The sequence below is a fragment of the Lygodium microphyllum genome, chromosome 25, assembly GCF_053477565.2.
Source record: "Lygodium microphyllum isolate KBCC chromosome 25, Lygodium_microphyllum_v1.1.10, whole genome shotgun sequence".
NCBI classification, from domain to species: Eukaryota; Viridiplantae; Streptophyta; class Polypodiopsida; order Schizaeales; family Lygodiaceae; genus Lygodium; species Lygodium microphyllum.
The window spans coordinates 21,473,394-21,761,751 of NC_141159.1; the positions used below are offsets into that span (position 1 = coordinate 21,473,394).

At 39.7% G+C, this 288,358-nt stretch overlaps 4 protein-coding genes across 4 annotated transcripts; all 4 read right to left on the reverse strand.

Annotated features, from left to right (window-relative positions):
- Positions 1 to 19,716: 19,716 nt before the first annotated feature.
- LOC148013962 (agamous-like MADS-box protein AGL11) lies at positions 19,717 to 197,014 on the reverse strand. The gene is made up of 8 exons (XM_087666500.1): positions 196,390 to 197,014; positions 104,392 to 104,514; positions 92,411 to 92,489; positions 20,551 to 20,612; positions 20,353 to 20,452; positions 20,229 to 20,270; positions 19,994 to 20,035; positions 19,717 to 19,845 (listed from the first exon to the last, which is right to left on the reverse strand). The coding sequence occupies exons 1-8, from the start codon at positions 196,872 to 196,874 to the stop codon at positions 19,717 to 19,719; spliced, it is 1,062 nt and encodes a 353-aa protein (XP_087522626.1). The 5' UTR covers positions 196,875 to 197,014.
- On the reverse strand, positions 160,112 to 162,494 carry LOC148013963 (large ribosomal subunit protein eL39z/eL39x-like). The gene is given in 2 exon segments (XM_087666472.1): positions 160,112 to 160,238; positions 162,460 to 162,494. Coding segments are annotated over 2 exon segments (162 nt in total).
- LOC148013964 (uncharacterized) lies at positions 169,845 to 170,973 on the reverse strand. The gene is made up of 3 exons (XM_087666471.1): positions 170,507 to 170,973; positions 170,241 to 170,390; positions 169,845 to 170,145 (listed from the first exon to the last, which is right to left on the reverse strand). The coding sequence occupies exons 1-3, from the start codon at positions 170,657 to 170,659 to the stop codon at positions 170,053 to 170,055; spliced, it is 396 nt and encodes a 131-aa protein (XP_087522597.1). The 5' UTR covers positions 170,660 to 170,973; the 3' UTR covers positions 169,845 to 170,052.
- Positions 197,015 to 212,033: 15,019 nt separating the features above from the next.
- On the reverse strand, positions 212,034 to 213,759 carry LOC148013965 (uncharacterized). Its single transcript, XM_087666501.1, has 4 exons — positions 213,743 to 213,759; positions 212,966 to 213,659; positions 212,528 to 212,863; positions 212,034 to 212,420 (listed from the first exon to the last, which is right to left on the reverse strand). Exons 1-4 carry the CDS (start codon positions 213,757 to 213,759, stop codon positions 212,034 to 212,036), a joined length of 1,434 nt encoding a protein of 477 aa, XP_087522627.1.
- Between the last annotated feature and the right edge of the window lie 74,599 nt (positions 213,760 to 288,358).

A 288,358-nucleotide genomic window follows, 5' to 3' on the forward strand; every position in this document is an offset into this window, starting at 1 on the left:
TTCATTATTTTTTTGACATTTTTCGGAAGCAGAAATTGAAACAAGAGGTGGACCATCATTGTGAGATTCCAACTAGTACAAGCAAGAAAATTGAAGTCAATATCAAAAACTAAAGACTCTAAATATTAAAATATTTAAATGAGTGAATGATGTACATACATGTGTTGCACTATTCTCAGAAAAGATGCATTATTCTTTCACCATAAGTTGTGGATAATACACCTCCTCACTTGTATCCTAAAATTTTAGAGAAAATATAATGAAAGGTAAATATATCTAAGAAACCTAAAGTGAAATGATTATAATAATGATAAAGATAATAAAAATTATACAATAGAAAAAATAAAACTTGAGATGAAAATTGCAAATCTTACCGGTTTTTGTTGCATATCTACTTGCTCGAAGCTATGATTCTTCTATTAAAAAAACATAGTTGTGCCAATCTGTACCAATTTCTTGTGTATATAATCTATGGGGTGAGAAAATTTTGATAAATAAGTATGCTTACCAAAGATATATCCACCAAAGATGATCTTTTCCTCGAGTTTCTTTCTGAGATTTTGAGCAACAGAAAGATAGCACAGATATACATCCTCCTTTTTCCAAAGGTAAGTAGCACCAGGAAACTCAAGGGGTAAAATTTGATCATAGTTTTGATCTATGATCTCTAAAATTCTATGTTTGTCATCTTTATTATTATGAAACCGCAAATCATTGCCAATCTCATGGCTCTTGACCCAATTATACACTTTTCTGTGATTAGCACAATACCTAACATTTTGTGTATCTCGATAGTATTTTAGTAAAAATGGTTTTCCAAACTCATATTGGTCATCTCGACTAATCCTTTTAGGTGGTTTGAAAATCTGGTCATATGTAGGAGTCTTCATTAGAGATACATCCCCTATTTGTATACTCTTGATTTTCTTTTGAGGTGGCAACTGGACTCTTTTACTTTGTATTGAAACTAGTTTTGCTCATGCTCATTGTTTGTTCGAAACTATCATTCTTTGATTTTAGTTCCTCAATTGTTTTTTGCAAAGTGATGATAGTTTGTATCATTGAATCTAGAGTTTGTTGACTTGGGGAGGCCATAAGACAAGCTAAAATTAAATCAAGAAACTATGTTAATATTCAACCAATAAAGAATCAATCGATCATATAAAAAGGATACAATATACAACTATACAAACCATGAGACAAGCTAAAATCAAATTTACAACTTTATATGCTAGTATTCCTCAAACAAGTGATTATATCCATACATTAATCTTCTTCAAGCAAGAAATTTTCTCATTTTTTAATAATCACACATGCACACATACACACAAAGGTCCAACTACCTATACATGAGACACAACATGAGCTATATCCACGAGATACCATCCTAATATACAAACACCCATAGATAAAGCGTTATGATATACACAATGGGATGGCGATCAGATAATGATATCCATTATGACCAATGCTACTAGCACCCATTTCAATCTCCAAGAATGCAACACACACACACACACACAATTGGAACATTTATAGACTCTCCACTTGATAATGTTACTCTCCTTCTCTTTGTAACTTCAAAGTTTGACATTACCATGCAACACAAATTCCAATCCCTCCAAATATCTTCATCAATATCAATTCTCCATGTACTTCTATTATGATCACACTTCAACCATGACAATTTGCATATTTTTTTCTCATAATTTACCTCTCTTATCATTGCATGAATGTACTCCCCATCCATATCATCATGTTTTCTTGCCAACACAATATCATATTTTCCCAACCAAGGAGGTATACAACCAACTGCCCCTATTTGTAATAATCTTGTTCTTTGAATTAGATCTTTTACCTCATATGCAATAAGTCTATTATGTAAAGGTAAAGGAACAAACTTATGCAATAAAGAACTCAATGGTATTATGCAATCCCATGTAAATGGAAGTCGTTGAGTTTGTAGTACACTCATTCCCATGATTGAATCTATAAGTAAGCATTCTTCATTTTCTTTTACAGTTATGCATTGCTTGTAATATTCTCCACTAAAAAATGTGTAATACTCCACATCCCATTGAATGCTAAAAAATTTAGTGAGTCTTGCTTTCCAATGACCTATACTTTCTAACGTACTACAAAAAGTGTCAGTTTTTACCACGACGTCATCTGTGATCTTGTATATTTCTCCATTATAAAGAATTCTTCTATATGTGGTAACTAGATGTTCTACTAGTGTATTCTCTTGAAGACCAAGAAATTGTGCAATATATTTTTGTTCTTCGGATAAAAGGGGCCTACGTTCTCTTCTCTTTTTTGTGATTAAAATGCATTTTTCACTCATCATTATGTTACAGGGATATTGGGAATCATCTCTTTCAAAAAGTTTCCACATCTCCTTTGTCTTCTCAATTGAAGAAACCTCCACAATGCCATTCTCATGAAATGAATAACAACACGGTGTCTGGTAATCAGTGAAAGCATAACCATCAGGTAAAACAAGACAGGCATGTACTTGGATAAGCATTCTTTCATGTGGAAAAAGCCCATCTACTTCCATTTCTAATAACTTAAATATTGAAGTGAAGAATGTCCTCTTATAATAATTTACATAAGATATTTCGTTAAAGCGATTATTAGTCTTTACCGCTATATACAATGCTACCATTTGCTCAAAGTCACAACACCAATATACATCATGCCATCCATGTCTCAATATGTCATCTAGTATTTCTCCATTTCCCGCAGCGTGTTCTAAGGGAGAAGAAGTAGCACCAAAGGCTTCTTCCTTTCGAACTCTCCAAGCAGAAAACAAAGTACGTACAACACCTAAACATTCTTTTGACCAACCAATACATCGACTATAACTATAGAAGGCATGTGCAATATCTATGAGCAACAAACCTAGGTCAAAAATTGACTTTGGTATCTCATCAACTATACCTAAAATATATGGTAAGCACCATTGGATGAACTTTTGGTTTTCTTCGGCCTTAAAGCTTTCATAGTACTTACTTGGATTACGAGACCACCGTCCATGACAAATAGAGGGTGGAGAGAGCTTATAAGCCTTTTCACAACAAAAATCTATCATCTTTTTCTTTTCATTGGACATGGCTCTCATGAGTACTCGTATGTATTTTTGAAATATATTTAGAGATAACACATGCATCGCATCATATACCAAGTCTATTGATAAGTTAAAACCATACAAATCATATAGTTTCCATAGAATAGACTCTCCAGCTAATCCTGCAAGCTTTAGTTTTCCATCCTTTTCAGCTTGTGTGGATGCCCTCTTTGAACTTGATAAGGCATCAATCATTTCACCTATGGACCGTTGGGTTGGAGGATATCTTGCTTGATATTGACTACCATCGTAAAGGTAACGTCCTTGGAATGAGGGATTACTAGTATCAAGAGTAGCTTGGGCTTTGTCTCTACGACAAAAGAATCGCCCACCATCTTTGAAGGATCCTATTTTGCATTGTGCAGGATGATCCCATGTAACCATCATTAGCATTGATCTAACAACACAAAAGTTTGATTGCCCCATTGGATTTTCAAAAATCTTTTCTACAGGGTAGTTGTATGACACTTGCATACCATTTATGTAAAGGTCTTGTAGCTCACTAAGAAGTGGTCTTAAAAAAGTTTGAAATACATTGGGAGTATTACAAATAAATTTAGAGCAACTAAAAGGTATGAATAAAACATGAATAATCCCTAATATGGAACCCTTCCCACCATTAAGGACCTTAATTTCAACCACACCACAGTCTTTTTGAGTGGTACGAGAGGCTTGGAAGCCATCCCAATGTAAAAGAAGTGCCAAGTTTCGAGGATCACCTCTACACTTTTTCTTTTTACATTTGTTGAGATGTCGGCATTTTTTACAAACAAAATTATAATCTTGCATCTCTTGGTCAAAACCTTGTTCTAGAACTATTGAAAAATAAGACCTTGGAAAAGTTGTATATACTTTCCCACATGTAGGGTTGTTGCATACAACAACCATCTCATACTCAGCATCAGGATTCCAAAAATCTTGATACTCACGACACTTTGTTCCATCCCAAAACTCGTTTATGAATTCTGGTTGCATATGGATATCTTTCCCTAACCATCTTGTTTTATGACGCCACATGCTTAGGAAATCATGACAAAGTGTCCTGGATCGCACTAAAAGCTCTAATTGTTTCTTTAGAGGCAAATAATCAATAGCTAACATTTCTCTCCTTGGTTTATTGCATTTTTGACACTTTTCACAACATTCAATACAATCACGCTTTAGTATTCTTTTTCGCATACTTTGTTTGCAAGAACACAATACTACATCTTTGGTATAAGAATATTCTTTACTAGGTGTAAGAAGTTCAATTTTATGATCATTGTTTTTACTTCCCATGCAAAACCTATAGCGGTCAGGTTGGACCATGCCAAGACCATGATACATAGAGTCAAGTTGCTCCCAAGATGTCGGGACTCTTACTCCATCAAGATTTCCATCCCATGTATCAGGTAGTTGCAATAATAGCTTACTTAAACTTGGCTTGCACTCTTCAACTCTTTGAGCCCTAGCCCTTGGATTGCCCATGTCTCCAAATAATAATTGGAGCATCTTCTCTTGTGCACTAATTGATATTCGATTCTCATCCCAAAGAGCTTGAAGCTCAATTATTTTTTGTATAGTTTGTTGATATAATGATGGCCCAATAATAGATATGTGATTGTCTATAGAAGGATCTATTTGAGGAGACTCAGCATGGTTAATTGAGTTGTTGTCATGACTGAAGGGGGGACTTATAGAAGTATTGATAGTTTGATCATTGCCTTGTTCATGTTGCCTTTCATTAGAAGGAGTAAGACCAATTTGCATACTTAGTGCATCATATTTGGCCTTCAACTCCTTGTGCCTAAGAAAAGTTTGTGGACCAACACTCCTCCCACCATTACAATATGCAAGGCAATCACACCACCTACGTCGTCTATTTAAATCATCTATGTTAGTTTCACAATGCATTGGAGATGATTCTTCGTGCCTTCGGTCCTCAAGATGATCTCCTTGCACATTTGAGTCCCTTGGTTCACTAGGATGTGATCTTTCTAGAGAAGAATGCGTAATCCCAAGCATGTCATTCTTAGCGTGTCTAAAATAAGTACTACAATTCACTAATTGCCAACCTTGAGTACTATGTGCACACTTATAGTTACATGTACATTTTCTTAATATTCTTGTAGAAGAAGACATCCCTTACTTGAGTATCTTCAATCTTCAATCCAAGGTTGATGAAATTATGAGCTCCACAATTAAAACTCCAAGACTACAAAAAAACCGACCCATAACATAGTTTACGTTAATAACATATTTTAGTTGCGTAGTTAATATCATAGTCTATACTAGTTTAGCATGAGAGCTACATTTAAAACCATACTTTGTAGTGTCTATTAGTGTCTTGGAAATAAACACACAATTTCAGAATTAGGATGAGAAACCCTAAGTCGCGAAATAAAGGTGTTGGGAGAACTCTTAGAGTTTTCCTTGCACCCTTGAAATTCATAAGGATTGGCAGCATTTGTGGAATGTTAACAATGCTAGAGGTGCAAATGAGAGGCATACTAGAGAGAATCCCAATATTAACTACGAAGATCCAAAGGTCCAAGGACCCTTGCATCCTAGTGCAACCAATGCTATGTTCCAAACTGTGAGCTAAATGGACATTGGTTTAGAGTAGATGGGGGAAGTGGAGTGGTATTGTGTGGAGGCTATCTCAATTATTGGAAGCTTAGCTGATAGGAAACCTTGCAAGTCATGTTAGCCCTATAGATCTTCTCACAAAGGCTTTACCTTTTGAGTGCTTTGCACTCCCAAGAACTTTTCATAGTCTTTATCTTATGATATGTTGGCCCATGGGTACGATTTTAGTGGAAGGACTGAGATCACTACTACATGCATAGTACTCTACTGCATGCTATGGCTCCCAACCTTAGTGCTTTACTGCATGGCTCCGATAGAGTACTCTACTGCATGCTATGGCTCCCAACCTTAGTGCTTTACGCTCATAATTACTACAGTGCCAAGCTGCCACATCACACTGATTAACACGATCTATTAAGTACAATAGTAGCATATCGCAATCTAGAATAGGCATGTTATGCCCCCAGAGTAATGAGCTATGGCTCCCAGCCTTAATGTTGTATGACTGTGTGTGCTAAATTTTGCGCCAACCAATCCCTCCTCCTCTCTGCAAGACATGTAGCGATCGATCTCCATCTACCAGCAGCAAGCTGACTTGAAAAGCAGGCACGCTCCAACCTCCTCCTCTCTGCGAGACATGCAACGATCAATGTATGGCTTCGTTGGCTCCAACCATGGTAATTCTCACATGATGAATTACAACAACATCGGTAAACAATCATTTCTCTCTCTCAATTTCAAGGATTACATCATGTCCTATCACAATAGACATGAGATCATGTAGCTCAATGGAATAAGAATGGATAAAACTGGAGCAACATATCCTGGAGTTCCTTTTACCTTTGCAGAGCTTACATGCTTGGCAATCCCAAAATCTGCTAGTTTGGCCACCATCTCATGATCTAAAAGTATGTTGCTCTGCTTCACATCACGTTGGACAATTTGTTTCCTGAGGCCATGATGCAAGTAGGCAAGCCCATTAGCCACACCCAATGCTATTTGCAACCTCAAGGGTAGAGTGGGCTCCTGACAATGGAGCATACTTCATGATCAGGAGATCGAACCTTGATGCCTGTATAATGTGCCTGTTATAGGCAGATACTGCTGGAGAAAGCAATGGTGAGACCTCCTTCACCTTCCATTTTAAGCAATGGTAAAAGACATATTAAATAGGAGATCTATCAGGACTGCTTAATGTACCTGTTATAGGCAGATACTGCTGGAGAAAGCAATGGTAAGACCTCCTTCACCTTCCATTTTGAGCAATGGTAAAAGGCATATCTCAGGAGAAAAAGGCAAACGGCAAGCCCAAATATAGAGCCCAAAACAATAAGTACTTTATACCCCACCTTGAGCTTTGATTTATTTTGTGATTGAGACTGAGAGTTGGACCTGAGAGTGAGTTCATGGAGAGATCCAAACTCTCCAAGCCTTGCAAGCTTGAGACAGCTTCTGGTATGCTTCATGTTAATGAATTTTGAGAAAGGTTGAGGCTTATTAAATTCACACAATTCCCAATACTTGCTGGCATTGTCCCAGATATATTATTTGCAGATAGGTCTATGCTTTGCACATGAATTAATTGTCCTATCCATGGTGGTATGATGCCATTAAGCAGGTTGCAGGGCATGGAGAAACTAAAAGTCATTGTTGGCAAGCTTGCGACCGTGTCAGGATTAGTCCCATTAATGCAATTATTACCAAGATTGAGATTCTGCATTGCAGTCAGATTTGAAAAGGCCAATGGAATGCCTCATGCTAGCATGTTGTTCTGTATAGAGAGCTCAGTTAGATGCTGAAGGCTACCTAGGCACATATGCACTCTAAGGGTGGAGAAAAGTGATGGCCAACATCAAGAACAGATGTAGGCTCTACAGAGTCGTCAGGCAAATGATGAGCAGCAAAAGAAGTGGTTACCACTTGCATGCCGACAATCCATCTTAGGATGCTATGCCCAGACAGAACTTGGCCATGGATCAAATGTACAAGGGTTGGAAACTACAGCAACATTTGATCCTTCAATGGATGAGTTTGTCATACATAGTCCTACTCTTAACATCTACAAAAGCATTTATGTTTTATTTTATCAGCAGAGGCACTGGCCGTCTACATATGCAACTTAGAATATCGTCTTCTTTATTTAATTGTTTTGGGCAGTGGTGGCCAGGAGGCTTGAGAAAGGTATCAACACATGCAATCATTTATGCACATCTGCTGACAGATGGCCATAACTATGGCATACACAATGCAGGTAAGGTAATTACTATGTTGTGTCATGCGTGACTTACTCATATCTTGCAGGTTGGCAACAGTAACAAAAGAGAGGAAGTATGTACCATCTGGTGTACCACGGCAACTAGGTTATGGGGCAATGGTATTTGTGAGTTTGTTCATCCTCTTACAGGCATCGGATTATCTTTCAAGGGCTGTCACTATAGCAGTCAGATATAGTGCAGTGAGACGGCATTTTGGATCTCAAAAAGGGCAGCCTGAAGTACAGGTAATATTAAATGCAGACTCATGGTTTGAGTGGTCCTTTCTTAATCTCCAAGTTGTTGAGTCCATGCGAAACACCTGATCCATACATAATTAATTGGGAGAGATTTTTGTTGCTTTCAACAAGTGATTAACTACATGACACAACATAGTAGGCTATTCCCACTTCTTGCAACTGTCTATGCATACTGCTTTTTGGGGGACTAGTTATCATGGCTCTACTCAAATGTAATGGCTCGACTAGATAGCAATGATTTTTCAACATTATTTGAAGTGCACGCTTGTACAGTTGGACTGAAATCAATTACCACATTTGCAGAGCTGCTGTAAGTTGCCAGCTATTTGCCAGCTTCTGAATGCTTATATTATGAATGGAAAAGAGTTCTTTTTCCCATGTTAGGAAATGCCAAAACCTTCTACTAGCTAAGTTGACTCTAGGATGACAATGAATTGGGATGAAGGATGACAATGAATTGGATATCTAACCAATGAACAGGTTATTCTAACAAGAGAACAGCTCCGGGAGTTGTATTGTCATGTAAGCAGCATATTGAGCAGTGTGCTTCAGTGTCATAATACGTCTTTGACACTATCATCAATTGTGTGCCTCAGTATGGTTATGTGCCTCAGTACAATTTTCTAGAATGTAATGTTTGTCAATCAATCGCATCTCCAACATTTTCAATGACCCGTGGTGAATCACACAACCCTTGGCTAGCAATAGAAATGGACAAACCAACTCTCACAGTTTTCAGACTACTGCAGGTGCCATTAGTCTTTTGTAGAGATACTCACCGTCTTCAGATTACTATAGGTGGCATTAGTCTTCTACAGAGATACTCTGTTGAGGCTCTGGTTGCTGTGGTGGCAATGTAGCATCCACATCACTGCAATGGATGAATCACACAACCCTTGGCTAGCAATAGAAATGGACAAACCAGCTCTCACAATTTTCAGATTACTGTAGGTGCCATTAGTCTTCTGCAGAGATACTCACCATCTTCAGATTACTACAGGTGGCATTAGTCTTCTACAGAGATACTCTGCAGAGATACTCATCGTCTTCAGATTACTACAGGTGGCAATGTAGCATCCACATCACTGCAATGGATGAATCACACAACCCTTGGCTAGCAATAGAAATGGACAAACCAGCTCTCACAGTTTTCAGATTACTGCAGGTGCCATTAGTCTTGTGCAGAGATACTCACTATCTTCAGATTACTATAGGTGGCATTAGTCTTCTACAGAGATACTCTGTTGAGGCTTTGATTGCTGTGGTGGCAATGTAGCATCCACATCACTACAATGGATGAATCACACAACCCTTGGCTAGCAATAGAAATGGACAAACTAGCTCTCACAGTTTTTAGATTACTGCAGGTGCCATTAGTCTTCTGTGGAGATACTCACCGTCTTCAGATTACTACAGGTGGCATTAGTCTTCTACAGAGGTGCCATTAGTCTTCTGCAGAGATACTCACCGTCTTTAGATTACTACATGTGGCATTAGTCTTCTACAAAGACACTTTGTTGAGGCTCTGGTTGCTATGCTGGCAATGTAGCATCCACATCATTGCAATGGATGAATCACACAACCCTTAGCTAGCAATAGAAATGGACAAACTAGCTCTCACAGTTTTCAGATTACTGCAGGTGCCATTAGTCTTCTGCAGAGATACTCATCGTCTTTAGATTACTACAGGTGGCATTAGTCTTCTACAGAGATACTCTGTTGAGGCTCTGGTTGCTGTGTTGGCAATGTAGTATCCACATCACTGCAATGGATGTGTTGATTAGAGTCCGAAGCATTAGAATGCTCATGTCAGGATCTACTCCCCTTGGCAAAGATCTTGAAGATGCATTCAAGGCGAGAGTCTCCCATGCAATCATTGGGCAGGTCTGTACTTAACATTAACAATTTTGATCTCTTTCCCTGCTGTCTGTGAAGAAACATATTCTTCATACATGCCTTGCCCAGCTTGTAGGGTGTGAATGGGGCTAAGGTAATCATATTGATGCGCAAAAGAGGGGTATCTATATAAGACTCTACCAGCTACCTTGCTTGTCAGTGCTGATATTTCTCTTGAATGTTCAAGAGCCTAGATTCATGTGAGAATTCATGTGAAGATATTGTTGGTAGACATAGTTGGAGCTTTCCTTGCACAGCTTATCTATATATATCATTCATACATTGATAAGCTGTTCCAAGCAAGTCTGCTCAAAGTTTACAACCCTCAAGTCAGCTTATCTATATATATCATTTATACATTGATAAGCTTATCTATATATATATCATTCATACATTGATAAGCTGCTCCAAGCAAGTCTGCTCAGAGATACAACTTGAGACATCAAGTCTGCTAAGAGTTTACAACCCTCAAGTTAAAGGAGTGATGACACAGCAATAGAGGGGTGATTACATTGTGCAAGGCTATGGGATGACTGAGGCAATGCCTGTGCTAGCCAATCCCAAGACTAGGACTATCTCTCTCCCTCAGAAAAAACCTGGAGAAATCTGCATCAAATGTTGTAGTGTAAATGGTGGACTCAGGTACATTGTCCAGGTAACTTTCTTTTAATCCTAGATGACTTATATGGGCAAGTTGAGACTCATGATTAGATGCTTGTGCTGTGAAGGATAACAATAAATACTTATTTTGATACATTTTCTATAATGTACATTACTTATGTGTTAGTAGATGCACCATAGCCTTCAATTTCTGAGATTGTAAGTTTCTCAATACCCGGCTATGCTTATGAGGACATGACATTCTTACAACCATACTATATTTTAAAAACAGTTAAATAGGAATCTTGAAGTTTCTTGTAAAATAGTACTTGAGCTATTAGTGACGGATTGAATTTATAATGTCTTGACTCTCGTGCCTAATCACACTGTGCGAAATTATAGCTGCAGTACCAATGAGATTACAGCACAACAGAAACATTAGTATAACTTCTTAGGATCAACTAGTTATTATGACTATCATGATAGAGAAGATTATCATGAGCTGCACCACTATTACAGTGAGAGATATACGTCTTTCATACCTTGGATCAGACTTAAGCTTGGAGGCTGCAGATTACCAAGTCTTGGAGGCTGCAGATTACCAAGTCTTGGAGGCTGCAGATTACCAAGTGATGATCGATGATGGAGATGTGGAGATGATGGATAGTACAAAAGTAGAGTATTGCTTCTTTTGCTTGCCCTGCGCCTTGCGCTAGCTGAAAGTGCAAAGTACAAATTCGTTTTGTGAAAAGAACAAAAAGAAGATGAATTTGTACGTTGGAGAAACAGGCAGAAACCCCAAAATGTAAAGGAGGGAAACTAATTCGTTTTTTTGCTAACGGGAGGGAAACTAATTCGTTTTTTTGCTAACAGGAGGATGAGATATTTCTTATTTCTTTTTCTAAATCTTCATTTTATGGTAGGATTAGATTTCTCTCTTTTTCGCAAAATCTTCATTCTATGATTTTATAAATTTTTATTGTTATGGCATACTATATTTTAAATATATTTAAAGAAGAATCTTGAAATTTTTTGCAAAATAGTACCCGAGCTATCAAGGAGTGGTGATGGTGACCGATTAAAGTTTTAATGTCGACTCCCGTGCCTAATCACACTGTGCCTAATCACGTGACCGATTAAAAGTAAGGAGGGAGACTATAATGTTTTTTTGCATAGGCTCGCAAGTGGTTGGCATCTTGGAGCATAAGCTCGCAAGTGGTTGGCATGCTAGCAGACTGGCTCTTATGCTTCAGGCTCCACAGTCAACAAAAATTTATAAGCTCCATCATGTAAATGAAGCTTGGAATATTTAAAATATGAGAAACATTTATTGATTTAGCAAAGTTTTCTCTTATATTCAAAGGGAGTTTCTATAATTTAGATTTATGGTAGGATTAGATTTTTATCTTCATTTTATGGTAGGATTAGATTTTTCTTTTTTTCACAAAGTCTTTATTCTATGATTTTATAATTGCTTATTGTTGAGAGCTATCCACATGTGTATGTATATTTAAAGGCACATGCTCTTACTCAAAGTGTACCTGAGAGAGAGAGAGAGAGAGAGAGAGAGAGAGAGAGAGAGAGAGAGAGAGAGAGAGAGAGAGAGAGATGCATGATTGCCTTTTACAAGCAATCATGTATCTCTCTTTACAAATATTTATTTTGAGTTGTGCAGGTAAACTCCTCGGTAGACACACAGTGTGTTTGGGGTTCAACTCCCTTTGAGTTTATCCTCCTAATCACCTTTTGTAGGTTTCATATGTGTAACCACAAAGATATGGTTACAAAGATATGTGCAGCCACAAAGGTATGACTTTTGTAAACAATGAGGTCACTACATCTAAGAAGAGGTTTTCTCTAAAAATTTTCCAAAGCATTTCAAAGCTTCATCACGATTTCTATCTGTCAACCTAAACAGTAGCAAATCAAGCCAGTCCAAGAGACTATGTTCAATACTAGAAGAAACTTCTTATAATTTTAGCCTTTCTGTCTTTCATCCAAATGCAAGGATTATCTCGAATCATAGCAATGGTGTGCATGTGTAAAGGCTTGGTTGTGCAGGTATTTGATGAGATCATCCTGGATGACTTTTTGCACCATGTACACTGAGAGTACTCTTTTCTAGGATTTCTCTTTTAATCAACATCCTTTATTTTTCACATCTTCTTTCTTCTTTCTTCTATGCTCATCTTGCCCACCTTTCTTGTGCTAAGACTATGTTTAGTGTTGTACCTCTACTTTTACATGCTTGAACTTTGTATCTTCAATTATCATTAGAAGTGTAGGTCCAAAGTCCAAGGTAAGGAGTTTGGGCCTCCTCGGTAGACACACACATTGTGTTTGGGGTTCAACTCCCTTTGAGTTTATCCTCCTAATCACCTTTTGTAGGTTTGATATGTGCAACCACAAAAAAATGATTACAAAGATATGTGTAGCCACAAAGGTATGACTTTTGTAGACAATGATGTCACTACATCTGGGAAGAGGTTTTCTCTAAAATTTTCCCAAAGCATTTCAAAGCTTCATCATGATTTCTATCTATCAACCTAAACACTAGCAAATCAAGCCAGTCGAAGAGATTTATTCAGTACTAGAAGTGACTCCTCATAATTTCAGACTTTTTATCCTTTTTTAGCAATGGCCAAACAGATCCATCAACATCCAAATGTTGCTTAAGAGGGGACTTGCCATCATAATGTGGAAAAATGAAAGGAGTTGAATTTTTACATAATCTCTACATTTTAAAATCTTGCTTTCAAAATGGTTTTATAAGTTTGCAAATATGATTTCAAGGCCACCAATGCTTTCAAGGCTACCGATCTATGAGAGTTTGGTGTGGGCACGCTTCATGTTGGCATATCAATGGTACTTCTTGTTAAGGACTATGCATTGGAAAAAGCTCATCTATTCCTTCTCTTACATTTATTGAGGTGTTTTTAGTGCATTCTGAGGGGAGATGCAAGTGTACATAAGTGGGACGTGTGATACATCATTCTTATTGTGGTAAGTACACTATTAGTAACTTTAAACGGTTTCTCTTTGCAAAATTGATCATACGTACAAATAATATCTCCTAGAAATTATGCTTATCGTTGTAGACTTTTGAGTAGGAAGAAAGTTGCTAAAGGAAGAAGGCATGATCCTGGCAAGCAAGGATTACCTCGAATCGTAGCAATGGTGTGCATGTATAAAGGAGCCTTGAGATAGCAATTGTATGACTTTATGAGATAGGACCCAACAATTGTTGCAGCTAGCTTATATCAAGCCATGGGGAGAATCACCAAAAACTATTGCAACTACCTTATTTCAAGTCATGGAGATACTGTGAGAGCCACTTAAGCTTGATGACTAGGAAATGGGACTAGGACTATCTTATTCAATGGCATGTTTCTCATATGACATGTACATAAACAATGTCTCAATAGCAATCATTGATATTGATCCTTAGTTGGATCTCCTTCTCATCTTTTTGCACCATGAAAATCTAAAAAATGTATTTAACCATAGTGCAAGGCAACAACTTCATTGAGCATGCTTTCTCCCTTTGTACGCCTCTCTTCAAGCTTCTCCTTTCTCACAGAAAGCTTGGTACTGAGGTACTTAATGAGCTCATCCTGGATGACGTTTTGTATAATGTATACTGAGAGTGTGTTCTTTTCTTTGATTTCTCTTTTAATCAACATTCTTTATTTTTCACATCTTTTTTCTTCTTCCTTATATGCTCATCTTGCCCTCCTTTCTTGTGTTAAGACTATGTTTAGTGTTATACCTTTACATTGATATGCTTGCACTTGGTATCTTCAATGATCATTAGAAGTGTAGGTCCAAAGTCCAAGGTAAGGAGTTTGGGTCTCATGTTATAATATTACCTTGTTGCTAACTCACTTGATTGTTGCCAATTTAGTTTGGAAGGTTGTAGTAAGTAGGTGTTCCTTCATGTGAATTGGCATATAGGTTAGTGAACTGATTGGAGGGGGACCAGATGTAATTGACAAGCACCTACTCTTGGTTAAAGTGGAAGAGTGCAATTACCTCCTATAATTTTGAGGGGAGTGATATTCATATGGGTTCTTGATGGTATGGCCAATTGGATAGTGATTCTGATTGTCATGCGACCCCTTTGTGCAAGTGGAAGGGCAATTAGGTTTCAGATGGCCTAGGTGTCATCTTGGAGCATAGGCTCACAAGTGATTGGCATGCTAGCACACTGGCTCTTATGCTTTAGGCTTCACAATCAACAAATATTTATAAGCTCCATGCAAACGGAGCTTGCAATGTCTAAAATATGACAAAAATTTATTGATTCAACAAAGTTTTCTCTTATATCCAAAGGGAATTTCTATAATGTTTTTGAGTAATGTAGATTTTTAGTTATATCTAAAAGTCATTGTAGTGATAGCAATGTAATCAAGTTAATCTTTTTAATAATCAAGTCACATCTTCAATTATTAACAAAAAATAACCATTTCGTATTAGGATAGAATAGAGATAAGTGCATGAGGATTATCTAGGTTTAAGTACCAACACAAAATCAATAAAGCAACTAAAAGTGCCAACTCAACATTTATGGAAGAACATTAGATGAATTGATGGGATTCTATGGCAAGTATATTTCCATGTATGTATGGGTAGTGAAAACAATACGCACGATTTGATTGGCCAACTTATAGTGAGGTGTTGTCTCATCTTATGATAGTTTTCTAAAAGAGAAGGTTCATCTATGTTGCTAGAACAGTGAGTAATCCAAAATGTTTTCAACCTCTTGTGATAGATCTTGCAAGGATGCAATCCAAACCTCCTATCTTGTAAAGCTAATATTATTGGTCAATCTAATAGCCATTGTGATAGTTTTGGGCCACTTCTCTAAATGATATAGTAGTTGAAGAAATATGTAAGACATGAACATTTTCTAAATACCCGAAACAAACAAAAAAAGGGGCAATGCTCTAGCACATGCACATGCACACTCGTTACTTTAGAAGTTTTTGGTTAACACAACAGAACACCACACACACACACAAACATTTTTTAAGGATATACCATTACATAAATTAGTAAGTTTTCCTTTTTTGTTTGCCTTCACACTGCCACACACAAACACAAATCTTACGTAATGGTATATCCTTAAAAAATCTCTATGTGTGTGACAAAGTGAGTTCATTTAGTAAATCTATTACATTTCATAGCATTGAATAGGCTCATTTATTTTTAATGTTTTGCATATTTCTAATGTTTCCATAATAAAATCTCCATATTACCTACTACATCACACTATAGTTCTATAGATCCTCATCTTTGAATAGGCTCGTTTGTGTCTCAATAGTTTTGCATATTTCTAATGTTTACATAATAAAATCTCCATATTACCTACTACATCACACTATAGTTCTATAGACCCTCATCTTTGCACTGCAAAACTATATTTGCTGCAAACAATGGCTACAATGAAAGCTTATTCCATCATTACCTATACATGAATTAGTGTGTTTTGGATGAAAAACATGCAAGAGGAGATTGAGGCATAAGCTACACTAATAACTCTCCTATACTTGGCAACATAGGTTGAGGCACAACACACTAGCTTAACATGCTTGCAACAAGTGTTAATTTCTTAGCTTGGTTATATAAACATTATTGTTTTCTATGACTAAAAAAGTATTTGTTTACTTTGCTATAGAGACACTTATTTTTTTTTCTGGCTTTGTATATATTTATCTTGTAAAATTAAAATATTAGTTTATATCCAAAACTTTCTACATGGTAACTAGAAAAAATTCGTACATTTACTAGGTAAGAATCATTTTACTAGTTATAGCTTCATTTCTATATAGTAAAATTAAAAACCTAGTTTGAATATTGAAATTCCTACTTGCTAACTAGAAAAATTTATTCATTTACTATATGCGGGTCCTTTTACTATCTAGTCTTGTATCTAAAGTTCCTTGTGTCACAGGAATCTTCCTTGGCTCACCCTGACATGGATTCACAGGAACCCAACCTTGTCAATATCGAGATTGTTCTTCATGATCCTGAATCTCGACATTGGCAAGATGCAATGCATCAAAATGATACGTGGACTCTTGTTTCAATATTCCCGCTCGATCAGAAACCCATTTCATGTAAATGGAGTGTACAGTGCAAGCATAGTTCCAATGAGTCTTATCGCTAGAGTCTAGGCTTCAACAACAACATTCTTGGTTTGGATCATATCGCCACCTTTTCTCCCATCTTGCATATGGCCTCCATACGCATCCTTTTTGCCTTAGTTGCTCACAACAGATGTACGGATGCAACGTTTGGATGTTCTAATAGCTTTTGTGCAGGGCAATTTTTCGAAAGAGATGTATATATGGAGCAGCCCCCTTAATACTCTTTGGTGACACGTTCGAGTCATGTCTGCAAGTTCCATCGCTCTTTGTACAGCTTCAAGCAATCACCTCGCTTGCTGTTCCAATGTCTCAACACCTTCATGTTGCAATACGGGTACACTTGTCTCCTTTGGAAACCTAAAATGTTTAGTTGTCACACGTGTAACTCTATTTTAATTATCGCACTCTATATCAATGATATTTCCATCATTGTTTCTAGTATGTCTTTCATAAAGCATGCTAAAAATGATATTGTATTTGCGTTTTCCATGCCAGACTTCAATCCTTTAAGATATGTTTTAGATCAACATGTTGTTGCCATGCTAGAACTTTGATTATGCATCAGTCCAAATATGTTGACTCACTTTTAAAAGATTTTGATGTATATGAAATGAAGCCCACCAATGCTCCCACTTGTAAACTCTCATCATTCAATTATCCTTCTTGTTCATAAGATAAGTGATTCATAACCCAATTTCCTTATCCTCCTCTTTAGAGGAACTTTTCACTATGTTATTTTTCAAACTAGGATAGCCTTATGTCAAACGATTAATTTTCTTTCACAATTTATGCATAATATTGGCATGGCATCCCTCTAACGTAGTGTGCATTATCTTCAACCTACACATAATTACACTTTAATGTATTCTCACTCTCAATTGGGCAATCCTCTTATTGGCATTAGAGCGGAGGGGGCACAACGCATCAAGGGGAGGAGCCATGGAGAAAACACACACGCACACACACACTCAGAACATGACTGAAATGAGAGAGGAGAGAGATGAGAAAACATATTGATATAATTATACTATGGGTGATACACTCTTGCTATTTTCAAAGAGAGTGCATGATTTGAAGTGGTATAGTTGTCGATCTGATTCTAGAGTCATTCAAATGCCTTCACACCAACACTCACCCTAAACAAAATGCCTTCACACCAACACTCCCCTCAACTAAATGCAGAGAGAAGCCACAATGGACATTACCACATTGCAATAACTTAGTGTCTATGTGGAATGAAATGTGCTCTCTTTTTTCTTTTGTCCATCAACAGATGGAAGTACTGAAAGAAGAAACTATAGTTTATAGCTTCATAAGGGGTAGTTATGCCTTTGTAATTGCTATTCTAGATCAAATTGAAATTGGTTGATGAAGAAGATAAAAAGAGAATTTTTTTTCTTCACTTTAGCTTCCGCTTGTGACTCATAACCTACACTTTTGACATTCCAAGAGACTCCAATCATAAAGCTCTTCACTTGAACCTGTCCTAGTTCGGCTGCATCCAATGCTCCCCCCTCAACTTGAAGGGAAGAAGTTTTATAACATTGATATAGAAGAGAATTTCTATAGAGTTTGACAATAACTTTAAATAGGAATCACACTAAGAAAGTCCGTGACTGTTGAAATATGATCATATTGATGTTGCTTTCTTTTTTCCAAACGTAGAAAAGCCTTAAGATCTATACCATTAGAATCCAAAAGGAGACCTAATTGTGATATGATGACCTCGTAATAGGATCAATGTGTTGTTATGCCAAACTTGTTGTAAATCATATTGAACCCTCCAAAAAGGGGACTAAACCCTTCGAAATTATTGCCTTGCCGGGTTGTACCCTCTAAAATTTGCCATATAAGAGGAGCGACCTCTTGTATTGCTGTAGCAATGGTTGCTTTCGTAGGCTCTTTCTGTTGAAAGACACACGTGGTTATGGTCGCGTTATGAATTACAAGGCAACAGAAACTATAAAGGCTATTGTCTTGGTTTAGAAGGAAGGAACTACAAATTGGTACATACTATACGGTAGGCGTGATATTGGTTGTATGATTGACAGTTACCTCTTTTTGTTGATAAGCACAAGCAGCCACATATTTATATAATTGAAATGAACTAGAATACGGACAAATTGATGAAATAACAACCACTGGCTGCGTCAGAATCAAGCGCTCCCCCATTCAAAAGAGTTTGAACGTACTCAGCATCACGACGATTATTTGTGGTAGCAAGAGCATCCTCATGAGCATCGGACGCAAAGAGTTTACCATAAGCATTGCCGCGGCCATGGTCAATGTCATCATGATCACACAAGGGGGGCCAACACAAGGATCTACAGCATGCGGATCACGGGCAAATATGGCATCAACAACATCTCCGTCAACATGATTTGTAACTTCATGAAATCTCATAGCTGGGGAAGCATCATAAGAGATGGTAGCAGTACAAACAATAATAGAAATCTCAGCATCGAGTCTAACCAAACGATTGGAAAGAACATCGTCACCATAATCAGGGGCAGCGCGACTATCATTCACGATAGAATCTTGAAAAAGCGCTGGTTAAAAACCCTGCTCCAATACCATGCTTTTGAAGTGTCCTACAAACGCCTTGGCCTAGTTCGAATTGTCAATGGTGCTCCTGCTCAGAAGCCGCGATGAATTTTATTCGTCTCTGATATTTTATAGTAATATTGAATTTACAAATTTTAAAATAGACAAATATTGATGCGACATTTGGCAGCCCGAACGGCGCCGCCTGTAAACAGATTTTGATAATACGGCTATATTGCATTCGCGCCTCCGCGTGTTCCAGTCGCCTGTGAGAGAACCTGTGCCGATCTCCTCCCCCCCCCCCCGCCCCCTCGAAATCAATTAAGGAGACGACGGGTTAAGCAGGTGTCTCTTATTAATGCTGTTCCTCCTTTCGGATTCGAATCTTCACAGCAGATCATGCTTAACGTCAAAGATGACCTTGGCTCGTTCTGTATCGACAACAGCTGCACTCACCAACAACAATATTATACACCTACCGAGACAAACGTTATTATGACAATCCTCAGACAGACGTATATTATGACAATCCTTCTAACTGCTGCCCAAAGTATGGCCATCCAGAGTATTCCAGGTGATCAATTAATTCATTACTTTAGCTTTGAGCATGTCGTTCTCTTGTACCAGCGATTGGTCCTGATCAACAAATGATACAAGTCACGTTATGTACACCGGAATGTAATCCATATATAATTTACGTCTATGTGCAGGCGCACAACTCTTCCATCTATCTACATGTCTATGCATGGCGTAATGACATTGTACGAGCAGCACACTTTTATATAGATATGCAAAATTGGACCCGTGAAAACAAGTATTTTCTGCATACCTGCTCTTTAAGCTCCTGTATTTGTTCCATCAAGAATTTGGTCTGGCTCAACATATAATTGAGAGACAATTGTCTTAGTGTGAGGTGGTTGATGCAAAGAGCATTGAACCATGGTGGTGTTTACCTGTCTTGATCTCACATGATCTATGGACTCTCTAAGCTGGCTTTCTAGTGCCTGTATCTGTTTTAACTGCAAGCTTTCAAGATCTTCCCCCATCAAGTGCCTGGAACACCCAAACACCAACAAGACACTACTCTTGTTAGTATTATTGGATGTATATTCCCTACGAAGGACTATAACACAATTAAATTTTTGCCATACCTGAGACCATGCTGCATGGTTTTGAATTCATGATTATATCTTGCAACTTCTTCTTTCCAAAACTGCAGGAATGAGAGGTATCTTCTAAAAGTAATATAACAGCTTTCTTTAAGTAGTAAATTAAAATATAATGGACTTGTCAAACGTGTTGGTTTTGAATTTAGCTTAACTTTGTTGTCTTTTTGTAACAAACATGTAGACACAAGCGCCATACTTATATGTTGAGATGTAGAGAGAGAAGATATGATGTTGAGATGTAGAGAGAGAACATATGTAGAGACACGATAGGAAGAGAAGAGACACACCATATACACTCCCAAAGACTACATTATATTGATCAACATCTACATATATATAGGTGAGACCTAGTCTAAATAGGGTGAGCTATATATAGCTCCAACACCCTCACTCAAACAAAGATCTCTAGCTGCAGATGAAAAAACCCTTGGGAAACACAATAGAAAAACTTGAGCTCCTGTATACAAATGTACAAACATGATCAAGAAGGATTATTGTGCATGTAAAGTGAATCTGTGCATGTGAAGTGAAATTGAAAATGTATGTACAAAGATGACCAAGAGATCTGAGGTGTATGTGCGTATATGAAGTGTGGTGTCTACAAGGAGTATGTACAATGGCACTACAACGTCATAGTAGATTAATTTCCAAAGATTGAAGTTAAGACAACTCCAAGTTCCAAGCACAACAACAGAGTGAAGTGTGCTTCATTGAGTCCTTTAGTGAATATATCTGCAATCATCTCATCACTTGGACAATGTTCAATCATGATTGTGTCATTCTTTACTTCATATCGACCATAATAATAATGCACTACAATATGTTTAGACTTGTTATTGTTGAACATAGTCTTTATACTACAACAAAAAGGCCTCTTAGACGCACTTTTAGATATGATTTTCAAATTGAGAGAAAATCTTACAGGCGCGTCTCACCACAACACAAACGAGGCATAGATACGCATGTTAGACGTGCAAAGTTGGGTGTGTCTGTCATTGCGTCTATATGCGCGTGTAAAAGAGCGTGTAAATAGACGTGAATTTTGTGTCTATATATCTGCGTAAATAGACGCGTCTTCAGACGCGTAATTATTTAACCACCTAAAATTAAACTTAATATAATAAAAAAACCAGAGTTAATAATTATTTTTGCATTACTCTCTAATGAATGGCAATTCCTCCAGTTGACAAGCCTGATATAAGTAATTAGCGACAAGCGACAGAAATCTTATTATACAATTAGTAGCAAGCATTGCATGTATCTCGTAATTTCTCTACTTGAAGATGATAAAAAATACTTCCTTTTTATTATGAAAAATTCAATTTAGCTTTAAACTTGACTATTGATTCTTGAGTACGCATGATATTTTCCATAGAATTAAGAATACACATTGAATCATTAAGCAAATTAAGTATGTTATAGTGAATGATCCATCTCATCTTCAATGAGATCAATCCTTGCTAAACTATCTACTTCTAGGTCTATGTTACCAAGAGTAACGAAACAAATAAGTCTATCCCACTGTTAGATGTGTTGCTATATTGCTCAATAACTTCATCAATGTCATCAATCACATTATTGTCCTCTTCTGTGTTTCCTTGAACATCCTCGCGAGGTTTATCTTGTACTATGTCACGTATATCATCCATTATGGTGTCATCATGTACATCATTAATTGTTGGATTGTCATCTACTATCTCTATGTCGGTAATATTACCATATATTGGTTTTGAACGATTAGATATAGGGATGACATACCACCATCGGTTATTGTTTACCATTGGATGATACACAACCTGTATTTGAAAAAGAAAAGAAAAAAACTTAAATATTTATTATATTGTGTATATGTATCACATGTATACATATAAAAAATTTAGCTTTTGCATATATACCTGCTCGTATTGTTGAGGTAGTACTAATGTATCATTCTTGTTTTGGTGAAATTTTGTAAAGTCAATGATTACAAAACCACTTAGATGACGTCTGATTGTGCAATGCTCACCATTTGTTACTACTTCTTTAAACCACTTCACATCCAATACATATATAAAGAATCGTCTAAAGTCAAGCTTCAGAATATCTTGGATCAAGCCACACTAACCTTCCATGGTACCATTGGTATCCTCGAAGTGAGCAAGGACACCACAATCTTGGGTATTTCTCTTTTCATCTTTACGTTGAGTTCGAATATGTTTACCCTCACACCAAATAGCATTGAATAATGTGCACTAGTAGTAAAAGATAAAAGATCAAACATGTCAATTTTTTATATAAAATATAACTTATAGAAATAAATTAATTGATAGTATGTCTCACCTTTGATAAGCAACCTCGTGCGTATTCCCACTCTTCTTGAGATATATTGATTTCCTCCTCTTTTTCCATTCTCTCAATTTCCTCATGTAACCAATCTATATCAATATGACATGGGAGCTCATTTAGATGATCTGAAAATGAGACATTACGTCCATATCTGGTCCGAAATACTTGTGTTTTGCTTTTTCTTCTTGCCCTTGCTTCATTATATAGTGTCACTCATTTGCTCATTACATCATTATTGAGCACACAAAAACTATTTAACTTACGAAGTTCTTCTTTCGTTAGCACTTTACTCATTCCTTTTCTTTGAGGTATTATAGAGATCATCCTCAAGTCTTCATCATCTTTCCATAGTCGTGGTTGAGAGGGGTCCACTTCAGCAAGATATTCAGAGATATAAACAAGGGATGATTGCACTAACCAACCCTCAGCCATGCTTCCCTCAGGCCGTGCTTTTTGCCTCATAAAATATTTCAAGGTTTTCATGAAGTGCTCAAGAAAAAATATCCACCTTGCATGAACTGCCCCACAAAGTGTTATCTCATCAATCAAATGTACGAGTAAATGTAATTGAGTAGTTAAAATGGATCGAGAAAAAATTTCCTCCACCAAACAAACCACCTCAACAGATAATACTCGAGTATCTTGCAATGTGTTTGGATCAATTTTCTTCGAGCTCACGTATCTCTCAGGATGTATTTGACAATTTTTTATTTTTGTGTAGAAATTCAAAGATATATAATGAAAAAATACAATATATACACACCTCACAAGCTCTCCCATCTTGTAAATGATATCACGTCCATCTTTGGATACACAATGGGATATGCTAGTAGGAAGTACGAACTGAATGCAAACAATATTCATAGATCAAATGATTAGTTGAGGAAAAAGTCATCATACCCTAAAGTTTACACATAGTTACTCCACTAATTACTATATTCATGGTTAGAGATACCCTTACTTGAATCATTTTGTGCCAATCGTGGGACTTCAAACCAGATAGTTGCTCCACACCTCTTTTGTTTTTCTTTATGAAGGCTCCCTTAAGACATCTCATACATCCTGTGGGTATTCGAAAGCTACATATTTGTTCCTTTACTATTTTTTCCTCGTTCTTTTTTCTTTGACAATGATGCCAGTAGGCATATTACATGGTGGATTCCGTGCCACGGTGGATTCCGTGAGGTTTTACGGTGGATTCCGTAAGATTTTATAAACGGGCCTCATACACAAAGTGGATTCTTTGTGCGAGAAGTCGATGGGGATGCCTATCCTTTTCGGGCGTTTTGTTAATTTTATGTGTACATGGGTGATTTCATAGCGGGTGATTCCGCAAAATACATATTTAAATTAATAAATGTTTATGAGTTTAGAGAGCGCACTTGTGATAAATTAAGGTTAGAATTGATTTCTAACCAATTTATTTATGTAGCTGAAGACGCTAGGTATTCACTTTTGTCGGTTTAATTGTATTATTTTACTAATGATTGTGAATAATTCAGTTGATGTGTAGAGATAGCAGCGGTGGCAGTGGAAAGCATTGGAGGATAGCGTGTATTCAAGTTATCGTTAATATTTTGATGGGCACATACCTTAGGTATGGCGCCTACATTTTGTTGCGTTTATTTTATCAAAGCGCTTGATATTTATTTATTATTTTTGTGTACGCATGGGCGCACGATTTATATATTTGTATTGGACATTGTATTTGGGTACGCCTGAATTCTTGGGCGCCCATTAGCTTTAATTCTATTTGACACAAAAGCAAACTCAAAAGCTAAAGCATGCTATTTTGTAATTTGGGCTATTATTTGAGCTTGAAGATGATTAATATATGAAATACATGCTTTGTGGAGCGCTCACACAAGACATGGGGGGAGATTGCACCCAATTGGTCTCTTATTCATGTGGTGCAAGCTTTCTACATTGATTTGTGTGCAAAAAGTAAAGTTCTTTTGTTCTTGGGGATCTTCTGACGTCACTACGCGCGCTTACAGCATCCGATCTGTGTACCAGTGGTATCAGAGCGAAGCTAAGATCGAGAGCTTCCAATCGCTTACCATCTTGCGCGAAGGCGGAGCTCTTGGAATGAACGAGCTCTACAGTCAATTTCATCGCGAACGATCGATACTAGTGTGTTCATAGCAGTCAAGAATCCCCTTCTGCACTCTCTGATCGTGAAGGACCGGCCTGTGAAGATAGAGGACCACGTGGACATCTCCTTTATCAAGTCGTGAGTTAACAGTAAACTCCATAGCTCAAAGTCTTAAAGCTTTAGCTTAAAGCTTATTAAGCTTAGTAATAAGCTTATAAAAAAAAGCTTAATCCATGAAAACTGACGAACGATGGCAACGACATCATCTGGGCGGCGTCAAAACGGCCGAGGATATATTCATGTCCTAAAAATCCACGTTGGATCAAGAAGCCTAAAGCTCATAAATCCTCTAGGTTCTCCAAGTCACTACAACAAAAAGGCTCCATAGACGCGCTTGTAGATGCAATGTTTGAATTGTGTTTAAAAATATCAGGCACGTTTATTACCGCATCTACTAGCGCGTCTAAAATTTCGCTCTATAAGCGCGCATATAGACGCACATATACACCCGAATATAGATACTCATATAGATGCACTTATAGATGCGCATATACATGCGCACATAGATGTAATTTCACCTGTAAATTAGATGCAAATATAGACGCGCAAAACAGTGTGTGAAAAAAAAACCACATGCTCTATCTTTTTTTTCTCCCCCCATCAAATTTTATGTGTTTGGGAAAAACATAAGAACATTACTCAAGAATATTAGCTATACTTCTCATGCAATAACAAAACATACCTTATCTATGATGAGCCCCTTCTCGTAAAAGTCCATTGCAAAGAATGTGTAGTACCAGTATGAGAGATAAGTAATTTTACAAGATAGCTAATATAGCAAAAAAAAAGTGATTTTATAAGCTAGGATCCGTTACACTTAAGGTGCCATTGCATTGTAGTGAGTATTTCTATCTACATGTCTATTTGTTTGTCTCTCTATATGTTTCTATCTCTCTCTCTCTCTCTCTCTTTCTCTCTCTCACATTCTTTTTGCATATTTTGCACAATAAAGTTGTGCGTCTATCAGCGTGTGTACACTGCACGCTAGACGCGCTCCTACACGCGCTAGGTCCACAAAACTCAAAAAAAACCTCAGAGGAGGTGTGGTTGTTTAACGCGAGTGCGTCTACTATAGGTACGTCTACTCTATGGATCAGACGTGCTCTTACACGTGCCAACTCCACAAAACTCAAAAAAACCTAAGAGGTTTTATGAATCTTCAACACTTGCGAGTCTACGAGTGCGTCTACTCTGTATATCAAACGCGCTTGTAGACGCGAATTAGAAGTGAAGCACAAAATAAAACTAGGAAAAGCAAGCAACAACTAACATACCCAAAGCTAAGAAGGAACCAAAATACAACTCAGAGTAAACAGAGAGAGAGAGAGAGAGAGAGAGAGAGAGAGAGAGAAAAGAGGACTCACCTTGAATATTTATTGTGATGGGCAATAGCACAACTACAAACTCCTTCTCCTCCATCTCCTTGCTCTTTGGCTGTTCTCCTCGTCGCAACAAACATACCAAAAGCTAAGAAGGTAGAAAAATACAACTCAAAGCAAAGATAGAGAGACAAAGAGAGAGAGAGGAAGGGAGGGAGAGGGAGAGAGAGAGTTAGTGAGAGTGAGAGAGACAAGAAGGACTCACCTTGAATCGCTATTGTGATGGGCGGCAACAGGGCTACAAACTCCTTCTCCTCCCTCTCCTTTCTCTTTGCCTCTTGCTTCCTCCTCTCTTTACCCTTTCTTCTTTGCCTCTTTCTTTCTCCTCTCTGTGTCGTGCGTCTGTAAAAAAAAACCCAAAAGAAATGCAAGACAGGACTACTTTGAAAACAATGACACACCACCAATATTTTTTAAAATTTTAGTGTGCGTCTGTACACGCATCTGAAAGCGCGTGTATATAGAGCACGAATTGCGTCTATATACACGCACTTATAGGCACGCTTATATATGCACACTTAAACATGCCTGACTATGCGCGTGTACCAAGCGCGTCTATAACTACTGCTTGTTGTAGTGAGCCTACTAAATTCTGTAACTCACAGAAGTCATTAAAGACTCACTCCAACCACTCTCAAAGGGACAGTTCATATCTTGAAGCCTATGAACTAGTCTATTGCTCTCTGGTAGACTCTGTTCACACCTGCAGACTTGTTGAACCAGTTTCAACAAATACAGAAGATCATATGCAGTTCATACACAGTTTCTACGAAGACAACGAATACCGCAATCGCAAAAAGACAGACTATAAAAGCCAAATAAAATTTACATGTCTTGTATACCCGCCTTTGAGCTACGCTCATCCTGCTAATCAATTTTTCGAGGGTGTGAGGTCTTTTAGATTTTACAAGATGACTGAACAACACATGGACGATTTTATGGCTGAAGGTGATTCACCCAAACCAATGATGGAGCAAAATTTGGATTTGATTATGATGGAGCTCAATGAATAACAAGGAGCCTGAAAAGCTTTGTAAGTTCAATTGGCCAATTTGCAACGATCTACCACCGACCAAGATGGACCGCAACCCGAAGATCTTATACGACGTACCATTGATGCGACGCTTAAAGCCCAATCCATCTGCAAAGAAACAAAGATAAGTAAAAGAAACTTCAAATTTCGTACTTTCAATGAATCACGAGATGGAAAGACTGTACTTGCTTTTATCAGTCAATTTGACAATTACTTCCATGAAGAAACATATGCTGAGAATGAGAAAATTAAATGTGACACTAACCATTTAGTTGATCGAGCATCCTTATGGTGGACTGTGGTCCGCAAGAGTATTGATTGTCCCACTACTTGGAAGAGTTTCCAAAAAAAGTTTTTGCAAAATTTCCTTCCTCCTCAATTCCATGAAAAAGCCATCAAGCAATGGGATCTTCTACAGCAAAGAGATCGCAAACCTATTTCCCAATATACTAAACGTTTTTGGAATGCCCTATTGCAACTCCGAATGTTCGAAGATGTACTTGAAGCGACTCACAAACATAAGTTTATGTCTGGTCTACTTGGACATTACTACGCTGAAGTCAATATGTTTAAGCCAACAACCCTTGAAGATGCAATTTCCTTGGCTCATGACAGTGAAGATAAGATTCGCGAAAAAGACAAGTGACCACAGCAATTTCAAACAAATGGTAACTATGGTCCTAAATAATTCAATTCAAATTTTTGAAGATTCAATCAAAGTCGTTTTTTACCATCTTCATTCCATAAGTCTTGGACACAACCACCTGCTTTGCCATCAAATATAAATCCAAATCCTAAGCCATCCTCACAGCCAAATCCCAACATTCCTAAACTTCCTACCATTACCAATAATGTATCTAAAGCTAAACCCATAGTTTGATACAAATGCCATTAACCTCGACATCTAGCAGTCAATTGTCAAACCAAAAAGCCACCTGTCCGTATCAATTATCTTGGAGCAATGAAAGAAGAAGAATGTGAGAAAATGCTTGACTTTATGGAAGATGATGACGACATCGGTACTACTTCAGATACTTTGCCAAGCATACCAACTCCCCATTCTTTGTTAACAATGAAATGTTTTGTGCATGGCAAATAAAAGACTATTTTACATGATGATGATAGCAGACATGACTTTATTTCTGCAAAGTTAGTGAAAGAATTGAATTTACAAACTGTTTCTACACATTATCGCATTAAAGTTGCATTCCTACGCATAAGATATAATGGAACACAAGAGGTACATAATTTAGAAATTAAAATTGGTGAATTACTAAATGAAAAAATTTCCTAGTTGTACCTTTGCAATCTAGTGACATTATCTTAGGAATGCCTTGGCGTCATCAATATAATCCTGACATAGATTATTCTACGCATTCAATTGAAATTTATTTTCAAGAAAAATAAATCACATTGCATGGTATGCACGCTTCTAATAATTTTCCACTGCTTACTCATTCTCATGCTAAATGTACATTACGTAAAAGTAGCAAATCTTATTTAATATGGATGAATGAACTTCAAGTTAAAGAAAAACAAATGCATCCTAGGCATACACAATTCCTTGCCCAATTTCAAGATTGTTTTGCTCTTGATTTACCACCGGGACTACCACCTTAATGTCCTGAAGATCACAAAATAGATTTAATTTCTGGAACACAACCACCATGTAAAACACCATATAGACATAACTAAATTGAACAGAAAGAAATTCAAAATCAAACAGAAGAATTGTTTAACAGAGGACTAATTAGACCTAGTAGTTCTCCATTTAGTGCACATGTTTTATTAGTAAAGAAAAAAAATAATACTTATCGCATGTGCATTGATTATCGTGTCCTAAATAAAATTACTGTTAAGAATAGATATCCAATTCCTAGGATAGATGATCTTATGGATAAGTTACAAGGTTTTGCATATTCAGTAAGATAGATCTTAAATCTGGTTATCATCAACTAAGATTGGATAAATCTGATATATTCAAAACTGCATTTAGAACACAATTTAGACAGTATGAATTTTTAGTTATGCCTTTCGGTCAGCATTGTGTCATAGTATTCTTTGATGATATATTGTTATTCAGTAAAAATGAGAATGAGCATTATGAACATTTGTCTTTAGTTTTCAAGTTGTTAAAAGACAACAATGATATGCTAATCCAAAAAAGAGTGAATTCTTTCAAACAGAAATTGAATATCTAGGACATATTGTTTCATTAGAAGGTATTAAAGTCGACTCTAAAAAGATAGAAGCAATTTTAAATTGGCCCATATCCAAAAATGTGCATGAGTTATATTCTTTTCTAGGTCTTGCTAGTTTTTACAAAAAGTTTGTGAGAAATTTTTCATTACTTGCATTACCTTTGAAAAAACTTTTAAAGAATGATATTGTGTATAACTGGTCTGACAATCAACAAAAGTCATTTGATTTATTGAAACATGCATTAACCCATGCTCTTGTATTACAACTACCTGATTTCAATAGACCATTCTTTTTAGTAGTTACTAATGCTAGTGGATTTGGAATAGGAGCCATCCTTATGCAAGATAATCATCCATAGCCTACTCTAGTTATAAACTCAAACCATCTGAATTTAAATATTCTATATATGATAAAGAATTGCTAGCTGTAGTACAAGCTTTACGTCAATGAAAACATTATTTAATGGGATCTGAATTTATGATCAAAACTGACCAACAAAGCATTAGACATCTCCTTAGTCAACCCCAAATATCTGACCGACACATCAAATGGGTAGCTTTCATTCAAAGTTTTCATCCCCTTATACAATATCAACCAATAAAAGAGAATGTTGTAGCTAACGCTTTGAGTAGAAGACCGACAATTCATAATATTTCTGTGATATCATTTGATTCCCTTATCTCTATGAAAGATACTTATCATCAAGATCTTAATTTTCAAACTGATTGGAATAAATTAGTTACAAATAATTGGATTCTTATTGATTCACTGTCTTACAATAATGGATTCATGTTTTATGAAAAAAGATTGTGTGTAATAGTTCCATTTCGATTATTTGTTTTGAATGAAATTATTGTCCTCCATATCAAGGTTATAGAGGTATTATATCTACTTTGCATACATTAACTGAAGATTTTTATTGGCTACATATGGACACTGATGTATCTAACTTTGTATCTGAATGTTTAGTTTGTCAACGAGTTAAAAGACACCATGGTAAACAATATGGTTTATAAATGTCATTATCTATTCCATCACGACCATGGGAACAGGTTTCAATGGATTTTATTACTGGTTTACCTAACACTAAAGCTAACCATGATATGATTTGGACTGTTGTAGACAGGTTTAGCAAATAAGCATATCTTATTCCATGCAAGAAAACTTTAACTGCATCTCAAGCTGCTCAATTATTTTTGAAAACTGTTTTCACTAATCATGGTTTACCAAAAGTTATTCTTTTTTATCGTGATTCTAGATTCTGTAATAATTTTTAGATTACTTTGTTTGCTAACTTAGGAACAAATATCGATTTTTCATCTGCATTTCATCCTGAAATAAACAATCCAACAAAAGCTACCAACATTACTATTTTAGATCTTTTGCGTACTTACACTATTTCAAAACCACACACATGAGATACACATCTACATTTACTTCAGTTTGCATATAACAATACACCACATACAACTACAAAGAAAGCACCATTTGAAGTTATTTATGGATATAGATTGCCTACACCTGTTGCATCATTATCAAACAAAATTCAGACTGCTGATGATATTGCTAACATGCATACCACTATTTTTTATGAAGTTAAAGATACGATTGCCAAAGTCCAGCAATCATATACAAAACAAGAAAATAAGAAAAGACAACCTATGAGTTTTAAAGTTGATGATTATGTTTGGTTACGAATAGAAAAATGTAGATTACAAAGTATAGATAAACACCCAATTGTGAAATTAGCACCTAGATTCTATAGACCATTCAAGATCATACACAAAATAAATGACACTACATTTAAACTAAAATAACCACAACATTGAAAAATCCACAACACCTTTCATATCAGTTTATTACGACCATTTAGAGGTCAATTACCTGTACACCCTGTCTATGAAAACCCACCTTTGTCAAATGATAAGACTAAAATCCTTGAGCCTGAAACTATTATAGATCCTGAATTTATGACCACTAGAACTGGCCATAGATATTCTAGATATTTAGTCAAGTTTAAAAACCATCATGTTGAAGAGGCCCAATGGATGCACACTAGAGACTTAAATGCTTCCCCCACTCTATTAGCTCCACATTGAGCTAATAGCAATTGTGGACAATTGCTATCCCACCCCGAGGGTATGATGCCAGGAGGCATATTACACGATGGATTCTGTGCCACGGTGGATTCCGTAAGATTTTACAGTGGATTCTGTAAGATTTTATTAATGCGGCTTGTACACAAAGTGGATTCTTTGTGCGAGAAGTTGACGAGGACGTCTATGCTTTTCGAGCCTTTTGTTAATTTTATGTGTACATAGGTGATTCCATAACGGGTGATTCCGCAAAATACATATTTAAATTAATAAACGTTTATGAGTTCAAAGTGCGTACACGTGATAAATTAAGGTTAGGATTGATTTCTAACCAATTTATTTATATAGCTAAAGACTGCTAGATATTTACTTTTATCGATTTAATTGTATTATTTTACTAACGATTATGAATGCTTCAATTGATGTATAGAGATAGCAGCGGTAGCAGTGGAAAGCATTGGAGGATAGTATGTATTCAAGTTATCATTAATATTTTGATAAGCATATACCTTAGGCATGGCATCTATATTTTATCGTGCTTATTTATCAAAGCGCTTGATATTTATTTATTATTTTTGTATACGTATGGACGCACGATTTAGATATTTGTATTAGACATTGTATTTGGGTACGCCTAGCTTCTTGGACGCCCATTAGCTTTAATTCTCTTTTGCACAAAAGCAAACTTAAAAGCTAAAACATACTATTTTGTAATTTTGGCTATTATTTGAGCTTAAAGATGATTAATATATGAAATACATGCTTTGTGGAGCGCTCACACAAGGCATGGGGGATGATTGCACCCAATTGGTCTCTTGTTCATGTCGTGCAAGCTTTCTACATTGATTTCTGTGCAAAAAGTAGAGTTATTTTGTCCTTGGGAACCTTCTGATGCTCACTACGCGCACTGATGGCATCCGATCTGTGCACCAGACAACATCCAAGGTGCATGGTATAGCTCAATCTTTCCTCTTGGCCAATGCGTGGCCAGGCTCGTCTCATACGACCAATGTTACATAAATCCTCCCTTACATTGACTGAATCACGAGCCCCTATCAAGTGATCCCATAATGTAGATACAACATTTTTGAATATGTGCATAGGATCCAACTGGTGATTGATCTTGAGTTCAATTCAATACCAAAGACAAAAAAATATAGAGAACCTAATAAACAAACAATATATTATGTAAACAATTCATCATGCTAAATACTTTAAAGTCAATTGAGAGAAATGCACTTCTTACCGACTCATGCCGAGTGGAGGGTGGCTGTCGGCATTAATCCATCTCTCCTTTCAATGTCGAATGGTTAGAGATTGTGGAGTCATTCCATTAGTAGGGACAGCATATTTGGAATGGTCAATAGCAAGAAATCGATGATGATTGTCATAGATAACCTTCTTTAAACGTACTGACCTAGAGGAAACTAGAGAGGGACCGCAAATAGGACATGCATGATATCGTGATGTGATTAAACCTGAAAAAATAAGTGAATTAATAAAATGCAATTCATGCAAGTCTTGAATTTCAAATATAGAGTTATATACATATACCTGAACACTCTCCATATCCTGAAAAGTCATGCATGATCCATAATAACATGGCCTTCAACGTGAAATCTCTAGTATCTTGCACCTCAATACCTTCCCATAACATTTCTAACTCTTCAATCAAAGTCTCTAAGAAATGTCCATGTTTTTTACCTTGTGCTTTCCAGGAATCAGAAGGGACAACATTACATGTCCCTTTTTAATTGCCATGGATGGAGGAATATTATAGTTCACTAATACCACTGGCCATACACTGTATGATGTGCTTTTGATGCCAAATGGATTGATTCCATCCATATCTAAACCAAATCTCAAATTTCGTGGCTCTTCTTTGAAAACGGGCCACAAATTATCTATATCTTGCCATGCCAGTGTGTCTGTATGGATTCTCCATTTTCCATCACTTGAACGATGACTAGCATGCCATGACATGAGCTTTCCAATAGACTTACACTTGAATATAAATTGAATACGTGAAACAATAAAAAAATATCGCAACACCTTACGAGACATATCCATTGACTTCATTTCCACTTCGTATCTTGATTCTCCACAAACAAGACACTCTCATGCGAACTCATGAATCCCATGAAATAAGACACAATCATTGACACATGCATGGATCTTGACATAATTGAGACCTCCCAGAGATGTCAAGTAATGTCTTGCTCTCTCTTAGTTGGCAAATTGTTTTCTTTTGGAAGCATTTGTGATAATAACCTACATATAGTTTTAAAAGTGAGTTAAAAAATCACCAACATATATTTGTGTCTGATTTCAAAATAGAACAATTAATATTGTGATTCATAAGCCAAACTGAATTGATAGCTACTTCAATAACGCATTCAAACTGACATTACTCCATCCATAAATTGTTTACAAGCTAAGTATCTCGAGGGACGCATAACGGAGTACGTACTCAATCTCCACTCTTCTTGAAAACTCTACCTCCTCACGTCGACGTTTTACAGCCTCTCGACGCCCGAGAGGGAGCATCTGAGGATGTGGCACCGCATCCTACTCAACCAAAAAAGAGAGTTTCATGTGCATTGATATATATTGAGTAACATAGACTAGCAATCTTAGTGTTAAAAAAAAACAATGAATACCGGTGATTTTTCTCGGTCCCATTCTCCATACATGCTGAGGTGTGACATTGCAACTCGACGTGCTCAAAAAATACACCCTCGACAACGATCACACATATATTTAATTTTTCGTCGTAGCCATGCATCTTGATTATGAAGACGTAATGTTTCATCCTCACTCGAGGATATGCTCATTGACTCATCAGTATGCACCGCACTAGATGATGAAGACGACGTGATTAAACCTAATTTATGACATCAAAATATTTGTCATTCATATGTTTACATAAAAACTTCAAGCTGGTATATTATTTATTCTGAGATCTCAATTTTAAATACACAAAACTTATCATAAATATATAAAAACTTATGATGAGAACTTACTATCAAAACTTATCTTAAGAACAAAAAATCATGATAAAAGCTAAATGTACGTCTATATCTGCGTTTATCTACGCGTCTAAATCTGCGTCTATTTGTGTGTCTAACTTCGCGTCTATACGCGCGTTTACGTAAATGTAGACGCGCATATGCATGCGAAAATAGACGCAAATGTCAAAATTCAAAAGACACTTGAATCGTTTCTTTTCAAACTGTCTTTCCTTTCCTGCGTTTTTTGCGCGTTTTGAAGCTCGAGTTTAGCTCATGCAATCTCTTCATGCCTTACCTCCTCATGACTCGCCTCTTCTTTCACTTCAAAGAGACAAGAGGGAAAAAAGGAAAGCCAAGGAGAGGAAGAAAGAGAGAACAAAAGAGAGGAGAACAAGAAGCAAAGGGAGAAGACAACAAGCAACAAGCAAGGATCAAGAGAGTAACTCACCAAGGAGAGAAAGAAGAAGGAAAAAGCGCCACCACCGACCACACCAAACACCCAAGGTGAGTTCTCTCTCTCTCTCTCTCTCTCTCTCTCTCTCTCTCTCTCTCTATGTATTAGGATCTATGATTGCATTTTTTATAGCACAAATAAATCATGAATGGCGGTCGTCGGACTGAAATCAGCCAACTAAGCGCGTTTGCCAGCGCATCTACATTTCAGTACAGACACAGGGATGTATGCGAAGCTATGTTTGCTGTCATTGCGTCTGCGGCCGCGTCTCATAGCGCGTGTATTCTACATCAGATGCGAGAATATATGCGCTCTGCACAGAAGAAGCTTTGACTTCAGAGTCGCATCTCTAGGTGCGTGTATCCTGCATGTGAGACGCGGGAATACGCACACCTTGCCCAAAATCTCACACACGAGGATACACGCGTACAAAGAAGCATTGACTCTAGAATTGCATCTGATAGCGCGTCTATGCTGCATCTCAGATGCAGATATACATGCTTTCTAACCAGAGGGTTGACTTCAGGGATGCGTCTGAGAGCGCATCTATCCTACATTTTAGACGCGATTATACAAGCGCCAACCAGCTCTGATAAAAAACAACTTTTTACTTCTAGAATTGTACGAATTTGTCTTTTTCTTATGTTTTTTTTGTAGATATCGCATCCTGGTTCATCTAGCAATGACCCGGATTTGGATCGCATGAAAGATAAATTGGGCTTGTTCAGTAGAGGGATCAATGCATTTTTTGGAGGTTTTCCTAGTAAGGAAGACTTTATGGGAGAGATGACTAGACACCTTGGCCGCTCTCCCATAGTAGATGAGGTGTTTAGCATCATGTCTAGAACGCCTCTAACATCTTTGCCTCGCACTGCTTCCCAAACACCAAATGTCCAAACTCCAATTGCAGGTACTCCATGTGCAGCACCTGTACATGCATCGGCTAAAGCACAAGCGTCAGCTGACGCACGTGCATTTGCAGAAGCAAGTGCATCCAGCGAGGCAGAGGGTAGTCGACAGAGAGGGAGGAGGAAGAGTCAAGGGGGAAGACGAGGCTTGTGTGGGGGTTGCCTAGGAGGTGGCGAGCGATCACCCTCACCAGAAGATCACGTAGAGGAGCCTGTACGCCAATACTATACAGTTATAGATACTCCTGGAATCTTCCATGATGATGAAGGAAGGGATATAATGGCGTACATGAGGAGCGTCGTACATGCGATGTATAAAGATTGTTTCGTTCTCTTCAACAAGTAGAAAAGCGGCTTGTGGGAGGAGGTGTTGAGGACAGTCCATAGGAGGTACCCAAATCCTGAGGGTCAGCGATTCTTGGATGATTAGGGACACACAAAAGTGAGGGATTTGCTTCACAACAAAAGATCCCACCTCATAACACATGCCAGGGAGTCACTGCAGAGACAGGAGGAGGGACGTGGAGCCTATAGCCAACCACCTATGTGCCACCGCATAGAGTGGAAGAAAGCCAAGAAGAAAGTAGCAGAGAAAGTGAAGAGTCGCCAGCACGGAGAGGCGTGACACATCCAAATGGAAACCATAAGATCGTCGCATTACAGATCGGGCGATAGAGAATCATGGGAGGCAGAGTTTGTAAGTATATTTCTATTTCTAGTTTTTTAAAATTTATATTTCTTTCAATTCTTTATATAATTTGTTCTAATACATTGTGTCTCATAATTATTTGTATATATATCATAATTGTTTTGCAAACTACTATCGTTGGTAGGATACCTACTCCTAGAGAGCTAGGTTACTGTCGAGGCCATAACCGTGCAGCCACATGGCTCCACTTCTATGAGAAGGGTCTCATCACTGAGAAGCAATACAACTGGGCTATGAGGATTCGACAGCTAGAGGACGTATGTTTTTCTTACTTTCCTATTAAAAGTATAGCTAATTATGACTTTTTCTTTGCAATTGTACGTAAGCAACCTTGATCTTTTGTATGTCTCGAGGGATGCATAAAGAACGGAGTACGTACAACCTTCATACAACGCAGTAGATGACGCTACGTATAGTGGATCATTTGGCTTCGTAGAGTGACATTATCCCTGAACGGCTGCAAAAATAGATGGTGTACCATGTTGTCCAAAATCTCATCCTCTACAACTTGATGAGGCATTTCATGAGGGCTACTATCATGGTCGCTAGTCTCCACTCTTCTTGAAGACTTTGCCTCCTCACGTCGATGTTTTGCAGCCTCTCAACGCTCGGGAGGGAACATCTGAGGATGTGGCACCGCATCCTGCTCAACCACAAAAGGGAGTTTCATGTACGTTGATATATATTGAGTAACATAGACTAGCAATCTTAGTGTTTAAAAAAAAACAATGAATACCGGTGATTTTTCTCGGTCCCATTCTCCATACATGCTGAGGTGTGACATTACAACTCGACGTGCTCAAAAAATACACCCTCGACAACGATCACATGCATTTAATTTTTCGTGGTAACCATGCATCTCGATTATGAAGACGTAATGTTTCATCCTCACTTGAGGATGTGCTCGTTGACTCATAATACAATATTAGTGAGTTTGGGAATCTCCCAATTCCCATTTTTTGAATACTAAAAAGATGGCATCCAGAAAACATGCCCATAAGTTTCTCAAAACCATATGATATGACATATCATTGGAAAGCGCTTGAAAAATGGAATCTATTGAGCTATAGACCGCTCGATTTGGAGTTATAGTGTCCAAGTTATGGCAAAACCAAAGATTTGACCATGTGTCCCAAACTTATGGAAAATTCCCATATTCCCCAATATGGTGTTTGATCAGTATGCACCGCACTAGGTGATGATGACATGATTAAACCTAATTCATGACAACATCAAAATATTTGTTATTCATATGTTTACATAAAAACTTCAAGCTGACGTATGAATTATTCTAAGATCTCAATTTTAAATACACAAAACTTATCTTAAAAACAAAAATTCATGATAAAAGCTAAATGCGAGTCTATATCTGCGTTTACCTACGCGTCTAAATCTGCATCTATTTGCACGTCTAACTTCACATCTATACATGCATTTACGTAAACGTAGATGTGCATATACACACGAAAATAGACATAAATGTCAAAATTCAAAAGATGCTTGAATCATTTCTTTTCAAACTACGCCTTTCCTTTCCTGTGTTTTTTGCGTGTTCTGAAGCTCGAGTTTAGCCGACATGCAGTCTCTTCATACCTCACCTCCTCATGACTCACCTCTTCTTTCACATCAAAGAGATAAGAGGGGAAAAAGAAAATCCAAGGAGAGGAAGAAAGAGAGAACAAGAGAGAGGAGAACAAGAGGAAGAAGAAGCAAAGGAAGGAAACAACAAGCAGCAAGCAAGCATCAAGGAAGAGTAACTCACCAAGGAGAGAAAGAAGGATAAGGAAGAAGCGCCACCACCCGCCACACTAAACACCCAAGGCGAGTCCTCTCTCTCTCTCTCTCTCTGTGTATTAGGATCTATGATTGCATTTCGTATAGCACAAATAAAACATGAATGGCAATCATCGGACTGAAATCAGCCAACTGAGCGCGTTTGCTAGCGCGTCTACATTTCAGTACAGACGCAAGGATAAACGCGAAGCTATGTTTGCTGTCATTGCGTCTGCGGCCGCATCTCATAGCGCGTGTATTCTGCATCTGAGACGCGAGAATACACGCGCTCTACACAGAAGAAGCTTTGACTTCAGAATCGCGTCTCCAGGCGCCTATATCCTGCATGTGAGACGCAATAATACACATGCCCTGCCCAGAATCTTTGACTTTAGAGTCGCATCTCCAGGTGCGTGTATTCTGCATTTCACACGCGAGAATATACGCACGCAAAAAGCATTGACTCTAGAATTGCATCTGATAGCGCATCTATGATGTATCTCAAATGCGGATATACACGCGCTCTGACCAGACAGAGGGTTGACTTCAGGGATGCATCTGAGAGCGTGTTTATCCTGCATTTTAGACGCAATTATACACGTGCCAGCCAGCTTTGATAAAAAATAAATTTTTATTTCTAAAATTGTACGAATTTGTCTTTTTCTTGTGTTTTTTTTGCAGATGTTGCATCCTGGTTCATTTAGCAATGACCCGAATTTGGATCGCATGAATGATACATTGGGCTTGTTCGACAGACGGATCAATGCATTTTTTGGAGGTTTTTCTAGTAAGAAAGACTTCATGGGAGAGATGACCATATACCTTGGCCGCTCTCTCACAGGTAGACGAGGTGGTCAGCCTCATGTCTGGAAGGCCTCTAACGTCTTTGCCTAGCACTGCTTCCCAAATACCAAATGTCCAAAATCCAATTGCAGGTACTCCACGTGCAGCACCTGTACATGCATCGGCTGAAGCACAAGCGTCAATCGACGCATGTGCATTTGCAGAAGCACGTGCATACAGCGAGGCAGAGGGTAGTCGACAAAGACGGAGGAGGGAGAGTCGAGGGGAAGGAAGAGGCTTGTGTGGGGGCTTCCTAGGAGGTGGAGAGCGATCACCCTTACCAGAAGATCACGTAGAGAAGCCTATACACCGGTACTATAGAGTCACAGATACAGGTGGCATCTTCCATGATGATCAAGGAAGGGATATAATGGCGTACATGAGGAGCGTCGTACATGCGACGTATAAAGATTGTTTCGTTTACTTCAAGAATCAGAAAAGCAGCTTGTGGGAGGAGGTGTTGAGAGCAGTCTATAGGAGATACCCAAATCCTGAGGGTCAACGATTCTTGGATGATTAGGGATGCACAAAAGTAAGGGATTTGCTTCATAACAAAAGATCCCACCTCATGACACGCACCAGGAAGTCACTGCGGAGACAAGAGGAGGGGCGTGGAGCCTATAGCCAACAACCTATGGGCCGCCGCATAGAGTGGAAGAAAGCCAAGAAGAAAGCACCAGAGAAAGTGAAGTCGCCCGCACGCAAAGGCACGACGCATCCAAATGAAACCCATGGGATCATCGTATTATGGATCGGGCGGCAAAGAATCGTGAGAGGTAGAGTTTATAAGTATATTTTCATTTCTAGTTTTTTAAAATTTATATTTCTTTCAATTCTTTATATAATTTGTTCTAATACATTGTGTCTCATAATTATTTGTATATATCATAATTGTTTTGCAGACTACTATCGTTGGTGGGATATCTACTCTTAGAGAGGTAGGTTACCATCGAGTCCATAACCGCACAGCCACATGGCTTCACTTCTATGAGGAGGGTCTCATCACTAAGGAGCAATACAAGTGGGCTATGAGGATTCGACAGCCAGAGGAGGTATGTTTTTCTTACTTTCCTATTAAAAATATAGCTAATTATAACTTTTTCTCCACCATGTGTACGTAAGCAACCTTGATCTTTTGTGTGTATAGGTGAACCCTGATGTGGAGCATAGCGAGGAGGGAAATAGCAATGCTAGTAGCCATGGTGGTGCTAGCGAAGATGTTTCTTCTTCAGATTTATAGAGGAGCACCATACCTCCTCTATGGCCTTGTTTTCTTGTATATCTATTATCCGTCTTTGAGCCTACTGCTTGCGGCCACACTTTAGGTCGCAAGCACTTAAACTCCCCATGTAAATGTGTTTTATTTTGTTTTTAATTCTCGTGCTTTCAGATCCATTGTGTTTTTTCTAAATGTATAATTTGATGTATGGGAGGGAAAAAAAAAACCAGTGAGCATGTGGTTGCTAAAAAAACCAAAGCACATGTGGTTGCATGCGCGTCTATCTGTGCATCTAAATTGCAAAAAACGCGCGTTTATAAGAGCGTCTAAAATGCAGAGTATATGCGCTATATAATTCAAATTTTAAAAAAAATATATCTTTTTTTTTAAAACGAGATTTTTTGTTTTGAGTTCACGTCTATAGACACATGTAAAAGCACGTCTATGAGCGTGTATATATTCGTCTAATTTGCCATGTAGACGCGCTGGTAGACAGAAAAAAAAATTAAATAAATAACAAATTTTTTTTATGCGCTTGTATTCATGCATGTATATGCGCATCTATTTCTGCGTGTAAATTTCTTCATACATGCGACTATAGATGCGAGTTTATAGACGCGCAAATAGATGCGCGGGTAGACACCCCTGTAAGATTTTCTCTCAATTCAAAAATTGCTTCTAAAAGAGTGTCTAAGAGACCTTTTTGTTATAGTGTCTACCCGCCCGTCTATTTGCGCGTCTACAAACTCGCGTTTATAGTCGCATGTATAAAGAAATTTACACACAGAAAGATGCACAATAGACGCGCATATATAGCGTGAATACAAGTGTATAAAAAAACCAAAATTGTTATTTTTGTAATTTCTTTTGTGCGTCTACCAGTGCGTCTACATGGCAAATTAGACAGGCATATAGGCACACCCATAGACGCGCTTTTACAAGCGCCCATAGACGCGAATGCAAAAAAAAAAATCTCCTTTATTTAAAAAAGATATTTAATTTTTTTCTAAATTTGAATTATGTAGAAAGTGTATGAGTACGTGTACTCTACAATTTAGACGCGCTTATAAACACGCGTTTTCGACAATTTAGATGCGCAAAACAAAACTGGAAAAACAAAACCAGAGAGCTCTCTGGTTTTTTTCCCCCTCCCATACAACAAATTGTGCATTTGGAAAAAATACAATGAATCTGAAAGCAGAGAATTGAAAACAAAAATCCATGTATTCATTATAGATAAAATGCATTTACATGGGGAGTTTAAGTGCTTGGTGCGTCTCGCATCTGCGTGCTGGCGACTCTTCACTTTCTCTATTGCTTTCTTCTTGGCTTTCTTCCATTCTATGCAGTGGCACATAGGTGGTTGGCTATAGGCTCCATGCCCCTCCTCCTGTCTCCGCAGTGACTCCCTGGCACGTGTCACGAGGTGTGATCATTTGTTGTGAAACAAATCCCTCACTTCTGTGCATCCCCAATCATCCGAGAATTGCTGACCCTCAGGATTTGGGTATCTCCTATGGAGTGCCCTCAACACCTCCTCCCACAAGTCACTTTTCTGATTCTTGAAGTAAACGAAACAATCTTTATACGTCGTATGCACAACGCTCCTCATGTACGTCATTACATTCCTTCCTTCATCATCATGGAAGATGCCACCGGTATGTGTAACTCTATAGTACTGCCGTACAGTCTCCTCTATGTGATCTTCTGGTGAGGGTGATCGCTCGCTACCTCCTAGGCAATCCCCACACAAGCCTCGTCCTCCCCCTCGACTCTCCCTCGTCCCTCTGTCGACTACCCTCTGTCTCGCTGGATGCACGTACTTCTGTAAATGCACATGCGTTGAGCTGATGCTTGTGCTTCAGTCGATGCATGTACATGTGTTGTACGTGGAGTACCTATAATTGGAGTTTGGACATTTGGTGTTTGGGTAGCACTGCCAGGCAAAGACATCAGAGGCGTTTCAGACATGACACTAAACACCTCGTCTGCTATGGGAGAGCGACCAAGGTGTCTGGTCATCTCTCCCATGAAGTCTTCCTTACTAGAAAAACCTTCAAAAAAAGTATTGACCCCTCTGTCGAACAAGCCCAATGTATCATTCATGCGATCCAAATCCGGGTCATTGCTAGATGAACCAGGATGCGCCATCTGCAAAATACACACACGAAAAAGACAAATTAGTAGAATTTTAAAAATAAAAATTTATTTTTTATCAGAGCTGACCGGCGCGTATATAATTGCGTCTAAAATGCAGGATAGACGTGCTCTCAGACGCATCCCTGAAGTCAACCCTCTGGTCAGAGCGTGTGTATATCCGCATCTGAGATGCAGCATAAACGCGCTATCAGATGCGATTTTAGAGTCAATGTTCTAGGTGCGTGTGTATCCTCGCGTCTGGAATGCAAAATACACGCGCTTGGAGATGCGACTCTGAAGTCAAAGCTTTTGGGCAAGGCACGTGTATTTCCACGTCTCACATGCAGGATACACGCACCTAGAGATGCGACTCTTAAGTCAAAGCTTCTTCTGTGCAGAGCGCGTATATTCTCGTCTCAGACGTAGAATACACGCGCTATGAGACGCGGCCTCAGACGCAATGACAACAAACATAGCTTCGCGTCTATCCTTGCGTCTGTACTGAAATGTAGACGCACTGGCAAACGCGCTCAGTCCGCTGATTTCAGTCCAACGACTGCCATTCATGATTTATTTATGCTATAAAAATGCAATCATAGATCCTAATACATAGAGAGAGAAAGAGAGAGAGAGGGAGGGAGAGAGGACTCACCTTGGGTGTTTGGTGTGGCGGGTGGTGCGCTTCTTCCTTCTCCTTCTTCCTCTCCTTGGTGAGTTACTCTCCCTTAATGCTTGCTTGCTGCTTCTTGACTCCTCCCTTTGCTTCTTCTTCCTCTTGTTCTCCTCTCTCTTTCTTCCTCTCCTTGGCTTTCCTTTTTCCCCTCTTGTCCCTTTGAAGTGAAAGAAGAGGTGAGTTATGAGGAGGTGAGGCATGAAGAGACTGCATGTCGGCTAAACGCGAGTTTCAAAACGTGCAAAAAATGCAAGAAAGTAAAGGTGCAGTTTGAAAAGAAATGATTCAAGTATCTTTAGAATTTTGACGTTTGCGTCTATTTCTCATAGCATCTGAGGGTGCGTCTTAGTGCGCGTGTGCTCTGCAGTCTACACGCGATGATACACGCACTGCACTGAAGGTTGACCTGCAATCTATACGCGATTATACGCGCCCATTGACCTGGAATGTGCATCTAACAGCGCGTCTGTGCTGCATCTTAGATGCGCAGATAGACGAGCTGGATAGAAGGTTCACTCTAGAGCGCGTTTGAGGGCGCGTCTAACCTGCAATTTAGACGCGGGGATACACGCGCCAGGTCTCCCAGTTCTAATAGTAAACAATATATTTTTGCAATGATGAATGTGACCAATCCCATGTTTGTGTTTATCAGTTTTCTTGTTTAAGAGAAGCATTAGCACTTAAGTGTTATGCTTAATGTCTAAAGAAAGCTCTTTGAAAATGTAGATAATATATGATTTTTTATATGCAAATAAATGTCTTTTTTCTATGTTTTTTTTTACAGATGTCGTATCCTGGTTCATCTAGCAATGACCCGGATGTGGATCGCATGAATGATACATTGGCCTCCTTTCACAAGGGGATCCATGCATTTTTTAGAGGTTTTTCTAGTAGGGAAGACTTCATGGGAGAGATGACCAGACACCTTGGCCGCTCTCCCACAGCGGACGAGATGTTCAGTGTCATGTCTGGGACGCCTCTGATGTCTTTACCTAGCACTACTTCCCAGACTCCACATACAGGTACTCCACATACAGGTACTCCATATGCAAGTACTCCACGTGCTCCACCTGCATCGGCTGAAGCACGTGCATCTGCAGAAGCTCGTGCGTCCAACGAGACAGAGGATAGTCAACAGAGAGGAAGGAGGGAGAGTCAAGGGGGAGGACGAGGCTTGTGTGGGGGTTGCCTAGGAGGTGGCGAGCGATCACCCTCACCAGTAGATCACATAGAGGAGATTATACGCCAGTACTATAGAGTTACAGATGCTGGTGGCATCTTTCATGATGATGAGGGAAGGGATGTAATGGCGTATATGAGGAGCGTCGTACATGCGACGTATAAAGATTGTTTCATTACCTTCAAAAATCAAAAAAGCAGCTTGTGACAGGAGGTGTTGAGGGCAGTCCATAGGAGGTACCCAAATCCTGAGAGTCAGCGATTCTTGGATGATTGGGGACGTACAAAAGTGAGGCATATACTTCACAACAAAAGATCCCACCTCATCACACGGGCCAGAGACTCACTGCAGAGGCTGGAGGAGGGGGATGGAGCCTATAGCCAACCACCTATGTGCCACGGCATAGAGTGGAAGAAAGCCAAGAAGAAAGCAGCAGAGAAAGTGAAGAGTCGCCAGCACACAGAGGCGTGAAGGATCCGAATGGAAACAATGGAATCGTCCATTACAGATCGGGCAACAGGGAGTCGTGGGAGGCGGAGTTTGTATGTATATTTTGATTTCTAGTTTTTTAAAATTTATATTTCTTTTAATTATTTATATATTTTATTATAATATATCATGACTCAATTGTTTGTATATCTCTAAATGTTTTGCAGACTACCATCGTTGATAGGACACCTACTCCTAGAGAGGTAAGTTACCATCGAGGCCATAACCGCGCAGCGACATGGCCATTCACTTTTATGAGGAGGGTCTCATCACTGAGGACCAATACAACTGGGCCATGAGAATTCGACAGCCAAAGGAGGTATGTTTTTCTTACTTTCCTATTAAAAGTATAGCTAATTATAACTTTTTCTCCACCTTGTCTATGTAAGCAACCCTGATCTTTTGTGTGTGTAGGCGAACCCGGATGTGGAGCATAGCGTGGAGGGGGATAGCGATGCTAGTAGCCATGGTGATACAAGCGAAGATGTTTCCTCTTCAGATTCGTAGAGGAGCACCATACCTCCTCATGAGACATTCTTTTCTTGTATATGTATGATATCTCTTTGAGCCTACTGCTTCCGGCCACGCTTTAGGTTGCAAGCACTTAAACTTCCCTTGTAAATGCTTTTGATATATAATGAATACATGGACTTTTATTTTCAATTCTTGTGCCTGTAAGATACATTGTATTTTTCCCAAATACACAATCTGATATATGGGAGGGGAAAAAAAAAACCAGAGAGCATGTGGATGCTCTGGTTTTTTTTTTCCATTTCTGTTTTGCGCGTCTATCCGCACGTCTAAATTACAGATAATTCACGTTTATACGCACGTCTATAATGCAGACTACACGCGCTTCATAATTCAAATTTAAAATATATATATATATATATATATATTATTTTTTAAATGACATTTTTTATTCTCTGATCGCGTCTATCAGTGCTTGTAAAAGCGCATCTACCAGCGTGTCTATATGCACGTGTATATGTGCATCTATTGCGCGTCTATTTGTGCATGTAAATTCGTTGATACATGCGATTATAGACGCGAAATGGTAAACGCACAAATAAACGGGCAGATAGACGTGTCCATAAGAATTTCTCTATATTCAAAAATCGTGTCTAAATGTGCGTCTACGAGGCCTTTTTGTTGTAGTGGTCGAGTTGCAATGTCACACTTCAGCATGTATGGAGAACGGGACCGAGAAAGATCACCGGTATTCATTGTTTTTTTTAAACACTAAGATTGCTAGTCTATGTTACTCAATATATATCAACGTACATGAAACTTCCTTTTGTGGTTGAGCAGGATGCGGTGCCACATCCTCAGATGCTCCCTCCCGAGCATCGAGAGGCTGCAAAACGTCGAGACAAGGAGGCAAATGCTTCAAAAAGAGTGGAGACTGATGACCATGATAGTAGCCCTTATGAAATGTCCCATCAAGTTGTAGAGGATGACATTTTGGACATGGTATACCATCTATTTTCGCAACCAATTCAGGGAGAAGGTCACTCTACGAAGCCAGATGATCCACTATACGTAGCGTCATCTACTCCTTTGTATGCAGGTCGTATGTACTCCGTTCTTCGTGCGTCCCTCGAGATACTTAACTTGCAAACAATTTATGGATGGAGTAATTCAGTTTGAATGCATTATTGAAGTACGTATCAATTCAGTTTGGCTTATGAATCATAATATTAATTGTTCTATTTTGACATCTGACACAAATATATGTTGATTTTTTAACTCACTTTTAAAAATATATGTAGGTTATTATCACAAATGCTTCCAAAAGGAAACAATTTGCCAACTAAGAGAGAGCAAGCAAGACATTACTTAACATCTCTGGGAGGCCTCGATTATGTCAAGATCCATGCATGTGTCAATGATTGTGTCTTACTTCGTGGGATTCAAGAGTTTGCACGAGAGTGTCTTGTTTGTGGCGAATCAAGATACGAAGTGGAGATGAAGTCAATGGATGTGCCTCGTAAGGTTTTGTGACATTTTTCAATTGTTCTACGTATTCAACTTATGTTCCAGTGTAAGTCTATTGGAAAGCTCATGTCATGGCATGCTAGTCATCGTTCAAGTAATGGAAAATGGAAGATCCCTGCAGACACACCGGCATGGAAACATATAGATAATTTGTGACCCGTTTTCAAAGAAGAGCAAAGAAATTTGAGATTTGGTTTAGGTACGGATGGAATCAATCCATTTGGCATCAAAAGCACATCATATAGTGTATGGCCAGTGGCATTGGTGAACTATAATATTCCTCCATCCATGGCAATTAAAAAGGGACATGTAATGTTGTCCCTTCTGATTCTTGGAAAGCACAAGGTAAAAAATATGGACATTTACTTAGAGCCTTTGATTGAAGAGTTAGAAATGTTATGGAAAGGTATTGAGGTGCAAGATACAAGCGCATATGCATCCTCTAGAGATTTCACGTTGAAGGCCAGAGTGTTCAGGTACATGTATATAACTCTATATTTGAAATTCAAGACTTGAATCAATTACATTTTATTAATTCACTTGTTTGTTCAAGTTTAACCACATCACGATATCATGCATGTCCTATTTACGGTCCCTCTTTAGTTTCCTCTAGGTCGACACATTTAAAGAAGATTATCTATGACAATCATCATCAATTTCTTCCTATTGACCATCCCAAATATGTTCTCCCTACTAATGGAATGACTCCACAATCTCTAACCATTCGAGATTGGAAGGAGAGATGGATTAATGCCGACAGCCACCCTCCACTCGGCATAAGTCGATAAGAAGTACATTTCTCTCGATTGACTTTAAAGTATTTTGCATGATGAATTGTTTACATAATATATTGTTTGTTTGTTAGGTTCTCTATATTTTTTCGTCTTTCGTATTGGACTCAACTCAAGATCAATCACTTGTTGGACCCCATGCACATATTCAAAAATTTTGTATCTACATTATGAGATCACTTGATAGGGGCTCGTGATTCAGTCAATGTAAGGGAGGATTTACGTAACATTGGTCGTATCAGACGAGCCTGGTCACGCATTGGACCCAAAGGAAAGATTGAACTATCCCATGCACCTTGGAGGTTGTCAAAGAACGAGGAAAAAATAGTGAAATAACAAATATGTAGCTTTCGAACACCCATAGGATGTATGAGATGTCTCAAGGGATCCTTCATAAAGAAAATAAAAAGAGGTATGGAGCAACTATCTGGTTTGAAGTCCCACGATTTGTACAAAATGATTCAAGTAAGGATATCTCTAACCATGAACATAGTAATTAGTGAAGTAACTTTGTGTAAGGTTTGGGATGTGATGACTTTTTCTTCAACTAATCATTTGATCTATGAATATTGTTTACATTCATTTCATACTTTGTACTAGCATATCCCATTGTGTATCCAAAGATGTACATGATATCATTTATAAGATGGGAGAGCTTGTGAGGTGTGTATACATTGTATTTTTTCATTATATATCTTTGAATTTCTACACAAAAATAAACAATTGTCAAATGCATACTGACAGATACGTGAGCTCAAAGAAAATTGATCCAAACACATTGCAAGATACTCGAGTATTAACTATTGAGGTAATTTGCATGGTGGAGAAAATTTTTCCTCGATCCATTTTAACTACTCAATTACATTTACTCGTACATTTGATTGATGAGATCGCACTTTGTGGGGAAGTTCATGCAAGGTGGATTTTTTTCCTTGAGCGCTTCATGAAAACCTTGAAAGATTTTGTGAGGCAAAAAACACGGCCTGAGGGAAGCATGGGTGAGAGTTGGTTAGTGCAATCATCCCTTGTTTATATCTCTGAATACCTTGCTGAAGTGGACCCCTCTCAACCACGACTATGGAAAGATGATGAAGACTTGAGGATGATCTCTATAATACCTCAAGGAAAAGAAATGAGTAAAGTGCTAACAAAAGAAGAACTTCGTAAGTTAAATAGTTTTTGTGTACTCAATAGTGATGTAATGAGCAAATGGGTGACACTATATAATGAAGCAAGGACAAGAAGAAAAAGCAAAAGACAAGCATTTCACACCAGATATGGACATACTGTCTCATTTTCAGATCATCTAAATGCGCTCCCACATCATATTGATATAGATTGATTACTTAAGGAAATTGAGAGAATGGAAAAAGAGGAGGAAATTAATATATCTCAAGAAGAGTGGGAATACGCATGAGGTTGCTTATCAAAGGTGAGACATACTATCAATTAGTTTGTTTCTATAAGTTATATTTTATATAAAAATTTGATATGTTTGATCTTAATCTTTTACTACTAGTACATATTATTCAATGCTATTTGGTGTGAGGGTAAACATCTTCGAACTCAATGTATAGATGAAAAGAGAAATACCCAAGATTGTGGTGTCCTTGCTCACTTCGAGGATGCCAATGGTACCATGGAAGATTATTGTGGCTTGATCCAAGATATTCTAAAGCTTAACTTCAGACGATTCTTTATATATGTACTAGATGTGAAGTGGTTTAAAGAAGTGGTAATAAATTGTGAGCATTGTACAATCAAACGTCATCCAAGTGGTTTTGTAAACATAGACTCTACAAAATTTCACCAAAACAAGAATGACACATTAGTACTACCTCAACAATGCGAGCAAGTATATATGCAAAAGCTAATTTTTTTATATGTATACATATGATACATATACACATTATAATAAGTATTTAAGTTTATTTCTTTTGTTTTTCAAATACAGGTTGTGTATCATCCAATGGTAAACCATAACCGATGGTGGTATGTCATCCCTATATCTAATCGTTCAAAACCAATATATGATAATATTACCGACATAGAGATAGTAGATGAAAATCCAACAATTAATGATGATGTACATGATGACACCATAATGGATGATATGCGTGATATAGTACAAGATGAACCTCGCGAGGATATTCAAGAAAACGCAGAAGATGACAATAATGTGATTGATGATATTGATGAAGTTATTGAGCAATATAGCAACACATCTGATAGTGGGATAGACTTATTTGTTTCGTTACCTCTTGGTAACATAGACCTAAAAGTAGATAGTTTAGCAAGGGCTAATCTCATTGAAGATGAGATGGATCATTCACTGTAACATACTTAATTTGCTTAATGATTCAATGTGTTCTTAATTCTATGGAAAATATCATGCATACACGTGCATACTCAAGAATCAATAGTCAAGTTTAAAGCAAAATTGAATTTTCTATAATAAAAATAAAGTATTTTTTATCATCTTCAAGTCCAATTTCAAGTGGTTAAATAATCATTAACTCTGGTTTTTTTATTATATTAAGTCCAATTTCAAGTGATTAAATAATTACGCGTCTGGAGACGCGTCTATATTCGCGTCTATTTGCGCGGATACATAGACGCAAAATTCGCATCTATTTACATGCTCTTTTACATGCACATATAGACGCAATGATAGACGTGCCCGACTTTGCACGTCTAACATACGCGTCTATGCCTCGTTTCTGTTGTGGTGTTAATAAGACTAATAGCACTTTCGTTATCACATCGAAGTGGTGTGCTCAAGAGAGGAGGATTGCCAATATCTCATAGAACTTGTCGAAGACATACTAACTCTCAAGCCACTAAAGATGCAGCTACATATTCAACCTCTTTAGTGGAAACAACAACACAACATTGTTTCTTGCTAGTCCAAGAAACAAGACAACCATTGATAAAGAAACCATTTCCACTTGTAAAATGCATAAATAAGTGAGAGCTTGTCCAATCTGCATTTATATAACCCAAAAGTTGAAATGAATGTAGAGAATCACAATTTTTTTGGCATCAATAAACCAATCCAAAATCTTTAGTACCTTTCAAATACTTCAAATCTCATTTTGTTGTAGTCCAATGTTTTAAAGCATGTAGAACTAAGATATTGTCCAAGAAAATTTGCAACAAAAAGAATGTCACTATGAGAATATAAGGCAACAAATTGAAAACATCCAAGAACATTAGCATAAGGCTGATGTAATACTAATTGTCTATTATTCTGGAGAAAGTGAGAGTTTTGGGTAGAGCTCACAAGACAAAGCAGTACCAGCATGATGTGTAAAACCCAAACCAAACTTCTAAATAACATCTTCAATGAACTTTGTTTGAAGCAATAATTAAACACCCTTTTCTCAATAGCATTGAATTTGAATATTAAGACATGAGTGTATGTCTCCAAGATTTACCATGTCAAATGAAGAAGATAAAATCTTATTTACTTGTTGAAGGAAGATTGAGATTGTTAGAAACAAGTATAGTATCATCCACATATAAAGCAAGAATAACAAAACTATCATTGAAACGCTTGACATATAAGTTAGGATTTGAAGAACAAGAGATAAAACATTGTTTTTTAAAGAATAGATTAATATTTTGATACCAAGCTCATGAAGATTGTTTGAGACCATAGAGTCCACAATGAAGTCTACAAGAAAAATTATCCTTATGTTTGACTACAAATCCCTTTGGTTGCTCCATGTATATCTCTTCCATTAAATCACCATTAAGAGATGCACTTCTCACATCTATTTGGTGAACCTCCAAATCAAACCCAACAACAAAAACTAGCAAGGCCCAAATACTGGTAATACGAATAATAGGTGAGAAAGTTTCTTGATAATCAACTCATGCAATATGTGAGAAACCTTTGGCAACTAGCCTTGCTTTGAACTTGTCAAATGTTCCATCTGTTTGTGTTTTTCTTATAAACCCACTTGCATTTAATAGTAGTACGTCCACATGGTAACTCACTTAGAACCCATGTACCTTTAGAGAGAAGAGATTCATACTCAACTTCCATGGCCTCTTGCCATTGTTTCTTTTGTGGAGACTACATGGTATCACTATAAGAGATAAGGTCTTTATAAATATTGAGAGAATTCTCAAGAATATCAATACCATAAACATGACAAGTACCACACTCATTATCAATTGGAAGATCAACATAAAGATCAATACCAAGGTCATCATTAGCAATAATAGATACAGGTTGTGAATCCTGATTTCAAGACTAAATATTATCCCAAAAAGAGTTTCATCATCAAATAGAAAATGAAAAGAAGTAAGTAATGCATTTGTATCATCAATGTCCTCTAATGACCATGTCCACCCAGTATCCTCCTAAGACCATGTGTTGCCTATAAGGTACTCATTGAAAATAGCATCATGACTTATGATTACCATCTTGGAAGATGAATCATAAAACTTGTATCCCTTAGAAAAAGTTGAATATCCAATAAAAATAACTTTGAAACCGGGAGGATCAAGTTTTCTGTGAGCCTCTTTGGATACATGAATGAAAGGTGAGAAAGATCGAAGCTTACACGGAAAAGTTATGGTGGGAGAGCAAGAGCAAGAGAAAAAGAGAAACTCACAAGGATCGAAGCTTACACAGGAGAGCTAGGCGGGAGAGCAAGAGCAAGAGAGAGAGAGACTCACAGTGTGGGAACTCCAACAATTACAATCTATGATCAGCCTAATTCCTTTATTCATTTGTCACTAAAAGAATAAAGAATAAAGTGACAGTGATGAGTGCTCACTGCCTGCAGTGTGTGCAAGCGTAGATACTATGAGTGTGGTAATACATAGATGGCTAGGTGAAGATGAATTCACCCCCAACAATTTTCCACTTGAAGGCAATAAGAAGTGAAAAAAAAAGAAAAAACAATACAATATGTACAACAAGATGAGGAAATACATCACCTCATTCCACGCCCATCAATCTCATGAGAAAGCCAAAGCGCTCAGTAGAGAGGCTTTTGGTGAGTAGAGACAATACAACATGTACAACAAGATGAGGAAAGACATCATCTCATTCCACACCCATCAATCTCCTGAGAAAGCCAAAGCGCTCGGTAGAGAGGCTTTTGGTAAGTAGATCTGTAGGATTTTAGTCACTCGAGATCTTGATAAGGTCAACAGACCTGTCCTCAACAACTCCAGATATGAAGTGATACTCACCTCAATGTTTTTCGTCTTCGCATGGAAGACCAAATTTTTGGCTAATTGAATAGCACTCATAGAATCCAAATGCAGTGTAGGGATAGCAACAATACCAAGGCCATGAACCAAATGGCCTAATCATATGGCCTCCTTGCAAGCTGCAGTGGCTGTAACATACTCGGTCTTAGTGATGAAAAGAGCTATATACTTTTGCATACTCGATATTCAAGAGACAACACCTCTAGCATAGGTAAACACATAGCTAGAAGTGAACTTCCTACTATTTGCATGTCATGCATAATCAGAGTCAGTGTACCTCACGACTCCTCTATCCTCGCTAGCATATGCACATATCTATAGTGCCCTTCATGTATCTCATGATACCCTTGACGGCATCCCAATGCTTCTTGCCATGTATAGCCATATAGCATGCCATAACACCAACCTACAAAGGCAATATCTAGGCAAGTGGCTATCATGGCATGCATAAGACTACCCATTGCAGATCCATAGGAAATCTTGGCCATCTTGGCCCTCTGCTCATCTGTCTTTGGACAATCATCCTATGATACCTTCAGCTAAGAAGATAATGGACAACCAATAGGCTTCACATCCTGCATGCGAAAACACTCAAGGACTTTATGAATGTACTCTCTATATGACAAGTAGAGAAGTCCCCAATGCCTATCGCGTCTAATGTGAGAGACATGTCCCAAATCCTTCATCTCAAAGCTCTTCTTGAGCTAATCCTTAAGAGCATCTAGCTCATCATCAACTTTCCTTGCTAATAGCATATCATCCACATAGAGTACCAAAATAAGAAAAGATCCATCACGGGCTTTCTTTTTGTATAAGCATGGATCCATAGCATTACAACTCTGGCCCTGTGATTGTATAAAAACATCAAACTTATAGTACCCTTCCCTAGGTGCCTGCTTCAAGCCATAAAGACTTTTCTTCAGCCTACACACTAGATAAATCTCATCATGCAAATCCCCATGTAAAAATGCCATCTTAACATCTATCTAATACAAGTCCAAGTCAAGCTACGTGACTAAGACCAAAACCAAGTGGAGGGTTGTCACCTTAACCACAAGAGAAAAACCTTCATCAAAGTCAACTCCATGCTTCTGTTTAAAACCCTTAGCAATAAGTCTTGCCTTATAAGCCCACTTGGGGTATCTAGGGATACTCTTCAACTTGTACATCCATTTGCATCACAAAGCCTTCTTGCGACTAGGCAAGGAAATCAAATCCCAAGTCTCATTCTTATATAAGTAGTCTATCTCAGATTGTGTAGCCCTCTCCCAAGAGTGACTATCACCCCTGCACATAGCCTCATCATAACTGAAAGACTCTCCTACATATATAACCAATATATTATGCATCGAGGGCTAAAATCTGTTAAGGGGACATCTATCTCTACTAGAATGCCACACTCCAAGCTCTGTTGTCTGGTCAAAATTCCACCCAACACCCTAGCCATGAGTACTTGTTGTTGCTGCAGGCTGTCCACCTAGCTATATAGGAGCTCGTGGCTCCTCCTGAAATATCACCCTATGTATCTCCACTATCATCTCAGGCTACCTATACATCTTGTCTTCATGGAAGACTACATCATAGGTGCAAATGACTTTCCATGCCTATGTATCCCAAGGGCGGTAACCTATATCTCCTGCATCTCCATAGCCAAGGAATATGTATTTAACACTCCTAGGATCTAGCTTGTTATGCTTATCCTTAGGCACTTTTCCTTGGGCACAAGGCAAAATGCCTCATCCAAAGACACGTAAATGCGCATAAGAGAGAGGATTTCCTGTCCATACCTCCTCTAAAACCTGAAAATCAATGGCACTACAGCATGATCTATTAATGATATGCACGGCAGTCATAACTGCATGAGCCCAAAAGTGTTGGGGTATGCCTATGTGGCTAAGCATAATGTGAACCCTCTCCTAGATGGCCCTATTCATTCGCTCAGCCCTACCATTTTGCGCAGGAATATAAGGGGTGGTCAACTAACGCTTAACACCCCTCTCATCACATAAGTGCTCAAAAGCACGTGAGACATACTTACCTCCATTATCTGTCCTTAGGCATTTCAGCCTATGCTTAGACTAGTTTTTTGCCAAAGCAAGCCATCTCTGAAAAACTACCAATACATCAAACTTCTGCTTTATGGGATAAGCCTATACTTTACGTGAAAAATCATATATGAAGGTAACAAAATACTTCGCACCACCCATAGACCAACATGGCATGGGTCCATAAACATCAGAATGAACCAAAGCCAAGGGCTCATTCAGACCTGACATACCATACTTCTTACACTAGACCTAATGTGCATGTCCATAAAGACAAGGATCACAAACATCAAAATGAGAATTGGGATATGTGTCCCAAACGTGCATGCCAAAGAGATACATGAGGTAGAGACCCCACAAACAAAGCATGATCAACTGTAGATCCAGGAACAACAAGTTAGATTGACATTTCTCCCACGAGACTTAGAACACATTTGTCCATGCCACTTAGATCGAGATTTTTGTGAATCTCGTCCACGGCCATTACCAGGATCATTCTTTGCATTTCCATCATGTCGGCCTCTAACTGTCAAAGCATGAGACACACGAGAGGCATCCAAATTTTTACGATCTAGCTCTTCGTGTAAAAGAGAGCTCTCAACATCATATAGCTTAAGAGTAGTGGTAGAAGCATATAAGGCAGTGCGGAATACATCCCAAGTCTCATTAAGAGTTCCAAGCAATAAAAATGAAGTGATATCCTCTTAAAAATCAATGCTCTACGAAACCAAGTTCTTAAGAATAGCATGAAACTAACTTAGATGAGCTAACATGGTCACATTCTCTTTCATGCGGAGATCCATAAGCTGTTTCAACCAATACATATGACTTGCATGACTTTGCTTGTCATAGAGGTTCTTGATCTTATCCCAAAGCTACCAAGCACTCTATGCTTTCTCAACCACCTTGTTATGCACATGTTCAGTGAGAGACAAGATGAGGGTGGACTTGCATAACTCATCAAGCTCCATCTATTCGTCATTAATCATAGTTTCAGGCTGCTCTCCACTCAACCTAAGTGGCTTTATCTATGATTTCAACACTAATACATGTCAAACTTGGCTGCTCCAATATGCATAACTCGTACCATCAAGCTTAATGATATTGAAAATAGCACTATTAGTGGAAGAAGATGCCATAATGCAACTTGAAACAATGTAGATAGTTCGAAATTGCTTGATGTAAACTGCAGAAAATGACAAAAAAACCACCAAAACAAAGAAAAAATGGCAAGAAATGAGTATTTAATGATGTTTCCTACCAAGTACCATAAAAAATGTATCAAACCAAGATGATTCAGCATGAAAAATATATGACAATTCAGAGATATATGCTTTCTCTAATTTATGACAACAGTGTACAATGAGAGGTGACAGTAAGTAAAACCCAATATTCAAAGTCAGTCATCACTGATTCTCAATGCAAAACTAGCATCAAGTGAGCATAAACAAGTATGTAACAGTCAAATTGACATGCGCCAACACCCAAGCATGTCATACAAAGTCCATCAGTAAAGTTAGTACACCCCCCAATCAACATGGCAAAATGTACATACCACTACCAAGACACAACACAAGTTAGTGTCTGCTCATTGAATACAAAGAAGAAGAACCAACCTAAGTACATCTACATGGACCAAGATATATCAACCATATATCATCCACGAGGAGATTACACTCTCAAAGATCCAAAAGCTCAATATGCATAACTTGCACTGCTCAATGTGTGATAAGTGTACAAAGATGCTCCCACTGGCATAAAAGCCATAATTGACAAGAAAATAAGCTCAAACAACGCATATAAGAGCATTAGTGACCAAGTATCCGAGATCGTACATTAGTAAGACATCCAGAGCATATGAGCGGTCAAGTATCCAATGATAGCATCCAATGTCATGAAGACAATCCCAATCAATCTCTAACGAGCCAAAATAAGCTCTAGAATATCCAAAGTCAAGCCCAAATGAAGCTCCAGTGTAACATTCAAGTCCAAGTAATGTAACTAGCATGTGTAGATAACATAAGCATCAAGCATGTACCAACGGGTCATACATAGACCATAGGTATAACCTCTATCACAAAGCATGCCAGTGTAGACCAATTTCAAGTAAATGCCAACCAAAATGGAGCTCTAAAAAGGCTAAAATACATTCTCAAACCATCCAATGCATTTTCCAACCTTCATTTTTATCCCAATATTCTTATGAAACACCCGAGAAGCATATGTATCCAATAGGCAAAGCATAAAGTGAATAAATAAGCTTCAGCCCTGGACTATACAATAGTGATTTATTGTGTAAAACTGAGTATTTCAAGCCTCTAAATCAGCTCCAAATGATGGCCAATCAATAGGCATACATTCCACTAACATAGGGGGACCATTGGAGACCAATCGGACATCAAATGTCAGTGCTATCCAAACATAAACATAAAGTGCTGATGTAACACTGTGGTTAAAAAATCTTGGACTGAGGTAAAGCAGTCGACAAATCAATACCAATGATAAACCACCAATGCCGAGCATGAAGGGCGTGTTTCTAAGTGCCAAATGAAGTGTTTTCAAGCTGCCAATGAGTGCCAGGGAAGGGATGAAGTAAAAAATGAACTTTTGCAAGTCTTTAAGCTGGCACAAATAGAGCTTATGTTGATGGGTATGCTCTTGGTCCAAGTGCATTAATGGGGTGGAATGGGGGCTTAAGTAAGGCCTAAAGAAGGCCTACACAAAGCCTTGTCAATCCTAATTAGGCAGGAGCCAAGATATGAATTGGGGGAGCTCCAATGGTTGGAACTATGGCTACCCCTTCATATTGTACCCTGCAAACTAAAATAAACACTCAAAAGAATGTTTCAATACCTCTAGAGGAATGCCCTGAGGATGCCCAAATGGGCCGGTAGGTGCTTGAGAAGTTGGGGAGTGATCGAAGCTCGAAGGAGTCAGATATGGCTGCCGGGAGAATGCACCAATGGTGTAGGGATTCAATGAATGTTGAAGGATTCACGGACCAAGCTTGAATGCTCAAGAAACTATGATTTGATACCAATTTAAAGGTGAGAAATATCAAAGCTTGCACAAGAGAGCTATGGTAGAAGAGCAAGAGCAAGAGAGAGAGACTCGCAATGTGGGAATTTCAACAGTCACAATGTGTGACCGGTCTTCCCTTCATTCATGTGTTACTAAAAGAATAAAGAATAAAATGAAAGTGATAGGCGTCTGTCGCCTAGAATGTGTAAGCTCGGGTACCGTCAGTGTAGTAATACACGAGCGGCTAGGCGGAGGCACCTTTACCCCTAACAATGAAATATGAAATAGAAAGAGTTTCACCTATCCAAGTAGTAATCGATATTTAACCAAAAGGAGCAGCTGTAAGAAGATGATTTTGCACAAATACTATTCTTAAGACTACTTCAGCCCATAAACATCAAGATAAGCCAGAATGAATAAACATACATCACATGGCATTGAGAATTGATTTTTTTTAATGTTCATCAATATCGTTCTGTTGAGAAGAGTAGAAAATTGTATATTCATGTGATAAATACCTTGATTATTACAATAATCATCAATATCATTTGAAATGTATTCTCCATCATTCTTATTGTAAAGTTTCTTAATGTGACGACTAGTATGAAGTTCTGCATATTTTTATATTTTTTAAAAGATAATAAAGCTTTTGATTTGTGTCACAATAGAAAAATAGTGGTATATCTTGAGAAGTCATCAATAAAAGTCATAAAATACTGATATTGAGATTTTGATGGAGGAAAATGTCCACAAATATTAGTGTGAATAAGATTAAAAATCTCTATAATGAGTTGTGGTGGAAATGGAAAAGGGTGTGCGGAAATGCTTTCTAGATGCATAATATTCACAAATACCCATATAAGGACAAGCTTTGAATTCCATACCTTAAACAAGGTCATGGTGAGAAAGATTGACAAGCTTAGAAAAATCAAAGTAAACAAAGCGATGATTCCATATTTTGATGTTAAGATTGCCAAGAGCTATAACAACATTTCCAACATCTTCATTTAATTACCATTTCAAGGAGCAAAAGCTATGGTTTGACCATGTTTCTCAATATAACACTTGGTATGGTCAAAAATGACAAAGAGACTAAGATCCAGAAGTCTTGCAACTGAAAGAAGATTTCTTTTTAGCTTGGCAGGTTATGTCATCAGTAAGATAAACCAATTTCTTGACATGAAGAGAATGATAATTATGCAACCATTGGAACTAATATGTCATGTTTCCCGTAGCACCAAAATCAATAATAAAAAGAGATCCATCACGAGCATGAAGTATGCTTTCCAAAGAGAGATAATAACTCACACAATTTTCTTCTTCAGTAGTGTTGTCATGTGTAGCAGCATATGCTCTATTACGATCCGAATCAAAACGCCTCTTGAAACATAGATAGGTCAGATGATGACTCTTTTTGCAACAGTCACAATGAAAATAATCTGTAGATAAATGTGGTGGTTTATTTGTAATAGCATGTTCTTTATCATATTGTTTTGCCAAGCAATCATCTATAGCGTGACCATTTCTATTGCAATAAGAATAATGTCTGTTAGGAAACTTGAGATGAGAGAAGTTACCACCATGACAAATTCTACGTGTAGATCATGGAAAGGGATGCCTTCAAGCAAGTAAAGCTTGGTTGATTTGTCGTGAAGGTGTGTCCTCTTGTGAGATCATAATCGTTTCATAATTTGTGTATCGTCATTCATATCATTATGAATATTCAATCAAAGATATACAAGCTTGATAAAAAATGATTCCATCTTTGTTAGATAATATGGTAATAATATTATCATAAGCACTATCCTTTATAGTATTAAGTTGTGTTACCAATTGATTTCGTAGAATAGCATCACCAATAGTAGCTTATGATAATGTTCTTGAATGATTCGATATATGTGTTATCATAGAGGTTCCGATGTTGTATTGTAACTGAATGAGATGACTACGAAGATAAAGCATTTCTAGAATAGATTTTTTCTCAAAATTTGCTATCAAATACTCCCATATTCCTTGTAAGGTTGAAAGATTATATACATCAAGCATAAGAGATTCTTGAAGAGCAGAAAGAATATACTAACAAGATGCTTTGACACATCTGATCCACTCATTATAAAGAGTTTGACATTTTTCAAAGATAGGTCATTTAGTTACAAAGGTATTATCGTGAGCCTCATCAATTGGTTGAGGTGGACATTCAAAATTACCAAGAACAATATCATGCAAGTTATTTCCTTCAAGAATTAATAGCATCTTTACTTTCCACCCAAGGAATCATTATCCTTGAAAGTGAGAAATGGAATGTTTCTTAGAAGGAAATCCGTTGGCGATTATTGAATTTGACATAGTTGACTAAGAGAATACATACAATATGCGATCACAGAATCTACACACCATGTATGAAACATCGAGACGAAAGTGCAACAAAACAAATCGTACACAAAAGCTATGTTGTAAAGAAAGACGTTTCGTTTAAAAAGCATACTCCAAAAGAAAGAGACCCAATATAGGCAAAATGTGGGCAAGAATAAAGCAACCCAAAATAGTCAAAACATATGAGAGAAGAAATCGGTCCAACATAGATGATAAATATGAACACTCAAAATGTTATCGCTTTACTTTTTTGCCAAGAATAGATGATGGTCTGGCTAATTTGAAAAAAACACAGAAACACAAGAGTGAGTAATCGTGACGAAACTTGTGTCATAGAAGACTGTATGAAAAGCTATTGCTGTGTTTATTTTCCTATTTCAAGTCCAATTTACTTGAACTAATATAGCTGTTGACACAGAACTCCAAATTGAGCATGGATTTGATAGCAAGAAAGCTTGTGAGTCCAAGCATATGATGTTTCCTTAAGAGTTTCCCAAATAGAAACTTTTAGGGTATCCAAGAAAGGCATATCTACAATTCAATATATCTGCAATCTAGATAATGATCGATGATGATCAAGTGAACTTCTTCTATGCTTAAAATTCATAACATAAGATGCTCATAACATATACAACACATCAATTTTAAACATGAAAAGAACATAAATCAATAATTGAAGAGATACTTCATAGATATACTTCCTAATTATCTTCTTCAAGGAATTGATTGTAGTTGATCGTGATAGCTCTGATACCATGTTGAGATGTAGAAAGAGAAGATATGATGTTGAGATGGAGAAAGAAAGAGAGAGAGAGAAGATATGATGTTGAAATATAGAGAGATAAGATATGTAGAGACACAATAAGGGAGAGAAGAGACATACCATATACACTCCCAAAGACTATATCATATTGATCACAATCTACATATATATAGGTGAGACCTAGTCTAGATAGAGTGAGCTATATATAGCTCCAACATTATAGACACCAACAACTATCCTATTAAGACACTCAACTCCAAGTTTTTGATTTTGGATAGCTTCCGTGACATGCCTTATGTCACCAAATTCAATCACAAGATTGGTTTTACTACGGGATCTCATGGAACATTGTGAGACATTATATAGTAGAGAAAGCCCTACTCATCATGCAAAATGTTGTATATAGTTAAAGACTTAGAATAACATCTTGCTTTGTTAAGGAGATTAATCTTAAAGTCATTGAACACTGAGCCTTTGGAAAACACATTCAAGAATTTTATAGTAATACTTTCAAACTTTAGTACAATAGAAATGTAAAAACTTATTCTAATTCTTAGGGGTCTCTCATAAATATACATGTTTATTCAATATAACGGATTTTTAAATATCATTTCTACATATGATTTACATAAAAAGGGTACTCTATAAAAGAATTATTTATGAATTAATAGAAATATAATATGTTCTATTCGAGAAAAAATGATAGAGAAAGATATTTATAAATAGACCTTGAATGCAAGTGATGGGCATACATATAGAAAATTCCTTAAGTCCGATACATAAAAGTCCACATAACTACCTATATTACTCACATTTGTGAATTAGAAGAAGGGATACCTTATCCATATAAGCTTGTTCACTATTGATACTCTACATGGATAGTCAAATTGGACATTGTCTAGCTTTTGAAAACACCTAAATCAGTGTAAGAGTGGAATAGTGTCATCTTGATTAGCTAGATTTGGTGACAACAAGACTAGCTTTATGCCCTTTCCTAGGAGAGATCTAGATTGTCTTAGCAACTACCTTTCTTGTGCTTTGGTAAGAAAGGTGTAGATGGTATTGGTAGGTAGGTTTTCTATGCTTTTCTTGAAAAGAGCTCCAAGATCTTCTCTGACTGCTAGTAGGGTTTTTCTTGGATCCATGGATATGTATAGTAGAAGATGAAGGGTTTTGTCTTGCTACAAGGATTATGACTAGGTATAGAAGTTGAAGCATTATTATTTCAACAATGTAAGTGCGTGTATCATTAAAAAGTTTTTGGGATAACATAAAGTTATGACTATCGTGAGTTCGATGGCTCAATGTAGGCTCCTTTTCATTAGAAAGACATTAGGTTTATGAGCTAGGGCAAGGACATTATGGTGTACCCTATATAAGAGAGTATGAGAACATGGGAGGTAGCCTACTAGATGAGCCCATTTTGGAAAACCCAACTACTTTTATGGGAAGTAGGAGGCGATGTGGAAAACATCAACCCATCATGATGAAGGCAATGATGTGAAGATAGTAAATAATGATGATGTGTAAGGAGAGAAATCAAACATGTAAGTGAATAAATATGTTGTGTAGATGATGGATTTGGGAAAAGAATAAAATTTGAGAAAAGCATTAGTTTTTATGCTCACTATAAACTTGGTAAGGAATAAAGTGAAAAAGATGACAAAAACTTTGAAAGAAGCTAAAGTAGAGTGGTGATTTTAGGTGTCACCTGGGAGTTCATAACCAGGTATCAACAACCACATAGATGGGTGTCAATCGTTAAGAAGGGAAGATATACAAAGGTGGGTGCTATTTGTAAAAGTATTGAGGGTTGTGGTGGTATGGGAAAGAGAGAGAGAGAGAGAGAGAGAGAGAGAGAGAGAGAGAGAGAGAGAGATTGAAGTTGATGGTGGTAGGGTAGTGTTGACAGCAACCCTCCCACGGCAGGAAATGAACATGAAACCAAGGTAGAAGCATGCAAAATCTATGCACATGGCTGAGCCATTAATCTCAAAACTAAAAAGAAACCATAAATCTTCCACTTAATAATGAATTGATTCGTTATCTTCATCATCTTCATCCATATTTTCAACCATTATACAAGAACAAAAGGGAAAAGAAGAATTTCTGCACAAAAGACAGAGGAGAGAGGAAAGAGAACAACTTTTTGCACCACCAAAAAGGAGAATGTGCCATCGGACAAGAGAGGGAAGGAAAAGAGGCACATAACCACTCGTGCACTCCACCCCACCTCTTCCCCAAAAAGCACACCCCTTCGTATTTTTATTATTTCTTTGAAACTTTGATACATTTGATATCATAAGACCTTTGGCCTTTAATTTTGAGTATTCCTACCCTTCACAAATGCATGCACGTAACACTTTTGTGTATATCATTTATTTATGATGGTGTATGTGGATGTGGCTCCCTCATATAGATGTGTATTTTAGTGATTTTGTAACAATGTACTTGTTATCTTTTTTACAAAAGATAAAATTGTTATATGTGCATGGACATTTTTGTGCCTTGTTTTTATGCTTCTTTTGGTGTCATCATATTCCTCCCACACTGAAATGTGAAGCGTCCTCGCGAACCTTGTCAAAGAAGAACCACTGTCTATCACAAAACAACTTCCAAAATTGTTAGTAAAACAACTTTGATCATAAGGATGAGGCCTAGCCATGGTAGGGTATGGGACTCCAAATCCACGACCACCAGAGTAAGGGAACTCCTGCCTCAAATACTCCCACACTGAAAAACTTTACTAGTCTTCAAAGGATAGGGTTCAATCTTTCACATGGATCATGAGCACAACTTCTCCATTCCAATAGAGGAAATAATGATGACTCCCTTCATCATGTAGCTCCAGACACACTCGAGGTTTGGTTAGCATTGTTAGTTTTTAGGATTCAACTTTAATAGAAATTTATATTTATAAAGGGGTGTTCATTTTGAATGTTAATTATAAACATCAAGCTTAGAAAGGCTTTAAGGTATGTGTTTAAGTTTGATATTATATTAGTTAATTTGTTTGGTTTGTTTATGATTCTAAGTTTCATATTGAAATTGGTTTGTATGTCCTCTCAAGGAAAAAGACTATTGGAGCTACATAAGAAAATGGTCACAAGGACTCCCCCTTAGTAAGGGATAATGGAGGAAGGAGAGCGACGTAAGAATATAGAAGGTGAAGGGAATAAAATACCATTGTACTATGAGGAATAGGAGGGTTATGGTGGAGAGGCATAGGGTAGAGCGGAAAGGTGGATTGATTAGGTGCCATCCAATCTAGAAGGGTATGTCTATGAAAATTTTATCTAAATGCTTTTTATTTGTTTTTTATAATTTCTTTCTTGAATAAATTATCCCTTTATTCACATTTAGGGTGTTTTGGAAGAGAATACGAAGGGATGGGGATGAAGAAGATGAGGGTGGAATGGAGAAGAAGAGAGTCGTTTTTTATGAAGGACGAAGATGGGAGGGCTAGCGATGAGGAAGAAGAGGCCGCCTTGGAGATGAGGAATGAAAGAAGCAATCAAGTGGGAGATGCCTTTGTGACCAAGGAAGGGTCCAGAGTGTTCTCTCATGGTTCCTTGTTGTATGAGAGCATTCAGTGACCCCTTCAACTTCTTCTTCTTTTGGCTTCCGCTTCTCTACGATTTGTAGCAAAGGAACTTCTTTGGACATTTTTAATGACAGCACTAGCAATCTAGCACATGTGCTTGTCTCGTTTATATTTTCTTTTTCTCCAAAAATGGAATGTAGGTTGACCTTCGGATTCGGAGCCACTATGAGCAGCAATGGAGCCCTTCGATCTCTGTTAGTTTGCACATTATTGCCGCCTTTGTATTTTTTTCTTCTCGTTTTTTTTTCATCATGTATGATGCCTCATGCTAGCCTCTCTCTATATGTGTGTGTGTGTGTGTGTGTATCTCTGTGATCTCTCTGTGCTCAGGAACATTGTAAAGCTTCAATTTGCCAGTGGTCTCGTCCTTAACAACACGGTACCATGGCGGTATGGGAGGGAAGAAGGTGAATCTGGCAATGACAGAGGAGGTGACTGCCCCCATGGCAGAGAGAGGGGGAAGAGGAGGAGGAGAACCCGCAATGGGTCCTATGAAGGCACACTGGGTGTTAGAGAAGCCACATCTTTCTCTCTCTCTCTTTGTTTTCCTTTCTTTTGTGTTTAGAGGTGTTTGTGACGAAAGCAACAGCAGCAGCAAATGGATCCCTCCTTCTCTGCCTCCCTCCTCCTGCTCCTCCTCCCCCCCTCTCTCTTCTGTGTCTCTGTTCTAATGTCGCAGCATCTTCCACATAGCTTTTCCATCCGATTTTTCCTTGTTGGCCAATTTGGCATCTTTGCTCAAATTAAACATTTGTTCCCACCCACCTTCGATTTGGCCCCTTTTCTTCATCCTCTACATGCCTTCCCCTGTTTTCCCCCCTCTCTCCTGCCGCCCCCTTTCTTTCATCCCAATCGATGAATCTTAGCACGGCTTGAAAGCATGGACCTGCTTTATCTTCTTATTTGTCGTTTTTCTTGTGAATAGTCATGAATGGAGGAGACCTAGCTCCCTTGATTCTGATGTCAAGCTTGTCAGACCAACATACCTCTTCTGGACTCCAGCAACCAACAGCTCCAAATCGAGGTGGAAGGACGGCTTGTATGATCACAGTGCCCTTTTCAAGATCACATTCACTCTCCTTCCCTCACTACTTCTCTCTCTAACTCTCTCTCTTGGATAGACGTTGATTGAGCTAGAAATGCTATGATCACCGTGTGGTGGTTTCCTCTCGCATCTCATTGGTGTCCGTTGTCTACGTCAAGTCTGGAACCAAGTTGCCCGTCGCGTGGTACTATGGATGAGTACATTATACATCCCTGTCTCTCTCTCTGGAATTGTTGTCTGTTTGTGCTAATGGTTACTATCCATATTCCATCCCAGCCTCTTTGATCTCTTGCAAAATCTACCTATACTTAAGAAGAAATGTTGTGATTGTAATAGAGAGAGGGGCAAACAAAGGACATGCATGCGCAGGGCCAGAATGGGGGCATTCATTTTCTTCTCCCTTCTTCTTGGGATGGCAATCTAGCAAAACTTTCATGAACCTTCTTTTGAGCGCCTTTGATAGGAGTACTCAGTGGCAGGAAGCCATGGCGAACTAACTTATGATATCAACCTTTATTCTTCGTCTTCTTCTTTCCTTAGTAGGGTACAACTCTCTCTCCTCTTAACCAGCAAATTCCCGATGTCAAGAAGCCATCGCTCTGTCTCTCTATCTATATATCTATATATAACCTTCTAATGTTTGTAGCAACCCCTCTCCAACTAGCTTTTCGGTTCTCACATTTTTGTCTCAACACTGACAATCATCTGCTTTGCAGCTTGACAAGATTGCTTCCTGAGTGTGGTTTTGTTTGAGCCATTCTGGTTGTTGATGTTGTTGTCAGGTGCCTCTTCGTGTGGGGAGCCTATTTTCTTCCTCCCAATGTTGTTAACAAACGATAAAGGCCTTCTTTAGAATCCTTCCTCTATTCAAAAATCCCTTCTGTTTCCTCCATCCTCTATCAGAATCCAAATCCAATCATTTTCCTGTTATAACTTATGAATCCTTGGTGTATATCTCCTTATTCAATTCAGCATCGGCTTCTTTTGCATCTCCTGCATTTGCTTCTTTTTATTCTTCTATTTCTGAAAATTCCTCCCTCATCAAGAGCTATGCCACCACAACTGCTTCCACATTGATGCACACTTTTCTCAACATTTGAAGTTTCTTAACAAGATTTGAGATTAGTTGTTCCCTGGCTGCGCACCAAAATGACAGCAACCCTCCCACGGCAGGAAATGAACATGAAACCAAGGTAGAAGCATGCAAAATCTATGCACATGGCTGAGCCATTAATCTCAAAACTAAAAAGAAACCATAAATCTTCCACTTAATAATGAATTGATTCGTTATCTTCATCATCTTCATCCATATTTTCAACCATTATACAAGAATAAAAGGGAAAAGAAGAATTTCTGCACAAAAGACAGAGGAGAGAGGAGAGAGAACAACCTTTTGCACCACCAAAAAGGAGAATGTGCCATCGGACAAGAGAGGGAAGGAAAAGAGGCACATAACCACTCGTGCACTCCACCCCACCTCTTCCCCAAAAAGCACACCCCTTCGTATTTTTATTATTTCTTTAAAACTTTGATACATTTGATATCATAAGACCTTTGGCCTTTAATTTTGAGTATTCCTACCCTTCACAAATGCATGCACGTAACACTTTTGTGTATATCATTTATTTATGATGGTGTATGTGGATGTGGCTCCCTCATATAGGTGTGTATTTTAGTGATTTTGTAACAATGTACTTGTTATCTTTTTTACAAAAGATAAAATTGTTATATGTGCATGGACATTTTTGTGCCTTGTTTTTATGCTTCTTTTGGTGTCATCAAGTGTTGATGTTTGATGAAAGGAGTCCATGGAGCTATTGAAATTGAGAAGGTTTCACATGCTCACATGGAAGGCCCAATGTCTTCAAACATGCTTGTGAAAGTGTGGAGGTGACTCATGGAGTTGATTCTTGGGGGTTAGTAGTATCTTAAAGTTGAGATCTCTGCGAAGGTGGTCTTACAATTTCTACTTACCTATTTTATTAGAGTTGTAGAAGATCGCCATAAATTTTATGGTGTTAGTGTGGGTTCTAAGTGATAAGAATATCATTGATGATTATTATGTGTGCCTCATTTCATTTTCATCTTATTTTGAAGTGTTTGGTGGTTTCTAGCAGGTGTGGAGTTCTTGCTAGGTACTTGGGTCTTGAATGATAATATATTTTTTCCCCTCAATATTAGAATGTGAAAAGGGGTTGGGGGATATGGATGAGAGATTGGTGTTTTTTTTCATTGCTTTCATTGTACAGTCACATGGGAGACAAATAAGGATATGAGGAAGCTACCATTCCCAACATTCCTAAACCTAAAAAATGCCATGACTATTGCAGCATGGATTTTTGTACCTCCTATGGTGGAGAAGAGTGTAAGCAACTACTCCATTTTCTAAGATTCCTTTCTACACCTAACACAAGTTCTATGTTGGCTCTTAGGTTTGTATGGAGATAGTTAGCTACAAAGTTGGTTCATGGAGGTATTGGTGAATAGCTCCCAATGTTGTGTAATGAAAGTTGTAACTTTTAAATTTTCAAAGATCTACAATAGTCTCAAAAGTAGGCTTCTATTACATGTAATCTCCTTAATAAGAGTAAAAATAATTTTTCTTGAACGTGAAAACTTTGATTATCAACTAATTTAGTTAATAATGAATGTACTAATATTAGTGGCATGGCATCCTTGCTCAATCTTTGCCAATAGAAGTTCCATTGGCATATTTTTTTCTTCATTCCAAAAAGCCTCTTTCAAGCCTTAAAATACTTTAACAAAGAGGTACTTTCCTAGGGTTAGTAGGCACACTCAAAGTTTACACTCATGGGATAACCTTTAACCCCAACTTATGAATCACAAGACACATGGTACCCTATGATAACTATGATAACCCTTTGTTGAAATCATGTTGCAATGACTTGGGAGGCAAGCAATGTAGCCTATGAAAACTAGCTTTAAACTATTGGCGCTAGTATATAGATGTGAAAAACGTGTCTATATACTCGCGTTTTTAAACACACTTATAGATGCCAAAATAAACGCACAGATTTTTCACTTCTGATAAAGGCCCTAAATATAATTAAACATCTTAACAGCTAGTATTTTTTAGAATACATTACCAACTTTACTTCTTTGTGGTCTAATATAGCTTACCCAATTGTACTTCTTTGTGCATCTTGGTGCATTGCTCTTTGGATGTGCGCATTTAATTCTAATACTATAACACAAAAAACATTATATTTATCACAAAAGTAAACAACTCTTAATTGATATTTTAGTTGTTTCTGAGTATTACAAATATACATCCAATCATTCAAAGCTAATTATATGCTACAATGAATGATCAATCTCATCTTCAATGAGATCCGCCCTTGTGGGACTATCTACCTCTAGGTCTATGTTACCAATAGGCGATGAAACAAATAAGTCTATCCCATTGTCAGATGTATTGCTATGCTCAATTTCTTCATCATCATCTGCAACCATATTGTTATCCTCTTTTGCACTTCCTTGAACATCCTCGTGGGGATCATCTTGTACTGCATCATGTATATCATCGATCATGGCATCATCATGCACATCATCATTGATTGTTGGATTATCATCAACTATCTCTATGTTGGTAGCATTGCCATATATTGTTTTTAAATGATTAGATATGGGGATGACATGCCACCATCGGTTATTGTTTACCATTGGGTGATACGCAACCTACATTTAAAAAACAAAAAGTAAGCAACTTAGATATTTATTGTATTTTGAGAATGTATCAAGAAGTAATATATATGAAAATAAATAGCTTCTAATATATATGCTCGCATTGTTGACGTAGTACGAATGTGTCATTCTTGCCTTGGTGAAATTTTGTAGAGTCAATCACTACAAAACCACTTGGATGACGTTTAATTGTGCAATGCTCACCCGTTGTTACTACTTCTTTAAACCACTTCACATCTAGTACATATATAAAAAATTGCCTAAAGTCAAGCTTCAAAATATCCTGGATCAAGCCACAATAACCTTCCATAGTGCCATTGGTATCCTGGAATTTTGCAAGGATACCACAATCCTGGGTATTTCTCTTATCATCTATACGTTGAGTTCGAAAATGTTTGCCTTCACACCAAATAGCATTGAGCAATGTACACTATTAGTACATTGTTAAGATCATATTAATGATTTAGATAAAGATGAAACATGTGAAATCATTATATCATATATAACTAAAGATAATTTAATTATAAGTATGTCTCATCTTTGATAAGCAACCTCGTGCGTATTCGCACTCCTCTTGCGATATATGCATCGCCTCTTTTTCTATCTCCATTTCTTCATGTAGCCAATCTATATCAATATGACGTGGAAGTGCACTTAAATGTTCTGAATATGGGACATTACGTCCATGTCTAGCATGTAATGCTTGCCTTTCGATTACTCTTCTTGCCCTTGCTTCTTTATATAGTGTCACCCATTTGCTCATTACTTCGTTGTTAAGCACACAAAATACATTTAACTTACGAAGTTCCCCTTTCATTAGCACTTTGCTCCTTCCTTTTCCTTGAGGTATTATAGAGATCATCCTCAAATCTTCATCATCTTTCCATAGTCGTGGTAAAGAGAGGTCCACTTTAATAAGATATTCAAAGATTTGTACAATGGATGATTGCACTAACCAACCCTCAGCCATGCTTCCCTCAGATTGTGTAACTTGCCTTACAAAATCTTTTAGGGTTTTCATAAACCGCTCTAGAAAAAACATCGACCTTACATAAACTACCCCACAAATTGCGATCTCATCAATCAGATGTACGAGTAGGTGTAGTTGAGTAGTCAAAATGGAGTGAGAAAAGTTTCCTCCACCAAACAAACCACCTCAATCGACAATACTCTAGCCTCTTACAACATATTCGGATCGATTTCCTTCAAACTCATAAATCAACCAACGTGCAATTAAGAACAATGATTAGTTTTGTCCATAAATTAAAGCAACCCTCAGCCATGCTTCCCTCAGGCTGTGCATTTTGCCTTACAAAATCTTTTAGGGTTTTCATAAAGCGCTCTAGAAAAAACATCCACCTTGCATGAACTACCCCACAAATTGCGATCTCATCAATCAAATATACGAGTAAGTGTACTTGAGTAGTCAAAATGGAGCGCGAAAAAGTTTCCTCCACCAAACAAACCACCTCAATCGACAATACTCTAGCCTCTTACAACATATTCGAATCGATTTCCTTCAAACTCATAAATCTACCAACATGCAATTAAAAACGATGATTAGTTTTGTCCATAAATTCAAGCAGATTTACTACGTGATGTATGTAATATGTAAACTAAAAAATAAGTATAATGTATACATACCTCGCTAGCTCACCCATCTTGTAAATGATATCATACACATCGTTCGAAACACAATGGGATATGCTAGTAGGAAGGATGAATTGTATGTAAATATTCATACATTGTTAATTAGTCTACATAGTTACTCCACTAATTAATATATTTATGACTATAAAAATCCTTGCATGTATCATTTAGTGCCAATCGTGAGACTTCAAACAGGATAGTTGCTCCACACATCTTTTCTTTTTCTTTATGAAAGCTCCCTTGAGGCATCTCATATATCTTGTGGGAGTTCGAAACCTACATAACTATTGTTTCACCATCTTTTCTTCGGTCTTCGACAATATCCAAGGTGCACGCGATAACTAATCGATCTTTCCTCTGGGTCCAATGCGTGGCCAAGCTCGTCTCATACGTCCAATGCTACGTCAATCCTCCCTTACATTGATAGAATCACGAGCCCTAATTAAGTGATCCCATAATGTAGAGGCAACATTCTTGAATATATGTATGGGGTCCAACAAGTGATTGATCTTGAATTCAGTCCAATATGGGAGATGAAAAAATAGAGAATCTAATGCACAAAAAATATATTATTTCTGATTCTCATAATGGAGTGTACTTTAAAGACAAACAAAATAAGTAAATTAGTTACCGACTCATGCTAGTGGAGAATCATCATTAGCGTATATCCAAGTGTCCTTACAATCTTGAATGGTCAGAGATTGTGGAGTTCTTCCATTAGTGGGGGATGCATATTTGGGGTGGTCAATAGAAAGAAAACGATGATGATTTTCATAGATAACCTTCTTCAAGCGTATCGGTCTAGAAGAAACCAGAGAGGGACCGCAAATTGGACATGCATGATATCTTGATGTAGTTAAACCTGTAGAAACAAGTGGGTTAATGATGACATATATTTGATTAAGGGTAAGAATTAATAAAATAAACTACGCAACTACCTGAACATTCTCCATCGCCTGAAAAGTCATGCATGGTCCACAATATGCCCTTTAAAGTAAAATTTGTAGAGGACAATGATACACTCACATCTTGCACCTCAATACATTTCCATAGCATTTCTACCTCCTTAATCAAAGGCTCTAAGTAAATGTCCATGTTTTTTACTTTGTGATTTCAAGAAATCAAAAGGAACAACATTACATGTCCTTTTTTTATTGCCATGGACAGAGGGATATTATAGTTCACCATACCACTGGCCATACACTATATAAGGTGCTTTTGATGCCAAATGGATTTATTCCATCTAATCCTAGACCAAACTCAAATTTTTGGGCTCTTTTTTGAAAGTAGGCCACAAATTATCTATCTGCACTTTTTATCACTTGAATGGTGTCTAGCATGCCATGACATGAGTCTCGTAATAGATTCACACTTAAACATAAGTTGAATACATGGAATAATAGAAAAATATCACAAAATCTTATGAGGCACATCCATTGAATTCATCTCCTGGTTGTATCTTGGTTCACTACAAATAGGACAGTGTCGTACAGATGCATGATCCCCACAAAACAAGATGCTATCATTGAAACATGCATGGATTTTAATGTAATCGAGACCTCCAAGAAATGTCAATAAACGCCTTGCTAGCTCCCTTCTAGTTGGTAATTTATTTCCATTTGAAAGCATTTGTGACAATAACTTGCATATATTGTGCAAACAAAGTTAACAAACTGCGAATATTGTCTAGAAGCATTTATGAATTGATATCAAATGATACATATTTCAATAATGCATTCAAGCTAGCATTACTCCATCCATAAATGGTTTGTAAGTTCATTATCTCGAGAGATGCACGTAAAACGGAGTATATGCAACCTTCGTACAATGGATTTTTCGACGGTATGTGTAGCAGGTCATCTGTCTCTCTAGTGGAGCCCTCCCCCCGAACCTTATGGAAAAATAAATCGTGCACCATGTTGTCCAAAATCTCTTCCTCCAAAACTTGATGCGACATTTGAAGAGGGTTGCTATCGTCGTCATCAACCTCTACTCTTCTTGAGGACTCTGCCTCCTCGCATCGACGCTTCACAACCTCTCGATGCCTTGGAGGGACCATTTGAGGTTGTGGTACTACATCCTGCTCAATAAAAAAAAGCATGATTTATTTTATGGTGAAGACGCAACATAGACCAATAATATTTGTGCAAATAAATTAGTAAAAATTACTGGGTCTTTTTCTTCGTCTCACTCTCCGAACATGCTGAGGTGTAACATTGTGATTCGACGTGCTCGAAAAAAACATCCTCGACAACGATCACTAGAGAATGTATTGTTTGTTGACTCAACATGTCACATACTAGTAGAAGATGATGACATAATTATACATGAATCATAAGGACATATATGATTTCATTTGACATATATGTCATATTCCCTAAATATTTTGATACTTACAACATAGAGACAAGCATTTTAATATTCAAAGACTAAGAAAGTCATGTTGATCCAAAAAAAAACCATAAGCTAACATTTTAATAAGTTTAATTGTAATCGTGTCTATCAACGTGTGTAATATATTTTATCTGCACATATAGACGTGCAATTACACACACTTACAGATGCGCCACACGAATATAAATAATTTTTTTAAAAATTTGTGGCTTTCCTTTCAAACTAGTGCTTTCCTGCGTTTTTTACGTGTTTTCTGTAGTTCGAGCTCGACGTCACTAATCATGTCTATCTATCACTTCATGAAGACAAGGAGAGAAGAAAATAAGAGTAAAAAGACGAGGAAGAAAGACCTAGAGAGTAAAGAACAAGAGCCAAACAATAAGAAAGAGAAAAAGAATCAAGCAACCTACCAAGGGAAGGGAGGAGAAGGACAAGGAGCTTGCAACCTAGCCGCCACCTCGAAACAAGCAAAGAAGGTGAGTTCTTCTTTCTCTCAATCTTCTTTGCTTTCTCTTTATTTGTTTGTCTCTCTCTCTCTCTCTTTACATGCTTTAGACAATCTATGGAAGCTTCGCGCACTGTTTTTATAACAATTTTTGAAAATATGGTCCGACTTTGCACGTCTATAGGTGCGTCTGGCTAACAGTCTAGACGCGTTTTTAGACGTGTATACAGATGTGTTGTCGGCATAACTAATTAGAGTCAAGGTCCGAGTTTTTTTGTTTGTTTAGTATTATGCTTTCGCGTCTGTTGGCGCGTCCAAAATGCAAAGTAGACACGGATATAAACGCGCTAATAAATGCAAAACAGAACTGCATCTTTCAAAGCTTCTTGATTTTTTAGTAATGGATTTTTGCTTGTGTAGATGTGGAATCCTAGATCTTCCAGCACTGATCCCGATTTGGAATGCATGAACAACACGTTAGCGAAGTTTTCTAGAGGGGTTAGTAGTTTTTTTGAAGGTTTTTCAAACAAGGAGCAATTCATGGGAAAGATGACTAGTTATCTTGGTTGCCCTCCCGTTTTGCAGAGGAGGTTTTTAGTGTCATGTTTGGGACACCTATCACATCTTTGCTAGCACTACTGCACAAACACCAAACCTTGGCACACCAAACATTGGTACACCTTTAACAGGTACTCCATGCACTATATACACATGGATCATCTGATGCACAGGGATCAGCTAAAGTACATGGATCGGCCGAAGCACGTGCATCTACAAAAGCACGTGCATCGAATGAGGTAGAGGGTAGTGCCCGTCAAGGGAGGAGGGAGAGTCATATAGGAGGACAAAGGCTTTATGGGGGTTGCTTAGAAGGTGTCTCTCAATCACTCTCACCAAAAAATGAGAGAGGTGAGCCTCCACAAATGTACTACTCTATCACAGATGGTGGTGGTATCTTGCATAACCCTTAGGTGAGGGAAGTGATAGCCTACTTGAGGAGTGTCGTGCATGCCACTTGAAAAGATTGTATGATTCCCTTCAAGCATCAAAAAAGTGGCTTTGGCAAGAGATGCTAAGGGCAGTACATAGATGGTACCCTAATCCCGAGAATTCACAATTCTCAGACGATTGGGGACGGTCAAAGATAAGAGACGTTCTTCATAACAAGAGGTCTCACCTTATGACGCGTTCCAAGGAGTCAATGTGGAGACAAGACTAGAGGCGCCCTGGATATGACCAACCACCCAATTGCCACCGCGTCGCATTATGGATCGGGTGGTAGGGAGTGATGGGAGGCTGAGTTTGTAAGTATTATTTAATTTCTTTTTTAATTAAATTTTGTAACTTGTTTCAATTCATTATGGTAGGATGCCTTCTCCTAGAGAGATAGGCTACCATCGAGGTCATAATCGGACGTCCACTTGGCAATATTTCTACGAGGAGGGACTGATCACCGAGGAGCAATACAATCGTGCCATGAGGATTCCACAACTAGAAGATGTATGTTTTATTTTTTATATGAAAAGTATAGGTAACTCTAATTTATTGTTTGTAATGGTATTTATATACATTAATCTTTTGTGTAGGCGAACCATGATGTAGTCAAGGATAGCAAAGGGGATACTGACAGTAGCGGTGGAGGCACTGGCACCGACACCGGCAGTGGTGGTGGTAGCGACGATAATGCCTCTTCTGAGGAGATGTAGAGGAGCCCCGTGCATACATGCCTCCCCTTGGTCTTGTAGTGTATTACTTTCAGCTAGTGCTTGCGACCATGACCATGCTTGAGGTCACAAGCACTAGAACTCATTATGTAAAAACGTTTCATCTTTATATATAAAATTTCATGTTCTACATTGTTTTGTTTTCAGTACAAAAATCTTCGAAATATGTACAAATATTTCAGCACAGTACGCTCATCATGTGTTATTATCAATATATGAACTTTAGCTCTCCACATTCTTTTGCTTTCAGTATAATAATATCTTTCTCCATTTTTCCTAAGCTAGATGCTCTCTGGTTTTTTTTTCCCATCAAATTGTATGCTTAAGAAAAACAGAGAGATTATTATACTGAAAGCAGAAGAATGTGGAGAGCTAAAGTCCATATATTGATAATAACACATGATGAGCGTACTGTACTGAAACATTTGTACATATTTCGAAGATTTTTGTATTGAAAACAAAACAATGTAGAGCACAAAATTTCATATATAAAGATGAAACATTTTTACATGAGCTCTAGCGCTTGTGACCTTAAGCATGGTCATGGTCGCAAGCACTAGCTAAAAGTAATACACATCAAAAATGAAAACTACAAGACCAAGGGGAGGCATGCATGCACGGGGCTCCTCTACATCTCCTTAGAAGAGGCATCATCGTCACTACCACCACCACTGCCGGTGCAGGTGGCGGTGTTACTGCCGCCACCACTACTGTTAGTCTCCCCTTTGCTATCCTCGATTGCATCAGGATTCGTCTACACAAAGGATTAAGGTATAAAAATACCATTACAAACAATAAATTAGAGTAACCTATACTTTTCATGTAAAAAATAAAACATACCTATTTTGGCTATGGAATCCTCATTGCACGATTGTATTGCTCCTCCATGATCAATCCTTCCTACTCGTAGATATGTTGCCAAGTGGACGCCTGGTTATGACATGGATGATAGCCTAACTCTCTAGGAGTAGGCATCCTACCAACGATATGATACTACAAAACAATTTTAACATACAATGTATTAGAACACACTACATAATGAATTGAAACAAATTACAAAATTTAGTTTAAAAAAGAAATCAAATAATACTTACAAACTCAGCTTCCCATGACTCCCTACCACCGGATCCATAATGCGATGATCCCATGGTTCCCATCTCGATAGGTCGTGCCTCTGCATGTTGTTGACTTATCATTTTCTCTACTGCTCTCTTCTTGGCCTCTTTCCACTCCCTGTAGTTGCAATTGGTGGTTGGCCATATCTAGGGCACCTCTACTCTTGTCTCCGCAGTTACTCCTTGGCACGCGTCATAAGGTAAGACCTCTTGATATGAAGCGCGTCTCTCATCTTTGACAATCCTCAATCATCTGAGAATTGTGAATTCTCGGGATTAGGGTACCTTCTATGTATGGCCCTTAACATCTCTTGCCACAAACCACATTTTTTGTGCTTGAAGAGAATCATACAATCTTTGTATATGGCATGCACGACACTCCTCAAGTAGGCTATCACTTCCCTCCCCTGAGGGTTATGCAAGATACTACCACCATCTCTGACAGAATAGTACATTTGTGGAGGCTCACCTCTCATTTCCCGGTGAGGATGATCGACACTACAACAAAAACGAGGCATAGACACGCATGTTAGACGCGCAAAGTCGGGCACATCTATCACAGCGTCTATAAGTGCATGTAAATGTGCATGTAAATAGACGCGAATTCTGCGTCTATATATCTACGCAAATAGACGTGCATATACATGCAAAAATAAATGCACACGTCAAAATTCAAATCATAAGTAAATCATTTCTTTTCAAACTACGCATTTCCTTTCCTGCGTTTTTTGCGGTTCTGAAGCTTGAGTTTAGTCGACATGCAGTCTCTTCATACCTCACCTAGTCTCTTCATGCCTCACCTCCTCATGAATCACCTTTTCTTTCATTTCAAACACACAAGAAGGGAAAAAGGAAAGCCAATGAGAGAAAGAAAGAGAGAACAAGAGAGAGAAGAACAAGAAGAAGCAACAAACATCAAGGAAGGGTAACTTACCAAGAAGAGGAAGAATGAGAAGGAATAAGCGCCACCACCTGCCACACCAAACTCTCTCTCTCTTTCTCTCTCTTTGTTTCTCGCTTCCTATTTCTACTCTGTCTCTGTATTTAGGATTTCTGATTCCATTATGTATTGCATTTTGTAAATCAATGGCGATCGTCAGCCTAAAATCAGTCAACCGAGCGCGTTTGATAGCGCGTCTACATCTCAGTGTAGACACAAATATAGACGCGAAAAATGTTTCTCTGGGGGCACGTCTTTGAGCGCCTGTGTTTTTTAGTGTACACGCAATGATACACGCGCTGACAGACATCCACAGAGACGTAGGTATAGACGCGCACAGAGACGCAGATATAGACGTTGTATGTAATATGTTTTATCTACACATGATAATATGATTTTTCTTGTGTAGATGTGGAATCCTGGATCCTCCAGCACCCCATTCAACAAGGAGCAATTCATAGGGGAGATGACAAATTATCTTGGTCACCCTCCCACTGCAGACGAGGTCTTCAGTGTGATGTCTAGGTCACCTATCACATCTTTGCCTTCACAGGATCAACTGAGGTACATGGATCAACCGAAGCACGTACATCTGCAAAATCACGTGTATCGAGTGAGGTAGAGAGTAGTGTACGTCGAGGGAGGAGGGAGAGTGGTGCGGGAGAACGAGGAGGTCGAGGGCTTTGTGGGGGTTGCCTAGGTGGTGGCTCTCGATCACCCTCACCAGAAAATGAGAAAGGTGAGCCTCCATAAATGTACTACTCTATCACTGATGTTGGTGGTATCTTGCATGACTTTTAGGGGAGGGAAGTGATAGGCTACTTGAGAAGTGTCGTGCATGCCACATACAAAGATTGCATGATTTCCTTCAAGCACCAAAAAAATGGTTTGTAGCAAGAGGTGCTACGGGCAGTACATAAAAGATACCCTAATCTCGAGAAGTCACGATTCTCAGATGATTAGGAACGGTCAAAGATGAGAGACGCGCTTCATAACAAGAGGTCTCACCTTATGACGCGCGCCAAGGAGTCATTGCGGAGACAAGAGCAGGGGCGCCCTGGATATGGCCAACCACCCAATTGCCACCGCAAGGAGTGGAAAGAGGCCAAGAAGAGAGCAACGGAGAAAATGACAAGTCACCAGCATGCAAAAGCGCGACGTATCCAGATGGCAACCATGGGATCGTTGCATTATGGATCGGGTGACAAGGAATCATGGGAGGCTGAGTTTGTAAGTATTATTTGATTTATTTTTTAAAATTAAATTTTGTAATTTGTTTCACTTCATTATGTAGTGTGTTTTAATAGGTTGTATGTTCAAATTTTTTTGTAGTATCATATCGTTGGTAGGATGCCTACTCCTAGAGAGGTAGACTACCATCGAGGTCATAACCGAGCGTACACTTAGCAGTATTTCTAGGAGGAGGGACTCATTACCGAGGAGCAATATAATCGCACCATGAGGATTCCATCACCAGAAGATGTATGTTTTATTTTTTACATGAAAATTATAGATAACTCTAATTTATTGTTTGTAATGGTACTTATATACCTTAATCCTTTGTGTAAGAGAACCCTGATGCAGTTGAGGATAGCGAAGGGGGGGACTAGCAGTAGCGGTGGCGGCAACGGCAGCGGCACAGGCAGCGGTGGTGGTAGCGATGATGATGCATCTTCTGAGGAGATATAGAGGAGCCCCATGCATGCATGCCTCCCCTTGGCTTGTAATTTTCATTTTTGATATGTATTACTTTCAGCTAATGCTTACGACCATGACGTCACAAGCACTAGAACTCATAATGTAAAAACCTTTCATCTATATATATGAAATTTTGTGTGCTATATATATTGTTTTGTTTTCAGTATCCAATCTTTGAAATAATCTTTCTCTGTTATCCCTAAGCATACAATTTGATGTTGATGGGGGAAAAAAAACCAAAGAGCACGTTGCAAAGCCACATACTCTCTGGTTTTTTTTTCATACCTCTGTTTTGCGCATCTATCAACGCGTCTAAATTGCAGGATAAATGCGCGTCTATTTTCATCAAAACCTTTCAGAGTAAACGCGGTTTTAGATGCGTAGATACATGCTTGTATAGACGCATAATATGAATATGTCCACTTTTTTAAAAATATGATTATATATTTATGTAGCGCGTTTATACGCGTGTCTATAGGTGAGTCTAAGTGTGCGTATAACTCTATTCATAAGCGCGCTTTTAGACACGATTTTGTAGACGCGTTAATAAACACGACCGATATTTTTTTTCACAATTCAAATATTGCGTCTACAAGCGTGTCTATGAACCCTTTTTGTTGTAGTGTGAGAGCCACCTCCTAGGTAACCCCCACAAAGCCCTCGACCTCCTCGTCCTCTTGCATCACTTTCCCTCCTCCCTCGATGGGCACTATCCTCTACCTCACTCAATGCACGTGCTTCTATAGATGCACGTGCTTTGGCCGATCCATGTACTTCAGCTGATCCCTATGCATCAGCTGATCTATGTGTATGCATAGTGCGTGAAGTACCTGTTAGACGTGTACCAAGGTTTGGTGTTTGTGCGGCAATGCTAGGCAAAGATATGATAGGTATCCTAAACATGACAGTAAACACCTCCTTTGTAGTGGGAGGACGACCAAGATAATTGATCATCTCTCCCATGGATTGCTCCTTGTTCGAAAAACCTCCAAAACAACTATTAACACCTCTAAAAAACTCCTCTAATGTGTTGTTCATGCATTCCAAATCAGGATCAATATTGGAAGATCCGGGATTCCACATGTAAACAAGAAAAAATCCATTACTACAAAATCAGGAAGCTTTGAAAGATGCAGTTTTGTTCTGCGTTTGTTAGCGCGCCTATACCCGCATCTACTCTGCATTGTGGACGTGCCAACAGACGCAAAAGCATAATACTAAACAAACAAAAAAACTCGAATCTTAACTCTAATTAGTTATACCGACAACACGTCTATATACGCGTCTAAAGACACGTCTGGACTATCAACCAGATGCGCCTACAAACGCGCAAAGTCGGACCATATTTTCAAAAACTGTTATTAAAAACGGCGCAAGCCTCCATAGATTGTCTGAAGCATGTAAAGAGAGAGAGAGAGAGAGAGAGAGAGAGAGAGAGAGAGAGAGAGAGAGAGAGGAACAGACAAAGAGAAAGAGAAGAAAATTGAGAGAGAATAAGAACTTACATTCTTTGCTTGTTCTGACGGGTGGCGGCTAGGTTGCAAGCTCCTTGCCCTCCGCCTCCCTTCCCTTGGTAGGTTGCTTGATTCTTCTTCTCTTCCTTGCTGTTTGGCTCTTGTTCTTTACTTTGTGGCTCTTTATGCCTCCTCTTTTTACTCTTATTTCCTTCCCTCCTTATCTTCATGAAGTGATAGATAGACATGATTAGTGATGTCGAGCTCGAACTGTAGAAAACACGCAAAAAACGCAGGAAGTCACTAGTTTGAAAAAAAAGCCACAACTTTTTAAAAATTTTATTTATATTCGCATGGCGCATCTGTGAGTGCGTATAATTTTGCATCTATATGTGCAGATAAATGATATTACAAGCACTGATAGACGTGATTACAATTAAACTTATTAAAATGCTAACTTATGATTATTTTTTGATCAACATGACTTTCCTAGTCTTTCAATATCAAAATGTTTGTCTCCATGTTGTAAGTATCAAAATATTTAGGGAATATGACATATATGCCAAATGAAATCATATATGTCCTTATGATTCAGGTTTAATTATGCCATCTTCTAATAGTATGAGACATGCTGAGTCAACATAAAGTACATTCTCTAGTAAGGACGAGACATTGCATCTTCACAATCGAGATGCTTGGCTACAAAGGAAAATCAAATGTTTATGTGATCATTGTAGAGGATTTCTTTTTTAGCATGTCAAATCACAATGTTACACCTCAGCATGTTCGGAGAGTGGGACCAAGAAAAAGACCCAATAATTTTTACTACTTTATTTGCAGAAATATTATTGGTCTATGTTTACGTCTTCACCATTAAACAAAACTTGCTTTTTTATTGAGTAGGATGCAGTACCACATCCTCAAATGGTCCCCCCAGGGCGTCAAGAGGCTACAAAGCGTCGACGCGAGACAGAGTTCTCAAGAAGAGTAGAGACTGATGACGACGATAGCATCCCTCTTCAAATGCCCCATCAAGTTTTGGAGGAAGAGATTTTGAACAACATGGTGCACGATTTATTTTCCCATGAGGTTCGGGGGGAGGACGCCACTAGAGAGACAAATGACCCGCTACACATAGCGTCCAAAACTCCATTGTACGAAGATTACATATACTCCGTTCTATGTGCATCTCTCGAGATACTAAACTTACAAACCATTTATGGATGAAGTAATGCTAGCTTGAATACATTATTGAAGTATGTATCATTTGATATTAATTCATAAATGCTTCTAGACAATATTCGCGATTTGTTAACTCTGTTTGCACAATATATGCAGGTTATTGTCACAATTTCTTTCAAATGGAAATAAATTACCAACTAGAAGGGAGCAAGCAAGGCGTTCCTTAACATCTCTTGGAGATCTCGATTATGTTAAAATCAATACATGTGTCAATGATTGCATCTTGTTTCGTGGAAATCATGCATCTGCACAACAATGTCCTATTTATGGTAAACTAAGATACAACCAGAAGATTAAATCAATGGATGTTTCTTGTAAGGTTTTGCAATATTTTTCTATTATTCCATGTATTCAACTTATGTTTAAGTGTGAATCTATTTCGAGACTCATGTCATGGCATGCTAGTTACCATTCAAGTGATGAAAAGTGAAGAATTCCTTCAGACACACCAACTTGGAAATACGTAGATAATTTGTAGCCTACTTTCACAGAAGAGCCCAGAAATTTGAGATTTGGTCTAAGATTAGATGGAATTAATCAATTTGGCATCTAAAGCACCTCATATAGTGTATGGCCAGTGGTATTGGTGAACTATAATATCCCTCCGTCCATGGCAATAAAAAAAGGACATGTAATGTTGTTCATTTTGGTTCTTGCAAAACAAAAGTGAAAAACATGGACGTTTACTTAGAGCCTTTGATCGAGGAGCTAGAAACGCTATGGAGAGGCATTGGGGTGCAAGATGTGAGTGCATCATTGTTCTCTACAGATTTCACTTTAAAAGGCATGTGGACCATGCATGATTTTCAAGACTATGGAGAATATTCAGATAGTTGCGTACTCTATTTTATTCATTCTTACCCTTAATCAAATATATGTCATCATTAACCCACTTGTTTCTACAGGTTTAACTACATCAGGATATCATGCATGTCCAATTTGCGATCCCTCTCTAGTTTTTTCTAGACTGACACGCTTGAAGAAGATTATCTATGACAATCCTCATCATTTTCTCCCTATTGACCACCCCAAATATGCACCCCCCACTAATGGAAGAACTCCACAATCTCTGACCATTCAAGATTGGAAGGACTCTTGGACACACGCCAATGATCATCCTCCACTCGACATGAGTCGGTAACTAGTTTACTTCTTTTGTTTGTCTTTAAAGTACACTCCATTATGAGAATCAGAAATAATATATTGTTTGTGCCTTAGATTCTCTATATTTTTTCGTCTCTCATATTGGATTGAACTCAAGATCAATCACCTATTGGACCCCATGCATATATTCAAGAATGTTGCCTCTACATTATGGGATCACTTAATCGCGGCTCGTGATTCTGTCAATGTAAGGGAGGATTTACGTAGTATTGGACGTATGAGACGAGCTTGGCCACGCATCAGACCTAAAGAAAAGATCGATCAATAACCGTGTGCACCTTGGATGTTATCGAAAACCGAAGAAAAGATGGTGAAGCAGCAGATATGTAGCTTTCGAACTCCCACAAGATATATAAGATACCTCAAGGAAGCATTCATAGAGAAAGAAAAGCGGTGTGGAGCAACTATCCGGTTTGAAGTCTCACGATTGACACAAAATGATTCAGGTAAGGATTTTCATAGCCATAAATATATTAATTAGTGGAGTAACTATATAGACTAATTAATAGTGTATGAATATCTACATACAATTCATCCTTCCAACTAGCATATCCCATTGTTTTTCGAAAGATGTGCGTGATATCATTTACAATATAGGTGAGCTGGTGAGGTATGTATACATTATACTTATTTTTTAGTTTACATATTACGTACATCACGTAGTAAACCCACTTCAATTTATGGATAAAACTAATCATCGTTCTCAATTGCATGTTGGTAGATTTATGAGTTTGAAGAAAATCAATCCAAATACGTTGCAAGAGACTCGAGTATTATCCATTGAGGTGGTTTGTTTAGTGAATGAAACTTTTCCTCGCTCCATTTTGACTACTCAAGTATACTTACTCGTACATTTGATTGATGAGATTGCAATTTGTGGGGTAGTTCATGCAAGGTGGATGTTTCTTCTAGAGCGCTTTATGAAAATCCTAAAATATTTTGTAATGCAAAATGCATAGCCCAAGGGAAGCATGGCTGAGGGTTGATTAGTGCAATCATCCCTTGTACAAATCTGTGAATATCTTACGAAAGTGGACCCCTCTCTACCACGACTATGGAAAGATGATGAAGATTTGAGGATAACCTCTATAATACCTCAAGGAAAAGGAATGAGCAAAGTGCTAATGAAAGAGGAACTTCGTAAGTTAAATGTATTTTGTGTGCTTAACAACGAAGTAAAGAGCAAATGGATGACACTATATAAAGAAGCAATGGCAAAAAGAGTAAGTGAAAGACAAGTATTTCGTGCTAGACATGGACGTAATATCCCATATCCAAAATATTTAAGTGCGCTTCCACGTCATATTGATATAATTTGGCTACATGAAGAAATGGAGAAGATGAAAAAAGAGAATGCGATGGATATATCGTAAAAGGAGTACGAATACGCACAAGGTTGCTTATCAAAGGTGAGACATACTTATAATTAAATTATCTTTAGTTATATATGATATACTAATTTCACATGTTTCATCTTTAACTAAATCATTAATATGATCTCAACAATGTAGTACTAATGCACATTGTTCAATGCTATTTGGTGTGAAGGTAAACCTTTTCGAACTCAATGTATAGATGATAAGAGAAATACCCAAGAGTACGGTATCCTTGCAATTTTCCAGGACACCAATAGCACCATGAAAGGTTATTGTGGCTTCATCCAAGATATTTTGAAGCTTGACTTTAGGCAATTTTTTATATATATACTAAATGTGAAGTGGTTTAAAGTAGTAACAACGGATGAGCATTGCACAATCAGATGTCATCCAAGTGGTTTTATAGTGATTGACTTTATAAAATTTCACCAAGGCAAGAATGACACATTCGTACTACCTCAACAATGCAAGCAGATATATTAGAAGCTATTTATTTTCATATATATTACTTCTTGATACATTCTCAAAATACAATAAATATCTAAGTTGCTTACTTTTTGATTTTTAAATGCAGGTTGTGTATCACCCAATGGTAAATAATAACCGATGGTGACACGTCATCCCCATATCTAATCATTTAAAACTAATAGATGGCAATGCTACCAACATAGAGATAGTTGATGATAATCCAACAATCAATGATGATGTACATGATGATGCTATGATTGATGATATACATGATGTAGTGCAAGATGATCCCCGCGAGGATGTTCAAGGACACGCAGAAGAGGATGACAATATGATTGCAGATGATGATGATGAAATTGAGTATAGCAATACATCTGATAGTGGAATAGACTTATTTGTTTCATTGCCTATTGGTAACATAGACTTAGAGGTAGATAGTCTGGCAAGGGCCGATCTCATTGAAGATGAGATTGATCATTCATTGTAGCATATAATTAGCTTTGAATGATTGGATGTATATTTGTAATACTCAGAAACAACTAAAATATCAATTAAGAGCCTTTTACTACATATAATGCTTGTTGTATTATAGTATTAGAATTGAATGCGCACATCCAAAGAAGAATACACCAAGATGCACAAAGAAGTACAATTGGGTAAGCTGTATTAAACCACAAAGAAGTAAAGTTAGTAATGTATTCTAAAAAATACTAGCTCTTAAGATGTTTGATCATATTTAGAGACTTTATAAAAAATAAAAAATCTGTGCATTTATTTTGCATCTATACACGCGTAGATAAACGCGCCTGCTATTTCGCGTATATAGTACGCGTCTATAGGGCCTTTCTCTTGTAGTGAAAGGAACGAGGATCATGGAGTGCCTTTTGTACCATCCTACAAACCACATTAGACCCACACCTAAAACACTAAACTTAGTACTCATCAAACAAAGACTCTACCCTACTACGCATACCTTTGCTTAAACCCTATCACAATATACTACACCTTGTTGCACTACACCTAGTGTATTGTACAAAGAATAATATACCACCTCGCACATAACTATGCACATAAGTCTAATGGTGCCTTACACCTACATGTCTCACTATAGAGCGTGTGCACTAGACCATTAATAATCTAGTGTGTAAATGGATTGCATACATGAGTGTATTATGACACTACCAAACATGACTTAGAGCATGCTCCCACACATTATGATATCCCTCACACATTGCCTGTTGTAATTAAGTTAAAATATAGAGACCCATCCACCTACCCACACACACTCTCATCTACATAATAGACATGTAATCTATGGAAAAGATTAAAATCACCGCAACGAATGCACACACACATTGAGGCAAGGATATTAGACAAACCACAACCAAACAATTTTTTAAAAAAGCTACACAAAAAGCAAACAACTAAAGGAGAAATAATAATATAATCAAGAGAACTCAACTAGAAAATCACTCAAACTATTGAAACTCAAAGTAAGAAACAACTAAATTGCTATATGCAAATTAAAGTACTGAGCATTAGACACAGATGGATTGGGAAAAAAAATCTTGTTTGCACATAATGCACAAATGATATTTGAAACATAGATTAAACTCTAAATCAAGGAACCTTGATTTTTGGGATATTCAAAACACCATTAAGATTAGCTTTCAAAAATGAATAGGACGAAAAAGTAAAAGAATCACAAAAGGTTGACCCAATTTTAGAAAATCTAGGACTTTAACTCACAATGTAAGTACATGTTCATGTGAATTGCATGTGAGCTTTCAACTCTCACAATGTGCGAACACCCTCGTCCTAGCTAATCCCTCAGTATAGATAGTACCCCCATCAATGACCTAGTCAATCAAGTCATCTAATTAGTCAACCAAGAGACAACGGTGTCATGACATTCGGTATCCACCTCTGGAAAACCTAGAAGGATGGGAGTAGGTCTGTTGAGTAGCAAAAATAAAACCATCATCATTTTGCACGTGATACTTTTATACTTCATGTGTGTTAAAGGCTTCTTTCCCTAATGCTTATTTGTAGGACGATGAAACATGTGAATGCAGAAACAAAAGTTTGTCTTGTGTGAACTAAAGAGGGGATGTACTTGGTGATCTTTTTAGGGTGACACAATGAGCTTTGATCATAATGATCTTGGTTCGAATAATAAGGTTGCCTTAAGCAAAAACTATTGCTAAGTATGAGATTATGCACAAATCTGATACTCATAGCTAGTTATGGCACAATGATAGAGTGGTGCAACCATTATGAAACATAGGAGATGGCAGAGACTCAAAGGCTACACATACAAGTACGTAGAACAAAGGAAGTTGGAGACACTAATAACTCAAGAGGCTCTATCAGAATTGCTAATGCAAGTGTGTAAGATTAACCTTAGAGGACGAGAAAAGCACGGTGAAAAGATATGCAATCGGCTTATGTGTCACTATTTGGAGAGAGAGGTTAATAATATATGAAGTTTCGAGAGGAATGAGATCGGGAGGAAAGGGACAGTGCTGTAGTTTTGAATCTCTACCATCATTGAGAGGAACAGACTACAGTTTCAAGAGGGATCTATGGTTTCCAAGACATCTTGTGTTGTTTAGAAGGGCTACACTGTTTATGCCAGTCATGCATCGTGTGGACAAAGCTGACGTGAGTCTACCACGGATAAGCATAGCTGCTTGTTTGCATAACATATCAGGAATATCACGTGCGTAAAGGAAGAGGGAGCTGATGGAGGTTGCATAGGAGGGTGTCGAGTTCTCATGACATGGCCGTCTAGCACTGATTGATACAGATCGTGAAGAAAACACAAGTGCAGGGTTGACTGCAACATTAGCAGCATAGATTATAGGAGATCAGCGATGCTACGAGATCTATCTAGGCCTTCTCGAGAAGGATGACACAGGTTTATGAGGCCGTCACTACTCAAGGTGTCCTCATGAAGCCTTGTACTAGGCAGCTCTCAAGGTGACAGCCAACGCTGAGTTCAGACGTGGCATGGAGGAGGCGTGTAATTCATATTGTTGTGCACGTATCGAGATGACTTCAAGGCTGAATGCTTTCCATCCGAGCATCCTACGTGAGCAATCAACCGTAGAAGGGCAGCATGTGATATGAAGAAAGTGCAGCGATGATTGAGGAGCTAAGCCATCACACGCTAATGAATATCATCGTGAAGGTGAAGTGGCTCAGCAATAGCCGCTAAAAGGAAGCCAAGAGATAAAAGAGGAGGGCGCCATTATCGCAAGCAGCAGGACTGAACATGACGACCTGATATTCAACAAGAGTACATGGTTGAGTTTGCCGAGATCAGCTGAAGATGGACAACATTAGTTAAGAAATTGCATGATCATCGAAGCATTCCCGACTTGCATACACTTCCAGATGGACAACTTGTGCTTTGAGGAGAACTTGAGTTCATGCTAGCTTGTCTTCTTCTGCCAGTTTGCTGGTACATCATCTTATCTTGAGCTAATTGATTAGCAATGTGGTGTAGTTAAAAAAACTGATGTTAGTTTTGGTTTCCTACGAATTTGTTAACGATTCTTGTTCATATTGAAGACGATCACATGTGCCAATGTGATTCAATGTTCAAGGAGAAGGAAGCTTTGCAACTACCCAGTGTTTACTCAATGTCAGAACATATATAATTGAGATTTGAGTTTTGATGGGAGTTTTGAGTGTTGGAGTAGAGTTGACTTGAGGGATATCAGCTAGGAGCTTATCATGTGTTTTGAGTTTTGAGTCTATAGGTTTTCACAAAGATTGAAACTTGGAGTTACCTTAGCTTCTCTCCCTTCTAGTCTCGAACCTTTTGCATAAGACATTGTGTCTTTCCAGTCTTTGTGTGCAACTCCTTCCGACAACGGGGATTGTACCAAGTATAATGGAAAGAGTTAAAACTTCAAATGGAACCTAGGATGACTTCCAGTCCACCATCAGTGGCTTCTAGTAAGCTAGCTTCAATATCTCCACCACGACCCTCTTAAGAAGAATAGAGAATATCGTAGGGAACAAGGATGTGGAAAAATTTCTATGAATTACCAAGCAATTGGACAAGTATCACACTAGGAATGACCCTTACTGCTTTGTGAATACTTCAAGAAAGTTGATGGGTAAAAAACTTTGTGGGTGATGCCAAGGATGCACAAGTGTTTGGACTATGCCTTGGGGAGAAGAGGGGAACTTGGTTCACTAGACTTGAAGCCACTAAGAGAGCCTCATTCATATTGCTCAAGGATCTTTTTATAAAATGCTTTGCAGCTGTCGGCTATCGTGAAAACCTCATCATTCAATTCTTGAACATCAAGCAATGACTTGAAGAAATCATGTGAGACTATGTCTCAAAAGTAAGGACCCCCTTTAATTGTATCCTATTAGGACAAACCCACCACCAAGGATATAACCAAGGCTTTTATCAAGGGTATCCAACATGAAAGAATTTATGAAACCATGGTAGGCAACTCGGATCTTAACCGCTCAAGCATCAACAAGGTACTTGAAAAAGCAATCTGCATTGATGATCTTCATCAAGAGAGAAACCAAGTTAAGAAAGCCATACGCACTACAAAAGATTCTTAGCTAAGCCATAGGAAGGCTAAGATGATTGATACCGAGAATCTAATTGCAAATGTTAAGAAGTATCAACAAGAGCTCTTGAAAATAGTACCTCTCTTGATGGCTCTTGACTAAGAGTCGCAAGTTTTCACTAAGGGCTATCCTATCCCTACCAATAAACTTGAAATGTGTAAGTTACTAAGCTATAGAGGTTGTTTTTTTCACTAAAAAATCGAACCCAACCGCTTAATCCTTTAGGAGTTACTTAACAACACCACTTGGTAATGGATTAACCTCCATCAAGTCCTATTTGATTATCTTGGTCTCCCTTGTCCAAGAGCAACAGATGGACATCAAGGACTAAAGTGAGCTAAAAAAGGAGAATCATACATACAAGAAATATGAAAATGAAACTGATATTGACTTAGTCAACTATAATTCCGATGATCAAATGATAAAGAAAATCTTGAATGTAAGCCCTCATAGATGGAAGATTTGCTTATTGATATGAGCATAGTCAAAATGAAATAAGAGCTAGAATGGTTGGAGCATTTAAAGGTATTAGACATGAACAAATGGGATATCAACTTGAATTGATTGCCATCCTCTCGGGTGCTCATGGCCAATAATGAAAAAGATGACATTTGATGCTCTAGTGATGGAAAGTACTGGCTCAAAAAAGAAATGGTTGTGATCATTCAAACCCTCTATCCCTTTGAAATCAAATGGCAATCCTCCTAAATGAGAATGCTATCCCATATATCCTTACTACACACATCATGCTTGAAAAAAGCTAGAAAAAATCCAAATGGAAAAATTCATGTATGAGAATCATGAGCATAGAGATTGGTTATCACCCATCCTCTTGATACTCAAGAGAGACAAAAACACTTGAGTATGTGTTGACTCTAAGAAACTAAATGCTGCAACGAAATGAGACCATTATCCACAACTATATATGGATCATATGATTGAATGCATGGTAGGGAAGAAACCTTATAGATTCTTCGATGATTTTTAGCCTATAATCAAGAGAGAGTTCACAATGATGATTAGCCTCAAATTCCCTTTGCCACCAAATGAGAAGTATTTGCCTACATTATCATGCCATTTGGCTTAACTAATGCATCACACTCTCTAGTGACTCATGTGCACTATCTTTGAGAATATGTTGAGATGGTAGCTCATGGTATTACAAAAGCTAAAGTTGTACATGCTCTTTTGTCATGGTCGCAAGCAAAAAATACCAACTAAAAATTGGTAGAGATCAATGCTCAACTTTTGGCTCAAATTTCATAATGGATGGCATTCCAAATGAAAGACATTGATAATAGGGCACAATCTCAAGATATGTGAACTATAATGAACATGGCCATCATGAGCAACAACTACTGTATTTTTTCGTTAGGATTGTGAGCATGAGCACAATGGGTAGTATGGGAATGGAATGATCATTGTGAGTAGTAGAATGAGCAACGATACAAGAATCATGAGTAGTAAAACCATTGGTATGGATATAAGCATTTATCCGCATAGGTCTAAGAAACATCTAGTTTACGATAGACCCAAGAACTTTACTACTAATCAGAAAATGTTTATTTGATAGTTCCACTTTTACTTGGACTTCATTGTCTTGAACTTGCCAAGTGGTGTAGCCTCATGGCAATACTAGTCAATGCATGAATGAATCCTTTTCTCTCAAGGTAAGGAATTTTGAGACTAGGAATGAGCAAAGGAATTTTCCTTATAGCATGATAATAAATCCAAACTAGGATTTTGTTTTAAAAAACTCATTCAAAGAAAAGAAGCTTACAAATTATAAAAAAGTTAGTGATATGGTATAGAAAATCTATCATCCTAAAACAAAAAAATTAAAAGTAAAGTTACAAAAGGAACTTTGAAGAATTAAACTTTAGATATATCTTGCTTTCAAGAAACATGGTTGCAATTGAATGAGCTATAATGAAGAAGATGGGTATTGGATCAATAATTGGAAGTTTACTTGTTTTTATTTCTATCATCTTGCATGATAATGGAATAAAAATAACATAAACTCAAGAAGTTTAAAAAATATTATAATGAAGCCATTTTCTTGATATTAAACTATATCAATAATCTATTCACCACACTCATCAAAGACCTACCCTTTGTTGCTATTACATCCCTATCATTTCAAGGAGGAAGAGTTAGCGATGCATCCAAATCATTATGCTAGCCCATACGTATTCTTGTGACATTTTCATTCTTACTCTTAATCAATTCTAATACACTTAAATTAGTTATCAATATCTTCTCTCTAGTGCACAAGCATGCACAAAGAGGCATACACATATATGTATATTTGATACCAAAACATGGCAAGTTTTTGGATATAGCTTTGTGCAAGCAAGATTATGCATGTTGCTTTCAAGGACCCCTTATTTATAATTTTTTACCTCAATTGAGCTTGATAAATCAACTTGATCAAACTTGTCAGCACCACTTCTTTTGTATCTCATTAATATTTTCTCCATCCTAGGAATAGTATTCATTTTTGTCAGTTCCCTCAATATAGATCTCTCTCTCTCTCTCTCTCTCTCATGAAGAAATGCATGGGTAACACATATAAAAGATAAACTAATACTTTAAAATCATAAAACTTTTTTGAACTCAATGCGAAACAAAATTAAAATCACAACTAAGGTCCCCCTAGGATTCCTTTATAAAGATAAGAATCCCATATAAAAATATCATGAAGGGAGGTGAGAGGATAAAGAAAATGGAGAGAGAAGACTCCAAGAAAGAGAAGAGTGTAGAGATGAGAGAAAGTATAGATGAGAAGAGAGAAGAAGAATTGGACATGTGATGGCTCAAAACAAAGCTCTCTCTAAGTACCTCAACCCATGTGTTTCACACATCCCTCGCATTGATTCAACATTAAATCTGACCCTAAAGCATAGAGTTCTTCTATAGTGAAACAGAGCCCAGTGGTTGACATGATCTTGTCCCAAAATACTTGAAGTCAAGACCATCATTCCCAAAGTAATGCTGGTCCAAGCAGAGAGTTAAGGCCAACCCTTAGCCTCGCAAGTCAAAAGGGAAAGTTTCATCACCACCAATGCATAAGTATCATCACCCATGAAATAATATGCATGTACTTGTGGATCCAAAAAATAATAAGAAATCAAATAAAATAAAAGACCATGATTATGGTCTTTTTCATACTGGTCATGATTTGCATAATTATCCACATATTGGTCTTCAAGTAACTTATCAACATAATCTTCAAAAAGCTTCATAGGTGGCTTCTTTAAACTCTTTATCTTCCTCTTAACCTACATAAAACTTTTCCTCAACATGACTATCTTCATCCTATTCATTTGAATATTCAATTACCAAGAATGTTCTTGCATTCTTTGCTTTGCAATGTCTTTGTGATTGGAGTACATCAATTTATCACATCTATAACATAACCCCTGAGCATGCAATTTTCTAATCTGGTCACTAGTTAAATATCTACCTCTACTAACTTTAGACACAATTTTCCCCACATCATCACTATCTATATCAACAATAGAATAGTCATACTATTGTCCATGGTGCTCATAACTAAGCATGTGGATAAGAAATAAACAATTGCTACTCATAGTCATAGTGCTGCCCATATAGATAATATTTCCCATAAGTGATTCTCTATACTCAATATTGTATAAATTTTGAAATGATTACACTAACTCTTGTTGACCTTCTACATCAGCCATAGCAATTGATACAACCGTTGTCGATACATTTGGGGTCAAAAGTCTACCGCGGGGGTAAGAGACAGCAAGGTGAAGAGAGTAAGATGGAAGAGAGCTTGGAATTAGAAGGTGGATGGAATTAGATAAGAATTTTAGGGTTTTGTGAATGGATTGAAGATTTCCAAGTTCAAGCACATGTAAACCTTCAATCACTTGGAATGCATTACCATAGGCTTCCTTGTATCTTAACACCCATTCATGTAAACAACTATTGATCCACTTTGCATAAGCCACATACAATATAGATCAAAGATTAGACAAGATTATGTTTAAAGACAATGTTTTCAGGGAAACACGATTTGAAATGATTTCAAGTGGTATGATTTGAGATTTCAGCCCAAAGGAATCAAATATTATAGACAAGATTTGGAAGATTTAAAAAATCTTCTTACATCAAGAGAATAGCTAGATGAAAGATACATGTAATGGTCCATCACAAGAGCTCCTGGAAGATACAAATATTATCAAGAGGGCTTCTATGATGCAAGAGAAATAAGAACAACTGATTGCTATTAGTTTGGAACTATTATGACTAAAAATTACAGCTCTAAATCAGCCCAGAAATATCTTCAAGAAACATCTTTGTTAATAGCTCAAGCTCGCGTAACATAAGACTGATTAGAGCACTTAGTTGCAAGTACAATGCTCCATGTCAAAGCCAATAGAATAAAAAATAATTTTGCTGCCCTCAAGACGACTGTCAGGACTACCTATATTAGTCCAAATAGTTCACATAAATCATCCAAGACAGCACTTTGGTCTTCCAATTTCTTCAGCCCTATCATAAACTTTATGTACCAAGCAAAATAGAGCATGTAAAATGCTTGTAGAAGAAGAGAGATGTCTCGCAATCTTTCTTGCCCTTTCATGCCTCTATAAGTGGCTGCATATTTTAGCCTAAGCATGAAGAAGGACAAGCAAGATAACTTTTTAATATTCTCTTCAGTATGCAAGTGCAATGTCAGCTTGCACTAGACATTCAATCCATCCAATGTAAGAAAATACCCAAATATAATGAGAAATGGTTCAAGAAAAACAGATGGGAAAAGTTTCCCAAATAATCCCTAGAATAGGCTGCCTATATCAGCCTCAGAAGAAGCACATAAATCATTTGAGAAGCCACACAAAGGCTCTATCCATCAAGAAGACATAATCATAGAGTATAGGAGTATGATCAAGTCCAAAATCCACGATAGGATGCTTACAATTGATAGAGAAAATGAGTGTGTAATCTATTGGCAAGCAAACTCTAGTTTTGGATAACCAAAACCAATCTTCATGTATTCCATAAACAAGGCAAGAAGTATCTTTGATCAAACTCTTTACAAGAATCTTGTGTCTAGCATGTAGGTAAATTCTAAAGCCAAGATACCCCTTTGATATGACAGAAGTAGATGCAAATACATTAGGATGAGCTTCATCCCATTAAATGAAAATTCTGGACAGCCAATAACAATCCAAAATCCTCTCATATTTCCATCATGAAAATACATTGAATGCCTCTGGAGGCAAGGGATACACAGTCCAACATGTTGAAGATTCAAGCCAAGATTGGTCTTTGAAGTGACAAGAATGGAGTGGAGGTTCAAATGAAGAGCTTCAGCCCAGTAAATTTCAGGTTTGGGCAGCCAATAGCAGCCCACATTCCATACAAAAAACAACCAAGAAGGCACTCCTATTGGCTCTCTTGATTGCATAGATTATTCACAGCATGTAACTAGAAATAGAAGACAAGATTCACCTCTTCCTCCTCCAAGAATGGTCACAGATCTCGAAGAATGGGCTGCTGCCTTAAATATATAGTTTTCCCCCTGTTTTTTAGGGCCACATGATGCTTATTTATAGCCAATGCATGGGCACAAGACAAACTTACTTGCCAAGTGGTGGAGAGTGCTCATTGTCTTCCTCTTCCTTTGTGGTTTGCATGCCTTTGTCTCCTTTGTGTGGCAGTATATGAGTTTCCTTCTCCTTCATCCAAGATGCGCCCTGCTCCAACTATGAAAACCCATAAAATGTGGTGCAAAAAGTGGAGAGTTCGTGATTTGCAAATAGATCACAACTAGGTCAGATAAGCAAAGGCTATGGTAAACACAATGTCCTACACTTAGCAAACCTAGACAACTTCATCTTCTTTGTGACTTTTCTTATCAATACACTTGTAACTCTTGAATATAATAAGTACACAACCACATCATAGGCTCCAGGAAAATATAACCCAAGAGAACCTGCCAACTCATCTACTCATGACCATACTTCTCATGTTTTATGTTCCATGACTTAAAAACTTGTAGGACTCTCATGTAAGCAATGCAAGGAAAGATAAGAGTAAGTAATAAAAACCCAATCATCTTGTCAAGGGTCCATGATGATTATATTGTGTTTTAAGGCAAAGAGCCTCATCTTTATTACACCATGTCACATGCTGGTGGACTTAGGTGTTTAAGATTTATTGAACTAGGCAAGTCTTCATGTAGCATGTCTAGAATACAAGTGACTAAGTGATACATGTAAAGGATAAAGACTTTGTTTTTAAACCATGTGCAAGGAGTCCCATGACATTCACCCCCACCTAACGTGCAAATCCTCTTGTATGTGCCATTGCATGAAATTGTAGCTTTAGGAGATTCTTCTTTTATCATGTCTTCATCTTCATCTTCTAAGCCTTCTTCTTCTTCCACGTCTTCAAGTCCATGACCTACTTCCAACTCTCATAGTTCATAGGTAGATGCTTCTCTTCATTTAAAGAGCTTGATCTGTTTTGCAGCTATTGGTACCTTCATGCTTGTTCCATCCAATTCAGCTAATGTGTAGGTAATATTGTCATGTACTACCTTCACCACATATGGGCCAAAACCATCGCTTTACCATCTTTCTATAAGCACTATACTGATTGTCTAGGTTGTTTTCGTAGGCTAGCACCCAATCATTTTCTTGGATAGCTCTTGGACAAAGTCAATGATGTTTATCAAGCCTTTTCTTGTTTTTTAACCTTGCTATATTTAACCTTTCAATGGCCGTCTCGACATTTTTAGGCCTTCTTTCAAGTTGTCTTATTTGCAAAAAACCAACAACTCTTCTCTACTTATGCCCTTATCCCAAGGAAATATACTCCATGTGGCAATAGACTTTTCAATCAGCATGATTGGTTGTTGCCCATACATTAGTTAAACTAGCATATATCGTATAACTGCACTATGAGTGGTCCTGTCAGCCCATAATGCAAATGGAAGTATTCTAGGCCATTCTTTAATCTTCCCTTTGCAAGACTTTGCCAAAGCTTTGAGAATAGGATAATGCCCTCTCTCGCTTTTGCCATTTGCTTCAGGATTGTAGGCTGAAGTTAAAGCTAGCCTGATACCCAATTGTGAAAAGAAGTCACAAGCCTCATCCACATCCAATTCTCCTCTATCTGCAACCACTTTACCAACCCAACCATAATTGCAAAAAACTTCCAATAAGAACCTGCAAAAACTGCTTGTGTAGTCTTTGTACTAAGAGCTTGTCCTTCCACTTGATTTGTCAAGTCTTCTCGTGCAAGCACAAGATATCTCATATTCCATAAACATGTAGGCATGGTGACCAAATCAACTACCCATTTGTAATGCATAGACAATGAATAGGCCGATTGCAACCCAACTCTATACTTTACCATGGAATACATTTAATAGACACTACAGGATTCCACATAATGTTGCACATCTTTATACATGATTTGCCACCAATACTTGTCTTTGATCTTGACAAATGTGTCCCAAACTCCTCTTATGTCCAGCCTACAAGCTTTCATGAAACTCCTACATCACCTATTGTTGAGAAACCCTATCTCCTAATACATATATTGGAGATCCTTTCTTTTTCTTTGCATGCTTTCATAAATATCCGTCTTTCAAGAAAAACCCATAAGCTTTTCTTTTAATCCTTTTGAATTTAGCTTCAAACCACTCAACCTTCTTTGTCATGAGGTTGAGATATTGGCCTATTTTCAACCAATCATCCTCATATAAATCTTCCAAAAATTGTGTTCTCACTAAAGCATAACAATGATGATTATTTTTCTATACTGCCCATCTCTTCTCCATGGTTGTAAGCTCTTTTCTTACTACTGAAATCCCTTTTACAATAGTTGTACCTGCAATAACTACAAGTGTATACTCATTCCCTAACTACCATTAAGTCATTTTCAGCACCTATCACATCATCCTCTTCATCTTTTATAAGCTCCTCTTCATTTTTAAACCTTTCTCTTGAAAGCATGTCAGCCACAGGGTTTTCTCTACTTGCAATATGCTGAAAATCAGGGTTAAGTGACTTTATATATACAATCCACCGTAACATGGCAATATCAGGAGTTGAGCAATTCACTATCATGCCCAATAGAGGTAGACTATCAATTTCTACCACTACATGAACTCCCATAGAATACTCCCTATCACACTCAAGGATTGTCAATACGCCCCTAAGATCTCTTTTGACTTGAGAATACCACCGCTGGTGTTCATTAAGGACCTTTTCTCCAAACCGAATGGCATACCTATTCCCATCAGCATCATCCTAATCCACTACCCAACCAATGCCAATTAGACTTCTATCCACAGTGAGAATAATAGGCTGCTCATTCTCATAATTTGCTCTCTTTAGTGTTGAAGCAAAAAATCAATAAGCTCTTTAGCTTCTAAACTACCTTCGTATGTTGTTTACCCCACCAAAACTTTTACCCTTTTCTTAAAAGCTAATACAAACTTTCAACCACATGAGCAAAATACAAAATCCATATCAAGTAAAAGAGACATGCATCCAAAAATCTTCTCACCTTGGATATATTCAAACATGTCTCCCGCATCTTGCTTATAGCATCAATCTTTACTGGTGAGGGCTTTATTCCATATGGTCCACACATGTGCCCAACAACTAATACTTCCTCCACTCCAAACCCCAAGTTTTCTCGTGACAAAGGATAATGCACTTCTTCAAGACTGCTCAAAATCCTGTCACAATCAACAATATGGTTAGCCATGAATCTTCTGCAACCCTCCTCATTCATCTCTTTATTCTTCTTATAGATATCACATCCTTTGATCGGCACATCATCAAGAAAGGGTAAGGTCAACTGAGGAATATGCTCCCTCAAAACTTTATGCATAGCATTCATCATATGTGCCACTGAATTGGTTGCCCCTATGGAAGCGTACACATCCGGACCAATCCAAGTGGTGTCTTCATGGTAGTGATATCTCGGCTTTCTAATGCAAGCTGGAACTGATCATATCCTAAATATAAGTATCCCATAGAGTAAATTGCCTTGCATGCAAGTGCTTCTGCAAATTCATCCACTATTGGGCCTAATCCAACATTCCTTATGGTGACCTTATTAACTGGTTGTAAATCATGTATGAACCTCAAAGAACGATTCTTCTTTGGAATAGTGAACGAACGATTTGAATATGGAGCTAAAGAGGGCTCAAAAATCTGCCTCCTAATCTTCTCGTTCAAAAGATCCAACAACTTATGCAAATATGCCCGAGGTACTGGAATAGACTTTAAATTCCATGGCACATGAGGTACTGTAAAGTTCACCATAGGTGCAACTATGGTCAAATCAACACATCCAATTTCATCTTACTCAAATGCAAAGGCTTTTCCATGTCTTGCCAACATCTGCAAGAAACAAGCTCTTTCTCCATGCAAAAGAAAGCTTGTATCACCAATTTGCAGCTTTTGTAAAGTTTCAGCTGTAAATTAATGTCCTACTTCATGTAGATTGCATAAACTAGACTGTTGAGTCACTTTTTTAGCCAACCCATCACTTTCAAGTGGTAAGGGCAAAGCTATGTGCTTAACCTTCTTTGCAACTGTTTTGTACTTTATATCCAACCTTGATTCAATCCTCATTTGCAGCCCATAACATTCATGCTCGAAAAACTCTTGAATGACTTCATATATCTCTAAAGTGTCAATATAAATAACCTCTTTTTCTACCCTATTCTCAGCATTAATTGCTGCAAACTTTTCAACCATTGTATCAACATCAACCAGCCCTAAAAGTAGCCCTAAAATACCTTCATTTGGATCCATCAAACCATATGTCTTCAGCTCTTTTCCAATCCAACCTATATATTTCTTTTCAACCCTTCACATGGCTGACATATTCTTAAAACTACCAAGACTACATGCTATCCATTCCTATAATCCAGACACAAACATAGTTTCCCCTTTTCTTGGAGGTATAATTATCTTTCTATAGGCAGTGCCATAGCCCCCACTTACATCACTGATGTCTAAAAATCCTTAAATTCTCATGTATTAGGTGGCATAGGATTATCCCGCAACCTATTCCGATTACAGAGATAATTCACACAAAAATGAGAAACTGTATTGCCTTGTTCGAACCCAAAGAACCATCGTCCAAGGCTTTTTTTTCAATCATGATTCTAAAATATAGAGCTATCCAAAAATCACCGGATAACTACATGAATCCTGCACAAAAATTTTATATTTATCCCTAACATGTCCAATAGTCACGTGTACATTCAAACAAGTGGCATAAAGATCCCATGATGAATTATTTGTTGCTTGCATACACCATCTTGGATGTACAACAATTGGCCAACCTCCATTATTATACAAACTACATGCCATAACATTGATTTCGGAACCATGATCCAAGAGAGCTAGGGAAGGCGTCTCTCTTTCTCCTAGTTTAACAATTGTCTCTGTTGTAGCATAAGCCCAATGCATTCGTGAATAATGACTCCTTGAAATAAAATGAGCATCTTCTTCTTCATGTGCTTGTTGATGGACATCCCCATTATACATAGACTTTTCTCTATGCTTAGTGCTACCCATAAAACAAACTTTAGCCACAAGCTTGATGTCTACATTCCCATTATTTTCAATATCAACCTGCTTCAAATCAGCATTACATGTATCATCATATTTCCTTTGAAGTTATTTCTCTATGTCTTTATCAACCTGCATCACTGCTTGCAAACTTCACCATCAAAACTGTCTTTTTTGTTTCAACATACCAATGATTCCATCATGCAATTCACGCTTTGCGATTCCAAGAACTTTGCCAAGTATGAATTCCATTCTACTCCCAAGTATGTGATCTTCCAAGCCTTTTTTAAGATTTGTAGCAGTCTCAAGATCCGATTGTAACCTGTAACGAGACTGCTTGCCCCGTTTCTTCCCTTTTTGTTTCTTCTCTTAAGATGCATCCTCCATAACATGCTCAGATATTTCTTTTTCAACCTCTTTCTGCTCCTCCATTTTACTTTGTGTGATGCATTTAGATGGATCTGAAGAGGAAGGACCAGTAGTGTCCTCATCTCTTCTTCTCTTTTCTTTCACAAGAGCTTCTTGATTATAAACCTTAGCCAAATAAGCATGCGCTGAAAATGAATCCACTAGTGCATTCCATCTTGTTCTCCCTCGTATACTCTGATTTGCATTAGCAAATTCATCCTTTGTTATTTTTCCCTTTCCCATGCAATTTAATGCTTGCATCCAAATGTGAGATTTTGTTTCAGGCATACCTCCTTTACGAGCTTCATCAATCCTTTCAATTCTCAACCCGTATGTGGCTACACCTATGGCAACAAATGCTATCCTTATAGCCATCTCTTCCAACATCTTCTGCATGCGACCATTTTCAAAATTTGGCTCTATTAAAAGAACAATTTTTGTTGCATGTATTTTTCTATCTTTCCAAAAGACTAACCTTTTTGCCTTCATTTCACTGTATGTTGTACAATCCCACTTTTCATTCTATAAACTGTCACAGCAAATGCATCTCCTCTTATATCCTTCTCTAAATAGCCTTTGGGTTGTTTCCCAACCCTTTTGTTCTACCTTGACATCCAATTTTTTAATCTTTATATTAATTTCTGTCAAACTCAACCTCAAATCACACATGCCATTGATTAGTTTATCCACAGTATCACCTTTAAGAGTTGAACCAACAGGTATAGTTGGTTATTCCACCATAGCTACAAGCGCCTTGGCTGTAATTTTAGCCCCCTTCTGAGCACTGGCAGGTGTGGTTCTTGTACCCCATCTTAATTTCATCTACTCTCTCTTTGCCAACATATCCATTGCCTCAGTTACATTAGCCCAATCTGATTTGAGACCCATTTTAGAAGAGGCATCCTCCAAACGATCAGTTAGGTTCTCTTGCAAGAGACAGAATCTGCAACCTTCAAAAACAAATCAAATTTCTAACTCTCCAATGATTGTTACTCATCGGCATCTAATTGCATATACGAAATTTCAAATTCAAGGAGCAAAGTTGTAGCAGCAAATCCTTTATTCGGATTTTTAGTCCAATCTATAAATGTATTTTTAGTTACCAATCTTGTATCTTAGAAGAAAAACTATTCTCTCAAAGCTTTCTTAAAAGTTTCCCAATCAGCATCTCTTCTATGTAACTCATCAATCTGATCATGCAAAGCATACATAGCCAAACATGAAAACTATCAAATTCATCCATATTGCGGTACCCCATGAAACAACATCTTTTCTTCATACAACCAAATAAAGGCGGAAACATTTGACCCTTTAACTGCTTCAATTCTTATCCTCTTGCCTGCAATGTATTCACAGCTAAGGAGTCAATTTTTTTTGCTTCATGCCGAGTTTGCTTCTGTTGTTATTGCTACTGCAACAAATAAATCATCTGTCATAGAGCATCACCACCACTTAAACCTGTAGAATCCCCCATCTTTACACACCTCTCTTGCCTACTTTCACGTTGGGTTCACCAATATCGACATGTTTAGGGTCGAAAGTCTACCGTAGGGGTAAGAGATGGCAGGGTGAAGAGAGTAAGATGAAAGGGAGCTTGAAATCAAGAGGTGGATGGAATTAGAGAAAAGTTTTAGGGTTTTGGGAATGGATTGAAGAATTCCAACTTCAAGCACTAATCAAGAACATGTAAACCTTCAATCACTTGGAATGCATTACCATAGGCTTCCTTGTATCTTAACACCCATTCATGTAAACAACTAATGATTCACTTTGCATAAGCCAAATACAAATTAGATCAAAGATTAGACAAGACTATGTTCAAAGACAATGTTTTTAGGGTAATCGAATTTGAAATGACTTCAAATGGTACGATTTGAGATTCCAACCTAAGAGAATCAAATATTACAGCCAAGATTTGGAAGATAAAAAAATTCTTCTTACATGAAGAGAAATTAGCTAGATGAAGAGTACACGTAGTGCTTTATCACAAGAGCTCCTGGAAGATATAAATCTTATCAAGAGGGCTTGTATGATGCACGAAAAATAGGGACAACTGGCTGTTATTAGTTTGGAGCTATTATGGCTGAAAATTACAGCCCTCAATCAGTCCAATAATATCTGCAAGAAACACCTTTCTTAATATTTCAAGCTCTCGTAACATAAGACTGCTTAGAGCACTTGGTATCAAGTACAATGTTCACAAGATGACTATGAGGACTGTCTATATCAGTTCAAATACTTCACATAAATCATCCAAGACAGCACCTTGGTCTTCCAATCAATTCAGCCCTGTCATAAACTTTATGTATCAAGAAAAATAGAGCATGTAAAATGTTGGTAGAAGAAGAGAGATGGCTTGTGATTTTTCTTTCCCTTTCCTCCCTCTATAAGTGGCTTCCTATTTCAGCCTAAGCATGAAGAAGGAAAAGCAAGATAGCTTCTTAATCTTCTCTTCAGTATGCTAGTGCAGTGTCAGCTTGCACTAGACATTCAATCCATCCAATGTCAAAAAAGACCCAAATATGATGACAAATGCTTCAAGAACAAGATATGGGAACAGTTGCCCCAATAATCCCTACAATAGGCTACCTATCTCAGCCTCAAAAGAAGCACATAAATCATTTGAGAATCTGCACAAAGGCTCTATCCATCAAGAAGACATAATTATAGAGTATAGGAGCATTATCAAGTCCAAAATCCACCATACGATGCTTACAATTGATAGACAAAATGAGTATGTGATTTATTGGCAAGCAAACTCTAGTTTTGAACAGCCAAAACCAATCTTCATGTATTCCACAAACAAGGCAAGAAATATCTTTGATCAAACTCTTTACAAGAATCTTGAGTCTAGCATGTAAATAAATTCTCAGGCCAAGATACCCCTTTGATATGACACAAGTAGATGAAAATACATTAGAATGAGCTTCAGCCCATTAAATGACAGTTTGAACAGCCAATAACAGTCCAAAATCATCTCATATTTCCATCATGAAAGTACATTGAATGCCTCTCAAGGCAAAGGATATAAAGTCCAACATGTAGTTGAAGATTCAAGCCAAGATTGGTCTTTGAAGTGACAAGAATGGAGTGGAGGTTCAAATGAAGAGCTCCAGCCCACTAAATTGCAGGTTTGGGCAGCCAATAGCAGCCCACATTCCACACCAAATACAACCAAGAAGGTACTCCTATTGGCTCTCTTGATTGGATAGATTATTCAGAGCATGTACATGGAAACACAAGACAAGATTCACCTCTTCCTCCTACAAGAATGATCAGAGATCTTGAAGAATGGGCTGCTGCCCAAAATATATAGTTTCCCCCCCCCCTGCTTTTTCATAGCCGCATGATGCTTCATTTATAGCCAATGCATGAGCAAAAGACACACTTACTTGCCAAGTGGCAGAGAGTGCTCATTGTCTTCCTCTTCCTTTGTGGTTTGCATGCCTTTGTCTCCCTTGTGTGGTAGTGTATGAGTTTCCTTCTCCTTCATCCAAGATGCGCCCTGATCCAGCCTGTGAAAACCCATAAAATTCAATGCAAAAAGTGTAGAGCTCATAACTTTCAAGTAGATCACAACTAGGTCACATAAGCAAAGGCTATGGTAAACACAATGTCCTACACTTAGCCAACTTAGACAACTTCATCTTCTTTGTGACTTTTCTTGTCAATACACTTGTAACTCTTGAATATCATAAGTACACAACCACACCATAGGCTCCAAGAAAATATAACCCAAGGGAACCTGCCAAGTCATTTGCTCATGACCATACTTATCATGTCTTATGTTCCATGACATAGGAAACTTGTAGCAGCTTCATGTAAGCAATGCAAGGAAAGATAAGAGTAAGTAACAAAAACCCAATCATCTCGTCAAGGATCCATGACGATTATATTGTGTTCTAAGGCAGAGAGACCCATATTTATTATACCATGTCACATGCTGGTGGTTTAGGTGTTTAAGATTTACTGAAGGAGGCAAGTCTTCATGTAGTATGTCTAGAATACAAGTGACTAAGTGATACATGTAAAGGATAAAGGCTTTGTTTTTTAACCATGGGCGCCATCATGGTTTCATTAAAATCCATAAGTGCATATGGTAAGATACAAATTAGATCAACCATTTGAGCATCTTTGAACTGAGTTTCTTCTATAATATCATTGATTGGATGAGACATAGTATCAAAAATATTTGCCAAAGTAGTCATTGCATTTTCTTGCAATGTTTGAACAAGATTGGCCTTAATATTTTCCCTTGAAGGTGCTTCTATAGCACTTATTAAGAGTGGTATTGCATCAACATCATACAAGGAATGTTTAACTTTCTTACAAGTCAATGAGAGTGCTCTCAATGCACTAGCTACCTTGCCATTATCAAAGCATATGAGTTTGAGTAATGGATCAACTTTGCTTTCTGGTTGTTGATCAAACATATGAAAGTGTAGTGTCAAATTTTGTGGTGGATGCTACGTTCATGTAGAAGATTTCTGAGACTACAGTTGCTGTTGTTGTACACCAAGCATTGCAATTTGTCATATAGTACATTATACCCCATACAACCCAGATATATAACCACAACCATGACACTGAATGCATAATACCTAGATGAATTTGAACCACAGTATGCATTCCACTGATAAGAATAGCAATAATTCCCCATAGTTGGATAGGACTACTTTGGAGCTATTGTAGAATAGTACTCAAATGCAAAGATGCCATGGTAAGCAGCACTAAGAAGGAGATTTCTATTTGTCATACTAAACTTGAAGTAGGAATTGTAGAGGGAGCCATACTCATAGCAATAAACCAACTAGAGATGTATCCAAGCTTCCCTAACTTACAACTACTATACTAGCATGTGGGGTACTCCCTGTGGCCATAGCAGCCTATGCCAATTCATCCACATCCTTCTCAGCATGCTAGAGTTGTTAGAGGATTTCTCTATTTGGTGGAGATTCACCATTTGGTCACAAATCAGATGTCATGAGTTTGTCTATCAGCATAGCAAGTGCTTCTAGTTTTGTGTATGTTCATGGCATTAACACATCCTTTCTCAATCTTGCTAGTTCAATGGAACGCAAGACAGTTTTCCTTTCCTCTATATCTATTGAAAACCATTAAAACTCCTCTCTTCATTTTGAATTATATATCCTTGTGCAAGTAAGAGCGGGTCCATCAAGAAGTTGGCAGTACTCTATGAAAGAGAGAATAAAAATGCAGAGGTGAGAGAAAGTTTAGATGGCGAGAAAGAAATATTGAAAGTGGAGAGAAAAAGATAAGAAAGAAAGAGAGAGATGGTTGGCAACCAAGAAAGGATAGAAAGAAGCTTGAGAGGTGAAGGATAGAGTTGTATTATTTTCAAGAGAAATATGATAATATACATATGTCCTTTACACCTTTTGTATGCCCTTAACTCACCTCTTTACAAAATATGATATTGAGAATATTATTTTGCATAAATAGATAACCTTAGCAACAAAATAGAATATCAAATGAATAAAATATCATTATATATAGTAAGGCATAGTATTGTTGTTAAGCTAGTGGACTCTTCCCTTTTTCTAATAATGATTAGAACTCTATGAATAGTTACTATCCTTCTTATGTAAAAACCATTGGAAACTATGTGAGTGGAGAAATATAAAACTAGCAACATTAGGCCCATAAGGGTTTTTTTAAACACTTGCATATCTTCTCAAAAAAATAATTGATGAAGGACCCTCATAATCCACGATATTGCAAGAATATTTCGTGCAACCTTTTAGATTGAACACTAAAACACAACTTATTGATGCTTGCAACTCCAATGGTGATGGGGAAAAAGAGCTAAAAAGTTTTTCTATTTATTCTCAAGTGGCTCTAGGAACTATCATGATCTCTCTATATAACTTGTTGATCTAGGCATATACTTTGAATATGTATACATAAATCAAAACATCCTCCCTCAACACTTATAGGAATCACACTAATATCAAGACTACAAGGGTGTCCGTAGGCTAACGTACTATGCTTTTTCTACTTGTTCATAGATTTCGAAAGCATGGGCTACCTAGCATAAAGTCAACATGTTTTCCAGATGACTAGATATACTTTTTAATTTAAAAATATATCCTTTGATGTTACACTTGCAAAATGGGAATCTAAATGTGTTCAATTAATGAGCATCCGACAGTATGCAAAGCAGGACATTGAGAGCATTTAGACATCTTGGGTTGTTGGATATCGAGACTATGTGGGTACTTGAACTTGAACATGAACTTGTTCAATTAATGAACGTTCAATAGCATGCAAAGTAGGACATTGAGAGCATGTTTGCATCTTGAGTAGTTGGATATTAGGACTATGTGGGTACCTACACTTGAACATGAACCTGTGCCTAGAGTTTGTGGTTGCCATCATATAAGAGGGAAACTTTCTTTCACTGTAGCATCATGGGCCAAACCTAGAAATGAGTACCACCACGATGATGTTAGAAAAATTGGTTACTTTGGAAGTCACCTCATGAAGCGAAAGATTAATAATGGAAATATATGTGAAGCCACGGAAGATAAAGTCATGCAAGAGCGTATGCCCCACCCCCCATGTAAGAGCTCTTCTAACTAGTAGTATTGCAATAGAATTAGTATATGTAGATCATTTTCCATATCAAACTAAGGTAGCAAAAATCAATTTTTTGATAGACGATACTAACAATAGAGTACAAGCTTTAGAAGACTATCAGCAAAAATTGGATGCTACAAGTTTGGTGAAATTGAGCAAACAAAGGTTTTTACTGCAACCTCGGGTAAGTTACTCACGAATATATGTGTGCATCATGTGGGTTCAAAATAAAGTATTTTTAAAATACAATTTTTATACATTTTTTACATACAAAAGAGTGAAATATAAAGGGGTTATTTATAGATTGAATAGAAAAGAGTTATGTTTTATTCATGAAAATTTCATAGATAAGGATACTTACAAATAGGCCTTGAACACATGTGATGTAGATGATATGCATATAGTAACTTCCCTGAGACTACAACATACTCTATTGTGAGGATCTAGATGGAGTCTATTAAAGCAAGTTTGGAGACGGAGTCACTCAAGGAGTCTGCAACATGATAGAAGTTGACATAGCAGTTAGCATCCTTGTGATCAATACTAGATATGCTTGGAGAAAGGTCCACAAACAAAGGTGTAGGCATACTCAATTGATGTGAATTGTCTTCATTTCTTTAAATTACTTCTTTTGTGGTTTTCATATTCATGTAGTTTGGTTGATTGATTGTGTAAATGTCTTTTATGCATCGTAGATTGACATTGAATTATTACAGCATGCACTTCAAGAGTTGCAAGTGAAAGATATAGTCTTGATAGAGATACTACATCAAATTGAGAAGGAAAAGTATGTTGTTTCTTCTCTTTAGAACCTTCTTTAGTGCCAACTAATGCTGCTACCATAACACCCCGAAAGGAAGATGTATTGCATGTGGGGTTTCCTTTTGTGTTTCCCAATCCCAAATGTTAGGAGTTATGCCATGCAAGCATACTCATGATGCCATGTGCTTTGCATTGCCTTGTGCTAGAGAGAGAGATTATTTGTCTCCCTATGGTTAAGTGGAGATAACACTAAGTACACAACATAGTTTGGTTTAGAGTGCAAATAACTTAGACACCAACACTATTGCTTACAATAATTAATCATAATATATATAGAATAGTTTTGAGCTTTTTTTGTTTGGCATTCATAAGGCTAATTTGCATAATGTTATCAATAATAGATACGCAAACAATTAGCATGTCTACTACCTAGGTTATATGTTAGCTTATTAACAATTATCCTACATGCTAGTTAGCATATATGTTAGCTAGCTAACACTAAGAATATATGTTCCTTAGCATATATATTCACTTCTAAATAGCTAACATACTTGCTAGCTAGCATATATGATAGCTAGTTAACAGATACCATATATGTCAGCATTTTAAACTTAGCATGTAGATTCTAGATAACATATAGATTAACTAGTTCATACATAGCCTTTATATAATAAGTAGTTCACAGGGCATATATGCTAATTATGATGCTTATCCTCCATATTAGTTGAATAATAATCAACATACATGCTACATGGCAAGTATGCTAGTTAGTTAATAGTAACTATAATACATATGGTAACTTCTTAACAAATGGCATATTTGATGCTTATTTAGCATATGTATTAGATTGTTATCATACATGCAATCTATCATGTATATCAATTAGTAGCAGCTAGCACCTGTCCTAATGATGACACTTCGCATATGCATTAGCTAGTTAACGATTAGCATATGCTAGATATCAATCTTTCTTTTCCACTTCCATTGTTGGAAATGTTTTCTAGTCATCGTGATGCTATGAATCAAGCTCTCTCTCTCTCTCTCTCTCTCTCTCTCTCTCTCATCCAAAAGGTTTTTTCCTCTAATTGCATAGTGATTGGAAGCTATCACTTATTCTAATTCACTATTGCAACACTTTTTAAAAAGGAGAATAGGAACCACCTATCAATGAATAAAAATAGTAGATTAAGGTCAAATATCAAGAGCTTGATCTATCAAGGCACGTCGTTCAGAGCCAAGGTGGCTCCACCAACAGGCCCACAAGTGGACGCTGATGGCTTCACATGGGTTCAAAGACGAGGGAGACGGCACGGGGGCGCAGCTTGCGTCTCAGACCTAGCCTTGGCAACAGGAAGCAGGTGGACGTGCAATGCCCCCTCGACAAAGCACTCCTCAGCCCCCTCTTGCCCCCCCCACCTAGCAGGACTGCATGCCCCAGACTACCTCTCGTGAGTCCCCACATCCCCCACACCCACCTCCCTCCACATCCCAGGACCCCCCCCCCCCCCGATGACCTTGGCCCACAACCCCCCACTCCTAGGACCACTAGGCCCCTCCCACACCCACCATGTAGGGAGCAGGTGGACGTGCAACACCCCCTCAGCAAAGCACTCCTCAGCCCCTCTTGCCCCCCCACCTGGCAAGACCGCAGCCCCCCACATCCACCACCTGCGCCACAGACTATCTCTCCCAAGTCCCCACAACCCCCACACCCACCTCCCCCCATATCCCAGCCCCCCCCCACTGATCCTGGCCCACAGCCCCCCACTCCCAAGAGCACTAGTCCACCCCCCACACCCGCCATGTACTTCCGTCCACCCCACCATCCCTCGATCATCCTCCCCCCGACCACCTCCCATATTGAGCACCTCCCTTGATCTGCACCTGTTTCAGGCGACTCCCTCCCCCAGTCTCACCCCTCGCCTCCCACGGGAGGTGATGAGCCACACACGCCTACATCCTCTTTGCACCAACAATCCTCCTCCTCCCATACAGCCATCAGCTCATCCACCCCTTCCACCCATCACATCTCTTCGAGACAGGCACACCTATTTCCATAGGAGTTCTTCCGCAGTGGCCCATGGTCCTACTTGAGAGTTTCGGAGCGCGGAGAGTTCCCACTACCCTCTAGAGGTGGGGATCTTCGTGGTTCGTAAGTCAAGGAGGGGCAAGGTCCATCTAGTAGCACCACCGGATGGACCAAACCACACCTTCTTTCTTCAATCCTCACTCTGAGGAGTGGAAGACAGATAGAGGAAGAGTTGAAAAGTCAGGTGGCCGACCACACCTCCCAGTGGATGGGTGAAGGACTAGCACTATTTGCACAGCAGTGGCCTGGTTGTATGATGGACATTAACTGGTGGGCTGTGCTAAGGCCCCTCACCTGAGCATTATCTTTTGAGCCCCTTCACAGTGAAGAGCTCGGAGGGATGTGATTGAGTGGCCCCTGATGCAGGCGGCTTGTTTCTACCACTGCACATAGGCTCAACTCTCAGCATGGTTGATAGATGCATTGACAGTACCACCTAGAACTTCTATCACCCCGTTGGTCCGGCCAAGGGCCACCATGGGGGAATGGAGCTCGTCATCCAGACCGGCAGCAAAGCGTACCTATATGCCTCATATCTCCTCTTCATCATCAGTAGCCTCCACACCGAACAGATGTCTGTTCAGGCAGTCACAGGTTTCCCCATGAGCTTACATTTGGCATCCTAGAATGTGAATAGCCACCACTACAGTGGGGCACATGGTTCCAGGAAATTGATTGTTCAGCAAAAGTTGCAACCTCCCCTTGCCAGAGGGATCGACATCTTAGTTCTACAGGAGCACAAGCTCACCCCCACCCAGGCCGAGTGGGTAGGGAAGGTACTCCTAGGCAGCTCGCACACTTACTAGGAGCACACCATCGGTGCCCACGGTAGGAGTGAAGGCATATGCACCTCTATTGGTCCCAATCTTACCGCTTATGTTCGAGACCACAAGACAATAGTGGCAGGGAGGGTGCTATGGATCAGATTGGATATTGGGGACTCGTGCCTTGGAGTCCTTAATATCTATGTCCCTAGGGAGGTTAGGGCACACAGCAGGTTCTGGGTGGAGATTGCGGAAGGACTCCCAGAGGTGGACTCCTAGATTGTTGGAGGAGACTTCAACAACCTAGAGGCTTTGGAGGACCAACAGCGCAGAGGGAGAACCTAGGAGGGCATGGCGAGGGAGGAGCAGGAGGCATGGGAGGTGTTTCTATTGGAAGTAGGAGCACGTGATGCCTGGAGAGACCCTGCCTTCCACAGAAAGGAGAGGTCGTTGGACTTCTCTTGGGGGTACAGGCGGCTAGGTGGAGTCCTACTGGAGCGGTTGGATAGTTTTTATGTGGGAGAGTGGGTGGCTCTTGGGGAGGCTAGATTGGGCTATTGGCGGGCACCACATTGTTCGATCATTGCCCAGTTCTCCTAACACTAGACCCCCCAGCATCTTCCCTAGACTCACGATCTTGTCGGATCCCTGAATCAATCTATAGGAGGGAGGAGGTGACAAGAAAGATAGAGCAGATTTGGACCAGAGAGTGGAGCAGGAAGGGCCAGATCCCAGAGGAGGTTGCAAAGGCCCTAACTAAGTCGAGCAAGATTTGCCAAGAGGCAGCTATATAGGCCAGGCAGCAAAGCTGGGAGGAGGAGAGAGCACTCCGGGAGAACCTTGCAACCACGCAAATATTATTACAGGTGACACTAGGGGATCCCACTCTCCACACAAAGGAGGTGCATGCGCAAGCAGCCGTTGCTAGCCTAGAGGATAGGTGCTCTCAGTTCTCATTTCACACCTCAACAACTTTCTGGGCGTGGAAGGGGGACACGATGTGCAGGGAGTTTTTTCACGTGCACCAGCCTCACGCCTCTAGAGATCAGATACGCAACCTCCGAGATCAATATGGAAGGACCCGTTCTAGCCCAGACGAGGTGATGGAGATTGCTACTAATTACTATAGTCTCCTCTTCCAGCAAGAGACAACCTCAACTAGATAAAAACGATGTAGAGAGTAGGTCTGGGATAATATCCCGTCCCTCGTCATAGAGGAGATGGGATGCTCCCTCCTAGCCCCGTTCACAGAGAAGGAACTAAAGGAGGCTTCCCATACATAGGACGGGCAGAAATGCTCAAGAGAGGATGGCCTCTCTAAGGCTTTCTTCGCTACCTTCTAGGAAGTGGTGAAGGACCCCCTACTGTTGGCCTTTCAAGAGATCTTCACCTCAAGATAGATGCCAAGGAGTCTATCGACAAGCCTTATCAGTCTTCTCCCCAAAGGGGGAGACCGGTTGGAGCTTTCCCAATGGAGAACGATCACCTTACTATCAGTGGTCTATAAGGCACTGGCAAAGATGATAGGTAGGTGACTATGCCCCTTGCTTCCGGACATTATCCTCGACATGCAGACACGTTTTCTCTAGGATAGCAGCATCCTAGACAATGTATTCACCTTCTTTGAGGTGACAGAGTGGGCCCAGCATAGTGGGCAGATGGGCCGTACTGCTCTTGGATTTTGAGAAAGACTATGACAAGGTGGATTGGGATTTCCTAGAGGGCACCATGGTAAGGTTGGGTTTCCTCTAGGCTTGGATTTTCACGGTCTCCGCACTTTACAGAGCAGCCACCAATAGGGTTCTCATAGGAGGGAGACGAGGGGAGGAGTTTCGACTAGAGAGATCGGTCCGACAGGGCTGGCCTCGAGCCCCATACCTGTTCTTTCTCTTTGCAGAGGCGATCTCTCACTTCCTAGGTCACGTGTGAGCGGTTTACGTAGCCTCCGACTTCCAATAAGAGAGGAGACCGAGCTGTTAGACTCAGACTATGCATATGACACAGCGCTCTACATAGAGGACGACAAATTGATGCTGGAGAGAGTGAGGTATGCATATGACACAACAGTGCAGTGGGAGGAAAAATCAATTGGTGAAAGTCGGTTGGTTTCCTCACAGACTGGGACTCTAGCACGGAGTGGAGCGTCCACTTGGGATTTAGATAGGTGAGCAGAGGACAGACTGTCCGGTACCTAGGTTTCTAGGTGGGAATCAACACTCCCACCCAGCAACTTCTTCTAGTCCTTGATTCTATTTGGAGGAAGCTGACCTACCAGAGCACAGCTCACCTCTCACTAGTTGGCCAAGCCCTGGTTGTTAACCAAGTCCTCTTAGCGACGCCCTGTTACATCGCCTCGTGTTGGTGCTTCTCCTCCTCCTATGTACTACAGCTTCACTACCTAGTACGGAATTTCCTTTGGTAAAGGTTAAATGGCTCCAAGGATTCCATGGCCAAGGTGGCGTGGGCGACCATTATATGACATTGGTCAGAGTGAGGGCTTGGGATCATAGACCCAAAGTATCAGAGTATGGCCCTCGTGGGCAAGCTAGTTGTCCGCGGCCTCACACTGGGAGAACAGACCTGGAAGGTCCTATTGCATGAGGGTCTTCAACACTGTAGATCGAGGCTTGGTGGTGAGTGGAGGCCATCCCTGAGATGGATCTTCACGATAGCCCAGATCACCCTTCCTACGCAGCTTGCTCCGCATGTGGTAGGGCCTCCGTAAGGCCCTTATCCAGAGCCCCCCAGGCTGCCAGGAGGAGATAGACCGCCGGTCGGTGATTTGGAAGCCCCAGGTTAGGGCCCGGAAAGGGTAAAAATGGCGAGCACCCCCACATCCAATGGGCTGGTTGGGAGGCTGGCCCGGCTTGTACAATCAAGACATGGCGGGAGATCTATAGGATGGCAGACGAGGAGTGCTGAAGCAAGTATCAAGCTGCCAGCAAGGAGTGGAGCTGAGGAGAAGGGATATAGACACAGCGATACCTCAGGAGTGGCTTGCTCCACCTGGGACCTTTTTCACAATGCAAGAGGGGGGGCATCTGGCTCTTGACAGAGGGCAGCACGACGAGGAGATAGCTATCCTTTCATGGAAGAGGATCCGAATGGTTGGCCTTCAAGGGAAGATATGGTGATTGGACCCTTTGGTCTTTCGGCAGGAGCTCAGGGAGTGGCGCCTTTGGATCTCCGAAGGAAGGCCACTTAATGAGCTAGAGTGGGATCCGAGAGAGTGGCTTTGGTCGGCCATTGTGGTTGCCAAGAAGCCACCGAGGTTCTTGGAATACACCGCCAGGATTGGCAAACACATACTAATGCATGAGGACATGGATTGGGCGCCGTCACGTAGCCGGCACTAGGTGGAGCACAACATCACGGAGCCATTCCAATAGGCCTTCTCGCGCCGCATATGGGACAGCTGGAGACCGAGGAGGGTGTCATATTTTTGTGGTTGGTGGCACATGGAGGCTTGGCGGTGGAAAGTTGGCTTGCCCAGATGCAGAAGGAGGGAGTTTCTAAGTGCTGCACGTAGTAATCAATGGAAACCCCAAAGCATTGCCTTTGGTCGTGTGAGGCGGCACAACTCGTGTGGAGAGGAGTATGCCACATCCTGCGCCGAATAGCACCTAGCCTTGGTTGTATCTCTTGGGATGCTTTCTCTTTGGCAGCCGGTCAGCCAGGGCTGTCACCTTCTATATGAGACCGAGATGCAGGACACGATATTCATGATCGAGGAAGGGTCATGCGCAGTGGTGGGTTTAGAGGCTCTACCCATCCGCCAAGTACTGGATCCCACAACAAACCACTCTGAGGTATGGGAAATCATAGGGAGTCTCACTGATTGGCATATCTAGAAGGCACGATGTCAGGTGGCTTTCGGCAAAGAGAGACCTTCAGTACACACGACCCTAGTGGAGCTCTGGACCTCCATCATCCACTCCCTTCGAGGCCGATGGGATCACGTGCAAGGCGAGTCCAAGGCTTGCCAGGAGCTCCGTGGTCATTTCATGCGCACTTGGGACGGCCAAGACCTGTTCTTCGTGATGTAGGTAGGCAGCCCCAAATGGCGATACAACCCCCCCCCCCCCCCCCATGGCTTCTTGCCCCTATCCCCCCAGACTCCCTTGAGAGGCTTGTATATATGATGTATTTTTGACTCTCACCAGCTCCAGCTTGGTCTGTTGAGCATGAGCACTTCTTTGTATTCAAGTTTTTTCTGGAGTAATATAATTAGCCACATTTTATTTGAAAAAAAAGTCATTGATGAGATATGTGTAACCTGCCTTATAGTCATCATTTAATTGCATTGACTATGTAAGATATTGTTTCATAGCAACAAACAAGATTTAGAAATAGTAATACTAGATTTTACTACAATTCTCAATCAATTCAATTTTCTCTCAATTTTCTTTATAAAAGAGGTCATAATCATGTTATCTTCAATTCATTGTACAATTTTATGTATTATTCTATCCCCTTTGGTGCACTGTGGCACAAGTTGAGATGTATTTTGGTGAAAGGTTTATCTCAATGCATATACATCATGCGCATTATATCATGGGTATATATATGGCATTCAAGAGGAACCAGTTGAAATGTCAAGATTGTACTTTCTCTTAGGGTAACAACAATGTAACTTTGATAAAATAAAATAGCTATCATTATTGCACTAATTTAAGATATAGTGGACCCACATAAATCCTCTGTAGTGGAAATGCATGCTAGTACCACAACCAATTAATCCATGCCTCCATAAACTATTGAAATTCAAAAGCTAGATAACAATCAACCAGATTCTTCTACTTATAAGAACCTAGCCCTACATAATTTTATACACATTGAAAATGTAGCATAATCACTTATATGATGCTACATTTGAGAGCTTTTTTGGCCAATATACTATCAAGTGATGTCCACAAACAAGTTTTAAGGGAAGAAAGAATATATAAGCTTAAATCCTTCAATAGTTTGAGTACATACAACACTATCACAACAATTGATAAAATGTTGTAGCTCATTATTTATGTAAAATAGCTAAGATTATGTCTCTCTAATTTTTAGTGTTGAAGAGTGATTTAATAAGATCTCTATGAGTTAAATCCAAGTATGACCAATCTTATACAAGCACGTGGAATGTGGTTAAAAGAAGGTATCTCTCATCGTCCTATGCACAAGATGTGAGTTTCACATAGGGCTCCTCTCTTACAAGTAATAAACTCCAAGTTTTGGAAAATTTTTACCATCAATAATGGGTACTTTCTTCATGAGGTTTGGATATGTGTACATAGGACTCAAACACACAGTGCCAAAATTCTTTATTATTATCATGATAGTTTTAGTGCAGTTCATATAGGCATAAGAAAGGCCTATGTTTACATATGTGTGACACCTTTAGTGGTATGGAATACATAAGTATATAAAGAAATATGTTACTTAATTCCAAAAGTGCCAAGTAAAAAAAGTCAAGAGCTTGAACATAGATGGGCTTCTCCTAGATTTTTGGCATCCTTTAGAGCTTTGTAATGGCAAGTGGTAAACTATCTCTATGGATTTTATCATTAAATATCATTCCACCAACTATGATCATGATGTCATTTGGGTAGTAGTCGATAGATGCACCAAGGTGTGTATGATTATTCTAGCATAAATAATGGTTAAGCCTTCTAAAAATTTGTGGAGAACTTTTATCTACTATAAGGGCCATCAACCAATATCATAAGTGACCAAAATCAAAAGTTTAATAGCTAGTTTTAGATGGCCATATATAAAAGGTTACGTACAATGCTCAAGTTTAGTACCACCAATCACCCTAAATGGATGGGAAAACTAAGTGGAAAAACTAAGTTATAGGAGATATTTTATGAGCATGGGTAATCAAAAAATAATCTATTTGGAAAGTTTATCTACCATCTTAGAGTTTGTTTACATAATCAAGGGACTACAAGGTTTAGTATATTCATGCTTAGATATTGATTTCAACCTTGATCACCATTATAGTGGGACTCAATGAGAAAGTGCAAGATGTCAAAGAATTTATTCAAGATCATTTTGATATACTAAAAGCTAAATGTTAGGCAAGCCGAAGACTCCTATAAGTATGCAAATGAACATAGATATATAGTCACTTTTGAACATTGTGAGACACAATATATTTACAAGCTTAACAATCTTTAAAAATTTTGAAGTTTAAAGAAATACTTATGGTAATGCCAAGGTATATTATGGCCCATTCACAATCCTTATACCTATTACGAAGGTTGTCAGCAAAATAGATCTACTATACTCAACATTCAATTTGTCATATTAATCAACTCCAAAAGAAAATTGGTCATATTTATAGTTTTCTAGACCAAGGAATGTTTTTAGATCTTTTTGAACCACTATTTCAACCTCATGAGTTGGAATGGATCTTTGGATTTTCTTAAGTATCATACACATCATGGTAGTAAACATGTCATCATGGCATGGTTCTACTTGAGAAAACATAAGTGTATGTAAGAATATTTTTTCCATTTCTATTTTTGAGGATGAAAGCTCCTTCAAAAGGGGAAAAGAGACTAAGATATTTGTAGGTTGAAGGCATCCAGAGATACATTATGATAGGGTCTAGAATGGCAAGATATTAGCATAAATGTATATGTGCCAAAGGGTTAAGGGATGGGAGATCAACATGAATGCATTCACTAGAGGTCAATGTAAATATAAAGCCTATGGATTTTTCTAAATATATACCAACATGGAGCTTAAAAAAACTAGTAACTGGAGGACTAGGAGTTTAACTAAGGTATTTTTTTGAACCTCTATTCTTGTGGCTCGAGTCTATGGCTTCTAGGCATGCATGTCATCCAAGAGAAAAGCAATCATTAGAAAGAGAACTAGTGCGAAATTGAGGAATCTATGAGAGAAGAAGACACTTTCATTAACATTAGAGCAAAAAAGCATAACTTTGGATAAGAAACTATAATTGATCTATCTTTTTTTTAAAATAATTGTCGTGGCCAATATTAGAAAAGCATATGCAAGAAGAGATTCACATTATGGAGTGGAAAGGGCGTCACATTAAGATTGTGCCAGAAGAGTGTTATGAGCACAATAAGTGCTCTTCAAGAGTGAGGAGATTGCTCTCACAACTTACAAGGGAAGAACTTGAGAGAGACATTGAACTAGAACCTGATTGTAAGATAACATGTTTACAAGAGAGTGCTCATAAGAGCATGGTTTGGTCACACTCACACAAGACAAGACTAGAACAAGACAAGAACTAGAAGAGGACTTACCTTCCAAGATCCTCACAAGTTGTATTGCTAGAATTGAGGATGTTAAGGGGAAGCTTTAGATGATGCTATCATTTATGACATAAGCATTATTGGCATCACTGATAATATAAGAAATGTTGATGTAAGCATTGATGCAAGCCTGTTCTAGAACTTTTTAAAATTTATCTAAAGCTGTCTTAGAATCTTTTGGTACTTTATCAAATGTTCTAGAATGTTTTGGAGTCTTCTAGACATTCATAGGACGGGTCGTACCAACTTGCATATGAACCGAAGGTTATCCTTGCTTGAGCATTTGTTACATTGCTTGAGTATCCATTATATTACCTCCCCTTCTAGCATCAAGTTCCATGAAGGGAAATGGCATGCTTTTAAACATGCCTTGGCTTGATTTCATGTCAAAGATTAAATTTGCAAACCTTAACAGACATTCTTTGAAGATGTGAAGTTGGTTCCCACATTTTTTCACTGGCATCATAGCCCTTACAATGAACAAGATATTGTAATCTGTCTCTTGAAATTTTCAAATCAAAGATTTTGTATACTCCACATTCCTTGTGATCTTCAATTATGAGTGGAGGTGATAGCTTTGATACTCTTCCATGGATACTCAATGTATGACATGTCTCCAAGGCTCAAAACATGGAATACAGGATGGATTTTCATAGATGGAAAAAGTTGGAGATGATAGGTGATTGGATTTACTTGGTCAAGAATCCTAGAGGGCCTAAGTCATTGACAATCTAGTTTCTCAAAGGAGTCAGAATAAAGTAGATCACATGGAAGAAGCCCAACTTGATCTCCAATTTTGTATAATGGGTGCTGTATGCAAAGCTTATTTGTATTTCTCTTAGATTTTTCTTGAGCTTGTTTGATTTGTGCTTGCAACTCTTTATGGATACCAAAGAGATGTAGAGCTAAGTTCGTAGTAGTTAGATCTTTCTTGTGTGATTTTACATGATTTTCTATCCTTGGATATTGGCCATAATTAGCAAAGAATAGTAGGAATCGAATGGAGTCATGGGAGAAATGATTATATGCAAACTCAACAAGGGGTAATAGATCAATCCAATTATCTTGATAATAGTTGAATGTGCATCTAAGGTATTTCTCCAAGGCTTGATTCAATCTTTTTGTTTGCCCATCACTCTATGGGTGATTAATTGAAGAAAGATTCACTTGTACTCCCAAAAGTTTAAAGAGGCTTCTCCAAAATCCAGTTATAAACTGGGGGCTGCAATCACAGTTAATATCATTAGCTTACCCATGGTGCCAATATACATGTTCCAATAAGAGCCTTATTGTCCCTTTTCCATTGATACTCTTGGTTGTTGGGATAATGTATACCATTTTTGTGAATCAATCAACCATCACCAAGATGAAATCATATCCTCCGAAAGAAGATAGTTTGAGAGTGAAGTCCATGTATAAATATGAGTGTGCCTTACTTGGAATAAGTAATGGTTGAAGAAGGCCATGTAGTAAATAACAAGGGACTTAAGCTCGATTGCGCATGTGACAAGAATGCACAAAGTCCTTAACAAGTGGAGAGTCACATGATGAAGTCTGTATAATGCTTTAGATATTAAGGCATAAGGGCTACCCAAAATTTTGATTATACTAAGTGTGAGAGATAGAAGGAGAGAGAGGAAGAGAGCAAGAAGATACAGCGAGAGAGAGGGAGAGGTAGATAGAGAGGGAAAGTGAGAGAGATAACGAGAGAGAGAGAGAGAGAGAGGACCAAGATAGAGAGGGAGAGTAACAAAGGAAACAATCAAAAGGAAAAGAGAGCCATTTCCAGGTTTTGAAGAATCAAGCTACTCATGGATCTCCTCTCCCTTTATAAGTCACTTTTCTTAGTCCATCCATATATTCCCAAATTAGTCGTAGTGACCTCCCAACTATTTATACTAACCCCCCTCCCCATATCCTATCAAAATTTTTCCAATTACTATCTTTATCCTTATCACATCTCCTACTCTTTATCCTAAATCTACCCAATAAAACATCAAAAGATACAAGTCCACAACATCTCCTCTTTTATCTTACTAGTAAATCTCACCCACAAGCATTCTTCATGCCCAATACAACTCTATACTTAGCTTAAATCTTATCTTTCTGCCTTATTAAAGCCTAAACTTCAGATCACACAAGACTTACAAGAGTGATTAAGACCTAAAGGAGAAGCAAGAGAAGGGACGTGCCAAGTCAACTCGTGTACGCAAGATTCCTCCAAAACAAATGAATGTTGGAGCTAGGCAAGAGCCGCACATGCAAATAATATTCTTATTATACCAAATCAACTCCATGTGTCCTCGTTGCATTTTAAAAAGTAATTTTCACATGAAATTAATAAAATTATTGGTTAAGTAATGATAATAGCTTAGTTCACACTACTTGAGTCTAAGGATCATTATAGATACCTTGAGAGTGAAGTAAATGGCCAAAGCATAGACCCTTAAGAGGAAAAATTCTAATAGAAGTAACCCTCTTTGCCGATAGTACCTAGTCCATGCTTAGAAATTTCTAAGTAAATATATTTTTATATTGTAATCATGAAAATAATGTTGGAGGTAAAGGTGCCTCGGCCAAGCTGCTCGTGTATTACTACACTAACAGCACCGACACTTGCAAACTCTAGGCGGAGGTGCCCATCACTATTACTTTATTCTTTACTCTTGTAGTGACAAATGAATAAAGGGAAGGTTAGTCACACATTGTGTCTATTAGAATTCCCAAATTTGTGAGTCTCTCTCTCTCTTTCTCTTGCTCTCCCGTCATAGCTCTCCCATGCAAGCTTTGATCTTCTCACCTTTGAACTGGTATCAAAACATGATTGCTTGAGCATTCGAGCTTGGTTCTTCACTCCTTCAACATTCATTCAAATCCCTACACCATTGGTTCTCACTCTTTTTTTTGCAAATAAAATGTGGCTGATTATATTACTCGAAAAGATTGATCACAACGGGATGCTCATGCTTGATAGACTAGCTGGAGCTGGTACAAGGTCATAAATAAATCATGTGTGCAAGCCTCTCAAGCAGTTTGGGGGGGATGGGCACAAGAAGCCATTGGGGGGGAGGGGGGAGTATCGCCATTTGGGACTCCTTGCCTACATCATGAAGAACAAGTCCTTGTTGCCCCAAGTTTCCATGAAATGAAAACAGAGCTCCTGAAGAGCTCGAGACTCGCCCTCTACCTAGTCCCATCGCCCGTGGAGGGAGTGGATGATGGAGATTGAGAGCTCTGCCAAAGTTGCATGTATTGAAAGTCTCTCCCTACCAAAAACTTCATGACATCACGCCTTCTAGATGTGCCATCCAATAAAACTCCCTACAATCTCCCATACCTCAGAGCGGTCTGTTGTGGGCTCCAATTTCAGGTACATGGGTAGAGCCTTCAAACCGACCACTGTACAAGACCCATCCTCACTAATGAAGATTGTGTCCTGCATCTCCGAGTCTCATACAAAAGGTGAAAGCCCTGGTTGACTACCTGCCAGCATAAAGCTCCCCATTAGATACAACCTATCCTAGGTGCTATACGGCGAAGAATGTTGCATACTTCTCTCCACACGAGTTGTTCTGCCTCACACAACCAATGGCAGTGCTTCGAAGTTTCCAAAATGCGTTGTGTGCAGCATTTACAACCTCCATCCTTCTATATCTGGGCTAGCAAACTCCCTACCGCCGGGCCTCCATGTGCCAACGACCATAAGAAGTATGAAACCCTCCTCGGCCTCTAGTTGTCCCATAGGCGATGCCAAAAGGTCTACCGGAAAGCATCTATCATACTGTGCTCCACCTAGTACCTGCTACATGAAGCCGCCTAGTCCATGTTCTCCTACATCAGTACATATCTACCAATCCTCGCTGTGTACTCGAGCAACCTCAATGACTTCTTGGTGACCATAGTAGCCGGCCATAGCCAATCTCCAAGGTCCACTCCAACTCATCAAGTGGCGTGCCCTCCTAAATCCAAAGGCACCACTCTCGGAGCTCCTCCCATAACACACAAGGATCCAGACATCATGTCTTACCTTGAAGGCCAACCACCCAAATCCTCCTCCACAACAGGATACATAACCCCTCATTCTACTACCCTTTGTCAAGGACTAGACGCCCTACCTCTTGCACGGTGAGGAAAGTCCCTACTTGCCTCACTGGTCTCTATTGGCTCTCGTATCAAGGGGTCAAGCCACTCTTGAGGTATTGCTACATCAATCTCCCTTCTCCTCAACTCACCTTGTGTCTGACAACCTGCTGCACGTTGCAACACCTCCTAGTCCAAGATCCTATACACCTCCCTCCATGTCCTGATGGTATGAGTTGAGCCGGCCTCCCAACCAACCCATTGGATGTGGAGGCATTCATCAATCTGTATCCCATCCCAATCTTTGACCTGGGGGTTTTAGATCACCGATTGGCAATCTATCTCTTCCTCGCATACTGAGGGGCTCTGAATGTTACTTCATGATGGCCCACAACAACTCAACTCCTGTTTGACAACTGCGGACTACTAGCTTGGACAAAAGGGCCAAACTCTGATATGTTGGGTCTATGACCCCAAGCCCTCCCTTTGACCAATGCGAAATGATGGTCACCCACGCCAACTTGGCCCAAAAGTCCATGGAACCGTCTGACCCATCCCGGAGAACATTCCGCACTAGGCGGCAAATCTGAACTACACAACAAGATGAACAGAAGCACCAATACGAGGCGATGTACCAAGCCATCACTAGGAGGATATGGTTAACCACCAAAGCTCAGCCAGCTATGGAAAGGCAAGCTATTCTCTAGTAGGTCAACCTTCTCTGAATAGAGTTGAGGACTACAAGAAGCTACTAGGCAGGAGTGATGTCGAGTCCCACCTAAAATCCTAGGTAATGGATGGTCTGCCCTCTGCACACCCATCTAAATCCCAATTGGACGTCCCACTCCGTGCTAGAGTCTGGGTCCTATCAAGAAACAATCTTACTTTTTGCCAGTTTATTTTCGCTCTCGCTGTAGTGCAAAACACCTCGAGAGCTAGTCTCACTCTCTCCAACATCAGCTCATCATCATCCTCTATGTAGAGTGTTGTATCATCTACATACTTTGATTCTAATAGCTTCGTCTCCTCTCTCACCGGAAGTCACAGGCTATGTAACCCACTCGCACGTGACCTAACAAAGTGGAACATTGCCTCTGTAAAGAGTAGTAACAAATACGTGGCCAGAGAGGACAAACCTGCTAGACCGATCTCTCTAGAAGACCATATTTAGGAATATGGGAATTTCCCATAAGTTTGGAACACATGGTCAAATCTTCGGATTTGTCATTACTTGAACACTATAACTCCAAATCAAGTTTTCTATAGCTTAATAAACTCCGTTTTGCAAGCGCTTTCCAATGATAGGTCTCACCATATGGTTCTAAGAAACTTATGGGCATGTTATCCATATTCTACCTTTTCAGTATTCAAAAAATGGGAATTGGGAGATTACCAAACTCACTAATATTGTGTTCTAGCCAAAACTCCTCCCCTGCCACCTATGAGAACCTTGATGATAGCCGATCTGTAAAGTGCAGAGACCCCATGGATTCATGCCTGGGAAAGCCCAACCTTACCATGGTGCCCTCTAAGCAGTCCCAGTCAACCATGTCATGGGCTTTCTCGAAATCTAGGGGTAGTACTGCCAATCCCTGACCTAGCAGACACTGCCAATCCCTAACCACTTTGCTAGGTCCACTCTATCGCCTCAAAGAAGGTGAAGATATTGTCCAAGATGCTCCTATCCTAGACAAAGCCTATATGTGTGTCATGAATGATGCCTGGAAGCATAGGGCAGAGTTGCCTACCAATCATCTTTGCTAGTGCCTTGCAGGCTACTGACAACAGGGTGATCGATCTCCACTGGGATAGCTCCAACAGGTCTCCCCCTTTGGGAAGAAGACTGATAAGACCTGTCGATAGACTCTCTGGCATCCTTCGTGAGCTGAAAATCTTTTGGAAGGCCAACAGTAAGTCCTTCACCACTTCCCAATACGTAATGAAGAAGGCCTTAGAAAGGCCATCCTCTCCCAAGCATTTCTACATATCCTATGTATGGAAGGCCTCCTCAAGTTCCTTCTTTGTGAAGGGGTCTAGGAGGCAGCATCCCATCTGTGTGATGAGGAACAAGATGTGATCCTAGACCTGCTGTCTAGATCATCGTCCTCTGGTTGGGGCTGTCTCCTGTTGGAAAAGGCATTTGTAGTAGTCAATGGCAATCTCCATCACCTTATCTAGGCTAGAGTGAATCCTCCCATAGTGATCCCAAAGGGTACATATCTGCTCTCCTAAGGTGCAGGGCTGATGCACCTGAAAAAACTCTATGCACATCGTGTCCCTCTTCCTCGCCCAAAAGGTTGCTAAGGTGCAAAATGAAAACTCTGAGCGCTTATTCTCTAGGCCAATGAGGTCTCCTCGTGCGTGCACCTCCTATGTAAGGAGGGTAGGATCCGTTGGTGCCTCCTATAGTCGTCTCTGCGTGGCTACTAGGTCCCATTTGAGTACTCTCTCCTCCTCCTAGCTCTGTTGCCTAGCATGTAGGGCTTTCTCCTAACAGATACCACTCGACTCCACTAGGATCTCTACAACCTCCTCTATGATACGGCCTCTCCTCTCCCACTCTCTAGTCCAAATCTACTCAATCTTTCTCTTTACCTCCTCCCTTCTATAGATCTAATCTAGGATCTGACAAGATCCTGTGTCTAAGGTAGAGGTTGGGGCATCAAGTGTCAGGACAACTAGGCAGTGACCAAACAAAGTGGTGCTAGCCAACTACCCTACCTGGCCTCCATGAGAGCATCCCCACTCTACCACATAAAACCTCTCCAACCGCACCAACAAAACACCACCTAGCCGCATGTATCCCCAGGAGAAGTCAAGTGATCTCTCCCTCTTATGGAAAGTTGGGTCTCTCTCAACATCGTGTGCTCCTATTGCTATTAGAAAAACTTCCCATGCCTCCCACTCCCTAGCCATGCCCTGGTAAGTTCTCTCTCTGTCCTCCTGGTCCTCTAAGACCACCAGGTTGTTAAAGTCTCCTTCAACAATCCAGGATTCCACCTTTGGGAGTCTTGTTGCGATCTCCGCCCAAAATGTGTTGTGTGTCCTAACCTCAGTAAGGGCATAGTCATTGAGGACTCCAAGGCAGGAGTCCCCAATATCCAATCCGATCCATAGAACCCTCCCTACCACAATCGTCACGTGGTCCCATACACAGGTAGTGTGGCTTGGGCCAATAGAGGTGCGTACACCTCCATGTTAGAATATCAGGCTCCCATTACTCTCCTGTTAGTATGTATGACCGACATTAACTGTGTCCAGCTGTATCAGCAAGTGTGGGACATTAAATAAGTCAGTGGTCTTAGACCCAGTGTGAATGGTCCTACGAACCTTAGTACTATTGTATACACTTATGTTATGTTAGTAGTCTATGAAATAATGAAATATGATGAATGACCAGAAGGTCAAGTTGCTGCTCCATTACATTGTCTCTCTCCCTCTCTCTTCCAACATGGCATCAGAGCCATCATGGATGGGCTCTTGAAGGCATGAAGCTATGAGAAAGACCTGCAACCCGAAGACTCAGGGCAGTGGTTGAAGAGAAGCAGGCTGACAGTGTGCAGGTCATTGTATCTGTGAAGGTATGCATTTTCTCATTTTGGATTGTTATTATACAAGAGGGTTGTCCTGGCCTGTTTGAAGCATTGTAGAGGCTTCATTGAGCACTCAAGAGCAAGCATCAACTATCCTTGTGGAGTACTATTGCTGAAACCCCCAGGGCTGCTGGCGTGTTTGCGTGTGATCTTGAATGGTCATTTTCTACTGCTAATGAAGATATCAATCACTACCTAGTTGATCTCTAGCTTTGGAAGGTTCTTTGACGCCGTGATAAGCCATTGCTTGGTCTGGAGCTGATGTATGAGCTGGAACAGTGAGCTTCAGATTTGAAATGCAGTCCAGGTCTGGTACAAACAGGGTATACACAGCATGTATGTATCTCCGACATGAGATTTGAGCATAGATATGCTTATGCAGACATATGTATTGGTTGGTATGCTTATGAGCTGAAGTCTAGGTGGCAAAAATATTCAAATCTGGAATTTTTTAATGGCTGGAAACTGTCATTGAACAGGGCAGCATACACTGGAGTCCTCTTGAAGATTTGAAGCCATTTGATGAGCATTGTGGGCTCTACTGAAGTGAGGGTTCATTCAGGAAGCATATGTACTGAGTTTGATGCATTTGGGTTGCATTTTACTGATAAAATATTCAGATCTGAAATTTTATGACAGGCTGAAAATTATCATAAAACTGTCATCATCATATACTCATTGCCTTGAAGAAGTACATGCCTTTTGTTACCTACAGGGAGATGTATGGTACGGGGTATGATTGTTGAATGCTATGATGATTGATATGAGCATTGAAGGCTCTTAAAAACTGAAATCTGAATCAAAGAACAAATGCTTTGACAGTGTATTGGCTGGTCATAAACAGTCCATGTACTTTTTGACATTACTTCTTGAAGACAGAGAGTCTACGAATTCTCGTATGGTTATGTATTGATCCCTACACACAGTGGCATATGTATAAAGTGGCTTGAGGATCTCTTGGGCTGAAATACATCTTGGTTTGACAGTTTATTGGCTGTATACAATCTGTGAGCACATTTATGTCACTTGTACTTGCTGGATATGCACTATTTTGTGCCCGTATGACTATGTCTAGTTGCCTACATATACTAGCAAATGTCTGGGAAAGTTTAGAGCATGTATGACATGTTTTAAATGGTTTTTGACAGTAAATTCACTGTTGGTTACTGAAAAATTACCGTTTCAGACTGCGTATTCTCTTTACTGCAATAAGCTTGCATGACACAGAGTTACAATACCTGCAAAGTCTATGTACTGACTGATGTACCTACAGGTTATACCACATGTTTGTGGATGTTTTTGAGGTTGTAAAGGGCTGAAATACCCTTGTTTTTTGCAGAGAATAGTTGCAGAAAACTGTCATAAACAGTCAAGGACTGAGGTTGGTCAGAGTGACTTGTTGGCTTGCAGGAAGTCAAGCAGTGACTAAATAGCGTCTGGTACAACATGGCAAATGCAGAAAGGACTGACAACATAACCCAGATAGTGGGGGAAAAGTTTGACAGTAACAATTATGCTATATGGAAGGCCTGAGTATAAGTCTTTTGGCGCTTCTGTGTCTGTGCGGGCTGAAATGCCTGATTTCAATGAGCTGGTTGCATTGCTTATCCATGAAGAGGTTAAGCTTGGTTTGGCTGCAGGATCTAGCAGTTCTAAAAACAAGGATGCAATTTTCTATTCCAATCAACGTGGCCATGGAAACCGTGGTAGAGACTATGGATTTGGCAGAGGAGGCCAGCAAAATGCATCCTATGGCAATAACAATCAGCAGATATCGAATGCAAGAGGTGGTGGAAACTTTAGAGGCAGGGGGAGATCTAGCCCTAGAGGTAGAGGCTCCTGGCAACAACAGCGTCCATCTAAAAATCTGAACAAGGATAAGGATTGTCATTACTGCAGAAAGTATGGGCATATTGCCAAGGACTGATGGTAGAAGTAGGGCAATCAGAAAGGCAAACAACATGGGCATTTTGCTACATCTAGTCAGGCAGATGATACTTCAGGAGATAGATTGTTTACCATGTAGTATGTAAAAGACAGAGTTGCTGAAAAATCCACTGATGATGCAGTTTTGGTATATTGATTCAGGAGCATCGAACCATATGACTCCTCATGGTGATTGGTTCACTGATATGGTGGCCGAAAAAAATGGCTATGTCTATACAGGCGATGACACGCAGCATAGCATTGAGCATAAAGGCAAAGCGCCTCTTATGGTTCATGATGGCAAAAAGAAAAATTTGCATGATGTATTGCATGTTCCTTCGATTACGAAGAACCTAGTGTCTGTTGGTCAAAGGACGGAGCAGAACTTGTAGGTTAGATTCAACAAGCATGGTCTCTTTATTGAAGAGTTTGGTAATGGATGCAAGTTAATAGCTCATGGTCACAGGAATAGCAAAATGTTTACTCCTGATACTACCTTTCCAGAGCTGAATTCGGCCATGTTTGCCCATGGTTCTGGCACTATCAAAGACTTGGAAATTTGGCACAAGAGAGTGGGGCATGTAAATCTGCAAAGGCTGCAAATTATGCAGAAAAAACAGCTTATTATAGGTTTACCCAAGTTCCAATATTCAGATATTGGTCATGTATATGATGCTTGCCAGTTTGGTAAGCAGTCAAGGTTGCCATTTGTCAGGCATGTAAAGCAAAGTACACGTCCATTGCAGTTAGTGCACTCTGATGTTTGGGGGCCAGCCCATAATGCTTCCATGGGAGGCTCAAAGTATTATATTACATTCATTGATGATTACAGTCGCTATACTTGGGTTTACATTCTGAAGACAAAGAATGAGGTGTTTGCTATTTTTTAGCAGTTTAAAAAGCAGGTTGAAAAAGAATTTGACTGTTATATCTCTTACTTGAGGTCAGATAGCGGTGGGGAGTATGTGTCAAATGAGTTTCACAACTTTCTGGCTGAAAATGGCATACATAGGCAGCTTACCTGTAGCTACACTCCTTAGCAAAATGGGGTAGCTGAAAGGAAGAATAGGGTCTTGATGAAAGCTGCTCGTGCCATGATGAATGAGAAGAAGATGCCGCTCTATTATTGGGCTGAGGCTATTATGACAGCCATGTATATCTTGAACCGAACTCTCACTGCAGGTATTCATGAGATGACACCATTTGAGAAGCTGTATGGCTATAAGCCGGATGTAAGTCACATGAAAGTTTTTGGCTGTCTTGCTTATGTGCATATTCCAGATGAAAACAGGAAGAAGCTGGATCCAAAAGTGCATAAGTGTGTCTTCATTGGATATTCACAAGAGAAGAAGGCATACAAATGCTATGATCCCTCTACCAGGGAGACCTTGGTAAGCAGGGATGCTATTTTTAATGAGATGGGTTCTTGGTATGTATCACTGGCAACAGTGCCATCGGATATGCCTTCCACTCATGTATCTACAATTGATATGCAGTAGAGCACTGCTATGACAGGACCTAGTAGTCAGACAGTGTCTCCATGGACAGGGAGATTGAGGAGCTCACCGTCCACTGACACCAGTATTTCAGTGAGGGGGAGATATGATGTTGCAGACAAAGAAAAAGAGAAAGTTACTGAGGAAGTATCTGGGATGATGACACGTGGTAGGATGACTTCTAGATATGAGTCTATTGACACTTTAGACAGTGAACTTGGTATTCCAATTGTCTATACGCCTGGCGCAAGGCAGAGCAGGTACATCCCGCCTCATGAGAGAGGGGAATCGCGCAGTGCACCATAGCTTAGACGCTCACAGAGGGTTAGATACCCAGTTGACAGGTTGACATATAGTGGCTACATTGCAAAGCATTATGCTTACATGAAAAAAGTGATGGAGATAAAAGAACCAAGTACATATGCTGAAGCAGTGGAAAATGAGAACTGGTGTGCAGCTACGGATGAAGAAATGAACGCCTTGGCTGAAAATAAGACATGGGATCTTGTGCCATTGCCTAAAGGAAAAAATACTATTGGCTGCAAATGGGTCTACAAAATCAAATGCAAGTCAGATGGCACTACCATTTTATCAGAGAGATGGTTCTTGCAGGGAGAGTAAATCTTATGCATGTGAAGACTGATGAACAGGTTGCAGATATCTTTACCAAGTCTTTGGGTAAAGATAAGTTCAATAGTTTCACACAGCTACTTGGAGTTCATCAGATGATTTCAGCTTGAGGGGGAGTGTTAGAATATCAAGCTCCCATTACTCTCATGTTAGTATGTATGACCGACATTAGCTGTGTCAGCTGTATCAACAAGTGTGGGACATTAAATAAGTCGGTGGTCTTAGACCCACTGTGAATGGTCCTACGGATCTTAGTACTATTGTATACACTTATGTTATGTTAGTAGTCTATGAAATAATGGAATATGATGAACGACCAAAAGGTCAGGTTGCTGCTCCATTACATTGCCTCTCTCCCTCTCTCTTCCAATACTCCACTCGTGCTGTGGGCACTAATGGCGTGCTTCGAGTAGGTGTATCAACTACTTGGGAGTACCTTCCCTACCCACTGGGCCTAGGAACTTGTTCTCTTGCAAAAGTAAGATGTTGATCCGTCTGGCAAGGGGAGGCTATAGCTATTGCCGAAAAAATCAACTTCTTGGAACCACATGCCCCACTGTAGTGGAGACTGTTCACATTCTGGGATGCAAGATGTAAGCTCATGGGAAGATCTATGTCAGAATAAACATGAATTTGCTTGATATGGAAGTTGTTGATGAGGAAGAAGAGCTATGAGGCATGTCCATACGCTTTACTATAGGCCTAGATGCTGAACTCCATTCCCCCATGGGGGTGATAGATGCACTTGGTGGCACCACCAAGGTATCTTTCAGCCAAGCTAAGAGGTGTGACTCTGTACAATGGTAGAAACGGGATGCGTGTGCTAGGGGCCACTCAATCACTTTCATCCAAGCTCTCACTTTGGAGGGGCTCAAAAGATATAGCTTAAATGTGGGACCATGGTCCTAGCCCACCAATCAATGTCCCTCATGCAACTAAGCCACTGATGGGAGAAGAGTGCTAGTCCTCCTTCTCCCATCCACTAGGAGATGTGGTATGCCACATGGCTCTTCATCTTCTCCTCTATCTGTGGCATGGTCCAATCTACTGTGTGAGAGGTATGAAGGAAAAAGACATAGTTTTGTCCACTTGATGGTGCTACTAGATGGACCTTCCCACTCCTTCACTTGTGTACCATAAAAATTCCCACCTCCGGAGGTAGTGGAAACTTTCCGCGCTCCACAACTCGCAGGTAAGACCAGGAACCATCGTGAAAAAACTCTTGTGGTAGAAATTGCATTTGTCTTGGGAAAGTAAGATGGATGGCATGGACATATGAGCTCGTGGTTGTGTGGTGGGGAGGGGGTAAGCTGCTGGTAAGTAGAGGATGTTGGCGTATATGGGGCCCCTCACCCCCCACAGGAGGGAGGGGTCACCTGAATTGGATGGGTATCAGGGGGGCTAATAAGTAGGGGGGATGGTGAGGTGAGATGGGAGTGAGGGATGTGGGCCCTCAGGTGAGATGGCCTGTGATGCCTCTACGTGAGGGGTGGATATGGATGCCTTTGGTCGTGTTGGGTGGGGCAAAGGGGGGGGGCACATGATGCTCTGCCGAGTGGGCGACGCTCGCCCTCTTGCTCCCTGTTGTCGTGGCTCTGTCTGGGGGCTGTCTAAGGGCTGAATACGGTCCCCTGCCTTCTCCCTCTCTGTCTTCTTTAGAATCATGTAGAGCCATCCGCGGGGGCTGGTGAAGCACGAGGAGAATAAGCTGACGAGCACGGGTGTAGCACGTTACAAAGGTGGTGGCACACAGCGTGACAAAGGGAAGGAGGAAGGCACAACGGCAAAACAGACGGGAGGTGGGAGGCCCAGTGGCAGCCATGAAGGGGGGGCACGACAGACTTCAGGAGGAGAGGGAAGAAAAATGGCAACCAAGTGGGAGGAGTGAGGCATAGTGGTGGAGAGGAAGGGGGGGTGTGATGGCAGCTAGGATATGGGGGCATTTGCCATCTATATCCCATCTCGATCTTTAACCTTGGGATTCCAGATCACTAATTGGAAGTCTATCTCCTCCTAGCATATTGGGGGCTCTAAATTAGGGCCTTAGGTAGGCCCTGCCACACACGAAGTAAGCTGGATAGGAAAGAGGATCTCGAGGGCATGATGTGGTCCGTCATGAAGATCCATCTCAAGGACGGACTCCAATCATCGCCAAGCCTTGGTCTACACTCTTAAAGACCCTCCTCCAATAGGACCTTCCATGTCCGCCCTCCTAATGTGAGGCCACGGATTACTAGCTTTCCCAAAACTGCCAGACTATGATGATACTCAGGTTCTATGATCCCAAGCCCTCCCTCTAACCCATGTCATATGATGGTTGCCCATGCCACCTTGGCTCGTGAGTCACTGGAACCGTCTGACCTGGCCCACAGAAAATTCTATACTACGCAGCAAACCTGAACTACAAATGATGAAGAGAAGCACCAACACGAGGCAATGTACCAAGCCATCGCTAGAAGGACCTAGTAAACCACCAAGGCTCGGCCCGCTAGGGAAAGGAAAGGTGTACTCTAGTAGGTCAACTTCCTCCGAATAGAGATGAGAACTTAAAGAAACTGCTAAGTAGGAGTGATATCGAGTCCCACCTAAAATCCTAGATAATGGACTTTCTTCTAGTTGATTTTCACTCCCGCTGCAATGCAAAGCAGCTCAAGAGCTAGTCTCACTCTCTCCAACATCAGCTCATGGTACTCTATGTAGACTGTTGTATCATCTGCATACTCCGAGTCTAACACCTCAGTCTCCTCTCTCACCGCAAGTTGGAGGCCATGTAACCTGCTCACACCTGACCTGAGAAACTGCAACATCGCCTCTACAAAGAGTAGGAACAAATACGGGGCTAGAGGGTAGCCCTGCTAGACCAATCTCTCTAGCCAAAACTCCTCCCCTTGCCTGCCACCTATGAGAACCCTACTCATAGCCAATCTGTAAAGTGAAGAGACCCCGCGAAACCATGCTTGGGTGAAGCCCCCAACCTTACCATGGTGCCCTCTAAGAAGTCCTAGTCAACATTGTCATAGGCTTTCTCAAAATCTAGGAGTAGTACCACTAATCCCTGACCACTCTGCTAGGCCCACTCCATCACCTCTCAAAGAAGGTGAAGACATTGTCTAGGATACTCCTATCCTGGACAAAGCCTATCTATGTGTCATGGATGATGACTAGAGGCACAAGGGGCGGAGTTGCCTACCAATCATCTTTGCTAGTGCCTTATAGACTACTGAAAATAGGGTGATCGGTCTCCACTTGGATAGCTCCAACCAGTCTCCCCCTTTGAGGAGGAGATTGATCACACCTAAAGATAGACTCCCTAGCATCCTTCCCGAGCTAGAAATCTCACGAAAGGCCAACAGTAAGGGGTCCTTCACCACCTCCCAATAGGTAATGAAGAAGGCCTTAGAAACTCCCTCCTCTCTTGGGCATTATTGCCCGTCCTATGCATGGACGGCCTCTAGTTCCTTCTCTCTGAAGGGGTCTAGGAGGGAGCATCCCATCTCATCTGTGACCAGGGATGGGATGTGATCCCAAACCTATTGTCTACATCGTTGTTCTCTAGTTGGGGCTATCTCCTATTGGAAAAGGTGTCTCTAGTAGCCACTCACAATATCTATCACCTCATTTAGGCTAGAGTGAATCCTCCTATACTGATCCTGAAGGCTATATATCTGCTCTCCTGAGTTGCAGGGTTGATGCACCTAAAAAACCTCTCTACACATTGTGTCCCCCTTCCGCAACCAAAAGGCTATTGAGGTGTGGAATGAAAACTCTGAGCGCATGTCCTCTAGGCCAACAAGAGCTATTCGTGCATGCACCTCCTAGGTGCGAGGAGGCTGGGATCCCCTAGTGCCTCCTGTAGTAGTCTCTGCCTGGCTGCTACATCCCATCGGCATGATCTCTCCTCCTCCCAACTCTGCTACCTGGCCTTTAGAGCTACCTCCTAATAGATACTTCTCGACACTGCTAGGACCCCTGCAACCTCCTCTATGATCCGATTTCTTCTGTTCCACTGCCTAGTCCAAATCTGCTCAATCTGTCTCTTCACCTCCTCCCTCCTGTAGATCGAATCAGGGATCTAACAAGATCTTGTGTGTCTAGGGCAAAGGCTAAGACATCAAGTGTCAGGAGAACTTGGCAGTGATTAGAGAAACTAGTGCTAGCCAACAACCCTACCTAGCCTCCGCAAGAGCATCCGCACTCTTCCACATAAAACCAATCTAGCCACTCCAATAGCAAAACTCTGCCTAGCCACATGTATCCCCTGGAGTAGTCCAGCGACCTCTCCCTCCTATGGAAAGCTCGGTCTCTCCAAACATCGCATTCTCCTACTCCTAGTAGCAAGACCTCCCATGTCTCCTACTCCTGCCTAGCCATGCCCTAGTAATTTGTGCCTGTGCCTGGTTGGTCCTCTAAGGCCTCCAGGTTGTTGAAGTCTCCTCCAACAATCCAAGAGTCCACCTCTAGGAATCGTGCTGCAAACTCTGCCCAAAACATGTTGTGTGCCCTAACCTCAGTAAGGGCAAAGAGATTGAGGACTTCAAGGCAAGAGTCTGCAATATCCAATCTGATCATAGAACCCTCCCTGCCACAATCATTGCTTGGTCCCATACACAGGCGATGAGGCCAATAGAGATACATACGCCTCCATTCCTACCATGTGCACTGATGGCCTGCTCTAAGTAGATGTGTGAACTACCTTGGAGTACTTTCTCTACCCACTAGGCCTATGCGGGAGTGAGCTTGTGCTCCTCCAAAAGTAAGATGTCGATCTGTCTAACAAGGGCACGATGCAACTCCTACCAAACAATCAACTTCTTGGAACCACATGCCCCGCTGTAGTGGAGGTTGTTCACATTCTAGGATGCAAGACATAAGCTCATGGGGAAATTTGTGACTGACTAAAGAGGTATCTGTTTGCAGTTTAGGTCCGTGAAGAAACCAAATGAATTTTTTCCAGTTGATTTTCACTCCCGCTGCAGTGCAAAACACCTTGAGAGTTAGTCTCACTCTCTCCAGCATCAGCTCATGGTTCTCTATGTAGAGTGTTGTATCATTTGCATACTCTGAGTCTAAAAACTGAGTCTCCTCTTCACCGCAAGTCCGAGGCCACATAACAAGCTAAAGCTAACCTGAAAAAGTGCAACATCACCTCTACAAACAGTAGGAACAAATACGAGGCCTGAGGGTAGCCTTGCCAGACCAATGTCTCTAGCCAAAACTCCTCCCCTCGCCTGCCACCTATGAGAACCCTACCATTAGCCAATATGTAAAGTGCAAAGACCCTGCGGAACCACACCTGGGCAGGTTGCAACACCTACCAAAAAATCAACATCTTGGAACCACATGCCCCACTATAGTGGAGGTTGTTCACATTCCAAGATGCAAAATGTAAGCTCATAGGGAAATCTATAACTAAATAACCATGCATCTGTTTGATGTTTAGGTCTGTCAAGAAACCAACTCACTTTTTTCCAATTGATTTTCACTCCCGTTGTAGTGCAAAACACCTTGAGAGTTAGTCTCACTCTCTCCAGCATCAGCTTATGGTCCTCTATGTAGAGTGTTGTATCATCTGCATACACTAAGTCTAATAGCTCAGTATCCTCTCTCATTGGAAGTCAAAGGCCACATAACCAGCTTGCACGTGACCTGACAAAGTGCAACATCGCCTCTGCAAAGAGTAAGAACAAATACGGGGTCAAAGGGCAGCCTTGCCAGACTGATCTCTCTAGTCGAAACTCCTCCCCTCGCATGCCACCTATAAGAACCCTATTGATAGCCGATCTGTAAAGTGCCGAGACTGCGCGGAACCATGCCTTGGAGAATCCCAACCTTACCATGGTGCCCTCTAAGAAGTCCTAGTCAACCCTATCATAGGCTTTCTCGAAATCCAGAAGTAATATCGCCAGTCCTTGACCACTATACTAGGCCCACTCTATTGCCTCAAAGAAGGTGAAGACATTGTCTAGTATGCTCCTATCCTTGACAAAGTATGTCTATATGTCATAATGATGTCTGGAAGCACAGGGTTGAGTCACCTACCAGTCATCTTTGTTAGTGCCTTGTAGGCTACTAACAATAGGGTGATCGGTCTCCACTAGGATAGCTCCAACCAATCTCCCCCTTTTTGAAGAAGACTGATAAGACCTAGCGATAGACTCCCTAGCATCCTTCGTGAGCTGAAAATCTCCTGGAAGGCAAATAGTAACGGGTCCTTCACCACCACCCAGTAGCTAATGAAGAAGGCCTTAGAAAGGCCATCCTCTAGTTGCTATCTACATCGTTGTTCTCTAGTTGAAGATGTCTCCTGTTGGAAAAGGCTTTTGTTGTAGTCAGTGGAAATCTCTGTCATCTCATCTAGGCTAGAGTGAATCCTTCCATACTGATCCCAAAGGCTGCGTATCTACTCTCCTGAGGTGCATGCCTAATGCACCTAAAAAAACTCTCTGCACATCATGTCCCCCTTCATCACCCAAAAGGGTGCTGAGGTGCGGAATGAAAACTTTGAGCACATATCCTCTAGGCCAACGAGGGCAGCTCATGCGTGCACCTCCTGTGCGAGGGTGGGATCCCCTAGTGCCTCTTATAATAGTCCCTCTGTGGCTGCTAAGTCCCGCCGTAGTACTCTCTCCTCCTCTCAGCTCTATTGCTTGGCCTGTAGGGCTGCCTTCTAACAGATACTACTCAACTCCACTAGGACCTTTGCAACCTCCTCTACAATCTGGTCTCTCATTTCCTACTCCCTAGTCCAAATATGCTCAATCTGTCTCTTCCTCTTCCTCCCTCTTATAGATCAAATCTGGGATCTGACAGGATTGTGTGTCTAAGGCAGAGGATAGGGCATCGAGTGTCAAGAGAGCTCGGTAGTGATCAGACAAAGTGGTTCTAGCCAACTAGCCTACTTGACCTCTGCAAGAGCATCCCCACTCTACCACATAAAATTTGTCCAGCCCCTCCTACAAAACAACGCCTAGCTGCTTGTATTCCCAAGAGAAGTCCATCGACCTCTCCCTCCTATGTAAAGGTGGGTCTCTCCAGAAATTGCATGCTCCTACTGCTAGTAGAAGGACCTCGCATGTCTCCTACTTCTCTCTAGCCATGCCTTGGCAATTTTTGCCTCTGCCTTGTTGGTCCTCTAAGGCCTCCAGGTTGTTGAAGTCTTCTCCAACAATCCAGGAGTCCATCTTCGGGAGTCATGTTACAATCTCTGCCCAAAATCTCTTGTGTGGCCTAACCTCGGTAGGGGCATAGACATTGAGGAATCCAAGGCACAAGTCACCAATATCCAATCCAATCCATAGAAACCTCCCTGCCACAATCGTCAAGTGGTCCCATACAGAGAAAGTGAGGCTCAAGCCAATAGAGGTGCATAGACCTCCACTCCTGCTGTGTGCACCGATGGCGTGCTCCGAGTAGATGTGTGAACTACCTTAGAGTACCTTCCCTACCAGCTGAACTTGGGCAGGCGTGAGCTTGTGCTCCTCCAAAAGTAAGATGTAAATCTGTTTAGAAAGGGCAAGCTGCAGATCCTGTCAAACAATCAACTTCTTGGAACCACATGCCCCGCTGTAGTGGAGGGTTTTCACATTCCAGTATGCAAGATGTAAGCTCATGGGAAAATCTGTGATTGACTAAACATGCATCTGTTTGATGTGAAGGCTGTTGACGAGGAAGAAGAGTTTATAAAAAGAAAACCATTTTAGTTAGTTTGGAGATTTTATAAAAAGAAAAAAATAAAGAGAGGATTTGTAAAATCGCATGCGCCGCGATCGCAGTACACAGGTATTGAGATAATCAAGGTTGAAAATGGTTTATGGCTGATGCAGAAACATTATGCCATGGAAATGCTGAAGAAGTATGGCATGGCTGAATGCAAACCATTGGATACACCCCTTGATCAAACTTTCAAGTTGGACATTAGCATTGGAGCTGAAATTCAGGATGTGACTATGTACAAGCAGATGGTTGGATGTCTGATCTACTTAACCATCACTATGCCGGATTTGAGTTATGCAGTTGAGCTCATAATTCAGTTTATGTAGAAGCCCATGAAGACACATTTGGATGCTCTTAGGCAGATTATGAGATATGTTAAGTCCACTGTAGATTATGGGCTATTTTATATGAGAGATAAGCCCTTGAAACTATTTGGATACATAGATGCGGATTGGGCAGGATGCTCATATGATTGCAGATCTATGAGTGGTTATGCTTTTGGTTTTGAAAGTGGCATGATCAGCTGGAGCAGCAAGAAGCAACCAACGGTTGCATTGTCTAGCACTGAGGCAGAGTACAGGGGTGCTGCATTGGCAGCATGTGAGATTTCATGGCTGCTCAAGCTTATGGCTCATTTGGATATTTAGGTGGATGCGCCAATGACCTTATTATGTGACAATCTCAGTAGTATACTCCTGGAAACGAATCCAGTATAGCATGCCAGGACAAAACACATAGAGGTACACTACCATTTTATCAGAGAGATGGTTCTTGCAGGAAGAGTAGATCTTATGCATGTGAAGACTGATGAACAGGTTGCAGATATCTTTACCAAGTCTTTGGGTAAAGATAAGTTCAATAGTTTCAGACAGCTACTTGGAGTTCATCAGATGATTTCAGCTTGAGGGGGAGTGTTAGAATATCAAGCTCCCATTACTCTCCTGTTAGTATGTATGACCGACATTAGCTGTGTCCAGCTGTATCAGCAAGTTTCGGACATTAAATAAGTCGGTGGTCTTAGACCCACTCTGAATGGTCCTACGGACCTTAGTACTATTGTATACACTTATGTTATGTTAGTAGTCTATGAAATAATGGAATATGATGAACGACCAAAAGGTCAGGTTGCTGCTCCATTACATTGCCTCTCTCCCTCTCTCTTCCAATACTCCACTCGTGCTGTGGGCACTAATGGCGTGCTTCGAGTAGGTGTATCAACTACTTGGGAGTACCTTCCCTACCCACTGGGCCTAGGAACTTCTTCTCTTGCAATAGTAAGATGTCGATCCGTCTGGCAAGGGGAGGCTATAGCTATTGGCGAACAATCCACTTCTTGGAACCACATGCCCCACTGTAGTGGAGACTGTTCACATTCTAGGATGCAAGATGTAAGCTCATGGGAAGATCTATGTCAGAATAAACATGAATTTTCTTGATATGGAAGTTGTTGATGAGGAAGAAGAGCTATGAGGCTTGTCCATACGCTTTACTATAGGCCTAGATGCTGAACTCCATTCCCCCATGGGGGTGATAGATACACTTGGTGGCACCACCAAGGTATCTTTCAGCCAAGCTAAGAGGTGTGACTCTGTACAATGGTAGAAACGGGATGCGTGTGCTAGGGGCCACTCAATCACTTTCATCCAAGCTCTCACTTTGGAGGGGCTCAAAAGATATAGCTTAAATGTGGGACCTCGGTCCTAGCCCACCAATCAATGTCCCTCATGCAACTAAGCCACCGATGGGAGAAGAGTGCTAGTCCTCCTTCTCCCATCCACTAGGAGATGTGGTGTGCCACATGGCTCTTCATCTTCTCCTCTATCTGTGGCATGGTCCAATCTACTGTGTGAGAGGTATGAAGGAAAAAGACATAGTTTTGTCCACTCGATGGTGCTACTAGATGGACCTTCCCACTCCTTCACTTGTGTACCATAAAAATTCCCACCTCCGGAGGTAGTGGAAAATTTCTGCGCTCCACAACTCGCAGGTAAGACCAGGAACCATCGTGAAAAAACTCTTGTGGTAGAAATTGCATCTGTCTTGGGAAAGTAAGATGGATGGCATGGACATATGAGCTCGTGGTTGTGTGGTGGGGAGGGGGTAAGCTGCTGGTAAGTAGAGGATGTTGGTGTATATGGGGCCCCTCACCCCCCACAGGAGGGAGGGGCCAACTAAATTGGATGGGTATCAGGGGGGCTAATAAGTAGGGGGGATGGTGAGGTGAGATGGGAGTGAGGGATGTGGGCCCTCAGGTGAGATGGCCTGTGATGCCTCTGCGTGAGGGGTGGATATGGATGCCTTTGGTCGTGTTGGGTGGAGCAAAGGGGGGGGGGCACGTGATGCTCTGCCGAGTGGGCGACGCTCGCCCTCCTGCTCCCTGTTGTCGTGGCTCTGTCTGGGGGCTGAATACGGTCCCCTGCCCTCTCCCTCTCTGTCTTCTCTAGAATCATGTAGAGCCATCCGCGGGGGGTGGTGAAGCACGAGGAGAATAAGCTGACGAGCACGGGTGTAGCACGTTACAAAGGTGGTGGCACACAGCGTGACAAAGGGAAGGAGGAAGGCACAACGGCAAACAGACGGGAGGTGGGAGGCCCAGTGGCAGCCATGAAGGGGGGGCGCGACAGATTTCAAGAGGAGAGGGAAGAAAAATGGCAACCAAGTGGGAGGAGTGAGGCATAGTGGTGGAGAGGAAGGGGGGGCGTGATGGCAGCTAGGAGGGAAGGTGTGATTGAGGCAAGAGGGATAGGGGAGGCACGATAACGGGCAATAATGAGTTGGCAGGGAGTATTCTTTAAAGGAACTCTGAATTGGGTTATCACTTTTGGTAGCCATATCTGACTCCTTTGAGCTCCAATCACTCCCTAGCTTCCCGAGCACCTATCCGACCCATTGAGGCACCCTCCAAGCATTCCTTCAAAGGTATTGGAGCTCCCTTTTGTTAATTCACTTGAATCCACATGTTTTGCAAAGCAGGGCAGCCATGTCCTCTTGCTTTTTGTGACGCCTACACTCTAATGGTGACTTTGCCCTTCAAGAGGGAGCTCCTAGGGTCCTTGACTACCCCCCAGCCTTGCCTTGACCTTGCCCACAACCCTTCCATAGGCCCCAAATTAGTTTGTGCCATCATGTGACCTATAGAAGTATCTTCCTCAGCTTAACATTGATCATTCTCCAACTACTCCTGCCATTGGGCACTTGGATACGTCTCATTTGATGGCTAGAAGCATACTTGGAGCCTAACATTAAAGCATTGATCATTGGTGTTGATTTGGGTTTGATTTAGTACTATTTTGGGACTATCATAAAAATCCACATGCTATTATAAATAGTTTAACACTGAAATTTGATGCTACAACTTGATTGGCATTAATATTTGATGCCCAATTGGTCTCGAATGTTACAGGAATATGTCTATTGATTGATCATCATTTGGAGCTGATTTAGTGGCATGGAATACTCATTTTTACATAATAAATCACAGGTGTACACTTCAATGGTCTCGCGTCAGGGGATCAAGCCATTCTTGAGGTATTGCTGCATCAATCTCCCTTCTCCTCAACTCAACTCCTCTCTTACAACCTGATGCCCGCTGCAACACATCCTAGTCCACGATCCTATACACCTCCTGCCATGTCTTGATGGTACAAGCCGGGCCGGCCTCCCAACCAGCCCAATGGATATGGGGGCATTTGCCATCTATATCCCATCTCGATCTTTAACCTTGGGATTCCAGATCACTAATTGGAAGTCTATCTCCTCCTAGCATATTGGGGGCTCTAAATTAGGGCCTTAGGTAGGCCCTGCCACACACGAAGTAAGCTGGATAGGAAAGAGGATCTCGAGGGCATGATGTGGTCGGTCATGAAGATCCATCTCATGGACGGAATCCAATCATCATCAAGCCTTGGTCTACACTCTTAAAGACCCTCCTCCAATAGGACCTTCCATGTCTGCCCTCCTAATGTGAGGCCACGGATTACTAGCTTTCCCAAAACTGCCAGACTATGATGATACTCAGGTTCTATGATCCCAAGCCCTCCCTCTAACCCATGCCAGATGATGGTTGCCCATGCCACCTTGGCTCGTGAGTCACTGGAACCGTCTGACCTGGCCCACAGAAAATTCTCCACTAGGCAGCAAAGCTGAACTACACATGATGAAGAGAAGCACCAACACGAGACAATGTACCAAGCCATCGCTAGGAGGACCTAGTAAACCACCAAGGCTCGGCCCGCTAGGGAAAGGAAAGGTGTACTCTAGTAGATCAACTTCCTCCGAATAGAGTTGAGAACTTAAAGAAACTGCTAAGTAGGAGTGATATCGAGTCCCACCTAAAATCCTAGATAATGGACTTTCTTCTAGTTGATTTTTACTCCCGCTGCAATGCAAAGCAGCTCAAGAGCTAGTCTCACTCTCTCCAACATCAGCTCATGGTACTCTATGTAGATTTTTGTATCATCTGCATACTCCGAGTCTAACACCTCGGTCTCCTCTCTCACCGCAAGTTGGAGGCCATGTAACCTGCTCACACCTGACCTGAGAAAGTGCAACATCGCCTATACAAAGAGTAGGAACAAATACGGGGCTAGAGGGTAGCCCTGCCAGACCGATCTCTCTAGCCAAAACTCCTCCCCTTGCCTGCCACCTATGAGAACCCTACTCATAGCCAATCTGTAAAGTGAAGAGACCCCGCGAAACCATGCCTGGGTGAAGCCCCCAACCTTACCATGGTGCCCTCTAAGAAGTCCTAGTCAACATTGTCATAGGCTTTCTCAAAATCTAGGAGTAGTACCGCTAATCCCTGACAACTCTGCTAGGCCCACTCTATCACCTCTCAAAGAAGGTGAAGACATTGTCTAGGATACTCCTATCCTGGATAAAGCCTATCTGTGTGTCATGGATGATGACTAGAGGCACAAGGGGCGGAGTTGCCTACCAATCATCTTTGCTAGTGCCTTGTAGACTACTGAAAATAGGGTGATCGGTCTCCACTTGGATAGCTCCAACCAGTCTCCCCCTTTGAGGAGGAGATTGATCACACCTAGAGATAGACTCCCTAGCATCCTTCCTGAGCTAAAAATCTCATGAAAGGCCAACAGTAAGGGGTCCTTCACCACCTCCCAATAGTTAATGAAGAAGGCCTTAGAAAGGCCATCCTCTCTTGGGCATTTTTGCCCATCCTATGCATGGAATGCCTCAAGTTCCTTCTCTCTGAAGGGGTCTAGGAGGGAGCATCCCATCTCATTTGTGACCAGGGATGGGATGTGATCCCAAACCTATTGTCTACATCGTTGTTCTCTGGTTGGGGCTATCTCCTATTGGAAAAGGTATCTCTATAGCCGCTCACAATATCCATCACCTCATTTAGGCTAGAGTGAATCCTCCTATACTGATCCCGAAGGCTATATATCTACTCTCCTGAGTTGCAGGGTTGATGCACCTAAAAAAACTCTCTGCATATTGTACCCCCCTTCCTCAACCAAGAGGCTATTGAGGTGTGGAATGAAAACTCTGAGCGCATGTCCTCTAGGCCAACAAGAGCTATTCGTGCGTGCACCTCCTATGTGCGAGGAGGCTGGGATCCCCTAGTGCCTCCTGTAGTAGTCTCTGCATGGCTGCTACATCCCATCGGCATGATCTCTCCTACTCCCAACTCTGCTACCTGGCCTTTAGAGCTACCTCCTAATAGATACTTCTTAACTTTGCTAGGACCATTGCAACCTCCTCTATGATCCGATTTCTTCTGTTCCAGTGCCTAGTCCAAATCTGCTCAATCTGTCTCTTCACCTCCTCCCTCCTGTAGATCGAATCAAGGATCTAACAAGATCGTGTGTGTCTAGGGCAAAGGCTAAGACATCAAGTGTCAGGAGAACTTGGCAATGATTAGAGAAACTAGTGCTAGCCAACAACCTTACCTAGCCTCCGCAAGAGCATCCCCACTCTTCCACATAAAACCAGTCTAGCCACTCCAGTAGCAAAACTCTGCCTAGCCACCTGTATCCCCTGGAGTAGTCCAGCGACCTCTCCCTCCTATGGAAAGCTCAGTCTCTCCAAACATCGCATTCTCCTACTCCTAGTAGCAAGACCTCCCATGTCTCCTACTCCTGCCTAGCCATGCCCTAGTTATTTGTGCATGTGCCTAGTTGGTCCTCTAAGGCCTCCAGGTTGTTGAAGTCTCCTCCAACAATCCAACAGTCCACCTCTAGGAATCCTGCTGCGAACTCTACCCAAAACATGTTGTGTGCCCTAACCTCAATAAGGGCAAAGAGATTGAGGACTTCAAGGCAAGAGTCTGCAATATCCAATCTGATCATAGAACCCTCCCTGCCACAATCATTGCTTGTTCCCATACACAGGCGATGAGACCAATAGAGATACATACACCTCCATTCCTACCATGTGCACTGATGGCCTGCTCTAAGTAGATGTGTGAACTACCTTGGAGTACTTTCTCTACCCACTGGGCCTATGCGGGAGTGAGCTTGTGCTCCTCCAAAAGTAAGATGTCGATCTGTCCGAAAAGGGCACGATGCAACTCTTACCAAACAATCAATTTCTTGGAACCACATGCCCCGCTATAGTGGAGGTTGTTCACATTTTAGGATGCAAGACATAAGCTCATGGGGAAATTTGTGACTGACTAAACAGGTATCTATTTGAAGTTTAGTTCCGTGAAGAAACCAAATGAATTTTTTCCAGTTGACTTTCACTCCCGCTACAGTGCAAAACACCTTGAGAATTAGTCTCACTCTCTCCAGCATCAGCTCATGATCCTCTATGTAGAGTGTTGTATCATTTGCATACTCTGAGTCTAAAAACTGAGTCTCCTGTTCACCGCAAGTCCGAGGCCACATAACGAGCTCAAGCTAACCTGAAAAAGTGCAACATCACCTCTTCAAACAGTAGGAACAAATACGAGGCCAGAGGGTAGCCCTGCCAGACCAATCTCTCTAGCCAAAACTCCTCCCCTCGCCTGCCACCTATGAGAACCCTACCATTAGCCAATATGTAAAGTGCAGAGACCCTGCGGAACCACACCTGGGCAGGTTGCAACACCTACCAAAAAATCAACATCTTGGAACCACATGCCCCACTATAGTGGAGGTTGTTCACATTCCAAGATGCAAAATGTAAGCTCATAGGGAAATCTATAACTAAATAACCATGCATCTGTTTGATGTTTAGGTCTGTCAAGAAACCAACTCACTTTTTTCCAATTGATTTTCACTCCCGTTGTAGTGCAAAACACCTTGAGAGTTAGTCTCACTCTCTCCAGCATCAGCTCATGATCCTCTATGTAGAGTGTTGTATCATCTACATACTCTGAGTCTAATAGCTCAGTATCCTCTCTCATTGGAAGTCAGAGGCCACGTACCCAGCTTGTACGTGACCTAACAAAGTGCAACATCACCTCTGCAAAGAGTAAGAACAAATATGGGGTCAAAGGGCAGCCTTGCCAGACCGATCTCTCTAGTTGAAACTCCTCCCCTCGCATGCCACCTATGAGAACCCTATTGATAGCCGATCTGTAAAGTGCGGAGACTGCGCGGAACCATGCCTTGGAGAATCCCAACCTTACCATGGTGCCCTCTAAGAAGTCCTAGTCAACCCTATCATAGGCTTTCTCAAAATCCAGAAGTAATATCGCCAGTCCTTGACCACTCTACTAGGCCCACTCTATTGCCTCAAAGAAGGTGAAGACATTGTCTAGTTTGCTCCTATCCTTGACAAAGTATTTCTATGTGTCATGAATGATGTCTGGAAGCATAGGGTGGAGTCGCCTACCAGTCATCTTTGTTAGTGCCTTGTAGGCTACTAACAATAGGGTGATCGGTCTCCACTAGGATAGCTCCAACCAATCTCCCCCTTTTTGAAGAAGACTGATAAGACCTGGCGATAGACTCCCTAGCATCCTTCGTGAGCTGAAAATCTCCTGGAAGGCAAATAGTAACGGGTCCTTCACCACCTCCCAGTAGCTAATGAAGAAGGCCTTAGAAAGGCCATCCTCTAGTTGTTACCTACATCGTTGTTCTCTAGTTGAAGATGTCTCCAGTTGGAAAAGGCTTTTGTAGTAGTCAGTGGAAATCTCTGTCATCTCATCTAGGCTAGAGTGAATCCTTCCATACTGATCCCAAAGGCTGCGTATCTACTCTCCTGAGGTGCATGCCTAATGCACCTAAAAAAACTCTCTGCACATCATGTCCCCCTTCATCACCCAAAAGGGTGCTGAGGTGCGGAATGAAAACTTTGAGCGCATATCCTCTAGGCCAACAAGGGCAGCTCATGCGTGCACCTCCTGTGCGAGGGTGGGATCCCCTAGTGCCTCTTATAATAGTCCCTCTATGGTTGCTAAGTCCCGCCGTAGTGCTCTCTCCTCCTCTCATCTCTAATGCTTAGCCTGTAGGGCTGCCTTCTAACAGATACTACTCAACTCCACTAGGACCTCTGCAACCTCCTCTACAATCTGGTCTCTCATTTCCCACTCCCTAGTCCAAATCTGCTCAATCTGTCTCTTCCCCTTCCTCCCTCTTGTAGATCAAATCTGGGATCTGACAGGATTGTGTGTGTAAGGCAAAGAATAGGGCATCGAGTGTCAAGAGAGCTCGGTAGTGATCAGACAAAGTGGTGCTAGCCAACTACCCTACTTGACCTTTGCAAGAGCATCCCCACTCTACCACATAAAATTTGTCCAGCCCCTCCTATAAAACAACGCCTAGCTGCTTGTATCCCCAAGAGAAGTCCATCGACCTCTCCCTCCTATGTAAAGGTGGGTCTCTCCAGAAATTGCATGCTCCTACTGCTAGTAGGAGGACCTCGCATGTCTCCTACTTCTCTCTAGCCATGCCTTGGCAATTTCTGCCTCTGTCCTATTGGTCCTCTAAGGCCTCCAGGTTGTTGAAGTCTTCTCCAACAATCCAGGAGTCCATCTTCAGGAGTCATGTTGCAATCTCTGCCCAAAATCTCTTGTGTGGCCTAACCTCCGTAGGGGCATAGACATTAAGGAATCCAAGGCACAAGTCCCCAATATCCAATCCAATCCATAGAAACCTCCCTGCCACAATCGTCAAGTGGTCCCATACAGAGGAAGTGAGGCTCAAGCCAATAGAGGTGCATAGGCCTCCACTCCTGCTGTGTGCACCGATGGCGTGCTCCGAGTAGATGTGTGAACTACCTTAGAGTACCTTCCCTACCAGCTGAACTTGGGCAGGCGTGAGCTTGTGCTCCTCCAAAAGTAAGATGTAAATCTGTTTAGAAAGGGCAAGTTGCAGCTCCTGTCAAACAATCAACTTCTTGGAACCACATGCCCTGCTGTGGTGGAGGGTGTTCACATTCCAGTATGCAAGATGTAAGCTCATGGGAAAATCTGTGATTGACTAAACATGCATCTGTTTGATGTGAAGGCTGTTGACGAGGAAGAAGAGTTATGAGGCATGCAGATACGCTTTACTGAAGGGCGGTTGGACGCTGAACTCCATTCCCCCATGGGGGTGATAGATGCACTTGGTGGCACCAACAAGGCATCTATCAGCCAAGTTGAGAGGCGTGACTCTATACAATGGTAGAAACAGGCCGCTTCTGCTAGGGGCCACTCGATCACATTCATCCAAGCTCTCACTTCAAAGGGGCTCAAAAGATAATGCTCAGATGTGGGACCTCGGTTCCAACTCACCTATTAATGTCCATCATGCAACTAGGCCACTGATGGGAGAAGAGTGCTAGTCCTCCTTCTCCCATCCACTAGGTGATGTGGTCTGCCACATAGTTCTTCACCTCCTCCTCTGTGTCATTGTTCAATCTCTTGTGTGAGAGATCTAAAGGAAAAAAGCATAGTTTAGTCCATCCGATGGTGCTAGTAAATAGACCTTGCTGCTCCTTGACTTGCGTACCACAAAACTTCCCACCTCTTGAGGTAATGGAAACTTTTCGTGCTCTGGAACTTGCATGTAAGACTAGGGACCACTATGAAAAAACTCTTGTGGTAGCAACTGTGTCTGTCACGGGAAAGTATGATGGGTGGCATGGATGAATGAGCTGGTGGCTATGTGGCAAGGGGAGGTTGAGTTGCTTATTAGTGGAGGATGTCAGCATATGGGGCCCCTCACCTCTTGTAGGGGGTGGGGGGGAATGGGTGGGGGGAGTCACCTGAATTGGATGGGGATCAGGGGGGCTAATCGACAGGTGGATGGTGAGGAGGGGGATGATCTAGGGATGGTGGGGTGGTTAGAAGTACAAGGCGGGTCTGGGGAGGGGTCGTTGGCTCTGAAGGGAGGGGAGGGTGTGAGGAATATGGGCCCTCGGGTAAGGTAACCTATGATGCCCCTATGGGGGGTGGATATGGAGGCCTGTGGTCGTGCGGGGGGCCACGTGGTACTCTGTCGAGTGGGCGATGCTCACCCTCTTGCTCCTTGTTGTGGCTGTGTCTAAGGGATTCACTGCGGCTCCCCTGTCGTGTCCCTCTTTGTCTTCTTTGGACTCGTGTAAAGCTATCCACGTCCACCTATGGGCCTATCAATGAAGTTTCCTTGGCTCCAAAGCATGTGCAATCTGCTACCTGATGCCCAAATTCATGGCAACACAGGCATTCCCTAGTTGCCAAGTCACAATAACCTACTGCTTGAAGGAGTATTCTCTTGCCTCGATCTCCAGAAACTATGGTATATTCTTTGTCTCTTTCAGTACCACCCATACCTTTGGGACTCTTGTGGCCATTACTACGTCTGCAAAGAAAGTGGGAAGGACAGTGCTGAAGAGTCATCCAAAGTCCTCCATTAACTGGTGATACTCTATCGCCAATCCAGAAAAAAGCTCACCGGATGTCTAAACAATCTGTTGAGCGTGAATTCCTCCACTATGATGCCACTATACCAAGGAACCATGTAGATGACCCCTTTCATGGAAGCATAGGGTAAGCTAGCCAGTAGCTCACAGGCTGCATATGTCGAGGTGAGTCATACCATGAAAATCCCTTGACCCATGAGAACCGCCTCCACAATTCGTGCTCTGCCAATGCGCAACGTGGAGTGAAGCCAATCTCGAAGATGGGCACAAGATGGGAGGTGTCCTATAACCTGACCAAAGGTCATTGTTTCTTTTAGCTCTAGCTTTATGGCATGGACGGCTAAGAGCTATTCCTTAGAGTGGATAATGCACAAGGTCTCTTTTGTTAATTCACTTCAGTCCACAAGTTTTGGGAAGCATGGCAGCCATGTCCTCTTGCTTCTTGTGTGTCTACACTCTACCGATGACCTTTTCCTTCAAGAGGGAGCTCATGGGGGTCCTTGACTTCACTTCAGTCTACAAGTTTTGCGAAGCATGGCAGCCATGTCCTCTTGCTTCTTGTGTGTCTACACTCTACCGATGACCTTTTCCTTCAAGAGGGAGCTCATGGGGGTCCTTGACTACCCCCCTAACCTTACCTTGACCTTGCCCAACCCTTCTATAGGCCCTAGATTAGTTTATGCCCTCACTTGACCTGCAAGACTATCTTTCTCAGCTTGACATTGATCATCTATAGCTACTCCAACCATTGGACACTTGGATAGGTCTCATTTTATACCTAGAAGCATACTTGGAGCTTCACATTGAAGCATTGAGCATTGGTAATGATTTGGGTTTTATTTAGCACTATTTTGGGATTGTCATAAAAGTCCACAGGCTGTTATAAATAGTGTAACACTGACATTTGATGCTATAGCTTGGTTGGTATTTGACATTTGATGCCCGATTGGTCCTGAATGTTAGAAAAATGTATGCCTATTGATTGGTCATCATTTGGAGCCGATTTAATGGCCTAGAATACTCAATTTTACATTGTAAATCACTAGTATACAGCTCAATGTTAAAGCTTATTTAGTCACTTTATCCTTTGCCGGCCGCTGATCATGGGTGCTTACCGAGTATTTCATATGACTATTGGAATGCAAGTGAAGGTTGAAAAATGCTTTGGATGGTTTTAGAATGTATTTATAGCCTTGTTTGAGCTCCATACTAGTTGGCATTTACTTGACATTGGTCTACACTGGCATGCTTTGTGATAGAGGTAGACTAGGTCTACACCCCCTAACACATTTCAGCCCTTGATGCATTATGTCTTGGTTACAAATGTAAGAGAGCCTTTCACTTATGATAAGGCTATACGCAAGGGTGAGAGTCACTTCTGGGAGAGGGATATACAATTTGAGATAGACTCTTTGCATAAGAATGAGACTTGGGATTTGGTTTCCTTGCCTAGTGACAAGAAGGCTCTGCCATGCAAATGGGTGTACAAGTTGAAGAGTACCCCTAAACACCCCAAGCAAGCTTATAAGGCAAGACTTGTTGCTAAGGGTTTTAAACAGGAGCATAGAGTTGACTTTGATGAAGTCTTTTCTCCTTGGTTAAGATGACCACCATTTGCTTGGTTTTAGTCTTAGTTGTGTAACTTGACTTGGACTTGCATCATATGGATATCAAGATGACATTTTTACATGGGGATTTGCATGATGAGATTTACATGGAGCAATCTAAGGGCTTTGTAGAGCTTGGCAAGGAGCATCTAGTATGCAGGCTGAAGAAATGTCTTTATGGATTAAAGCAAGCACCTAGGAAATGGTACCATAATTTTAATGCTTTTATGCAGTCACACAACTACAACCATAGTGCTATGGATCCGTACTTCTACACGAAGAAAGCCTATGATGGATCTTTGCTTATTCGAGTACTCTATATGAATGATATGCTATTAGCAAGAAAAGCTCATAATGAGATAGATGCTCTTAAAGCTCAACTCAAGAAGAGCTTTGAGATGAAAGATCTTGGACATGCCTCTCACATGCTTGGTATGCGCATTAGACGTGATAGGCAACAGGGACTCCTCTACTTCTCACAGAGGGAGCACATTCATAAAGTCCTTGAGCACTTCTGTATGCACGACGTGAAGCCTATTGGCTGTCCATTTCTTTCTTATGTAAAGGTATCATAAGCTGATTATCCGCACATAGATGAGCAGAGAGCTAAGATAGCCAAGATTCCCTATGCATCTGCACTGGGCAATCTAATGTTTGCCATGATAGCCACTCGTCTAGATATTGTCCATCTAGAAAGAAACATTTGGATGCCATGAAGAATATCATGAGGTACTTGAAGAGCACTACATATATGTGAATATGCTATGGGAGCCTAGATATAGGAGTCATGGGGTATACTGATTCTGATTATACAGAACATGTAGATAGTAGGAACTCCACTTTTGGCTATGTATTCACCTATATGGAAGGTGTTGTCCCTTGGATGTCAAGGATGTAGAAGTGTATGGCTCCTTCCACCATTGATGTCGAGTATGTCGCAACCACTCAGGATTACAAGGAGGCCATATGGTCAAGCCGTTTGGTTCATGACCTTGATATTGATACTATCCCTACAATGCATTCAAATTCTATGAGTGCTATTTAGTTAGCCAAGAATCTCATATTCCATGCAAGGACGAAACACATTGAGGTGAGGTATCACTTCATATATGGGGTCCTTGAGGACAAGTCTGTCGACCTTGTCAAGATCTCAACTTACCAGAATCCTACAGATCTGCTCACCAAAAGCCTCTCTACGCAACGCTTTGCCTTCCTCTTAGGAGATTGATGGACGTGGGATGAGATGAGGTCTTTCCTCATCCTCTTATACATGTGTACATGTACTGTTTTTTCTTTTTTTTTTCTTTCACTCCTCACTAGGTCAGATTTGCCTTTAAGTGGGAGGTTGTTGGAGGTAAAGGTGCCTCCATCTACTAGCTACCCGTGTATTACTACACTGATAGTACCCGCACTTGCAAACTGTAGGTGACGGGCGGCCATCACCATCACTTTATTCTTTATTCTTTTAATGAAAAATTAATAAAGGGAAGGCTAGTCACACATTGTGACTGTTGGAGTTCCCACATTGTGAGTCTCTCTCTCTCTTGCTCTTGCTCTCTCACCATAGCTCTCCCGTACAAGTTTCGATCCTTCTCACCTTTCAAATAATTAATCAAATAAATTATAAGAAAAAATTGTCAAAAACAAAGGTTAACTTCCATTCTTGAAAATAAATCTTTAGACAATCAAAGCTTAAAGAAATTTAAGATGACTAGGAACATTGGTTAGATACTATTCTAATTATCATGAAAGATACTTGATTGATTCGTGTTCCACATACACTAAGCCTTTCATCAAAGCTTATCAAGGCCTCTAATTCAATCACTACATCACTTCAATCCTATCTAATTTTTCAAGGAAGCTTGATTCACAAAGCATAGATTCATTATTTCAATCTATGGTCCGATTCAAAAATTCAATCTATGGTCCATCCAATTTTACAAGGTAGCCATGATGATAATATTCGTGATGCTAAATACAATGGCCACTAGAACTCATGCTAATGGAGAAAACAAGTATGTACACCACACATGTTAATACTTCAAGTAGGGGATCTAAAGCATGAGGTAGAGAGAACAATAATGGTGCATCTAGTAAGGATGTCAATAATGATGATTATGAAGGTAATGGTGCTATAGACAATAGTTGCACAAGTCAACGTGTTGTTACAAAAAGAAAAACATCACTCTTTGCTAGAAGCTTATCTCGCAAAGTATCTTGATTGGAATTTCATTTTTTAATAGAAAGTAAATCTCAATTTAAGACCATGAAATTGAAACCAATGATCATTTATTTAAACTTATATCTTTGAATGAATGAAGTCCTTTGATTCTTGAAATAGACATGTCATCTCATCCTTGTTACTTAGATTAGGAATGAAATAGACCAATGAAAGGAATCTCATTGGTAAAGTCTAAGACCCAACATTAAAAAAATAACTTAAACAAAGTGGAACCTATACTTCTTAGGAAAACACTTATGAACAAGTATACTAATCATACCACTTATCACATTGAAAGGAATGTTTGAACAAAAAAAATTATTCAAAATAGATTAACTCTAAGATATTTGTACTAGATCTCTCCCAAGGTTAGTTATGCTAGCTCTTCACCAAGGAGCTAGATTACCACTCTCATTGCTAATATCAATACCAGATAGGAGCTTTCTCCATAGGGCGTTCTTAGCTAGGAGACATCGAGGAGCCAAGGGGACTCTGACTATAATTCATTGGTCATACTAAGACTATCTTAACCCTTACGAACCCATGATAGAAATCCAAGAAAGCCTCGATTGTAGGTAAAGAAAGTCTATGTAGTTGTTTGGCCATCATGTAGAATCCTAAAATGGACTAAGAAAATTATTCAAATAAAATAAATCAATTCAAATAAATATTTTATTCCTTAAAATTAATATTTTTCATTGTATTCATATTCAAACTTAAACTTATATGAAAAATATTTTTTAATGGAATAATTCATTTAGCTCATTTTTATATGCCAAACCAAAATATATTAGGTTAATTAGAAAATTAAAGCTACTCTAGAAAATAAGGCAGTTAGATTCCTAATAGATATTTCCTACAACAAGGTTATCTCAATTAGAAAAGAGGGTTGCATTGAGGGAAATTTCAAAACCCTCAATAAAGACAAGTTAGAAAGAAGCAAATACAAACTTTCCTAGTGTATCATTTTAGATCCCGACCAGTGCCATTTTAGGATACTAGAGTCCAAAACTATACCTTATGAGCAAAGGAATTCATGTGTATTGATACTCCTCATTTCTCACTCTATTTGAACCAAATGTGACAATGGTTTCCTTTAATTTGAAAAATGATACACTACAAGGATATAGAAGAATAACGACCGCCATTCTTGATGCAAATCAGCAATGTCGCTATTTGTATCGCAAATAGTGACGATACTCAAACAAAAAAAAGCAAACCAAAACCCGAGCGCGGCATTTTACGCAAAAGAGCAAAAAAGCAAGCAAAAGAGAGAGCAAACTTCATCATGTGTTTGAGAGGGAGAGGGAGAGAAAGAGAGAAAGAGAGAAAAGAAGAGCTTCTCACCGCTGCCGGCGCTATCATTTGCGAAAAAGAGGAGGAAGTGCACGAAGGGCAAAAAGGAGCCGCCGTCGCGAAGAGAAGCCGCCGAATCCATCCTTGGACCTTTGCGATGAGTGCATTGCTCCCTTTTGGTTTTTTTTTTCTTTTTTTCTTTTGCTTGTTTTTGTTAAAAATAATGTGTACTAAGAGAAAAAGAGAAAAAATGAGAGAAAGAGAGGAAGAGGGAAAAAGAAAAAAGGAACGAGAGAGAGAGAGAGAGAGAGAGAGAGAGAGAGAGAGAGAGAGAGAGAAGGAATAAACATGAAATATAATAAAAGAAAGAGAGAGAAAGAGAGGAGAATGAATGGATAAAATTCAAAGAGAGGGTAATATCATGTTCTTTAATTTCTTTTTTTCTTGTTTGTAGTAGTAGTAGTACTAGTAGTAGTAGTAGTTCTTTAATTTCTTCTTTTCTTGTTTGTAGTGGTACTAGTAGTGGTGATGGTAGTAGTAGTAGTTCATTAATTTCTTATTTTCATGTTTGTAGCACTAGTACTAGTAGTAGTGGTAGTAGTAGTAGTAGTAGCAGTAATAGTAGTAGTTCTTTAATTTCTTCTTTTCTTGTTTTTTGTAGTTATTGTAGTAGTAGTAGTAGTAGTGGTAGTAGTTCTTTAATTTCTTCTTTTCTTGTTTTTTTTTGTTGTTGTTATAGTAGTAGTAGTGATAGTGGTAGTTCTTTAATTTCTTATTTTCTTATTTTTCGTTGTTGTAGTAATAGTAAAAGAGAGAGAGAGAGAGAGAGAGAGAGAGAGAGAAAGAGAGATGTTTTGTTAAAGGTGCACCTTAGGTGTGTCTGATGCTTTGAGAATGCGAGTAGTACTAGTGGTGGTGGTGGTGGAGAGAGAGAGAGAGAGACAAAGGTTTTGTTAAGGATGCACCTTTGGTGTGTTCAAGAAGGCAAGTACTAGTAGTAGTAGTGGTCCGGTGCAATACCACAGGACAAAAAACACTTCGACATAGGGTAGCTACTCCCTCATCTCCATGCATAGATTATTAGACTTTACATACTGTAGGTAGGTGGAGACTTTACATACGTTAATTTTTTTGAGTTACAAGAGAAGAAATCTCTTCTCAAACAATTTAAGAAAGAAAAAAATAATGATAACAAAAACAAATTGTTTATCGCAATATAGACCCAATAGAAAATGATAAAGGCCATGATGTTCAAGATCGTGAGGCGTATCTTAATAAGCGTGTTCCATGTCCTTACTCTCAATGTAAGTTGGCAATTAGACGAAAACATTGATTGTCTATGAAACACGTACGACACTTTGACGAGTTTCAATCAGAGATCATTGATCAAGAAATCTTAGATTTTGAGCAAATGGTAAGAAAAGTGTATATCAATCATACATTGTATTCACAAACTAGTTGAATATAATATATAAAAACATTGGATGTGGCCATAAAATTTACTACAGGAAGGTGACATCTCATCCCAAGGAGTGCACCATTTGCGGACAGTTAGAAAAGTTCATGGGCATGCGATGGATGGAGTACGTGAGCTAATCCACCACTTGGAAGGTACTACCCAATCTATAATGTCAATACAAGAGGAGACATAAAGCCTTCCAAAATTTTCTACAATCTTAAAGCTTGAGATGGAGGCAATGATCGATGCATTGATGCCCATGGATGTCAAGAGATCTGTTTTGCTTAGAGAGGAAGCATCCATACAATTATATGATGGGTGCCGAGTATCTTGCCTGAAGATACTGCTTGCACTCCTAACTTTGCAAGCAAAATACAAGTGGAGCGATATAAGTGTGACCGAGTTTTTTAGGTACCTTTTATGTACGCTTTGTTAATTTCTTTTTGGCACCATCATAAAAAAACAATTGTAATTTTTCAAGGTGTTTTATGATTTTTTTCAAGTTACTAAAGTATCATATGTTACCACTTGCAAATACCATACCTAAGTCTCGTGATGATGCACGACATGTTTTACGAAAGCTTGGCATGGACTACAACAGCATCCATGCATCTGTCAATGATTGCATACTGTTTCAAGGAGAATACGAGACTATGGAGACATGTCCAGAGGGTGGTGCTCATAGGTATCGATAGGACTTACAAGGGAAAACCATCCCTCAAAAAGTTCTTGGACACTTTTTGCTTATCCCCAGTATATATCACATGTTTCATACGTCCGGCAAGGCGAGCTTAACAACGTGGCATGCGAAGAATAGATCCACAAATGGAGTCCAATGAATATCAACGAATTCACACATATGGAGCCACATTGACTCTACCTTTTCAAGCTTTTCCCGAAAGCCAAGGAATCTTCAACTCCATCTCGCTATAAATGGCGTGAACCCATTTGGTCTACACTCAACTTCTTACATTATGTGGCCTGTAGTCCTTGTTAACTACAACATCCCTCCATGGTTTTCTACGAAGAAAAGACACCTCATCCTTAACTTTCTTGTTCCTGACTACTACAAAGTCGAGGATATGAACGTGTATCTTTGTCCATTAGTCGATGAGCTTAAGATTTTGTGGGAGGAGGGGGTCGCGGTGGAAGATATAAGCAAGCGCGATAGTCGACGGTCCACCAATATTTAAGCCATTCTCATGTGGACCATACATGACTTTCCAAGATTCAGGGAGTGCTTAGGTAAGTAGGCTTCCGTTCTCGTTGGTAATATCTATTATAGCTCGTTCAGGTTTGTGTTCACTGGATAGAGGTATTGGAACATGTCTGGTTGCCTAGGTTATTATGCATGTCCATTGTATGGACCATAGTTAGACTCTCGAAGGTCACGGACCATGAAGAAGATAGTATATCAAGGACATGTTGCTTTCTTGCCAGAGGGTCATGAATTAAGGGAAGGTTTTTTTAGATGACCTTTAGCACAAATGACCGCCCAAAGCTGATACGAGCAAAAAATGGTCCACACGGAATCACATCCAAACAGAATGAGATGGTTCTCAATTTTCTACGAGTTACCATATTGGACCCACTTACAAATCAATCACTTGTTGGATCCCATGCATATTTTCAAGAATGTGGACAACTTACTATGGGACCACGTCATATGAAAGAGAGATACTACAAGGACATAAATGGATTTGAAAAAGATAAACAAGATGGAGGCGCTTTGGCTACAATCGTGATGACTGCTTCTAGCTACCTCGCGCTCCTTGGATTTTGTCTACTAAAGAAGAGCACCTTGTGAAGTAAATTAAGTCTATCCGCACTCCGACGCATATAATGTGTTCTCTCAAGTCCGCATTTTCTAAATACGACCAATTATCAGGGCTAAAATCCCATGATTGGCATAAAATATATCGGGTTTGTACTACGAATGGATTGTAAGTAACCTGCGTATTTTACTATTTGGAGTATAGTCGTTGTTTGTAATATTTTTTTATTTGTGACAATTTGTACTTGAGTGTAGTCGTTTGTAATGTTTCTTTATTTGTGACAATTTGTACAAACGACTACACTCCAAATAGCAAAACACGCAAGCTACTTACAATCCATTCGTAGTACAAACCCGATATATTTTATGCCAATCATGGCCATACACTGTATGATGTGCTTTTGATGCCAAATGGATTGATTCCATCCATACCTAAACCAAATCTCAAATTTATTGGCTCTTCTTTAAAAACGGGCCACAAATTATCTATATGTTGCCATACCGGTATGTCTGCACAGGGATCCTACATTTTCCATCACTTGAACGATGACTAGCATGCCATGACATGAGCTTTCCAATAGACTTACATTTGAACATAAGTTTTATACGTGGAACAATCGAAAAATGTCACAAAACCTTACGAGGCACATCCGTGGACTTCATCTCCACTTCGTATCTTGATTCGCCACAAACAGGACACTCTCGTGCGAACTCATGAATCCCACAAAATAATACACAATCATTGACACATGCATGAATCTTGACATAATCGAGGCCTCCAGAGATGTCAAGTAATGTCTTGCTTGCTCTCTCTTAGTTCGAAATTTGTTTCCTTTTGGAAGCATTTGTGATAATAACCTACATATATTTTTAAAAGTAAGTTAAAAAACCACCATTATATATTTCAGTCTTATTTCAAAATAGAACAATTAATATTATGATTCATAAGCCAAACTGAATTGATACCTACTTCAATAACACATCCAAACTGACATTACTCCATCCTCGCGTCGACGTTTTGCAGCCTCTCGACGCCGAGGAGGGAGCATCTGAGGATGTGGCACCGCATCCTGCTCAACCACAAAAGGGAGTTTCATATACGTTGATATATAATTCCCGTAACATAGACATGCAATCTTAGTGGTAAAAAAAAACAATGAATACCAGTGATTTTTCTCGGTCCTGTTCTCCATACAAGCTGAGGTGTGACATTGCAATTCGACCTGCTCGAAAAATACACCCTCGACAACGATCACACATGCATTTAATTTTTCGATGTCAAAGGATTTGCCAAAGCAAAGAAAAGTCGTGTCTACAGAAGACCTTGACTAATTTCAGGATAAAAGATCAAACAGGTGAATAATCAAGATGAGAAAATGATCCCAAGACACTGTTTCAAGAAGACGAAACTTGAGCAGCCTCTGAATTGTCAGACCCAGAGATAGTCATCAATTGTGGCTAATAAATCAGATTTCTGGCACTCTTTATCAGGAACAAACATAATTTCTGCTGAGGAATATGGATGATCAAAGGAAAGCTTAGAATCTGCCTTGAAATCTCATGTTTTCTCATCAATCATGATACACAGGCATAAAAGCAGAAATAGCAATCGGTGAGCTGGAAATTTGGACAGCACGACTTCTTTCTTCAAGTTAGTTTGATGGTATGGTTCAAGGACTAATGGTACTTAAATCAAGACAAAACTGATGGCTCTTCATGAGGCATTGACATGCCATCATCTGAATTAGAAGAAAGCTTTGCAACATTTGGATGAGGGCTTTCCGATTCAAAAGCTTTTCAGGCCATATCTATTAACACCGTATGAGAGAACATAATTCCCAAGCTCAAGTTCCAGTTGTAATTACTGTTGTTATCCTCCCAAGGATGACTGTCTGATTTTTTTTTTCCCAGGACGACTGTTTTTCTTCTCTTCTCTGGACAGGTTGTTCTTCTTCTTCACACATATCTCCTCATGAGCTACAATAGAGTTGATTCATGTTTCATCCCTCCATACCCAAATCTTTCTGCTTTGGTAACGTACCAAAAGGTAGTCTTCTTTGATTACACGGGTTTGCACTGCACATAAATGTAAAGATCGAGTTAAGCTGGAGAAGAAGCAGATTTTTATTCATCTCCTCCAAAGCTTCACAAATGCCCTGCCTCCTCTTGTCGAAGGATTTTCAGTCACCCCCTCTGTTTCCTTGTCTCTTTCCAAAGGTCAGGAATCAAGAAACCGTAGGTCTTTAGCAAGCAGTCAAATGTTGCTTGAACCACGAGGTGCAGGCACAAGGCGGACAGTGATGGACCCACATTTCCCAGTGACCTTGCAGGGCACAGTATACCCTCGGCGCATAGGGATGACGGAGAGCTTCGCTAGGATGATGGCGCCACGGATGGCAGTCACAACCTCCTTGCTGCACTTTACACCCAGACGAGGGCATCAGAAGTGCGGACAATCTGTTTGATGGACTTGATCGAGGCAAGATCCAGGCCATCGCCAGGCGAGATGGTGATCGAATCGATAAGGGAGACGAGGTGGGATGATGTACTACTACCATTCTGGTTACTGATGCTGCTGTCAGGCGCCTCTTCGTGTGGGGAGCCTGTTTTCTTCCTCCCCATGTTTTAACGAACGATAAAGGCACTCTTCAGAATCCTTCCTCTGCTAAAAATCCCTTCTGTATCCTGCATCCTCCGTCAGAATCCAATTCTTTTCCTGTTACGGATCCCTGGGGTATATATACCTCATTTTTCTTGCACCCTGCATCACGATCTTCCTGAGTCCTCCTTTTCTCCCCAGATTCGCATAATCATTCCCTGTTCTCCAATCAGCCACGGAGTACCCAAAATTGGTAAAAGTCCAACCAGTACACTGGTTTTTCTACATCTTGAGAAAGCAGTGGGCAGCACCGATTGCGTTAAATCCTTAGGATTGTCTGGTGAAATGTCTTCCTAGTATCCAACAAAGATTTCTATAGGGTTATGCCGAAGACGCATCCATTCTTTCAGACAGTGTCATTACAGGGTCCGTGCCATGAGTCTACAACCCAAGCTTGGTCCGGCGCCAGTGCCTTCTCTTGGCATTGTACTTAATGGTATTGTCCGTCCTCATACGAATCCAGTGAGAAATCCCCCTTCATCATCTTCTCTGTTTCTCCTCCAATCCTCTCTCTTGCGCAAGGCTTCAGCACTCAGTCTGCATTCCGAGCTTTCTCCAGCTTTTTGTCGTTTTCTCCCCTTCTTCCCAGATTAGCGTAATTCCTCTTCTTTTTCTGTCACATATGCCTCTTTTTTCCCTCCCTCTTTAGCTCTTTTAAAAAAAATCCCTCCTTTCCTTTCCATTGAAAAATCTCTTCTCCCTTCCTTCCGTCCAGCGCAGAATAAGCTACTTTTACCTATTCCAAGACAGCCCAATATAGGCATAGCTCAATGGAGCAAATTTAATAAGACTCCTGAATTCCTCATACCGCCTGCCATGGAATAAGATCCTTATCATCCACAACAACACAATCGGTTTCTGTTACAATGCAACACCAAAAGGTCACCATGAAAATACTGAACAGAATAACCACAATCTGAAATTGACTCAATGTGTTCCTTAAATCCCGTCCCACAGGCTTAGAGTACATATGTCCAACCACCACCCGCACATCAAAGGAAACACTCCAAGCTCAATTAGCAACAGGAAAGCAACTTTGAACAATGTCATCAAGTAATTCAGCCCTGCCACAACATGTCTTGCCACAGATGGAGCAGCCTCAGTCATTGAGCTCAAACCGTGAATCCGTCCTACAGTCAATGGCTCCCCTCTGCTGAGTCTACGAGCAATAGTGCTGATGGATTTTGGCAAGCAATAGTTCCAGACCTTTTTGCAGCAACATGTATCAACATAGGCTGAAAACATCTCATCATGTTCACCACTATGCCTCTAACTCCTCCTCACTATACTCATGCGCAGAAAATAAATGTAAACACAACAACTAAGTATATAGAAAGTATCAAATCACACACAATTTTTGGGTGGTTTTCACACCTCGAATGCGCATCCTCATCCAACTCTCCAATCAAAACTCCCTGTGTATCAGTGGTAGCCAATGCATGTCTTTTCCTCTTCAGGACCTCCTGAAAGTGATCTTGAAACTCTCTTTTTGAGATGCCCAAAATCTCAGAAATAGTGAAAGTCACCTCACTGCCAAGTATCTTATCATTAAAGATTTTCTTCATGTCTGTAGATGTCTCAATATCGGACATCAATCTGAATCCTGGCTGCTTTCTCTCTCTAGGCTCTTGCCTCTTTTCTCTCTTTTGAGCATCCTCCATCTGTCGATCTGGCCCTGGTCTTGAAGACGGTCCTGCAGTAGGTGGAGTAACAAACTCACCCCCTCTAGTCTTCTTAGCTGCACTTGGATTTTCTTCATTCCTCTTACGTTTCTCCTCAACAAATACATCTGCACCATGAGACTTAGCCAAATAAGCATAAATAGAATACCTGTCAATAGGCGAGTCCCAACCTGTCTCTGATCTGATGCTAGAGCCTGCACTAGTCAAAACAATTTGCTGAATTTTCCCCTTGTTTGCAGTCTCCATAGCATAAGTCCATAGTGGGGACTGAGTCTCTGATCCCTTCTCAATCTGTACTCCATATGCAGAAGCATCACCTCTAGCTGTCACATAAGAAGTACGCACAGCCATGCCCTCCACTAACTTCTTCATTCCACCTTTACCAAAGTTAGTAGCAAGTGGAGCTCCTGTCTCAGTCAACCAAATCTTACCATCTTGTCCCCAATATACCAAATTCTGCCTCCTTGCATCCTGGAAAGAGTCACAATCCCTGCAATCCTGATGCTCTGTACTATCACACCAAATATATCTCCGATCTCTCCTAGGAGCACTAGGAGCAGTCCTAGGTGCAGTAGGAGCACTAGAAGAAGTAGCAGGCACAGTTGAAGCAAACTGCTCCTTCAACTTTCCCACTAACTCCGCTTTGACTGACTCCAGTGTCAAATCTGTAATGCCTTTGATTATGTCATCAAGAGAAGTAGGTACCGATGGAGCGGATGGTTTTGGAGCAGAAGGTGTAGGCATCGGTCGTAGAACAGGAGGAATAGGTGGAGTAGAAACAGTAGGCACTGGCATAGGCCAAGAAACTGGCTGAGGAGGAGAAGAAATAACAAGGATAGAAGTAGGCATAGGAGCAGATGATGGTGTAGGTGTCATGGAACCATTCTGTAGGCGAGTCTTCCATATCCTCCTCTTGGTCAAAGTCGAGACTGCATCCTGAGCATCCTGCCAATCAATTTTAAGATCCATAGGCTTCGTGCGATCTTCAAGAAGCTCACCCAATTCTTCTTGAAGAGCAGGATCTGCAGCTTGCAAGAAAAGCTCAACTTTTTCAACATCCAATGCTCTTTGTTCAATGGCATCAAGCTGACTATACCTCTCTTCGAATTCTCTAATAAACTCCGAAGCAGCAAGACCTTTGTTTGGCATATAGACCCACTCTCGGAATGACCGCCGAGTAGCCATACCAAAGTCCTCAAGCAAGTATTCTTCTTTTAGAGCCTTCTTAAAATCTTGCCAATGTGTATTTTGAATAAAAAGATCAGTCACTTTTGTCCTCAAAGCAGGTGTGACAAGACGAAGGAAGTACTTACTCATAAGTCCAACAGGAACTCCAAAAAACCCCATCTTGATCTCATATGTCTTCAAGTATGCTGAAACATTACGCCCGTCAAATAGCTTCTTCTCACTCTCAACTGCTTCAATAGCCTTAGTCGCGCTGTTTGCATTCTCCTGCTCTGAATAGAGTTGCCTTTGCTGAGACAACTGCTGTTGATGCAATTGTTGTTGCTGCTGCATATACAATTGTGTTTGCTGATTTTGGAGCTGCATATACATGGACATATTCTGCAAAATCTGTTTTAGATCCTCCGTCGAAGTACTTGACGCAGCAGTCATTGATGAAGCTGAAGTAGACGCAGCTGGAGTTGTAGAGGAAGCTGAAATAGATGCTGAAGTATCTCCCATCCTGAAATTTCTGCGACACATTCACGTCGGGTTCACCAAAGATGTCGAAGGATTTGCCAAAGCAAAGCAAAGTCGTGTCTACAGAAGACCTTGACTAATTTCAGGATAAAAGATCAAACAGGTGAATAATCAAGATGAGAAAATGATCCCAAGACACTGTTTCAAGAAGAAGAAACTTGAGCAGCCTCTGAATTGTCAGACCCAGAGATAGTCATCAATTGTGGCTAATAAATCAGATTTCTGGCACTCTTTATCAGGAACAAACATAATTTCTGCTGAGGAATATGGATGATCAAAGGAAAGCTTAGAATCTGCCTTGAAATCTCATGTTTTCTCATCAATCATGATACACAGGCATAAAAGCAGAAATAGCAATCGGTGAGCTGGAAATTTGGACAGCACGACTTCTTTCTTCAAGTTAGTTTGATGGTATGGTTCAAGGACTAATGGTACTTAAATCAAGACAAAACTGATGGCTCTTCATGAGGCATTGACATGCCATCATCTGAATTAGAAGAAAGCTTTGCAACATTTGGATGAGGGCTTTCCGATTCAAAAGCTTTTCAGGCCATATCTATTAACACCGTATGAGAGAACATAATTCCCAAGCTCAAGTTCCAGTTGTAATTACTGTTGTTATCCTCCCAAGGATGACTGTCTGATTTTTTTTTTCCCAGGACGACTGTTTTTCTTCTCTTCTCTGGACAGGTTGTTCTTCTTCTTCACACATATCTCCTCATGAGCTACAATAGAGTTGATTCATGTTTCATCCCTCCATACCCAAATCTTTCTGCTTTGGTAACGTGCCAAAAGGTAGTCTTCTTTGATTACACGGGTTTGCACCGCACATAAATGTAAAGATCGAGTTAAGCTGGAGAAGAAGCAGATTTTTATTCATCTCCTCCAAAGCTTCACAAATGCCCTGCCTCCTCTTGTCGAAGGATTTTCAGTCACCCCCTCTGTTTCCTTGTCTCTTTCCAAAGGTCAGGAATCAAGAAACCGTAGGTCTTTAGCAAGCAGTCAAATGTTGCCTGAACCACGAGGTGCAGGCACAAGGCGGACAGTGATGGACCCACATTTCCCAGTGACCTTGCAGGGCACAGTATACCCTCGGCGCATAGGGATGACGGAGAGCTTCGCTAGGATGATGGCGCCACGGATGGCAGTCACAACCTCCTTGCTGCACTTTACACCCAGACGAGGGCATCAGAAGTGCGGACAATCTGTTTGATGGACTTGATCGAGGCAAGATCCAGGCCATCGCCAAGGCGAGATGGTGATCGAATCGATAAGGGAGACGAGGTGGGATGATGTACTACTACCATTCTGGTTGCTGATGCTGCTGTCAGGCGCCTCTTCGTGTGGGGAGCCTGTTTTCTTCCTCCCCATGTTTTAACGAACGATAAAGGCACTCTTCAGAATCCTTCCTCTGCTAAAAATCCCTTCTGTATCCTGCATCCTCCGTCAGAATCCAATTCTTTTCCTGTTACGGATCCCTGGGGTATATATACATCGTTTTTCCTGCACCCTGCGTCACGATCCTCCTGAGTCCTCCTTTTCTCCCCAGATTCGCATAATCATTCCCTATTCTCCAATCAGCCGCAGAGTACCCAAAATTGGTAAAAGTCCAACCAGTACACTGGTTTTTCTACATCTTGAGAAAGCAGTGGGCAGCACCGATTGCGTTAAATCCTCAGGATTGTCTAGTGAAATGTCTTCCTAGTATCCAACAAAGATTTCTATAGGGTTATGCCGAAGACGCATCCATTCTTTCAGACAGTGTCATTACAGGGTCCGTGCCATGAGTCTACAACCCAAGCTTGGTCCGGCGCCAGTGCCTTCTCTTGGCATTGTACTTAATGGTATTGTCCGTCCTCATACGAATCCAGTGAGGAATCCCCCTCCGTCATCTTCTCTGTTTCTCCTCCAATCCTCTCTCTTGCGCAAGGCTTCAGCACTCAGTCTGCATTCCGAGCTTTCTTCAGCTTTTCGTCGTTTTCTCCCCTTCTTCCCAGATTAGCGTAATTCCTCTTCTTTTTCTGTCACATACGCCTCTTTTTTCCCTCCCTCTTTAGCTCTTTTAAAAAAAATCCCTCCTTTCCTTTCCATTGAAAAAGTTCTTCTCCCTTCCTTCCGTCCAGCGCAGAATAAGCTACTTTTGCCTATTCCAAGACAGCCCAATATAGGCATAGCTCAATGGAGCAAATTTAATAAGACTCCTGAATTCCTCATACCGCCTGCCATGGAATAAGATCCTTATCATCCACAACAACACAATCGGTTTCTGTTACAATGCAACACCAAAAGGTCACCATGAAAATACTGAACAGAATAACCACAATCTGAAATTGACTCAATGTGTTCCTTAAATCCCGTCCCACAGGCTTAGAGTACATATGTCCAACCACCACCCGCACATCAAAGGAAACACTCCAAGCTCAATTAGCAACAGGAAAGCAACTTTGAACAATGTCATCAAGTAATTCAGCCCTGCCACAACATGTCTTGCCACAGATGGAGCAGCCTCAGTCATTGAGCTCAAACCGTGAATCCGTCCTACAGTCAATGGCTCCCCTCTGCTGAGTCTACGAGCAATAGTGCTGATGGATTTTGGCAAGCAATAGTTCCAGACCTTTTTGCAGCAACATGTATCAACATAGGCTGAAAACATCTCATCATGTTCACCACTATGCCTCTAACTCCTCCTCACTATACTCGTGCGCAGAAAATAAATGTAAACACAACTAAGTATATACAAAGTATCAAATCACACACACAATTTTTGGGTGGTTTTCACACCTCGAATGCGCAGCAATACGACATCGTCATAGCCATGCATCTCGATTATGAAGACGCAATGTTTCATCCTCACTTGAGGATGTGCTCATTGACTCATCAGCTTACACCGCACTAGGTGATGATGACGTTGACATGATTAAACCTAATTGATGACAACATCAAGATATTTGTCATTCATATGTTTACATAAGATCTCAATTTTAAATACAAAAAAATCATCATAAATATATTAAAACTTATGATAAGAATTCACTATCAAAAGTTATCTTAATAACAAAAAATTATGATAAAGCCCAAATGCGCGTCTATATCCTTGTTTAACTACGTGTCTATATTGGCTATTTTCGCGTCTATATTCGCGTCTATACTCGCGTCTATCTGAACAATAGACGCACATATACACGCGAAAATAGATGCACACGTCAAAATTCAAACCATACTTAAATCATTTCTTTTCAAACTGCGCGTGTCCTTTCCTGCGTTTTTTGCGGTTCTGAAGCTTGAGTTTAGCCGACATGCAGTCTCTTCATGCCTCGCCTAGTCTCTTCATGCCTTACCTTCTCATGACTCACCTCTTCTTTCATTTCAAACACACAAGGGAAAAAGAAAAGCAAAGGAGAGAAAGAAAGAGAGAACAAGAAAGAGGAGAACAAGAAGAAGCAGCAAGCAAGCATCAAGGGATGATAACTTACCAAGGAAAGGAAAAAGGAGAAGGAAGAAGCGCCACCACCCGCCACACCAAACACCCAAGGTGAGTCTCTCTCTCTCTCTCTCTCTCTCTCTCTCTCTCTCTCTCTTTGTTTCTCTCTTCCTCTCTCTGCTCTGTCTGTGTATTTAGGATTTGTGATTCCATTATGTATTGCATTTTGTAAATCATCAATGGCGGTCGTCGGCCTAAAATCAGCCGACCGAGCGCATCTGATAGTGCGTCTACATCTCAGTGTAGACGCACACATGGACGCGAAAAATGTTTCCTCTCAGAGCATCTGAGAGTGCGTCTTAGTGCGCGTGTACTGGCACGTGTGATCTGTAGTGTACATGCAATGATACACACGCTGCACAGAAGGTTGACCTACAGTCTACACACGGTTATACACATGCATTGACCTGGAATACACGTCTGACAGCGCGTCGGTGCTGCATCTTAGATGCACAGATAGATGCGCTGGACAGAAGGTTCACTTTGCGGCGCGTCTGAGGACACGTCTAACCTACAATTTAGACGCGGGGATACACACGCCAGGTCTCCTAGTTTTGATAGTAAACAATATATTTTTGCAATGATGAATGTGACCAATCCCATGTTTGTATTTATCAGTTTTTTGTTTAAGAGAAGCATTAGCACTTAAGTGTTATGCTCAATGTCTAAAGAAAGCTCTTTGAAAATATAGGTAATATATGATTTTTTGTATGCAAATAAATTTGTCGTTTTCCTGTGTTTTTTTTTATAGATGTCGTATCCTGGTTCATCTAGCAATGACCCGGATATGGATCGCATGAATGATACATTGTCCTCCTTTGGGAGGGGATCAATGCATTTTTTGGAGGTTTTCCTAGTAGAGAAGACTTCATAGGAGAGATGACCAGACACCTTGGCCGCTCTCCCACAGCGGACGAGGTGTTCAGTGTCATGTCTAGGACGCCTCTGGCGTCTTTGCCTGGCACTACTTCCCAGACTCCACATGCAGGTACTCCACATGCAGATACTCCACGTGCTCCACATGCATCGGCTAAAGCACAAGCATCTGCAGAAGCACATGCATCTGCAGAAGCTCGTGCGTCCAGCAAGGTAGAGGGTAGTCGACAGAGAGGGAGGAGGGAGAGTCCAGGGGAAAGATGAGGCTTGTGTGGGGGTTGTCTAGGAGGTGGCGAGCGATCACCCTCACCAGTAGATCACGTAGAGGAGGTTGTACGCCATTACTATAGAGTTACAGATGCTAGTGGCATCTTTCATGATGATGAGGGAAGGGATGTAATGGCGTACATGAGGAGCGTCGTACATGCGACATATAAAGATTATTTCATTGGCTTCAAAAACCAAAAAAGCGGCTTGTGGCAAGACGTGTTGAGAGCAATCCATAAGAGGTACCCAAATCCTGAGGGTCAGTGATTCTCGGATGATTGGGGATGTACAAAAGTGAGGGATATGCTTCACAACAAAAGATCCCACCTCATGACACGGGCCAACGACTCACTGCGGAGGCTGGAGAAGGGGCGTGGAGCCTATAGCCAACCACTTATGTGCCACCGCATAGAGTGGAAGAAAGCCAAGAAGAAAGCAGCTGAGAAAGTGAAGAGTCGCCGAGTCGCCAGCACGCAGAGGCGCGATGGATCCAAATGGAAACCATGGGATCGTCGCATTACGGATTGGGTGGCAGAGAGTCATGGGAGGCAAAGTTTGTAAGTATATTTTGATTTCTAGTTTTTTTAAAATTTATATTTCTTTCAATTCTTTATATATTTTAGTCTAATATATTGTGACTCGTAATTGTTTATATATCTCTAAATGTTTTGCAGACTACCATCGTTGGTAGGACACCTACTCCTAGAGAGGTAGGTTACCATCGAGGCCATAACCACGCAGCAACATGGCTTCACTTTTATGAGGAGGGTCTCATCACTGAGGACCAATACAACCGGGCCATGAGGATTCGACAGCTAGAGGAGGTATGTTTTTCTTATTTTCTTATATAGCTAATTATAACTTTTTCTCCACATTGTCTATGTAAGCAACCCTGATCTTTTGTGTGTGTAGGCGAACCCGGATGTGGAGCATAGAGAGGAGAGGGATACCAACGCTAGTAGCCATAGTGGTACTAGCGAAGATGTTTCCTCTTCAGATTCGTAGAGGAGCACCATACCTCCTCATGAGGCCTTATTTTCTTGTATATGTATGATATCTCTTTGAGCCTACTGCTTGCGGCCACGCTTTAGGTCGCAAGTACTTAAACTTCCCTTGTAAATGCTTTTGATATATAATTAATACATGGACTTTTATTTTCAATTCTCGTGCCCGTAAGATACATTGTCTTTTTTCCAAATACACAATCTAATGTATGGGAGGAGGGAAAAAAAACCAGAGAGCATCCCACATGCTTTGCAACCACATGCTCTCTGGTTTTTTTTTTTTCCAGTTCTGTTTTGCGCGTCTATAATGCAGACTACACGCGCTTCATAATTCAAATTTATAAAAAAAAATATCTTGTTTTAAAAAATGACATTTTTTGTTTTCCGTTCGCGTCTATCAGTGCTTGTAAAAGCGCGTCTACCAGCATATCTATATGCACCTGTATATGTGTGTTTATTACGCGTCTATTTGTGCGTGTAAATTTGTTGATACATGCGATTATAGACGCAAAATGGTAGACGCGCAAATAGACGAGTGGATAGACGCACCCATAAGAATTTCTCTATATTCAAAAATCACGTCTAAATGTGTCTATGAGGCATTTTTGTTGTAGTGTAAGGCATCTTGCGATCGTGATTGCACTACCAAGATATATCACAAGAGGCCTTACACTACAACAAAAAGGCCTCATAGATGCACATTTAGACGCGATTTTTGAATATAGATAAATTCTTACGCGCGCGTCTATCTGCCCGTCTATTTGCGCGTATATAATTGCATGTATCAACGAATTTACACGCACAAATAGACACGCAATAGACGCACATATACACGCGTATATAAACACGCTAGTAGACGCGCTTTTACAAACACTGATAGATGTGGACGAAAAATAAAAAATATCATTTTTTAAAAAAGATATTGAATTTCTTTTTTAAATTTGAATTATGAAGCGCGTGTAGTTTGCATTATAGACGCGCGTATAAACGTGAATTATCTGCAATTTAGACGCGTTGATAGACGCGCAAAACAGAACTGGAAAAAAAAAAACAAAAAGCAAAGAAACCACATGCTCTCTGGCTTTTTTTTCCCCCTCCCATACATCAAATTGTGTATTTGAAAAAAAGACAATGTATCCTACGAGCACAAAAATTGAAAATAAAAGTCCATGTATTCATTATATATCAAAAGCATTTACCAGGGAAGTTTAAGTACTTGCGACCTTAAGCGTAGTCACAAGCAGTAGGCTCAAAGAGATATCATACATATACAAGAAAAGAAGGTCTCATGAGAGATATGGTGCTCCTCTATGAATCTGAAGAGGAAACATCTTCGCTAGTACCACCATGGCTAATAGCGTTGCTATCCTCCTCCTCGCTATGCTCCACATCCGAGTTCGCCTACACACACAAAAGATCAGGGTTGCTTACATAGACAAGGTGGAGAAAAAGTTATAATTAGCTATACTTTTAATAGGAAAGTAAAAAAAACATACCTCCTTTGGTTGTCGAATCCTCATGGCCCGGTTGTATTGGTCCTCAGTGATGAGACCCTCCTCATAAAAGTGAAGCCATGTCGCTGCGCGGTTATGGCCTCGATGGTAACCTACCTCTCTAAGAGTAGGTGTCCTATCAATGATGGTAGTCTAGAAAAAATTTAGAGATATACAAACAATTATGAGTCACAATATATTAGACTAAAATATATAATGAATTGAAAGAAATATAAATTTTAAAAAACTAGAAATCAAAATATACTTACAAACTCTGCCTCCCACGACTCTCTGCCGCCCAATCCGTAATGCGACGATTCCATGGTTTCCATTTGGATCCGTCGCGCCTTTGCGTGCTGGCGACTCTTCACTTTCTCAACTACTTTCTTCTTGGCTTTCTTCCACTCTATGCGGTGGCACATAGGTGGTTGGCTTTAGGCTCCACGCCCCTCCTCCAGCCTCCGCAGTATCCCTGGTCCATGTCATGAGGTGGGATCTTTTATTGTGAAGCATATCCCTCACTTTTGTACGTCCCCAATCATCCAGAATCGCTGACCCTCAGGATTTGGGTACCTCTTATGGACTGCCCTCAACACCTCCTGCCACAAGTCACTTTTCTGATTTTGGAAGGCAATGAAACAATCTTTATACATCGCATGCACGACGCTCCTCATGTACGCCATTACATCCCTTCCCTCATCATCATGAAAGATGCCACCAGCATCTGTAACTCTATAGTACTAGCGTACAACCTCCTCTACGTGATCTACTGGTGAGGGTGATCGCTCGCCACCTCCTAGGCAACCCCCACACAAGCCTCGTCCTCCCTCTCGACCCTCCCTCTATCGACTACCCTCTGCCTCGCTGGATGCAGGAGCTTCTGCAGATGCACGTGCTTCTGCAGATGCACGTGCTTCAGCCGATCCACGTGGAGCACGTGGAGTACCTACATATGAAGTACCTGCATGTAGAGTACCTACATGTGGAGTCTGGGAAGTAGTGCCAGGCAAAGATGCCAGAGGCGTCCCAGACATGACACTGAACACCTCGTCCGCTGTGAGAGAGCGGCCAAGGTGTCTGGTCATCTCTTCCATGAAGTCTTCCCTACTAGTAAAACCTTCAAAAAATACATTGACCCCCTGCCAAAGGAGGCCAATATATCATTCATGCGATCCACATCCGGATCATTGCTAGATAAACCTGGATACGACATCCGTAAAAAAAACACAGAAAAAAGATAAATTTATTTACATACAAAAAATCATATATTACCTACATTTTCAAAGAGTTTTCTTTAGACATTGAGCATAACACTTAAGTGCTAATGCTTCTCTTAAACAAGAAAACTGATAAACACAAACATAGAATTGGTCATTCTTCATTGCAAAAATATATTGTTTACTATCAGAACTGGGAGACCTAGCGTGTGTATCCCTACATCTAAATTGCAGGTTAGACGCGCCCCAGAGTGAACCTTCTGTCCAACGCATCTATCTGCGCATCTAAGATGCAGCACCGACGCGCTGTCAAACGCACATTCCAAGTCAATGCATGTGTATAATCGCGTGTAGACTGCAAGTCAACCTTCTATGCAGCGCGTGTATCATCGCGTGTACACTGCAGAGCACACGCGCCAGCACATGCGCACTAAGACGTGCTCTCAAACGCTCTGAGGAAACATTTTTCGTGTCTATGTCTACGTCTACACTGAGATGTAGACGTGCTATCAAACGCACTCAGTCGGCCGATTTTAGGCCGACGACCGCCATTGATGATTTACAAAATGCAATACATAATGGAATCACAAATTCTAAATACACAAACAGAGCAGAGAGAGGAAGAGAGAAACAAAGAGAGAGAGAAAGAGACTCACCTTCGGTGTTTGGTAAGGCGGGTGGTGGCGCTTCTTCCTCTCCTTGCTAAGTTACCCTCCCTTGATGCTTTGCTTGCTTGCTTGTTGCTTCTTCTTGTTCTCCTCTTTCTTGTTCTCTCTTTCTTCCTCTCCTTGGCTTTCCTTTTTTCCTTCTTGTGTGTTTAAAATGAAAGAAGACGTGAATCATGAGAAGGTGAGGTATGAAGAGACTAGGTGCGGCATGAAAAGACTGCATGTCGGCTAAACTCAAGCTTCAGAACCGCAAAAAACGCAGGAAAGGACAGGCATAGTTTGAAAAGAAATGATTTAAGTATGGTTTGAATTTTGGCATGTACGTCTATTTTCGCATGTATATGTGCGTCTATTGTTCAGATAGACGTGAGTATAGACCTGAATATAAACGCAAAAATAGCCAATATAGACGCGTAGTTAAACGTGAATATAGACACGCATTTGGGCTTTATCATAATTTTTTGTTTTTAAGATAAGTTTTGAAAGTGAATTATTATCATAAGTTTTAATGTATTTATGATGATTTTTGTGTATTTTAAATTGAGATCTTATGTAAACATATGAATGACCAATATTTTGATGTTGTCATGAATTAGGTTTAATCATGTCGACGTCATCATCACCTAGTGCGGTACAAGCTGATGAGTCAATGAGCACATCCTCAAGTGAGGATGAAACATTGCGTCTTCATAATTGAGATGCATGGCTACGACAAAAAATTAAATGCATATGTGATCGTTGTCGAGGGTGTATTTTTCGAGCACGTGGAATTGCAATGTCACACCTTAGCTTGTATGGAGAACGAGACCGAGAAAAATCACCAGTATTCATTGTTCTTTTTTACCACTAAGATTGCATGTCTATGTTACGAGAATTATATATCAGCGTACATGAAACTCCCTTTTGTGGTTGAGCAGAATGCTGTGCCACATCCTCAAATGCTCCCTCTCAGGCGTCGAGAGGCTGCAAAACGTCGACGCGAGGATGGAATAATGTCAGTTTGGATGCATTATTGAAGTAGATATCAATTCAATTTGGCTTATGAATCGTAATATTAATTGTTCTATTTTGAAATCAGACAGAAATATACATCGGTGGTTTTTTAACACACTTTTAAAAATATATGTAGGTTATCACAAATGCTTCCAAAAGGAAACAAATTTCCAACTAAGAGAGAGCAAGCAAGACATTACTTGACATCTCTGGGAGGCCTCAATTATGTCAAGATCCATGCATGTGTCAATGATTGTGTCTTATTTCGTGGGATTCATGAGTTTGCACGAGTGTCCTATTTGTGGCAAATCAAAATACGAAGTGGAGATAAAGTCCATGGATGTACCTCGTAAGGTTTTGCGATATTTTCTGATTGTTTCACGTATAAAACTTATGTTTAAGTGTAAGTCTATTAGAAAGCTCATGTCATGGCATGCTAGTCATTGTTCAAGTGACGAAAAATAGATGATACCTACAGACACACCGACATCGCAACATATAGATAATTTGTGGCACGTTTTCAAAGAAGAGCCAAGAAATTTGAGATTTGGTTTAGGTATGGATGAAATCAATCCATTTGACATCAAGAGCACATCATACAGTGTATGGCCAGTGATATTGGTGAACTATAATATTCCTCCATCCATGGCAATTAAAAAGGGACATGTAATGTTGTCCCTTCTGATTCCTGAAAAGCACAAGGTAAAAAACATGGACATTTACTTAGAGCCTTTGATTGAAGAGTTAGAAATATTATGGGAAGGTATTGAGGTGCAAGATACAAGTGCATCTGTATCCTCTAGAGATTTCACATTGAAGGCCATGTTGTTGTGCACCATGCACGACTTTCCAGGATACGGAGAGTGTTCAGGTACATGTATATAACTCTATATTTAAAATTCAAGACTTGAATCAATTGGATTTTATTAATTCACTTGTTTTTTCAGATTTAACCACGTCAGGATATCATGCATTTCCTATTTGCGGTCCCTCTCTAGTTTCCTGTAGGCCGGCACGTTTAAAGAAGGTTATCTACGACAATCATCATCGATTTCTTCCTATTGACCATCCCAAATATGTTCTCCCTACTAATGGAATGACTCCACAATCTCTAACCATTCGAGATTGAAAGGAGAGATGGATTAATGCCGACAGCCACCCTCCACTCGACATGAGTCGATAAGAAGTGCATTTCTCTCGATTGACTTTAAAGTATTTAGCATGATGAATTGTTTACATAATATATTATTTATTTGTTAGGTTCTTTTTTCGTCTTCCGTACTGGACTGAACTCAAGATCAATCACCTGTTGGACCCCATGCACATATTAAAAAATGTTGTATCTACATTATGGGATCACTTGATAGAGGCTCGTGATTCAGTTAATGTAAGGAAGGATTTACGTAACATTGGTCGCATGAGACAAGCCTAGCCACGCATTGGACCCAAAGGAAAGATTGAGCTACCCCATGCACCTTGGATGTTGTCAAAGAACGAGAAAAATAGTGAAGGAACAAATATATAGCTTTCTAACACCCACAGGATGTATGAGATGTCTCAAGGGAGCCTTCATAAAGAAAAAGAAAAGAAATGTGGAGCAACTATCTGGTTTGAAGTTCCACGATTAACACAAAATGATTCAAGTAAGGGTATCTCTAACCATGAATATAGTAATTAGTGGAGTAACTATGTGTAAACTTTGGGGTATGATGACTTTTTCCTCAACTAATCATTTGATCTATGAATATTGTTTACATTCAGTTCGTACTTCCTACTAGCATATCCCATTGTGTATCCAAAGATGTACGTGATATCATTTACAAGATGGGAGAGCTTGTGAGGTGTGTATACATTGTATTTTTTCATTATATATCTTTGAATTTCTACACAAAAATAAACAATTGTCAAATACATCTTGACAGATACGTGAGCTCGAAGGAAATTAAACCAAACACATTGCAAGATGCTCAAGTATTATCTGTTGAGGTGGTCTGTTTGGTGGAGGAAATTTTTCCTCGATCCATTTTGACTACTCAATTACATTTACTCGTACATTTGATTGATGAGATCGCACTTTGTGAGGCAGTTCATGCAAGGTGGATGTTTTTTCTTGAGCGCTTTATGAAAACCTTGAAAGATTTTGTAAGGCAAAAAGCACGGCTTGAGGGAAGCATGGCTGAGTGTTGGTTAGTGCAATCATCCCTTGTTTATATCTATGAATATCTTGCTAAAAGTGGATCCCTCTCAACCATGACTATGGAAAGATAATGAAGACTTGAGGATGACCTCTATAGTACCTCAAGTAAAAGGAATGAGTAAAGTGCTAACAAAAGAAGAACTTCGTAAGTTAAATAGTTTTTGTGTGCTCAATAGTGATGTAATGAGCAAATGGATGACACTATATAATAAAGGGCAAAAAGAAAAAGCGAAAGACAAGAATTTTGCACTAGATATGGATGTAATGTCTCATTTCCAGATCATCTAAATGCGCTCCCACGTCATATTGATATAGATTGGTTACATGAGGAAATTGAGAGAATGGAAAAAGAGGAGGAAATTAATATATCTCAAGAAGAGTGGGAATACGCACGAGGTTGCTTATCAAAGGTGAGACATACTATCAATTAATTTGTTTCTATAAGTTTTATTTTATATAAATAATTGACATGTTTGATCTTTTATCTTTTACTACTAGTGCACATTATTCAATGCACTTTGGTGTGAGGGTAAACATCTTCGAACTCAACATATAGATGAAAAGAGAAATACCCAAGATTGTGGTGTCCTTGCTCACTTCGAGAATGTCAATGGTACCATTGAAGGTTATTGTGGCTTGATCCAAGATATTCTGAAGCTAGACTTCAGACGATTCTTTATATATGTATTGGATGTGAAGTGGTTTAAAAAAGTTGTAACAAATGGTGATCATTGCACAATCAGATGTCATCTGAGTGGTTTTGTAATCATTGACTCTACAAAATTTCACCAAAACAAGAATGACACATTAGTACTACCTCAATAATGCGAGTAGATATATATAAAAAGGCTAATTTTTTTATATGTATACATGTGATACATATACACAATATAATAAGTACTTAAGTTTTTTGCTTTTGTTTTTCAAATACAGGTTGTGTATCATCCAATGGTAAACAATAAACGATGGTGGTATGTCATCCCTATATCTAATCGTTCAAAACCAATATATCGTAATATTACTGACATGGAGATAGCAGATGACAATCCAACAATTACTGATGATGTGCATGATGACACCATAATGGATAATATGCGTGATATAGTACAATATGAACCTCGCGAGGATGTTCAAGGAAACGCAGAAGAAAACAATAATGTGATTGTCGATGATATTGATGAAGTTATTGAGCAATATAGCAACACATATGATAGTGGGATAGACTTATTTGTTTCGTTACCTCTTGGTAACATAGACCTAGAAGTAGATAGTTTAGCAAGGGCTGATCTCATTGAAGATGAGATGGATCATTCACTGTAACATACTTAATTTGCTTATTGATTCAATGTGTATTCCTAATTCTATGGTTTTTATCATGCGCACACGTGCATACTCAAGAATCAATAGTCAATTTTAAAGCTAAATTGAATTTTCCATAATAAAAAGGAAGTATCTTTTATCATCTTCAAGTACGTAGAGAAATTATGAGATACATATTGCAATGCTTGCTACTAATTGTAAGGTTTCTGTCGCTTGCCGCTAATTACTTATATCAGGCTTGTCAACTGGAGGAACTGTCATTCATTAGAGAGCAATGAAAAAGTAATTATTAACTCTATTTTTTTAATTCAATGATTCAATATTGTGTATTCTTAATTCTATGGTTTTATCATGCGCACATGTGCATGCTCAAGAATCAATTTCAGGTGATTAAATAATTATTAACTTTGGTTTTTTAATTATGTGAATTGCTAATTTTAGGTGGTTAAATAATTGTGCGTCTACTGGCACGTCTATATTAGCGTCTATTTGCGCGGATATATAGACGCAAAATTCGCGTCTATTTACACGCACGTTTACACGCACTTATAGACGCTGTGATAGACGCGCTCAACTTTGCACGTCTAACATGCACGTCTATGCCTCGTTTCCGTTGTAGCGTTACTCCAAAAATATGTGGGTCAATTTATACATTGTTAAATTTAATGCAATGAAACTCACAGAAGGAGATCAAGGCATCCTCTATTGAGTCTGCAAGGCGAGGAGCAGTGGAGACGGTCTGTCTCTTTGAGAAGTACCTACCCACTAGCATGCTCATGATACAAACCCACCTTTTGATGCATCTTGTAAATGAAGTAGAGATTGTTGAACCTATCCATACGCAATGGATGTTCTTCTTCGAGCGCTTCATGAAAACCTTGAAAGGCTTTGTGCAACAACGAGCTCGGCCAGAAGGTAGCATGGCTGAAGATTGGTTGGTGTCTGAGGCGCTAGTGCATATTTCACAATGGCTACCAATGGTACGTTCAAGCAACAGTATGCTGTGCTTGCTGAAGGACAATGATAGACTGACCAAAGATATGGTGGTTGAAAATGGAGTGGGAAAAAGAATAGATGCTGCAATGGAGAAAGTGAATGGCTTTTGTATGTTGTGCCATGCATCCATGGAGATGTGGCTCGCTAGATACAAGCAAGCCAGAAAAGATTAGGAAGAAGCGCGATCTGAATTTTGATATAGTACGCGCTATCGACCAATTCGATATCCCGAGGGTATGGAGAAGATACCGCAGTTTATATCAACACAATGCTTGCATGGAGCTTTGATTGTAGGATCTCATGAAGGGGCAGAGATCTCAACTAAGGAGCGGGAATCTTGAGGAAATATAGTACAAAGGTAACGGCGTGTTTAGGATTTGTCGTATCTAGATTTTATATGCGACAACTAGTTAACTGTTTCAATGTACAGTATAAAATATACAATGCAATGTGGTTGTGCGGACGACATTTCCGTGTGGAGCATATGGACAAAATGCGCTTCACAACAGATTGTGATAGCATGGCAAAGTTCGAGCAAGAGAGCCGACAACGAGCATCGGATCCAAACACCGTTATAGATGAGATGGAGTATTTTGAAAACTTGCAAAGTATTATCACAGTGGATTAACGTAGCTTCTCCATGATCCTATTCGATGTGCTGGTTATGCGGACGACATTTCCGTGTGGAGCATATGGACAAAATGCGCTTCACAACAGATTGTGATAGCATGGCAAAGTTCGAGCAAGAGAGCCGACAACGAGCATCGGATCCAAACACCGTTATAGATGAGATGGAGTATTTTGAAAACTTGCAAAGTATTATCACAGTGGATTAACGTAGCTTCTCCATGATCCTATTCGATGTGCAGTGGTTCAAAGTGGTACTTGAAGGAGCTAGGACAACACTTCAACGAGGTCCATCTGGATTTCTCAAAATAGATTCCAAAAAAAGATGGACGAATTTGTGCGACACGTTTGTATTGCCGGTCCATTGTGAACACATACATGAACTCATGTTTTTTAAAATTTTACTATGACATGATAATATCACAAAAATTAAATCTCTCTTGTACAAAATTTTGAATAGGTAATTTTCTATCCAAACTCTCAACAACCTCGATGGTGATATGTTGTACCTTCAGCTCCCCGAAGTGCGAAAGTATATGATCAAATCAATGTTCCCTACATAGATGAGGACAATATACAAATAGAGAGGTCGATATTTCAAGGAGTAGAGGCCGCCAAAAGCTTAGAGCATGTAGAGAAGCCAGAATCAGGTAACAATGATGGAAATATAGGAGTCCAAGAACTCTTTGAGAACAAGGTGGACTCATCCTTTTGTGGTGATCCGTGTATCAACCTTCCAATGTATGTGGAGTTTTGTCAAGAGATTCACATAGAACCATAGAGTACTCCATACTTGTAGTATCCACCTACTCAATTCGTTGACGAATCGCTTATAAGGGTACATAAGATATATGTTTTAAGTAATATCATTTTTTAAATATTTATATTACCGTTCTTTGCTTGATTTATATTGATTATGCTAACATCAAATTATGTCTATGCAAGTGATCTTTATGGATATTTGAATCGGCAAGGATGAGTCGAGGAATGAGGGATGAGAAGCTACAGAAGATCTTCACATATATGTCTTCAGATTAGATTGCTCGATTCAGAGATATGGCAAACCAGGAGTTGTGCTTAGATACCATCAGATCGTTCTGTTAAATCTACTTTGGTACGCTCTGATGATTTCCATTTCTAGTAAATGAGGCACACCCTCTAGACTTGGGTCGGAAAAAGGGAGTGGTTCTAGCCCGAGGGGTTCACTGTGGATGTTGTATGGTATCACGTGAGTGTAAGGAAGGGGGGGTTTTGGAAGGGGACGCTTATGTATGTACATTAGAGGTAGGCCCCTCTTAATTTCCTATATTGAACTTAAATTTAAGGAGAGGATAGAGGAAAAAAAAGGAGAGGATGCATTTGATCACCTCTCTCCATAGATTGATTTCTCCATGGCATACAAGAGACCTTGACAAATAAGATTAAAACCCTAAACCCTCACATAGTAGGGTTATTGAATTAATCATAGTGTGGGAGAGGGGGAGTTGGCACTCTCCCATGGTTTTGGTAGAGAATTTCAACTCCCTTTTTTCCAAAGAGAGCTTGGTGTTTGCTTGGTGTAGTCACTTTAAGCATAAAGAGATTTGATTCCCCTACTCTCTCTCCTCCTGTGGTAAGGGGACACGAACACTCAAAAATATTTCGACACATACTTCGATGGTATCCAAGTGCCACTACATAAATCACTTTGTGATATGACCATTTTGATACTTTTAATTGCTTAGGATAATTCCAACTTTTTTAAAAAATGTTAATATACGTTCTAAGACTTACATTTAAGAAAGGGGATACATAAAAAGTCATACATGTATATATCTTATAAGCTTAAATAGGGGGATATATTAGTCTTATAAGCTTCATAAATAGGGGTTTTTTTAGAATTCCTTGCATGCAAGTGACATGTCTTCTTTACTATGAGTGAACCGCCCGTGGGTTTTGGGGAATGCTGTGGAGACATAAATGCAGTGAGCCCGCAGTCCACTCGGGATACAGGTACTACTCCTCACTCTCGTGCATGTTTGAGAAAGCATGGCTCAAGTGGTTGTTGTGGAGATACCGACGCAATGTCTCCATCTCGTCATCCTGCTTCACCTATGGGATTTTTCACACCTGTGGAGACGTCTACTCTAGTCACTCCAACTTTTTCTTAGCCATCCACAAACGTAACACCCCTATGGGTGCTACTCTAAGAGATACTACCCTTGCAGATACACCAGATGTACAAGGGTCTCCTCGATATGCCCAGGAGCGTGGTCACAAGTGAGAGAAGACACACCTTAGACATACCCTAGAGGGTTATGGATACCTTGTAGATGATAGGACATAAGCCATCATCATAAATGATGAGGGGAGGAGGATGATGGATCGTACAAGAGAGTTGTGCCAACAAGTTTTTAGCCACGTCTTGGATTATTGGAAAAACATATCAAAGGGGACCAAGGACTACATAGTAGCATCCTCGCATGAGGATTTTCTAGTACCCTCCGCAGTAGATAGGTTTTCCACATGCTGGATGATGGAGTGCATGCGTGTGTACATGTCACACAGACGATAAGATGCACGCAAGGCACTTAAGAGAGGGGCCTCAAAGTCCAAGTGGCGAGACGCAAATGACTGGTGCTGACTCAGGGAGGAGGCTATAGATTCTCTAAGAGCTTTTGACACAATAGCACAAGGCAGCAAGGGCACGACTGGAGACAGGAGTGGCAGCCACAAGACTTATTTGGAGGACTTTGTAAGTTTTTCTTTTGTTATGCTTGCTTATTTTTTTACAGTATCCCTTGTATTGACAATCATGTTTCGAACAGTTGTATTTTGTTTTCTTTGTAGCACTCCATTTTAAACCGTGATCCCACCAACCTAGAGACTCGATACGTAGAGACACGGTCTCAGTGCATTGATAGACCGATTGTATGGATGCAACGACCCAGTAAGTTACTCATCTTTCTTGTCCATAGTTACTAATTTTCATTAAAATGCATTATTGTATGATGGACTAATGTGTAGTTGTTTCTTTTTTTGTAGAGTCTGTTTGAAGCTCCTCTACGGCGAGACAAGCTTTCGAATAGCAAGGATCCATAGCTTGCCCTTGGATCCATGGAGCACACATCCTCTTCTTTTCTGATCACGTGATTTATGTAAGCATTTTGTATGCACTATCTTATTATCATCCTTTGTATCTTATCATAATTGTACCGTCACTTTCATTACGCAATCTTGTATTTATTTTATGTATCAGTCTTATGGATTCAAGTACACTTTTCCTTCATGGAGATGAGTATTGTACACTTTACTGTAACTCTTTTGTATGGCATAAATAAAGCACATAGTGCAAGCTGCACTGCCACAAAAAAAAATCCCTATAACCATTGCTATTAGCATTGCAAATCCTTGCTATTTGGATCGCTGATAGAAATCCCTGTAACCGTTGCTATTAGCGTCGCATTAGCATTGCAAATCCTTGCTATTTGGATCGCTAATAGAGATGCAAATAGCGACGATAATTGTGATTGTTCTATGGCATTGCTAATACCGACGTTTTTTGCGACGATGATAGCATTTTTTTAATGAATATTTTTGTTGCTTTGAACATTGATATGAGACATGTATCTTGTAGTGATAGCAAACCAATTACCTCAAATTGATGCTACAAAAATACAGATAGGAGATACTAGTAATAATTTAGTCCTTGATTCAAGTCTATCCTTGCAGAGTTAAGGTAGAGCTTCTTCTACGAGTTATGTTCAAGTAGTTCTAAATTATAAACTCTAGTTATTCCAAGGGAATTGCAAAAAAAAGTTACCTTCATTACCTCTTCATGGACTGTTAAAGATTCATGCCATGGAAAATTTGTTAAATAAATATATTGCACTTCGTATTAGAGCAAAATATAACTCTAGGTATAAACTTCGATCTTGCTTGCAAATTGGTAAAACTAGATAATAGTTAATTGAGAAGAAATTTTTTATGATTCATTTTAGCACTAGTGCTTAATGAATTTATATCATAATGATAAAACTTGAAAGAAATTCCTTATATTTTGAGCTATATTTACTTTAGCCATGCACTCTCTAGATTTTGGATAGGGAGATCAATTTGTGCACATCTTAGATTGTCTTTATGATCCCTCTCCATTGTATTGTTAAGGTGTTGGATACAAAATGGCATGTTTCCTAAAAGTCATTAAACTAATTTTTTAAATGAACCTAAGATCAACCTTACTCTTTTCTTGGGGGAATAATAGATTTGTCTAAATCTTTAAATTTATAATAAAGTAAAATGATCCCATGTGAGAATTGTTATTCTAGGTTGCTGTAAAAAAGGTTATATACAACTTCATTCCCAATATAGACTTCTAGAAATTTTTTCTCAACCTCCATTCTACCATACAATTAAAGTATCAAATTTCCATGGGTAAATTTTTCTAATAGAATCCTTGTCATATTGGAGTAAAGACCAATGTGGCCAGCCACCCATCTTACTTACACTAATCTTAGTTATATATACACACTCATTCTTTATTATTCGAGTGACAAGATAATAAGGTGTTGCTTAAAGAGAGCTATTGTAGGCATAAACATCTCTCTCTCTCTCTCTCTCTCTCTCTCTCTCTCTCTTTGGCCCAAATTCAATATACTTGAAGAGATTAATAAATTCTCAACTATTTTGGGATATGTTTTCTCATCTAAGACATATACAAGATGCTTTTACGCCTATAAGTATTGATATAATTGTTTCATCTTTTTCTATAATTCTACATAGATTTTTTAAAAACTCCAAAGCTAGTCAAGGATTACAATGTCCACTAAAGAGACTTTACAAGTAGTGAGCATTAATAACTAGTGACTAATTGCTAAAAATAGGTAGTTTCTGATTTCAGGTAGTTTGACTCAAGTTGCATATTATAGATTTTATAATTTTTAAGATGGTTATTGGCTATTAACGTATGCAACAATTGTTATAGGAGTTCAAACTATGATTTATATATTATAGCAATCCTTGAGCTACATAGATTATCATGCAATCCATGCATTTTTAATTGTAAAAGAGTAAGAACAGTATTTTTGGATATATTGCAATAATTTTGGGGAGATCAATCTTCTGATGCACTTTTGAATAGTTAGATGTTGTTATGCTACTATATTTTTAAGAAAGTATTAATGCTATAATACTATGCTTTAAGTATATATAGTGATTTTCACAACATTTATAGAGTGATATATGCAGTATTTCTCAAAAGCGATTGGTGTAATTTGTTGATTTTCTAGTTGTTCACCTATCAATTGGTTACTATTTTGCACAAATGGCTTTATCTATTACAAGGATAGAGAATTGTACAATGTCAATATGGTACAAACTTCAATTTATAGAAGGAGCAAATCTAATATGTCCTTATTCAAAAGAATGAGTTAAGACCCATAGGAGGAATAAATGGAAAACTACTTGATATATTTGAAGATGGTTAATCAAAGCTTGATGCATTGGCTAAATCCACTATTAGGACCACTCCATAGAATTTTCATATTCTAGTTGTGAATGAGACTACTATATATGACTTATGGACAAAGCAGTGTGACACTTATGAGAAAGAAACTATCCAATAAGATATATCTCATGAAAAAGAAATTTGAGTTGTAGACATATAAGAACTCTACTATCGCCTCCCAACTTAATGAATTCAACATTATATTTAGAGCCACAAATTCTCTAATATGAAAGTTGACGTTTGAAGATGATGTTAAGAAAATATTTTTACTATACTCCTTATCTACATCATGCAATACTTTTAAAATAATAATCACTAATTTAGGTCCAAATGATGAGTTGACTTTTAATAATGTTATGGGTAGTTTACTGGCTAAGAAAATACATAGAAAATTTGTGGAACAAGGCAGAAATGGTCAAGCATTGGTAACTCGAGCAAAGAGAGAAAAAAAAGTGTAAAGACAAGAACCAAGACCACGAATGGCATGCAGCAAATTTACATTCAAAGAAGACATTGATTACTTACATTGTGGTAAAATAGGTCATATCAAATACTGTTACAAATGGAAGTGAAATAAAAATAATAAGAAGAAAGAGAACAAGGATACTGACAGGAGAGAAGGCGTAGGAAAGGTAAAGACTAAACAAATCAATGTAGCGATTGTGCATACTGATGACACTGAGGTGCTATTCACTTCTCCTCTTTCTTGCTACTCACTTCTACTCACCCTCTACATACAATAGTTACAACAAACAAACATCTGGCTTGAGATTGTATACTTGATTCTAATGCATCTTTTCATATGACTCCTCATGAGTAGTAGTTATGTTCATACAATAGCCATATATATGTATTAGTCCATCTTGGTAATGACTATATTTGTGATATCATTTATGAAAGTGATGTATAGTTTACTTTTCAAAATGGATCTATCTTTACTCTTTGGAATGTATGCCATGTACATAAGCTTACTATGAGCTTAATATCTACTAGTTAATTGGATAACTTAAAATGCTCTACTATTTTTAGGAGTCAATTGTGAAAAGTCCATAATGGATCATTTGTTTTTGCTAAAGGAGCCCAACATGGTACTTTGTATCCCTTTCATGTATCTTCTATCAAATATCATGTAATTATAATAACAACGTAGTCAAATGTATCTTGTTGGCATCATCGGTTGGGACATGTCTAAAGAAATAGAAATACTCTCTCATTTGGATTACTTTTCTTCTCTTGATTTCTCTTATCGTTTTATTTGGGGCATCCTCTTTTATCACATTCTTTGATGGTGTAACATAGATTCCATTATGAATAATGAGATTTGGGAGTTGGTTTCTTTGCCGAAGGGTAAAAATACTTTGCCATTTAAGTGAAACTATAAGTTGAAGGTTATATTTGATGCTAAAACAAAGTAAAAGACAAGGTTAGTAGCCAAAGGTTTTAAGCAAGGAACAAGTGTAGACTTTACTGAGATCACTTCACTTGTGGTGAAATTGACTACTCTTTGTACTATGCTTGCCTTGATGGTGATTAAGGATGATATGAACCTTATACATTTGGATGTCAAGACATCATTTCTACATTGTGATCTTCATGATGAGATCTACATGCAACAAAACAGAGTTTTGTCAAGTATGGAAAAAAAAAAAAGCTTATGGTCTCTATGGCTGAAAGCAAGCCCCAAAATAATGGTACAATAAGTTTGATGCCTTTATACAATCTCATCGCTATAAGAGAGATGAGATAGACCATTACTTAAGCACTCAAAATGCTAAAGATATCAATTTGATCGTGTTGATTCTTTATGTTGATAATATGTTGATAGTTGAGAAAAACATGTATGAGATTGATGCCTTGAAGAACAATGAAATGGAAACCTTTGAAATGAAGGATTTGGGACATGAAAATTACACATTTGGTATACATATAATCACAAATAGAATAAAGTGATTGCTCTATCCTTCCCAAAAAGATTTTGTCAACAAAGTGTTCTAGCACTTCAATATGGAACGAAAAAAGTATAAGTACTCTACATGAAACTTAGTATTGATGATTGCCCCAAATTTTATGAGAAGACTAAAATAGCCAAGGTCCGATATTCATCATGCATTGGTAGAATCATGTATGTTATGATTGCCACTTGCTTGAACGTTGCATTTGTATTTGGGTTAATAAGCAAGTACATGTCAAATCTTGGCAAGAAGCATTGGGAAGCAATGAAAGGCACCTTAAGATACTTGAGTGATACAAGAGATATGTGCATATGATTTTGGAAAAGTAGCACTAGTGTACTTGGATACACAAACGTAGAATATGGAGGGAATGTTAACAATGGAAAATCAACCACATGATATATTTTTACTTTGTATGGTAGTGCAATCTCATGGATGTCTCACTTATAAAAATGGGTGGCATTATTTACCACTATATTTGAGTATGCAATTTGCAACCACAAAGGTGTACAAAGAAACCATTTGGCTTACATCTAATGGGAGACTTAAACATTGTTCAAGACATGCAATTGTTGCACTGTGATAATCAAAGTGCCATCAAGTTAGAAAATAATCTTATGTTTCATGCAAAAACAAAGCACATGGAAGTGAGGAGTCACTTCATTCATCTAGTGCTTGAGAATAAGCAAGTTGGGCTTATCAAAGTGCATATTGACCATAAGCCTATTCATATTCTCACCAAGAGTCAACCCTCCAAAAATTTATATATTTCAAAGAGCAACTTACATGTATTATACCTCATAAATTCTCTCATTATTTTGTCTCACTTAGAGGCATATTAATATTTAAGCAAGATAAGGACAATTTGGTTGGTTGCTCATCTTACACATGCTCTAAATAAATGAAATTATATTATGAAGAGTGTGAAAAGAGTATCATCAAACTCATTTTGTGAATTCGTAATATTAATGGTGCAAGTAAAAACAATGGCACGATGTTTGTAGTACTTATAAAAGCAAGTATTCTTTTTTTGTTTTCAAAGTTTCTCAATGAAAAATATTCAAGAAATTTTTAAAAACATTTTAAATAACAAAAGATAAAAATTGAAAAAAATAAAAGGGCTCAACAGGCTAATAATTGTATATTTCTATAACTACCTTTAAGACTATTTTCATAGAAAATGAAAAACTTTTAGTATTTCTAATTGAAACCGTCTCCAAAAAGATTTTTCCAACCTAAAAATGTCATAACAAGTGCTTACATATGTATTATTTGCATTCTCATTTAAGAGAATTAAAATTAAATCCAAATTGACAACTTTTTCAATAACTCCAAGTGGTGGCTTTTTGGACCGATTTCATAAAATTTTCAAAATCAAATTTTTATAAATAATGAATTTGCACTTGAAACTTTCCAAACCTTTATTCTTCTATCTTAAAATGTTGGTAAATTTCCATAAACCTTTGGTATTATATGAAAATGTTATTTCAATATTTCATTAAAGACTCTAACTTTGGATTTATTTAAATACTTCTTTACATGGTTATTTAGAGATACTCCTAATTGATGTTTCATAGATATTATAGACTTTAAGAATAGTAGCCCATGATAAAAGCATGACTCTAACTTTGGATTTATTTAAATACTTCTTGACATGGTTATTTAGAGATACTCCTAATTGATGTTTCGTAGATATTGTAGACTTTAAGAAAAGAAGCCCATGATAAAAGCATGGATAGGTGGTTCCATTTCCATGTTTGGGACTTTATTGAAAAGTGGTCACTTACACCACTTAGATATGCACTAACCCTCAAATAAAATCATGTTCATAAGTAAATAATTGAGATAGTGGCATCTTCACCTTAGCTAGATGTGCCAATATATTGGAATTTAGATAGTGACATTCTACAATTTCCTTTACTAAGGTATACTAGAATATTCGAAACTACAAGAAATAATGGACGAAAATCCTATATTTAAAAAAATCGCACTTTTAGGTTTTCACAATTGATAAACATATACAATACATGACTTGTGACATACTATTTATGAATGTTGGTACTACTTCTTCCACTCTAAATATAGTACATTATCACCAAACTCTATTTCAACTATTTAGAAAACAAATTTTATATTTTTCATTCCTTTTTTCAATTAGAAAGATAATGGTCTAAAAGGATTTTAGATCCTCTTGATATGTTTAAACAAAATTATAAATGAATATTCTAGATATGTGTGGAAATATTTTACATGGTGTTTCCAATTTTGACCCCTAAATTTTAACTTTTTTAGACACATATTGGACCAAATATCATCATTGCATAGCGTAAATAAAGTCTTGAAAGATTATTTCAAATGCCCTTTAATTAAGATTACGATATTAGTTAACAATACAAAGTATAATTTATTATTGAAATCACAAACTCATTTTTTCTTTTTCTTATAGTCCACACGATGACAACTAAGAGACCATACTTTTACTTAAATTTAAAATAGACGATTATCCATACACAAAGCTTCATTAACTTGTCTAATAGTTCTCCCTTTCTTCAATTGGGTGGTGAAATTTCCACTATAATATGTATTAATTGTCTTTGAAAGTAATAAGTTATTCTTCTTAAAGTGCATAAGGTAGTCTCCTAAACAAAATTTTTGAAGAAGTTTTATGATCATATTATTTGGTAAGAACTATTTTCAATGGGAAAATGTAAAAGAATGAACTCAAAAATAGAGTCAAGAATGTGTTCACTATGGGAGACTATGTTTCAAGAAGAGTCAATCAATGATGATAATATATCTATCTCCACAATGAAAGGATAAATAAAATACTAAAGTGCAATAATAATATAAGCATGTGATTGCGAAAATCAATAGTAAGAGCCAAGAGACAAAGTCACAAAGCTACATAATTAAATTGTCTTCTAGCATATCATAAAATTTGAAGCATAAGTTCTCTTTTGATACATTGACAGATGGATTTTGAGTCGAGAGAAAAGTTTAAGTGGCCTTGAAAGACAAGTTTCAAAAGCGCTTTCAAAGATGGACCTCGCAATAGTTCTAGATTTTTAGAAATTTCTCCAAGTGGTAGAATTGACCATGGCAAATGCTAGGCTATGTGGAAGTCCCTGAGAGATGGGTAGAAATTTATAGCTCGCAAAACACAGGCCGAGGACGCAAAAATGGGGAGTGCCCAAATGGAGGAGGAGAAAAGAATGTGTAAAGTGGCCTTTGATTCAGGGGGGGACATGACCGTTGGGGCTTCCCTTTCCCCAAAAAACTAACACGATGAGGAGGGAGGGGGACTTTTTTTAAAGTAAAAAAAAATGGAGAGGAATGTCACAACGGCGTGATGAAATGGAGGGAGGGGCTTGGAGCTTCGATGTACCCCATAGTATCAATTGTATCAGGAGATTCCTCGAATTTTTTGTTCTTTATCACCACCTCTACCTTCCTGAATGATGGCCCAAATAGAAATATGCAAAGATAGTATTTCTCTCTCCTCTCTGTCTCTCCTCCTATAGAGTGTTCATGCAAGAATTATCAAGAGAAACCGGATGAGATATGGGTGCCTCAAACCAGAAGAAGATGAGATGATGCTATTGCTGCTGTGTGGCAATGTGGAGCAATATTTAGAGGCCAATTACAGACCCATTTTTTTGATGTGCATTCAAGTATAAACACTCGAAGCAGGAGAAATCCCAAATGGAAATTTAGTTCTTTTTTATGTTTTATGATGCAATCAATGTTCATGTGGTACCAAAATTGATATGAGGGTAGAATATGATGTTCTTGAGGGCTAAAATAAAGATAATGTAGAACTCACCTCCGTAATCATGAGGTATTAATATAAAAAAAGCCTAAAAAACATACAAAATAAAGCCATTTTGATAGTAAATGAGAGAAACGATAGCAAGAAATGTTACAAATGGATGGAATATTGTGTGATGATTACCATGGGTTGTCGTTACTACTCTATGATTAGAAAAGATAAAATAAATGATATTTTTAATTAAATTAATTTAGTAAATTTGAGAAAAATAGTAAAAAATCATGAAAAAAATAGTTTTTAGCTTCTAAAATACGAAAAAAATAATAATAGAACACATATAAATGTGTGATAGATGTACGACATGAGGATAACCTTAATCTACATCCATTCATGTATAAAAGCACCCAATTTATGGGATGTTTCTATAGGGGGATTACATATAACATAAAGAGCTAGGCTTCATTGGATATATGTATGAATGGAAGCACGGAATAGCCCAATTTTATTTTCTCATTGCAACACTGGGTTACAAAATAGCATGAAAATAATGTTTTCACAGAACACATGGCTGGTTGTTATTTGAAATTTGTTTGAGCACGCTAGGGCATTACACACTGCACATGCATTAAATATTGTATCAATGATCAACTCCTAGATGCATAACACCTGTCTTTCGAAGTATTGACCTATAGTTGAGTGAAAGGGGTTCCCTTGCGATAGGCTAGATCAATTTTCTCGAGGGACAATTGAGTGAGGAAATAAATATCTCCTACCTAGATCATGCAAAATCAAAAGAGTGAACTATATTTCTTTCTTCTTTATGTGTGAGATGTCGCATCACTTGGGCCTGATTCTCGAGTCATAAGAGAACCGTAACATTCAACGAGGGATGCCCTTTGTATGTGTAAATGGAGGTGAAGTAGTCACCTATATATGGAAAGATCTCTATGCTTGGAGCCAGGATAGGCAAACCCTTTGACTATAGTGTTGACACTCATGTTTACAAAAATGGTATTTAGATAGGATTGGTTTGTATTATCTAGATACTCTTGGCCGTGAGACTGTGAGGGTTGTTTAGAGAGTATAGGAGCCCTTGCTAGAGCCTTAAAGCCAGTGTTTTGGTCCCAACAAACATACTATTATGTTTCCAAACTCATTAGGGTATATTCCATATGATGTGCATAAGGTTTGGTCACCTTCTCTATGAAACTCATATACCATCAATGTATTAGCGTAGAGAATATGTGTGAAAGGATATAGGGACCTCGCTTCACATATGCAAACCCATACACACAAGCATGCATACACGTGCACACGTACACACACAAAAGAAAAATAGATATATGTAGTGTAATAATAACATCACCCTTGAGTTTAAAACAATGTATGTAGTCTTTATGAGACTCTCATTGACATCCTTACAACTCTTGATAAGCATTCTCAATCTCCAACTCCCATTGGTGTATTAGGAGTTTGCAATGAAAAGGGCAATCAACACAAGCTCTAGTAATTCCAAAAAATACAAGTGATATGTTATTTGCGCTAAAAGTTACATACCACTTGACTCAATAAAGTGTCACATTTTACTCTAACCATAATCCAAAACCTCTTCTAATCTCATACTCAAGCATCACTCATATCATGATAATCTATATGCACTTGATATACCAAAACCTAAGTCACACCCTCACAACCATGGAGAAAATACACTTTTTTCATAGATTGTTTTGGATCAAGTGTGTGCAAGATTTACTATGCATACAGTCCACTACCAAGGATAAGACAAATACCGATGCAATATTTCAACAGAATAAAGAAAATGTGGCACCTCAATATCAACTTTATTATCTTCATTGGTATAAGCACCAATACTTTCATTGATATGCTCTTGCATATATTCCTAATCTCACAAAATGTGATTTATATCAATGACAATTTCCAAAAAAATCAGTAGTGCCTACTTTGACATTATAGGAATCCTATTTAATTGAAAATTTCCCAACTCTTCTCATTTTGTGCTCATTTTTTCTCAAGAAGAGATAAGCTTGCATGATTGCTTTTGTTTTTTCTTTTTTTCCTCTTTTTAAACCATTTCTTAAATTGATGTGGAGATCTCATCTTGCCATATCAAACTCGATCCAAGAAGAAACCTTCAACCTCTACCTCTACATTTTCTTCTCTTTTTCTCTAAACTTTTTTGTGGGTACAAGAGGCTTCTATTGTTTGAGTTTTAGAGTCCAAATATTGTTAAACAAGGGAAAATATGAGACTATATGTGTCTTAATTTCTTATATTGTTGTATTATATTTGTGCTTCTAAGAATATTAATAAGGGAGTAAAAGAAAGGGAGGGAGGGAGAGAGATGGAGGGGAAAATTAAAGAGGATGATGGAGAGAGAGGGAGAGACAAAAGGGGCTAAACACACACACACACACACACACAGGAAGAAGTTGCTAATGAGAAACAACTTAGAGAGGGAGGGAGGGGGGGGGAGGTAGAGGTATTAGAGATGGAAAGAGAGGGAGAGGGAGAGGGAGAGCTAGATGGAAAGAAAGAGACAAGATAGAAGACATAGGAAGAGATAAGTAGGAAGGGAGATGAGAGAGAGTGTGTAGAGAGAGAAGGAAGGAGAGCACAAAAGGAAAACCGGAGGGTAGATAGAGAATAGAGAATAGAGAGAAGGGAATAGAGAGAAAAAGAGAGAGAAGAGAGCAGAGAGAGATGAGGGGAGGAGAAGAGAGATAATGGAGAGAGGAAAGGAGACAAAGTGTAGAGATAGACAAGAGAGAGAAAAGAAAAAAAGAGAAAAAGAGTAGAAAGAAGGGAAAGGAGAGAAAATAGAGGAAAGATAATGATAAAAGAGAGAGGAGAGAAGTAATAGCTGAGAAACATCTTAGCTTATCTACAATTTTATGTTTTCCATCTATATAGGTGTGGGTCCAACTCTTATCATATATCATCATTGGAGCAATCCTCATTTATGAAGGTATATCTTATCTCTTAGTCAAGTTGTACAAAAAGATAGATGGAAAAAGGTCTTGTCTTTGAGGGAATAGGTCATCTCACCCCAAGTACTATATGTATGCCTTGAGATGGGGATCCTACCCCATGCCATTCTTTTCTAAGAGAGTAAGCCCTACATGTGTCTCCAAGGTAGAGAAAGCATTGATAATATGTAATATGTATATTTTTTCTATTTTCTAGAGTCAAAAAAGTAGGACAATGGAATATGAAGATATATATATTGTATAATTATCATCTTTGCATATTGTGTCCTTCTAAATGGATAAAGAACTTTTGTAAGGTTATAAAATCTTTATCAAGCAAGTATATGATCCATGTTTAATAGCATAATAGACATAGATAGCAAGGATTTAGCCCCTTGTAGGGACCAGATCCTTACTAACATTTTTTAAAACCTACAATGGTTAGTATGTTCATACATATGACATTCTACACACAATGCACTATGAAAAAAAGAAGCATTGCTATTCAATAATGATTATTTGAATATGTACTTCACCACATATTTTGATCTATGTACCAACATATATAAAGCATAGTTAATATGCATGCTTATTCCAATAACCCGTCCTAACATTACAAACAAACTCATACATATTTTTATCTTATATTTCATTGTTATATCCTCCATATATTATAATGGTCCACATCCTCCTCTTACTTATTTTTTTAAAGCTATCCATTATCTAATGCTTCCTATTGCTAGCTCAATATCTTCATAAAATTGGCATAATAGAAAAGGTAGGCATGGTAATCCTTAATAGTTTGTCCCTTGCATCCGTGGTTTCTCATGCTATAGATACCTAGTTGTGTTGGTGCTCTTAAGTTTGTATCTTTTGTACAACTTCTGAAGCTTGTGTTGCTACATAAATGCTTTTACATCACAATGATCAAGATCTTTGAGCCTTATTATAATCTCCACTAGAATATGGCCCTCATATTTACATGTGGTGTTTGCATGATCACCTCAAAAGCACTATCTACATCTCTATCAAGATCAAAATCTTATTCTATACATGATTTTGAGCATACATAAAATCCTACTCACTCTATGGATATACCTAAAGGCCATGGCTTCCCATATTACTTTCCACATGATTAAGGGATAGCAAATGTATGACCCTAGGCCTCCTCATAACAATCATCATAGTACTCATGAATTATGAGCATTGTTATCAATGTAATCATGATATACAATCATGCTTATAAATCAAATGGCCTTTAGAAGGACTAGTATCCTTGCAATCAATGCCCTAAACTCCAACTTGCTTATCTCTCGTCCTTAATGAGAGTAGGCGTGATTCCTACATGTCCATCATATAGGACCTCTAATTCCCCAAATGAAAAGTATAGAACCCTTTTCATAACAATCTCAGTATGTGTTAATATAACAATATTTTTTGTACAATACTTCATCCATTTTAAGTGCACAAAACATATTGGGTAAGGATAATTATTCCATACATGATGAGCACCTCCAATCAAACTAAAGGCTCACCATAAAACTTATTCCATATCGTTTAAAATTTTTGCATACACCTATGAGCGCATTCCTTAATTACTTTTTTGTGTATCCCTCCTGAAATGGATCCCCAATTGATGATTAACATTTTGAGGGGTTTCTCCAATGCTATTACTTGTCTAAAAAAAAGTAGATGCCTTGAAATTTTTCCATTCACACATACATAGAATGGATCACAAAAAAAAACTTGTTTGTGATGGCTATTGTGATAGGTGGGGATATAAAAATAAGTAGTTATGGCTAATTTTTAATTTCCAAAATGGTTCGATCTCAAAATCGAAAATTTGAAAAAACAACTTGATCTTTCCAATTCATTCACAAATAAGGATGTAAATAGTTTGGCTATGTTGACTGAGGTTTCATGATCCATGGTGGAGCAATAGTAGAGCTTGAAGAGTATGGAATAAGAGGGAATTGGCAAAAAGAATGACATAGAGAGATCCTTAGGATTCCTTTAATTTCAATAGATATCATGAAACTCTCCAAAAGGATAGTTCTCCCTCCATATATATCCCCAAATGGATAAGACCCTTACAAATCAAAGCCAAGGTACCATGGATCTCTTTATGCAACCAAGAAAAGATAAAACAATTTTGCCAATGAAATTCCTAATAAATCCTAAGGAGTCTCTAGGCCTAAAACTTGGTCACTATAACTTTTTAGCTATCATACTATCACAATCACACATTTATATAATACACAAGCTTTTAGTCATCTAATGTCAATAAATATTTTGAGAATGCTCTAAAGTCATTTTAGGAATGTACATATCAAGATACTTATACAAACAATGCTTTAAGATGCATTCATAATTTCTCTACTTCTTACATTCTTCTTTCTTGCACTATAAACATTTTATAATATGGTGTATTGTTTTCCAAGTGTAAGACACTTTTTAATCATACGTAATAGGTCTACATACACTCTCCTAATGGTTCACATAAGAAAATGAAGATGTGAGAAGGATTATCATAACTTACTCGAGATAAACTAGAGGTTTGGGTAACCATTTGACAATGTTTGGTTTCTAATTCGATCAATTTGCTTAACGATCTTATATTGAGATATAACCATTACATAGGAAAAACATGCACTCTATCTACTTTTTATAAGATAGTTAAAAATAGCACATCATATTGTCTTTTGCTAGCAAAGGTTAGCCTCCTCATCAATAGCATATATTAATGATACTATTTTTAGAAGATAGATGATAATCACTTAATATCATTACATCAAGACTTCATTTTTGGTAATATTTGGTGATGTAGAAAACATTTTTTATCTTGATGATCAAGATATGTATTATAATATCAACATGGGATTCAATAGCACCTTGCATAAGATACACCTACCCAAACTGGCATGTCATTCATAAACTATAAATACTTTTGCGATCTAATATTTTTACATACAAGTATTTATCTTCTCAGCTCGGGGAGCCATAAGTTTTTCAAGCTAAGAAACCAATCCATAACATCAAGGCTCATGTATGTATTTTAATCCTAATGCTTGACATTTTGCTTGTTGGTAAGAAGCATTTGTATTATATGCCATGAGACAGCTTGTAATGGGACCAACATGGACTTGACTAAAGATCATGTTAGGTAAGGAAGTCACATTTTCATCTTGTGCATGTCAAATGTAGATATGTTATGCAAGATCTTATGATTCATATAGAGTTAAGAATGATTATTGGAGCCTAATCTGGTTTTTGGAGATTTGGTCAACAACTTAATACCTAATGTAGGACTCACAAGGCAACAAAGACTTAGGGTTGGAAAAGATCTAACATAGTTCCGGGAGATCTAGTGCACAAGTCAGGACCTAATTTAGGACTTAAAATGCAATGAAAACAAGAGGTTAAGATCTAATGTAAGACTTAGTCTAAGAGTACAACAAAGACTTCGAGTTCAAAAATAACCAGCATGTTGGTTGCCGCTAGAGTTGAAAGCTTCACTCAAATAGTTATCAAGAAATGTGATTAAAATGTCAATACTCAGAGTTCTGGACCTTTCATTTAGCGAGCAAATTGCAAAGCAACGATTTCAGCGAAGGCTTACAAAATGCATGCATACATTCCAAACATCCTAAATTATGTTTAGCCAAGTTTCCCAACCCCCTCCACAGTAAAGCATTTGAGAGACATTGGGTTTACGCTGTATTCGGTAAGCTTAGGGGACTGTGCTACTAAAAAAGTTAAGGGCAAAGTGCTGACATGCCTATATACAATCTATATACTAGTTAGATGCTTTCGGCAGCACTGGCGTTGGAGTCGTCTCTTACAACGCATTCAAGAGTGGGTGTCGTACATTTTTATGTATATCGACAAGCTAGAGTCTAATACACGCAGCTGGAGGCATTATGATGATAAGCAAGACGTACCTGGTGTTGCAGAACTCGTAGAGCTTGCCGCTGGGAGAGAAGACTATGGCTGCCACGTGTGCGTCGCACAGGACGGAGAGCTCGTGCGCCTTCTTGAAGAGGCCGTTCCTGCGCTTGCAGAAGGTGACCTGGCGGGTGCTAGGGTTCTCGATGCGCTGGATCTGGATCTTCCCACGGGGTATGAGTACCGGCACATGTCGATCATCTGCAGCTTTTATGCTGCCGGTGACACGACCAGCATGTCTCTGTACTACGTCTTGGAGACCTGCTTCTGGCGTAATCTCTGATTCCTTAAGCATCTCGTTGAGGTTGAGCTCGGGATAAAGAAGATCAGTGCTCATATTGAGACCGGCATGCTCATCCTCAGTGGAGAGACCAGACGCTAGCTGAGGTGGGATCTTCCGAGAAACAGGTTGGCTGGCTGCTACTGCATGACTATCTGTGTCGTCGTCCATTATTGATCGGCTAACGACGAGACCACTCATGAAGTGATGAGACCCTAGCTACTGGCCGGTTAGCAAACGCGGGAGGCTGGAGAGCTCATGATTTTGCGTCGTTGTTAAGCTAAGTTGGAGTAAGACCAGAGGAAGATACAGAAAGAGAGAGAGAGAGAGAGAGAGGGAGACAGAGGGAAAGACCGTAGAGTTTGTGGAAGATGTACCTCCGTACAACTCCCCAAGAAAGGCAATTTTTAAGTACAGAAATAGTTTAAAAGAGGACGTGATCACGTGCCTGTTGACCGGACTATCACAATTCAGTACAGAAATAAATCAGAAAAGGATGCAAACAAGTATTTTATAATAGAGAAAAGGACATGCGTGTCACATGTGCATCAGCCCACTCACCCGCCCACGTGTGTGGCCCGTGGGACAGTTCCTAGCTCATTAACACCGGCTTGCTTCACCACGCGCTTTGCATAAGTGGCAATGGAAGCTCTGCCCAGACGCTACACGTTATTTTTTATAGTATTCCAAGTCCTGCGTATGGTCAATGCCCTAGCTACATCCGAATTCTTCCTAGTCCTAGTCCTAGTCCTAGACTCATTCTTTAGATTACCCGTATCCCGTAATATTAAATAAAGCTTGTTTCCAAGTTACTACATGCAATCCAACTACTTTTAGAACCCTCAAGGCTCACGAGTCAATTTCAAAGCGCCCTCACTTCCTTGGAGCTCCACAAGACATGCCATGTATCTTCACTCTCTCTCCTCCAATATGGGTAGAATGACGAGGCCGGTTACACACTAGGCTATGGACGGACAGGAGCTGTAAGCTGTCCACTACTTTGTTTAGATACTAAATTGCGCCCTGATACATCACGAAAAGGAGGTTGGCCCATTGGTAATGAGTGAGAGATCTGAGGGGATTGGTGGGGGTTCAATTCTTGTCAGTCTCACAAAAAACTTTTTGGAGAGAGGTGTTGTCGTTTTATATATTGGGCGCGCCCGAATTTCGGGAAGGGGAAGATCCCCCGCCCAGAAGTGTCCGCCACCCGCAAAAATCGGGCCCAATAGCTTTTCGACACATAGGGAAGCGGATGCCTCCTTTTCCACCCTACGTCCATCCTCAGCCCGGTGTGTAACCGGCCTGAGACGCCTTTGAACTTGGATAGGAGTTGCTTGATGGGCAATTTATTTATAACCACCTACCTTTTCCTCAAGTGATGAAACTCATGAACATATGAATTTAAATCAAATACTTAAAAGTGCAATATATCGAGATTAATTTTTGTAAAACATTCTTTAGAGTTCATACTACAAATTGCAAATATGGGTTTTTTTTCATAATATATGTAGCTATATGAATAGTCTCATAACAAAAATACTTTAGCATATTCATTCCAAATCAATGCATGTACAACTTTTGCAATATGTTTCTTCTATATAATCAATTTTTACAGATCATACTCATATGTAAAGTGTTGCTTAATATCAAGGGACTTTTAAAAATCAATAAATGGAATAGAGAGATTGACTTTCCCTCCATTTGACCTTAAATACGTAATTTTAAAGTATGTTTTCATTTTAATACTAGCTTTGATAAGTTTGAAGTGCCAAATACTTCACTCTTTTCCTTCATAAAATACACCTATACCTTGATAGAACAATCATTAAAAAATATGGAAAAATAATTACTACCACCAAGAGATACATTTTGCATAGATCTCCAAACATTTGCATACACAAGATCAAGTGTAGACTCATTTATATTTCTATGAGAAAGATTGTCTCATTCGCTCCAAAAAATATGCTTCAAAAACCTTATGTAAACATGTAACTCTCAAAGAAGCAAACATGTAGCAACTCTTTGGATGGCAATAATTTTTATCTTTGGGTATTTTCATATCCAATACGTTTGTGCTATATTTCAATATCTACACCTATATCTTTGCATTTAATATATATAACAGCATTTATAGCAAGTACTCTAGCATCCATGGTAAACATTTAGTAAACTCTATTTCCTTTTGTAATCAATATGTACTTGTTTCTAAAGTAGTTTTTTAAATGGCTAAATCTAATCTCCAATCCATGCTCTATGATTTGACCAACATATACTAAATTATTTATGATGGAATCTACATGTAATAGATCATACTAATACTTTAGGCATTTTTCAATAACAAAGTCTATCACATGGAACTTCCATGATGGTTACTTATTCATATTTAGCTATCCAATAATATGTTCTCTATTATTTTTTCATGTTATAAAAAATTGAGCACCAAATAATAAGTAAGTCTCTTGCAATCTCTCATAAAGATCAATGCATAACAATGAAGTATACATCATTTTTCATTAACTTCTCAATAATACATACAGTTTATAATCAATTCACAAAGAAACCTTGTGTTTTCTTCTTGAGAAACCACCTGAAAAAGTATAGAATTGAAATCTTTAACTTGTGCACCTACAATTTAAATTGTAGCATAAGTGGTATATCAAGCTCATTAAGGGAGATTTAGACTCACTTTTGGGCCTTTTAAGCTCTTTGAGATTCTATGGAATATTTCAAAAGGATGAATGAGGGTGAGGCTACCTTTATGGAACTTTTAAGATATGTCACCCTCTTAAAATTTGATATGGCATATAGACTCCAAATTTGTCAAAGACCCAAAGACTAGTCTTTTAGAATCATCTTATCAAGATATTTCCAATGATATGTTATATGGTATAGTTTTGAGCTATACTAGATATAATCATCTATGGACCCACTTTTTTTTTTAATAGAATGATGATATGGAAATTATTACAAGGTGGAAAAGTGAGTGCAAATCTCCCCTAATGAATTGTCCACAGCCTTGTATAGCTAAATGGGTCCCAAAATGGCCAAATCAAACAGCCAAAAAATCAAAAAGTAATGTTTTCATAGACTAACTTGTAGATTTACCATACTTTTTGCATAGAAATATCAAAAAATTTTGGGAATTTTTCTGTTTCATACTTTTGGTGCCTTGAGAGGCACTATCCAAGGAAAAGAGTGAGAGAATGGAAGAGCTTCTGACTTGTTGTTTGCATGGTCAAATCCTTGCTCCTTCTTCACTTGAGCCTTCAATATAGGCTTCAAATGATGGAACTATAATAACATATTACCAATCATATCATGTAGAGACTTGCTCAATTTGCTACATTGAACATATGTAATACATACAAGAGAAGCTCACTCAAGAACACAAGAAAAGAGATGGAGAATGAAAAGCTTTTTTGCTAGTTTTTGTTTATTCTTTCACTTATTATAAAATATATACTAAGTGTGAAACAATATAATATAAATAAGAGTAGCTTTCTAAGATAAAAAGTACATAGACTATATAAATTGATTGCAATTTGAGCTATATTAACTATGTTGAGACAACAAGCTCAACATGTATGAACATTGGTGATGGACCATTTGGTTAGATAGGTGTGTATGTATACACTTAGCATATTTGTGGTCATTATAATCCTTACATGCACTACAAGGATTTGAGCTAGTAGCGACGCCGATTAGCGACGGTGGATAGTGGCAATGTGACGCAAATAGCGAAATGCGATGCAAATAGCGACGCTCCACAGGGAAAAAAAGCGGCCAAAATCGAGCACGGTTTTCATTTCGCGTTTGCGGCTTGTGAGTTTTGAGAGCGAGAGCGAGGGAGAGAGTGACCGTCGTGAGAGAAGGAGAGGAAGAAGACTTGCCGCCGCCGCCGCCGCCGTTGTTCGCGAAGGAGAGGAGGAGCCTTCATCGCAAAGAGGAGCCGTCCCACTCTCACCATATCTCATCGGTGAGTCTTCCTCTCTCTTTCTTTTGCTTGTTTAAGGTTTAAATCACTTTCTCTTTTGCTTGTTTAGGAGAGGAAATGAGAGAGAAAGAGAGGGAGAGGGAGAGAGAGAGAGAGAGAAAGAGAAAGAGAGGGAGAGGGAGAGGGAGAGGAAGGGGGAGAAAATGAGAGAGGGAGAGAAAGAGAAAGAGAGGGAGAGGGAGGGAGAGGGAGAGTGCATTCTCTCTCTCTCTCTCCCTTTTGCTTGTTTAATGTTTAAATCACTTTCTTTCTTGCTTGTTTAGGAGAGGAAATGAGAGAGTAAGAGAGAAAGAGAGGGAGAGGGAGAGAAAGAGAAAGAGAAAGAGAGGGAGAGAGAGAGGGAGGGGGAGGAAATGAGAGAGGGAGAGAAAGAGAAAGAGAGGGAGATGGAGGGAGAGTGCATTCTCTCTCTCCCTCTCCCTTTTTCTTGTTTAATGTCTAAATCACTTTATTTTTTGCTTGTTTAGGAGAGGAAATGAGAGAGAAAGAGAGGGAGAGAAAGAGAGGGAGAGGGAGAGAGAGGGGAAGGAAATGAGAGAGGGAGAGAAAGAGAAAGAGAGGGAGAGGGAGAAGGAGGGAGATTGCATTGTCTCTCTCCCTCTCCCTTTTGCTTGTTTAATGTTTAAATCACTTTATTTTTTGCTTGTTTAAGAAATGAGAGAAAAAGAGAGAAAGAGAGGGAGAGAAAGAGAGGGAGAGGGAGAGGGAGGGGAAGGAAATGAGAGAGGGAGAAAAAGAGAAAGAGAGGGAGAGGGAGAGGGAGGGAGAGTGTATTCTCTCTCTCACTCTCCCTCTTGCTTGTTTAATGTTTGAATCACTTTCTTTTTTTCTTGTTTAGGAGAGGAAATGAGAGAGAAAGAGAGGGAGAGGGAGAGGGAGAGGGAGAGAAAGAGAGGGAGAGGGAGGGGAAGGAAATGAGAGAGGGAGAGAAAGAGAAAGAGAGGGAGAGGGAGGGGAAGGAAATGAGAGAGGGAGAGAAAGAGAAAGAGAGGGAGAGGGAGTGCATTCTCTCTCTCCCTCTCCCTTTTGCTTTTGGAGAGTGTTAAGATATATTGTGAGAGGGAGAGGAAATACGAGAGAAAGAGAAAGAGAGGGAGGGAGAGGGAGAGAAAGGGAAAGATAATATATATTGGAATGATAGCATATCCATGATTATGGTAATGGTATCCACTTTACTTTTTTTATGGGTACCATTACATCGAATCCTTAAGGGGGCTAAAAATTAGTCATACCGTTTATAAAGTCTAATTAGGAGATTCAAGATGCACGATAACATACTTATCGATAATGGTATGCAATGTGCTTTGCCATGGGCCACGTACATTGGTGACTCTTTAAGATGGCTTAAAATTGGTCATGTCCTTCATAATGTCCAAGTAGGGGATCTAATTGTGATATGCATAATTCATTGTTTTTGTATTAACTTTATAGGCATAACAAATTAGAAATCATGCTAAGTAGTCAACGGAAGGACTAAAAGAAGATGATACCCTAGCTAATGGTCATTACGGTACTTCATCAAAATGAACCCAAAAGTATTGTTATAGAATAAGAATCCCTTAAATTGAGTATAGGATATTTTCCCTTAGGTCTTATGACTATGAGTATAATTGATTGAAGTAAATTTTATTACTATAGTTGATAAATTTCATAGATGGTATTAATTTTAATACGCGATCCTAGGACAAAAAAACCACATTTCTAAGATGCTTTTTGTTGAGACTAATTTATTATTAGACTAAGAGATCCTCAATGATGCTCATAAATGGATTACTTATACTCAAAGCCCTCTAGTGCAATTTTTTACAATAACAAATAATTATTTACCAGGACAAACAAATCCTTAAGCATGATACAAGGCCGAGATATAACATCAATAAATCTCTCAACTACTATGTACAATGCAAGATTTATGGTCAACTTGCAACTTGACATACATCTCCATAAAGCCATCCATTTAAGCCTCGTTTGCTATAATGTAGATAAGATGGAAAACGAAGAAGGTCTTATTGTTCAAGATCGCGAGACATATCTTAATCAGCGTGTCCCATGTCCTTGCTCTCAATGCAAGTTGGCAATTAGACGAAAACGCCGATTGTCTATAGAATACGTATGACGATTTGGCGAGTTTCAATCTGAGATCATTGATCAGGTGATTGCGTATTTTCAGCAAATGGTAATTTGAAGTTAATATTAATCATGCATTATACTTGCAAGCTAATTGAAAACCATACACAATAAGATTGGGTCTTGTTTGTAAATTTTCTATCCAGGGGGATGATGTCTCGACCCAAGGGGGAGTGCATCCTTTGCGGCCAATTAGAAGAGTTCGTGGACGTGCGATGGATGGATTGCAGAAGCCAATCCACCACTCGCAAGGCCCATCTATACCGTCAATGCCAGAGGAGACAGACAACCTTCCTGACCTACCTACAATCTTAGAGCTTGAGATAGAGGCAATGATCGATGCATTGATTCCCATGGATGTTGAGACATCTGACCCGCTTAGAGAGGAATCATCCATACCATTATATGATGGGTGTCGAGTATCTCGGTTGAAGAAATTGCTTGCACTCTTAAGTATGCAAGCAAAATACGGTTGAAGCAATACGAGTGTGACCGAGTTATTCAGGTACCTTGCACATAGGCTTCATTGATTTTTTTTTTAATACAGTATTATTGCAAACATTTATGCTTTTTCAAGGTGTTTTATGATTTTTTTCAGGTTATTGAAATATCATATATTACCACCTGCAAATACCATGCCTGAGTTTCCTGATGATGCACGACATGTTTTATGGAAGCTTGGCATGGACTACAATAACATCCATGCATGTATCAATGACTGCATACTATTTCGAGATGAATACGAGACTATGGAGACATGTCCAAAGTGTGGTGCTCACATGTATCGACAGGACTTGCAAGGGCAAACCATCCCTCAAAAAGTTCTTAGACACTTTTCACTCATCCCGTGCATGAACCACATGTTTCGCACGTCTGGCATGGCAAGCTTCAAGGAATATTAGTGGATTCACGCGCATGGAGCCACATTGACTCTACCTTCCCAGGCTTTGCGCGAGAGCCAAGGAATCTTCGGCTCGATCTCGCCATGGATGGTGTGAACCCATTCGGTCTGCGCTCGACTTCTTACAGTGTGTGGCCTATAGTGCTTGTCAACTACAACATCCCTCCATGGCTTTCTATGAAGAAAGGACATCTCATCCTTAGCTTGCTCGTCCTGGGCTGCTACAAAGTAAAAAATATGGATGTGTATCTTCGTCCATTAGTCGATGAGCTTAAGATTTTGTGGGAGGAGGGGGTCACTGTGCAAGATATGAGCAGGCGTGATGGTCAGCGGTCAGCCAACATTCGAGCCATTCTCATGTGGACGATGCATGACTTTCCGGGATTGGGAGAGTGCTCAGGTGAGCATACCTCCGTTCTTGCTGGTAATATCTATATTTTATTTCATTCAATCAAGTATTCACTAGGTCGTGGCTCGCCTTACAAGTCTGGTTACCTCAGGTTATCATGCATGTCCATTGTGTGGGCCACAGTTAGACTCTCGAAGGTCATGAACCATGAAGAAGATGGTATATCAAGGACACACCGCTTTCTTGCCGGAGGATCATGAACTCAAGGAAGGTTTTCTTGGACGACCTCTAACACGTATGAACGCTGCAAGCTAGTACGAGCTGAAAATGGTAAACCCGGAATCACATCCAAATGGAATGCGACGGTTCTCAGTTTTCTACGAGTTGCCATATTGAACCCACTTACAGGTCAACCACTTGTTGGATCCCATGCATATTTTCAAGAATGTGGGCAGCTTGCTATGGGACCACATCACAGGAAAGAGAGACACTATAGGTCACGAATGGATTTGAAGGAGGCATGTAAGATGGAGGCGCTTTGGCCGCAGTCGAGTGCTGAAGGGGGAGTGTAGCTTCCTCACGCTCCTTGGGTTTTTTCCACCAAAGAAGAGCGCATTGTGAAGCAAGTAATCAAGTCTATCCGCACTCCGACGGGTATGATGCATTCTCTCAGGTCCGCATTTTCTAAAGATGACCAATTATCGGGGCTAAAATCCCATGATTGGCATAAGATATGTCAGGTTTGTGAACAGAATGGATTGTAATTAGCGTGGGCATCTTGCAATTTGAAAAGTGGCCATTATTCATAATGCTTTCTCATTTGTGGCAGTTTCTCCTACCGATCGCGATCACAGGATGCCTTACTCCAGAAATTCTCGGGGCCATTTACAAGTTGTCGACTTTGGTGCAATGGATCTCACAGAAAGAGACTAAGATGTCCTCTATTGAATCTGTGAGGTGGGGAGCAGTGGAGACGGTCTATCTCTTTGAGAAATACCTGCCCACTAGCATGCTCACGATACAAGTTCACCTTCTTGTGCATCTTGTGGACGAAGTGGAGATTGCTGGACCTGTCCATACGCGACGGATGTTCTTCCTGGAGTGCTTCATGAAAACCTTGAAAGGCTTTGTGCGACAACGAGCTCGTCCAGAAGGTAGCATGGTGGAAGGTTGGTTGGTGTCAGAGGTGTTAGTGCATATCTCACAATGGCTACCAACGGTGGAACCAGACAATGAAATGCTATGGACGCTGAAGGACGATGATACTGGAGATGTGGTGGTTGGAAATGGGGTAGAAAAAAGAATGGATGCTTCAATGGAAGAGAATGTGAATCGCTTTTGTATGTTGCACCATGCCTCCATGGAGACGTGGCTCGCCAAGTACCAGATTGCAAGGCAAGATCGAGAGGAAGCGCGAGCTGAATTCCGACATAGTACGCATCATCGATCGATTCGATATCCCAAAGGAATGGAGGAGATGCCATGGTTTATGTTAACACGATGGTTGCATGGAGCCTTGACCGCAACATCCAGTGAAGGGACAGAGGTCTCAATGGAGGAGTGGGAGTTCTCGAGGGGATGTAGTCCAAAGGTGAAGAGGGGTTTAGAATATGTCATATCTAAATTTTATATGCGGCATCTAATTTGAGTGTTTCAATGTACAGTACAAAATATATAGTGCAGCGTGGTCGTGCGGATGGCATTTTCGTGTGGAGCATATTGACAAAATGCGCTCCACAATGGATTGTGGTGTCATGGCAAGGTTTGAGCAAGAGAGCCGGCGACGAGCAATGGATCCAAACATGGTTGTGGATGAGATGGAGTATTTTGGGAACTTGCAAAGTATTATTATGGTGGATTACCGTAGCTTCTCCATGATACGATTCAATGTGCAGTGGTTCAAAGTGGTACTTGGAGGAGCTGGAGCAACAGTTCAACGAGGTCCATCTGGATTTCTCGAAATAGATTCCAAAAAAAAATGGACGGATTTGCGCGACACCTTTGTGTTGCCGGCCCATTGTGAATAGGTGTATAGAGTCATTTGCTTGCTAATTGTAATACGATATGGTTTATGTCACAATGGTTTGAACTCGCTTTGTATGTGTTTGTGAACATGTAATCTTCTATCCAAACCCTCGACAACCTCGATGGTGGTATGTTATACCTTCAACTCCTCGAAGTGTGAGAGTATATGATCAAAGTGATGTTCCGGGCATAGATGAAGATAATATGTAAATAGAGGGGTCGATATTACAAGGGGTGGAGGCCACCGCAAGCTTGGAGCCCGCATCGGCTAACAATGATGGAAATATAGGAGTTCAAGAATTTTTTGAGAACGAGGCAGACTCATTCTTTTGTGGTGACATGTCTATCGACCTTCCAGTGTATGGAGAGTTGTGTCAGGAGATTAACATGGGACCATAGGATGCTTCATTCTTGGAGAATTGTATTACTCAATTCATTGTTTAGATCTTCCATAAAGGTACATAAGATATGCATTTTAAGAGGGATTTTTCAAAAATGATTTATATTACTGTGCTTTGTATAGTTTAAATTGATTATTCTAACACCATTTTTTTATCTGTGCAGGTGACATTTTCAGGATGAGCCGAGGGATGAGCGATGAGGAGTTTCAGGACATGATGGCACGCATGTCTCCAGACTAGCTCGCGAGATTCAGAGAGATGGCAGACCAGGAGCTGTCTCGTTCTTCGTCAGGGCGCTCTGCTAGATCTGCTTCAGTGCGATCAAATGCTTCAGCTTCGAGCAGACGATCTCGACGCTCACGACTTGGGCCAGAGGGAGGGACTGCATCAGGATCAACGGGATGCTGCTGTGGAGACACGGATGTGGTGTCTCTGTCTCGTCGTTCAGCTAGAGGTGTGTCACCTCCAGGATTTGTCACACTTGTGGGGACGTCTACTCCAGTTACTCCGGCTTTTGCGCAGCCGTCAGCAGGTGGCACCCCTTTTCGTGGCACCCCCTTTGGTGGCACCCCTTTGAGTGCCACTCCGAGAGAGGTTACCCCTGTCAGTACACCGGATGTAGAGGGGTCTCATGGATATGCCCAGGCGCGTGGACGGAGATGGGAGAGGACCCATCTTAGGCAAACTCCTAGGGGTTATGTATACCTAGTTGATAGTAGGTCAGGAGCCATCATCATGAATGATGAGGGGAGGAGGGTGATGGCTCGCATGAGAGAGTTGTGCCAATAAGTTTTTTGGCACAACGTCTTGGATCATTGGAAGAACATACCGGAGGGGAGCAAGGACTACATAGTAGCATCCTTGCACGAGGAGTTTCTGGTGCTAGCCGCAATAGATAGATTCTCTACAGGCTGGATGATAGATTGCATGCGTGCATACATGTCACATAGACGATCTGACGCACGCAAGGAAATCAAGAGTGGGGCTGCAAAGCCCGAGTGGTTAGATGCAAATGACTGGCGTCGACTGAGGGAGGAGGCTACAGATTTGCTAGGACGTTGGGAGGCAGTGAGGGCACAACTCGAGGCCGGAGTGGTCCATCATCTTGGGAGTGGCGGTCAGAGGACATATTTGGAGGACTTTGTAAGTTTCTCTTTTGTTTTGCTTGTTTGTTTTTTTGAAATATTCTTTGTACTGACAACCATGTTTCTAACAATTAGCATTTTGTTTTCTTTGCAGCACTCCATTACAAATCATGATCCGCAAGGCCTTGAGACTCAATATGCAGAGAGGCAGGGTCTCAATGCATTGATCGATCGATTGTATAGATGCGGCGGTCTTGTAAGTCACTCATCTTTCTTGTCCGTAGTTACCATGAGATATTTGAATGCATTATTGTATGGTGGATTGATGTGTTATTTCTTTTTCTGCAGAATCTGTTCGATGCTCCTTTGCGGCGGGACGAGCTTACGGGGGACGAGGATTTGTAGCTCGCCCTTGGATCCTTGGAGCTCACACACCTTTAGTTTTTAGTCGCCTGATCTATGTAGACATTTTCTATGTATTAGTGATATCCTTTCATGATTGTACCAATCGCATTTTATGAGATCATGTATTTATTTCATGTATCAGTTTTATCATTTCAGTATATATTCTTGTTGTTTGCAAGTGCTTTGTATGTAATAGTGTAGAAACTATTTTGTATGGCTCTCATACAGCACACAGTGCTATATGTGGCAGGGTAGCTTACTGCCTTGCCACAATTTGTTTTTTCCCTGTTACCGTCGCTATTTGCGTCGCAAATTTACTGCTCGCATCACTATTGGTGTCGCTATGTGTGTCACAAATTTACTGGTTGTGTCGCTATTTGCGTCGCATTTGCGACATATTTGCGACGCATATAGCGACACCAATAGCGACAATTCTATGGCGTCGTCAATAACGATGCTTTTTGCGACAACGGGGGAAAATTTTTTTGTTTGTATTTTCGTCGCTTTAAACATCGGTATAAGGTCTATATCTTGTAGTGATGGCTATTAACTTATCACTTATTATAGTTTGTTTGTTGGACCTACCCACAAGAAGCAGTATAGTTATAGCTCCAATGGATTAGTATAGTTAGTTATACATTGTTTGACTTAATAGGATACTTTCCTTTACGTTGTATCTTCTATAGTTTGTAAACATTGTATTGTGGAAAAGAAAAAGAAGAAACTAGTAAGAAAACATTTTGGCTTCCATCTCTCTTCTTATGTTGTGAGCTTCCTCTTGTGGGTATGATGTGTGTTTGGTGCAACAACTCAAGCAAATCCCCCTACACTAGACCCAATAGCAACGTTTAAATCAACGAAATTATTCATGGAAAAAATTACAATCATCATCGCTATTAGCAACACAATAAGTTCGTCACTATTAGCATCACTAATTAGGATAACCATGCAAATGGTGACAAAACTAGCAACACTAGTAGTGATGGAAATAGAGACGCTAACAACGACAATTGCAGAGTAAATTTTCAACACAAATAGTGATGGTTATAGAGGGAAAAAAATCAGATGGCAAGGCATGCAACCCTACCACCCTTCTAGCTATATGCACTAAATATTATTGTATAATTCATTCGACAATGTCACCTACACCTAATGTCTAAAAATTGTGCATCGATTTTTTTTTGTTTTTAAGGAATCCTCCGATTGCAAAAGCTAAATATAATCAATTCAAAAATGTATTGTGGAAGGAGCTCTTTTATCACTTGCTTAGGCCAAAGAAAAAGAAGAGCTTATGATTGCAAAAGCTAGATATAATCAATTCAAAAAATTATTACTCAATGAGCTTTTTTAATTACTTGCTTAGGCCCAAGAAGAAGGGCTTCACTTCAAGCTTTCATTGCAGTTAGGATCTTGAGGTATGAATAAGTCCCATTGATCTTCTGCTCACTCCAGCTTATTCCAAACTTATTCAAATCTTTCTGGGGGAGAATTTGGACATTTATAAGAGTTATACCGTGGCATTGGAGCCAGAAACACTTATATAGGGAGTAGTAGTGTCTTTGAGCTCTACTTCTTTCTTCTTGTTTTTACCTATGTCTAAGTCATCTTCTATCTCTTCTTTCTTGGTCTCACCCTCAATCTCAATGGCTAGAGGAGTTTCAAGATCAAAAGAATCAAGCTCATCCTCTCGCGCCTTTTCAAACTCCATTTCTTGAGCTACAACATGTGGTACAAGGGTTCATCCTTCTGACATATCCACATATCTTTGTCTTCTTTCTTGTATCCTAACTCCATCATAATACATTCTACCTTTGAACACACATCCATTCTCCATCCTTCTTCCCTCACATAATACCCCATCATTTCTTCCTCTTGTTGGACTCCTTCAGGTTGACATTCTTTGTCAAAAGATAGGAATAGAGAGCTGAGGCAACAAGGAGCAGTGAACTCCCATATTCTTCATTATTCCATGTACTTCACACACATACTCAATGACTATAAAGAACTAGGTCTAAGTCAGTATACATGAGTTGAGCTTGAAGGCTCAACACTCCCCCTCAAGCTTAGACTAGCTGCTATACTCCAAGTAGCTCCCTGAAACAAACGAATTTCTCTTTACCAATTAATTTGGTAAAGGTATCTGCTACCTGGTCTTCTGTCTTCACATGAAGTAGATCAATCTATTCTACAAGTACCATTTCCATGATGCAATGGTAATGAACCTCTGTGTTTGGATCTAGCATGATAGATGGGATTGCTAGACTCTTACGAGATAAAGCAACATTATTGTGTCTCTATATTAGATAAAGCAATGGTGTGATGTACCCCTATATTTTGCCTTTGTACTAGATAAAGAAATCGTGGGCTTTTTTCTATACTCCTTGCCTAACCCATTCAATGTCACTACAATCATATCATCCTCCGAAACATGAGATCCAATAGTAGCCAAATGGTTAGCTATGGTCAGAAAAGAAAGAGAAGAGAATGCACTTACCTGAAAGATTGAAGAAAAATAATTTTACATTTCTCTCCTTCTTCTTCTTCTCCTTCAGAGTTTCCTTCCTTATCCTTTGGGTACAATTGTCCCCTCTCTTTTCGTGGATGGCGATGGAAATGGTGCTGATAGCAATCTCTCTCTCTCTCTCTCTCTCTCTCTCTCTCTCTCTCTCTCTCTCTCTCTCTCTCTCTCTCTCTCTCTCTCTCTCTCTCTCTCTCTCTCTCTCTCTCTCTCAATCTCACTTGCATTGATCTCTCTCCCTTCTTCTCTCTATACATCTCTTCATCATCAAAAAGAAAGAGAGAAGTAAAGAAAACATAAAAACAAAGAGAGAAGAGAGAATGCACTTACCTCAAAGTTCAAAGAAGAATTATTTCACACTTCTCTTCTTCTTCTTCTTCTTCTTCTTCTTCTTCATCTTCTTCATAGGTTCCCTCTCTCTCCTTTGTAGTTGTCCTCTCTCTTTTCTTGGATGCGGTGGAAATGGCAGTGGCAGTGGCAACCTCACACACGCACACACACTGTAAAAAATTACACGGCGCAGCGAACAGAATCTGAGAAAGAGATAGAGAGTACACAACAGATAAGAGGAGAATCAGTAAATTCTTTAACTCCAAACAACTGATACAAAGATGGCTCTGTCCACCCGTGCGCTTCCACTGTGTGAAGCTTAGATGGCGATCTAGACAGAAGATAGGTGAAGAGCTTAAGGCTAGCTGAAATAACAACTCTCACTAGGTGAAAGATGAGTGGAAGATGGCTGCGAAGGGGTTTAGCTTTTATAGCCTGTGAAGGTCGTTAGGTTGGCCTGCTGACCGACCTACCATATGAGCCTCCACTAGTTGGCCAGGGAATATTCCCTTTACCCCGGACCCCACAATAGGGGCCCCTTTTAACTCCCTTACACCGCAACTCGATGCAATGCGCCTCGAGTTGCTACCAGCTTAACCACTCCATCTAACCCAAAGATTAGACCCACAACAGTCACCTTTTTGCCATCTGGTCACATAGACCTCATCTGATATACAAGTCAGGACTCAACCAATGTCCGGGCTCACATTTGGCTTCTCCTCATAATGGGGGCCTTACAAGTTTGAGCACCATGGATCATTGGTAGCACCTAATGAGGGTGGGGCATTGATCATATCTAACACCCCCCCTCAACACTACAACACAATGCCGCCATACACGCGTCCATTACACGCGAAAAGTTACGGGCGCGTGTATGGTCGTTTATACTTACAGCAATATCGGGTGCGTGTATACATGCATGTAACAGCGCGTGTATAATTGCATGTGTGGGCGCGTGTATTTGCGCGTTAAGTCTGTCATAATACACGCTCTGTTACACGCGACACAGAGCCTAACTACAGAAATCCATTTCTTTTCAAAATAGAAAACCATTAAGTTTTAAAAATGTCATTGTGCATTGCAGTGTTTACAAACCATTACAAAATCCCACTACATGCACTTACAACAACGTAATATATTGAAAAATATATCTTCATATGGTTATTGAAAGACAAAGTATACAATAGAAATGTCATGAATTTGGAACAATACAGTGATGGATTGGTTAGGGTTCGATCTCATCTTCAATAAGATCCATCCTTGCCAAACGATCAACATCAATATCCATTTGATCAATTTGTAAGGCTACGATTAAATTTATTCTACTATCGCTATTTTGCCCATTGATAATGGTACCGATGCCTTGATCATTCTCATCATCATCACCATCATCCTCAATGGAAGGGTCATCCTCATGATCATGAGAAATGGCACGCTCATCCTCATTATCATGATCATCTACATTGGCATGTTCGACATCATCTTCTTTGCGGCTTGCCACATCCTCCATATGCTCCATATCAGTGAATGTATTATACATTACTTTGGAACGTGGTGCAATAGGGATGACATACCACCATTTACTGTCATGCACCATTGGCAGATAGATAACCTGCTCAAATACACATAATTCATTAATTAATTAGCATATCAAAAGTCAAGGGGTGCGCGAGCTTAGATATATATGTACATGAAACACATTTGTAAAAAAATGCATACCTGCTCACATTGTTGTGGCAATACGAGCCTATCTTTCTTTGTTTGCCAAAACTTTGTAGAGTCAATAGTTACATAGCCACTTGCATGGCGTTTTATCGTTGCGTTAGGCCCTTTTTCCACCACGTTCATTTGCCATTTGACATCCAAAACATACACAAAGAAGCGGCGAAAGTCAAGTCTGTATATGTCTTGGATTGTGCCACAATAATCATCAATTTTTCCATTGGCTCCCTCAAAGCTACTAATGACACCGCAATCTTGTGTATTCCTCTTTTCATCTATTCTTTGTGTTCGAAAATGCTTCCCTTCACACCATATAGCATTGAACATAGTGCACTGGACCAAAATATAAGCAATATCTATGTAAGCAATTAATGTGAATAAATATGAAAAGCCAATCACTTACAAAGAATGCAAATTTACATTTGTTCTATGTACCTTTAACATGCATCCTCGTGCATACTCCCATTCTTCCGCCGTGATATGCAGCCCCTCATCTCTCTCTGCTCTCTCCATTTCCTCATGCAACCAATCAACATGAATATCATTCGGAAGTGTTGCTAGATGCTTAGGGTACGCCTTACGAGAGCCATGTTGTCTCCGAAAGAGAGCTTTGTCTGCTTGCCTTTTTGTCTTTGCATCCTCGTATCTTGTAACCCATCTGCTCATCACATCACTATTAAGGATGCAAGTGAAATTAAGATCATCAATCAATGTTCTCTCAATTACTTTGCTCTGTCCTTTTCCTTGAGGCACAATAGACGTCATCCTCAAGTCCTCTTCATTGCTCCATAGTCGCGGCAAAGAGCTATCCACCTGATCAAGAAATTCTGATATATATACAAGAGACTCTTGTATCAACCAACCCTCAGCCATGCTTCCTTCGGGCCTTGCACTTTGCCTCACAAAGTCTTTTAAGGTCTTCATGAAGCGCTCTAGGAAGAACATCCAACGGGCATGCACAATGCCACATAAAGCAATTTCATCCACTAAATGCACAATGAGATGTAGTTGACTTGTGAGAATGGTTCGCGGAAAAGTCTCCTCTACCATACAAACCACCTCCACTACCATAACACGTGCATCATCCAATGTGGCTGGATCAATTGCTTTGGAACTAACATATCTGAAAAATAAATGCACAGTACGTTATACCTCATGCACATTCATTTTGCAAGGTATAATGAAGGGTGATCTTACATGGGATTTACATACCTCACAAGCTCGCCCATCTTATAAATACATCTTTTCAAAATCCTGTCTGCACAATGGTCGATGCTAGTAGGTAGTATGAACTGCGCACATAAGAGCACATGTATATTTGGGTTAGGGCATTACAAAATTTAATTTCAACCTACAATAATTGGAAAACACTTACTTGGAGCATCTTGTGCCAATCGTGGGACTTCAACCCATGTAGTTGCTCAACCCCTCTTTTCTTAGTGGTTGTAAACGCTCCCTTCAACGATCTCATGCATCCAGTGGGAGTACGCAAAGTGGTGATGGCTTGCTTTACCTGCTTCTCCTCCTTCTTTGATATAATCCAGGGAGCAGGCGGAAGACGAACGTGCCCACATCCTATGCACAAAACAATGGATACACAAGAACAATCAGTTTTTTAAAAAAGTATAAACAGGCTCTGTGTCGCGTGTACAGGCGCGTCTAAAATGTATTCTGCTGCGCTTTTACATGCGCTTTTACACGCGCTTTTACACGCGTGCTTTTCGCGTTTACCTACCGCGCGCGCCGCTTTCTTTCTTTCAAAAGCCCTCTTTCAAAACACTTCTTCTTCTTCTTTCTGCGTCGCTTTTTTTCTTTCAAAAGCCCTCTTTCTCCCTCTTGGACTACCCAAAAGAAGCAAAGGGTGCAGACAACACAGAAAGGGAGAGAGAAGCAAGAATCAACGAACTCACTTTTCAAAGACTTTTCAAAGAGGTTGGTTGTCGTTTGTTTGTTTTGGCAAATCTGTCGCTTTCTTTCTTTCCACCCGTGCTATGTGTACTTGAAAGCGACAGAGGATAGAATTCACACACATTGTATATGTGCTTAACTATTTATTTATTGACAAACGACATCCGTCAAGATAGAGGAAAGAGAGAAGAAGGAACCCTTGTGTATGTGTTTAGTCATTTCTCCCTTGATGGACAATGTCCGTCAAGATAGAGGAAAGAGTTTTTGTTTTTCATGAATTTCGTCACTAATTCGAAATGAACTTCTTCTTTTGGCTTATGATCTTCTACTAATTCGATGTTTGGTATTGTAAGAGATATGTTTATTTTCTAGAATGGTAGATATATGTTGTAGGTTATATATTGTAGAAGATATATTGAGGAGATATATTGTAGGAGATATGTTTATTTTTTATATGCATGTTTTGCTTGGTTCATTGAGGCGGAATTTCGACGCTTTGCAGATTCTTCATGGATCCAGGCTCTTCCTCCGATCCGTGGGCATACGCCACTTGGATGATGGAGATGATAAACCATTTTGGGCGCCATCCTAATCCAGTGGAGCTGACAGAGTATATGTATGCCCATCCTCCTCCTAGACTCCCAGGTCACACCACGCCCCCAAGTACACAAGCCTCTCCACTGCCGTCTACGCCTGCGAGTCCGGCGAGACGTACCCCTGCGCATACACGCTCACCGAGGAGACACACCCCTGCACGGACACACTTACGCACACCCTCCTCTGTACCGTCACATGAGGGCTCACGGCCACCATCACGTGCTCCCTCACAGCCACAGTCACGTACACAGTCACGTGCAGCCACCCCTAGTCATGGCTACTCCCGCAGTACAGATGAGAGCCGACGCCGCAGTAGGGAGAGCGGGAGTGGAGGATTATGCGGCGGGTGCTTTGGTGGGGGGGGTAGTAGGGCACGCGGTGAGAGAGGGCATGGAGGGAGGCATGTACGAGGAGACAGTGAGGAGTCGGAGGAGGCGAGAGAGGTGGAGGGAGAGATTTTCTACGATGTTACGGATAGGGGCGGGGTAGTCATGGATGCGAGAGGGAAAGAGGTGATGGAGTATATGCGGGGGGTAGTTTCAAACATGTATAGAAACTGTTTTGTAAAATTTAAAGATCAGGATAGCCGGTTAGTTAGGGAGGTCCTAGATAGTGTACATAGTCGGTACCCCAATCCCCCACGAGCGACATTCTCGGATGTATGGGGAAGGATGCGAATAAGGGAGATCTTAAGTAATAAAAGATCTCACCTTAAGAAACTCGCGTACGATGATGGGGTGAATGTAGCTGCGGGTGGCTATCCTTGTGAGAAACCTGCCACTTCCCACAAACGCGAGTGGAAGGAGGCAAAGAAGCGCGCAGAGGGAGGCGTGAAGAGCAGGCAGCATGTGGAGGCACGACGGATCCAGATGGAGACCATTGGATCGTCGCATTTCGGATCTGGCGGCGTCGAGTCGTGGGAGGCAGAGTTCGTAAGTAACTTGCCTCTTTATTTGATTGTTTGCCAAATTCATTGATTCTATGATTGTTTTGATCTTACAAACTATCTTGATTATGTTACAGCGACGGGTTATGGGGAGAGGGCCCACAGCCCACGAGACTGGGTATGCTCGCCGCAATAGCAGACGTGACACGTGGGCCATCTTCAGAAACGAGGGACGTATTACGGATGCGCAGTTTGACGCGGCCATGAGACCATACGGTCGACAGGTACTTGAAAACTCTAAATGAATGATTTTGGTTTATTTAATTGCATATATATGTATACTTACATACGGTATATTTCTTGAACAGGCACAAGCTGCTGATGCTCCTGCCCCTGATGATCCAGCCGCCACTACTGATGTTCGTGCCACTGCTCCTGGTGGAGGCGAGCACCACTCATCGGAACATACCGATGCGAGCTCCTCTGATCATGGAGAGAGCACAGGGTCCTCATCATCCTCTGATTAGCTTTCAGAATACTGTAGGATGTGGTTGTACAAAAAATTTTTGTAACTGAAGCCATGGACTTTTTTGCACCTAGCTCCCTATTTGACTTTGTATATATTTGTTCCTAATTAAAGCCATGGGCTATTTTGACATATGGACTCCCTTGTACACAAATGTATCATGTATTGACAATGTATTGAATCGTGAGTCTTGAGTCGTGTATTAAGTTTTAGATAGTAATATTGAATTGTGTATTCATAGAGAGTGAGTCTTGAAATCTAAATCGCTCTTTTTTTATGGTGCAATGCACCAAAAAAAAAATCCAGAGAGTGCCTTTGGGTGGCTGGATGCTGGAACAGCATCCAGGCACCCAAAAGCACTCTCTGGATTTTTTTTTCCCTCTGCGATCGCGTGTGTAAGCGCGTGTCATCTGTCAAAATCGCGTATATTTGCGCGGATAGTCTGGTTAGATTCGCGTGTAAATTTGCAGCAAAACAGCGCAGAACGCGTGTATGGGGTCGTGTATTCGCGCGACTGGCTGTCACTGTACACGCGCTTTTACACGCATGTCTCTGGCCGCGATGATACACGCGCTATTACACGGGCCCGACACTTTTTTTCCCAAGTCATTTTGTGCGGCCAGGAGCGCGGGTATGAGCCCGATCCCTTGTAGTGCAATGTCCACCCATAGGTGAACTATCTCCTCGTCCCAATGCCGAGTCTCTGAAGATGAACTTGAAGCAGATCCTTCGTAAGTGCTTTGGTGAAGATATCTGCTCCATTCTCCTCTGTTGGACAGTAGACCAATTCCACTATCCCATCCTCCATCAAATCACGCACATAGTGATACTGGATCTCTATATGTTTGGTGCGTGCATGAAACACTGGATTTTTGGCAATGGCGATGCAACTTTGATTGTCACATCTCAGCACAGTTGGTTCTTCATCATGCACTCCCATATGCCATAGAATCCTTCTCAGCCATACGGCCTCACATGTAGCAAAACAAGCTACCTTGTACTCTGCTTCGGTAGAAGACAATGCCACTGTTGGTTACTTCTTACTAATCCAAGAGAAAATTCCTGAACCCAAAGAGAAACAATAACCAGAAATTGACTTCCTGGAATCAATGTCTCCTGCCCAATCTGAGTCACAGTTCCCCACAAGAGAGGTTCCGAACCTGTATGTGATACCATAGTCAAGAGTTTTCTTCAAGTATCTGAGCACCCACATCCCAGCCTTCCAATGACTCTCATGAGGTTTATTTGAGAACCTGCTCAAAACACCAACAACAAAACTGATATCTGGTCTGGTGTTACACAAGTAGATTAGACTACCGACCAACCTCCTATATCTCCCAATGTCTGCTAGTGTTGATGTATCCTCGATAGATAACTTTGCATTCACCTCCATAGGTGTAGCTATCTCCTTGCACTCGGTCATGCCAAATGCCTTCAAGATCTCCCATGCATACTTCTTTTGAGAGATGAAGATCTTTCCTGGCTCTTGCTAGACTTCAATCCCCAAACAATAGTGCAGCAAGCCCAAGTCTATCATTTCAAACTCAGAACTCAAAGCCTTTCGAGTTTGGTTGATCATATCTTCATAGTCACCTGTAATAAGAAGGTCGTCCACATATAGGACAATCACTACAGACTTTTTACCATCCCTGTAAACATACAAGTTAGCATCTGAGGCACATCTTTTGAAGTTTAGGTTTAAAAAAAACCTATCTATCCGCTAGTACCATGCTCTGGGGGCTTGTTTCAACCCATACAATGCATTCTTCAGTTTACACACTTTGTTCTCAGAATGGGGGGCCTCAAACCGTGGTGGCTGAGCCACGTACACCTCCTCCTTGAGGTCACCATTTAAGAACGCTGACTTAACATCCATTTGGTACACTGGCCACTTCTTGTGGGCAGCCACTGCAAGTACCGTGCGAATAGTGGTCATTCTGGCAGTTGGGGCAAATGACTCTTGAAAATCAAACCCTTCAACTTGTGAAAATCCTTGAGCAACCAGTCTAGCTTTGTACTTTTCTAAGGTACCATCAGCCTTGTACTTTACCTTCCAGATCCACTTGGTGCCAATAACCTTCCGCTTTGCTGGTCGATTCACTAGCTCCCAAGTGTCATTCTTCATTATGCTGTCATACTCCGCCTGCATAGTAGCCTTCCATGATGGATGTGCAAGTGCTTCTTCTAAGTCAGTTGGCTCCTTTACTTCTCTCATAATCTCAACCATCAAGGCCATATTGACTATGTGAGCAGAAGCCCTCCTTTGCTCCTCTATTTTTTGAGACCTCCTTGGTCCATCTTCCTTCTCCTCAACAGATGCAGGCATAGGATTATTGTGGTCATAGAGCTGCTTCACCCAGCGCGGCAATGGCTTTTCCGGTGGGGTGATGTCAGGTTGGTGAACTTTTTTCTCATCATCTAAAGATGATGCTTCCTCCTCCTTAAGGATAGGGATAGCTCTTGGGACAGGTTCATAGTGGACTACTTCTTCGGTTGATGATAAAGTGGGAGAACTTGCATTCTCCTCCTCCACTGTATGTTGAGATGGCAAGCTCAACACATGTGGACATGGATGATGGACCGCCTGGTTAGATGGGTCCACACGTCTACACTTAGCACGTCGGTGGTCATTATGACTCTCACATGGCCACTGACTCATTACTTATTATATTCAGGTTGTTACACCTATTTACAGCTGGCATAGTTATAGCGCCAGTCGACTAGTGTAGTCGGTTATGCATTGTTTGACTTAGTAGGCCACTTTCCTTTTATGTTGTATCTTATCTATACTTTGTGTACATTGTAAAGTGTGTGAAGAAGAAGAAGAAATCAGCAAGAAAACGTTTTGGCCTCCATCTCTCTTCTTGTCTCTTGAGTGAGCTTCTCCTTGTGCATTCTGTGTGTGTTCGGCGCAGCATCTTGAGCAACCCCCTCCACCACGCGATTCTTGACATGGTATCAGAGCCGCACCACTGAGAGAGGCTGATTTCAAAGGTTGAAGCAAAGGAGAAGAAGCAAGGTTCGAGCAAGCAAGCCACGGGTAAGAAGCTCTCCCATCCTTCCACTCTTTCTCTTGGGTAGTGCCTGTGGAGGCACCGGAAGCAAGGCAGAGCAAAAATCTCAGATTGCAGTGAGATTTTGGGCATTTGAGGCCGTTTCAGGGCCCGTTTTAGAGCCGCAAGGTTGCGGACAGCAGTTTCGGGATACACTGTGACTTCGACTGTATTGACCGAACGTGGGTGCGCAGGTTACAGATTTCAGATCTGTAAGTTCAAAGGTGTTTACCAGTGAGTAAACACAAGGTTTATCTGCAAAAAGGTTGCAGATTGCATGTATTGTTGAGCAGACAGTAAAAAAGGCTGTCTGGTGTATTGCTGTGCACTACAGGTCAAGGGTTGCAGAAGATTTGCTTGCTGTTTGGTATTAGTTTTGTGATAATGGCAGAGAACAGTGGAAGCCCCATCATTGAGAAGCTCGACAAGAACAACTACCCATCATGGAAGTTTCGTGTCACGAACTTCCTTATTGGAAAAGGCCTCTACGAGTTCGTTTCAGGTGAAGAAAAGGAGCCGGAGGTGAGTGATCCTCCAACTGTAGAAGAGACAAAGGCACGAAAGGAATGGAATGCAAAAGACAAGAAGGTCATGTATTGGTTGTCTGCAGTAATTGACAATAACATGCTGGGACACATTAGAAATGCAGAGAATGCATATGCAGCTTGGACCATACTTGAAAGTATGTTTTCTGTAAATACAAAGGCACGAAAGATTCAACTCAAGCAAGAGTTGAATACATTGAAGAAAGGAAAGATGTCTATCAATGAGTATGCACTGAAAGTAAGAAGCATTGCAGATGCATTGGCAGCGATTGATGCAATGCCCGATGATGATGATTTGGTGTCGTCTACCTTGGGTGGACTTAACAATGAAAAGGCTTGGAAGTCTTTTGTAACTTCCGTATATGTCAGAAAGCCATTTCCAGATTTCGATGAATTGGTCTCCCTTATGATCACTGAAGAGATCAACATGCAGAGTGAGACATCTGAAAGAAGTGGTGAACAGGTCCAAGCTTTCTACTCCAGTTCTGGAAGGGGACGTGGCAGGTTCTCTTCAAGAGGCCGTGGTACAGGACGTGGTAGTGACAACCAGCAAAACAGATTGAATCAGCAATTTGGCGATATGCAGGTTTCAGGAGGTCGTGGTAACTTTAGAGGCAGGGGGAGCTTTAGAGGAAGAGGTGGATGGCAGAACAGAGGTTCTAACAACTCTGGTATTGTGTGCCACTACTGTGGCAAAACAGGTCATATTGCAGCCCAATGTTATGCTAAGAGAGATGATATCCGCAGTGGTAAGTTGCAGCAAGGAAACTATGCATCGTCTTCACGACAGAATGAAGACAAAAATGAACGTTTGTTCGTTATGCAGCATATGCTGAATGCTGTTACAGGAAAGGGAACACATGAAGATGTTTGGTATGTTGATTCAGGTGCATCCAATCATATGACCAGCCATGCAGAATGGTTTGGAGAGATGCAGGATTTGCAGAATGCAGGTTATGTGCAGACGGGTGATGACTCATGCCACCCAATTTCACACATTGGAAAAGTTCCCTTGTCCTTGCATGATGGTAAGACAAAGAGTCTTTCAGATGTATTACATGTGCCATCTATTACAAAGAACTTGGTGTCAGTCGGTCAAATGGTAGAGCAAGGGCTGCAAGTCAGATTTAATGCAAAGGGCTGCTTTGTAGAAGACTTCAATGACAAGTGCAGGTTGGTAGCAAAGGGAAGTAGAGTTGGACGTATGTTCACTCTAGATGCTGGAATTCCTACTATGAATGCGGCTATGTATGCCAAAGGAAAAGGTGTTGTTGCAGACATTGAAATTTGGCACAAACGCATTGGACATGCAAATGTACAAAGGCTGAAATTAATGCAGTCCAAAGGGTTGGTTACAGGTTTGCCTACTTTTAAAGTTGCAGAATTTCAGAAGGTATGTGAAGCATGTCAGTTTGGTAAGCAGGCAAGACAACCCTTTTCACATGACAAAGATGTAAGCAGAAATATCCTTGATGTTGTGCATACAGACATTTGGGGGCCTACACAAAATGTATCTCTTGGAGGCAGTTCATACTTTGTCACATTCATTGATGATTGCTCTAGAAAGCTGTGGGTATATTTTATGAAGGAAAAGAGTGAAGCTTTTGAGCACTTTAGAACTTTCAAGGCTGCAGTTGAAAGAGAAACAGGCTTGAAAGTAAAGTGCCTGAGGTCAGATGGAGGGGGAGAGTACCTCTCAAATGAGTTCAGTGATTTTCTGAGGTCTCATGGGATAAAGAGACAGTTCACATGCAGGTATACCCCACAGCAAAATGGGGTTGCAGAAAGGAAAAACAGGCATATTGCAGAAGTTGCACGCGCCTTGATGGCTGAAAAGAATATGCCTAAGCATTTTTGGTCTGAGGCTGTTCATACTGCTGTTTATATTATGAACAGAACTCCCACAGCTGCAGTTCATGGTATGACCCCCGAAGAATGTTTTACAGGTAAGAAGCCTGATGTTTCACACTTGAAAGTGTTTGGTTGCATTGCGTATGTTCATGTGCCAGATGAGTTGCGGAAGAAGCTGGATCCAAAGGCTGAAAAGTGTATCTTTATTGGATACTCTTTAGAGCAGAAAGGGTATCGCTATTACAACCCTATCACATGTAAGTTCAGAGTGAGCAGGGATGTCATCTTTGATGAAATGAGCAGCTGGTATGCATCTAGTGGTGATGCATTGGATGTTGATGATGATCATGACACTCATGTGCAGGCTGAAAAGCAAGAATCACGGACTCTTAGTGGACCAGAGACATCATCTAGTAGTCCTTGGTCTGGGAGACTAAGGAGTATCTCTACATCTTCGGGTGCATCTAGTAGCACTACAGGTAAAGACAAAGGAAAGAATAAGGTGTCAGAAGGCATTGATGCAGTTCTTGATGGAGACTCCAGTGGCTCAGAGAGCTTGGATGATGAGCTTGGCATTCCTTCAGTGAGGACTCCAGGTGTGCAGAGAGCACGTGTTAATGCAAAGACTCCATTGAGTGATCCAGTGGTACGCAAGTCTAGCAGGGTGAGATACCCTGTTAAAAGATTTGGTTTTGAGGGTTATGCAGCTCACCATTATGCTTATATGGTGAAACTAGTTGAGGATGTTGAGCCCACATGTTTTGAGGAGGCTGTTGGTCATGCTCATTGGGATGCAGCAATGGATGAGGAGATGGCTGCATTAGAGGCCAATAAGACTTGGGATCTAGTATCATTGCCAAAGGGAAAGAAAGCTATTGGATGTAAGTGGGTTTATAAGATTAAGCACAATGCAGATGGTTCTATTAGCAGGTACAAAGCTAGGCTGGTTGCAAAAGGCTATGCCCAAACATATGGCATAGATTATGATGAAACCTTCAGTCCAGTTGCTAGGATGGCAACTGTCAGATGTGTGATTTCTTTGGCAGCAGCCAAAGGTTGGAGGTTGCAGCAAATGGATGTAAAGAATGCCTTCTTGCATGGTGATTTGCAGGAAGAAGTGTATATGGATCAGCCAGCAGGTTATGAAGATTTAGAGCATCCCACGTATGTGTGCAGGTTGAAGAAGGCACTCTATGGGCTCAAGCAAGCACCAAGAGCATGGTCTGACAAGATTAGAGAGTATCTTGTCAATATTGGTTTTTATGTTTCTGATGCTGATCACTCACTTTATGTGAGAAAAGGAGATGCAGGTTTGGTCATCATAGTCATCTATGTGGATGACTTGATTATTACAGGTGATAGTGATAGTGGGATTGCTGAAGTCAAGGGCTGTTTGAAGATGAAGTTTGAGATGAAGGATTTAGGTGAGCTAAGGTACTTCCTTGGCATTGAGGTGATCAGATGTGATGATGGTATATGGCTGTCCCAAAGACAATATGGCTTGGATATGTTGTCCAAGTATGGTATGACTGCATGCAAACCACTTTCAGTCCCGTTGGAGCAGAATGTAAAGCTGAGTGCTGATGTTGGGGATGAGATAGAAGACCCTACTATGTTCAGAAGGATAGTGGGGAGTTTGATCTACATGACCATTACAAGGCCAGACTTGAGCTATGCTGTTGGTCTTGTGAGTCAGTTTATGCAAGTACCTAGAAAGCCACATTTGGATGGAGTCAGACGCATATTGAGATATGTGAAGTCCACATTACATTATGGACTTTTCTATGAGGCAGGTACAGATGTACAGGTGTTTAGATACACAGATGCAGATTGGGCTGGTAGTATGTCTGATAGAAGATCTACCAGCGGATACATGTTCTCTCTTGGTAGTGCAGCAGTTGCTTGGAGCAGCAAAAAGCAATCTACAGTTGCTTTGTCGAGTACAGAGGCTGAGTATAGAGGTGCTGCTGTTGCAGCATGTGAGGTAGTATGGCTGCAAAAGTTACTGGCTGATTTGGATGTGCAAGTGGAAGGTCCAGTTGTCATTTATTGTGACAACATGAGCAGTATACAGTTGGCTAGGAACCCTGTGTTCCATGCCAGGACAAAACATATTGAGGTACACTACCACTTTGTGAGAGAGAAGGTACTAGCAGGTGAGATTGACTTGGTGTATGTCAGCACACAGGATCAGATAGCTGATATCTTCACGAAGGCATTGGGTACAGAGAAGCTTCAAAAGTTTCGAAGCTTACTTGGAGTTGCAGAGATACAGTTGAGCTTGAGGGGGAGTGTTGAGATGGCAAGCTCAACACATGTGGACATGGATGATGGACCGCCTGGTTAGATGGGTCCACACGTCTACACTTAGCACGTCGGTGGTCATTATGACTCTCACATGGCCACTGACTCATTACTTATTATATTCAGGTTGTTACACCTATTTACAGCTGGCATAGTTATAGCGCCAGTCGACTAGTGTAGTCGGTTATGCATTGTTTGACTTAGTAGGCCACTTTCCTTTTATGTTGTATCTTATCTATACTTTGTGTACATTGTAAAGTGTGTGAAGAAGAAGAAGAAATCAGCAAGAAAACGTTTTGGCCTCCATCTCTCTTCTTGTCTCTTGAGTGAGCTTCTCCTTGTGCATTCTGTGTGTGTTCGGCGCAGCATCTTGAGCAACCCCCTCCACCACGCGATTCTTGACACTGTATGCGGCTCCTCCTTGAACACCACATCACGGCTCGCGATGATCTTCTTTGCCTCTTGGTCATATAATTTGTAAGCCTTCTGCTCATCACTATAACCCAAGAATATACATTTTCTGCTTTTTGGTTGTAACTTGTTTCTCTTCTCATCTGGAACATGTGCATAACATTCACATCCAAAAATTCTAAAATGTGAGACAGATGGTTTCTTACCAATGTAAGCCTCATGAGGTGTTTTTCCCTTGAGAGCCTTTGTATAGCTCGGATTTAGAATGTAGACTGCAGTATTAACAGCTTCAGCCCAAAAATGGTTAGGCAATCCCTTGCCCTTTAGCATGCATCTTGCAATCTCCACAATGGTGCGATTCCTGCGTTCCACAACACCGTTCTACTGAGGTGTGTGAGGCGTCATCAATTGACACTTGATCCCTTTGCTCTTGCAAAAGCCTTCAAACTCCTTTGAGTTGAACTCACCACCACCATCTGTTCTAAATTTCTTCACACTTTTCCCTGTTTCATTCTCAACAAGTATTAGCCATTCTTTAAACTTACTAAAAGATTGAGCCTTATCACGAAGGAAGTACATCCACATCTTCCTACTGTAGTCGTCGACAATCAACATAAAATAAGAAGATCCCCCCAAGGCATGTGTAGGCATCTTACCACACAAGTCAGCATGCACCAACTCTAGAGGAGCCTGTGCTCTATTCTTGCTTTCTTGTGGAAATGCCTTTCTCTGTTGCTTGCCCATCATACAAGCTTCACATGGTTCCTTCAATTCAGTTATTGTAGGTAAGTGAGCAACCATACCTTGCTTTTGCATCTCCTTCAATACTGCAAATCCGATGTGTCCAAACCTTTCATGCCAAAGCTTACTTGTGCACACTCCAGCGGTGGCTGTAAGAGCACTTAGCTTATACAGGTTGTTCCTTCTTTCTCCTTTGCCAACAATTGTGCCAGCACTATCAATAATTTCTGCACCTGTCTTCTTGAACCTCACTTCATGACCAAGATCAGTTATGGCAGCAACTGATAAGAGATTTCTCCTGATTTCGGGAACATACAACACATTTGAAAGCTTTTTGACTTCACCATTTGCACCAACAAAAGAAATAGTACCTGTGCCCGCAGCAGGGCATTTAGCATCATTTCCAACCATCACAGTGATGGATTCTTGTAGAGGCTGCATAGAACTGTATAGACCTTTCTTGTTGGTCATGTGACGTGAGGCCCCACTATCCAACACCCATGAGTCAGTAGTAGATTCTTCTTGCGCTGAGGAGCACACTTCCTCAATGGTCGCCATGAATAATTCCAACTCTGCTTTAGCCGTATTGGCTGTCTCTTTCCCTTTACTTTTAAGGGTACCATTCTTTTCATCTGCCTTCTTGACACGACAATCTGCAATTGCATGTCCTTTCTTCTTACAGTAGAAGCACTCTCCTTGAAACTTCTTCTTGCTGCCCTTCTTCTTTTTGTCACCATCATTTTTGGTGGAGGAAACACCTTTGCCTTTTGCATTGGCAGAGAATGCAGCATCTCCATTGTTGCTTCCTTCTCGGGCTTTCAATCTCAACTCCTCCTCCATTAATAATGCACAAAACTCCTCAAAAGTCAAAGCTTGAGGTCTCACCTGAGTATTAAGGGCAGTTACTAGTCCATCAAACTTTTGTGGACAAATCCGAAGACACCTTCGAGCTAGCTCTTCGCTAGTCTTTTGTATCCCAGTGCCAGCCATCTGGTCGCGTAGATTCTTAATCCGAGTGATGAATGCTTCAGCCGTCTCTCCTTCAGCAAACTTCTCCGCTGCTAGTTGATTCTCCAAGTTTTGAATCCTTGTTTGGTTTCGTGTTTCATACTGACTCCTTAGTACATTCCAAGCATCTGACGCTTTGGTTGTATGCTGAATCAGAGTCAAAACAGAGTCAGAACAGCTTGTAACTAAGGCACACAATGCATTTGCATTCCTTCGTTTCCAAGCTCGTAGAAGATCTCCATTCGGAGGAATCATCACACTAGGATTTGATGGGTCGGGGGTAGGCTGTGGTTCTGCGTCAGTCCCTAGCACAGTCTCCAGAAGCTCATAAGAATCAAGGATAGTTGTAATTTTGAACTTCCACAAGGTGTAGTTTGTACCATCTAACTTGCCCTTCGCTGAAGGTTGGTGGACGAATCCTCAGTGTTTGAATAGCCAGTACAGCAGCACCACCTCCTGCATCGCTTCCTAATGTACCAAAACCACTTCCCGGAGTCGACATAGTTTCTCTTTGCTGTTGAAGCCTTTGCCTCTTGCACGCTGTCCGATCTCTAGAGCCCCCTGGGCTCTGATACCATGTAAAATATTACACGGCGCAGCGAACAGAATCTGAGAAAGAGATAGAGAGTACACAACAGATAAGAGGAGAATCAGTAAATTCTTTAACTCCAAGCAACTGATACAAAGATGGCTCTATCCACCCGTGCGCTTCCACTGTGTGAAGCTTAGATGGCGATCTAGACAGAAGATAGGTGAAGAGCTTAAGGCTAGCTGGAATAACAACTCTGATTGGGTGAAAGATGGCTGCGAAGGGGTTTAGCTTTTATAGCCCGTGAAGGTCGTTAGGTCGGTACCATATGAGCCTCCACTAGTCGGCCAGTGAATATTCCCTTTACCATCGGGCCGGGGGCGCTGCCCCCGGACCCCCACCGGGGGGGCTGCTGGCCCCCCTGGGACCCCCCAGCTAGGGCCCGCTTTCGCGGCCCCCGGACCCCACAATAGGGGCCCCTTTTAACTCCCTTACACCGCAACTTGATGCAATGCGCCTCGAGTTGCTACCAGCTTAACCACTCCGTCTAACCCAAAGATTAGACCCACAACAGTCACCTTTTTGCCATCCGGTCACATAGACCTCATCTAATATACAAGTCAGGACTCAACCAATGTCCGGGCTCACATTTGGCTTCTTCTCATAATGGGGGCCTTACAACTTTGAGCATCATGGATCATTGGTAGCACCTAATGAGGGTGGGACATTGATCATATCTAACACACACATACACACACACACAATATCCCTTGCATTGATCTCTCTCCCTTCTTCTCTCTATACATCTTTTCATCAACAAAAAGAAAGAGAGAAGTAAAGAAAAGATAAAAACAAAGAGAGAAGAGAGAATGCACTTACCTCAAAGTTCGAAGAAGAATTATTTCACACTTCTCTTCTTCTTTTTCTTCTTCTCCTTCACAGATTCCCTCTCTCTCCTTTGTAGTTGTCCTCTCTCTTTTCTTGGATGCGGTGGCAATGGCGGTGGCCGTGGCAACCTCACACACACACACACACACACACACACACGCACAATCTCCCTTGCATTGATCTCTCTCCCTTCTTCTCTCTATACATCTCTTCATCAACAAAAAGAAAGAGAGAAGTAAAGAAAACATAAAAACAAAAAGAGAATAGAGAATGCACTTACCTCAAAGTTTGAAGAAGAATCCTTTCGCGCTTCTCTCCTTCTTCTTCTTCTTCTTCTTCTCCTTCATGGGTTCCCTTCTCTCCTTTGCAGTTGTTCCCTCTCTTTTTGTGGTGGATTGTCAATGGTAGTGGCCTCTCTCACTCACACTCTCTCTCACTCTCCCTTGCATTGATCTCTCTCTCACTTCTTCTATGTATATATCTCTTCATCAACAAAAAGAAAGAGAGAAGTAAAGAAAAGAGAAAAAAAAGAGAGAAGAGATAATGCACTTACCTCAAAGCTTGAAGAAGAATCCCTTCGTATGTCCCTCCTTTTTATTCTCCTTCACGAGTTCCTTCTGTCTCCTTTACACTTGTCTCTTCCCTCTTCATGGATGGCGGTGGTGGTGCCGACCTCTCTCTCTCTCATTTACAAACTTGTAAAATGCTATGCTTGCATTTCGATACTTTTTTGTGAAGCCCCTCTCTCTCCCCTTTTTTATTTCTCTTAGTCTCTCTCTTCCTTCCCCTCCCTTCTTCTCTCTATTTCTCTCCCTTCTTCCCTCCCCACTCTCACTCAATGCATCTTGTTGCAAACACAATCAAATATAGAAAATAAAAAGCTTAAAGAACCAAGATATTGAAAGCAAAGTTGCCCCACCTCTCTTTATCTCTCTCTCCCTCCTCTCCCTTTTTTTTCTTTATTTTCCTTCTCTCTCATTCTGTCATTATTTTCTAATTTTTCTCTCCCTCTCTCTCGCTGTCTTTTTTTTCTCTTTATATCTCTCTTTTCCCCCCCTCTCTCTCTTCTTTTCACCCTCCTTCCTCTCTTTACCTCAGCCTTCTTTTCTACCTCTTCCACCTCTCTTCCTTCCCTCTCCCTCTCTTTATATCTCTCCATCTCTCTTTCTCTCTCTATTTTCCTTTCTTTGTTTCCTCTCTCTTTGTCTCTCCTCCCCTCTCTCCCTCGTTGTTTCTCTCACTCATCCTTCTCTCTCCCTCCCTTCATCTCTCATTTCTCTCTTCCTCTTTCTCTTTGTTTCCTTTATCCCCTTTCTCCTCCTCTTTCTCTCTTCCTCTTCCTTCCTTCTTCTCACTCCCTCCTTCCCTCCCTCTCTTTCCATGCATCTCTTTGCAAATGAAAACAAAAAAGGAAAAGAAGAGAACAAAAAAATAAAGCAAGAAGAGGCAATGTATCTACCTCAAAGGCCTAAATATGAAACCCTTTGTACCTCCTCTTCACACTTTCCCTCCCTTTTCCCTTGCACACTTCTCTTTCTTCCTCGAGTATATCAGCAAACGATGGTGATGGTGGTCATGAGCTCCCTCTCTCTCTCTCTCTCTCTCTCTCTCTCTCTCTCTCTCTCTCTCTCTAAAAGCTTTTAGATCTCTTACTCTCTTTCATTTTTTCTTGCAAATGTTTTCTCGACAAATATCACTCTTGGGTTTTCGAAACTTTTTTCTCAAAGCGGCGTCGCTATTAGTGTCACTATTTGCATCTATATGTGGAACGCTAAAAGCGTAGCTATTTTTGTAGCAAATAGAATTTTTGATGCTGATAGCAACACATATAGTGATGCTAGTAGCAACACTGCTTTTTTGCATCGCAACAAATGACTGTCTCAGTATTGTCCCATTCTCTTGTAGTGCCACTACAAGATTTATGACAAACTATAAAATGATGTAATATATCAAATAAAATAAGTGATGAGTCAATAGTTATATGAGGATTATAATTACCAACAATATTCTATGTCCAGACCTGTGAACCCATTTGACTAAATAGTCTATTATCATTATATGCACATGTTAAGCTTGCCATCTCAACATAGCTCACCTACTCACCTATCATATTATAGTTTTCACTCAATAAGCTTCTAGGCAACTCTATAATTTATGTGATGCTCTTTGGTCCACTCCCATTACTATATTTTAGTTGATCTATTTTACAAGTGCTCCATCATAGAGAGAGAATGTGGAGAAGAAGAAAGTGTATCAACGTCAATCTCATACTCTATATGTCATCCTCTAACTTATGGAAGAAGGGGATAAGAAGAAGAAACACAAGACAATAGAGAGTATCTACCCTCCAAATTTTTCATTTACATATTCACTGTTTCTCACTCTCATCAAGTTTCTTGTAACATGCCCGCTTATCGGCTATCCAACCTAGGGAGTCCACCTTGGGTTAACCCTCTATATAACGTGCGTTCAAATTGTATTTTTAAAACCCCTTTTTAAAAAGTTTGCAACCTTTTATATACCCCTTTTGTGGATTTTGAAGGCAATATTTATATTCCTTTTGTAAATCTAAATTTTGAGATGAGGTTTATTTTTATAACCCATTCTATACAATTTAAATAAAAACACAATGTCACAGTACTTTACATTGAGTTTTTTCATGATAATCAGAGTTGAATATGCAAACATCATATCCAATCACACTAATTTACATTGAGTTTTTTTCATGATAATCAGAGTTGAATATCCAAACATCATATCAATATTTTAAATGTTGTTAGAAGTTGATATAGATGAACAACTAAACATTTATAGCTGCCCACCCACATAAGGAAACAAAATACCCCAAAAACCAAAGCTCATAATATAATAGAAACTCAAGAATTTGTACAAAGGATCATGAGACCCTCATTACAATTTCCTTATTCTTCCATTGATACACACATAAACACTAGAGTGCCTAATCTTATATACTTTTGCAACCCTACACAAGAGCCATCTGAGGGAAAACTTCTCTTTGGGAACCATGCACAGCAACCATATATAATCATGGCCTAAATCATAGGTAATGACCTTGAGTAGTAGATACAATAAAATATACAAGGGACATATTTTAGACTAGCTCAAGACAAGAAATGATATCAATTACACCTCTAGCGAGATTTGGAGGGGCTCTCATGTGAGTAGAAGTTTCTATATTTGAAAAGGTGAATACATCCCATATAAGAAACACCCATTACATGATTTTCTAGACCCATGGATCTAGTTACACAACATAAAACATAGATTTTCCTTTTAAGACCAAGACCATGGCTTGGAATCAGATTTTAAAGAATTTTTTGATGATTGAGAGCCTCTCCTTTATGAAAGGGTTTGTGGAAACCAACAAATTTTCCAATGTTAGGCGTACTGCCATCTCGACCTTCACCATAGAAACAAGTGATAAACTAAAACATAAAGAATCCATATGAATTTTTAAGATAGCCCCAATAAAATCTTGTGATTGTAACCTCCAATCCATACTTGTAGTTCTTCCATGTGGTTAAGACCCCATCTCTAGTGTACCTTCCCATGGCCCAAAAATATCTACTTTTTCAAAGGTTTCATAAGAAACTTAGTAGACATGAAAGAGAGGAGGTGTAGTCTAATGATTAAGAAAAGAGGATAGAAATGCATCATATCATGATGGTGGCCTATTAGCATATCCCACTATCAATCAAATGATGCATTTCTACATATTTGATCATCGTTTTTGGCCATAGAGGTCCTTCACATGGCAACATGATGCTACATTCATGGAAGGACCCCATATCACCATTAAGGTATTAGTTCCCCTCATACTCATATCATCCAACTTAGCTAGCAAGCCAAAGGGATAATCTCACTATTTACATGCAAGTATGATTTGATTCATCTCAAATCCCTGGCTCCATCTCACATAGCTAGATAGTTTCTTTTCCCCCCCATACATCCCTTATCAAGGATTAAACTTAAAATCTTTTAAATTCCCACACCCCCATTCACACAAGGATTTATCTAAATAATGCATAAACCCATAATAGTCAATATATAACCTCCTCCCTCCCCTCCCAATAGATAAAACTTCATAACATATGTAGATGGCATTGTATTCACCATGCTGAAATCGTGTTTTTTTAAGTTTTCTTTGATTCTTCTCTTCAAAAATGTTCCTATGCACCCAAGGTCTCATTGGATCACTAGAAAATAAATTGAAGATTTCATCATTTCTTGAGATCATGGTCCTGATGGTAGGACATTTTAACATAAATACCAACACAAGAATTGACACCACATGCTAACTAGTTGTACAAGCATTTTAAATTTTCATATTCTAACTTTAAAAAACTTGAGACTTTATAATATGTGAAATAATCCTTTCTCTACTTTGCAAAAAGGATGTCATAACATTTTACAATAGCACTATGACATAAAACTATATGCAAAAATCTCCAAGATCCACATATCCAAAGTATATCCCATACATTTGGACTCTATAGTATGGGAAGATCTATATATGTACTATATAAAAGAAGTGAACATAAGTATATTGTCTCCCATTGCTTTCATCACTATTTATCTCCATGCATAATGTAGTCGAAGAATCCCAAAAGATCAAAATGAGACAAAATTGTTCTAAAAGCAAGACAAAAGCAAATCTCTTGTGTCAAGCACTCATCAATAACACATACAAAGTATGTAGCATAACTAAAATCAAAAGAAGACTAGACAGTACAAACATTATATACAATATAGTTTGGCCATGATGTAATCCCAATCCATCACCTTAATACTTTAGCAACAAAAACATACTTTAGTCAATCTAGTATCTTACCATAAGCCTAGTTCGAAGAGCTCTCAAAAAACCCTTTGGTAGCAATACTTTAGCTGCAAAGAGTATGTCCTAGACTTGTGAAGTGCTAGCTTGAATATCCATTTCCTACAGGAAAAATGACTATAAAAAGTGTAACAAGATTATTTAGAAAGAAAATACAAAGCTTTTTCCCTATTGAAATCACTTACTTTGAGCACACACGTGATTACTCAACACACTTGAGAAAGTCATTAAACAACTTATAATCATTCTCATCTAGTTGATATCTTTCATTTGATGGATTGTATGTTAGATTTTCCAATGCAATCACTGACTCTATGGAAATCATATTCAAGTCTGTTAAGTCATATGTGAACATACATGATCCTTTCACCCTCTGGTACCAACCAAGTTGAACTTCTATGCCTTGAGGTTGATCTGTCAAATCAAAGACTCGTTTACAATCCACATATCTGCCTCCTACTTTTTTTCTCATCTTTTGGACCCTGCCAAGGTACCATGTGCTATGAGACCCATCCATTTTTTTCAAGTTTGTGGCTTTTCCATCTCTCTTTGGATGATTACCACTTCCTTGATCTTGTCTATCATATACAAAATATATTGCACAATCAGAATCTATCCCAAAGAAATTCACATTGCTTGATCATTGTGATTTTAGTTTAGGGTCAAAGTAAGCATCTTGCCTCACTCTTATCAATCGATCCTTTGACAAAGTCAAACTCCCATTCAATTGATTGACCAATGTAGTCTTGAAGATATACTTTCCATCAACTTCCATTGTTGGGTTGATCTTCTGACTTTCTATAACAATAGTTGAGCCATGAACCTCATCTAAGATCCCATCAATTTCATATCAAATCTCACTAAGAGCAACGACGTCATCATCCCCATTTGAATTCTCTAATTGTTCTTCATCACTAGTTGGTTGTCCAAAGTCATCATATTCATCAACCTCCCCCATTTCATCGTCTATCTTTGACCACATAGAATTTGTATCCTCCCAAGGCTATGACCACCCCTTTAAGTTATCTCCCTTAATGGGTTTCAATCCCAATCACTGACACAACATTTGTGCTTGCCGCAAGCCCTCTTTCAATGCATCTACTATTATTTCATCTGAAGCCACACATTCATAGTTAGCTAGATCTGCCTCTAAAATATTTTCTTGTATATTCAAACACTTCCATATATGCTTCTACTTCTTGTGAGCCCTTGAGAAGATTAGCCCATTTGAACTACATTCATGCATGGCGATCTTATTCAAACTACCGACACTATGCAAAAGGTCTCCGAAGTCAAAGGTTCTTTCTTGTCCCACCATACCTCCAATTTTACTAAAATAAATTTCAGTTGCATCTGATCCAGTGAGATGTAATGGAAACTTGAGATCCAGAATAAGTTCACGAAACATCTTTATGAGAAGCATAAAAAAATGGCATGAAAGTTGAATATCTATGTAGGTCTCCTTACTTATGAAATTTGTCTTCAAGTTATACATGGCATGTTGATGTAGCCACAGCCTCCAAATCTTGAAGAAGAAACTAACCTTGGCTGCCATCACCACATGCTCCCTCAAGTTCACATGTGGCGACAAGAAAATATCAATGTAATCAGCCACAATATGAAAATATGCCATGGTTCCTTGTATGCTTCTCTCTCTCTCTCCTCTGTAATTGCCTCATACAATGTTGCACTTGTCTGCTTGCAATGGAAAATGAGGTGTATACCATTGTAACATGATTAAGTGTAATCCAAACATTACCAATTGCAAGTTGTCGAGTAGGGCTATCAAGTGGACCAACAAGCTTTTTTCCATAGTGTATAAAGTCTGGATCATGTAAACCATACAAATGTCCTTTCACAATTCTCCCTTTTAATTTCCATCCACACCAATTAATAAAGAACTGGTCCTTGTCCTTACCAAGGTTATCTTCAAGCATAAGCTTGTGCCGTCTACTGTCTCCATATGAAGCATGCCCAATTATCGGACCTATTGTATCCCTTAGCTTTGCAACCCAAAACGTTCAATAAGACTCCATTTATTTCTAACAAAAACACTATCAAATCGATTACATGTGACTTGTGCCACCACGTTGGGATGATGATCTTGACATGCATATCCAGTGGTTTATGGTTACATGCATAGCAAATGAGATCATAGATGATGACCAAAAAATTCATATTATATTTCCAACAACTTTGAAGGATGAAGCAGCCTTGTGGCATGGGAATCTTCTTGCTACAAGGGCAGTTTATATAGTTTTAAGAGAGGCATTTTAATGAAGTTTAGGTAGCAAGGGTTGGAGGGTCGTTTGGGATTGTAATTTGACTATTTAACGCAAAACCCAGGAGAAACTGTGGAACATTACATTGAGAAGATGGAGACATTAATTAGAAAGATGGGACAAAATGCTCCCTCAGAGGATATACAAAAACAAAAATTTGTTGAAGGATTGCATGAAATAGTGAGGGAACTTGTGAGCCTGAAGTGATTAGCTAATTTAGCAGACGCAAAGACAAAAGCACGATGGTGGGAGGAGGTACAATTAGGACAATTGAGAAGGAAGGGGTTATACAGTAACCCTGGATTAGTTCCCTCAAGTATGTCACTATCCATGGTGGCTAGTACTCCATAGGTAGAAGCCCTAGTAGCTCCTCAGCTACTTACAAATGTAGGCGTAGCACCATCGTCAATGCCATACTCAGGATTAAATCTGTATCTAGTACCGCCTATACTCTTTTCTTTTCTTGAGGCGACACTGTCATTCAGATTTTCAAAGTCTAACCTCCATCCAGGATGCCTTTTCCTTCCTTTGTCATATGCCTTCTTGGTTGTCTCCTTCTTCCATTTTTCCTGAAATTTTGCTCCATTTTTCGTTCCTTTGTGCTACGGTAATCATTACATCCTCCTAGCGGAGTGCCAGTCCCATGGCACTAGGGTGGGTAGCAGCCGGATAGTTGGGATTGGTGCTAAGTGGAAATGGTGGGTAGATGACCATTGTTGAAAAGGTGGCGCTCTGATGAGAGATGATGGGGTGTTGGTTTCTGGTGATTTGGAGAGGTTCCGGCTTGCTTTGATATGCATGAAGATGCTCGGCCTTGGTTACACAATTGGAATTTGTCATCGGCGATGACTTTCAAAACCGGGGCTCTGTAATCAATTGAAGAACACATGGTACCAAGATGTAGCCAATGGCGGGCCTGACTGAGTTACGAACATCCTACAAGAGAAAGTTGTGCACTCCCTAAGGGGGGTATCTGTCTCACTGTGAGGTGTAAGTGCATGTGCAGTGGAACTGCGAGGTGGGTCTAACCTTGAGCAAGCCCTTGGTAATGTCTCACACTTGAGGACCCAGTTTGTGCATTGTTGGAGGTGTAGTATAGTGCAGAGCTTAGGGTGACAGGTCTGAAAGTCCTGCCCTTGATGTGCCCTAAGCGTGGAGAGGGGCTAGGGGTGATCCCTAGGTGCGGTGAGCAAAGTGTTTGAAATGAAAGAAGAGGTGAGTCATGAGGAGATGAGGCATGAAGAGACTAGGTGAGGCATGAAGAGACTGCATGTCGGCTAAACTCAAGCTTCAGAACTGCAAAAAATGCAGGAAAGGAAAGGCACAGTTTGAAAAGAAATGATTTAAGTATGGTTTGAATTTTGACGTGTGCGTCTATTTTGGCGTGTATATGTGTGCCTATTGTTCAGATAGATGCGAATATAGACGCGTAGTTAAACGCGGATATAGACGTGCATTTGGGATTTATCATAATTTTTTTTTAAAAGATAAGTTTTGATAGTGAATTCTTATCATAAGTTTTAATGTATTTATGATGATTTTTGTGTATTTAAAATTAAGATCTTATGTAAACATATGAATGATAAATATTTTGATTTTGTCATGAATTAGGTTTAATCATGTCGATGTCGTCATCACCTAGTGCGGTGCAAGCTGGTGAGTCAATGAGCACATCCTCAAGTGAGGATGAAACATTGCATCTTCATAATCGAGATGCATGGCTACGACGAAAAAAATAAATGCATGTGTGATCGTTGTCGAGGGTGTATTTTTCGAGCATGCGAATTGCAATGTTACACCTCAGCTTGTATGGAGAATGGGACTGAGAAAAATCACCGGTATTCATTGTTTTTTTTAACCACTAAGATTGCATGTCTATGTTACGGGAATTATATATCAACATACATGAAAGTCCCTTTTGTGGTTGAGCAGGATGCGGTGCTACATCCTCAGATACTCCCTCCCAAGCGTTGAGAGGCTGCAAAACGTCGACGCGAGGAGGCAGAGTTTTCAAGAAGAGTAGAGACTAACGACCATGATAGTAGCCCTTATGAAATGCCCCATCAAGTCGTAGAGGATGAGATTTTGGACAACATGGTACACCATCTATTTTCGCAACCAGTTCAGGGAGAAGGTCACTCTACGAAGCCAGATGATCCACTATATATAGCATCATCTACTCTGTTGTATGAAGGTTGTACGTACTCCGTTCTTCATGCGTCCCTCAAGATACTTAACTTGCAAACAATTTATGGATGGAGTAATGTCAGTTTGGATGCGTTATTGAAGTAGGTATCAATTTAGTTTGGCTTATATATGAATCATAATATTAATTGTTAATTCTATTTTGAAATCAAACAGAAATATATGTTGGTGGTTTTTTAACTCACTTTTAAAAATATATGTAGGTTATTATCACAAATGCTTCCAAAATGAAACAAATTGCCAACTAAGAGAGAGCAAGCAAGACATTACTTGACATCTCTCGGAGGCCTCGATAATGTCAAGATCCATGCATGTGTCAATGATTGTGTCTTATTTCGATTATGGATGGAATCAATCCATTTGGCATCAAAAGCACATCATATAGTGTATGGCCAGTGGTATTGGTGAACTATAATATTCCTCCATCCATGGCAATTAAAAAGGGACATGTGATGTTGTCCCTTCTGATTCCTGGAAAGCACAAGGTAAAAAACATGGACATTTACTTAGAGCCTTTGATTGAAGAGTTAGAAATGTTATGGGAAGATATTGAGGTGTGAGGGTAAACATCTTCGAACTCAACGTATAGATGAAAAGAGAAATACCCAAGATTGTGGTGTCCTTGCTCACTTCGAGGCTGCCAATGGTACCATGGAAGGTTATTGTGGCTTGATCCAAGATATTCTGAAGCTTGACTTTAGACGATTTTTTATATATGTAATGGATGTGAAGTGGTTTAAATAAGTGGTAACAAATGGTGAGCATTGCACAATCAGACGTCATCCAAGTGGTTTTGTAATCATTGACTCTACAAAATTTCACCAAAACAAGAATGACACATTAGTACTACCTCAACAATGCGAGCATGTATATATGCAAAGGCTAATTTTTTTATATGTATACATGTGATACATATACACAATATAATAAGTACTTAAGTTTTTTGCTTTTGTTTTTCAAATACAGGTTGTGTATCATCCAATGGTAAACAATAACCGATGGTGGTATGTCATCCCTATATCTTATCATTCAAAACCAATATATGGTAATATTACCGACATGGAGATAGCAGATGACAATCCAACAATTAATGATGATGTGCATGATGACACCATAATGGATGATATGCATGATATAGTACAAGATGAACCTCACGAGGATGTTCAAGGAAATGCAGAAGAAGACAATAATGTGATTGTCGATGATATTGATGAAGTTATTGAGCAATATAGCAACACATCTGATAGTGGGATAGACTTATTTGTTTTGTTACCTCTTGGTAACATAGACCTAGAAGTAGATAGCCGATCTCATTGAAGATGAGATGGATCATTCACTGTAACGTACTTAATTTGCTTATTGATTCAATGTGTATTCCTAATTCTATGTTTTTTATCATGCGCACACGTACATACTCAAGAATCAATAGTCAATTTTAAAGCTAAATTGAATTTTCCATAATAAAAAGGAAGTATCTTTTATCATCTTCAAGTACGTAGAGAAATTACAAGATACATATTGCAATGCTTGCTACTAATTGTAAGGTTTTTGTTGCTTGCCGCTAATTACTTATATTAAGCTTGTCAACTGAAGGAACTGCCATTCATTAGAGAGCAATAAAAAAGTAATTATTAACTCTATTTTTTTAATTCAATGATTCAATGTGTATTCTTAATTCTATGGTTTTTATCATGCGTACATGTGCATGCTTAAGAATCAATTTCAGGCGGTTAAATAATTATTAACTTTGGTTTTTGAATTATGTGAATTGTTAATTTTAGGTGGTTAAATAATTGTGTGCCTGCTAGCGCGTCTATGTTAGCGTCTACTTGCGCGGATATATAGACGCAAAATTCGCGTCTATTTACATGCACGTTTACACGCCCTTATAAACGCTTTGATAGACGCGCTCGACTTTGCGCGTCTATGCCTCGTTTTTGTTGTAGTGCCTTACGCATAGGGTTTTTTAGCCAACTTCTTCTCACGTGCCATATACATAGATATGTAGGAGCACCAAAAACATCCCTCTGAAATACAAATGGATAAAAAAACTTTGTGGTTAACCATGATGAGAAAAGACAAAAAATGTAATTGTACAAAGAAACTTTAATGAATATTATTGATTTATGCTTGAGCATCATCCACCATAAAAGCATTTGGTTCCCATGAATTGTTATAGTCCCAAAATCGATTTCTTAATGCATCTAGCCATGATGTAATTGATACTTTGTTTCTGAATGTTTGATTTGTCAAAGAGTTAAGAGACATCATGGTAAACAGTATGGATTACTTATGCCTTTATCTATTCCATCAAGACCATGGAAACATATTTCTATGGATTTTATTACTGGTTTACCTAATACTAAAGTTAACCATGATATGATTTGGACTGTAGTAGACAGGTTTAGTAAACAAGAATATTTCATTCCATGTAAGAAAACTTTAACAGCATCTCAGGTAGCACAATTGTTTTTGAAAATTGTTTTCACTAATCATGGATTACCAAAAGTTATTCTTTCTGACCGTGATTCTAGATTTTGCAACAACTTTTGGATTACTTTGTTTGCTAGCCTAAGAACAAAGATTGATTTCTCATCCGCATTTCATCCTGAAACTAATGGACAAACAGAAGCCACTAACAGTACTATTTTAGATCTTTTACGTGCTTACACTATTTCTAAACCACAGACATGGGACACACATTTACATTTATTGCAGTTTACATATAACAATACACCACACACATCTAAAAAGAAAGCACCGTTTGAAGTGATTTATGGTTATAGATTGTCTACACCTGTTGCATCTTTATCAAATAGAATTCAGAGTGTTGATGATATTGCTAATAGGCACGCTACTATTTTTGATGAGGTTAAAGACATGATTGCCAAAGCCCAGCAATCGTATACAAAACAAGCCAATAAGAAAAGACAGGCCATGAATTTCAAAGTTGATGACTATGTTTGGTTGAGAATAGAAAAACGTAGATTACAAAGTGTAGATAAACACCCAGTTGTGAAATTAGCACCTAGATTCTATGGACCATTTAAGATCATTCACAAAATCAATGACAATGCATTCAAGTTAGAACTACCACCTTACTGGAAAATTCACAATACATTTCACATTAGTTTATTACGATCCTTTAGAGGCCAATTACCTGTACACCCTGTTTATAAAAACCCACCTTTGTTAGATGAAGAGACTAAAATACTTGAACCTGAAGCTATCATAGATACTGATTTCATGACTACTAGAATTGGATGTAGATATTCTAGATATTTGGTCAAGTTTAAAAGCCATCCTCTTGAGGAAGCCCAATGGATGCACGCTAGAGACTTAAATGCTTTCCCCGCTCTGTTAGCTCCACATTGAGCTAATAGCAATTGAGGACAATTGTTATCCCACCCCAGGGGTATGATGCCAGGAGGCATATTTCACGGTGGATTTCGTGAGGTTTTACGGTGGATTTTGTAAACTTTGTTGCCCGGGGCTCATACACAAAGTGGATTCTTTGTGCGAGAAGTTGATGGGGACACCTATCCTTTTTGGGCGTTTCATTAATTTAGTGTGTACATGGGCGATTCCATAGCAGGTGATTCCACAAAATACATATTAAATTAATAAACGTTTATGAGTTTAGAGTGCGCACTCATGATAAATTAAGGTTAGGATTGATTTCTAACCAATTGATTTATTTATGTAGCTGAAGACTGCTAGGTATTCACTTTTGTCGGTTTAATTGTATTATTTTACTAACGATTGTGAATGCTTCAGTTGATGTGTAGAAAAAACAGCAGTGGCGGAGGAAATCATTGGAGGATAGCGTGTATTTTGATGAGCGCATACCTTAGGCATGGCACCTATATTTATTGAGGCATTAGATATTTATTTATTATTTTGTATGCACATGGGCGCACGATTATGATATTTGTATTTGGACATTGTATTGGGTATGCCTGACTCTTTGGGCACCCGCCCATTAGCTTTATTTCTATTTTGTGCTAAAGTAAACTCAAAAGCCAAAAGCGTGCTATTTTGTAATTTGGGCTATTATTTGAGCTTGAAGATGATTAATACATAAAATACATGCTTTGTGGAGCGCTCTCACAAGGCATGGGGGGAGATTGCACCCACTTGGTCTCTTGATCATGTCGTGCATGCTTTCTACCTTGAGTTTTGTACAAAAAGTAGAGTTCTTTTGTTCTTGGGGACCTTTCGGCGTTCACTACGTGAGCATACAACATCCGATCTGCGCACCAGAGGCCCATCGACAAGTAAATACGTAGGTAAAACAGCCTTGTGGGACTTTTTTCAAGATGTAGCAAGGAATGTAGTGTAATCCAAGCAAGTACAAAGATTCATGGAGTCTACAAAGACCATGTTTGAGCTCATTAAACATTGGGGTGGAGGAGAAGAAGAAGAAGAAGCAAGCAAGCAAGAAAGCATCAAGGGAGGCTAACTTACCAAGGAGAGGAAGAAGGAGAAGGAAGAAGCGCCACCACCTGCCACACCAAACACCCAAGGTGAGTCTCTCTCTCTCTCTCTCTCTCTCTCTCTCTCTCTCTCTCTCTCTCTCTCTGTGTGTTTCTCTCTTCCTCTCTCTGCTCTGTCTGTTTATTTAGGATTTGTGATTCCATTATGTATTGCATTTTGTAAATCATCAATGGCGGTCGTCGGCCTAAAATCGGCCGACCGAGCGCGTCTAATAGTGCGTCTACATCTCAGTGTAGACGCAAACATAGATGCGAAAAATGTTTCCTCTCAGAGCGTCTGAGGGCGTGTCTTAGAGCGCGTGTGCTGGCGCGTGTGCTCTGTAGTATACACGCGATGATACACGCACTGCACAGAAGGTTGACCTGCAGTCTACACGCGATTATACACGCGCATTGACCTGGGGTGCGCGTTTGACAGCGCGTCTGTGCTGCATCTTAGATGCGTAGATAGACGCGCTAGATAGATGGTTCACTGTGGAGCGCGTCTAAGGATACGTCTAACCTGCAATTTAGACGCGGGGATACACGTGCCAGGTCTCCCAGTTCTGATAGTAAACAATATACTTTTGCAATGATGAATGTGACCAATCCCATGTTTGTGTTTATCAGTTTTCTTGTTTAAGAGAAACATTAGCACTTAAGTGTTATGCTCAATGTTTAAAGAAAGCTCTTTAAAAATGTAGATAATATATGATTTTTTGAATGCAAATAAATTTTTCTTTTTTCTGTGTTTTTTTTGCAAATGTCGTATCCTGGTTCATCTAGCAATGACCTAGATGTGGATTGCATGAATGATACATTGGCATCCTTTGGCAGGGGGGTCAATGCATTTTTTGGAGGTTTTCCTAGTAGAGAAGACTTCATGGGAGAGATGATTAGACACCTTGACCACTCTCCCACAGCAGACGAGGTGTTCAGTGTCATGTCTGGGATGCCTCTGGCGTCTTTGCTTGGCACTACTTCCCAGACTCCACATACAGGTACTCCACATACAGGTACTCCATATGCAGGTACTCCATTTGCAGGTACTCCACGTGCATCGGCTGAAGCACAAGCATCTGCAGAAGCACGTGCATCTACAGAAGCTCGTGCGTCTAGCGAGGCAGAGGGCAGTCGACAGAGAGGGAGGAGGGAGAGTCGAGGGGGAGGATGAGGCTTGTGTGGGGGTTGCCTAGGAGGTGGCGAGCGATCACCCTCACTAGTAGATCACGTAGAGGAGGTTGTACGCCAGTACTATAGAGTTACAGATGCTGGTGGCATCTTTCATGATGATGAGGGAAGGGATGTAATGGCGTACATGAGGAGCGTCGTGCATGCGACGTATAAAGATTGTTTCATTGCCTTAAAATAAAAAAAGTGGCTTGTGGCAGGAGGTGTTGAGGGCAGTCCATAGGAGGTACCCAAATCCTGAGGCGACGTATAAAGATTGTTTCATTGCCTTAAAATCAGAAAAGTGGCTTGTGGCAGGAGATGTTGAGGGCAGTCCATAGGAGGTACCCAAATCCTGAGGGTCAGCGATTCTCGAATGATTGGGGACGTACAAAAGTGAGGGATATGCTTCACAACAAATGATCCCACCTCATGACACAGGCCAGGGGCTCACTGGGGAGGTTGGAGGAGGGGCGTGGAGCCTATAGCCAACCACCTATGTGCCACCGCATAGAGTGGAAGAAAGCCAAGAAGAAAGCAGCTGAGAAAGTGAAGAGTCGCCAGCACGCAGAGGCACGACGGATCCAAATGGAAACAATTGGATCGTCGCATTACGGATCGGGCAGCAGAGAGTCGTGGGAGGCAGAGTTTGTAAGTATATTTTGATTTCTAGTTTTTTAAATTTATATTTCTTTCAATTCTTTATATATTTTAGTTTAATATATTGTGACTCATAATTATTTGTATATCTCTAAATGTTTTGCAGACTACTATCGTTGGTAGGACACCTACTCCTAGAGAGGTAGGTTACCATCGAGGCCATAATCGTGCAGCAACATGTCTTCACTTTTATGAGGAGGGTCTCATCACTGAGGACCAACACAACCGGGCCATGAGGATTCGACAGCCAGAGGAGGTATGTTTTTCTTACTTTCCTATTAAAAATATAACTAATTATAACTTTTTCTCCACCTTTTCTATGTAAGAAACCCTGATCTTTTGTGTGTGTGTAGGTGAACCCGGATGTGGAGCATAGCGAGGAGGGGGACAGCGACGCTAGTAGCCATGGTAGTACTAGCGAGGATGTTTCCTCTTCAAATTCGTAGAGGAGTACCATACCTCCTCATGAGGCCTTCTTTTCTTGTATATGTATGATATCTCTTTGAGCCTAATGCTTGTGGCCACGCTTTAGGTCGCAAACACTTAAACTTCCCTTGTAAATTATTTGATATATAATGAATACATGGACTTTTATTTTCAATTCTCGTGCCCGTAAGATACATTGTCTTTTTCCCAAATACACAATCTGATGTATGGAAGGGGGGGGGAAAAAAAACCAAAGAGCTAGTTTTTTTTCCAATTCTGTTTTGTGCGTCTATCAACGCGTCTAAATTGCAGATAATTCGCGTTTATTTTCGCATCTATAATGCAGACTACACGCGCTTCATAATTCAAATTAAAAAAGAAATTAAATATATATTTTTAAAAAGGACATTTTTTGTTTTCTGTTCGCATCTATCAGTGCTTGTAAAAGCGCGTCTACTAGCGTGTCTATATGCGCATGTATATGTGCTTCTATTGCACGTCTATTTGTGTGTGTAGATTCATTGATACATGCAATTATAGATGCAAAATGGTAGACGCGCAAATAGACGGGCGGATAGACGTGCCCGTAATAATTTCTCTATATTCAAAAATCGCATCTAAATGTGCGTCTATGAGGCCTTTTTGTTGTAGTGAGGTGGATGATTTTCAAGTTTGTGCTGATACCTTTAGCGCACTTTGCAACACTAAACATGCAAGGTACACCTAATTCACATGAAAATGCTAGGATAGATAAACTCTACTATTAGAGTTCTATGAAAAATACAAGAGGAAGCATATTTCATCAAGTACTTCAAGGATACATGGTCATGTTGTATAGGTAACCCTATATACAATATTATGCTTGTTGCCCAATTCAAAGCTCCATGCAAATGTAGATATTGTGTCTGACTCCCCTTCTTTCTATATTGTTCCTTCTCTTCCAACTTTTCCTATTGGGGACAAGGAATACATATTATTACTAGACATCCAAAGGCTCTTTAATCTCAGGGATGATTATTGTTTAGCAATCATTGCAAATGCTTCTGATGCTATAAATGACATAGTTGATGTCAAAAATGAATCCAATGAAAAGTTACTTAAACTGGATACTAAAATTGTAGATGACAAGTTTATTGATGCAAGGGATGCCCTTTCTCTTTGTTTCAACAAGGTGAAGGATGCTAAGGAATAATAGGGGATTACTGATGAGGATTTTAACCATTTTTAAGACTGCTTGACTTGGAATTTCCAATTTTGGAAGAGAGTAGTCATAGTATGTTAAAGAATTGCAAGATACAAATTAAGACATCATCATCAATTAATATATGGAATCCATCTAAGCTAGAGTATCATGAAAACCAATTGGTACTATTATCGTAGGAATGTGAATATGTGCTACAATAATTACCTCTCATACAAATCAAGAGACAAATGGTAACATTGAGTCTTATCACTAAGTTTTGAAGAGTCTCTTTCTTAGCGAGAGATGCAACGTACATGGTCGGCGGATCAACTAGTTGATTGAGAAGTTGGTTTGCTTATACATGCATACTATTTGTAACAAGATATGCCAAAAGATGTGGATTTCAAGATTCAGTACTTTAATGTTTTAAAGGTCATAGAAAATTACATTCAAAGAGCTAAGGAAATATTGGATTTTCATGTGAATTTTATTCATGGTGATAGAAGTCAAGCTTCAATACAGAGTTGCACACCATGTTCAAAATGTTGATTGTAGTTGGGCATGTTGTAATTGTGATTGATCACAAATACGAAAAATATGTAAACATCAAACAAAGGTCCTTATGTTAAACAAAATAGAACTGGAGACCATTGTAGGAAAATCCAGGGAGTTATATGGTCCACAATTTCATGAGCACCAAAAAAAGTATTTAATATATCACCACTATGGTTGATTGAAGAATTGTGTAGTCATTTTTTAATGTCTACATTCTAAGTTTTTTCTTATTTTGGATACATGACAAGTTTTACCCTCAAAGGAGATTGGGTCACATGTCCACTTATTTAACATGCACACTATAAAGGTATGAGGATGAAAGGTATAGTGTAAGAATAATCATGTTAGCAAATGCCATAGGGTGTAAAATGTAATGGTAATATGTGATATATAGGGTTACATAGAATGTAAGACATGGTGTACAATATCAATCTTTGTTCAATAGTATCATCTGAAAAAGCAAGGAGAGGTGTGCCACAAATCTATTGTAGAAGTAATTGACTATCATTAGCTTTACCATATGCCCCATGGTTGACATACATATGAGAGCTTGGATTTTGTGAGTTATTTTACAAATGGGTTTTGATCTAGCAATTTTTACACCATCATATATTTGTCTCAATAAAAAATTTAATACCTTAAATGTGGTTATGGACTTAGTGATACTGATGCTAGGAGGCATATTCCACGGTAAATTCTATGAGGTTTTTATTCCATGTTGTATTCCGTAAAACTATATTTATTTACCGGGGCTCGTACACAAGGTGGATTTCTTGTGCGAGAAGTTGAGGGGGATGTTTGTCTTTTTCGAGTGTCAGGTTAATTTAATGCATACGTGGGTGATTCCACAGCGGGTGATTCCGCAAAATACATATTTAAATTAATGGACGTTTATGAGTTTAGAATGCACTTGTATTAAATTAAGGTTAGGATAGATTTTCAACATATTTATTTATTTTGTAGGTGAAGACTGCTAGGTATTCTCTTTTGTTGGTTTAATTTTACTATTTTCTAACAATTGTGAATGCTTCAATTGATGTGTAGAACAGGTAGCGGTGGTGTTGGGAAGCACCGGGCGATGGTGTGTATTCAAATTACCTAGAAGAAATTATCACTTTTGATAGGCGCATGTGTTATCATTAAAGGTGTTGCACCAATATTTATTTAGGTTCACTTATTTATTAAAGAACTTGACAAACATTTATTATTTTGTATGCACATAGACGCTCAATTTATATATTTCATTATTGGACATTGTATTTGGGCACACCTTGACTTTTTGGATGCCCAACCGCTTTATCCTTTATTTGGGAAAAAACAAATATAAAAGCCAAAGTATGCTAATTGTAAATTGAGCTATTTTTTTAGCTTCGAGATAAATAGATTTATAAATACATGCCTTGTGGAGTTCTCACACAAGGCATGGGGGAAGATTGTACCTAATTTGTCTTTTTGCTTCATGTCGTGCAAAATCTTCTTCTTACTTTATAAGTTTTAGTAGAGTTCTTTGTTCTTGCGGACCTTCTGGCGTTCACTACATGCACATACAACATCCAATTTGTGTACCTGTGGTATCAGAGCAAAGTTAAGATTAAGGGCTTCAAATTGCTTATCATCTTGCACCTTGAAGGTGAAGCTCCTAGAATGAACCAGCTCTACAGGCAGTCTCGTGACAAACCTTGAATACCAATGTGTTCTTGGCAGTGAAGAATCCCTTGCTATGCTATTAGATCGCGAAGGACCACTCTCTGGAGGCAGATGACCACTCAAGAAGCTCCTTCATAAATAGGTTTTTTTTTTCCTCTTTCTTAAATAGAAACTCTAAGTCTTATAACAATTGTCAAAGCTTAAGCTTCCAACTTTAATCGCCAGCGGCAGTGGCATCATGTTCTCAATGGTGTCAAATCCGGTCACGACGTCCTCTCGTCTTGGTCGATTAGTTAAAAAAATCATTAATATTTTTTAAATCTTAAGGCTTTAAAGCCTAATAAAGCTTAAAGATTCCAATTTACAATCTTTTTCATAGTGGGAGTTTACCCCCAACTAATCCCGAACCCGCTTTGCATCTTTAGGAAGCCTTTATTCACACATGCATCTTGACAGAGTCAATTTCCAACAACAAGCAGAATGTCACATGCAGTCTATTCCCCACTTGGAAGAAGACCGTCATCAATTATCGTACCCGCAAAAGAAGCAAGATCACAAAAATCCATTTAAAAAAAAGAAAGCCTTGTAAACCCAAATTGGAGCTATACTCGTCCCTCTAATGAGATTTTGAGTGTGTGAGGTTTGAGATTTTGTGGGATGTTCGATCAAAACATGGAAGATTTTATGGCTGAAGATGATTTACCGGAACCAACTATGGAGCAAAAATTGGATCTCATTATGATGCAACTTCAAGAGAAACGAAGAGCACATCAAAATTTGAAAGCTCAAATGGCTACTCTTCAACGATCCATTGTCGATCAAGATGGAATGCAACCGAAAGATATTATTCGATGTACGATTGATGCGACACTTGAAGCAGAGTCTCTCAAGAAAGAAGCAAAGATAAGTAAAAGAAATTTAAAATTCTATACTTTTAATGGGCAATGTGATGAAAAAAAATTCTCACTTTTATCAATCAGTTTGATGATTATTTCCATGAAGAGAAGTATGTTAAAAAAGATAAACTCAAATGCATCACTAACCATTTAGTGGAGAGAGCATCAATATGGTGGACTGTTGTTCACAACAGTATTGATTGTCCTACTACTTAGGAGGCCTTTCAAAATATTTTTTTGGAGAATTTTCTTCCACCTCAATTCTATAAAAAAGCAAACAAATAGTGGGGTCTTCTACAACAAAGAGATTGTGAATCCATACCCCAATACACTGAGCATTTATGGAGTGCCTTACTACAACTTTGAATGCTTGAAGATGTTTCTTGAGGCGATCCATAAGTGCAAGTATATGTCCAGTTTGCTTGGTCACTTCTATGCTGCGGAAGTGAACATATTCAAGCCAAAGACTTTGGAAGATGCGATTTGTTTGGCCCATGATGGTGAAGAAAAAATTCGTGGATGAGAAAAGTGACCCCAACAATTTCCAACTAACAGTAACTTTGATAAAAAAAAGCAATTCAATTACAAATTTTAAAGATTCTATCAAAATTGCTTTGTTCCTTCTTCTTTCCATAAATCCTGGGCTTAACCTCCTCCTTTACCATCAAACACAATGATGCCAGGAGGCATATTCCACGGTGGATTCCGTGAGGTTTTACGGTGGATTCCGTAAACTTAGATGACCGGGGCTCATACACAAAGAGGATTCTTTGTGCGAGAAGTTGATGGGGACGCCTGTCCTTCTTGGGCGTTTCATTAATTTAGTGTGTACATGGGTGATTCCATAGCGGGTGATTCCGCAAAATGCATATTAAATTAATAAACGTTTATGAGTTTAGAGTGCGCACTCGTAATAAATTAAGGTTAGGATTTATTTCTAACCAGTTGATTTATTTATGTAGCTGAAGACTGCTAGGTATTCACTTTTGTCGGTTTAATTGTATTATTTTACTAACGATTGTGAATGCTTCAGTTGATGTGTAGAGATAGCAGCAGTGGTGGAGGAAAGCATTGGAGTCTAGCGGATTTTCGACTCTTGGACTAGATTTTGATAGGCGCCACGCCTATATTTTGTTATGTCTATTGAGACATCGATTATTTATTATTATTTTGTATGCGCTTATGCGCCTGGATATGTTATTTCTATTTGGACATTGAGATTGGGCGTGTCAGACTCTATGGGCACCGTCCATTAGCTTTATTTTCCTATTTTTGTAGAAAGCAAACTCAAAAGCTAAAAAGCTTGTCATATTTTTGTAATTGGACTATTATTGAGCATGAAGATTGGAAATATACATAAAATACATGCTTTGTGAAGCGCTCACACAAGGCATGGGGGAGATTGAACCCAATTTGTCTCTTGCCTCTTGTCGTGCATGCTTTTACATGGGTTTTTGTGCAAAAAGGTAGAGTACTTTGTTCTTGGGGACCTTCCGGGATTCACCACGTGAGCTATCTGCGACCGATCTGCGCACCAGTGGTATCAGAGCGGAGCAGAGATCAAGAGCTTCCAATCACTACCAATCTCGGGCGAAGGCGGAGCTCTAGGAACAAACGGCCTCTACAGTCAATCTCGTCGCGAACCGTCGATACATGCAGACTTCTGGCGATCAAGAACCCCTGTTTCCACTGTCAGATCGCGAAGGACCAGGCTCTGTAGGCGGAGGACCACGCAATCATCTCCATCAACAAGTCGTTGAAAACCAGTGAGAAAAGTCTTAATCTTCTTCACTAAAAGCTTAATTATAAAGCTTAAAAAGCTTAAGAGAAGCTTAAGCTTCCCCAAAATCTTTTCAGCGTGTCAGAGAGAGGCCCGAAAAATCCGCGCGGGGAAAAAAAATGCCCCCCCCCTCAGGAAAAAAAACGGCGGCCTGTTTACTCCACCATTAAGCTATTAAGCTTAATTACCTAAGTCAAATTAATCCAAGTTCTGCAAATCACACAGGACAAGGAAGTTCACAAACTCCAGGTCCTGCGCTGTCAAAGTCAAGTTCCGCAAGTCGACGGTAATCAAGTTCTGTAAGTTCTGCAAGTCGGCCTAAGTCCAGCAAGTCAACAACTCTGCAAGTCTGCTAAGTCTGCAACTCTGCAAGTCAGACTAAATCAGAACTGACTAGTGCTTAAAACTCATAGAAGACTTGTTCGTATGCAAAAACTCTGAATTGGAAAGTTGTTCGCAGCAAGTTGTTCTACCTATCTACAAGTTCCTTGAAGTACTTTCAGCAAACGGAGACAGCAATATTGCAGAATTTCTGAAAATTGAAGAAGAAATATCCAAAAAAACACATAGCCTTGTAACCCCAAATTTGAGCTACGCTCATCCCGCTAACTGATTTTGAGTGAGAAAGGTTTGTTGAGTTTTACAGGATGACTACCCCACATATGGATGATCCTATGGCTGAAGACGACCTACTCGAACCTACCATGGAACAAAAGCTGGATCTTATCATGCTGCAATTGGAAGAAGAGAGAAGGGCTAGGCAAACCTTGCAAGCGCAATTGACAAAGCTACAAAGAGCGTCCACTAATAAAGAAGAACCTCAAGCTGAAGATTTGATTCGCCGTACCATCGACGCCACCCTTGAAGCACAAACCATTCGCAAGGAATCCAAGATAAGTAAACAAAGTTTCAAGTTCCGCACTTTCAATGGCATAAGAGAAGGAAAGACTGTTTTATCATTCATTAGCCAGTTTGATGACTATTTCCATGAGGAAACTTATCCCGAAAAAGATAAAATCAAGTGTGTTACTAATCATCTGATAGACAAAGCATCACTTTGGTGGACTGTAGTCCGCAAGAGTATAGAATGTCCTCCTACTTGGGAAGATTTCAAGAAGAAGTTCATGCAAAATTTCCTTCCATCGCAATTTCATGAGAAGGCTATCAAGCAATGGGATTTACTTCAACAGCGAGATCGTGAGTCTATTCCACAGTATACAGAGCGTCTTTGGAATGCACTCCTACAGCTACGCATGCTTGAAGACGTACCAGAGACGACACATAAGCGGAAGTATATGTCTGGACTTCTTGGACATTACTACGCTGAAGTAAATATGTTCAAGCCTACTACCCTTGAAGACGCCATCTCCTTAGCTCACGACACTGAAGATAAGTTACGCGGAAGAGATCGACGACCACAGCCATTCCAAGCAAACGGTAATTATGGATCTAAACAATTCAATTCCAATTTCAGAAGGTTTAACCCAGGTCGTTTCTCATCACCATCTTTCCGCAAGAATTGGCCTAAACCACCTGCATTACCATCCACTGCCAATTCAAATCCAAAGCCTATTCTACAAGCAAATCCAAATATACCCAGACTCCCAGCCATTGCAAATAATGTGACCAAAGCTAAGCCAATAGTATGCTATAAGTGTCACCAGCCAGGGCATCTCGTAGCAAATTGTCATTCAAAGAAGCCATCAGCACATATCAACTACCTTGGAGCCATGGACGAAGAAGAGCATGAGGATATGCCAGATTTCACTGAAGAAGAGGATGATATTACTACTACTTCCGACACTTTACCAGGTATGCTTACTTCACATTCATTGTTGACTATGAAATGTATGGTGCATGGAAAAGAAAGAACTATATTGCATGATGACGGTAGTACCCATGACTTTATTTCAGCAAAATTGGTAAAGGAATTAAAATTGCATACTCTACCTACGCATTATCGCATAAAAGCTACATTTTTAGGCACTAGGTACAATGGCACACAAGAAGTTCAAGATTTAGAAATTCAAATTGGTCCATACATTGAAAGAAGAAATTTCTTAGTTGTCCCATTACAGTCAAGCGACATTATTCTAGGAATGCCATGGAGACACCAACATAATCCCAATATAGATTATTCCACACACACAATGAATATTAATTTTCAAGGAAAATCTATTACATTATTTGGTATGCATGCATCTCATATTTTTCCACTGCTTTCGCATACTCAAGCAAAACGTGCACTACGCAAGAATACTAAATCATATCTCATTTGGGTGAATGAATTGCATGCAAAGGAAAATCATATGCACCCTAGGCATAAGGAATTTCTCGCATATTTTAAGGACTGTTTTGCAGAAGACCTACCACCAGGTTTACCTCCATCACGTCCAAAAGACCATAAGATTGACCTAATACCTGGCACACGACCACCTTGCAAAGCCCCATATAGGCACAATCAAATAGAGCAAAAAGAAATCCAGAGTCAAGTTGAAGAATTACTAAATAGAGGCTTAATTCGACCTAGCAGTTCTCCATTCGGTGCACCTGTGCTCTTAGTCAAGAAAAAGAATAATACTTATCGTATGTGTATTGACTACCGAGCATTAAATAAGATCACTGTAAAGAATAGGTATCCTATACCTAGAGTTAATGACCTTATGGACAAACTGCAAGGATCTTCTATATTTAGTAAAATTGACCTTAAGTCTGGATATCATCAGGTGAGGCTAGATAGATCCGACATATTTAAGACTGCATTCAGGACACAGTTTGGCCATTACGAATTCTTAGTCATGCCATTTGGATTAACTAATGCACCTGCCACTTTCAGTAGAATGATGAACCGTATTTTTCTAAAATATCAGTATTGTGTGATTGTTTTCTTTGATGATATTTTGGTGTTCAGTCAAAGTGAAAAAGAGCATTATAAGCATTTATCATTAGTTTTTCAATTACTGAAAGAAAATCAATTGTTTGTAAATCCTGAAAAGAGTGAATTCTTTAAGACAGAAATAGAATATCTAGGTCATATTGTATCAAAAGAAGGAATTAAAGTTGATCCTAAGAAAATTGATGCAATATTGCATTGGCCTGTTCCTAAAAATGTACATGAACTACGCTCATTCCTTGGTCTTGCTAGTTTCTATAGGAAGTTTGTACGTAACTTCTCATTACTTGCTTTACCATTAACAAAACTTCTTAAGAAAGGAATTGTTTATCAATGGACTGAAACTCAACAGAAATCCTTTGATTTACTGAAACGTGCATTAACTAATGCTCCTGTTCTACAATTGCCTGACTTTAATAGACCATTCTTTCTAGTTGTAACCGATGCTAGCGGATCAGGAATAGGAGCCGTATTAATGCAAGACAACCATCCAATAGCATATTCTAGTTCTAAGCTGAAACCCTCTGAGCTTAAATATTCCACTTATGACAAGGAACTCTTAGCAGTTGTACAAGCATTAAAACAATGGAAGCATTATTTAATGGGTTCAGAATTCATGATAAAGACCGACCAGCAAAGCATTAGACATCTACTTAGCCAACCCCAAATTTCTGACCGTCATATCAAATGGGCTTCATTCATTCAAAGTTTCCATCCTATCATTCAATACCAACCTGGAAAAGAAAATGTAGTTGCCGATGCATTGAGTAGAAGACCTGCAATTCATAATATTTCCATCATATCTTTTGATTCTTTGATTGCTATGAAAGACACATATCACCAGGATATTACTTTTCATTCTGATTGGCAAAAATTAGTTCAAAATAATTTCATTCCTGTTGACTCATTGTCATATAATGATGGATTCATGTTCTTTGAAAAGAGACTGTGTGTTACTATTCCATTCCGATCTTTTGTTTTGAATGAAATTCATTGTCCCCCATATCAAGGTCATAGAGGTATCATTTCTACATTACGCATGTTAACTGAAGATTTTTATTGGCCGCATATGGATGCAGATGTATCTAATTTCGTTTCTGAATGTTTAATTTGTCAAAGAATAAAGAGACATCATGGTAAACAGTATGGATTATTAATGCCTTTGTCTATTCCATCTAAACCTTGGGAACATATATCTATGGATTTCATTACTGGTTTACCAAATACTAAATCTAACCATGACATGATTTGGACAATTGTAGATAGATTTAGTAAGCAAGCATATTTCATTGCATGTAAGAAAACTTTAACAGCATCACAAGCAGCACAGTTATTTTTGAAAACTATTTTTACTAACCATGGATTGCCAAAAGTGATTATTTCAAATCGAGATTCTAGATTTTGTAATAATTTTTGGATTACACTGTTTGCAAATCTAGGTACAAAGATTGATTTTTCATCTGCATTTCATCCAGAAACAAATGGACAAACAGAAGCCACAAATAGCACTATTTTAGATCTTTTACGTGCATACACTATCTCTAAACCTCAGACTTGGGATACTCATTTACATTTATTACAGTTTGCATATAACAATACACCGCACACATCTACAAAGAAAGCACCTTTTGAAGTTATTTATGAATATAGATTATCTACACCTGTTGCATCTTTGTCTAATAGAATTCAGAGTGCTGATGATATTGCTGTTATGCATAATACTATTTTTGATGAGGTAAAGGATATGATTGCTAAAGCCCAACAATCATATACCAAACAAGCCAACAAGAAAAGACAAGCCATGAATTTCAAAGTTGATGATTATGTTTGGCTTAGAATAGAAAAACGTAGACTGCAAAGTGTAGATAGACATCCAGTTGTCAAATTAGCTCCTAGATTCTACGGACCATTTAGAATTATTCATAAGATTAATGACAATGCTTTCAAGTTAGAATTGCCATCTCATTGGAAAATTCATAATACATTTCATATTAGTTTATTGAGACCATTTAGAGGCCAATTACCTATCCACCCTGTCTATGAAAACCCACCTTTACTAGAAGAAGAGACTGAAATACTTGAACCCGAAGCCATCATAGACACTGACTACATGACCACTAGAACTGGCCGAAGGTATTCTAGATATTTAGTAAAATTCAAGAACCATCCTGTGGAGGAAGCACAATGGATGCACGCTAGAGACTTAAATGCTTTCCCCACTCTGTTAGCTCCACATTGAGCTAATAGCAATTGAGGTCAATTGCTATCCCATCCCGGGGGTATGATGCCAGGAGGCATATTCCACGGTGGATTCCGTGAGGTTTTACGGTGGATTCCGTAAACTTAGATGACCGGGGCTCATACACAAAGAGGATTCTTTGTGCGAGAAGTTGATGGGGACGCCTGTCCTTTTCGGGCGTTTCATTAATTTAGTGTGTATATGGGTGATTCCATAGCGGGTGATTCCGCAAAATGCATATTAAATTAATAAACGTTTATGAGTTTAGAGTGCGCACTCGTCATAAATTAAGGTTAGGATTTATTTCTAACCAGTTGATTTATTTATGTAGCTAAAGACTGCTAGGTATTCACTTTTGTCGGTTTAATTGTATTATTTTACTAACGATTGTGAATGCTTCAGTTGATGTGTAGAGATAGCAACAGTGGCGGAGGAAAGCATTGGAGTCTAGCGGATTTTCGACTCTTGGACTAGATTTTGATAGGCGCCACGCCTATATTTTGTTATGTCTATTGAGACATCGATTATTTATTATTATTTTGTATGCGCTTATGCGCCTGGATATGTTATTTCTATTTGGACATTGAGATTGGGTGTGCCAGACTCTATGGGCACCGTCCATTAGCTTTATTTTCCTATTTTTGTAGAAAGCAAACTCAAAAGCTAAAAAGCTTGTCATATTTTTGTAATTGGGCTATTATTGAGCATGAAGATTGGAAATATACATAAAATACATGCTTTGTGAAGCGCTCATACAAGGCATGGGGGAGATTGAACCCAATTTGTCTCTTGCCTCTTGTCGTGCATGCTTTTACATGGGTTTTTGTGCAAAAAGGTAGAGTACTTTGTTCTTGGGGACCTTCCGGGATTCACCACGTGAGCTATCTGCGACTGATCTGTGCACCACACAAATTCAAATCCTAAGCCTTCTCTCCAACCAAATTTCAACATACCCAAATTTCCAGCCATTACCAATAATGTTTCCAAAGTCAAGTCTATAGTTCGCTACAAGTGCCATCAACCGGGACACTTAGCGGTAAACTGTCAATCTAAGAAGCCAACTGTTCAAATTAACTACTTGGGAGTGATTGAAGATGAAGACCATGAAGATATGCTAGACTTCACGAAAGATGATGATGAGATCGGTGATGCTTCAGACACTTTACCAGGTATGCCAAATCCTCATTCATTATTAACAATGAAATGTCTTGTGCATGGCCACAAAAAGATTGTTTTGCATTATGATGGAAATACACATGATTTTATTTCTGCAAAGTTGGTTAAAGAATTAAATTTACATACTATTTCGCATAAAAGCTGCATTCTTAGGCACTAGATACAATGATACCCAAGAAGTTCATGATTTAGAAATTAAAATTGGTGATTATGTTGAGCGCATAAATTTCTTGGTTGTGTCTTTGCAAGTTAGTGATATTATTTTAGCAATGCCTTGACATCACAAATATAATCCTGACATAGATTTTTCCACACATTCCATGAAAACTCATCTGAATGGAAAACAAATCACATTACATCGAATACACACCTTTGATAATTTTCCATTTCTTAGTCACACACACGCTAAACGTGCATTCAGAAAAGATAGCAAATCATACTTAGTATTGGTGAATGAAATTGAAGCTAAGAAAAATCAGATGTATCCTAGGCATACATAATTTTTTTCACAATTTAAAGATTGTTTTGCTACTGATTTACCCCCTGGTTTACCACCTACGCGTCCTCAAGATCATAAAATAGATTTAATCCCAAATTCTCAACTACCATGTAAAGCACCTTATAGACACAATCAAATTGAACATAAAGAAATCCAAGCGCAAGTTGAAGAATTGTTAATGCGAGGACTTATTAGGCCCAATAGTTTTCTTTTTGGTGCACTTGTCCTATTAGTTAAGAAGAAAAATAATACATATAGGATGTGCATTGATTATCGTGACCTAAACAAGATCATTGTTAAGACTAGATATCCGATTCCTAGGGTAGACGACCTCATGGATAAACTACAGGGAGCCACTATTTTTAGCAAGATAGATCTCAAATCTAGATATCATCAAATACGATTGGATACATTTGACATTTTCAAGACTGCATTTAGAACTCAATTTGGTCATTATGAATTTTTTGCTATGCCTTTTGGTTTGACCAATGTACTAGCTACATTCAGTCATATGATTAATCTAATATTTTTTAAGTATTAGCATTGTGTAATTGTTTTCTTTGATGACATATTGGTTTTTAGTAAAAATGAGAATGAGAATTATGAACACTTATCTTTGGTTTTCAAATTATTGGAAGAGAATCAATTATATGCTAACCCTGAAAAGAGTGAAATTTTCCAAACCCACATTGAATTCTTAGGTCATATTTTTTCTTCTAATGGTATTCAAGCTGATCGTAAAAAGATAGAAGCAATTTTGAATTGGCCAATCCCTATAAATGTGCATGAGTTACATTCTTTCTTAGGTCTTGCTAGCTTTTACAAAAAATTTGTCAGAAATTTTCATTGCCTGCATTGTCTTTAAGAAAATTATTAAAGAAAAGTGTTAAATATCATTGGTATGATAATCATCAAAAGTATTTTGATTTATTGAAACATGCTTTAACACATGCACCTGTTTTGCAATTACCTGATTTGAATAGACCATTCTTTCTAGTAGTCACAAATACTTGTGGTGGATCAGGAATAGGAGTTGCCCTTATGCAAGATTCACATCCCATGGACTATTCTAGTTGCAAACTTAAACCCTCTGAACTAAAGTATTCTACCTATGATAATAAATTATTAGCTGTCATTCAAGATTTACGTCAACGAAAACACTATCTAATGGGATCTAAATTCATGATCAAAACTAACCAACAATGTATTAAATATCTTCCACAAATTTCTGACTGTCATATTACATGGGCTACTTTCATTCAAACTTTCCATCCACTTATCCAATATCAACCCGGGAAAGAAAATGTTGTTGTCGATACATTGATTAGAAGACTAAGTATCCATAATATTTTCATTTTATCTTTTGATTCCCTTATTCCTATGAAATATAGCTATGATCATGACCCCAGTTTTCAAGCTGATTGGAATAAATTAGTTGCTAATAACCGGATTCCAATTAAATCTTTGTCTTATTCTGATGGATTTATGTTTTATGAGAAAAGATTGTGTGTCACTATTCCATTTAGGTCATTTGTATTGCATGAAATTCATTGTCCCCCATATCAAGGCCATAGAGGTATTACTTCTACTTTAAGAAAATTCGTTAAAGATTTTTACTGGTCACAAATGGAATCTGATGTTTCTAACTTTGTTTTTGAATGTTTAATTTGTCAACAAGTCAAGCGACACCATGGTAAGCAATATAGTTTGTTAATGCCTTCACCAATTCTTGAACGACCATGGAAACATATTTCAATGGATTTTATAATTGGTTTTCCTAACACCCAAGCTAATGATGATATGATTTGGACTATTGTAGATCGATTTAACAAACACGCATATTTTCTTTCATGTAAGAAAACATTCACTGCATCTCAAGCTGCACAATTGTTTTTGAAGATTGTTTTCACTGACCATGGTTTGTCAAAAGTTATTATTTCCGATCATGATTCTAGATTCTCTAATAATTTTTGGACTACTTTGTTTGCTAATCTAGGTACTAAGATTAATTTTTCATTTGCATTTCATCTTGAAACCAATGGACAAATAAAAGCTACTAGTAGTACAATTCTAGATCTTTTACGTGCATACACAATTTCAAAACCACAAACATCGGATACACACTTGCATTTACTTCAATTTACATACAATAATACACCACATACAACTACACATAAAGTACCTTTTGAAATCATTTATGGACATAGATTGCCTACAAATGTTACATCATTGTTAAACAAAGTTAAAGCTATTGATGATATTGCTAATGCGCATGATGCTACTATTTTTGCTAAAGTTAAAGACATGATTGCGAAAGCCCAGTAATCATACACTAAATAAGCTAATAAGAAAAGAAAAGCCATGAGTTTCAAAGTTGATGATTATGTTTGGTTATGTATTGAAAAGAGAAGATTGGAAAGCATTGAGAAACATCCTGTTGTTAAATTAGCACCTAGATTTTATGGACCTTTCAAAATCATTCACAATATCAATGACAATGCATTTAATTTAGAACTACCCCAACATTGGAAGATCCATAATAGTTTTCAAATCAAATTTTTACAACCTTTTAGAGGCCAATTACCTGTCCACCCTGTCTATGAAAACCCTTCTTTGTTAGAAAAAAAAATTAAAATCATTGAACCTGAAACTATTTTAGATACTGACTTTATGACCACTAGAATTGGTCGTAGATATTCTAGATATTTGGTTAAATTTAAAAATCATCATATTGAATAGGCCCAATGGATGCATGCTTGCGACCTAAGTGCTTACCCATCATTGCTCCCTCCACATTGAGCTAATAGCAATTGAGGATAATTGGTATCCCCTGGGGGTATGATGCCAGGAGGCATATTCCACGGTGGATTCCGTGAGACCACGGTGGATTCCATGAGGTTTTGCTGTGGATTTTGTAAAATTATATTTATTTCCCAAGGCTCGTACACAAGGTAGATTCCTTGTGTGAGAATTTGACGGGAACGCTTGTCTTCTTTGGGCATTAGATTAATTTAATGTGCACGTGGGTGATTCCATAGCGGGTGATTTCACAAAATACATATTTAAATTAATAGACGTTTATGTTTAGAGTGTACTTGTATTAAATTAAGATTAGGATAGAGTTTCAACCTATTTATTTATTTTATAGCTAAAGAGTGCTAGGTATTCACTTTTGTCATTTTTATTTTATTGTTTTCTAATAATTGTGAATGCTTCAATTGATATGTAGAGCAAGCAACAACGGTGGCGTTGAGAAGCGCTGGGCGATGGCGTGTATTCAAATTACCTAGAAGAAATTATCATTTTTAATGGGCGCACGCCTCATCATTAAATGCATGGTGCTAATATTTATTTAGGTGTGCTTATTCATTAAAGCGCTTGACAAACATTTATTATTTTGTATGCGCATAGATGCTCAGTTTAAATATTTCATTATTGGACATTGTATTTGGGCACAACCCATGACTTTTTGGACATCCAACTGCTTTATTCTTTATTTGGGCAAAAGCAAAACAAAAGCCAAAGCATGATAATTGTAAATTGGGCTATTTTTAAAGCTTGGAGGTGAATAGATTTATAAATACATGCCTTGTGGAGCGCTCACACAAGGTATGGGGGGAGATTGTACCCAATTTGTCTTTTTGCTTCATGTCGTGCAAAACCTTTTTATCACTTTATGAGTTATAGTAGAGTTCATTGTTCTTGGGGACCTTTGATGTTCACTACGTAGGTACATAGCATCAAATTTGCGCACCAGATATGAGCCAATGCCACATCAAAATATCATGCCAAGTTTTTGATCTTGAAGATACAAAGTACGAGTCTTAGGTGTCGGTGGTATAGATTTATGAATGTAGCTTGTGAGAGAGCTTGTTGCAACTAAATTTACATTTGCAAATGCATCTTCTATCTACTACGGGATAATGGTAAAAAAGCTGCAATAAAATATTATATTAACTAATCCTAGATATGACTCACATGTAATAGTGCTGCTTTTCTTGATTATCATTAACATTGTTTGCAATGAGTTTAGTTACAATGATCACGTGCACATCACCCCCATTTTTTTCTACACAATAAGATTCATTAGAAGCTATCAAGGTGTGTAGAAAAGAAGGATGTGGCAATCCCCCCATCATCTAAGTGCACTTGACTGATGGGGGAGACTACCACCCATTCTTTTCTAAACAAGGGGGATGGCAACCCCCCCATCATCCATGTGCATTCAGATGATGGAGATGCTATGTGTAGAAAAAAAGGGGAGTGGCAGTCTGTAACGTGTCCACTAGTATCATCTTGGACACGTCTTAGCAGTTCATTGAAAAGGAAGTCTAGAAAGCTCCGCCCAGCACTCCCATGGAATGTTACGGGATTTGCGATCTAGGGCTTTTCCCGTCCGCCATGTAGCGGAAGTATTCCGGCCATTCCCACTTAGGATTGACATGAATTAGGGTTTTCCTGATTGGTCATTTCCTAAAAGCACAACTAGCGTCAGACCCAAGCGAACTACTTTACGCAAAAACGCTAGGTCTGAAGCGGTTTCATGCTACACTTGGTTCAAGGAGAATGGGAAACGAGAGGGATGTAAAGCTCAACCTCTCTACCATAAGGAATAGTCCCATTCTATTCCCCTAAAACAACCTAAATCGGGTTAAGACATAACTCTAGGTCAACGCTTTTGTTGTTCTTATCCTTTGACGATCATCCCGCTATTCTTCGTGATTTGAGAAAAGTTCCCGGCCAACCGGGACCACCCAACCGTAGGATGGACCCATGGCCCATCCTCCGAACTTTCCTCAGGTTGTTTTAGTTATGTAATTATCTAATACATTAGTTGGACATGTAACAACCAGCTTCTTTAATTAACCCGTTAAGCACTGGTTTCTTCACATAATCTTATCACTTGACATAGAAAAACAATATCAGACAAGTTCTTTATTAACAGGTCATCATATTTAACTTTGAAATACAAGAGTTCTATGTCAGAGAGAGAACCAGGGAGAGAGAAAGAGGAGAGAGAAAGACTGCAGAGGAGAGAGAAAGACTGTAGAGAGAGAGAGAATAAGAGTGACGAGGAGAGTGAAATACTAGAATTGGAGAGAGAAAGACAGGAAAGAGGAAGATGCCATGGAAGCTTAGAGCAAGAAGGGAGAGAAAGATTGTAAAATGTATTGATTTGCCAAAAGATGTGAAAATTTACAACTTCTCTCCTTCTATACCAGTGTCTATGTGACATGGCATATTATTAACATTCTAACTATTCCCAGCTTCTTACAATCCATCCCTTCCCAAAAGTTTTTGTCCTAAAAAACAAACCTAGAAAGAACTAAAGAAGAGATGGATAGAACAGAGTACTACTCTGTTTTACAGCTTACAAATGAGAGATGAGTGAAGAATTATCATTATAAGGGCTGAATTTGAAGAATGGAAAGATGGCCCTGCTATATACATGATTTGAAGAACTTCAGAAGCAATTGAAGCCATAAAATCTTCAACAAATAGTTCCAGAAGAAAGTAGACAGCTTGCTGAAACAACAGTCCCTGCTGGACCAAATCTGCCATAACTTTTGATAGAAGTGTCCAAATGAGATGTACCACATATCAAAACGAAGCTCTTGAAGAGTACTTTAAGCTCATGTAGATAGCTCAATTCTGAAAATGAAGTACGATAAAAACTGTTCTAAAAACAACGTGCTGTCCTGAACCAGTTTGCATCAATACTAGCTCCATAAGCAATAGGCTTCAGCCACCAATGTATCCCTCAAGTATGGATACTCATCCAATATTGAATCAGGTCTCCAAGAAGCCTCTTCAGAGGGTAAACCTCTCCATTTAATCAAATATTCCACAATAGAACGTGATCAAAGCTTCTTTTCACGCTAACCTATAACAGCCTCTAGGATGTACTGAACAATACCATCTTCATCAATAGGTGACAGCTCATCAACTAAATCCACTCGATCACCATAATAGGGCTTGAGCTGACTAACATGGAAGACGTTATGAATCTTTGTAGAAGAGGGAAGCTCTAGTCTGTATGCTAAATCTCCAATCCTCTTAAGGATCCTGTAAGGGCCATAGAATCTGTGGGCAAGCTTATTATTGGATCCATCTTTCAATGTAGAGTACTTGGATTTGGGCACCTTCAACAAAACCAGCTCTCCTTCCTAGAACTCTAAAGGCCTCCTCTTCTCATCAGCATACATCTTCATCTGATCTTGAGCCTTCCTTAGATTCACCTTGCATTGCTGAAGAAGGGTCTGCATTCTTTCCAACTCTTCCTTCCCATGAGGGTTGATCTTTTCGTTAAAAATGACTGTGGGTAGGGGCACCTTGTACCCATACAAAGCCTCAAAGGGTGAAACTCCTATGCTCGCATGAGTGGAATTAGTATAAGCAAACTCAGCTAGGTGTAACCAAGAATCCCATGAGGTTTGGACATCATAGCAAAAATGGCGAAGATAAGTCTCCAACCATTTATTAACTCTCTCTGTCTGTCCATCAGTTTGGGGATGATAAGCCGTAGATGGAGCCAACTTAGTACCCATAGATGTAAATACCGCTTGCCAAAAGTTACTCATAAACTTTGAGTCCCTATCATGGACAATCACCTGTGGTAATCCATGTAATCTGAAAATATGCTCCATAAAATGGTTGGCCACCTGAGAAGCAGTAAACCGAATTTTTGTTGGGATAAAATGAGTTGCTTTGGTGAGTCTGTCAACCAGCACATAAATACTATTCCACCCCTTCTTGGTAGTAGGTAAGCCAGTGATAAACTCCATAGTAATATGAGTCCATTTACCCGTAGGAATAGGCAATGGCTGCAACAAACCTGCTGGCTTATGGGTGCTATCCTTATTTTGCTGACAAGGCATACACTTCATAACGAAGTCCTTGACATCTTTCCACAGTCCTTTCCAATAAAAGCTCTTGATGATCCTGTCATAAGTCTTGAAAACTCCCAAGTGTCCAGCTAAAGGCGAAGAATGCAACTCCTCTATAATTTTTCGCTTGAAAGAAGAAGTAGAGGGAATAACAATCTTGCCCTTCCACCAAATAAGACCATTTTTAAGCTGGTAATGTGAGTTTTCTTCCATAAGACCTTGCTGTAATTTCTGAAAGATTTGGTTGAATTCCTCATCTAAGAGGTATGCCTCTTGTAGCTCTTCAATCCAATCACTATGTAATTCTGTCATGGCTGATACTTTGCAGGCCCACATACGAGAGAGAGAATCAGCCACTATGTTATCTTTGCCCCTTGTATGAGTGATGTCAAAGTAATAATTTTGTAATGTTGCTACCCATCGTCGTTGCTTTGGAGTAAGATTTGACTGAGTAAGGAAATACTTGAGTACCCGATGATCACTATGTACTCTGAATCGGCTGCCATATAAGTAATGGTGCCATTTCTTGATTGCATGCAGAATAGCCAACATTTCCTGGTCATAAACATTCATGGCCATCTCCTTATCAGTAAGCTTACGGCTTTTAAATGCAATTACTCCATGCTCCTAAAGCAAAACAGCCCCAATGCCACGGCCACTAGCATCACACTGTATAGTAAACTCTTTAGAGAAATCCGGGCATACAAGAATAGGAGCATAGGTAAGTAATTCCTTTAACTGATTGAAGCTACTATCTACAAGAGCATCCCAAAAGAAAGCCTCTTTCTTCAACCTGTCAATTAAAGGGGCTGCAATTGCCGCATAATGCTTTATAAATTTGCGATAGAATGAAGATAGACCAAGAAATCCTCTAAGAGAGGTAGTAGTAGTAGGCGTTGGCCAATGTTTTATGCATTGCACCTTCTTAGGATCAGCCTGTATTCCTTACTCACTGACTATATGTCCCAAGTATTCCACTTCAGTCTGCATGAAAGAACACTTCTTCTCCTTAGCAAAAAGCCTATGATGTCTCAACACATCAAAATCCTCCTCATATGCGACAAATGATCCTGAAAAGTCTTACTGTAGATCAAAATGTCGTCAAAGAACACCAAGACAAACTGAAAGAGGAAAGGTTGTAGAATCTTATTCATCAGGCTTTGAAAGGTAGCTGGAGCGTTTGTAAGGACAAATGGCATCACCAAGAAATGGAAGAGCCCACGATCAGTCCTAAAAGCAGTCTTGACCTCATCACCCTCTCTCATGCGAATCTGATGATACCCTGATCTCAAATCAATCTTCGTGAAGAATCGAGCCCCCTTAAGCTCATCAAGCAAATCATCTATCCTGGGTATAGGATACCTGTTCTTCACTGTTATCTTATTGAGATCCTTGTAGTCAATGCACATTCTGAAAGATCCATCTTTCTTTTTGACTAGCAGGACTGGGGATGCATAAGGTGAAGAACTGGGTTCAATAAATCCCATCTCAAGAAGCTCTTTGATTTGCTTGGCTACTTCCTCTCGTTCACATTTTGATAGTCTGTAAGGTGGCTTATTGATTGTCTTTGAGTTGAGTTCCAAATCAATGGGGTGATCCACCGCTCTCTTAGGAGGCAATGAAGTAGGTACTTCAAATAAATCTCTATACTTCTCAAGAAGAGCTGTCAAGGCTGGATGGTTTGCTGAATTATTGGACTGATCCTGTGTTTCTTTGTTCAAATGCAATACAAATATCTGTGAGCGCTTTTTGTACTCTTTCTTGAGTTGTTGAATGGTGATAAGCTGAAAATCAGATCTACTAGGGATCCCCTGTAAACGGATGAGCTGTCCATTGGAGAAAAACTCCATATATAATTGTGAGAAATCCATAGTAATCCTACCTAAGGTCATCAACCAATCACAACCAAGTACAATATCTATAGGCCCCATTTCCAAAGTGATCAGGTTTACTTTGACTTCAAAATTTTCAGCCATCTGCAAAGAAACCTGTGGGCAAATTTGTGTGCTGGTTTCCTCTTCACCATTAGCCACTTGTACTCGAATGGGCTGCTGTAAGTCGGTGGGAACACAATTCAACTTGTACATAATAGATTTATTGACAAAACTGTGAGTACTACCACTATCTATCAAGATGAACACTGGCTTTCCACATATGCTTCCCTTCATACGAAGTGTATTAGGGCTCTTAGATCCCGTCCAAGCATCCATAGAGATAGAACAATTAGTGGCAGCAGGCAACTCATTACAAAATCCACCAGGATCAAATGGGATATCACCGCCTGGATCAAAAGGAAAAGAGTCAGATGGATCATAGAAGTACTCCTGTCCACCATCATCCTCGAAATCTTCATTTTCAGCATTGATAGTGACTGCATTAACTTCATCTATGTCATTTTCAAAGTCCTCAAGAACTAGCATACTCTGAATTTTTGGCTTGGCATTTTTGTATACACACTTTGAAGCATGGTCAGGAGTATACTTTTCTCCACACTTGAAGCATAAGCCTTTGTCCTTTCTTTCCTTGTAAAGATCCATGGGAATATTTCTGGAATTTGTATTGGCTGAAGTAGACTTAGGCTTATTGTCACCTTGCTTAAATTCAACCTTTGGACTGTTTGCTGTCCTGAAATTGCTTTGAAACCTAGAAGCATTAAATGGAGGATAAGTTGGTATCCATAAGCTCCCACTAGGCATATGATTGCTGCCATAATTGTTACCAACTTGCCCTTGCTTTAAAATAGTCCTTGGCTGTCCATAACTTGGCTGAAATGAAGACTCTTTCCTATACTTCCTTCCATAGCGCTCTGCGAGCTCAATAGCCTTGAAAAGTGAAGTAGGATTCTGCGCCATAACATCAACTGACAAGGATGGTTCTAAACCATACATAAACTTGTGTAACTTGGCCTCATCACTGATGTTTTCCACATACATGGTCAAGTTGAGAAATTGGTTTGTATATTCTCTTACACTTAGGCCCCCTTTGTTCCAAACCATACCATCTTCGTTCTAACTTCTCTTTTTCAAGAGGTGAAACAAAGATTTCAGCCATAAGTGCCTTGAAAGCTTCCCAATTCTCAATAAGTACATTCTCTTTCTTGATATACCTCCACCAAGTGTGGGCAAATCCTTCTAAGTGCAGGGAGGCAAAGTGTATCTTCATAACATCAGTTTTAGGAAATATGTCAAAATAAGACTCCATCTTAGAGGTCCATTCCTCTAATTCTGATGGTGAAGATGACTGGCCATTGAATTTGGATAAAACAATTTTGTCCTTGAATTCTCTATTATGGAAGGGTTGCTGTTCCAAAACTGGCTGATCAGGATTTCCAAGTACAGAACCTCCAAATTGAGACTGATATCTTCCAACAGGTGGCTGAGAATTACCATGTAATCTTCATGTTGGTAAAGCACCCCTAAAATGCTGAGTATGCAATCTAGAAGCTTGAGTATTGGCTCCGTTCAAACTGCCCAAATAGTTATCATGCCTTTGTGAAGCTTCTTCTACTTCATACTGACTATTTGGAATACCTCTTCTTCCAATGATTCCATCTCCATGACCATTTTGGTTGGATGGCTGAAGTGGTACTGAAGGGTCACTGTTTGAACAAGCCTTCTCATTGGCTTCTTTTGATCCCTTTTGTGACTGCATGAGTTGAGAAAATTGTGCCATAAGTTGAGCATTAGATTCTACTAATTTATCAATGGAAGCATTGGTTCGGGTAGTTGATTCCATCATCTTCTCAACAATAGACTTTATTTGATTATGAGATAGAATCATCTGCTCCATTGTTGTCAAAAGGACCTCATGACGTTCCCTATGTCTTAGTTCATGGAGACACAGAGTATCATTGAGTATACTGATCTCTCCTTGTTGTTGAAGCTCTTCAGGGTTCTCTTGAAGTGTGCTTTCCATCATGGAATCCCTGATTTGCTGTGCATAATCCTCCTGGACCTTATTTTTGCCTTTATGTCCTGCCATACTAGTGCAGTCCTGCAGTACCCCCTGTCAGTAAAACGGCTATAACTTTGGCTAGAAAACTCCGATTGCAAAACTTTTTTATGCAAATCGAAGCTAACAATGCCCTCTTCGAGATGAGCTATAGCACCCTATAACAGGTTTAGGACAGAAAATTCTGTAATTGAATTTCAGAGTCTGAACTGTCTAGTCCTGCACCCTTTTTAGACCTGTAAGTGCCCTATTTTGACCCTGTAATGCAAGAGAGTAACCTCAAATGGCTACCAAACCCTGCAGAGAGGTATATAGGACCTTTGGGTACCCCGTAGTACCTGCACTTGTGCTTTAGTAACAAAGGGTGTACCTGTATCCACCTGTAAATACCCTGTGGGTAACTTGTAAATTCCCTGTTTTACCCTATTTCAATCCAGTAGGTACTTGAGTCATTGGAAAGTCTTCAATCTTCAATTCTCCACTCGCTGTACCTGTGTGAGGGATAAAACGGCAGGACAGGCTCCCTACACGGACTCTGAATTACCGGGAGGTGGGCAAAGTTCCCCCCGAGTCGGTTGGTTGCACCCCTTCGGGATCTTCGATAGTGAGGGAGGGTCACCTCTCTTTTGTCCCACTATCTCCCCCGGCATCCACCTTTTTTCTCGGTGGGAATATCAACATGGCAGAGGCTAGTGTGCTAAGCAATCAGCATGATATGCAATTCAAAAAATATCCATTCAGCCTTTCATGAGATGCAATTGATTGAGATAAGAAAACTTGAGATGGGAGAAGGGTTTTACCTATGCAATTCAGTGACTCACTGATTGCTAGTACTTACCCTTTTACAATTTTCCAATTTAGGCAAAAGAGAATCAACCAATCAATTGGATAAGAGTAAACAAAAGTATCAATCAATGTATTCAGTCAATAAGATTCAAATGTTATGCTGAAATCTCAGATTGAGGCCTTTAATCCACTGATTGAAGCTAATATGCATTAGGCAAGCATTGCATTTATGAGTAGGTGAATTCAAGCAAAGGTTGGCTGAGAATTTGATGAAAATGTTCAATTCATTAATCTCTCAGTCAAATGGCTTAAGCTCAGCAATTGGATTAATGAGAGAGATTAAAAATTGAAGAGAAATACCTTGACATGGCTGAAAATAACTTGCCAAATGCTTGATAGGGCTCCCGGTTGTCCAATGTTAGCAAAATAATCCATAAGGCTTGCTTATCTGATGGTTGAGACCAATCTTGAAGCTTCAAATGCTTGAAATTGAAGCATTAAACCCGTTTCCCCCAAATTTTTGCTCCATAGAAGCTCTCGATCCTCAATCTTTAGCCATCCCGTGCTTAATCCTTGCAATTTGTTGAAGAATCCTTGCTGAAATGATTCCACAGGCCAAAAGGATGAAGAATCTTCAAGAGATTGTCAAGAAATGGAAGCTTGGGCGGAAGCTTTCATGGCTGCCCATGGACTGTTCATGTAGGGTTTCAAGAGAGTGAAAAGCTAAGAAATATAGCTCTATTTTGGAGTAAACACACCAAAACCTTGAAGGAATCACTGCCAATGATGAATTAGAAGCACTATAGTTGAAGATTGGCTGAGAACTGAAGGAGAACAGGGCTGGAAAAATCAGCGCAAATTTCAGGCTGCTGTCCAGGCCACGTGGCAGCTTCAACAGGGCATGAAATGGTGCTTTACTTGTTGCATTTGATGTCTAGAGTGCCATTATGCAGGCCATTGTTGATGGAGAGCAAAGATCAATGAGAAAAGAAGAGATCTCAGCCAGCAAACTCCATGAAAGCTTGGGCAGAGCTTGAAGAAAGAGGAAAGGAAGACCTCTTTTGAAAAGTAACTGTAGTTTAGTCTCTAACTAAGCCCAGTTAACCATCATTTACCCTAGTTACCTCCATTTTTGCATGAAATTTGATGACGTCCAGCCATTTAAGCCTTTATCCGCCATATCTGACCTTGGGTATCTCCAGATGTAGTCATTTGCTAACTGTAGTTGTCCTGCAGCACTCCACTAGTCACTGTCTTGTACCATTTTTGTCTGAAATTGGTTTTGAAATAGGAAAATAGGAGTGAAAATGGAAGGAAATAATGGATCAAAGACTGAAGCTCTGATACCACTTGTCAGAGAGAGAACCAGGGAGAGAGAAAGAGGAGAGAGAAAGACTGCATAGGAGAGAGAAAGACTGTAGGGAGAGAGAGAATAAGAGTGACGAGGAGAGAGAAAGATTAGAATTGGAGAGAGAAAGACAGGAAAGATAAAGATGCCATGGAAGCTTAGAGCAAGAAGGGAGAGAAAGATTGTAAAATGTATTGATTTGCCAAAAGATGTGAAAATTTACAACTTCTCTCCTTATATAACAGTGTTTATGTGACATGGCATATTATTAGCATTCTAACTATTCCCAGCTTCTTACATTCTGCCCGTAGGCTTATCCACAATCCGCCTGAAGGCTATCCAGCAATCCATAGGGATCACTATTCCAAGATTCCGCCCGAAAACTAGTATGCAGGCCTCGAGATCCAATCCCGAGTCATGTTAGCCTCTTGTGCAGGACCCAGAAGGCGAGGGATTTACGGCCAGAGCCCCCCTAGCACCCAAGCGTCCTCCTGCTCCAAGTAGCGCTCAACAGAGAGGCCTCTCGCAGCGGGTTCGGTCCACGTTCCCGGCGCGGTCAACAACCCCCTTGGTTAGGGTTAGGCAGGCACTCGGGGGTAACTCAAGCTGCCTCTCACCTTTAGGCCTTCAACCTGAAGTATAGATACTTATTTATTTTGTAATTCATTGGTCAAACAAGTCAAACAGTGCTCTAAAATCTCTAGTAAGCACAAACATTTCCATTGATCGATTTTGTTGTTCGCAAACTGCTAAGGAAGGAATCATTCCTTTTGAATGCATCCAGCACTCGATCCGGGGTGTCTTGCAACTTGGAAAGATCCCTTATATTTTGGGTTAGGGCGTACCCTATTAACCCAACTTGGTCAAACCCCAAAGGTCATTGGATACTTCAGTTTCTGGTTTTTAACCTTCCTTACTCAGAAGGATATCAAAGTATACATCCTCTTGCAAGATAACTTGCGTAAGGATCCGCCATTCTTGTTGCGAGAATTTAGCCTTTCTTCTTGTGATTCAATCACAAGACCATATGACTTCGTACTTGCTGCACAAGTCCTGCATCATACTATGCGATAATGGAGTTATGAAACAATCCGTTTCAGTTTCTTTAAGCTAACGTTGTTAGACCTAGGGTTTCCTAGCTTTATTATTTTCTTTCAAGAAACTCAGGAACAAACCCTAGTTCCTTTTAGGTTTACAATTTACTGAACCTACAATTAGGGAATGTGGGCAAGTATTTAAGGTATAAACATTTCTTGGATTTTAATTCATTCCCAATGAATATTTCGCAGCATAGGTATTTCTAAGTCTATATTAATTTGATTAACTTTAGAAGGTAATATCGAGATCACCTCCGTATGATTCGTTATCTATGTGTCAATTGATTTTTCAATCCTAAACTTTATCGATTTGAGGTTAGGTTAATTCAATTAATCTTCATTTTTTCTTGCAAACAAAACTCATGCTAAATAAGCAATTCCCTTGCTAAGTTATGCAGTTAGCAATGATAACTTCTTAGAGTTTAAGCATCGTAAGAATCCTTTCATGATTTGCACTTTCCATGATGATTCGTTGTAAAAAGAATAGGGGTTAATAGTGCAAGATGCAGTTTTATACCTTTTTAGCTTAACTAAATTATACTACTTTAATGGTTAAATATTCTTGCTCATCATTCATTTCAATGCATAATGCTATTTGAAAAAAATACGTTTATACTTTATTTATTTTGCATGTTCCATTAAACTAAATTCCTTCGTCGTGAACAATTAGGACAAAATATATCCTATCCCTAACAATTCATTTTGCATGATTGAATTACAACGATATAAAATTTAGAAGGAAAAACCTGGGTTTGGGGTGAGATATCCACATGGATACCGAGAGATGACCCTCCCGCCAGCTGCTTTTTGGACTTTCTTAGGAGGCATCGCAATTGTAGTCCTTCGAATGTGGAAGCAACTTTACACTCTTTTTTCGGAATTCCACCGTCGCTCCTTTGCGCGTCAATACTCTTCTTCTCTTTTTCGAATAGGGGAAAAAAACCAAGTCCCAAGGGTATTTTGGAAAGGCAAGGAACAATTAAGGGTTTAACCACGAGGAGGGGGTAATAAGACCTTTAAGGTCTTAGTTCTTTTGGGAGGGAAAGGCTTACAAAGCCCAAGGAAATGGCCCTAAAGGGAAAATATATGGGGGTGAAATAACAAGCGCAAAAGAAAGGGCCGAGGATACGCAAGCTCCAACGAGGAGCTTGATGTCCTTTCTAAATCCCTCTCCCCCTCCAGCACGAACCGTCGCTGACAGAGTAAAGAAATTTCCATGAAATATTTTATATATATTACATTCTCTCCCCCTTAGAGGAATCGAGATGTCCTCATCTTGAGATAAACCGGGGATATTGATTTTTAAGTGTGCCTTTATCTACCCAAGTGGCATCCTCTTCGAGATAGTCTTTCCAATGGACGAGGCATTCTCTCACGGTTCTAGATCTTAATTGTCTCTCCCGAACATCTAAGATTTTGTCAGGCCTTAGTTCAAGGACTCCTTGACTAGGCATTACAATTTGTTGATCGTCAAGTACATGGTTAGTATTAGGTACATACTTTTTCAATAGGCTAATGTGGAAAACATTGTGAACCTTTAGGTTCTAAGGAAGTTGCAATTTATAAGCATTAGGTCCTAGGCTTTTGAGGATTTGGTATGGCCCACAATACCTTGGACTTAGCTTCTTGCAATCTCCTAAGGATAGAGAACTCTTTTTAGGGCGTATGCGAATGAAGACCATGTCTCCTTCTTTGAAGACCCTTTCTTGATGCTTCAAATCTGCGTATTTCTTTTGTCTTTCCTTAGCCGCTTGTATGTCTTGTCTTATTGATTTAATTTGGTCATCCATCTCTTCCAACATTAGCCTTGAAGCTTCAACCCTTAGGGTTGGATTAGAAAAGTTTAGGAGACTTTGACAGTCATGTCCATACAATGCTTGGAAAGGGGTCATCTGAATGCTCTGCTGGTAAGAAGCATTGTATGCAAATTCTACCAAAGGCAAGTATTGAATCCACCTCTTCGACTCTCAACAGCAGTATGCCTTAAGCATATCCTCGATGACTTGATTTACTTGCTCTGTTTGGCCATCCGTTTGGGGATGGTAGGCGGTACTAAAACAGAGTTGAGTCCCAATAGCTTCAAAGATAGCTCTCCAGAAGTGTGATGTGAAAAGAGAATCACGATCAATAATGATTCTTCTAGGTAAACCATGTAGCTTGAATATCTCCTTGATAAACAATCTTGCAATGTCTGAGGCTTTATAGTTTGTCTTTACAGGAATAAGATGTGCAACCTTAGTAAGCATGTCAACCACCACAACTATGATGGAGTTGTATCCTCCCTGGACTCGGGGTAGGCCTACAACAAAATCCATACTAATGAATTCCCATTTCATTTGGGGAATGTCAAGCGGTTGCAAATTCCCTAGCATCATGACATGTTCAGCTTTGATACGTTGGCAAGACAAACACTCATTGACATATTTGAGAACGTCACCTTTGAGCCTCTCCCAATGGTAGCTCTTTCTAACTGCATTAAGAGTCTTAGCATAGCCAGGATGTCCTGCGAAAGGAGAATCATGAGCTTCCCACAGTATCTTCTGCTTAAGTGACTTGCTTGCTGGTACACACAGCCTTGTTCTGTAGTAGACAAGTCCACTGTTAATGGAAAATTCTTGATATTTAGCTTGCAACTTTTGGTTCTGCTCCTTGATAGAGATCTCCTTTAGCATTGTTTGGTAGGCCAAATCATGGCATGCTTCCTCTCTAGTTAACTCAAGTATAGGGTTGTTTGGCATAGATACTTTTGTACCTAAAGATCTGGCTGTTGATGGATTTTGCAAGATTAGGGAATTTAGGAATGCCTTGCGACTAAGTGCATCGGCAACTACATTCTCTTTCCTTGGTCAGTACTTGACTTAAAAGTCATATTCCTCCAACACCAATCCACCAATGTTGCCTCATGTTGAGCTCGTTCTGGGTAAAGATCCATTTGAGACTCTTATGGTTGGTTACTAGAGTAAACTTGTTACCCAATAGGTAGTGTCTCCAAATCTTTAGAGCATGGATGATAGCTAGTAATTCCAGATCATGCGTAGCATAATTCTTTTCATGACTCTTCAATTACCTTGAAGAGTATGCTATTGGATGACCTTCCTGCATAAGTACACACCCCAAGGCAAGAATGCTAGCATCAGTTACTACCTCGAACTCCTTATTGAGGTCTGGAAGTTTTAGAATAGGTGCTGATACCAAACTTTGCTTATCTGTTGAAGCTATTTTGTCCGGGAGTTGACCATGCAATGGAAGCTTGCTTCTTCAGTAAGTTCGTCAGAGGTGCTGCAATCAAAGCATAGTTTTTGATGAAGACCCTATACCATCTTGTCAATCCAAGAAAGCTACGTATCTCTTTGATGGATACTGGTATTGGCCACTCAAGCACATCTCTGACCTTAACTGGGTCCACTGATATTCCTTCTGCTGATACTATGAATCCCAGATATTCAATCTGACACTTGAAGAATGCACACTTCTTCATTTTAGCATACAACTTATGTGACCTCATTGTCTCAAAGACAATCCGACGTTGAGGTTCATGATCTTCTTCCTATTTAGAATAGACTAAAGTGTCATCGAAGAAGACAAGCACGAAATCATCAAGATATGCCCTAAAGATATCCTGCATTAACCTATTGAAGGTGGCAAGTGCATTCGTAAGCCCGAATGACATAACTAGGAACTCAAAGTGCTCATATCTTGTATTGAAGGCCATCTTTGGGATATCTTCTTCCTTGATCCTTATCTGATAGTAACTTGACCTGTGATCAATCTTGGAGAAGATCTTCACACCCTGAAGATGATCAAGAAGCTCATCTATTCAAGGAATAGGATACTTGTTTTTGACTGTTGATTGATTCAATCCACGGTAATCAATACATAGTCGAAGTGTCCCATCTTTCTTTTTCTGGAATAGTATTGGAGCTCCCCAGGGTGAATTGTTAGGCCGGATGTAGCCCTGATCTAACAGTTGCATGAGTTGTTCCTTCAGTTCAATTGCTTCTGGTATGGACATTCTATAAGGTCTCTTTGCAACAATTGGTGCAGCTCGTGGTACTAACCTAATCTCATGATCCACTTCTCTTTGAGGTGGAAGTTCAGTCAACTCTTCAAGGAATACGCCCGCATATTCCTTTAGCCAAGAAGGTCCTTCATGAGACTCTTTCTTCTGATCTAATTTGTTGAGTTTGATCAAGTAAACATGTAATCCTTTTCTGACTCCTTTTATGATCTGAGATACTTTGGCCAATTGGATTCTTGGCACTCTTGCCTCACCTTGAGTTGTGACCAATTCCCTTTCAGAGTTTCGAAAGGAAACTTGACCCTTTCCACAATGAATGTGGGCATCGTTAGGCTTAAGCCAATCCATTCCGAGTAGACACTCATGGATACCAAAATTCATGACTCTCAATTTGACCGAAGTCTTCTTTCCTCCCAGAAAGAATTCCACCTTAGCAGTTTTCCAGGTACAAGTAACCTCACGACCATTTGCCAATTCCACAAGTAGGGTAGGTGCTTCTACTGTGACTATTCCTAATCTTTTTGCACAAGCTGGTGAGATAAAGGAATGTGTACTACCACAATCAATCAAGGTCTTGAAACCTTTACCTTGATAGTCCGACGGTGTCTGAATCACTGAGAACTAGCGATTCGGCTCTTTCTTGTGTAAAGCGGCATGGACTCTCGCTCTTTCAAATTTTGCTTCCATGGTCAGATCTTCCTCTTCTTCTTCTTCACACATTTTCCTATTGGCAATGCAGGCGGTTCTTCCTCTTCCTTGAGTAGCAGTTCCTTGACCATGGCCTATTCCTTGGAAAGGAGCTTGGCGATGTCCTCCACCAAGCTTGGCACATTGCCTCTTGAAGTGACCGGGTTCGTTGCAGTGGAAACAACGAAGGTTTTGGCCATTACTTTGAGTAGGAACAAAGTTGTTGACATTATTCGTCCTTGCTTACTTTCTTTGTCCCTAATTATGACCTTGAACTCTCTTAATTTGAGGTCTCAATGCTCCTCTGTTCGGGTCATCGTAAGACCAAGCTTTGTCACCCCTTGGTCTAGAATGTACCTCCTGAATTATAGGCGCCGCTCGAATGAGTGCATCCTGAAGATCTGATGGACGCATAGATTCGAGACATGTATTTAAACCTGCACAAAAATTGGACACCTGCTATGTCATGTCCATCTGTGGCGCATACTTTAAAAGTGAGACGAATTTAGAGTAGTATGCGTCAAGAGTGAGTCCTAGCTATTTAAGCTCGTAGAACTCATTCATTTTCTACGTGCGATAAGAAAGTGGTAAATATCTTCCTTGCACAGCTTTCTTCAACTTCTCCTAGGTAACGGATCCCTCTGTGATCCCTTGATCCTTGCACCATTGCTTCCACCAAAGCCTGGCTTCGCCAGTGAGCTTTAGCTTGGCGAGCATAGCCTGATTGGCAGGTGTAGTACCGGCTGCCTCGAAGTAATCCTCCATGGATTCAATCCAAATTTTAGCATCAGCTTGGACTAATCTGCCTCTCCCATCAAACTCGGGTGGCTTAATCTGCTTGAGAAGGAACTTCTTCTCCTGGATTACAGCAGTACTTGATGTAGGAGGCGAATTAGGAACCTGTACCTGGGGTTGTGCCTGGATAAAGGTTTCTTAACATTATTATACGATAATCATTATTCATTTATATTACATCTTTAATTTAGCTATCTCGTAAACAATGTAGCTACTTAACTTTTTATCAACTCTTACACACAACCAGACATTGGTAAAAAGAAGTCTTTATTTGTATTTATATGGGCATAGCTCTTTTGAATACAATGTTTCATGCGATGATAAGCCAACTGCTACATTTAGTTTGGGGAGAACAATGTTGTATTGCATTTATCTACAGGAACTATGTAATAGTAAGGTTTTGGGTCATGGATCTTCAGGAATCGATAAGTCATTGGAAGTTCATGATATCCTTTCCGTTGGAATCCATACTTCTCATGGTGGCCCAACACTTTAATCATGCGGCGGGGATTACACGGGTTACTTCCTCATATACATATGAGTTCATCTCAACCCTCTGACTTGAATATGTAAAGTTGAATTTACGTGAGCTTCCACAAAAACGAACAGCTTCACGACTTTCAGGTCTTTCAACCACTTGATCCACTTTAGGTTGGTTTGTAGATAAGCAAACCAGTGGGCGGCTATATAGTAGATTCCTGAAGCACCCATCCATCTTCGTTCCATGTAGAAAGGTGATGGATTATAGATCTGCTCCAGGATGTTCATCATCCCAATCCTTTGTCTATAAAGTGGAGAATGCATTGCAGTCATAAACATGACTCGAAATACCAAGAACTTGTTCCACGCATCGTAATTCTGCAAGACATCATTGAAGGTAAGGAAATGTTTGGACAACAACATTTGCTTTACTTCATCTTATTATAATTTTATAAAAATAATTCCGTTGTTGGTCGGCTCTGATACCAACTGTAACGTGTCCACTAGTATCATCCACGACACGTCTTAGCAGTCAGTCGGAAAGGAAGTCTAGAAAGCTCTGCCCGGCACTCCCATGGAATGTTACGGGATTTGCAATCTAGGGCTTTCTGCGTCTGCCACGTAGCGGAAGCATTCCGGCCGTTCCCACTTAGGATCGACCTGAATTAGAGTTTTCCTGATTGGTCATTTCCTAACAGCAACTAGCGTCGGACCCAAGTGAACTACTTTACGCAGAAACGCCAGGTCTGAAGCGGTTTCACGCTGCACTTGGTTCAAGGAGAATGGGAAACTAGAGGGATGCAAAGCTCAACCTCTCTGCCATAAGGCATAGTCCCATTCCGTTCCCCTAAAACAACGTAAATTGGGTTAAGACATAACTCTAGGTCAACGCTTTTGTTGTTCATGTCCTTTGACGATCATCCCGCTGCTCTTCATGATTTGAGAAAAGTTCCCGACCAACCGGGACCACCCAACCGTAGGATGGACCCATGGCCCATCCTCCGCACTTTCCTCACATTGTTTTAGTTATGTAATTATCTAACACATTAGTTGGACATGTAACAACCAGCTTCTTTAATTAACCTGTTAAGCATTGGTTTCTTCACGTAATCTTATCACTTGACATAGAAAAACAATATCAGACAAGTTCTTTATTAACAGGTCATCATATTTAACTTTGAAATACAAGAGTTCTGCCCATGGGCTTATCCACAATCCGCCTGAAGGCTATCCAGCAATCCACAGGGATCACTATTCCAAGATTCCGCCCGAAAACTAGTATGCGGGCCTCGAGATCCAATCTTGAGTCATGTTAGCCTCTTGTGCAGGACCCGGAAGGCGAGGGATTTACAGCCAGAGCCCCCCGTGGCACCCAAGCGTCCTCCTGCTCCAAGTAGTGCTCAACGAAGAGACCTCTCGCGGCGGGTTTGGTCCACATTCCCGACGCGGTCAACAACCCCCTTGGTTAGGGTTAGGCAAGCAGTCGGGGGTAACTGAAGCTGCCTCTCACCTTCAGGCCTTCAACCTGAAGTATAGATACTTATTTATTTTGTAATTCATTGGTCAAACAAGTCAAACAGTGCTCTAAAATCTCTAGCAAGCACAAACATTTCCATTGATCGATTTTGTTGTTCGCAAACTGCTAAGGAAGGAATCCTTCCTTTTGAATGCATCCACCACTCGATCCGAGGTGTCTTGCAACTTGGAAAGATCCCTTATATTCTAGGTTAGGGCGTACCCTATTAACCCAACTTGGTCAAACCCGAAAGGTCATTCGATACTGCAGTTTCTGGTTTTTAACCTTCCTTACTCAAAAGGATATCAAAGTATACATCCTCTTGCAAGATAACTTGCGTAAGGATCTGTTATTCTTGTTGCAAGAATTTAGCCTTTCTTCTTGTGATTCAATCACAAGACCATATGACTTTGTACTTGCTGCGCAAGTCCTGCATTGTACTATGCGATAATGGAGTTATGAAACAATCTGTTTCAGTTTCTTTAAGCTAACGTTGTTAGACCTAGGGTTTCCTAGCTTTATTATTTTCTTTCAAGAAACTCAGGGACAAACCCTAGTTCCTTTTAGGTTTACAATTTATTGACCCTACAATTAGGGAATGTGGGCAAGTATTTAAGGTATAAACATTTCTTGGATTTTAATTCATTCCCAATGAATATTTCGCAGCATAGGTATTTCTAAGTCTATATTAATTTGGTTAACTTTAGAAGGTAATATCGAGATCACCTCCGCATGATTTGTTATCTATGTGTCAATTGATTTTTCAATCCTAAACTTTATCGATTTGAGGTTAGGTTAATTCAATTAATCTTCATTTTTCCTTGCAAACAAAACTCATCCCAAATAATCAATTCCCTTTCTAAGTTATGCAGTTAACAATGATAACTTCTTAGAGTTTAAGCATCGTAAGAATCCTTTCATGATTTGCACTTTCCATGATGATTCGTTGTAAAAAGAATAGGGGTTAATAGTGCAAGATGCAGTTTTATACCTTTTTAGCTTAACTAAATTATACTACTTTAATGGTTAAATATTCTTGCTCATCATTCATTTCAGTACATAATGCTATTTGAAAAAAATACGTTTATACTTTATTTATTTTGCATGTTCCATTAAACTAAATTCCTTCGTCGTGAACAACTAGGACAAAATATATCCTATCCCTAACAATTCATCTTGCATGATTGAATTACAAAGATATAAAATTTAGAAGGAAAAACCTGGGTTTGGGGTGAGATATCCACATGGATACCGGAAGATGACCCTCTCGCAGCTGCTTTTTGGACTTTCTTAGTTGGCATTGCAATTGTAGTCCTTCGAATGCGGAAGCAGCTTTACACTCTTTTTTCGGAATTCCACCGTCGCTCCCTTGCGCGTCAATACTCTTATTCTCTTTTTCGAGTAGGGGAAAAAAACCAAGTCCCAATGGTATTTTGGAAAGGCAAGGAACAATTAAGGGTTTAACCACGAGGAGGGGGTAATAAGACCTTTAAGGTCTTAGTTTTTTTGGGAGGGAAAGGCTTACAAAGCCCAAGGAAAAGGCCCTATAGGGGTTTATACACACGAGGGGGGGGGGGGGGGGGGATAGCAAGCCCAAAAGAAAGGGCTTAAGGATTAAATATGGGGGAAGAAAGGTTTAAATTACGGGGTTCCAACACCCATGGGATGAGAGGGCTTAAAACACGGGGGGGGGGGGGGGGGGGGGGAAGGGTGTGTGTGTGATTCCAAAAGGCATAAGAAGGGCCTTTGGAGATTTTTGGATACGGGAGTGAAAGGTATAGGAAGGGGAGTCTTGGGGGTATTTTAGGACACGAAGGAGAGGTGTGTAGACACGGGGATGAAAAGGGCTTAGGGGGTTTTTTTAAACCCGAGGGGGGGGGGGGGAGACAAAAAGGGAACACAAGGGGGTGAAAGGGGCTTAGGAGGATTTAAAAACCCGGGGATGAAAGGGTGAAAGGGTGAAAGGGGGACTTATCTAGCCCCCTTAGAAGCTTCTCTTAAGAAGCTTCTAAGCTTCACACGTGGCCAGGAGGGAGATTGAACGTCGTGTCGGTGACGGCCTGTTGGCGCTTCTGTCTGGCCGAGGAACAAAGTCGACGGTTGCAGGCAGCGGTATTGGCTTTGGTGGAGGCGGCTCCTCCCTCTCCACGTCCAACCTCTCCCTCTAGCTTGGCGCACTGGGTGACGGTACCCCCTTCCCTCTCAAACCACAGCCGTAGCAGGATTCCCTCTCCCTCAGATTAAACGGCGACCCTCTGCACTATACCCTTAGCCTCCTTCCCTTTCTTATGGCAGCGGCCCCCCTCAGTTTATATAGGGGAGGGGAGGGGGATCCTCCCTCCCGACATGGAGAGAGGCATGGCCTTGAGGAGCTTGCTGTCCTTTCTAAATCCCTCTCCCCCTCCAGCATGAACCTCGTTGTGATAGAGTAAAGAATTTTCCATGAAATATTTGATATATATTACATAGTCCCCTCCCCCCATCATCCGAGTGTACGTGGATGATGGGAGGGTTGTCGCCCCTCTTTTTTTCTACACACTAAAGTCCATTAGAAGCTATCAAGGTGTGTAGAAAAAAAGGGGGGGTGGCAGCCCCCCATCATGAGTGCACTCTGATGATGGGGGGTCTTCCACTTCCACTTTTTCCTACACTCTAAGGCTTATTAGAAGCTATCAAGGTGTGTATAAAAAAATGGGGGTGGTAGCCCCACATCATCCAATGAAGGTGCATAGAAAAAATGGGGGGTCGTAGCCCCCCCATCATCTGAGTGCACACAGATGATGGGGGGGTTGCCACTGCCCTTTTCTTCTATGTACTAAGGTTCATTAGAACCTATCACGTTGTGTAGAAAAAAAGGGGATGGTAGTCCCACCATCATCCGAATGCAATCGGATGATGGGGGGCTACCACCCCCTTTTTCTCTACACACTAAGGTTCATTAGAAGCTATCAAGGCTCCATTAACACATCGTACTAGGGGCAAAAACCAATTAAAACATGTCTTTCATGGCTCCACCACCAACCCAAATCATATGAATGATGGCCACAAACACTCAAAGAGATGGAAGGAGAGAATGTTTTCTAATGAAAGGTTCTCTTACGGTGTGACTTGAGTATCATCTTGTAGGGCTAAAGTAACATCCTGCATGATTGCTCTAGATTTCTAGCTCTTTCTATGATGGAATGATTGGCCATCCCAAATTGATAAACTAGAAAGGATTTGTTTGGCATAAAGGATAAAGTACATGGTGTATTTCAAAAAATATAGTCTCCTAATCATCTCTTAGATGTGAGTAGAGCAATCTTATCTATATTAGTTATACAACCATCAGTATGAAGTGTCTTTACTTTGGACACTATCTCTTTACCTATCTATCTTGGTTCCAAAATCACAATGTCTATCATCACTTCACACTACATCTAGTCCATGGCTACAAGTACCTCTCCATCGCCAATTGTGCCACTAGAGAAGAGTTTTTCAAGGTATTATATGGGATTCAATGGGATGAACCAAGCATGGTGAAGATTACTTATATGACAAGTTATACTACCTACCAAGCTTTGAACTTCCCCAAGAGGTAAGATTATTTGGTGTGTCTTAATGTCGCACTTGCTTCAATTTAATGAAAAAAAAGGCTACATTTTCCACTTTTATGGATCTTCATATTTATCATGCAGGCATATATGCATCTCTTGAACGTAGTGAAGTCATTTATTGAATACCAAGACAAGATGCCTAAGTTAGAATTCCCAGCTAAGAGACTACTCTATAAGTATTATGTTGGCGTTTCACTCAAGTATACCTATATTTCTATAATTGGTTGGTGGCTATTACAACCCATGGAAGCCTGGTTTGTTTTAGATTTGTTCTCTTGCTTATTATACATGTTTGCAAATCCATGGTAGTGGGTGGCTCTTATTTGATTTGAAATAGAATACCTAACCAAGGGAGACTTTCAATTTTTTTTTGAAAAATATGCTAACTTGCATTGTGGTTGCTACATCGTGGTTATAGGTGGTTCTTGCATTGCATTACTAAACAAATGCTTGATGTACTGTCTGTAGTGACCAAAGAGAGGATTGATGTGAAAGATGAGAATACCATGTACTCTCTCACTATCCAAGAGTGTGGGACCACAAAATGGGAGGCAAATATCTATTTTTGGTGGCTTGACTACCCCTTGGGATCATTCCAAAAGGCAAGAGATGGATTTGCGACAAGGAAATTAACTTGTTTATTTTACAAATGTTTAGTTTGTTTGCTAAATGGTTTATTTTTTGAGGATGTGATAGTTAAAGTAATCATGGTGCTGTTCTTCTAGGATTCATGGTGGCTGAGCATAGCAAGGATTCCACTATAGATACACATTCTGACAATGTTTTTGACCCATCTAGGCTTCAAATACTAAATGCACATGCTGCACCTGCTACACAAACCAACTAGGATACAAGTTGTGCACTTCCTTCTGAAAATTTATAGGGCATGCTAGGTAATAAATATATGAACCTTTGTATCTTACCCCTTGTCTAATCTCTCACCTTTGTATTGATGTTGTCTTTGATTATGGATTTTTTGAGTTAGTCAAATTATATTTTTATTGTTATTTGCAAAGGCAAGAAGTTGATGGATCCACCTAGTGAGACTCCTAAGCCCATGCAAACACATTCGACGATTGAATCGTCAAAAAAATGCAGTGATCCAACCTCATCCCCTTCATGGTTGAGTCCTCAATTGGGCATCCTAATTAGGAAAGATGGCGCATTACATGTAGTGTTGGTGAGTATGGGGAACCATGTAACAAGGTTGCATGATTGATATTTGTGGACTTTGCCAGGAGTCTACTAGGATGTGTTGGGTGTAGAATCAGTGGTGGGTGAGTTATGTCATGTGTCATATGCTAGGCATATATTATCTTTTTCATGCCACTTTGAAGTTTACAAGTCATCACATTTTGATATGTATAGAGAGTATGTCTATACCAAAGTGTAATGTCTTTACAAAGAACTTAGTGATCTGCACCATGGACGTGGCATATAAGTGATTCGTAGATGAGGGATTCTTAATTACTATGTGCTTTAAAGCAGAACACATTTGAGAGCTCATTGCAAATGCTGCAAGGGTAGGCCTTTTCATTTATCACACATGGATTCTTTTTTGCATTACAAAAGCCTAAGGACACCCTATAGATAGTAAGAACCTAGAATCTTCTCTACTTTTATTCTTTGGTTTTGTGAGTTTCTTTATGTTGCTTAATATACACACATTCATTTTTGTAATGCTAAAATAGGTGTTGGGACCTCACTATTTTCTTGTGGCATCCAGCGGGTAAGTGAGTACTACCATCATACAACCAAGTCATTAGTAAGGCCATTGATGCAATTCACTTTCTAGCTCATTCGAGCTATGTGCTAGATGGCTTTGTCTATCCTATGAAGATTCATGGGATTCTTGATAGGGATGGTGTGAAGAGATCATTATTGTTTTATAGGTGATGTCTCATATACTTGGAATGTTAGAAAATAGTTTATTGAATGTATTTTAACAACTTATGTTTTCATTAGGTGGCTACTCGCCACCTTCACAAAGTGATACAATTATGCCTTGGATGTGGTGGCCAATGCCAAGGATGGTCACCATTGCCTTTGCATAGGGATTAATGACTTTCTGCACAAATAGTGCCTCTCAAACATTGCATGTGGACTAGTTCCTTACATAGAGATGCCCTTACTTTATAATAATACTATTATCCTTCGATATGTGATTTGAGGCCTTTCATTATATTGTAAACATTTTCCTTGTCATAGTGGTTTTACTACAGCAATGGTTTTGTGTGGATGTATTTCTCTTTTTTAGTATGGATACTCTAAAAGACAATAAATAGTCTTGGTCATTCTGTGCCACATGTGGTTTTGCTTATTAACTATGCATGGTGGGCTCTTGGTATGCTTTAAAAAGCACCCCTTTTTTAGTAAATTCAAAAAACTCTTTTGGTATTTTGCCACATTTAAGATTTGCAAAAATATTAAGAAATTTATTTGAACAATTAATCGTAATCCTTCATTCAATGAGGGTTTCCAATGGTTTAATTTATATTTCTTTGACAGAAGCTTAATAACCAAAAGCTTTACATGTAGGAATTTTTTTTTTGAAAGCTAAAAAAAACTAAACTGTAATATCTCCACACAATAAAAGTTAGTTGGTTTCTTCAAAAGTTAGTTAGTCAATTAATAAGTTAGAAAGACTACTAACTAAAGACTAACTAAGGTAAAAAACTAACTAATATTAATTAATAATAATTTTTATTTAATTTAAAATATTTTATTTAGAAAAATCAAGAGTCGTAAATTTGATTTTTTCTCAGATTGGCAAGGACCGTAGCTACCCTTCACGTAAATTACAATGTGAACGAACCTTATGAGTTATATTAATCACTAGGATAATTTGTATAGTTTGGATGGTCCAAAGACATTAGATTTTGGGCAAAGCTAGTATATTTTAGATATTTTAGATATTATCCTAAAAAAAGATATGGAGATTTTTTGAACTGGATGTCATTTAAAAGAAAAGACGAGTGATATTTTAGTTAGTTTGGAGATTTTATAAAAAGAAAAAAATAAAGAGAGGATTTGCAAAATCGCGTGCGCCGCGATCGCAGTACACAGGCAGTGGATAACATTTCGAACAGAGAAAAGAAGAAGGAGTGAACTAAGAGCTTTCTAAGCAAGTGACTTGGAGTTTTACCCCCCTTTTCGGAGCCAATGGAACCATCAAATTTATGATTTGAGCATTAGATCAGTGATCTTTCCAAGATCCCTCTCCGCAAAGAGCTCCACTTCTCAACCACAAGTCCTCTTCTCTAATTCACTATAAATATGAGGCATGGGAGAGGCATAAGGAAGCATAAGGAGACCCTGAGAGGCTGCGAGAGAGAGGTAGAGAGAAGGATACCCTTCCAAGAGATTGTGAGGAAGGGCTTGAAAGAGAGCTTGAGAGAGAGAGAGAGAGAGAGAGAGAGAGAGAGAGAGAGAGAGAGAGAGAGAGAGAGAGAGAGAGAGAGAAGAGTCACCTCGAGAGGCTGCAAGGAAGAGAATTAGCTCAATTCCCTCTATCTCGATCCTCGACTTAACCATCTTCTCTTACGCTCTCCCATCTTGAATCTATTCCACCTTCTTAATCTCTTGAGTCTACTTACGGACGATGGCCTCCAAGCGAAGAATGTAAAATATTACACGGCGCAGCGAACAGAATCTGAGAAAGAGATAGAGAGTACACAACAGATAAGAGGAGAATCAATAAAATTCTTTAACTCCAAACAACTGATACAAAGATGGCTCTGTCCACTCGTGCGCTTCCACTAAATGAAGCTTAGATGGCGATCTAGACAGAAGATAGGTGAAGAGCTTAAGGCTAGCTGGAACAACAACTCTGACTGGGTGAAAGATGAGTGTAAGATGGCTGCGAAGGGGTTTAGCTTTTATAGCCCGCGAAGGTCGTTAGGTCGGCCTGCTAACCGACCTACCATATGAGCCTCCACTAGTCGGCTAGGGAATATTCCAGGGAATATTCCAGGGAATATTCCCTTTACCATCGGGCCGGGCAATGCAATGTGCCTCGAGTTGCTACCAGCTTAACCACTCTCTCTAACCCAAAGATTAGACCCACAATGGTCACCTTTTTGCCATCCAGTCACATAGACCTCATCTGATATACAAGTCAGGACTCCACCAATGTCCGGGCTCACACTTGGCTTCTCCTCATAATGGGGGCCTTACAACTTTGAGCACCATGGATCATTGGTAGTACCTAATGAGGGTGGGGCATTGATCATATCTAACAAAGAATATCGCGTGCAGATGACAATCCTGCAAACCAGCAACAACGCTTCGGGCAAAGGCATCACTGTCAATCCAACTACGGTTTCGGTCATAAGTAATGTATTTTCAAATTGATAGATGCTTGCTTTGATTCTCGTATGAGATACGTTAGGCCCCATACTATTGCACGAGAATAGGTCATGGGAAAATATAAATTTCATCTCGCCTACTCAAAAGATGGAGTTTGTGAAGTACATATATCAAGGGAAGATAATTGCACCTAGTTACATATGACTTATTTGCTAGTAGAGCAATTACAAGGAAGAATTAGTCAAGCGTTATGAATGGCATAGTTGTCAAAAGAACGACATTAAAAGATTGTGCATAAAAGTGCTAGGTTAAGGTATAGTCAAAGGTTACAAATAGCATAATTACTAAAAGAATATGGCATTGAGAATCATGAATAGAAATTATTAGTTTAAAGGTTAAATACTTCAAAAGTACTTAGCCTAAGAGCCCAAATATTAAGAAAAACTAGATTCTAGCTCAATGCAAGGCCTGTTGGAGTCTAATTACTTGAGATCATCTCGCACTTATCTTATCAAGTATTTACACATTATGCCTATAACATGTTTGATATATGAGGATAATTTTCTAGTTGCCTCATGACTTGACTAAGAGCTAGTACAAGAAATTAATCATAAGGGTTAAAACTAAGATGTCTTGAGTTCCGTCCAACAACGATGACTTTTGCCAATTCAAATCCAGGATTGGGTTATCAATCAAGGTAAGTGACCTATAGAACTTACATCATGAAAAGTGTTTGAATCCTTAACATATACCCTAGCCGAAGGAAGAAAGTGTTAAGAAACATTTTTGCATAGTATTGCTCTTAGATCCCAAGGGGGAGAGCAAATATACGATGGAAATGTTATATAGTCTATTCTTGCATTGGTTGGAAAGAATGCGATTGGTTTTGTTGATTGATCGAACAACATCCCAAATGTTTTTACATTCAAGTGGTTGTTAGTTGTTGTTTGGATGATTATTCCAAGTGCTTGTGATTTATGGTAAATGCATGGCAAGGGTCTGTGATGACAAGTCGCCATGGGAATAAAGGAATGTTTTCTTGGAAAATGATATTAGGCTGAATGCTTTGTTTGTGCTTGATTCTTAAAGGATTTAATTAAGGAAGGATATATTGTACGGGTGAATCACCTACATGGTCACACCGCGTATTAACTCGAGAGGGCACTGCTCAATCCATGGGCCGAAGGTCGAGTGGTAAAAAGGCCAACCACGGGAATGATGTTTCTCTCCTAGACAGCTTGCGAGTCAGTTGGAGCTCTGGACATCCCTTGCTAGGTCTAGAATGGAGTTGAAGACCTCCGTGGCCCCCAACATCTGAGCATGTTGGGAGATCCTATTCTAGATAAAGGATTGAGTTTGTGGTGCCATGTGAATTGGACCAGTTACTTCTGCAGGGCAGAAGAGATACTTCTGTTGGACAGAAGTGAAACATAATTTCTCTTGTATGGATAGGAGACAAAGATTAACTTGAAGATAAGTTAAGGAACTTGTTTGAACTTGTTTGTCAATAGACTACTTTGCTCTGTTTTTGTTTCTGTGCTATAAGTTATGCGAACGAACCCTGTTCCCTAAAAGGCTTAATTAACGAAGATGATTTTAAGTGTCACACATAAATGTGGTAGGACCTAATTAGAAAAATAAAGATATTAAGGGAAGCGGGTGGGCGAAACCCCCGACGGGTCCGTCCTACGGCACGGTGGTCCCAAAGAACTGGGAGGCTTCTCACAAGTTTTAATCGTCTTCGACCTTAGAAATTGTTAGGATAGAACCCCGATTCATGTCGTTTTAGGGGACTGGAAGGGGACTATACCCTATGGGCAGAGAGGTTAAGCAGCGCATCTCTCTCGTTTCCCATTCTCTTTGAACCAAGTGCGGCATGGGTCTGCTTCGGATTGGGTATCTCTGTGTAAAGTAGGATGTCCAAAACCCGACGCTAGAATGCTAATAGGAGACCTTGAGAACTAGGAACCCGAATTTCAGGTTGATCCTAGTGGGTTCGGTCGTGAACGTTCCGTTGCAAGGCAGATTCGGGAAACCCTAGGCAACAAAACTCGTAACATTCCTTGGGAGTGCCGTGCAGCGATGCTTAGATTTGTTTCTTGATAGACCGCTAAAAGAGTACTTGGGAAGCTGATGGGTGGGCACCTCACAATTGGTATCAGAGCGAAATT

Bases quoted from the DNA above. Each gene is read 5' to 3' on its own strand.
- LOC148013964 (XM_087666471.1), bottom strand. From the start codon at position 170,659: ATGTGCCACCGCATAGAGTGGAAGAAAGCCAAGAAGAAAGTAGTTGAG. The intron at 170,391-170,506 runs GTAAGTATATTT...AATTTTTTCTAG, and splicing joins AGTCGTGGGAGGCAGAGTTT to ACTACCATCATTGATAGGAC. The intron at 170,146-170,240 runs GTATGTTTTTTT...TTGTGTGTGTAG, and splicing joins GGATTCGACAACCAAAGGAG to GCGAACTCGGATGTGGAGCA.
- LOC148013962 (XM_087666500.1), bottom strand. From the start codon at position 196,874: ATGAGTGGTCTCGTCGTTAGCCGATCAATAATGGACGACGACACAGAT. The intron at 92,490-104,391 runs GTAAGTGTGTCT...TACTATTCCTAG, and splicing joins CACTCTCTGCCACTTGGCAA to GATGGAGAAAATATTAATGA. The intron at 20,613-92,410 runs GTAAAAAATTAT...TCATTCCTGCAG, and splicing joins ATTTATCAAGCTCAATTGAG to TTTTGGAAAGAAGAAGTTGC.
- LOC148013965 (XM_087666501.1), bottom strand. The intron at 212,864-212,965 runs GTACATAGAACA...ATTTTGGTCCAG, and splicing joins CACGAGGATGCATGTTAAAG to TGCACTATGTTCAATGCTAT. The intron at 212,421-212,527 runs GTATGCATTTTT...GTATTTGAGCAG, and splicing joins TGCCACAACAATGTGAGCAG to GTTATCTATCTGCCAATGGT.